The following is a 283,875-nucleotide window of genomic DNA, read 5'->3' as shown; positions in this document are numbered from 1 at the left end:
AGTTCCATCACCTATGTATGTTTGAGAAAATGTAAATAATTATTTTGTTCAGTGAAGTTATGCCAAATAAAAGCAAAAAATAAAAAAATAAAAAAAAAACAAAAACAAAAACAAAAGTTGTTGTTTCAAAAGAATAAAAATAGGTGAAATCCACCTTGCAACTTCCAAAAAAAAAAAAAAAATTCTCTGTATTTTTCTCAAACATACACTTTGTTTTCCTTATTTTCCTTCTTTGTTAGCCATGTCCCTAGCCTACGTTTCGTCCTAATAAAAGTCCTTCTTGATTTTAGGGAACTATAGTTTAAAGTAGAAGCTAGTTATATGGGCTAAAAAGATGTAGTGATGCATAATTAAAAAAAAAAAAAAGATAAATAAAGTGGGTTGACTAACATTTTATTTGACTTGAGATCGTATTATTTCTAAGCTAAGGGCATATTTATTTCATCTTGGTGAGAGCATGTGATATCACTTCTTTATTATTTTCTCTCTCAATTACCATTCATTGGAGTGACTATTTTTATTGGGATTAATTTATTTGTGAGAGTGTCACTACTTCCAGTGAGATTTTGGGGTTTGACATGTCATTCTTGAGAGTAGCTAAAACAAAGTCTACTGGGCTAATTCATGTGGATGGTTGATGTGGGTGTGATGTTGCTTTAGACTGGAGATAATGCTTATACTTTTATTTGATTGCTATCATTAATCTGATGGAATAAATACGAGTGTTTCTATTAAAACAAAAAAAAATTATTTTGAATTTGAATTTTGTTTTCGCTTTATTTGCTAGGGACTAGCAATAAGCTGGTTGGGGGGTGTGTTGAGTGTTAGAAAATGCATATTTATAAAGGAGAAAACCGTCATTTTACATTTTAAGTCTTACTAACAACCCTTACTTTTATATATTTAACCTTCTTGTGATTTAATTACATGTGTTTTATTTTAATTAAGTATTTTATGTATTTTAGGGGCATTATAGTCATTTCACAATAAAGGAGAGATCAGACGGCAAAACGGACATCACTTTTGAACTCAGGACGGTCGAAAACCTTAGGAGGAGCATAAAAGGAAAAATGGCACTATTCACATGTACGGTACTATTCACGTGTACGGTACTGTATACGTTACTGTTCACGACACTGTTCACATAGACGGATGATGACGTGGCATTGACCGATGATGTGGCATTGACTGATGAGGTGTCACGATCCTGTTGGACTAAAATTCTTATGTACTGTTGATGGTGACGTGGCAGCATATCAGTGGACGAAAAATCTCGCGTACGGTGCATGCATCACACAGGATTATTTTCAACCAAACCGCGTTACTGTTCATCCGGGTCAAACCGTGTTACTGTTCATCCGCGTGGTCAAACCGTGGACTGTTGACTGATGACGTGGCGCAATCCTGAGCGTCCAAACTGTTTTTAATCCGATGGCCATGATTTACTCCATGTATCTATAAAAAGGGGGCCTCCCCCCCCTAATTTGATATCTCTGAATCCATTTTTGGGATCCATTTTCTATAATTCCTTCTCCATCTTGTATTTTCTTCGTATTTTAATAAATTTCCATTTTGCCCCTAGTTCAATTATGAGTGGCTAATTTTCTTTCAAGCTTGGGTTGAAGGTGAAGTCTCAACATGTGTCATGGGCTTTATTTGGTAAATTTATTTTCTCATCCCCTCTAGTTTTTGTGGATGTTTTGACTTCTCGTCGACAAATAATACTAATCTTGTCTAGTACCGCCTTGGTTACACCGGCCCTCTAGTACAAGGTTATTATTATTTGGCACGATAAGCCCTTAGCACCATATTGATTAGAGCGTGGTTCATGCGGTGTGGATTCCCCCCTCATGATTTAATTGGTATTAATAAGGAATATTTAGCCCATGATGCATGTTGATACGGATCCAGATACCCAAGTACGTCATTTCAATAGAATTCTCTTCAATTTATTATCGCCATTGCAATTCCAATTTTAGAATTTATTCTCGCCATTTTAATTTAAGTTTTAGCATATACCAAATCATTTCCACCATAAATCCAACAACCCATTTACAAAATTAATTCTACACAATTAAAATCCACCTCCTCGTGGGATCGACACTCGTCACCATAGATCTATACTACAATAGATTCGTGTGCTTGCGAGTACATTAAAATTTGCACAACACCTGTCATTGAATTCATCTTTACTCCAGAGCTTTAACTGGGCTAAGGAGGTTTTAACAACTTTTTGAAACTAATGCACTGGACTTTCCCATCCTTTTTCACCAAATTTGCCCCATTCTTCTTTCACAATGCTTTTGCAAGCTTCATAAGTGCTCTACATGTCCTTGTAGTGGTCTAGAGAAAAAACAAACATACTTGTATACTTCACCACACTACCCCTTTCTTTAACTTCAAAAGCAATTAGACAATGATCCGAGACCCAATTTTCCACATTTTTTGCTGCTGAATCCTGAAAATTCAAAATTCATACACCAATATTTATTGTATAGAACTTTATCCATTCTTTCCTCTATGAATTGAATTCCATATCTTCTATTCGACCATGTAAACAGATATCCCTTATAGCCCATGTCCATTAAATTACATTCATGCACAACCTTTCTAAACTCCGGCACTAAATGCACTTTTCTGTCACTCCTTCCATTTTTCTCATGCAAATGCATAATCTCGTTGAAGTCACTGAAACAACACCACATATGAGAAAATAAACTCTATAACCTTTTCAACAAAGTCCAAGTGTGATGCTTCTGGCTAGCTTCTGGTTGGCCATAAATTCTTGTGCATCTCCACACTCTCCCCCCTTTATTTTACACAACCGCATCTATATGAGGGGTGTTGTATGAAGTTATGTTAATATTCACATATGAGCTCCAAAATAAAGTTAGGCCTCCCTCTATTCCATGTCTATCTACCATTGAGCAATTCTCAAAATTGAAATTTCTACATGTTGATTTAACCTGCCTAGTCACCATTTTTGTTTCACAACAAAAGAAAATCTGAGTTCGGTACAAGTGGAGAATTTTTTTTAACAGCTAGGCGCATTCAAGGCTTCCCCAGACCTCGAACATTCTAGCTTAGAATCCTCATTGTTCTCGACGGGGCTGACTGTCAGCTCCCGCTGATGAATCTTCATCCATTGCTTCCAGAAACCCCCTTACATCTTGCTCTGCTTCTGTTAATTCCCGTTGAATTGCTGCTTTGCATAGGCTTAAGTTGCTGCAACACTAAGACTACTTAAATGGGCTAAGTAATTTTTTTCTTTATTTTTATTTTTTTTTTATTTTTTTTTCCTTGGGAGAATTTATTTTTTTGCTACATCTCTTGGTATTTGTCAGCCCACTAGCATTAACTCCTTTAGTCTTTGTATTTCTGGCTTATAGCTTCCATTTTCTACCTTTGGACCTTGCCTTAACTTGTTTGGCTTATTCTCCACTTTTTTTTCATCTGATCAGGACTGCCTATCATTTTCCTTATTTGTGCTTTTCGATGTCATCAAATTTCCTTCATTCTTGTTTTCCCTCCATTTCTTATTTCTCGTCCTTATATTTTTGGTTTTAGGCTGGCTATCATTACTAGTTACCCCAGCTTGTTCCTTGCTGATTATTCTGTCATCGCTCTGACACTTCACTTGCAAGTTTTCCATTTCAGTCTCAATTAGCATTAATTGTTTGCTTTTAGCCCTTTGTTTCTGACTTTTATCCTTCAGTTATGTATTTGCACTTTGCTCCTTACCCAATTGACTTTGATCTAGCCCATTTTGCCCAATCAGGTTGTATTGAACTTGTAGTTACTTTGAGCAATTTGTTTATGTGACATTTGCTTTTGATTCTCGATTTTCCCTTTCTCTAGTTCAATTCTGCTTTACTTTTTCAGCCTATGTTGTGGCTCGCATCCATCCTCTATAGGGTAACTCTTCATTTTGTTGGCCCTTATATTTCAAACATTCTCTATACTTATGGCTGATGTGTGCACAACAGAAGCATAAATCTGGAAGTTTTTTCATATAATCTGGTATTGAGATTCTTTCGTCCTCTTGTTGTAAGAACACAACCTTTTTCGAAGGCTGTGTTATGTCAATAGACACTCTAACCCGAGCAAACTAACCTAAGCATTCCCCTATTTCGTTAGTTTTAACTTCCTTTACACTGCCAATCTTTTCCTCTAGCTTGTGAATAGCATCCTTGTTCATACACATTATAGGTATGTTGTTGATTTGCACCCAAAAGGTTGTATGTGTAAAGGATTGGTTCTTTATATCACCTATATTTGCTGGTTCAAATAACACTATCAACGCTCTGTCAAAATGTCATGCCCCCCCCCCCCCCCATAAAAACCCTCTTCTTTTCCTCTTCAGAGGCAAATTTGAAAAGGAATATGTTATCCCCCATACTCTCCACCTTTACTTCCTTAACCGTTCTCTAGGCTAATTGCATTGTTGTCTTTAGACCCTCCTTGTTGATGCCTCGTCTAAGTAACACCTTGCCCACTAGGCAGTTTGCTGCAACACGTTCTCCATGTATCTTCATTTTTCCCATAAAAGTTACTATATTTTCCTCTTCCTCTTTTAATAGTATTGCCTAAAACTTCTGGAGTAATTTCTTTGTATCCATATTACCCCGAGAATTCCACAATAATTGCCCCCACCAACTTTTCAAGAAAAATTGTATTTAAGACAATTCCTGTATGCAAGAACTGTGATTTAGAAATGAAATTAAAGTGAGCTAAGAGGATAGAAAAGAAAGAAAAGAAGAAAAAGAAAAAAGAAGAAACACCCAACCAATTGGTGAAGATACTAAACCATGAAAGCTTCAAATTTCTTTCATTCTTAATACTTTTTCAGAAAAAAAAAAAAAATTACTGTAGAAGAAAGAGAGAATACATTTGCTTTTCTATCTATTGAGATTACTGCAAAATATATAAGTGGGTGACAACCTCATATCTCCTCTTAACCGACCTCTATTTGTAACTATTGCTAGCAAATGAGATCATTGTGATACTTAAATTAAATGAGTTACGGCCACAAAAATATGCAAGTTGGATAGTTATTGTGTCTTCCTAATTAGTTTTCTCTAATATTTCAAAATTATGTTTATTAAAATGAAATAAATAAAAGAAGATGTTAATTTTTAATTCAGATAGAAATATAACAAAAACGGTAACAAGATGATGTTACAAATATATTTGAAAAAATAAAAGAACTTTTATTTATTTCTTTCATGCAGTTTGTTTCGCAATGTATGTCATACATTGGAAGAGTTATTAATGTTTGAGTGAGAGATAAAATATTATAAATTTTAAGCGTTGACAACATAATTTTCATGAAAATTTTAAATTATTACTATTAAATTTTTAAAAAATTTCAAATAAATTAATATAAATAAAAAAAACCATAAAATTTAATCAGTGATTTGAGCTTTTGAGAAATGAGTTTAAAAAAATTCCAATAAAACTTATATCAATGAGAAGTAGTAATCCAATTAATAAGTTGATATAAATCTTCATGGAATAGTTAGAGTATTTAATTATTTCTTTCTTTCCTTTTTTTTAATATTTATGTTAGAGAAAGAATAGTTAATTAAATTGTTAAAAATATTTAGAAATATTAAAAACATTTGCATAATTGCAAATACAGCTGTTGGAAACCACACAAAAATATGGTATTGCTATATATATATATACACACACACTCTATATTTGCCATGCTGCGTGCTTAATTTGTTATTGGACTCCAACTATTCGTTGGACTTGGTTTTTGAATAATGGAATTTTGTTATTTTTCTTACATATGCATTACATTGACATTTTGTTGGTAAAAGGAGTATGACTGATATAATCTTTGCTAAAACAAATACAAATGAAAACGTTAGTTACCGATTTCTATGGGACATTCAAACTTTTTTTTAAAGTTATCATAAAATTTAATTAAACTGATTTTTTATTCTCTAAATCTGCTAAAATTTGATCACAGAATAAAGAAAGCTGTTTAAAAACTATAAAATTATAATAACAATTTTATTCATGATAATTATACTCACATGAGTGGAGAGAATATGAATGATTGTTAGGCTAGACGAATAAATAGAAACTTAGGTGCTGATCTGAATAGTTGTTTTATGATAGGATCCTTCTATCTTACATGCATGTAAGATAGGGATTGCCTTAATGATAACAGAAAGTTGTCGTAATCACACCAAATGACAACCAAATATACTCATAAAAAATTAAAAAGAAAAAGAAATATATCAAAAAAAAATAAAAAGAAATACAAATACAGTTCCAAAAAGGTCCCAATCTGACTCAATTACTTTGCTTTCTCTCTTTAATCTACAGGCCTTTTGACTTTAAAGAAAGGTCATCAAGCCACCTTCCACATTCTAAATTGGGAGATGCTACAAGTCTACAACTAGATCTCTTCTGCTTTCAATTTCTGATTTTAAATTCCAAAAACACAATACATAAACAATATTGTCAAAACTACCAGAAACTGAATTAGGAAAAAAAAAGAGGCTTAATAGACATCACCTTCAATCAGGCAAAAAATTAAAGCATCATGGAGAATTTTGCATAGATAGATCATATAATATATGATAATTATTAATGGAATAATACCAAATTACTAGGATACTAGAGAAGGAAAATTTCGGTTTCAAGTATGTGCTATTCAAAAATAATAATAATGATAAGCACATAAACTTCTAATGAAATCTATCCAATTTCCCCAAAAAAAAAATAATAATAATAAAATAAGTAAATAAATAAAAAATAAAGGGTAGCTTGTTGTCATGAATCAGGGACTAAAAGAGAGTCCCAGATCGTATCCATGTCCAATGAAGGCATTCTACTTAACTGAACAGCATCCACATCTAACACCTCTTGATGATGATGAGTTTTCTTATTTTCCATCACAAGCTCTTGATGATGAGATCCAATGACTACTTTGCTCTCCAATATTCCTTTGAGTTTTTTATTTGTGTTCGATGTGTTCTCCTGATGAGAGATGTTATTCTTCTTTGTTGTTGGTGCCTGCTTCTGCTGCTGCTGCTGGTGGTCATTATTAGGTTTTTGATGAGATAATGCTTGCAACTTTGCTTCAAGAAGAGTAGCTGTGTTTCCATTCAAAGAATTGGCCTTGAGTTGATGCTTCCGCTCAGGAAAATTCAAATGAGCATATTCTCCTCTCAGCATGTATGCAGCTGTGTCGTAGGCCATTGCAGCTTCCTCCGCCGTGTCGAAAGTCCCCAACCAAACCCTTGTTCTGTTCCTCGGAAGCCTTATCTCTGCAACCCATTTCCCCCAATGCCTCTGCCTCACTCCCCTGAACAGCTTTCCTGGAGACGCCATCGCCGTGGCCTCTAAGGAATTACACTTTTGATGATGATGATGCTGACTCTGTAGTTTTCTTCCTGTGTATTTCATTGGCTGTGTCTTGATTGTGCTCAGCCAGTAATCACCAAAACCCTTGGATGAATAATTTGCCAAGCTCTGATTCATTTTCAGCCATTCATTACTTGACTGGGGCAACTGGGTAAATGAAGTGTCCTTATTGCCAAGTGAATCATCATCAGCTGCTGCTGAAGGGTTTAACATGGGAGATCCCTGAAAAAACAAAGTTAAATTTGGGAAATTCGACAGCGAAGAAGGAGAAGAAGGTGGTTGATCAGAAACTTGATTTGCAGCAGCTTGCCGGTTTAGTTTTGGAAAAGACTCCAGGAAATTTACAGGAACAGAATCAAATCCTGAAACAAATGGAATGGACGAATTTTTTTCTTTTACAACATCCCGTTTAACAAATCCAGGAATTTTGTTAATCAAATTGGCACCACAGGCCTCTTCTGCAGATGAACTAGACTCCACACTCGAATCATCTTGACAAGAAGCATTACTTAATGCACCCCAAGTGACTTGGTCACCAAGGAACTTGGATCCTGTTGCCAATCCATGAAAATAAGACGGGTAATTTTCCTTGTGCATGAAGTTTTCCATTTTAGGAAACTGTTGATACAATTTTTATGATGAAACAATAAAGAGAGATAGGAATGATACAAAGTCAAGAAACTATGGAATATTTATAGTATTCAGAAAAGCTAAGAGAAATAAATTAAAATTAAATTAAATAAAGGAGAAGGGAACCTAGCTATACACTCTAGTATATTACACAAAACAATTGAAGTTATCTGCTGACTCAGATCTATACTTATTCAAAAGAATATAAGGTTACCACGTAGGCACTTACCGGCTTCCATTTTCTCTAAGCCATATTAGTGCTAGCCATTTTCGAATATGTGGTTTGCTTTGCCGACACTAACCAATTAGAACTTGACAGCTCATCTCTTCTTGGCTTATCTGGCATTTTAGCTCAAGTTCATTATATTCTACTATGATAGTGACTAAAATACAAGAACCTCATTACCTTTGCTTTGTCATGGCTTTAATTGTTTTGCATCTTTTTTTTTTTTCCTTCTCATGATCATGTGAATTTTCAAACACCCACATGGTTATTCTTCTTTTTACTTTTTCGGTTCCTTCTAATTGATGTCATCACAAGATTAAATGATTATCTTTTTCTTTTAAGATGTAAATTAAAAATGATTAAAAGAACATTTTAATTAGGGTATAATTGTTTGCTAATTGCTTAGCCGTCTAATGTTTATAATTTATTAACAACAAATCGGTGGCCGACCTAATCCATAATTGGTACTGGCCAATTACAGATAACGAGATGAGACCCCAAATTAGTGTAATTAGTTTGAACATTATAAACATTATCGTCAACATAATTATTACGTTTGAATAGGCCTTAACATATACCTAATTAAGTGAACTATTATATATGTTCTTTTTGAGTAAGAGAGGAAATCATGGCTGTCTTTCTATAGATCTAAGTATTAAAAAAATGACCAAAGCCTTTTACATGGTAATATAAATATATGTTAAATTCTTCAGCTTTCCTGGGGGCATCACCCTACTTTAATTTTGACTTTTGAGAAGGGTTTGGAGACACTTGGGCATCTCCATCCATGTCAAGCAAAAAAGAATTTTAAAAATACTTTAAAAAAATAAAAAGTAGGGACAATTAATCTATGGGCCGTGTATATTCTTCTCCACCTCCAAAATTTTGAAACCCTAAATGATTAGGATCCCAATTGGGTGGTGTTAGTTTGCAGCCATTTTAAGTTCTCATTCAGTAAATTACACATTGCTTAGATATTCCAAGATAGGAAAATACACTTTAATTCCACAAGGAGAAGGCAGATTCCAAAGGCAAAGAGCTCACCATTCGGAAGTTAGGGTTATTTTATAATTACTTAGTCCAATTAATTAATTAAGTTGGTGCAGTAGTGTTGTTGTTTTGTCTATTTTATTTTATAGAGCAAGCACATGGTTTGGTCTTATGTGTCATCTCTCTAATATAAGTAATTAAATTAAGCAGAAGCACGAGCCCATGTTTCTGATTGTTACTTTTGCTTTCGCTCTTTCCCTTTTTTTTTCCTCTCTCTTTTTGTCTTGTCGATCCCCTTATCAAAACTCCCCGTTTTCTGATCACTTCGTTTATTCCTTTCAAGACAATAAAGCAAAAAAACGAATAAAATGCATCTCTCCATACATCACTACTATTCCCTTAGTATTAGAATTCTCTCTTGAATAAATCATTTATAAAATAAATAATTTAAGTCTATTGATAGTTGATAAAAAAAAAATCAAATTTTATTCACGCAATATCACTAAAAGATACATGGTAGTAAATATTTAAAAACTTAATAAAGTTCAAATTAAAAAATATCCCATTCTACTACTTTAATGTTGAAAAAGAAGGATTAAACTTGTAGAAACTTAGATAACAAAATCATATATGCTTGGTCCATGGACATGAAGTGTATGTACAAGGACCTAATTTACCATGATCATCAAGTAATCCATTGATAAAAATTGCTTAGCTTGTACAAAAGAACTTTGTTCGATAGAACGAACTATACTATAATTATTTATAGTTTTGTATGAATTTAGACTTCCAATGGCCTTTTGGTTGTAATATCAGTTTATTGTAATATAATAACTAATTTGAAAAAAGAATAAGTACTCGATAATAATATTTTAGTTTCTAAAACACTTCTTCAAAAAGCACAAACCACTAAATCAATCACAACGAAAGAAAAAATTAATTTGTTATATATTTTAACATTAGGATGAGGTTCTCTTATGATTTGATCCAATATCAAATACAATCATGTGATAGAGAAGAGAGGGAATGAATTAAACACCTAGTTGATCAGAATTAAGCTACTTTGAAACCACATTAAGTAATTAATCACTCGATTAGTTAAAACTTAACATTTAAGCGGTAACAACGTACGATGGAGCTTATGACACACCTTGCTTTAGTTTTCTTCCATATATATGTAATAGATTGTCAGCACTGAAGATAAGGATTTGATAAAATTTAAAGGGCAGCTAGTTAGATAGAGATAAATATTTTGCTTTGTTGGCCAGTTTAGTTGCCACCAAAACTAAGGTCATTTTTTTAATATTATTTTATATATAGCTCAAAACCTACCTCTTGCCTTTGCTTGCCTGCTATTTAATTTACTATTGGTGATGAAAAAAAATATGGCAAAGCTTTGATGAAAAAAATAATTTGTACATATGTGTGTGTGTGTGTGTGTGGTGGGGGGGGGGGGGGGGTATAGGTTGCCAACTCAAGTGAGAGGGTTTTTGAATCAAAGGTTGAGAAAATGCAGACATAGCTGACGCACAAAAGGTATATTTGTTTAACTTGTATATATATATATTCACAAACAAACACAAGATACATTGCATAAGCAACAGATCTAGTTGCACTTTTAATTTTTTTAACGTGATGAGTATTCTATATATTTATCTGATGAATAATAGCATATGAGACAGAGAGACTTTTGTTTCCCTTTGAATTGTTTATATGGAAAATGCCTTGGTGACACGGTTTCAATAATACGCTAACCTAGCTATAATCTGTTAATCTTATTTATTTGCTTTAGCGAGAACGGATCGTTAAAGAAAATAATCACTCAAATAAAACCTCTATCACGTCCACAATTTTCAAAATAAGATTTACCAATCAACCAATCGTTGAGATTTCTAACTATGTAATTATGAGGATATTTGTTAGGGGATTTGTCTTAGGATTTCTAGGTATCCAACTCAAAAGAATAACCTAGTGGGTGGAGTGACTTGTCATACTTAACCCAAATATCTCCATTTTACTAGGCAATGTGGAACCCAACTCAATAAGCCCCCGGATGAAACCACCACTGGACTCCAGTCCTTAACCTAAGTATCACCCTTTTACTAGCCAATGTGATACACAACTCAACAATCTCTCCTCGGACGAAACCCTTTCTTCTAATACACACCTAAATTGTTCCACCACCCCATCCCAGCTACTAAGGTGTATCTCTGATACCAATTGCTGAGGGACTTGGCCTACAATTTTTAAATATTCAATCCAAAGGAGTAACCTATTTGGTAGAGTAACATATCCTACTTATTAACCCAAGTATTTCATTTTTAGTAGCTAATGTGGAACACAACTCAACAATATTTAACTTCTTTATTTATCTCGATTTAATGCCTATACATAAATATGTTCATTTCCTGAACTTACAACATATAGTAGAAATACAAACTTTGTTATTTATCTATCTCGGGTAGAAAAGATACACACAAGCAACTTGATAACAATTGCACCAGTTTTGATATATTTTAATAACCTGAAAGTGAATGGTTGTTAATAAAATAAAACAAGAATAAGTTTATACCATGTATAAGCAATAATAATAGACATATGACATAAAATCTTTAAAAACTTATAAGAACACAGTTTAGTAAAGAATTTTTATGCATATTTTATGATGTTTTAAATTTATTCTCTTAATTGTCTTTGAACATATTCATGATTAATCATTTTTAAATGAATATATACGTGATAAAATTTATTAAATAAGTGTACAAGTAATATGATATGCCGTTGCACTACAAATATCTTTTATTAGAATTAGATATTATTAATTTAAACTTCTAGTTAAAGTTTCAAATACCCATTAAAGAAATGATCTTTAGAAGCCTATAAGCTGACTGTATAAACACAAAGCAACAGGACTAAGGCTGGTGCAACTACCCTTGCAATCGGCTAAACAACTTCCTTTTGGCCCTTTTTTTTTAAATTTCTAGGTTTTCTCAATTGTTTTCACTAGGAAGCTGCTTTCTTTCATATAAGCCAAACCCTTTTAAATTTACTTTCCCCTTTGTCATCCTGCTAAAATAGCCCACAGATAGATGATATATTCTTTATACATGTGACCCACATATGTAAAGTTGGATAAGAACAGCATTTTAATTTGATTAGTGTATAAAAGATGAAAACAACTGCATCAAAGTGGAATCCTCCTGGTACGAATGATTCCATCTTTTCTTTTACACCACTATTTACTCTTTCCTCTTTTCTCTAGCTCTCAATATTACTCAAATTCTGTGGCTTTGTCTAGGAAGAGAATCTCTCTTTAAGTTAGAATCAATAACAATCACATTCATGTATATACCCACCGATGACCATTCTCATCAAATATCATCTTCATATGCACATTCTGACGTATACGGAGAAATTACAAATCTTCTGTCGTGGAAAATATCTCATAATAAAATATAAGCTTGAGATTGCCCTAAATTTTTGAGTTAGTTTCTTTAGTATGAGTTAAGTCATGGGCTCTTACACAGTATTAAAATGAGACTCATGCACAAGTGGGCACACTGCTTTACTATGTAATAATGATCATTAAAAAAATTGGCTTGCATGTGACAAGAGTATTGAGGAGAATATCTCACATAAGAATACAAGTTAGAGGCAAGCATGAGTTAGATTTATGAGCTTCTACATATCATCAATGTTGAATCTATCTAAATACGTATCTTCAAAGTACTCAATTAAATTTTAACGTAGGGTCCAGATAATTGTCACGTACATCCAAAAACAAGTTGTCCATTCAACTCTATGTGAAGTTAATTTGTGTGTGAGGGGATCGGATCCTAACACAAGACTTTTAAGTTATAAAACACACTCTCCTCTCCATTAGAATGGTACAAAATCTTCTCTAAACTCTAATTAAATCTACATCAAATAAGGTGGGATTGAGGAATGTGGATTGAGACATGTTTTATTGTCCTTAATTAATAGAATGTAGTTCGTGTATATTTAATTATCTCTTGATTAACCATTAATGCCTACGAGATGATTATCATGTTTGCTCTTTTTAAAAAAGAAAAAAAACAATAAAAGCACTCCAAATACACTTTTTTTAGGGAGATTGTCAATTTTCCCCCACTGAAATCAATAAATACCAATTAATTACCTCCTACTATTTTTGTAATAGTTAAGAACCCTCCTCACGGCATAATTTTACAGTATTATCTTTATTTTCATGTACATTTTTATTCATATTTATTATAAACTAAATAAATCAAATGAATAGAAATTAAAATAAAAAAATTAGGTATTAAAAATAAGAGATATGTTTTTATGTGAATAAAAGATTAATAACAAATATTTTTAATCTTTTCTATAATAAATATATAAAATAAAAAAATACAAGAAAAATCACATATATTTCTTATTTTAATACTTAAATTTTTTATTATAATTTTCATTTATATTATTTATTTAATTTTATAATAAATATGAATAAAATTGTATTTGAAAATAAGGGTAATACTATAAAAATATGCTACCAAGGAAATTATTGGTTATTATGAAAATAGTAAGAGAGTAAGTGATATATATTGATTTCAGTAGGGAAAAAACTAACAATCTCTTCTTCTTTTATTATATACTTTTATAAGAAATTCGAACATTAATATTCAAATTTCGTAAAATGTAGATTTAGTACGTAGTAATTAGTTATAAAAGATTATTTGTTTTTGGTTTTTGTAGAATATTGAAATTTATGATTTTTCACAATTTTAAACTTTTTTTAACCCCTTTCCTATCTTAAGATTCAAATTTAAATAATCGACTAAATAAATTTGCTCAAAAAATTACTCATCCTTTCAAACTTGAAAAGAACCAGCTAATACTCTTGCACTCCATTGACCCAAAAAAAAAAAGAAAAAAGTAAAAAACCCAAAATAATATATTATGTGACTCTCCACCATATCCATACTTACACAGCAAACACGTAGGCAGCCAGCAAAGTTTCTTGGAAGATACATTAGAAAATGTTATCCCCTTGCTGCGAAAACTAAGTTATACTTACCTATTCCCATCTATCATCATGATCATCAATTATTCACCTCCACCAATACATATAATACCGACCGCAGCACTTTTTGATATTATATTAACGTAAACATGGTTATCAACGTTGCTATAGTTACGATGATCATCATCATCATCATCATCATCACGACTTCGATTAATTTAATGATTGCTAGATGTGACAAAGCTGACGGTTTGATGATTGATGAGGGAAAAATATTAAATTGTTGGCCAAGGCAATGGACTCTATGAGACTGACACAGCATGAGTGTGGTGAATGAAAGGAACATGTGAAAAGAGCACGCTGCTTAGCTAGCTATGAACCAGGGGCACTTCCACGTGTCAATAGCTTTGTGGTTGTAAACCCACGACCACTAATCTTTTCTGTCTATTAAAATTGAGTCATTTTCCACTAGAGCGATCCACCAAAAAGCTTCTACTCCACGAGGTTTCTACTAAAAAATTGGACAATGAGGTAGAATGTTTCTCAAGTAATTATTATGTTTAGCTTAAGAAAAACTTAGCTCATTAATTAAAATTGTTTCAAGTTTATATTTTAAGTTAAGAATATATTTCTAGCCAATGAAAGTGAATGAGAGATTATTTTTTTAACACTTTCGTAACACGTAGGTTGATCTTTTTATACCAATTCAAAAACTGATTCATGAATAAAAATTTATCTCATGCATATATATTTAAACCAAAAATTATTTTTAGTCAATATGGAATTATTCCCTTTTCAGTTAGAACAAAAAAAGGGGTGAGAAATTATATATAAAATAGACTCACTCTATTCTAATCATGCCAATATTCATGATGAAAATTAACATTAATTATGAATGTTCTTTTTTACTAGCATCAAAAACTTATTAAACTTAGCTGTGTGGCTTGTGATCATGTGAGTTTCTAGCTAGCTTTTTAGGGATGTCAATGGGCATCGTCCACAGCGGTTTAGTCATTACTAAATTCATACCCGCACAAAATTTAAATTATCAAATTTACCTGTAATCCACTGTAGGTTTTAATTTTTTTAAAAAAACTCATATGCTGCTGATTTTGACAATTACCAAACCCGCAACGGTATCCGGTAGATTTTTTGCGGGTTTCCACATTTAAAATTTTAAATGTTCAATATAAATTTATAATAAAAATTTAAAATTCCACATAACATACTCAATTCTAAATTTAACCAATGTAAATGGGAAATTAAAATTTCAACATCAATCCAATACAAATTCTCAATTTTAAGTATAAAATACACAAATCCATAAGAAAAGCCATTAACTAGTATCTAAACATAATAATTATTAAGATTAATATTTTCTAAAGAATAATACATTTTAAATACTAATATGAAGAAAAAACTTATAATAATGAAATAATCCATGCATTAAATTAAAAAATAATGGTCCATACAAAATTATAATACACACACACAATAATCCATGCATTAAGTTAAGGAAAATTCAATAAGAATTACAATAAGTATATCTTTAGATTTAATTTTTAAAAAAAATTAATTAAGAAAAATTGAATATCTATGCGGGTATTTGTCGGATATTTAGTTAATACCAAATTCATCCACAATTTATTATAAATTTTAATTTATAATGTCAAACTCGCCCATAATATACAAAATTACCGGGCCGAGTTTAGATGGATTTACTGATACGTTTACCATCCCTACTACTTTGTGTGCCTATATTCATTCGCCTTTGACATATGTCAAGTCCTAGGACCTAAGACATGTTTGTTTAGTAGCCATGTCGCTTCAATGACAAAAGGTGCATTTTTAATTTCTTTTTCTTAATTTGTCACTTATTATAATTATAAAGGTATAAACTCTCCAATAAGCAACTGCAACAACTCCACTCCAAACAGAAAAAGTGTCTAAGCACTTGCTGTTTTTGCCGGTCACTTAATTTTTAAGCCATTATTTTATGATTTGTCTTGTATGCCAGTTACTAATACATGCATGACAAACAGAGAGTTCGGTTGGCCAACGAAAAGGTCAAATTAGTTCTAAATAAAGACTATGTGCATTGTGGCGAAAATGCTCAGGATAGTTAGAAAGAATCTTTCAGACTCATTTATTAATATAGAAAAATGTTAGAGAAACTGAAAGCTGACGGAATGTTGACACAAATAAGATATTTTTAGAGATTTTTTTTTTATATAATTAAAAATACCAAATAAGATAAAAATTTTAACTGCATCAAATATCAAAAGTATAATGCTAGGACACATAATATTAACTAACTGTAATTTAGTCAAAATTATAACTAGATAAATAGTTACTCCCTTCAAGCTACCGCCGATTGATTATAAAAATCCTATAAGACATGCGTTCATTTAAGCTTCTGCTCTAGTAATCTTTTGTTAAAATGTTCTCATGAGTTGAAGTTATGAATTTTGAAGTTACTATGTATATAGGGTTATTATCATTTCACTACTTTAAAAATTGTTAAATATCAAATGACTACAATAAGTATTATCTCTATCATTTTCTTACTATATCTTTATAAAAATATCATTTTACTACTTTTTTATTATAACCGTTAGTTGACCAGTTAATTGACTAACCAAATACCAACTTTACCCTTCATGAATAAAAAAATACTTGAACCTTATTTGCAAAATAAATTTGTAATATATTTATTAAAATAGATATAAAATGCCAACATAATTCTTTTTGCTGGAATTATGATATATGAATTACAAATTTGTCTTATTATTTTTTTTAATCATGAAGGGTAGAATTTGTTTTTTGTTAGTCAACTAACGGGTCAACTAACGGTTGTAACGAAAAATTAGTAAAATGATATTTTTATAAAAATATAGTAGGAAAATGATAGGAGACAATATTTATTGTAGTCATTTGATATTTAGTAATTTTTGAAGTAGTAAAATAATAATAACCCTACATATATATATAGAATTATTCATGTATAGACCTAGATCCAATCCCTTTACTGTGTATCCTTCAACTATATTATAATCCAATAATATATTTTATGAAGAATTAGAGTTGCAGAATAAAGGTAGTAGCAATGGGGAATGTACGCATAGCGTGCCTGGTAAGGGGAGCGGATGGCACGTTAATTGAACAATAATATTTCAAAAAAAGAATTGATTATATTTAATCGGGTTGCAAGGTTGACATTGAAGGAAAATTTCTTTTATTTTTTATGGCTATTGTACTCCACTAATTTTTATCCAAGGAGTTGTTAAGACATTTTTTTTTTACTATAAAACGAAATCACTATCAACTCTTTTTTTTTATTATTTTTAGGAACAATTACTATCATCACTTTAAAACTCTACGTTTGTAGAGACTTTGATAAAAACACCATCAACAGATACAATATTGAACAGAAAACGTCATTTTCATTTGAGTTACTAAGAAAGGACCAAATGTAATTTGTTTAAGCAAGCCTGAACACTGAGGTTGACAAAATAGTTATAACAAATATGTAACGTAATTGGAATAAGTGGTCACATGAATATTTTAGCTGCATTATTCTAGCGTGCTTGCTCAGTTGGAGTAAAAATATGAGCCGTATCAACATCCATCTGCAATTTGAATACAAAGCTGACCAAATTTACACTCATTATTATATACATATATATTCCCCATAGGTACTTTCGAAGAGGTAAAAGTTTGAAGTTTGCTTCTTGGTTACTCTAGAAAGCCAATATATAATTTGTGTCGTAGTTTTCTCTCACAATTTTGAATACATTACAACTACATTGCAGCATCTACAAGTAACATCTCTCACAATTTTCTGTTATTAGTAATAAATTTTTTTCGTTATTAGCAAATTATTATTACATGTCATCACGAATATTGCAGGAATACAATGAAATTATTGTTACCAATAACGAAAAATTTGTTACGAATAACAGAAAATGTAACAGATATTGCTTAAGAAAAGAAAATTTCTTGTCATACTTGTAGTACTTTGGTTAGAATTGAAGAAAGTTTATATACAGTAACGTTTTCTCCAACAATCTAACACAAGGCTTACTAATTTGAAACAAATGGCATTGAGCTTGTATAAATTAAGCTTGATTCAGCAGCAAAGTAAGAACAATGCTTCTAATTACATATGCAGTCAACACACCTAAATGTTGAAACCAGTGTATCGATGCCAAGTATGTGTGTGTGTTTGTGTGTGTATAACAAGCAATCGGCTGTTTTAGAAAACATCTAATATCTCCTGAGTATGGAATCATGCGAATACATAGCAAGCACGTGATATGATGGCATCTATGTACGGAGAGCAATTGATATATTCATTGACCAATGAGAATAAAGCAGTATATAAATCTGCTTCAACCTCTGGAAAAACCAGAAAACTGTCATAGTTAACACTAAAACCAATATAAAGCATATATGTTTAGGACTTTTTGCCGCTGCAAAAATGTCCATAAGATGTCATTAGGCAAGGTCACAATTACTCTAAATAATGACCTCTAATTGCTTCTCACAGAGAAAGAACCAACTACATTTCGACCAGTCGGGGACAGCTGAACTTTATCAGCTCAGCACAAGCATGCCTTCCAAACACTCCAGCACAACCATACAAATTCGCTTAACTAAATCCATTGAAGAAAAGAATAAGCTTTCACATTTCAACAGTTGGAATAATCACAATAACACTGAAGTGGGTACTGAGAGTTGTTTGAATTTAACCAATTTCTTTTCAGCTGAAACACAAGGCCCATATTTTACATTTGAAATTAGAGATAGTGTGTGAGAATCCCTGTACACATACATAAGATAACATATTGTGAATGGAAAGAATATTAAACAATTAATGATAATGCAAATCCCTGTATATTTAGATATACACATAAGATAACAGTTTCCACTTCCAACTTCGTTGCACTCCAAAGCCCCTTAGTCCCACACCCTCATGTGCGTCTATGACTATACAAGTGCCCAACTCCCCAACAGATTCCCCTTACACCCTGCATTTCCCTTCGTAATTACCAAAACGAGCAGCTCACTAGCGGTGGCCATTCTGGGTTCAGTATTGAACCCCAAATTTAATTCATTTCGGTTCAGCTTAAAAATTTTGTTTTCAGTGTATTTTTCGCTAGTTTGGTTCACTTTTTAAACCAGGATTGAACCAAAGAACCAAAACCATTTGGTTTGGCTACTTCTAATTCAAATATAAACCAAATTAAAAACCAAGTGCACCATCCCCATTCATAGTTTTGGCCAGCCGTCAATGGTGGAGATCCACTCTTCCACAACATTAGATTGCATTTAACTTTCATCAAGGAAAATTATGGTGGGATAAAAACCTAGAAAAAAAGGAATACAATCATTTATTGAATATAAGGTGATGTGTAACCATGACAGCCAACCAAAACTTTGTTGGTTCCAAAGGCCAAAAGTGGGGAAAGTTCAAGAATACTTTATGCAAAGTTTACCATGCTTTAACTTTTACTACTGTGTCCTAAAAATGAGTCAAATGATAATAAGCCTTTGTATTTGAAATGCAATCAACAAAATGGAGTTTGCCTTCAATATCAAATAATAACACTAGGCAAACACTACCTTATAATTAATGTATGGTACATTTCTCATTTATAAACAGTGTATGAGTGGGACTCACTCACTGTTCATGTGAGGGATGTATCATACATTGATTGTAAGATAGTGGGATCCATAACACTAACACCCACTTTACTTTTTTCAAATTGCTCTTCATTATTTCTTTATTTCTTTTACGCTATTCTAAAAGAGTGCTGCTAAATGGCCAAAACAAAGAGAGAGGGACGACAGAAATGGCAGCATGTGCTGTCATTTTTGGCCTCATTATCTCTCTTACTTTTAGCCATTAAATTTTTTTAAAAAATAATAAAATATCAGAGGGAATCTAAGACTTATCCTCATTTTTTACATTATCTCATTTACAAATGATTCCAGCTTCAACAACACCACAATCGTTTTGTTATTGTTTTATATTGACCATGCACGAGCGAGTAAGAGAGAGAGTTAAATGGGACCTTTGGTGATGACAGTGTCAGCGTGGTGGCAGTGGTTCTGTTGTCTCCGTAATTAGGGGTGGGCACGGTTCGGTTCGGTTCGAAATTAAGTAGAACCGATTTAAATCGGTTATTTTATAAAAAGAATCGAATAAGAACCGAACTCAATAAAAACCGAACTCAAACGGTTCTTTTTGGATCGGTTTGATTCGGTTCGGTTTTTTCGGTTCTGGGCCTATTGGGCCTATTTTGAATTTTTAAATTTTTAGCCCATTGGGCCTCACGAATGAAATAATTTTTTTCAACAATTAATTTATCCTAATTTTATTACAAATATTAACAATAAATACAAAGTATTCAAAACACATTTTATCACTAATATCTTACTAACTATTAATAAGATACTCCCAAAATATGAAATATTAAAATTTCAAAATACATAACCAAACTCTAATACTCCATCTATATAAACATAATCATAATGTTATAAAGAGAAATAACACATGTTTGATTTGAATAAAATCAAAAAATAATTCGGTTTTTCAGTTCGGTTTTTCGGTTCAGCTAAGTGAACCGAATACCGAACCGACATTTCGATTTTTTTTACAAATGGTATATTCGGTTTTTTAAAAAAATAAAAACCGAACCAAATTAGAAAAACCGTCGGTTCGATTCGATTTTTTTAATACTACGGTTTTTTTACCCATCCCTATCCGTAATGCGGAGACGTGGTGACGATGGCTCTGTTATCTCTGTTATACGTCAACGTAGTGGCAGTGACTCTTTAGAGTGCAAGGTTATGGCTCTGTTGAGTCCTTGTTAAAAGAGATCCTTCGCTTGTTATCAAGGGGGATAAGATGTTGGCGTGATCGTTGTCAGTTGGTGCCACACCAGCACTCTATTCATCACTATTTTTTTTTTTTTTTGGTGACAGATCGTTGAAATTGACCAAAAGCAAGACATATCTAACCCTCATCGTAAGGGCTCACCTAGATAGTACCCCCATTCGAGTGCGAGGTGGGCAGGATAAAGTGCAAAAGGGAAAATAGCATGGTTGCCGTTGGAAGTGCGACCAGCGACTCCATTTGTTGTAAGTGTTTTTTCTTTTCTTTTTTTTTTAATTAAAAAAAAAAGAGAATGTGGTGCTGCTGGACTTAGGATCGTTTGAAAATGGGATAATGTAAAAAAGGAGGATAAGGCTTAGATCTCCCCTGATATTTTATTATTTTTTAATTTTTTAATGATTAAAAGTAAGAGAGATAATGGGGCCAAAAAAGACAGCACATGCTACCACGGTACCACCATTGTCGTCCCTCTCCCTTTGTTTTGGCCATTTAGCATTTTCCCTCCTAAAATGCAGATCACTAACTCTTTGTACAAAGAGTTACTAAAAGACAAATTTGTTACTACGTTGAAAGATTTTGTCGTTTAACAACTCTTTAAACAAATAGATGGCGTTCTGCTTTTTCAAGAAGTGCAAATATCTACACCTGAGAAATGGGAAATCCTAACTTCTAACACTATTTCATAGCTTTTCACAATACTGGAAAGATGAACCTAATAAAAAGGACATTGCGCCCACTAGATTTTGACATCTAGAGAGTGAAATGTCCTAATTTAACCATCAATCAATCAGCATAAGTGCACCTCTAAAGACTAGATCTTAAGATGCAAATACATACAACCTTTGGATGCAAGTGTGTGCCGACAAACCCAATGACACAAAGGATAGAATTGAATGATGGGGAGAGAAAGGTGTACAAGCATAAAAATTTGAGGGCTTATTACAACTTTTACAAGCACTCACCCTAAATTATCATGCCAAGTCAAGACCGATATAGGTACTAAAGCACATTGCAAGCACCACGCATTTGCTGGCAAACAAGCCTTTCCTTTTTTATTGGCTTCAAAAAATACCTGACCCCTCACTAATATTGCCATGAAAGAGCCTTAAAGCAATGGATGACACTACTAGAGGTGGAACGCTAATCACAAGCTCGACAGATTTTGCTCAACAGGTTTTTTTATAAAACTCGGATTCTTTCATAACACACTCATTGCCCTATTGTTATATCTACTAACAGTACCATATCCTAAATTGGAAAACCTGGAGCTATCATATTACCATGATGTCAATGAATGATGGCAAAGCCCAACTAGCAGCATAGTAAAGCAAACAAGTGTAGCAATCAGATTCAATGTCCATTAGATTACAACATAGACAATTCTATGCAGTTTCGACTAGAACTACAAAATTATTAATACCCAAAAGAACAATTACTGAAAAAAGAAAAGGAAAAGCAGATGCATTCCCCTCCCCATGTTTATGACATAAGTGCTGTATAACATTGACAAAAGCTTGCATCTTTCTAGCATTTATGTCAAAGCATATCACAAAAGTAGCATTTACTTCTACAAAACTACAAGATGGTTATGTCAAGATTCCATCACAGGCATTTGAGAACTAGCAAAAAGCATAATAGATAATATAAACACTAACAAACTCAACAACTAAAATAATTAAGACAACCATGAAACTATCATAAGTTACACCATTCTGTCAACTGCCATGGGAGTGCCCAACAATCATCTGAGGGGGTGCTAAACAATCATCAGTTACTACATAATTGTCAAAAAATGAGTAATCATTTGAGTTGAACACAGTGATGCCAAACCCAGTTATTCATGATACAACATTTATATTGGGATTGACTAGGTTTTCTTCTCACCTAGTCAACCTAGTTTCTGACACCATTAAAAATCCCACCTTTTCTTATAAGTTTAGATCCTATTATTTATGCAGTGTGTGGATGTACGTTACAATAGCGCTGGCCTATTTATAATTATGGTAAACAAAATACCATAAACTTAAAAGTCAACTATTAATTGAGTGCATATCTATCTCCATTTAGAAACAATCATCTCCATAAATGCACAATAAAGAATGGACGACCACAAGCGAGTTCATCTAAACACCTCACACCCACATATTAAAAGCTTAGAACAGCCAAAATAGTTAAAAAGAAAAGAAAATATAGATCTTTTATAACAACAAAACCCATCTATAAATCAATCTATATCAAGCAATCCATGCACCAGGAAGAAAACAAAATACTAAGCACGAAACCACATCTCAATCTATTAAAAAGAAGTTATCGCTTTAGCTACTGGCAATCACAATTACCTCAAAGCAAAAAATAAATAATACAAGAAACAAACACAACAAAAATTAAATTCTTGTATTTAGACGCCAATCCGAATATCAATACAAAGCAAATATAGATCATTGTACAACCACATCAAATTGTTTATTAACACCACAATAAATTTAAAATTAAACAAAAAAAGCTCGAAAAACACAAACCACTGGCGGAATCTCAATCGAACATTTATTCAGTTTGTTTATTTCTTATTATTGCCTTTACCTCCAGCGGAATCTCCGCCAGCCGCCTGCGCCGCCTTCTTGGCAGCCTTCTCCTGCAGCGCCTTCGCGTCCCTAATTTTTTTACATAATTTTAATTAACTAATTAATTAAATTTTTAAAAGAAGTCAAAAGTCAAAACGACATCGTAGGGAAAAACTTTTTTTATAAAAAAAAAAGAAAGAAAACCTTTCGCGGCGTTGTTCGGGAGTCAAGCCGTCGTCCTTGGTCTTTCCCTTGCTGCCGCGAGCGGCCGCTCGCTCGCGATCGCGTTCTCTCTGGTTTCCGCGTGAGATTCGAATCCAAAATCGAAAAGCAATGAATTAAGGAAAAAGCTAACCAGTAATTAATTGTTTAATAATTGCAACAACATTAATAGACATTAATTAAATTCGAAATCATATATTGAAAAAGAAAAAAGAAAAAAGGATATGAGTCATGGTTTCGTCTACTCGATAGAAAAGACAATCTGAAATTTCTTCGCAGTTCGTTCAATCAACCACAAACAGTCAATGATAAAAACCAACCCACTTTTTTATATGCCCCTTATTTATTTACTAATTCCTTTTGATAAAAGAACACTTAGACCCTCACATTTTCTTATATGTGCATATACATATACTTAGTTTAGAAAAAGAAAATACAGACCCTATTTATTTTACGATTATACCATTTCTCTACCGCAACCAAAAAATTTCAATAAAGTTTTTATAATAAATTTAAACTAAATTAAAAAAATATACATTTTAATAATTATTTACAGTAGTAAATAAAAATTTGGTTTTCGAGATTATAATAACCACATACGTGTCCTTTTTTTAAAAATAAAAATGTATATGTGTGCACCGAGCAAGATAAAAGAATAAACGAATGCATACGTGTTTCAGTGAGATGAGATGTAGTTAAAATGTTAAAAATATTTTATTAACAATTTTTATGATAAAAAAGCATTTAGGAAAAGCTTTAAATTTTTTATTTTATTTTGAGAACAACTGTTAAAAATGGCTTATATAATGATTCAACAAAATCATTAATTGACTTTTAGAGTTTCTATTAACATTTCTCAATAAACTCTACTTTATTAATCATAATCGTCATTTATCGTCATATTATGTTATCTTGTATGGATTATTGAGGGTATGTTTGGGAGTGAGATACTATAACTTTTAAGCTATAACTGTTATGGAGTAGAAGCTGAAAAAAAAAATCTACTAACCTGTTAAAGTCCAGCTATAAGTGTCACCAAACACCTTAGTAGCTGGATTTTAGCAGCCCACCTACCTCACCACACTCCCAAACGAGTTCTGAATTCATCATGTTTTATTTAAGTAATTTTTTAACACTTTGGTGTGAATTTAAGTGTTTTATTTATTTGTTTATATTATATTACAACACTTTAATAACAAAATTTATCAAATATATTACAACACTTTAATAACAAAATTTATCAAACACATACATTGGTGTACTTTTGAAACTCACAACACCCCTAATAACACAACAATTTGAACTCCAAACTACTATTTTCAAAAAACTGATTTTTTATTTAATATAATAAAACAAATTGTTTTATAACCCACCAGATTACTAAACTAGTCCTCAATTAGATTAACCGGATTACAAAATCATTTCTCAAGCAAAAATTTCCTTCTAGATTGAGAAAAAAAGAATTATACAAACTTAATTAGGATGTGACATTTTTTTTTCCTCAAGTTTTGAATTATATATGACTTCCCTCAATCTAGAAATGAGCAGTTAATTTTCTGTTAAAAATATTAAATAGCAAATTATTTTATAAATATTAAATACCCAGAAGTAAAATAAAAATTAATGTAAATTTGTTGGATATTAATTTACTTTTAGGGTTAATTTGATAAATTAATAATTTTTTAATTAATGTCCCCCAAAATTGTTGCAAGGTTATTATTGTCAAAGTAAAAAAAGAGTTAGGGAAGGTTGTAACATTATTAATTTTAAAATAGTAGGACTAAATGGACCTTTAACCAAATAAAGACTAAACGAGCACCTACTCGAAATTAATATTTAGTGCATACTTGACATGACTTAGATAATGTTCATAAGTATTTATTTAAAACTCTTTCTAAGATTTTTGTTATTATTTACTTTTTTTTACTAGATTTTTTTAAAATTAAATAAGATATTTTATCTTTACTAGTAAGAGCTTCAATTTTGGGATTTTAAAAATTTTGAAATTTTAGAAGTAGACGTTGAAAAGTTTTTTTTAAAATGTTAAAATATCTAAAATATCATTTATTTATTTAACAATCTTATTTTATTCATTTCATAATATAACTTTAAAAATTTACCTACTAAATTAATTTTAGGATTTTTAATAAAAATTTTCATTGACAATCAAACAATTAATTTTTTTAAGTAAAAAATCTATTTGTAAAAGTTTTAATAATAAAAATTCTATTTAAATAAACTTTATTTAAAAAAAAACTGAACCACACGAAACCTTAATCGCAAAACAAAATTAAATTGATATGTTGGAGCTTCGCTAGGCATTTATATGTATTTATACAATCCCCTTAATGATGGCACGTTTCACGGCTTCATTTCCCTTCTTTCAAATAACTTTGTAATTGTTCTTTAAATGGGATTGCTCTCTAGTGGTAATAAGTAATTGAATATAATTGAGGATGACTTTAATTCCTGTGTAATTTTAAATCTATGTTTACAGAATTTATTACCAAAACTGACATTCAATAAAGTGTTATATTCTATATAAAATGTTTTGCCATTATTCACATTCCATTTATTGACATTATGGCATTATTACTTTCAAAAAACTACCAAACCGGCAAACACCCTTAAATGCTTTTGAAATTCTCAATTTTAACTCATGATAAAAGAAAAATATTACCCAAATAAATCAGTAATAAAAAAACAATGATAAATTAATATAATCATAAAAAAAAAAATAATGATATTTGACCATAACAATAATAGGAGGGTCACAGAAACGGCACACTCTGTTGTGACAATAAGGAAAATCATTTATGTCGCCTTCATGTTGCCTTTATAGTCGATTATCATTATTAATTACTTAATTGGCTACTGACCTTGTTGCCCATTTGTTGCCCATTCATAAACAATATGATACTATACGTGCATTTATAAATAACAATCAATTAGAAAACAATTTAAAAATAAAAAGTAAAAATAAAACACATTCTGCAAATAACATCATTATGGCATTCAATCCATTAATTAATTTCGGGTTCTCATCACATGTTGCTCAACAAAATTTTATTTTCTTGTGCATAGTTTTGTTTCCCTCAAGAGGCAACCACTAAACTAATTCTAAGGACATTTAGGTTTTCCTTCCTTTGTCTTCCATTTGTCGTAGCATGGACATTCTTCTTTGTGCCCGTAAGTGCCTGAAGGTACACACAAGCATTTGTTGCAGCACTTGTTGCAGAAGAACAAGCATGGCTTCCTGTGCGAAGTTGCCGAACACCGGTAGTCACAAGCTGGCTTACACTCTGCATGCATGCACACACATTTTTTTACCAGTTAATTATACATGTGTCATGTGTTAATTAAGAATAATGTATATTTATGTCAGCAGTCGCAAAATATATATATTTTTTTTCAATTTCACCTTAGTTTTGTATTTTTACTCAATAAATTTAGGCAAATAAGATCTGACCCCATTGTTTCAAAAATTTGTTACTTACGCTCAGGTTTAAGTGATCCTTCTCCGCCGGCCTGTGGATATGAAACAATCAAAGATGTTATTTACCAAAAAAAATTAAAATTTCAAACTGAAAAAAAAAAAGGTTTAAAAATCATGCATATATATGAAGAAAGCTTGAATATGTCTACATTGTTGTTAATATAAATAACTAAAAGCTTTGTTAAAGCTCTCGTATTGGCCACCGATAGATAAGAAAATATTTAGGCAAACGATTAAATAAGTCTAGAGAGAGATTTACATTTGAAACATCAAGAGTGAAGGACAAGGAGAGAAAGAGAAGAAGAGCAATGAAACTCCATGAGAGCTTAGCCATTTTTCCTTGGTTAGAATGAAAATAATAATAATAATAAAGATATAACAATCTTGACATGCTCCAGCTAGCATTTGAGCATGCTATTTATAAAACTTCTAATCCTCTTATCTGGGTGTCCAAATTTCTAGTTGTTTTCTTTATAACAAATCTTGTTTTGGTAACTAATATATATAATAATTTTCTTTCTTAATTAAAATTCTCTTTGTCATGTGTTTGCATTATCTGATTGGACATTCCTTGTGGGGAGATTTTGGCTACAAACCGCATACCATATATTGCTGTTTTCAATTAATACAGACTTTTTTATGATTGATATTCCATTTAAGCCCCTTTTGCTAGGGTTCGCTACATAACTGCAAATTGTTAGATAAGTAAATTATTTAGGATTTGAATTTAGTGTTAAGCTTATACGCTTTTTATTATTTTAATTAGAAAGAAGTAATTTGTAGTTATGAGATAAGAATATAAAGATAATTAAAATTTAATTGCACATTATTATAAACGTATGCGTGATTAAAGATTATGAAAAGATTAGCATATTTTAGTTTACCACCATATCCAAGTTCAAGTACTTAATATTAACTATGGTTTATAAGTTAAGAACACTTTATTCTATATTTATTTATGATAAATTTATATATTATCCTCACAATTTTGATTTAAAATTATTAAATTTAAGAATTATGTTTTTCAAACACAATAAAGTTTTGTTTCAAAACTACTTATAGTTGAAGAAGAATTACCTCCAACTAATCCAGAGGTGACATGTGGACAGATTGAGATCTTGCTAAAATAATTTAAATAATTAATTTAACATAAAAATACTAATAAATCTGAATAATAATATCAAATAATATTACAATAAACTTTGTGTAATTTTATTCTTATTAATTAGACCATGGTTGCTGAGGCGTTGTGGATATAATGCTTAATAACGTCATTATGTAACCATAAGCTTCAACATAAATAATGCTCAATCTAAATATGTATTACATGTTCATTGCCTTTACATTATTTCCTTTGTTTTGTTTTTCACCCAAAGACCACATAAAGCCCGGTTCATGCGTTTTGCTCAAATATATTTCAAGCTGTCGATTGACAAAACAAGGGTGGGAGTCGGATCAAACACGGATAGACCCAAGTTCGAATCGGATTCGGATATTGCCCAATATCCTATTAATCTAAAGATCCGATGGCGCCTTTCGTTGGAGGATCCAAATAGGGGATTAGCTGTTAAAAACTTCACAAAATAATCTACTCATTTATGAACGATCGACATCGGTTTTTCACATCAAAGTCCGTTTGTCACAACTCACAATTGACAGTATTTGAGAAGGCAGAATTTCACATCATGAAAAACACCAGTAACGATGATTTGAGAATCAATAACACTACTTGATCACCCGGGATATCCTCTCGAAAAATATTGGACACATACTTGTGCTGAACATTATTTCATCCATCATCCACCCTAGCGCCACCCTCTCCAGTGTACCCAAAGATAACACACGATAAAGCAGCTCGAATTCTTCTCCATCTTTACTTTTAACCCATGTCAGACTGAATGAGTAACCTATTATGCACACAATGAAGGATTGTATTAAGTTACTACCAACAAGTGATCCTGTGTGAGTTTTTATAAATTTTCTTTACTTAACCACAATTTTCTAGTGAGTTTCCATTTTAATTTTCATCCCATATCATCATTACCGATTTGGATATTTCTAAACATGAAAACATCAATCAAAAAACATTTATACAGTGGACAAAAAGCAATCAAATTAAAGAAAAATGGAAATGATGTAATTGCAGGGAGCTAAAAATAATTCCATGTAAAATAATACCAGTTGATTGATGCAGAGCTGAAACACATCTTCCTTCAGATTCATGGTATGGGGATAATTTCATGCCGAATAAGTACTCAATAAGAGCTTGAAACAGACAATTAGCTGGACCACTATCATGTTCACCACCACCTAAGAAACAAATAATACAAACAATTAAACCAGTGACATCACATTCAAGTAAAAGCCAGGTCAAACATGTATTCCCTACCTGATGTGTCAATAGTTCTTTTACAGCATTCAGGCTGGAGATCACAATAAAATAGTCAGACATAAAGACAATATAACTAACTTCAGCTTAACAAGCTTAGGGTTACAGGCATACCAGCTGCTCATTTAAAAGAGCCCCCCAGGAAACATTCTCCTTCGATAAATCCTTCGCTGATTGTCCTTCAATGGCGTAATCTTGACCACGTGAACTAGCCGTAATCATGCATTCACTCTCAGATTCACTTCCAAGTTTCCTCCTACGCTTTCTTGTCTTTTCTTTGGATTGATTTCCAGATGTAGGCTGAGCACCTTCAGGAGTGTATAGCTGCATATTATCATTGTTGTCATCCTTTGAAGAGGAAGCAGTTCCCTCTTGAAGGAGCTTTTGGAGTGTCTCAACTTCTTCAGACAGTGCTTTATCTGACAAAAATTGAGACCTCAACAAGTAAAGAGATCTGAATATTGGTCGGAGTTACAACCAAGTATGAAACATACCACAAACAATAAGTTCACAAAAGATTTTGCTTCATAATGCTTCTCAAAGTCTGAGAATCCTTGCTTTAGCGAGACTGAGGTTCTCGCAAACACAAATGGGTTTTTCTTATGGTACCGACGGCCAGAGAACAACAAAGGTGACTATAGAGAACCTTTTGCTACTTTGATTTATGACACTTGTGGATAATTAAACAATACACAGACATGGACCATAAAAAGTGAAATTAGTTTGGGCTCTACAGGGCCATTTTCATGCATGAATATTTAAAAAACAGAATCTCATCTCAAAGTGACTACCAAATAACTATCTCAGACATGAGCTTATGCACACATCACTCTTTTAGGTGAATTAGTCTTGAAAAGAAGAAAGCTTATTGGTGATTTCAAAAACCTTAATAATCTTCTTAGGCATCCTTCCTACAGAAGGTATTGGCATCCTTTATAAATATGGATAGCTTAAAGATGCTAGTGACTCCTCCAAGAAGAACGATCATTATGCATGGCTCCTTCCCCACTACATTGCCAATTCAATTTCTCAATCTTTATACTTGTAAAAACATCTAATCAAACTTACTTCTATCAAGGTAGTCTAGCTCAGCTCCACTTAGTTTTCAATTAGTTTTGTAGAATGCTAAGAACCATGGCCTAGGTTGGCCAGGTTCAAGGCTGATTCAGTTTGCACTTAGCATCCTGAGAAGAATGAGTGCAGGGTTCTACATTTTTATCCAGAAAACATATTTCATGCACAGTCCTTAACAAGGTATTTTCAATAACTTGAGCATCAAACCCAGCTTCCTAAATACCATCTATGCCATTTTCTCTGTACGTATGACAATTTTTTATACATCGAGCGTGATCTTAGATGAAAGCATAACAGAAATGCCCAAGGTTGCAAAATGTTTTCAAATTGATACACTAATGCACATGAAGTGTGTGTATTATTTTTATTTTCTTTTAAAATCTATCAAAATATTTAATTGTTTCTTACTCTTTTGATTCTCTTCCATTAGAAGCTTCTGGTAATGCAAGCATTGCTCATTACTGGTTGACCTGCAATGAAATGTAAATATGTGTCAATTTCTGTTATTCGTGCCCCAGAAAAAGCTGGATCTGGTGGCAACAACAAAAAAAATACAACCAAGAAAATCAGCAAAAACCAAAAATCCAGTAAAAAAAAAAATATATTGAGAGTGCATGCCTGATTGAGTCCACTTCACTCTTCAAGTTGTTAACTTGTGCACATAACTTTTCATTTTCACTTCTTAAGAATTCTATATACTTATCTGCAGCTGTAATGACAGAAAATAAGCACTTGATCAATTCAGAGTATGATTAAAAATTAGAGTTTTGACTTTAATTCTATTGGATACAGTAAGCCAGATTAAATTCCTTTTAAAGAAACAGACTACTAAATTCCAAACACTTCAGAGGCTTATACAAAGATTACATTCTGTAACATAGACAATTATTCTCTTCTAATTTCCAGGAGCTAAACAGATAAAAACAATACTCCAGCACAAACTTACTTATCTGATTCAAATTGCGGTCACAAATACTTTATTAAAACTCTTTCCTTACATTTAAATACTTGTATACTAGTTATGGATCCCAAAAGTATGCTAATCATATTTACGTTGAAAAGAAATCGCCCTGAAATTGATAAAAACATGCCCTGTGCTAAAAAATAGTCAAAATATTCAGAAGCCGCATTAATAGGCAACAAAATACCTTTAATGCCCTAGCAAATATAAAGGACTCAGACAAGGCCCAGCTCTTAGCCTCAAAGAGGAAAACTAAAGGAAAAACACTAGACAAGGTCCGGTAATGAATCATAATCAGTCCAGCTCTTTAAAGATATCATATCAGTCAATAATCCATTACTTCAATGCATCAACACAAAAATCAGTAACACATTAAAAGTCCACTGATCATGAATAAATAGTGTATCTGAACTTGTTCTGTTGATGCATTTGAACCTCAAGTCCAAAAATGATTGAATTAACATAAGGTAAGCTGAGTTGTAAGTATGTTGATAAACAAGTTGATGCAAACACCACGGTGAAACTTTGAAACCCACGCTCAATTTGGAAGTTTCAAATGCCCAAGAAAGCTCTAAACAGAGTTTTAAGTTAAAACAAACCTTGATCCAATGCTTAAAAAAGCATGAAGCAGAGATAAACAATCATTGACCCAATGTTTTTAACTAAACCCTAAATCCTAAAGCCTACTTGAATTCTTGGAACATCCCTCCAAGCATAGTTTTACACAAAAGGTCCAGCAAATGACTTAGACTAAACATAAAAATTAAAACTAGACTTAAATGAAAAATTGGTAAACTTAAAACATTGCAAAAGAAACCATAAATAAGGTAGAAGTCATGCAAGTTCCTTTTGACTAAAAAACTCAACAGGTTATAATGAATTGGTCATAACTTCTTCTAGAAAACTTCAAATTCAATTCCATGAAATGCATTAAAAAGCTAACTCAATTAGCTTTCCAATAGTATACAACTTGTGAATTAATTCCAACTTAAGCAATGTCAGTTTAATTCTGAGATACCCCTCTCTACATTGATTTAAGCTACAATTGGCATGACCTGAATTTTTGTCAAGCATTTGGCCCAAACTCTATATTTGCCTGTCCAATAGCTTGAATAATTTCACAATGGCTTGTCTTCTCTCCAAGTCCAATTCATCATGTCTTACACTTTAAATTGTGATTTGCCTTCTCAATTCATCCATTTAAATCAATCTATTTAAGGCAGCTTCTTTACTCTAGCTCTTGTAATCGAGCGCCGATGAATGTACAAAAATCACTTAAAGCTTAAATAGTATTTCCTTTGGATTTATTAACTTTACTTGTTGATGCGCATAGTAATTTAAATAGTAAAAAGAAAGCTAAATTTGTTAAGCAACTGCACAAGAAAGTGTGAGAACACACAGAAAAAAGACGGAACAATATGCTGCTCAAGCCAACAAAGGACGCAAGAAAGAGGTTTTTCGACGTGAGGATTGGTTTCAACGTGAACATATGATAAACGAGAGGTTTCCAGCCCAAAGGTGTTCCAAGTTCCTTCCACGGGAAGATGGCCATTTTCAAGTGGTTGCACGGACTAATGAAAAATGCTACAAATTGGATCTTTTTAGTCAGTATAATATGAGTACTACTTTTAATATTTTTGATCTTTCTCCTTTTGACATAGATGACGATTCAAAGATGAAACCTAAGCTGCCAAGCAAATGTTTTTGATCTCGGCTTCCGTCAAGAATATAAAGAAGTTTCATCAAGAAACACATACACCACATGTTATATATTAAGTTAATTTCAAATCAATAAGTGCATTAATTTTAAATTCATTGAAACCTAAGCTGCCAAGCAAATATAATCAATTTCTACATTAATTAAATGGGAATCAATTTATTTGGAAAAAGAATGAAACTTTTTACACCTAGCACACAACATTTAATCTGATACATTGGCAAGAAATACATACCATTCACATAGGTTGTGAACTTCAATTCTTGTTCTTTGTTGAGATTATCCAATTCACTGAATTTTTTCTTCTGAAGTACCCCCCCCCCAAAAAAAAAGAAAAAAATTCATTAAAACATATAGGCATTTCCTCTATTTTCTAGGGAAAGAGAGAGAGAAAAAGATACCTTTAGTTTATCATATTTATCGTAGAGCTTCTTATACAAAGATTCCATCTGTAACAAGAGTTAGCAATTAATCATAGACTTAAATTACCTAAAACACGTACACAGAGAAAATCGAAGAAGAAAAAAGTTAAAAGGGTGAATTTTCTCACAAATTTCATTTTTCTAAACGCAAGTTGACAAAGCCGATGCACACGGCTGCACTTTGACATTTAATCAAACACAAAACATACAATCAAACAAACACACCCCGGGCCCCGACTCAGAAACCCAAAATCAGATACTTCAATTCACCAAATCAACCAATAATAAAAAAAATCAATCAAAATAAATAAATATCACATAGAAATCTTCATTTCAGCAAACAATCTACTAAATAATACAACAGTCCGTTTTCTCAGTATTAAGGTCAAATAAATAAAAACCCACATTATAGAAAAATTCTTATTAGAAAATAAAAATTAAAAAAAATTGAAAAAGAAAAAAGACCTCTCAAGTTATTTGCTGCAAACGGAAGTGCTGAATGAGATTGTGAAGAGCTGAAACGCGCAGAGGCGCCGGCCGTACGGACCTCTCAATTTATTCTAGGTTTTGTTTGTACACTGAACAAATGGCGTTCGAATTCGAATGAATTTTTAGGGATTTGTGATCTTACGTTTGTGTGGAAAGCGCGGTAAAAGCAGAATTTAAAATTCGAGAGGAAAAGGCTCTCGCTGTCACTCAACTACTTCACGCATGAGGTGAAAATTTGAAAGCGATGGAGTTTTTTTGTTAATTTTACTAATCGAGTTGGGGGGGTTTTAAATTTCTTCGGGGAAGGAAGCAGAGTTGTCACAGTGAGCAAATAAATATGCCACGTCATCAGTTCGCTAAGGTTACATAAAGAGGCTTGAAGTGGCATTGACGTTTAACGAATTTTAAAAATTATTTTACCTTTTATTAATGTAATTTATTATTTATTTATTTATTTTGAGGGTTAGTACAAATTAATTTTTTATTAATATCTCTAAAATTGTTATAAAGTCATTTTGATAAAAAAAAAATAAAGAAGAACTATAATTAATTAATAAGAAAAGTGTCTTGTATTGAAGTGTTTTTAAAATATAAAAATTAAATAAATACTTAATCCAAAATATTAAGATTTATTGAAAGTTTTTGCTCTTTCTTAGTATGGTGAGAAAAAGGTAATTTCTTGGTTGGTGGGTTATTGGTTTTGATGATTGATGCCTTCTGATGTTGATTGAGGATTAAGAAAAGCAAGAGCAAGATGGTATTTATTAAGGAAGATAGATATTAATGATTGCTATATATATACATATCCAACTTTAGTGAGAATACTCACACTTTGCTAAAGTGACTACACATTTTTTTTTTTAAAGGAAGTGACTATTTATTAAAACATAAAAATATTACAAATTTTAATGTATTAGAGATTATATTTTTTTATTTATTAGTAGCATCTTTACTTTATTAAAATAAAGATGTTCTCACACCATCATCAGTGAAATAAATTAAAAATTGAAATAATTTGTGATGAATTAGGAGTTCAATAAGTCTAGAGTTTCTTACATAGTTTGAAAAGATGAAGTTGCAGTGGTAAAATTTGTAAATGATTAATGATTATGTATCAAATTACAGAAAATTCACAAGAATTTTAATAAAAGAACCTGAAAATTCTCTTAATTATTGATTTTTGTTTAAATCAAATAAAGATGAATTTATGGAAACAATTTCTTATTTATTATGATTCACCATTACTTATGCTTAAATATTTTCCGACATATTCTATGAAAAAGTCATCCTATCGCAAGGGGCAGGAAAGCTATATGTGATGGTTGACTTGATTTTATAATAATAGTGTGTACACCTTTATTCTATTTTAATCTTTTTATGAGTTAATTTACTTGAACTTGGAGTTCAAAAGTTTATTTTACAATGCACATTATTAAACAATTATTGGACAAATTTATTGATATAGATGAAGTGATAAAAATCGCTTATAGAAACTAGAAAGCATCTTAATTTGGGTATATGTAGTGCTGGTAGGATGATATGGTGATACAAAAAGAAAAAGTCATTTCCAACCCTAGAGTTTAATGTAATCCCATTTCCTCCTTACTATTTAAATAATAAAACTCATTTCATCTTTGTTTCTTAAACAATAGTTGAAAACACCCCAACACACACACACAAAAATGTGAAAGAATATTGATTTATATGATTGGTCAAAATATGGGTGTCTAGTCCGTAAGCTAAAAGATGCAAAATTAATTAGCAAAATATAAAGAGTGTTGGACCTATAGTCCATATTCATGAAGTCATAAAATTTACTAATAAAATTTGAATTTGAACTACGTATGTCCAAATTAATTTAGAACGATCTATGTACTTATTTTTGAAAGACAAAATGCTAGAAACAAGTACCTAAAGTACTAAACTAAAAAGCTTGTAGGTTATATATTCTTGATAAAGTCATAATCATAATTGTGTATGTTAGAGCAAAATATAATCACTTGAGTAAAAATTAATTTATTATAATTGGGATACGCTATTATCAGTTTTTGATGTAATTTTTACTGAAAATTGAATTATAAATTTGCTATCTCAACAGATACATTGAGATGATTTGATTATTAAGATAACTCTTGAAGAGTGTATGAATTCATGATCAATTAATTTCTGTTTGGGGAAGAAATTCAAGATCAAAAATCTTGAAATGAAGAAATTTTGTAGTAATCTGCAGATTAATTAAAATTAGCATGACATATAAAGAAATTAATTTTGTAGTAATCTGCGTATTAATTAAACATTTGCATGACATATAAAGAAATTCTTGAAGTATTTCATATTAGAAATTGATATGATAATTTATCATTTTCTTCCTCCATAGCAAAAATGTTGCTTTGGGTCTTGAAGTACCATACTCCATTGCAAATATCTTGTGCCAAATTGCATTTTATGATATTGCATTCTTACAATTTCTGTCAAGTAGAATAATGCATGCGCGATATATGACATGTAATTAAGGACACTTGGGTGTTCCTTCCTTAGTTTTCCAGTTGTTGTAGCATGGACATTCTTCTTTATGCCCATAAGTGCCTGAAGGAACACATAAGCATTTTTTGCAGCACATATTGCAAAATTCTATGCATGGGTTTCTATGTGATGTTGCTGAACAACGATAATTGCAGGCACTCTCACACTCTGCACGTGCATGTACAAATGATACATTTAATTAGTACTTATAACTTGAATAATGATGCTTAGATACGGACGTCTGGATTTTAAAAATCGGATTTAAATTAAAAATCTGAATTTTATTAAATCCGAATGTTCAAATTTGAATATGACTCAAAACTATTGATTATTAAAAGAAAATAGAAGGAAAATGAAATGTTGCTTACGTTCAGGTTTGAGTGATCCCTCTCCACCAGCCTGTGAATATCAACCATTATTAAATTGAAAGAGCAAATTGAAGACACAAACATAAAATATTGATATGTTGGTGTTCATTTGTCGTGACATTTTTATTATTCTCCAAAAAAAAAAAAAAAACTCTGGATCTCATGCTATTTTATTTAATTTTTTGTAATTCACCTTTTCTTTTAGGTCTAATAGAAATGAAATGTGTATACAATACCCTCAATGAACTCCCCATTAATAGCTCTCATATAATTTTCACGTTAAAACTTATAATATGTAGATAGTATATATGTGAACAATTAGATATAAATAGAGAGAGTGTTTTACATTTGCAACTTCAACAGCAAAGACCACAGAAAGAAAAAGAACAAGAGCAATAGAACTCCATGAAAGCCTGGCCATTATTTTTGGTTTAGAATGAGAAAATAATAAAAGTTAAGGACAACACTGAGATGCCTAAACTATGAATAGAAGCATGCTATTTATACTAGATATAATCCTCCTGACTGATGCTATATTTAATTTGATGTGCTTTCATTTCTTATTCAGACTAAATATGTTACCAAATCTGTAGTTGTATTCTTTAGAACAATTACTATTTGTTTTGGTAACTATATCATTTTGTTTTCTAATTAAAGTTGGTATGTTTTCATCATCAGATTTTACATTCTATGTATAAATTTGTTACTGTATCATACAATGTGTCATATTCCATATATATGGTTTATTATGAATTTTATTCTATATAAATATATAATTCGTTGGCAATAACAAATTAAGATTAATCTCATACAATTATTGTTGATCTAAATGTAAGCTATCCAAACTATTAAGCACGTAATATAAATAGATGAAGTTTTGGGGGCTAATACTAATAGATGTGATGATGGACTTGAAAATGGGAGCCATCCCTCCTTCTCCCAAGGTCTGATCTCTATGAAAATATTTAGATGTTCGTAAATATCTAAATAAATTTTAAGAACAAAGATGTCTACACACTTAAAATTTTAAAAATTTGTCATGAAAATTCCTAATTTTTTTAAAGAGGATACTAAAATTTTCTTTTAACCGTAATACTCTTTGACTCAAAAATTTACTCTAATATTTTATAACAAATTAAAATATAATATTAAAATAAATGTAATGATATATACATTTTAAAAATATTTTAATATTTTACAATCTATTAGACATATTGTGTTATATTAAAGTAATTTTTTAATAAATATAAACATAATATTAAAATAAATATATTAAAATTTGAATTATTTTGAATATTAGTAAAATAATAATTTTAACATTATTAGTACGTGAGACTTTTTTTTTAATTGAAAAATGTATTTAACCCTATATTTATTTAAAATCTCTACAATAAGTATAAATATATTATTAAAAATATAATCATTCACATATTTAAATTTATTTATCTACTAGACAGATTAATATTTAAATTTATTTATCTACTAGACATATTAATTTTTTGTACTATATTTATATTTCTTAAAAATAAAAAATTTAACTTTTAATTACTCTATTCAAGAAATATTATAATAAAAAGTGATCTTAGTATTTTTTTTTAATTTTATACACACAAACACATACACTTATATATACACATACATATACATATACTTTTTTTTCAAAATCTTAAGGATGTCAATATTATTTTTGTTTTTGTTAATTTATATTTAATTATGATATTAAAGCCATAATTACATCTTTAAATTTTTTACCTTGGAAAGAATTAATCATGAGGAGAGCTTTAACCAGATATAGTTTTTCAAGGCAGCAAGCAAGCATGTTATTAAGTCGAAGATATATTGACGAGATAAAAGGAATTATCAAATCTTTTTGTATAAGTAACTCTTGATACGAAACATTTGTAGAACGTACAATTGGTAAAAGAATTATGGATACTATAATTGAAATTGGGGCTTGAAATGATCATTGTAAATACTTTTTTTTTTAAATTAACATGCTAAAGATTACGGTTATTATGTAAGAACCGTCATTAGATGTGATTTTTAATGACGATTTTTAGGAGAAAACCGTCATTAAAATTATAGTATATATAGTAAATAATGACTATTTAGTAAAATAATCATCATTATAAATATATATTTAATGACGGTTTTTAATAAAAACATTGTCATTAAAACTTATATACATATGATATATAATGACCGTTTATTAAAATAATTGTCATACATTTAATAACAGTTTTTGAACTGTCATAAAAATATGTCCCTTTTAATGTCATTGTCTAATATGACAGTTTTAAAACCGTCATTAAATATCAATTTGTATTAGTTTTTGTCAGATTCCACGACACAACACATATAAAATTATAGTATATATAGTAAATAATGATTGTTTAGTAAAATAACCGTCATTATAAATATACGTTTAATGATGGTTTTTGATATAAAAAAAACCGTCGTTAAAACTTATTACATATGATATATAATTACCGTTTATTAAAATAATCGCCATTATATGTATATATTTAATAACAGTTTTTAAATTGTTATAAAAATATACCCTTTTAATGTCACTGCCGAAGGTGACGGTTTTAAAACTGTCATTAAAACTAATTTTGTAGTAATTTGTCTGATTCCACAACACAACACATGTGCATATATAAATAATATTATTACAAAGTTGAGGATGAAGATTAAAGATTGAATATTGAAGATCTGCATGAGCCAGCTAGCTAACATAATCGATTAAGATACAATATAATCGGCCGGCTGGGAGAGCTCATCAATAAACTCTAATACGTGCGCATTTATAAGTAATATCATGACATAGTTGAGGATGAAGATTGAGGATCAGCATGAGCTGGCTACCTAGCTAGCGACCACATAGTCGATCGAAATACAATCGGCCAGGGGGAGGACTACAATGTTCGCCTTTTCTGGTATTCCGGGGAGCAGGGGTACGAGGCTTGTAGGCACCAGGTCTCCCACAATCGATTACTACCTTACCGGCGTTCAGAGTCTTAGTTCTTGCAACAGTAGAATCAGCCTTAGAAAACAACATGTCGTTGTGATCAAAATGGAAATTAGCAATGATGGTTCTGTTGCTCTTATGCACGGCTGCAGCAGCATCAGCACAAGATTGATCATTTGCGGCGAAGAAGAGTATCGTGACTATGATGGTCGCTGCTAAGGCACCACCTCCCAATCCCATCACGTTACTTCCCATGTTTTTTTTTTTTTTTTCCCTCTCTTTTCCCTGTTCACTCTACTGACTTCTTTTTCGAGCTTGTTTGTGAGAACTAAGAAGCCAGCTTCTCCCCAAGTTCTCCTTTACTACAGCGCTTCAATTACGAACTGTTTCTTTTTTCCTTTCTTAAATAAATAAATTAAAAGGAGAGTCCCTTGTCCAACTAGAGAGTTTGTATGGTGGAGATTGCTCTTATGTACACAGATGTTTATGGCAAAAGTTAATGTCATAAAAAGTTTTTGTCCATAAAGTAGGGTAAAGATAGGTACTACAGTTATATGGTACTATAATTCAATCTAATTATTAAATTTAATCCATAATTATTATTAAAATTAAATTTAAAAGCCGGATCTAGCTGTGGTACCATATAACAGTAGCACCACAACTGAACCCAAAAAATCCCCTCTTGGGGTGTTTTTACGTAGGGCCTTCTCACCTTACGAAATAATGTAAGGTACGTCCCAAGAAATGACAAGTAAATCGACAGCATTGTGCCATCTGTAGTTGGTATAATTAATTTGATCAGTTGAAAATCGGTTACAAAAATAATCAACGCAGGGTTAATCCCTTCTAATAACAACCCACCATCTCGCCTGTGTTTTTCTGGGAAAAAAGAAAATGTTGTGTTTTAATCCTCAGTTTAACCTATTCGACACTCCGGCTGTCCCTTCTCTTTTTGTGCAGATTTCATTCATCGTTTCCTCTTTGCCTTTTATTGCTTACTCACCAGTCCGATCATAATCTTTTAAATTTAATTTCCAAACTGCTAGTCCCAGCACCGCCTTCAAAGGAGTAGCTGAAAGAGAGTGCTTCACAATGGCACCATGGTTGTGTCTAATGTTTCATTGATGGCCGTGATAGATGGAAAAAAGTAAGTCCTTATTTTTCAGTTAATTTAATTAATGAGAATGGATACTGAAAGGGTTGGAAATTTTTAATGGTTATGTCGGCATCTTATCCTAAAGATTTGACATTTTTTTTTCCTTGATTCTTGATTAATCACCCAAACTCGCATTCCCTCTTCACGGTTGCTCACTTATTATCTTTAGTTGTGCAATTAATTTCCATCCGTCTGATTTCATTAGTCTAATCTGACGGATCATATTTACTTAATGTAAGTAACTTTATTATGTAAGATAACAAGGCCCCCCTCTTAGGTATCTTACCCTAGCCAAACCGGTTCATTTTAAAACCGATTTATTATTTTTCAAACCGATTTATTTTGGTTTGTTATAAATACACAGAAAGTAAATACTGGGGACTTTAACCTAGTGATAGGCTTGAATCTTCAACTTTGTTGATGGCACAACTATTTTTGCGGAAAACGTTTGTGACTAGAAATATTTTTTTTTAAAAACATTAGTACGAGTAAAATTTTGTACTGGTAATAGTAAATTTTCTTGATTATAATGTAAATGCATTTAATTTTTTTTTTTTGTAAATTTTGTATTTTATCATGTACAGGTTGTATCAAATTTAAAAAAATTATTCAAAAACAAAAAAATAGAACATAAAAAAGTTACAATATTTTTTTAAACTTATCCAAGGTGTATTTCAAATAAGGAGTTATGAGAGATGTGGTATTTAATAAGAGAATGATGATTTTGAATAATTTTTCAGTTTATTTTTTAGTCCTTACATGATGAATATGACATTATGTAGGACGTAGATAAGTTTTTGGATGATATAGGCATTACTTAATGAAACAAAGGCTTTTGTTATGTTACATAATCATGTAATATACATGATGTTACATAATCATGTAATATACATGATCATGTAGCAGCATGAAAATCCAATGATTGTAAAAGTAACATGATTTTATTATCTTATATTTCTACAACCGTTGAATTTTCATCCAACGGCTGCTACATAATCATGTAACATACACGATTATGTAACATAACAATCTCCTGAAACAAAACAAGTTTGATATTAATGCTAATAATATTGAAATAAAAATATTTTAACCTTTAGTAGCCCACAAACTACACAAAATTTTAAACAACATATTTAGGTTTAAGGTGCTGATGTAGTTAGATAGCAGAAGAAAAAATAAAATTAGTTAATTAAACTTTGGGAAGAGGGTGAAATAGTTCCGAACACAATGAGAACTAAATGATGCTATAATCTGAAACGAAGTCCTTAGACTCACATTGTTGTGAAATTTTAAAATAATGCTCGACACATAAGATGAAAGATAAAACTGCCATTATAGTAATACAAGGAAGGATTTTATTAATTTAATAATGCATTGAAATATTAATAAGACCTCCATATTTACAATAGAATAATGCACTTTCCTAAGAAAATCATGCCAAAAAATAGAATTAGAATCGAACTCAAAATGAAGAACCTAAAACATACCTAATTGACTCCAATTAAAATGATAGGCAACCCTTATATGTTGATTAGTAGTACAGATTTCCAAACTTCGATATAGACAGATTAGTACATTGTAATATAATTCATTAAAAAATTATGTAAATACAGTTGTTGTGCCTCCAATATTATGCCGAAGCACAAATATATACCTTTAGGATCTACCTGGTAGTTGGATAAAATCATGTGATTGGTTTATTTTTGTTGGAAGTAACTCTAATACTACAATTTGGTTTATAATTAAGTAAACTTAAAATAAATTTTTCGGCCCCGCCATATGATTCAATGAATAGGGTGAAAACTTGTTCAAGGAGAGCTAGGGATAATTTTCTTATGGCTAAAATATAATCCTAAGTATTGCATGAGTCAAGGAAAAAGATTAAAAAGGGAAAAAAATCTTCTTCTTTTTTCCAAATTAATGATGTATGGTTAAATAAATATATGTGGTTAACTAATTGATTTTGTTTTTAATATTTTAATAACAAATTATTTTTAGCATCTAATTTGTTCTTATACAATCCAATCTAATCTTTCACACATCAATGATGTGGTGCAGATTCAACAACTGTACAAGTCATGTAGCTTTCATCCTTTAAAACAAACAAGGAGGTCGTTGTGCAAGTCCTGTGGTCGATAGAAAGCAGCTCCGTAGCTAAGTTTTGTTTTGTTTTCTAAATTTTGTTTTAGAATTAATTGATACCCAGCCTGTCTTCCAATCGACTTTTTATTCTAATCATCCTATTTGCGTCCCGACAACACATAAATAAATAATAATGTTTGATATTTTAATATTTAAATTTTAATTTGAATACTAATTGATGTGGTATTCATCATAATTTTATAAATTTTAAAATTTATCATTTAATAAATAAGTGACGCATAGTATTTAGATTTAATTTAAGACTTAAATATTAGAATCCTTAACATTATTGATAAATAAATCACAAAAATGTACAAAAATTAATGAAAAACAGAACAAGAGGAGACAGCATATAAGTTGTATCATCGGGCTTATGTATTCTATAGTTAATTAGAATTTTCAAGTTAATCTCTATTCAGATTAAATTTATCAAATGAAGTACAGAAAAAAAAAATTAGAAAAGTGTAATGCCCAGGATATTTTGTTAAAGTAGAATGGAAACTGGATATGATATTTTTAAAAATATAAATTATCAAACTTAAAAATTATATCAATACTCTAGCTCTTCCTTAAGAAAACATATTTAGGGCCAATTTGGTAATATTATAGTTTTTTTAAGTAATTGGTATTAGTTGTGCTGTAAAAATAACTAGTTATGAAGAAAGGCAGTTAAATATTTAATAAAATTCATTTGCAAAAGTACTATGAGTTTTAAAAATAATTGCATGTATTTAATGAATCTTATTGTTAAATTGCTGTAAGAATGAAAATAACTAAAACAGATATAATATGAAATAAAATTTATTTTCCATTTATAAACACACACACACATAACATTTTTTATTGTGTATATATAATAATTGATAGCTAAAATAAATATTTTTATTTTGTTATCTCAATATTATTGGTAATAATAATAATAATATTTAAATCTTTTTTATTTTGTTTCTTAATTGAATAAGGACAATTTTATAATTTTATAATATATGTAAGGATATATATAGATTTTTAATAAGTATAAAACTGATTTTTAAAATTAGAATTTGAAAAGTTACTCCTTCTTTGTTTTTTAAAATCTATTGTAGGATGGTGATTTTGGCAAAAATAACTTTTACCAAACGCAAAAATTAACTTTTAACTTTTAGAATCATTTTTTAGCCTCTCAAAAGTAATCTCAAATGAACTCTTAATAATCCTAATATAATTCATTCAACCTTTCAGTATCTCAATAGTTTTAAGAATAATTTTTTAAAATTCAATTTTGAGAATAAATGTTATCTTTAATAAAATATCACATGTAGGGTGCGTTTAGTACATTATATTACTTTACAATGTATTGCATTATTTAGTGCATAGTACATTGCATTAATGTTATATTATATTAATTATGTACAATGTTTTGTGATACATTCTACTATATTATATATAATAATATTTTTATAATTATTTATAAAAATTAATATAATTTGGACTTGTTGATATCTTAAAATTTAATATTGTTAATTTATTAAACTTAATATTATTAATATTTTAAATTTTATATAAAAATAATTCAAATACATTCATTTAATAAAAAAACATAATTAAATTAAATAAATTTAACTAATTAAAAAAATTGCTTTTAAAAAGAATTTGCCTAAACCCGAAAGGGTCGCAAGTTTCTTTTATGCAGGAGAGTACGCATGAAGCTTTTAACTAATGATGCACAATGTCAATGCGCCTTCTTTATATTGCCAAACACAGGATTCTCTTTAATCAATGCAGGGCTCGCTAATAATGCCATCCAATGCCCTTATTAGTTAAACTCAAAACCATCATTACTTAATTTAAATACAAAATCAATAAATATACAAGCAATTAATATTATAATATTTTTTTTCATTGGTAATTTTTTTTAATTTATTTCAATAACTCTTGTATATTTACCTATTTTATCTTCTATTTATAAATTTTAGGTGTAATAGATAAAAGTAACGTTTTGTTTAAGGCTTAATGTTGATTTATAAGTTTAACATTTTATTTATAAGTTTTTATTTTGTTTGCTAGTAAGACACCAATTTACCATTTTTATATTTATTTATTTATTTTACCTTCCATTTACAAGTTTTGTGTTTCATTTTTAAAGTTTATGTTTTATTTTATGCTTGACATTGATTTATTCGTTTTATAGTTGTTGTTTTGTTTACCAATTTCATATTAATTTACTTGTTTTACCTTCTATTTATAAGTCTTATATTTTATTTACAAAATTTATGTTTTATTTTGCATTTAATGTCGATTTTCTAGTTTTAAATTATATTTTCAATTTTTTATTTTATTTACCGGCAATGTAAAAATTTACTAGTTTTATATTAATTTACTTATTTTATCTTTCATTACAAGTCTTATGTTCCATTTGAAAATTTGTTTTATTTTCTACTTAATGTTGATTTACTACTTTTCTGTTACATTTGCATGTTTTTGTTTTATTTATTAGTAATACAAAAATTTATAAGGATTATATTAATTTACTCGTTTACTTTCCACTTACAAGTCTTATACTCCATTTTCAAAAATTTATGTTTTAATTTATAGTTAATGTTGATTTACTAATTTTATGTTATACTAGTAAGTTTTTATTTTGTTTTTTTAAATAGGGATACATCAATTTAAAAGTTTTATATTAATTTACTTGTTTTACTTTCTATTTGTAAGTCATCTATTTCATTTCCAAAATTTATACTTTATTTTGCACTTAATGTTGATTTAATAGTTTTATATTATTTTTAAAAATTATTTTTACAAATTTAATATATCAATTTACCAATATATATTAATTTATTTATTTTATCAATTGTTTATAAATCTTATGTTCTATTTTCAAAATTTATGTTTTATTTTATAGTTAATGTTGGTTTACTAGTTTTATTTTATATTTGAAAGTTTTTATTTTGTTTATCAGTAATACATCAATTTACTAATTTTATATTAATTTACTTATTTTACTATCCAATATAAGTCTTATGTTACATTTTCAAACATCATGTTTTATTTTACTATTAATATTGATTTATAAATTTTATGTTAAATTGTAAGTTTCTTATATTTCATTTACATAATTTATATTTAATTACAGTATTAATGTTGTAATTTTAGCCATGATATGGTAGAATGACCCAAGCATTGACATATATCATGTTAATGGAATTAAGTGTACTTTATGACCTTATAGTTATACACTAAAAGTAATTCTTTTTTTGAAGAAATTGTAGGATAAATAATGCTCGTTAAAATAATAATAATGTGTTGCTATATTATCACATGTTATGAAATTTACAATAACAACTTTTAAATCTTTATAAGCGAAGTTGAGGGATAAATAATCCAATAAAAAGAATTACTTATGTCTTTTCAAAGAAGGAAAATTAGTAGGTTTTATTTTGGTGATGTGAAATTAAATTAATTAGATATTTTGGAATTTTTTTAATGCTTTCATTTACACTTTTTAGATTAGTAAAAAGTTAAAAGAAATTAGATTTTTTTTAGTAAGTTAAAAATTCAATAATTTTTTTTTATCAGTTGAAAAGACAACTAGAGCAATTATCTTAATTGACTTCGAGCTTGTTTGTTAAACGTCTAAAGGCTGAAAGTTTGTTAATTTCATTTTTTTTTCAAATTTGCTTGTCGTTTTTTGCAACTTATATATGATTTTCATATATTTACATCTGAATAGAAAAATTAAAGTTCTATAACTTTTATCTAAATGAAAAAAAGTCTGAATAGGAAATAAGTATTATATTCCAATGATATCCCTATTAAATATACATATTTCCTACATTATAAAGCCTAATTCCTTTTTTCTCTCTTTATAGTTCACATTCAACTATTCTTTCTATTTTTTCTCTTTTTCATTAGCACTGGAATTCTTCAAGCAGTACAACCATTGAATCTCCATTGTTAAGGTATGATTTGTCTTAATCATATATGAATTTATTGATGTAGTACGACTACATTGAACATGATCACATATGAGATTTAATTAATTTTGTAATAACTGTCAGACTTATTAAATCTCATAAGCATTGATTCTACTGTAATCTTAATCTTGAATTATTTATAATTTCATGATTGTAATTGTTATTCCATTTGAGTTACCAATGAGCACGACACACACTTGTAGTCAAGATTACTCGGTATCTTGGTGGGAGCAATTATGAGTATTGAAATTATAGATTAAAAAATATAGAATTTGTATAATACATCTCTTGATGGGTTTTCGGTATTTGATCATAATTCTCTAGCCAAAGTGTGTCAACATATTTAGTATGTTGAAAATGATTATTAAAGAAAACCCGTAAGATCAAGGAACAAGATGTAATTAAATTGATTGGACAGTTGAGATATTAATTTAATTAACGATGTGGTACAAATGATTATATAGTAAAGAGATCAATGTGGCTTGGGACGACTTATAATCTGAGCATACAATTATGAAGATCAATTTCAATCTTATAGTGGAGTAGAGTTGAAATTAAATGATTAGACTCGTTCATTTACAATCTTATTTGTTGTAGCCACTATTATAAGTTCCCAAATGATCCTCGGGCTAACTCATTTAATTGACTGCACCATTATTAGACCTAAAAATAAGAAAACTAGCATATTAGGTGATAAACCTAATTATAATATTTGTCAAGACCTTCTGTGTTATATTCATGTGCAAATGGGACATTGTGTTATTTTACAAGGTGGGCCTTAAAATGGTTGAACATGATCTCCACTTTCATGTAAGTGGAGAGATAATATTAAATTCAAAATATTTATTATTTTGAATAATAATAAAAGGATAATACATATCTAGGGTTTTACAAGAAATATTATATAAGTGTATTTTTCTCAAGAAGAAAAAGAGAGAGGAGTCGTGATTTTAAATACATGTTTTGAGAAAAACACTAAAAAAGAAGCCAGTTGTTTTAGAAGTAGTGAAATTGACGCCCACACGTCCAGTGCTGATCAAATTTGAGTCATAACATGAAAGATTGTTTGGTGACGGATCGTAATCTAACGAGTGTAGTGGTGACAGATCGTGATCTAATATGAGTGGTGGTGACAGATCGTGACCTAAGAGCCTAGATTAATTTTGATTGTTCATCTTCTCAGATTGTTAAGCTATTATTTTCTAGATTACGAATTTTTGTATATTATATGAGATCGATCTTGAAAGTTTTTATGAGAAAAATTAAATTTTTAACCAACAATTGGTAGCAGCGCATGTAGCTTGCGGTTTTGGTGGTTTTCCGGTGAGGTGGCGATGGTGACTCTATGTCGGAGATGGGTGGCGTCTCTGAATAGTGGTTGGTCGATGGTGATGGCGACTGGGGAAGAAAAATATGGATTTTAGGGTTTTCAATAGTTTTTATCGTTGGAGCCCCTATAGTTTCACAGTTTTATCTTTTGGGTAGACAAGTTTAATTTTTATGCATTTAAGTCCAAAAATAGTTTTGGGCTTAATGAATCATAGTTTTAGGTCCAATTAAAATTGAGCTTAATGGATTAAAATACATAGATAAAATTTAACATATTAAAATTATTTTTGGTAAAAGTGCTTTATTTTAAAACATTATTATTTATTTTCTTTCAAAATTAAAATTGGACCAGTAATAAATTTAAAAGTCCAATTTCCCCTAGTTCATTAACAAAGACAAGTTCGTGGAAGATTGACATTGATAAAAAGCCTAATAAAGATTAGGATTAGGGTTAATGTATTTTTCCATTTTAGGAAAGTCATGAATTAATATTATTTAATTATTTTTTCTATATGTTATATTTTGGATGATAACATGTCATATAGAATAGGTAGTGCCACTCTATGCATAATGATACATGTCATTTATATATTATGAATCTCATTATATTGTTTATAATTTACAAATGCTTAATAATATTGGATATCGTCTAGATAATATTATAGGAACCATGCAATTAACAATATATAATCAATGTATGTTTTAAAAGGAAAAATCAATTTTAAAATATTAAGTGGGAGAGGGAAAATTAAAGATAATTTTCCCACAGGCTCCATTATTAGTTTAATAAAAAAATTATATATATATACCTCGACTTCATGATACGGTGATACTCCCTTCGGAGGATATATACATTAGATATTTTATTTGATGAATTTCTTCAAAAATAAAATTGAAATATTTTTCAATCAATTGATCACCCCAAAGTGGTTGCACATGCTCTCCACTTTCACGTAAGTAGATAGATAATATTAAATTCAAAATATTTATTATATTGAATAATAATAAAAGGATAATACATATCTAGGGTTTTATAAGAAATATTATATAAATGTATTTTTCTTAAGAAAAAAAAAGAGAGAAGAGTCGTGATTCAAAATACATGTTTTGAGAAAAACACTGAAAATGAAGCTAGTTGTTTTGGAAGTAGTGAAACGGACACCCACACGTCCAGTGCTGATCAAATTTGAGTCATAGCCTAGAAGATTGTTTGGTGACAAATCGTGATCTAACAAACGTGATGGTGACATATCACGATCTAATAGCCTAGATTAATTTCGATTGTTCATTTTCTCAGATTGTTAAGGTATTATTTTCTAAATTACAGATTATTGTGTATTATATGAGATCGATCCTGAAAGTTTTTATGAGAAAAACTAATTTTTAACCAACAAATAGTGTATATGTGAACAACTAGATATAAATAGAGATTGTTTTACATTTGCAACTTCAATAGCAAAGACCACAGAAAGAAAAAGAACAAGAGCAATAGAACTCCATGAAAGCTCGGCTATTATTTTTGGTTCAGAATGAGAAAATAATAAAAGTTAAGGACAATATTGAGATGCCTAAACTATGAATAGAAGCATGCTATTTATACTAGATATAGTCCTCTTGACTGATGCTAAATTTAATTCGATCTGCTCTCATTTCTTATTCACACTAAATATGTTACTAAATCTGTAGTTGTATTCTTTAGAACAATTAATTACTATTTATTTTGGTAACTATATCATTTTGTTTTCTAATTAAAGTTCGTACGTTTGCATCATCTGATTTTACATTCTATGTACAAATTTGTCACTGTATCATACAATGTGTCATATTCCATATTATGGTTTATTATGAATTTTATTCTATATAAATATATAATTCGTTGGCAATAACAAATTAAGATTAATCTCATACAATTATTGTTGATCTAAATGTAAGCTATCCAAACTATTAAGCACGTAATATAAATAGATGAAGTTTTGGTAGCTAATACTAATAGATGATGGACTTGAAAATGGGAGCCATCCCTCCTTCTCCCAAGGTCTGATCTCTATGAAAATATTTAGATAGTCGCAAATATCTAAATAAATTTTAAGAACAAATATGTCTACACACTTAAAATTTAAAGAATTTGTCATGAAGATTCCTAAATTTTTTAAAGAAGATACTAAAATTTTCTTTTAACCATAATACTCTTTAACTCAAAAACTAACTAAAATATAATATTAAAATAAATGTAATGATATATACATTTTAAAAATATTTTTAATATTTTAAAAAAATTTAATATTTAAAATTTTTTAATATTTTACAATCTATTAGACATACTGTGTTATATTAAAGTAAATTTTTTAAATAAATATAAACATAATATTAAAATAAATATACTAAAATTTAAATTATTTTAGGTATTATGTAAAATAATAATTTTAACATTATTAGTACGTGAGACTTTTTTTTTAATTGAAAATTGTATTTAACCCCAATACTTATTTAAAATCTCTATAATAAGTATAAATATATTATTAAAAAATATAAAAATTTACGTATTTAAATTTAGTTAATTATTCTAATATTATAAATCTACTAGACATATTACATTTTTGTATTATATTCATATTTCTAAAAATCTTAAAATTAATTTTTAATTAATAAAAAAGAGATCTTAATAATTTTTTTAATTTTAGGGAATATATATATATATATATAACTACTTCTTTTTTTTTTATAATTTTAAGGATTTAAATATCATTTTTATTTCAGTTAATTTATATTTAATTATGATATTAAGTCATAATTAAATCTTTAAATTTTTTACCTTGGAAAGAATTAATCATGAGGAGAGCTTTTCTGTCTGATTCCACAACACAACACATGTGCTTATATAAATAATATTATTACATAGCTGAGGATGAAGATTAAACGTTGAACATCGTAGATCAGCATGAGCCAGATAGCTAGCATAATCGATTAAGATACAATAAACGCGCATTTATAAGTAATATCATGACATAGTTGAGGATGAAGATTGGGATCAGCATGAGCTAGCTAGCTAGCTAGTGAGCACATCCTCGATTGAGATACAATCCGCCGGGGGGAAGACTGCAATGTTCAGCTTTCTTGGAATTCTGGGGATCGGGGGTACAAGGCTTGTAGGGACCCGGTCTCGCACAATCGATTACTTGCCTAGCCGCGATTCCTACGTTCAGAGTGGTAGTTCTTGGAACAGCAGCAGCCAATTGCAATTCCGAATCATCCTCAGAAAACATGTCATTGTGATCAAAATGGAAATTAGCCATGTTGGTTCTGTTGCTCTTATTCACGCCTGCAGCAGCATCAGCACAAGATTGATCATTTGCGGCGAAGAAGAGTATCGTAACTATGATGGTCGCTGCTAAGGCACCACCTCCCAATCCCATCACGTTACTTCCCATGTTCTTTTCTCTCTTTTCCCTGTACACTCTACTGATTTCTTTTTCAAGCTTGTTTGTGAGAACTAAGAAGCCAGCTTCTCCCCAAGTTCCCCTTTACTATAGCGCTTCAATTACGAATTGTATCATTTTTTGCTTTTTTAAATAAATAAATTAAAAGGAGAGGCCCTTTTCCAACTAGAGGGCTTCTATAGTGGAGATTGCTCTTATGTACGCCGATATTTATGGCGAAATTTAATGTCATCAAAAGTTTGTCCAGAAAGGGACTGCCGAGTTAATGTCATAAAGAGTTTCTGTCCGGAAAGTGACAGCACGTTTTGGTGGGGAACGCATAAGATACGCAAGTGAACCGAATTATATTTAAAAGGGATATTATCATTTTACTACTAAAGTTTTACTGACATATCATGTCAGTACCAAGGTTCGCCGAAAAGTGCATTTTACTACCAAAGTTTTGCGCCATTATCAATTTACTATCATTCCGTTAACAACGTCAAAAATTTATTAATGTCATAAGGGCATCAAAGACATTTCCAGCTGTGAGAGTAAAATTGTCTATTAATTTGATAGATAAATTATCATTTTACTACCAAAATTTTAGGGGAATTATCATTTTACTACCAAATTTTTAAGGGAATTATCATTTTACTACCAAACTCTTGGGGGTAAAATCGACTTTTAACTCAATTTCCGTTAAATATTAACTTTTTCTTAACGGAATGGTAGTGAATTGATAACGGCGCAAAACTTTGGTAGTAAAATGTACTTTTCGGCAAACCTTGGTACTGACATGATATGTCAGTAAAACTTTGGTAGTAAAATGATAATTTTCCTATTTAAAATTTTAAACACGCGGATCTTAAAAGTATAAATTTAAGAAAAATATATAAATTTGAAAAAATATGCCAATAATTTAACATGTATTTTTTAAAAAATTTTTAGAAAAAAAAATTTATTGGATTTTTTTGTGTCATACCGAGTCTATTTTTACGGATTAAAACATTTGTGAGTAGAAATAAATGTTTTTTAAATATTAGTACGAGTAAAATTTTGTACTGGTAATAATAAATTTTCTTTATTATAATGTAAATGCATCTAGATTTTTTTAAATAAATTTTGTATTGTATCATGTACAGGTTGCATCAAATTTCAAAAAAATATTCAAAAATAAAAAAAATAGAAAATAAAAAAAGTTGCAATATTTTTTTTAAACTTATCCAAGGTGTATTTCAAAAAAGGAGTTATGAGAGATATGGTATTTAATAAGAGAATGATGATTTTGAATAATTTTTCAGTTCATTTTGTAGTCCTTACATGATGAATATTACATTATATAGGACGTAAATAAATTTTTGGATGATATAGGCATTACTTAATGAAACAAAACAATTTTGATATTAATGTTAATAATATTGAAATAAAAATATTTTAACCTTTAGTAGCCCACAAACTACACCCAATTTTAAACTACATGTTTGGGTTTAAGGTGTTGATGTAGTTAGACAGCAGAAGGAAAAATAAAATTAATTAATTAAATTAAATGACGCTATAATCTAAAATGAAGTCCTTAGACTCGCATTGTTGTGAAATTTTAAAATAATGCTCAACACATAAGATGGAAGATAAAACTCCTGTTATAGTAATATAAGGAATGATTTTATTAATTTAATAATTCATTGAAATAATAATAATAAGGCCTCCATATTTATAATAGAATAATACACTTTCCTAATTAAATTTTTGCCAAAAAATAGAATCACAATCGAACTCAAAATGAAGAACGTAAAACATACCTAATTGTCTCCAATTAAGATGACAACTATGAAATAGACCTAAAACAACTGAAATTCTAAAATTCCAGATAAGCGACCCTCATAAGTTGATTAGTAGCAACAAATTTCCAAACTTCGATATAGACATATTAGTACATTGTAATATAATTCGTTAACAAAAAAGGTACATATTATGTAAATTCAGTTGTTGTGCCTCCAATATTATGCTGAAGCACAAATATATAGAGGTGGATTTACTATAGGACCAATGGGGGCTTGGAAAAAAAAAATTTCTATTTCATAAAGAAAATTTAACATATTTCTAAATAATCCTGTCAAATTATTAGATAGTCTCATCCTTTAAAATTTGAACTATTATTTTATTAATTACAAAAGTTCTACTTCGACTTAAAAATCAAAGCCCACAGCCCAAAATATTTATAATTCCTAGTTATTGAATTGTGGGTACCACATTTTAACTAGAGATTGAATTAAATAAAAAATGTTATATTACCAACAAAGTGTTGGCTCCACTGGCAATGGAGTCCTCTCAAGTGGTTTGACTGGGTTTGCTCCCCAGTTCGAGTCGCAAAGAAGTCGCATTTATTGGGAGAACCTGTGCCTCTCGGTTCGAGCAGGGATTTCTAGTCTGGGTTGTGGTACGGGCTTAAAGGTGCCTCCCACAGTTGGGGCCCTTCCTAGGATACCTTGTGGTCAAAAACCAAAAATAAAAAATAAAAAAAAGGTTATATTCAAGTTTATATATTCAAGTTTTCAATTTTTAGGTGTTGTTATTCAATTTAGCCTCCGGTAAATTATTTTTCTACATTTGCCATTGCAGATATATACCTTTAGGGTCCACTTGGTAGTTGGATAAAATCATGCGATTGGTTTATTTTGGTAGAAATAATTCTTCTTTTTTTTTTAGAAGTGGTAGAAATAATTCTAATACTACAATTTGGTGTATAATTAAGTAAGCTTAAAATAATTTTTTTGGCCCCGCCGTATAATTCAATGAATAGTGTGAAAACTTGTACAAGGAGAGCTAGGGATAATTTTCTTAAGGCTAAAATATAATCCTAAGTATTGCATGAGTCAAGGACAAAGATTAAAAAGGGAACAAAATCTTTTTTTCCCCAAATTAATGATGTGTGGTTAAATAAATATATGTGGTTAACCAATTGATTTTGTTTTTAAAATTTTAATAACAAATTATTTTCAGCATCTAATTTCATCTTATATAATCTAATTTAATCCTTCGCACATCAATGATGTGGCGCAAATTCAACAACTGTACGAGTAATGTAGCTTTCATCCTTTAGGGTCGGGCTGTAATGCAGTGCTGCATGTCATGCAGCTGCCTTTATTATTTTTTTAATAATGCGGATGTAACCGGCCACCGATACGCTCCTTTTAATCGCTTAAAGCGGCAAATGTTAAAAGAAACTATCATACAGCTCCCTCATTTTAGGAAATATTAAGATAATCAATTCAAAACTAGTAAATTATCAAAGACCCCCTCAACTTTACACCAAAAAAATACTTCCTTTTTCTTTTGATTCATGGAAAATATAGTTAATATATTTAACTTATATCCTAAAAGAAACATAATTAAATAAAACTAATTGGACTAATATATTTAAATAAAAATAATTATATTATTTTTCTTAATATTACATTATAAATTTAATGATATTTTGCCTTAAAAAATGTAACTTATGTATTAATGAGAATACTATTTAAATATAATAAATGGAAATAATTATATATTAATTAAAAAATTTAATTTATTAATTGCACTATTTTTAATATTATGTAATAAATATAATGATATTTTGCTTACAAAACTATCAAAATAATTTTATCAACTTTTAATTACATTAGAATCCGAGTATCTAAACATATAACGAAATCGATTTATTTCCAGATATTTAGAAGAAATCAATTCCAGGATCTCACGATTCACATTCAAGGACTTAAATCCCTACCTACTAAAATGAGGACAATATTTATCCAACTATCAAATAATTATCATTCCAAACATCGTAATTACCCCTCAAATGTTGTTGTTGTTATTATTAGTGGCCAATATTAGTATGTTTTATGTATACCCTCTAAAACAAATATTCATATATTACAAAAATATAAAGCATCTAATATTTGATATTTTTAAATAAAACTCATAATCAATCTCTTGTGCAAATTAATTCATACTATCTTAAGTGAGATTAATTATTTTATTTAATCCTTTTTGCTATAATAATTTTTTTGTTAAACATTAATCAAATTCATAATGGTACATAACATGGATAATTACAATTTGAATGCAACTAATATTGAATAATGTTGTATTATGTTATACTTATAGTTATATAATTTAAGCATGACAGTTATATTTCTAAATTAAATTAAATTATTTGAGTAACATTGCACTCACTATATGGGTACATGATTTGTCTACTAAATGATGTGCAAGTATTATAAAATATGTTCAATCTTAAATTTATATCTATATTTTTTTGAAATTAAGTTAATTTATATCACAACCAAAAAAAATTAAATTATTTAAAAATATGAAAAATATAAATTCATTTTCATAGTAAGCAGTATGTTTTACTAAATTTACTTTTAAAACATTTTATGCCATTGGGGAGAAATATAGTCTTTTAAATTCATTTTTATTTATACGTCTTAAGCTTGTTATAATCTTTGCCACATGAAATATGTTTTCACTGTAATTCTCGCTAAATTTAATTTATATACTTTTATTCTAGTGGTAAAAGAAATTGAATTTGAATATAATTTTTTCAATTTAGTTTTTTTTAACTGATTAAGCATCATGTTACTGTATTACACAGATATTTACAACTGTTATAACAGCAGATTATTACACTGATATTTACAATTAGATATACAAACTGAGACTTATATTATTACATTTTAAATTCTATGAAGTAAGTGCCCAGACAAATAACCCTCACGGAGGAGGAGTGTCTCCACTCCACTTGTATTTCGTAAGGGAGAAAAATTTTACAAATAATCTCCATATAATTATGTTTAATTAAGGGAGTTTGAGTCTATGAGGACTCGAACTATTGCCCTCATAGTCATGTTTTACTTTAATGGTGTGTTTACTTCATGGAATGAGGAATGAGAATGAAGGAATAAAAATGAAACATATATTTACTTGGCAAAATGTAATTTGGGAATGAGAATAAAATGTGTGGGTCCCACACAATTTGGGAATAAGGAATGGGAATCTCATTCCCGGGGGTTGGGAATGTGAATGAAATATATGTTTACTTTTGTATTCCTCTAATTTTTTCATATTTTCTAAATTACCCTCATTCAAATCACAATTAATTTTATTATTTTAATTTATCAAAAATTTATTATTATTTTAAATGTCATTAATAATAATAATTATTATTATTAAATTTTATTAACTTTATTATTTTAGTTATTATTAATTATTTTTATTTTTATTATTAATATTATCATTATTAACAATAAAAATAATGATAAAAATAATAATTAATTTATCATTATTTTTATTATTATTAATAAAAATAATAATAAAAATAATTAATAATAACTAAAATAATAAAGTTAATAAAATTTAATAGTAATAATAATCTAATTTTCATTATCTAGATATAAAAATGATATTAATTAAAAATAATAATAAATGTTAATAATAATATTAATAGTAATAATAATCTAATTTTCATTATCTAGATATAAAAATGATATTAATTAAAAATAATAATAAATGTTAATAATAATATTAATAAAAATAATATTAACAATAATTAATAATAATTAAAATAATAAAGTTAATAAAATTTAATAATAATAATAATAAATGTTAATAATGATAATATTAATAAAAATAATAATAACAATAATTAATAATAACTAAAATAATAAAGTCAATAAAATTTAATAATAATAAATGTTAATAATAATAGTAATAATAAAAACAACAATAATGATAATATTGTTAATAATGATAAATTAATTATTTTTATTAATTATTAATACTATAAGTATTTTGGTAAATTGATTTTCATTCACATTCCTCATTCCCATTTATTTTGTCAAGTAAATACATCAATGACATTTCAGCACATTCTCATTCCCATTTATTTTTGCCGAGTAAACATTAAAATCGCATTCTCATTCCAACTCATTCTCATTCCCAGCCCATTCCTATTCTACCACATTCTCATTATATGACGTAAACACACCATAAGGTCAATGGTTCACCACTGGGCTAAAGCCTAAGTGGCTAATTTAGCTTAATAACAACTAAATTTACTCCCATGGATTCAAACATCAACTATTTTGTTTTTAATTCAAATGATTTACAACTGCATTAATTAGTACCCACAACGTGATTATTAATATACTTACAAAGTAATATATCTCATATATATTAAATTATCAATATATTTGTAGAAAATTAATTTTATATTAGCACAAAAGTTTAAAATATATCTTTTTTATGTAAAATTTATACATAGAAAAATTTTGGCAAGTAAAACTACCGCCTCAATGAAAATATTATTTACAAATTACAAAAATGAATTTTTAGATTTTGAATGGTCACAACAAATTTATCCGTGGAAGTTTTGTCATACATCATCACTCTTTTGTAACTTGCAAAAATCAATTGCATAATCAAAATGTTAATGATATCCATCGAGTGCAAAAATAGCGTAGGACATATGTACATTCTTATTATATTTAATTATAAATCCCACAGGATATGATATTAATAATAATAACTGTAGTAATATCCAACAAGCACACAGAAAAAAAAATAGAGATGCTCAACTAAAATAGATTAACTAAACTTTAATCTTGTAAATTAAAGTATTTTTGTAACTTAACTTATATCATCATAGCTTTAGAAGCATAGCAATTGCAATCCTTCTTACTTGTTATTTATTTATTTACCGTTGACGTTATGAAAAACTAAAGCAATTAATTTGAAAAGTAAAGAGAAAGATGAAAATAAATGCATAGATTTATTTTTAATATAATTAAACGCTATTAATTAAAATGATTACAATGAGAATAGATATGTATAAAAGTTAAAAGCTCAAGTATACATACAATCAAACTCAAAAGATTGCATGAAGTAATGAAGATGAAAAAAAAAAGGACTTAGATTATGGACTCAAAATGTTGAAAATGATGAAGGGTTGCAATAAAAAAATTCTTAGTATTATGTGGTAAATTGATATTTGTTAAAATAGTAAGGGGTCAACCATAATTTGCCTTATTGATATTATTGTTATTTTCAACAAGTAATTTATTATTAGTAAAAAGAACCTGAAACATGTACTGGTAGTGTTGGAATATAATAAAAATAATAGGAACATAAAACCATTATTAGAGTTTAACAAGAGTTGAGGAGCATAACTTAAAAGTTTGAAGAACTTAACAAAAATATGATAAAGTTTAATAATAAGTCGAGAACTAGAAAATAAACTTGAAATATCTAAGTAAAATGTTAGAAATCAATGAAAAGAGTTGGAATACAGAACCAAAAAGTAGTGGGAACAAGAGTAGAAGAAGTTAACCTAAAAGTTGAAATAACTTATCATGAATTTGATAAATTCAAACACGAAATAGGGATCTGAAAAGTAAATTTGACATATTTACCCAAAATTTGAAATTCAATGAAAAGAGTAGAAATATTGAACAAAAAAGTTGTGAAAAGATAAGTTGGAATAACTTAGCGATAACTAGATAAAGTCTAACAGGATATAGAGATATAAAAAATAAACTTGAAATGTTAACCTAAAAATTTGAAATTTAATAAGAAGAGTGGAAATATAGAACAAATAACTGGTGGAAAAATGAATTGAAACAACTTACCAAGAATTTAATAAATTTTAATGGAAAGTGGGGATCTAAAAATTAAACTTGAAATTTCCAAACAAAAAGTGGGAATTCAATAAAAAGAGTAGGATATAAAACCAAAAAGTGGTGGAAAAAAGAGTTGAAGAGGTTAACCTAAAATTTGGAAAGAGTTACCAAGAATATGATAAATCCAACAATAATTAGGGATCAAAAAATAAACTTGAAACATTCACGAAAAATACTTAAATTAAATGAAAAGAGTAGAAATATAGAACAAAAAAAATGGTGAAAACAAGAGTTGAGGAGCATAACCTAAAAGTTCGAAGAACTTAAGAAGAATATGATAAAGTTTAACAATAAGTTGAGATCTATAAAATGAACTTGAAATATTTAACCAAAATATTAGAAATTAATTAAAAGAATTGGAATACAAATACAAAAAGTAGTGGGAACAAGAGTGGAAGAAGTTACCCAAAAGTTGAAATAACTTAACAAAGATTTGATAAATTCTAACGCAAAGTAGGGATCTAAAAAGTAAATTTGACATATTTACCCAAAATTTGAAATTCAATAAAAAGAGCAGAAATATTGAACCACAAAGTGCTGGAAAAATAAGTTGGAACAACTTAACGATAACTAGATAAAGTCTAACAGGATATAGAGATATAAAAAATAAACTTGAAAAATCAACCTAAAAATTTGGAATTCAATAAGAAGAGTGGAAATATAGAACGAATAACCGGTGGAAAAATAAATTGAAACAACTTACTAAGAATTTGATAAATTTTAATTGAAAGTGGGAATTTAGAAATTTAACTTGAAATTTCCAAATAAAATGTTGGAATTCAATAAAAAGAGTAGGAATATAAAACCAAAAAGTGGTGGAAAAAAGAGTTGAAGAGGTTAACCTAAAATTCGGAAAGAGTTACCAAGAATATGATAAATCCAACAATAATTAGGGATCAAAAAATAAACTTGAAACATTCACGAAAAATACTTAAATTCAATGAAAAGAGTAGAAATATAAAACAAAAAAAATGGTGGAAACAAGAGTTGGGGAGCATAACCTAAAAGTTCGAAGAACTTAACAAGAATATGATAAAGTTTAACAATAAGTTGAGATCTATAAAATGAACTTGAAATATTTAACCAAAATATTAGAAATCAATTAAAAGAATTGGAATAAAGAACCAAAAAGTAGTGGAAACAAGAGTAGAAGAAGTTAACCCAAAAGTTGAAATAACTTAACAAGAATTTGATAAATTTTAACAGAAAATAGAGATCTAAAAATTGAACTTGAAATTTCTAAACTAAATGTTGGAATTTAATAAAACGAGTAGGAATATAGAACAAAAAAGTGGTGGAAAAATAAATCGAAATAATTTACCAAAAACTAGATAAAGTTTAACAAATTGTAGAGATATAAAAATAAACTTGAAATATCTATCAAAAAATATGGAAGTTGATGAAAAGAGTGGAAATATAGAACCAAAAGCTAGTGGGAAAATGAGTTGAAACAACTTACAAAAATTTAGATAAATCATTACTAGAAATAGGAATTTGAAAAGTAAACTTGAAATATGCATTATAAATATTGAAATGTGACAAAATAAGTAGGAATGTAACCATTTTGTGATATGTTTATATTTTTTGTACTATTTTTAAATTTTAAATTATTACAATCTTTTTCCTTATTTAATTAAAATTTTACTCTTTTTTTTCCAAATTTTTTCATAATTTTTTCACATAAAAAACAAATAAAAATATAATTTTCATTATATTATCCGGTTAAAAACCGGTTGTACCGGTTGCATGCATGTGCTGTATGGGATACAGCGCTGCATGGTAGGTTGACTCCATCCTTTAAAGCAAACAAGGAGGTGGTTATGCAAGTCCTATGGTCGATAGAAAGCAGCTCCGTACTATTTTACTGATGAGCTCATCTGTAAGATAGTGATGGCTAAGTTTTGTTTTGTTTCCTAAATTTTTTTTAGAATTAATTGATAGCCAGCTTGTCTTCTAGTCGACTTTTTATTTTAATCATACTATTTGGATTCCTGGCAACACATAAATAAAATAATAATGTTAGATATTTTAATATTTAATTTTAAATTAAATCCTAACTAATGTGGCATTCATCGTAATTTTATAATAAATTATAAAATCTATCATCTAATAAATAAGTGACGCATAATATTTAAATTCAATTTAAGACTCGAATATTGGAATTCTTAATATTATTGATAAATAAATCACAAAAATGTATAAAAATTAATGAAAAACAGAACAAGAGGAGATAACATATAAGTTGTATAATCAGGCTTATGTATTCCATAGTTAATTAGAATTTTCAAGTTAATCTGTATTTAGATTAAATTTATCAAATGAAGTATGGAAAAAAAATTAGAAAAGTGTTATGCCTAGGATATTTTGTTAAAATAGAATAGAAACTGGATATGATATTTTTAACAACGTAAATTATCAAACTTAAAAATTATATCAATACTCTAGCTCTTGCTTTAGAAAACATATTTAGCACCAGTTTGGTAATACTATATTTTTTAAAATAAGTGTTATTAGTTAAACTGTGAAAATAATCAATTATGAAAAGAACCAGTTAAAGATTTAGTAAAATTCGTTTTTAAAAGTACTGTGAGTTTTAAAAACAGTTGCATGCATTTGATGAATCTTATTGTTAAATTACTGTAAGAATACAAATAACTAAATGGATGTAATATAAAATAAAATTTATTTGCGATATGTGTGTGTATGTGTGTGTGTGTGTGCGCGTGTGTGTGTGTGTATAATATAAAATTTTTTATTGTGTATAGATAATAATTGATAGCTTAAATAAATATTTTTATTTTTTATTTTGTTATCTCATTATTGGTAATATTAATATTAATATCTTTAAATTTCTTGATTTTTTTCCTAATTAAATAAAGATAATTTTAAATTTTTATAATATGTGTGAGGATATATATAGAATTTTAATAAGAATAAAATTGATTCTCAAAATTAGAATTTGAAAAGTTACTCATTCCCTACTTTTTAAAATGTACTGTGGGATGGATAATTTTGGCAAAAATTATTTTTAAAAAAATTTACCAAATACAAAATTAGCTTGTAACTTTCAAAATCATTTTTGAACCTCCTAAAAGTAATCCCGAATGAAGTCTTAGTAATCCTAATATAATTAATTCAACCTTTCAGTATCTTACGATAGTTTTAAGAATAAATTTTTAAAATTTGATTTTGAGAATTAATTTTATATTTAATAAAATATTACATATATGATGCATTTAGGGCGTGTTTGGTGGCCCACATAAGGCTGCATAAAAGTACTGTTTTGTATTAAATTAATGCACACTCATGTTTGGCAACAAAACCAACACACACAACATTGCATTAAAGGAGTGAGCTAATGCGGTGAGTCTAAGGGTGGGCAAACCCAATCCAACACAATGGACTCAACCTAACCTAATCCAACCCAATTTAATTTTCACGGATTGAGTGAGTTATTATGGGTTAATTGGGTCAATTTTTTTTCAAACCCAATTAATAATTGGGTCGGGTCAGGTCGGGTTAATTATGATGAACCAATTTAACCCAACCCAACCCATATAATAATAATATAATTCTCAATTTGCAAAATCCTGAAAATCTAAACGACTGATCTATTTTTTATTCTCTTTTTATTTTTTTATAAAAGAGATTATTTTATTCTTACATTTACTATAAACTCTAATATCAGAATTAAAATCACTCTCTTAAATCTCAATTCGCAGTCAACTAAGGTATTTCTCCAATTTATTCATTCTATATTCTTTATTTTTTTTCAAATATTAGACCATGAATAGAATTTTCATGCTATAATATATTTATATTTAATTTTAATAAGTTTTATTACAAGTTTCACATCTTCTTCTTTATTTAATTTTTAATTTTGATTTGATCTTAAAATTTTCAACTCAATCAACCCAACCGGATAATTTAAGGGTTTGGGTTGAATATGTTTATTTAATTAGGTTGGGTTATTTTTATTTTAATCCATTCAATAATGAGTTGGGTTGAGTTTTCACAAACCCTATCCAACCCAACCCACACCACACCCCTAGGTGAGTCGGGTTTAAGTTAATGCGGCCACTGCCGCTTGTTTTTGTTTTTTTTTCCTTCCTTTGGCTTTTGCAACTGCGGCTTGACTTTTGCTTTTGCTTTTGCTTTTATTATTATTATTATTATAATGAATAAATATAACTTTTAATTTAATATAATATTGTATAATATTGTATAATATTTTTATTTTTTATTTTTACATTATAATTTATTAATAAATTTATAATTTATAATAAGTAATAATAAATATTTAAATTTAAATAAATTTAAATAAATTTGAATAATATTAATTTAAAATTAATAATAACATAAAATATTAATATAAATATTATATTAATATGATATTTAATTTAAATTAATCACAAAAAGATATTACAGTACAACGTAGTATCAAACATTGTACAATATTGTTATAATACAATACTAATACAATATAATATAATACAATACACCAACATTAAAATAATGCAATACAACATAGTATAATACACCAGCATTAAAATAATGCAATACAGTGTGCCAAACACACCCTTAGTACATTGTATTGCTTTGCAGTCCATTACATTATTTAATATAAAGTATATTGCATTAGACTATATTGTATTAGTATTGTATTATATTAATTATGTACAAAGTTTTTGTGCTACATTCTATTGTATTATATATAATAATATTTTTTTATATAAAATTTATTAAACTTAATAATATTAATATTTTAAATTTTATTATTTAAATTTTATATAAAAATAATTCAAATGCATTAATTTAATAAATAATTATAAATAAATTAAATAACTTTAACTAATTAAAAAAATTACATTTAAAAAGAATTTAATGTATACCTACGTAAACCCTAAGGTCATGTTTGGTTTGAAGAAAAGGGAGGAGAGGTAAATAATGGAATGGAAAAGAATGGAGAAGAAAGGAATGGAGAAGAGTAGTGAAATTAAATTTTGTTGTTTGGTTTGATATAAAATTTGATAAGGAAATGAATTATAATTTTTTTCTTTAGACAAATTTATCATTTGCCTTAAATATTAAACTATTTATATTAGTAATAATATATATATATATATATATATATATATATATATATATACACACACACATATAATAATAAAATGGTGGTCCGGTGGCCGGTGGCGGAAGTCTGGCGGTGGTCCGGCGACTTTCCGGTGGTGGTCTATTTATAATATTAAATCAATAAAATCAATTATAAATAATTATTATTAATGGCATTAAATAAGTTAAAAAGATAAAAGGGTAATTTCGGAAATTTTAGTTTCAAATATAAGAGGAATTTAAATTCTTCACTACTTAGTGTGGAATTCAAATATTCTACATTATGATGGATATTAAATTCTAATGTAAATTAAATTCTTATACATTTTGTCAAACCAAACAATGAAAATAAAAAAAGAATTTAAATTACTTTCCTCTCCTACATTTTCTCCTCCCAACCAAACACCACCTAAGGGGTCGGGAGCTTCTTTATGCAGGAAAATCCGCACGAAACTTTTACCTAATGATGCACAATGCGCCTTCTTTATATTGCAAGCACTGGATTCTCTTTAATGTAGGGCTCGCTAATAATGCTATCCAATGCATCATGCCAAACAAACCCCTATTGCATAAACTCAAAACTGTCATTACTTAATTTAAGTACAAAATCAATAAATATACAAGCAATAAATATTACAATGAGTTTTTATTTTTCATTAGTAATTTTTTTAAAAGTTATTTCAATAACTCTGTATTATTTACCTATTTTATCTTCTATTTATAAATTTTAGGTGTAATTGATAAAAGTAATGTTTTGTTTAATATTTAATGTTGATTTATAAGTTTTATGTTTTATTTATAAGTATTTATTTTGTTTGATAGTAAGACATCAATTTACCATTTTTATATTAATTAGTTTTTTTTACCTTCCATTTACAAGTTTTGTGTTTGTTTTTTAAAGTTTATGTTTTACTCTATTAGTTTTATAGTGGTTGTTTTGTTTACCAATAGTATATCAATTTACCAGTTTTATATTTATTTATTTATTTTACATTTCATGTATAAGTCTTATATTTTATTTGTAAAATTTATATTTTATTTTGCATTCAATGTCAATTTACTAGCTTTAAATTATATTTTTTAGTTTTATTTTATTTACTAGTAATGTAACAATTTACTAGTTTTATATTAATTTACTCATTTTATCTTTCATTGTAAGTCTTATGTTCCATTTCAAAATTTATGTTTTATTTTCCGCTTAATGTTGATTTACTACTTTCTAGTTATATTTGCAAGTTTTTGTTTTATTTATCAGTAATACATCAATTTATAAGGTTTATATTAATTTATTTGTTTACCTTCCACTTACAAGTCTTATATTTCATTTTCAAAATTTATGTTTTAATTTATAGTTAATGTTGGTTTACTAATTTTATATTATATTAGTAAGTTTTTATTTTTATTTTTTAACTAGTAATACATCAATTTAAAAGTTTTATATTTATTTACTTGTTTTACATCTATTTATAAGTCTTCTGTTTCATTTTCAAAATTTATCATTTATTTTGCACTTAACATTGATTTAATAGTTTTATATTATTTTTACAAATTTTTATTTTGTTTACCCGTAATATATCAATAGACCAGTTTTTATTAATTAATTTATTTTATCTACCGTTTATAAATATTATTTTCCATTTTCAAATTTTATGTTTTATTTTATAGTTAATGCTGATTTACTAGTTTTATTTTATATTTGTAAGTTTTTATTTTGTCTATAAGTAATACATCAGTTTACTAATTTTATATTAATTTACTTATTTTAATCCATTATAAGTCTTATGTTACATTTTCAAAATTCATGTTTTATTTTACTGTTAATATTGATTTATAAAATTTATGTTAAATTACAAGTCTCTTACGTTTTAGTTACATAATTTATGTTTAATTACAATATTGATACTGTAATTTTAATCATAATATGGTAGAATGACCCAAACATTGACATATATCATGTTAATGAATTTAATGTACTTTATGATGTTATACACTAAAAGTTGTTAACATAAATATGTTAATAATATAGATTTTGATGATAACAAATTTCAAATGTATTTTTGACAAAAATATTGGAGCTATTTCTTAATAAACAAAAGCCTTTATAATCATTGCCTTATTTCTTCATAAAAGATGGATTTTCAAATTAGAAAGAGATTCTCTGCAAAAACTGTTTAAAATTGCAATTCTGGTTATAAACGGTGAACCGTTTATTTAAAACGGTTAACCGATTAAAGGCAGAGAGAAACATATTTCCTAAACCTCTAACCATTTATGAAAAACGGAAAACACAAAAAAATGGAAAGGTTACTGGAACTTAACGGTGAACCGTTTATTGTTAAACGGTTAACCGATTAACACCAGAGAGTGACATAATGCCTAAAGCTCTAACCGTTTATGAAAAACGAAAATCACCAAGAATGGAAAGGCTACTGGAACTTAACGGTAAACCGTTTATTTTAAACGGTTAACCGATAATGTCCAGAATTGAAGGTTGTCCTCCTCTGGCACTGCTTAACGAAAACTAATAAGGCTAAATTGTTTTGCAGGTTACTGGAGACAAACGGCGAACCGTTTATTTCAAACGGTTAACCGACAATATCCAGAATCGTTACTTCACGCTAGTCCTTAACCGTTTAGTGTAAACGGATAACCAATGTTTATCTTGCAGGTCTCTGGAAGTTAACGGCGAAAGGTTAATCCTAAACGGCAAACCGTTTATTTGAAATTTGGCCTAACGGTAACTTTGACCAACTGAAACGGTTAACCGTTTATGGTTAACGGCGAACCGTTTTCTGTCCGACAGTTTGTAACGGCTAGATTTTCAGCTCCAAATATAAATAAGCTCATTCAAATTCAAAGAAGGTTGATCACAACACAACCATTTGAGCTAATATTCGAGAATACAATCTTCATAGAGCTTAGAACACATTCTTGCTTCATCTATTCACATATTAAGCATCATTGTGTAATCTTATATATTGTGAGAGGCAAAACAGTTTGTAATCTTTTACTTTGAGTGATTGTAAGTGTTGGGATACACTTGGGTTAAGAGATTGGGGATAATCTCTTATTGTAAAGGTCTATTGACACCTTGGAAGTCAAGTGTAAGCATTTGAAGCCTTGGAGGCTTGCTTAGTGGAATTCTGAAGCCCGGAAAGCTTGGAGGCGTGGACGTAGGCGATGTTGGCCGAACCACGTAAAAATCTCGGTGTTTGAATCCCTCTTCCCTTATCTTTTTATATTGTGATCATCTTAATTGTTATTGCTTTGAATTTGATTTATAATTGCATTAAGATTTTCTTTAATAAATTGAATAATTTTTTAGAATCCCAATTCACCCCCTCTTGGGTTGCATATTTGTATTTTCAATTGGTATCAGAGCCTCGTTCTCTTGTTAAGACTTAATCGTCTAGAGTAAAAGATCCATGGCAACCCTAAATGACTCAACCTTTAGAGAAGGGCAATCCACAACTAGACCATCATTTTTTGATGGTAATGACTATGCTTATTGGAAAACTAGAATGAGAATCTATTTGCAAGCCTTAGATTATGAAATTTAGGAAGTTGTTTGTGATGGTCCATTCATGCCTACGTTCAAAGATGAAGTAGGAGATGATATTCCTAAACCATCGAGTCAATGGAGTGAGTTAGAAAAGAGAAAGATGTCTCTAAACTCCAAGGCTATGAATGATTTGTTTTGTGCCCTTGATAAGAAAGAATTCTATAGAGTATCTAGTTGTGAAAGTGCACAAGAGATATGGAACAAACTTGAAGTTGTCTATGAAGGGACAAATCAAGTGAAAGAGTCTAAAATCAGTAGATACACTCGTCAATATGAGTTGTTCCAAATGGAACAAAATGAAAATGTGTATTCTATGTACACTAGATTCACGGACATAGTGAACACCCTAGGTGCCTTAAGAAAAACCTTCTCAAATAGTGAGAAAGTTAAGAAAATCATTAGGTCTCTTACAAAAGAATGGAGACCTAAAAGAACCGCTATTGAAGAGGCCAAAGATTTAAATACTTTACCTCTTGATGATTTAATTGGTTCTTTTATTTCGTATGAAGAGGATTTAGCTGCAGAAAAAGGACATGAGGAGAAGAAGAAAAGCATTGCTCTCAAAGCTTCAAAATATGAGAGTGATGGGGAGAGTGAACCGGATGATGAAGAGCTAGCCATGCTAGCAAGGAGGTTCAGAAAATTCTTCAAGAAAACCGGAGAGTGAAGAAATTTCAGAAACTTCAAGAACTATAGGGAGAAGAAGGAGGCAATCACTTGCTATGAATGCAAGAAGCCTGGACATATAAGATCGGAGTGCCCACTTATCAACAAACTCAAGAAGAAAGCAATGGTTGCAACTTGGGATGATAGTGAGGAAGAATCAAATGATGAAGAAGGATCGCAAGAAGTATCAAACCTAACACTCATGGCAATAGGAGGGGATGATGATCTCAATGAGGTAAGTGACCCTACCTATGATGAATTATATGATGCTTTTCAAGATTTGCATAATGAGTTGATGAAAATTGGTAAAAAGAATGTATGTCTTAAAAAGGAAATGACAAAGCTTAAAAATGAAAATGAATCTCTAAATGCAAGAATTGTATGCCTAGAAGTAGGAAACAAAACATTGCATGATGAAATTACATTATCAAATGAGAAACCTAGCATCTTACATGAGCATTTGAAATCACACATAGATGAGTTGAAAAATGAGAACGAATTGCTCAAGAAAAAGAATAATGAGTTGAATGAAATTGTTTTGAAATTTACAAATGGGCAAAAGATGTTGGATAATATGCTTAACTCACAAAAATGTATTTTTGATAAAGGAGGACTTGGATATAAGCCTAACTTGAAGCAAAAGTATTATAAGAATTATTTTGTTAAAGCTACCTCCACAAATGATCATAAGATTGTATGTCATTATTGTAATCAAAATGGTCACATGAAATTTAGATGTCCCGTGAAAAGGAATGCATATTATGGTGTCAAATGCATTTGGGTTCCAAAAGGAACCGTTGCTAACTCTCAAGGACCCAAAAAGCTTTGGGTACTTAAAACTTGAGACTTTTTCTTGTAGGGCTTGAAGAAGAAGAAGAATAAATGGTACTTGGACAGCGGTTGTTCAAGGCACATGACCGGAAACTATGGATGGTTCTCAAGCTTCACCAAAATTGAAAATGGTGGAGACGTATCTTTTGGAGACAACTCAAAAGGAAAAATTCTTGGAATTGGAAATGTTGGTAAAGTCTCTTCAACTCTAATTGAGAATGTATGCTTGGTTGAAAACTTGAAACACAACTTAATTAGTATTAGTCAATTATGTGACAAAGGTTATAAAGTTATATTTGATAAACTTAGTTGTGTTATTGAGAACTCATGTGATGGCAAAACCCTATTTGTTGGAAATAGATGTGGTAATGTTTATATCATTGACATAGAATGTGCATCTACTCTTGATAAATGTTTTTCGGCATTGCATGATGATTGTTGGTTATGGCATAGAAGGTTAGGACATGCAAGTATGGATTTGATTTCAAAAATTTTGAAAGATGATTTAGTTAAAGGTCTTCCGAAAATTGGTTTTCAAAAGGATAAGATTTGTGAAGCTTGTCAATTTGGAAAATAAATTAAAACTTCTTTCAAGAATAAAAATCATATTTCTACTTCAAAACCACTTGAACTTCTTCACATAGATCTTTTTGGGCCATCTAGATATGCAAGTCTAAATGGCAAATATTATGCATTTGTGATAGTGGATGATTATTCTAGATATACATGGGTATTATTTTTAGCCAATAAGGATGATGCTCTTGATGCTTTTAAAGTGATTTGTAAGAAATTACAAAATGAAAAAGAGCATGGTATTGTATGCATTAGGAGTGATCATGGAGGAGAATTTGAAAATCATGCATTTGAGAGTTTTTGTAATAATCTAGGCATTGAGCATCAATTTTCATCACCTAGAACTCCACAACAAAATGGAGTTGTTGAGAGAAAGAATAGGTCTATTCAAGAAATGGCTAGGACCATGTTAAATGAAAATGCATTACAAAAATTTTTTTGGGCCGAAGCCGTCAACACCGCTTGTTATGTTTTAAATCGGGTGTTGATTAAACCTAATTTTAATAAAACTCCATATGAGCTTTGGAAAGATAGAAAACCCAACATTGGCTATTTTAAAGTTTTTGGATGCAAATGTTTTGTTTTGAACACAAAAGACAATCTTGGTAAATTTGATCCAAAATCCGATGTTGGTATTTTTCTTGGTTATTCAAATTCAAGCAAAGCTTATAAAGTCTATAACAAAAGAACTTTAGTTGTGGAAGAATCTATGCATGTGATATTTGATGAGTCTAACCCTTCCTCTATGGAGAAAGTCGTTGTTGATGATGATGCAGAAGAAGAAAAACAAGAAGAAGAAGCATCAAATGACAATCAAGAGGATGCACCACATGGAATTCAAGAGAAATATCATAAAGAGCCAACTGTGGAGTAAAATGAAGGTACTTCTCAAACACTCCCCAAGGAGTGGAGGTATGTCTCTTCTCACCCTAAAGATGTAATTTTAGGAGATCCCTCACGAGGTATTACAACTAGATCATCACTTAGAAATACTTGTGAGCATAATGCATTCATCTCTCAAATTGAACCAAAATCCTTTGAGGATGCAGAAAATGATGAATCTTGGATTATGGCAATGCAAGAGGAGTTAAATCAATTTGAAAGAAACAATGTGTGGGAATTAGTTCCTAAACCTGAACATCAATCTGTAATAGGTACTAAATGGGTGTTTAGAAATAAGATGGATGAATCCGGTGTGGTTGTAAGAAATAAAGCTAGATTAGTGGCTCAAGGTTACAACCAAGAACAAGGAATTGATTTTGATGAAACCTTTGCTCCTGTAGCAAGGTTAGAATCCATTAGGATGTTGTTAGCATATGCATGTCATAAGAATTTTATTTTATATCAAATGGATGTCAAGAGTGCTTTCTTAAATGGTTATATTTTGGAGGAAGTTTATGTGAAACAACCTCCTGGTTTTGAAAATGAAAAATTTCCAAATCATGTTTATAAGTTGTTTAAAGCCTTGTATGGATTAAAACAAGCACCTAGAGCATGGTATGATAGACTTAAAAATTTCTTGCTAGAAAATGACTTCTCTATGGGTAAAGCGGATACTACTCTATTTGTTAAGCACAAGAACCAAGACATACTTATTGTTCAAATTTATGTTGATGATATTATTTTTGGTTCTACTAATGAGTTGTTGTGTAAAGAATTTTCATCGTGTATGAGCAAGGAATTTGAGATGAGTATGATGGGAGAGTTGAAATACTTCCTTGGACTTCAAATCAAACAAAACGAGGAAGGAATTTTCATAAATCAAGCTAAGTACGTAAAGGATCTACTCAAATTATTTGGAATTGATGATTCAAAGACCAAGAATACACCAATGAGCACAACAACCAAGCTGGACAAAGATGAAAAAGGTAAAGAAGTGGATATCAAAATGTATCGAGGTATGATCGGATCTCTACTTTATTTGACTGCAAGTAGACCCGATATCATGTTTAGTGTATGTTTGTGTGCAAGATTTCAGTCATGTTCCAAGGAATCTCATTTGCTCGCTGTTAAAAGAATTTTCCGTTATTTGAGTGGAACCATAGATATTGGCCTTTGGTATCCTAGGGGAACTCATATAGATTTAACATGTTTTTCGGATGCGGATTTTGCTGGTTATAAAGTGGATAGGAAGAGCACTAGTGGAACTTGCTATATTCTAGGACACTCTCTTGTTTCATGGTTTAGCAAGAAATAAAATTCTGTTGCACTTTCAACTACCGAGGCTGAATATATAGCTGCCGGAAGTTGTTGTGCACAAGCACTTTGGATGAAATAAACACTTAGAGATTATGGCATTAATCTTGAACAAATTCCTATTAAGTGTGATAATACTAGTGCTATAAACCTTTCAAAGAATCCTATTCAACACTCTCGAACCAAGCATATAGAAATAAGACATCATTTCTTGAGAGATCATGTTCAAAATGGAGATATTGCATTAGAGTTTATTTCCACGGAAAAATAACTTGCCGATATTTTCACAAAACCGCTTTGCGAAGAACAATTTTCAAAAATTCGGCATGAACTTGGGATGATGAAATTTTTGCATTAACATCTCTATTCATGCTATTGAGTGTACTGAATTGATTGATTACTATTTATGAAATGCTTGAGCTTGGTAGACAAATGATGAATTTGCATTGATAACTCTTGATTATATGAATTGATTGGTTGAAAACATGTCCATGAATCATGCATTAAATTGGTTCATAAAATATTTTCAGATCAATTAAATGATCTTGGAATATATTATTTGCTAGCTAAAAGTAAATCAAATGTGCGAAATTACAGATAAAATAAACGGTTAGCCGTTTCCTATAAACGGATCACCGTTTAATTCCAGTAACGAGATTATGTGTCTGTCCGTTTACCCTTTCACCGTTTGCCACAATCGGTGAACCGTTTTTCAACAGCGAGTCCTCTAACAATTACTCCTTAGCCGTTAAGCGCTTAGGCTTTCACTGTTTCCCTTTCTTCGGCCCCTGAAAGTTACCCTTTAACCGTTTCAATAAACGGTTAACCGTTTTCGCGAAATATAAAAACTGTTCAAAGGTTTTCTTCTCCTTCTCCAGTTACCCTCTCACCGTTTTCTCCATTGTTGCGCAGCCGAAGGTCTCTTTGTCCTCAAATCCTCATTTTTCTTGCTTTCCGTGCCAAATCAAACCCTCAAAATCATTTCTTATCACCTTTAGAACATTTCTACTGAGTCAAAACTTCAAATCGAGCCCAAAATTCAAAAATCCCAAATCTAAACCCTAACTATCGCGGGTCGGGTTTCTTCGTTCTTAACCCGATTTCCACCTTTCTTCAACCAAATTGAACATCCTACTCACATCCTTTACTCTTTCTTAAACCTTTTATCGATTTACTTTCGTCCCATTACGTGTTTCCATGGCTGAACCCTCTCGGAGAAATCCCAGGCGTAAATCTGTGCCTCCAAGGAATCACATACCACCTCGGGAGGTCTCTGAATTTTCAAGGATTCACTTCCCCACACCTGCCTTGGCTAAGCGGTTCGAAGATCGCTTTGATGGACGAAAGGTACTTGATCCTTTTTTTGTTGATATTGATGATTTCCGCAACTTAGTTGTATGTGGTAGAAGCATTAGGGATATGCTTCAGCCTTGGGAGGCTGCCATTGACCTTGATGACCGGGTCTATCCAAATTTAGTGCGAGTCTTTTACTCTAATATGGAAATCTCCGATACTCGCCCAAATAGGATAGTCACTCAAGTCGGCCGTGTACCCATAGAATTTGATGATGAGGACTTAGCTGACTTTCTAGGTATCTCTTGTGAGGGGCTTGGCATTTACACCTCTAGGAAAGCCCTCTCCTTTGATACTTTTTCTCATACTCATGGCGTCCGTAATATATGTCGTTGTAGAGACTTATCGGATGAGATTTGTATGCTTCCGTTTCGGTCTCAACTTTTACCTCTCCAAGTTCGTATTCTTCACTCTATTTTACAGCACATAGTGACTTCTAGGAAGGGTCACTCGGATGAGGTTACGAGGTTGGACGTTGCCCTATTGGATAGCCTTCTTACAGACTGTCCCATTAACCTCATGTATATTATTGTGCGACATATGCTGAGTACTCCAGCGGTCAACCACTGCTTGCTTCCTTATGGCAGTATCATCACTAAAATACTGCGACGCTTTGAGGTGCCACTTCTTGATACTAGACATATGGAGACTCGACGGATTGGTCCCGAGGCCATGACTAGTATCAGATTCTCTAGGAAGAATGGAGTGTGGATAAAGACTAGCAACTCCAAAAACCGGGATACCTTGATTGCTGCAGAGGACGATCGGATGCTCAATGATATTTATCCTCCCGATCAGCTTCCTGATTTTAGATTAGGAGCTCTTCCTCATCCTCCGTGTCGCCATTTTGTACCTCGACCTCCTGCTGATTCAGACCCTGAGGAGCATGCGATAGACACTGACATCCCCTCCTCTTCCGAGCTGCCTCCTGCTCCTGAGCCTTCTGCTGTTCCCGAGCAGCCATCTGCCTCTATGCCGCCTCCAGCTCCAGTTCAGCCTCCTGCTTCAGACGCAGTGCAGCAGCTGATCACTGATGTTCAACGGATTTCGAAGCGCCAGCAGCTGATTCTTGATCGGTTGGACACTATTTCCCGTGACCACCAGCAGCTGCGTTCTGACTTTCAGATCTTCCAGCGGCAGAGCCTTGACCAGCAGCTTGAGCTTATCGCCGGACAGCACACTCTTCTCAGCTATTTCGGCTATGATCCGGGGAGCACATCTTCTCCACCTCCATAGTTTCTGAGTTCTTTTTTCGCACATACATTTTCCATTTTGATTGTTAGCATTTTCATACTTCTTATATGGATTTTGATGCATATGATTATGATGTTCTTGATGATTGCCGATTGATGATTGTTGGATATTGTAGAATTGGTTTATCTGTGGATATTGAAGTGTTATTTTGCTTTGTTCATGGAGTTGTTGGCTTATTGAAAGAAGAAGTTGATGTTAATCTATTTTTGGAAGTGTTTTATCTCATTTTGTATTAATGGTTTTGATCATTTTTAAGGGGAATCTCTGCCAAAATTTTCACTTGCCAAAACCGGGCAACTTCTTTACCGGATTTGCGTTTTTCTTATTCTCTCTTTACTTTTTGATGATGAAGGGGGAGATAATTATGGTTTTTAAGATGGATTTAAAATGGGGAGATTTAAAGCAAAAGATTTAAAGCAAAAATCCTTTTATTGAACATTTTTCAAATTGGCCATACAGTTAGGGGGAGCACATATTAAGGGGGAGCTAAACATGAATTAGAATTTGTCATCATCAAAAAGGGGGAGATTGTTAACATAAATATGTTAATAATATAGATTTTGACGATAACAAATTTCAAATGTATTTTTGACAAAAATATTAGAGCTATTTCTTAATAAACGAAAGCCTTTATAATCATTGCCTTATTTCTTCATAAAAGATGGATTTTCAAATTAGAAAGAGATTCTCTGCAAAAACTGTTTAAAATTGCAATTCTGGTTATAAACGGTGAACCGTTTATTTAAAACGGTTAACCGATTAAAGGCAGAGAGCAACATATTTCCTAAACCTCTAACCATTTATGAAAAACGGAAAACACAAAAAAATGGAAAGGTTACTGGAACTTAACGGTGAACCGTTTATTGTTAAACGGTTAACCGATTAACACCAGAGAGTGACATAATGCCTAAAGCTCTAACCGTTTATGAAAAACGGAAATCACCAAGAATGGAAAGGCTACTGGAACTTAACGGTAAACCGTTTATTTTAAACGGTTAACCGATAATGTCCAGAATTGAAGGTTGTCCTCCTCTGGCACTGCTTAACGAAAACTAATAAGGCTAAATTGTTTTGCAGGTTACTGGAGACAAACGGCGAACCGTTTATTTCAAACGGTTAACCGACAATATCCAGAATCGTTACTTCACGCTAGTCCTTAACCGTTTAGTGTAAACGGATAACCAATGTTTATCTTGCAGGTCTCTGGAAGTTAACGGCGAAAGGTTAATCCTAAACGGCAAACCGTTTATTTGAAATTTGGCCCAACGGTAACTTTGACCAACTGAAACGGTTAACCGTTTATGGTTAACGGCGAACCGTTTTCTGTCCGACAGTTTGTAACGGCTAGATTTTCAGCTCCAAATATAAATAAGCTCATTCAAATTCAAAGAAGGTTGATCACAACACAACCATTTGAGCTAATAATCGAGAATACAATCTTCATAGAGCTTAGAACACATTCTTGCTTCATCTATTCACATATTAAGCATCATTGTGTAATCTTATATATTGTGAGAGGCAAAACAGTTTGTAATCTTTTACTTTGAGTGATTGTAAGTGTTGGGATACACTTGGGTTAAGAGATTGGGGATAATCTCTTGTTGTAAAGGTCCATTGACACCTTGGAAGTCAAGTGTAAGCATTTGAAGCCTTGGAGGCTTGCTTAGTGGAATCCTCAAGCCCGGAAAGCTTGGAGGCGTGGACGTAGGCGAGGTTGGCCGAACCACGTAAAAATCTCAGTGTTTGAATCCCTCTTCCCTTATCTTTTTATATTGTGATCATCTTAATTGTTATTGCTTTGAATTTGATTTATAATTGCATTAAGATTTTCTTTAATAAATTGAATAATTTTTTAGAATCTCAATTCACCCCTCCTCTTGGGTTGCATACTTGTATTTTCAAAAGTAATTCTTTTTTTTTTGAAGAAATCGTAGGATAAATAATAATCGTTAAAATAATAATAATGTGTTGCTATATTATCACAAGTTATGAAATTTACAATAACAACTTTTAAATCTTTATAAGCGAAGTTGAGGGATAAATAATCCAATAAAAAGAATTACTTATGTCTTTTCAAAGAAGGAAAATTAGTAGGTTTTATTTTGGTGATGTGAAATTAAATTAATTAGATATTTTAGAATATTTTTTTAATGTTTTCATTTAGATTTTTAAGATTGAGTTAAAAGTTAAAAAAAAAAGGTTTTTTTTTTCGTTTCTAGTAAGTTAAAAATTCAATAAATTTTTTTTTTATCAACTTGAAAAGGCAAATAGAGTAATTATCTTAATTCACTTAAGCACATTAAATTAATTAACTCCATTATGTCTTATTTAAAAAAAAAAAAGTCAGTTAAGTTAGAAAACAAACACTCAAATAGATTGTAAAATTTTTTTTTTTTCAAGTAAATCTTGGTGTGCTTACCTACCGTTTGTGAAATGTGTCATGAATTAGCTATTTAAAAGGAAAATGATGTTAACAGGACTTCATTTATAGTTTATTCAGTACACAGCCACAGATTATATTCTCAAATAACTAATAAAATGTTGAGTACTGCACTAACTCACGAGAGACTTTTAATAAGGATATTGGAGAGATCAAATTGTTGAGTGCTACACTAACTCATGAGAATTTTTAATGAAGATATTGGAGGGATCTAAAATATTTGGATGTATGGCTGCAATCGATTCGATAATTTCGCCTCCACATTAATGGCGTTCTTAAAATCTGGGTTGTAATTCTTGTGGTAGAAATAATCTTTTAATAATTTTTAAGTTTTATAATTGGAAAAACATTTGACAGATTAGTAATTTACTATTCAGCCAAAATTTTGGGCTTTCGGCTTGATGTTCCCCGTTTAGTTTTTAGTACAGGATAGCAAAAGCAATTTCCTCCATCGAATTCTAGGTTCAATATTTTTTTTTTAGCGAAAATATTTTTTAATTTTTAATGGGGACAAATTTATTTTAAGATTAAAACTTAAATGATAGTAATAATAGAGAAAAAAATGTTTTCATTCTACATTTCTGAAAAATTTACTAAAAAATAACAAATAATAATAATAGAAAAAAATTTGTCACTTCTTGAAAATATCACAGGACTTATAATCTATTCAAATTATTTATTAATTCAACGTCTTATTTAATAAAGGAATGCCATCACTCACTTTAAGTATTTATAATTGAAGACTAATCAATATGAAGAATCACCAACCTCCATCCACCTCGTCTACAACGAGTCAACACCAAAAAATTGCATACGATTATCACATACTGAATCAGTTAATGATACCAAAAATTGGCCACATTTTTCGGTGAAATTGAAGGCTAATCCATCTCAAAACAAACCTTCGAACAATTGCGTCATCGTTATCAATTTATCATATTTTAAATCAGTTACAATTGTCACATCTGTTTATAATGATGAAATTTATACATATATTATTACTCTTACATATATTTAGATATATTTAAATCAGAAGAACAAGAACAATACCCCACATGAGCTTGGCATAAAGTAATTTAAAAGAGAAGTCCAACAAAATTGTTCAACTGATTAAAATTGCACTTTTTTTTTTTATGTTTTAAATTAAAAAAAAAAAAAACTGGTTAATAACTAACTCCTAAGTTATATTGGTCGGGCACTTCATTTTCTTATCTTTTAAGGCGCAGTATTCGAGAATTCCCTCCAAAGAAATGTGAGGATGCAGAAATAAGTTTGTAATAGCAAGAGGTGAAAATGACGTTTTGTGAAAATGTTTGATAAATAATTAAGCCATAAAGAATTTTTGAAAATACCTGCAATTGCAAGTGATAAACGATACAAAATCCAACTTTGCAAACATTCACATTCCCGGTAAAGAAAAAGCAGTAAGATTTCATGTAGATACTGGTTGTGCACTCACTTTGCAAACCTCTACCTTGAACCCACAATCCATTAGCAACAGTAGCCATGCTCTCTGCTGTTCAGAGAGCCGATCCCTGGGGCCTTTAACTTCGACGAGTTTGGCTTCACCCCTGTATTCGTTGTGGAAACGCCATATCAACAAATCTGGCATTCCACTGGACCAGCTTCCGTAATCTTGGGCAAGATGTCGGCACAAATGAGCCAAACAAGGGCCCCCGATGCAGGTAACAGCTGCTCGAAGCTCAGAGAGAGAATGCCGGTCCCAGTTAACCCCTCTGCAAACTGTTCCCACATGTGATTCCCAAGATGTGATGAGAATCTCCTCGGCCATACCATCATAAATTTTTTGTAGCTGAGATTCTATAAGGTTCTTTCTCACTATATAAAAGCTATCAGTTGCCAAATCCAAGGGAGCATTCTGCGGGGAAAGAAAAAAAAAAGATAAATAATTTTCATAAATAGCCTTCTGTTCTACACTTTCAGGGTTGTTTCCTTTCTTCGTCTGGACAACTTTGACCTCTTTTAGGAGTATATTAATACACACACTTCTTGATTTTAATAAAACAAAATAACAAGTTCAACTAAGTTAGAAGATTAAGCGATCAATGTGAAGAATAAATGGTAAGTGCGTACCTAGAAGCAATGACATGTTTGGCTATTTTGGTTATAAGAGCCAAGTGTCGGACAGAAAGCAAAAATCAGAGTTCTATTTTCTGTCATACTTTTAAATGCTTATTTTTTTGGTATAAAGCTCATTTCTAGGCATTTGTTTGTAATGATTAACGAATTCAAAAGAATATTCCATTTTTCTTTGTATTCAAGAATATCAGGAAGCTGCTGTTAGATGAATTTCTTGGCAATTTTGGATTTTTTGTTCGATAAGTCATTTTGTAAACTGCTGGGCCCACCTCTTTGTAATTTCTTCTATTGTTAATAAAGTTTCTAGTAAAAAAAAGGAAAAAATGAAGAGGATCTCTCTTAAATAATTGGCAGAGTGTGGAGACAACAAAACAGAGTTTAGGACCCCCAATCTGATTCAATTTATTCAATTTCATATCTTCCGTTTTATTACTTCCATTTCTCCAATTTTGGAGAGAATTGTAAAAATAAACCCAATTGAAGTACTTAAACAATAGAAACTGAGTGGTGGTAAGTGCATGCATGTGCATATGAAGATACATGCATATGTTAAAGTTCAGGGAGAGAATGAGAAGTTAGAAAAAAGAATACCTGAAATCTGCTGCGGAAAACATCAAGTACATCAGAAAACAAAATGTCCCACATGAGAAGCCCAAAAATAGTTAACCAAATGCCACTCTCTGTATGTACACCATGCCATCCACCTCCTTCCCTAGCATAATACTGTAAAGCAAGCTGCTCAACTCCACATTTTTCACCATCCTCTCCATAGAACCAGCTTTTCATACCAATTTCACAGTTCAAAGGCCTCCCTTGAACATGAATCTGTTTTATTTACAAGGAAATCAGATTCGCAACATTTTAGATTTATAGTTCAAGAAGCATCTCAATCTCAAAATCTTAAAAAATTAAAGCAATAACCTCAGTGATCTTTCTTTTAATGGATTCTGAAAAACTAGGAATTTTCCACCGCCTTGGTGGTTTCCCCAATCGAAGGACCCTCCTTTGTAGTGCTACTCTTGAACCAGCACGTACCCATGAATCCAGTAACCCACCTTCAGCAACTGACAGACTCTCACTGGGACAGCCCATATGCTCCAAATCAATAGACAACCTCAATGTCCAATATCCTCTTCTACTATCACAGGTGAAGCAACTTAGCAGCCTTCTCAGCAAATTTATGGCATCATTGAACCTGAGACAGAAATAGGATCATTTTGATAGCAAAATGTCTCAACTGCATCAAATGCAAAATCTCTTCATTTTTCCTGGGGCACCATGTTTCCAAACTAGTAATTGAACTCAATTCTTTCTGGCATTAATCAGTCAGTGATAACCAAAGAGCATTATGCTTAATGCAAACAATTAACCGCTGGAGATATAGAAAAGTAGAATAATCAATTATTTTCTAGAAGAGAAAAAGGGAACAAAGGTTTAAAAGGTGGCATATGATATGAAACTGTTCTTTTACCTCTAAAGATAACGTTATTTATCCTTTGCCAAACGTAGGAGACTAAGAGAGGTATCTTGTGCAAAATAACAAATGAAGTAGTGTGGAACAGAACAGCAAAAATCCTTATCAACTTCACGCAAAGCAAACACCCATCTTTCACCAAGTTATCAATTTTATGATGTAGTAATTAAGATGGGTTAATTTCAGATTACCCCCCGTGAATTGAATTCAAATCATCCCTCTCAATTTACCTATATTTTTGTTAAGAAGACAAAAAAAATTTCATCAACCCACCCCCAATTTTCCCTTATCTTTTGGACAAAACCGAGAGTAACTTGAGGTTTTTAAAAATAAGGAGGTGATTTAAAGATGGTCAATTCACGAGAGGGGTATCCGAAATTTCCAATTAAGATCAATTTTCCTTATCACTGATTGAAGCAATGATAAGAAAAAGCATCTTGCTTAGTGTGCACAACTGAAAATTAAAATAAAGTTTTCTTCCAGATATGCCAGAGGTGGTGGTATTAATGGGGAACCAAAAAAGAAAAAAACTGCAACCAATGGGGGGAAAATATAAGGATTCTTTCAATTATATAAGAGGTGGTAGTATTTAAAGTTTTAGAAGTTACAACTCCAATGATAGGAGGTATAAACAAGACAACTTAGCCAATCAATGGAGTAAGCTTTTGGACAAAGGAGTACATACATCCAATTATTGGGAGAGTTCACCTAAGCAATCACATAAGCTTTATAGAATGCTTTTGCATATGCTGCAATCCAACAAGAGCATTCTTGCTTTAAGACAACTTTTTACTGAGAACAAGATTCAGTTAGGCAGATGATTAGGAAGCATATTGTAATGAAATGGAGTTCATTTCAGAAAGCAATTGCAAGTATGACTGTGGCAGCAGGAAAAAGGAAAAAGAGGGAAAAAAGGAGAAAATGATAGAGCATTGACTGATCAAGAAATATGGTTGTTGTCACGCACAAGGGTTCTACTTTCAAAAGAAATACAATTATTCTTTTAAGAAAGGGGAAAAAAAAGAATTTTGATTGTAAATTGCATACCTTTGCTCACGCTCAAGAAACGAAATTCCTAACAAGACCACTTTTGAGTACACCCATGACGCCGAAAAGCACAAATGAAATGTATTTGCTAATTCAGAAGTTATGGATTGAACTGCTTTGCAGGAGCTACTGGACATACGGGATTCAGCTATCATAATGCATCGTAAAACCAATTCAATGTTGTTTTCATCAAGAGATTGATCCATTATTTGTGCCAATTCAATGGCCTGCAATAAATAACAACACTTAGAGCAAAGGCAACAAACTCTCCAACAATATTTCCATATAAACACAAATGAAGACCTCTTCATAAGCAAGCAAGTCACATAGACCAGAGAAAATCTGCTCTGCAATTATGCAGTTGTAAGTTGGATATTTGACAATCCCCAGATCAACTAGCAGAAATGCAGACAGATCCTGCTCTCCATTAAGGAAAAAGAGCCTCTGCATAAGAAAATTCCAAAGAAAATACTTAGATGTAAACCAAAACCCATATTTTGGTTAAATACCAAATTGTTCTCCCCCCCCCCAAAAAAAAAAAACATAGAAGCCAAATGAGCACCTCGGCACGCCAGATAAGATGTTCGGCTTTTGAAGATACTCTAATACATAACCCTGTTCTGTCCAGAATCATTTTTGGTAGGAATGGACTGCAAATTTGAAAAACAAGGAGACTAAAATTAACAAAAAAATATAAGACTTAAAAATCTTAAAATACTATAAGACTTAAAAATCTCTTAAGTATATCATATGTACCATATACCGTCTTCATAGAAACAAAGAAGAGATGCAATAACCTTTTGCTTTCTTGAACCACGATGGCAATTCTGAAGACTCAATAAAGAACATTGCAGAGCAATTAAAAGGCTATAGAAGAAATAAAGACCACAATATGAACATTATATAGAGTTGAAGAAACACTTCTCTAAAGGAACACTACTGAATGGAATGCTCTTCTTTTCCTTTTTCTAACAAGTAGGTATGGATGATGGAAAATATCATATTGGAAATAAATAGAAATTCATATAAAGGAATCCTTGCTTAGTCAAGGCATGGATCCTCAAGGTTTCATGCAGATATCAAGGTCTTCAAAGCAATTACTGACAAAAAGAACATATCTTTGGAAAGAGCATCAAAATATCTAACAAAATATAATTTTTGGCAAAGGAAAACCTGATATTAAGTTAGTACGAAGCATATCTCGCCAACTAAAATAAATCATACTGGAATCTGAAACTCATGCTCATGCAAGTATCGAGGTCTTCAAAACAACTACTGACAAAAAGAACATATCTTTGAAACGAGCATCAAAATGTCTTAACCAAATATAATTTTTGGCTATGGAAAATATTGAAGCACATCTTGCCAACTAAAATAAGCCATATGGTTATTGGAATCTGAAACTTATGCTCATAAATACTAAAATAGTTACAAGGTTTCGATGGGATATCAGAGATAGCCACTTTATTACCTAGAGTATGTTAGAAGTAAGATGGACAATTTTTGAACTCAATTCAAGAATGACGCACCTAAACACAATGTATCAATGGTATATATACCAAAGACAAACTAAAACTTTCGAACATGCAAACAAAATTAAATTTCTAATAAAGAACACATATTTAATAAAAAAAGCATTGCTAAATCCAAAGTCAATAGTGATGGAAGAGAACACCATGTAATATGGTCACTTGAATGTTGATGAAATTTCTGAACTAGCAACATAGATGGAAAATATGTCTATGCAATGAAAGGCTTGCTTCATGCAACGAATGGTGTCTACTTATTGATACAGACACATGTGCAATAGACTTTAGAGCAACAAAGATTGACAAAAGGTATAATATCTACTTGTCTACATGGTAGCTGGTTAACTGTTTGTCGTCATGCTGTATTTGATCAACAACCGCACATGCTTTGCTTTCAAGGGGGTGTAACAGAACTCATATAGTATCAATTGTAATTTGATGACTCAAGCTTATGGTTTAGTGGCTTCTTAATACTAAGCAGCTAATTTTAAACATGCAATGTTCTTTAGGTGTTTGTTTAATTAGGAATAACCTTTTGTCAAAAGGTAAAAAAGGTTACACACCTTTAAGCGAAAAAGAAAATTACATATAGCAATAACATGTGTGCAACAGCAACCAAAAATAAAGTTAAAATGTTGCTGCTGTAAATTAATCAACATTTTCGAAATAATGTTGCTTACTAAAAATTTCACGCCTAAGGAATCCTAGATCAGATGACATGTATGCTCAATATCATAAGGTTCTCATTGCATACTTCTTGAATAAGTTTGGGGTTGGGGGGGTTGGGGGGGGGGGGGGGGGGGTGGGGGTGAAAAGAAAAGAAACAAAATGAGACTGACAAGTAGGAAAAACATAAACCTTCGGAAGCACACATGAAATTTCACGTAGCTCAGAGACAGTGAGCAAATTACAAATATCCTTAATGGCATCATGTAGTTCGTTTGTATCTTCGGAGGAGCGTATATAGCCATTATCTGCAATCCAATGACATTTAGAAATTTTCTTTAAGGAACCCATTGAAATTTGGAAATAATATTATCAAAAGAGTTGAATTACCAATGAGCTCCCTGACTGCTTCTCGAGAATTTGATACTTCAGGATAGGAAATATTCGACAACCGAAACCATGGCCCTTAACAGTGATATGATATCAAATATACCGTCAAATGTCAGTCTTGGGAGAAAGGACATTGTTCTCAATTGCTCATCAAATAGCGTTCCGCAAAAGACAACAAATTGCTTGATAGAATAGACATTTTTAAATGATTCATTTACCTGAAAGTGATTTCATACAACTTCTGAGAATGCAGTTTTTCTAACTTGGCATAATCTAGCATATGTATAATCGAATGCACTTAATAAGAAAATTTTAGGGATAACAGCAAGATGAAATAGAATGATTCACTCGTGGCAAAGATGGCAAGATTCATTAGTCATAATACATCTCTTAACCAAAAAAAAAAGATGGAAAAATTTATGTTTTTCATACATCCAATTTAAGTTCCATAGAAAATGTGTCTAATTTAAGCTTCCCACAGTATTTACTTAAAAGTGTGTGTATATGTGTGTTTGAAGCCGCATCCCAACAGCTTAACAATTTGGTATGGTAATGAATTTAGAAGATGCACTAGAAGCCCTGAAAGTAGAGACATAATAAATCTTAAGGCAGCTAGAAGTATAACTCTGATGCTACAACAAACTAAAGAGATAGTCTGGTAAGTAAAGGGACCTTTCCGCATATAAAGCCGGACAAAAAGCCTCTGACTATCCCCAGAAAGCATTGAGAATGATTCTGACAAAAGAAAGTACGGGTAATTGTCATAACTTTTCTGGAAGATGTAGCAACAAAAGAGAAAAAAAAGATACTAAGATGTAGTAACAAAAGAAAAAAAAGATACTTAAGTATCGGCAGTGATACCTAGGAAGTCAATTTCATCAGCTTTAAAAAGATGACGACTATTTCCCAGCACTTCTTGTATTAACAAATTGAAATTGCACTGATATTTGATCATACTGGAAGGATAGCCTTTTGCTGATCTAGCTACATGTAGAGCCCTTTTCCAGAGACATGTAGAAACCTTAATATCATCATCATTTTCATTATCTGATTCAATCTTGTGATATGTAATCTTTATTTGAGCAACATCAAGGGAATGTTTTGGAGCTGAAATCACAAAACCCTGCATAAAAAAACCACGTACAAAAGTGATAAATAAAGCAATTACTCATCAGTTTCCCAATTCCATCATATGATTTTATCTACAATATTCTGGCATTGAAAAGTTGGGCACATGATGGAAACACTAGCAACTGACAGAGAAAAACATAATGGAATCAGAAGATCAAGGTGGTCTTCCATTAAAGTTTACCAATTTGATATTGTCTCTTTCTTTCTGGCTTTCAAACACAGCCTGAATTTTTGTTCATTTAAAAATTTTTTCACGAAAATTTTCTTAGTGAAATACAGGTGCAGTGGTTGTAGAAAATTGGAGAAGAGCATAATCAAAGTAGGCAAGAATCTGACAACAGTGAAATAATTAGCTAAGCAATGGATAGCATTTTCACCTCCTCTCACTATCGTTATATTTTGCAGATTAAACAATTGCCTGTGAAGAAGAGAATTTGCACTTGACCGAAAAGGAAGTTGGTTGCACAATGAGACTTGAAAAATTATTCCCTTTACACCAAAGTTTTTACCTCATTGATCATACACCAAACATTCTTCCACAGTACAATAACAAAATAAACAAACTGCATAGAAATTTAGCTAATATGAATATTTCCTACTTGATAACTGCATCACCTCAAAGCTCAGGGAGTATTTTTCCATTAGCGGAGATAAATATTCTGATAACTCTTTAGGAAGATAACCGAGCACTTTACAGCATCCAGAATCTGCAGAAAAAACCTGACTTGGAAGAGTATGCAAAGACTTTAAATGAGGGTATGTATATTGCAGAGGAATGAACCTTCAACAATGAAATGTATGAATGAGTGTGTGGGTGTGTGTTCACTCATGCAACACATCCTCATCTCTTGCAAACATCTGTATTAACCCAAATTTCAAAGCAGTAATTCTCTACACATAGCATTGCCAAAAGACACAAATTTAGTCAACTCTTCGAGTATAGAGTCGCATAATCAATTGTAACTCATACAATTTTTTGAGTATGTATCTATGTATGTAATAATAAGATATTAAAAAAAAAAAAACAGCTCATGCAAATGCCCAGTCAAAAAGAAATGAACCTTTACAGCATTGGGGTCCTTAACATTATTAGGATCTCTTGAAAGAGAGATGTGAGCTCCAATTTTAATCTCCTTTTCATCACTATACCTCCGACCAACAATAAAAGTTTGAAGAGTAGCCTCAGACATGCCATCAACAGTCACATTCACATCATGTTCAGGCCCATTAATATGTGGGGAAGACAAAGGTGTCTTCTCATCACAGTTAATCCTTTGATGGCTGGTTGTATTCTCAGTTGATCTCCAGTGATTACTATTATAGTCTTCAACTGCTACATAGTTAGCCAGTCCACAAATAGAATTCTGTTCAAGACTCTCAACTGGACCCTCAGAAAACACGTTGGTAGTGGAAAGCTTTGTTTCATTGGAATGGTTTTGATCTTGAGTTTGTGCAGAGAAGTTCAATTGAAGAAGGGTGCGCTGAGTCAATTTTCGTTTGGTTCCTCTAGCTAAACAGGCATCTAGAAGCAATTCATTCAAACTATAAGCATAATACAAAGAAATCAAACAATTTGTAACAGCTAATCACCAAATTTATTTACACTAATGCAATCAAAAAGTTCAAAAACCCTAATATCAGGTATCCCCTAAATCAAATATGAGTAAATTATTAGTTAGCAATCAAATAAATTAAAAGGGAGAAGAAAACAAGCTTACCCAGATGAGAGTTGATCATATGATTATCACCAGGAACATCAGAACCACAAATTGGGCAGGTCACAAGACGAGCAGCTTTGGAATAGCCTTTTTCCGTTTCATCATCCGGGATAATTTTACCATTTTTCGTATCATTGCAGAGATTCAAAGAGCTCTAACAAACATCAAGTGAAATTCAATTTTAAACAAAGAATTTAAAAAGATGAAAATAATTTCACAGTGGTAGAGACAGAGTCACCTGGATTGGGGCAGAGAGAAGGGATTCACGATTGGGAAGATATCGCCTACGCTTGCCGATCAATCGATTCAAGCTGTCTCTTCCGGTCAGCATTATTTAATTTCTCTTGCAACAACAACAACAATAATAAGCTGCTGCTCTTTCTAATCCATTTTATTTTTATCGGGAATTCTTTTGAGTTCTCTCGTCCCGCCAATTTATTGCTGGGACGGAGCCACGCTGAGAGATGAGACCTGCCTCGGCTGAATTTTCAAATTTTCTTTGGGAAAATATCACAAAGTCACCAATTCTCTTACGTTATTATAAAATTAACCATTTAAGCCAAAAAAGTGAATGGACTGATTCTTTTGAGGAAATTTTGTTTATCAATCTTGGTTTGTCAATGACAGGAAATTTTTTTATGGATTAGTTTATTTATTTCTTAAGTGCAATTTTTCCCAGAATTTAATTGTCATTTAGATCTTTAGAGAAATTTTTTTTGAGTAATTGAGTGAATTTTTTTTCAAGGTTTTTAAATGGGGTTTTGATGAGTGTTCTAATGTTATTTTAGATTCCAAAATCAATTTTAGTATTGACTTTATTCTCTTCGTTTTAGCTTTGTTAAGCACATTGATGAGATTCCCTGTGCTTGAAGCTGTTAAGTCTAAAACAAATTCTTTCACACCCTATATTTTTTTGTCTTTTATCTCATGAGAAGTGATTCACACGGGAGAAATCTTGTGAGGACCATGTGGTTTGATACAATAAGATTTAGATACAATATGTACTTTATAGATGCGATACTTTGTAAGTATCCTTGATCTACTGTAAACTCACATTACTTTGTAAGTTTCACTTAATAGAACTTAGTGCCTGTTTGAGATTGTTTTTGGGAGGCTTAAAAGTGACTTTTGAAAATCTAAAAACTAATTTTAGTGTTTGGTAAAAAAAAATCAAAATTACTTTTGTCAAAATCAGTCCCTTCTACAGTTGATTTTGAGAAAAAATAAAAGGAGCAGCTTTTAGATTCTGATTTTGAAAATAAATTTTATCTTTTAATACAATTCCATAAATATCCTTAAAAGTATTATTTAAACCCAAAATTATCCTTATTCAAATTGGAAACAAAATTAATATTTTAATAAATTTTTATTATAATTCATCAATATAAATTTATTAATATCAATTTGTTGGTCAAATTATTATTAAATTTGTTTCACTATAGTATAAATTTAATTATCAATTGTTTTAAGATAAAAAAATAAAATCAATATATTATAAATTTTTATTTTTAATAAACATTATTATAATACACAATAAAAAATATTATATGTACATATTTTTATATGTATAAGTAAATTTTATCCGATATTATGTAGATTTTAATCATTTATTTTCTTTCAGTAGTTTAACAGTAAGATTTACTAAATTTCCATAATTGTTTTCAAAACTCACAGTACTTCTAAAAACAAAACACTTATGATGCATTTACTTCCTGAAATGGGAATAGACTGGGAATGAGAATGAGTTGGAATGAGAATGAGGAATGGAAATGAGATTTCAATGTTTACTTCGCAAAAATAAATGGGAATGAGAATGTGCTGAAATGCCATTGATGTGTTAACTTGACAAAATAAACGGAAATGATGAATGGGAATGAAAATCAATTTACCAAAATACCCATAGTATTAATAATTAATAAAAATAATTAATTTATTATTATTAACAATATTATCATTATTGTTGTTATTATTAACATTTATTATTATTATTATTGTTATATTTTATTAACTTTATTATTTTAGTTATTATTAATTACTGTTAATATTATTTTCATTAATATTATCATTATTAACATTTATTATTATTATTATTAAATTTTATTAACTTTATTATTTTAGTTATTATTAATTATTGTTAATATTATTTTTATTAATATTATCATTATTAACATTTATTATTATTATATTTTATTATTTTAGTTATTATTAATTATTGTTAATATTATTTTTATTAATATTATCATTATTAACATTTATTATTATTATATTTTATTATTTTAGTTATTATTAATTACTGTTAATATTATTTTTATTAATATTATCATGATTAACATTTATTATTATTATTATTATTATTATTATTATTATTTAATTAATATCATTTTTATAATAATATTTATACATGTATCTAGATAATGAAAATTACATTATTATTACTATTATTAAAATTTATTAACTTTATTATTTTAGTTATTATTAATTATTGTTGTTGTTATTATTATTATTATTATTATTATTATTATTATTATTATTAACAACAACAATAATGATAATATTGTTAATAATGATAAATTAATTATTTTTATTAATTATTATTTTTATCATTATTTTTATTGTTGATAATGATAATATTAAAAAAATAATAATAACAATAATTAATAATAACTAAAATAATAAAGTTAATAAAATTTAATAATAATAATAATTATTATTATTAATGACATTTAAAATAATAAATTATTTGTGATTTGAACAAGGGTAATTTAGGAAATATGAAAAAATTAGAAGGATAGAAAAGTAAATATATATTTCATTCTCATTCCTACATTTTCATTCCCAACCCCCCATGGGAATGAGATTCCCATTCTTTATTCTCAAATTGTGTGGGACCCACACATTTTATTCTCATTCCCAAATTACATTTTGCCAAGTAAACATAAGTTTTATTCTCATTTCTTCATTCCCATTCCCCAAACTCACAAGTAAACACACCATTAATTGATTATCTTTACAACTGATTATTTTTACAGCACATCCAACAACAATTATTTTATAAGATGCCACATTCCCAAACAGGCCCTTATATATATTGAAAGTGCTTATGTTGAGATAAAGTGATTGAGAATTATTGTGTTGCTATTATTAATAGTGTTTAGATGATTTTGTGCATTACTTAATTGATCGATTAAAAATAGTTTGTTTGCATCATATCCATTCTAGAGAGTTTATTTTTTAAGAAACTTCACTCCTCAAGTTTATTTTGTTGACAAGTTTGGATGTACATATGCATCATGAGTTGAATAATAATCATAATATGCCATAGAGCTATAAATCCACTTTAAGGTACAGGTTGACTAGTAATGATATACAAAATTTGCAAAGTAAAAATGAAGAACAATTATCTTATTGATACCTAACAACCAAATTTATGAACAAAAGGCGCAAAACAAAAAGAGTTGGATTGTTGATAGTTTGGCAACCCTTCTTCAATCTCATAAAATCCTTATTATATTAAATATATTTAAGGATAAATACAAATAAAATTAACTTCATTTATATATATTTCTTCTTCTCTTTCAATCTATTTTACTTCCATATGTTCCTTTTTCTTTATCTATTATATATCCAATCCATTAAAAAAAATTTGCTTCTCTCTCTTTCTTTTATACTATCATCTATACAATTAGTTTGTACTAATAGGAGGATTGTGATCCTTATGGTAGAATATAGTATTGAGGTCAAAAGATTGTGAAGGATACCTTGAAGATTGTGAAGTAGGTAAAAGAAAAGCATGCTGCTAAGAGTTAAGACTCAAAAGTTTAATGAGTTTTAAACTAAGTTTTAGAGTATTTGTATTTTGTTGTTGTGGATGATGATATTGGTAGGAAATTGATAGGTGAAGCAGAGCCATAACTAAAATAAAATTGAAGAAAAGTGAAGAATAAGCACACAAAGAGGACATGAGAGTTTAAGTAGTTTGACTTTTAGCCTATGTTACTGGCGAAGATAGAAGGAAATTTTTTACTAATGAAAAGGAGTTTAAGTTTTGTAGTATTTAGTCTTACAACCCAAAATCCCAATACATCTAAACTCTCAAAACACTAAACCAAGAGTTTAAAACTGTCAACACATTCTCAATCTCCAACTTCTTGTCTCGCTCACTTCTCAAATAGACTGAGAATTGAAGAAAATTGGACGAATTAAATGAGGGAAGCACCCCTTCTTTTATAGCCAACGAATTGGCTACTATTTTTTTTTTTCAAATTCAAATTGCGCGGCACCAAAATTCAATGCCACAATGTCAATGTTGGGTGGCACCAAATTAGTACAATCAACTTTGACATTCTTTGACTTAGATATTTGATTAAGAAGCAATCATATCTCCCCACCTTATATTCTACTTAGGGATGGCAATGGGTACTGCCCGCAATGAGTTTGCCATTACCAAACCTAAACCCGCATAAAATTTAAATTACCAAACCCACCCGCAGTCCGCAGCTAGTTTTAATTTAAAAAAAAAAAAACCTCCCGCAGCGGGTTTTGACAATTACCAAACCCGCAATGGTATCTGGCGGATTTTTTGCGGGTTTATACATTTAAAATCACAAATATTTAATATATAAATTTACAATAATAACCTCAAATTCCACATAACATACTCAATTTTATATTTTACCAAGGTAAATGAAAAATTAAAATTTCAACATCAATTCAACAAAAATTCTCAAATTTAAGTATAATTACACAAATCCATTAAAAAAACACAGACTAGTATTTAAAAATAACTATTACATTTCATATTATCATTTAAAACAAGCTTCAAGAGAAAAACTTCATTTCATTCACCACCATAAGCACCCATCCAACACGATGCCTACAATAATGATTAAGATTAATATTTTTAAAAAAATAATACTTTTCAAATACTAATCCGGAGAAAAAAATTATAATAACGAAATAATTCATGCATTAAGTTAAAGAAAAATAATCCATAGAAAATTATAATGAGTATATAATAATCCATGAATTAAGTTAAAGAAACTTAGTTCTTTACTCCATCAACAATATCTTCATCTTCGTAGAATTTGCTATTTCCTGTTTTATTAGAAGAATCTACAGCTACAAGTAACAAGTATATCAAGAAAAGAAGATAGATGATTATAAGGTTGTAATGTATAACAAATATTATCTTTTATTGAAGTAAAAATGCATTTTCATACCATTAAATTCAGCACACAACCAATTTTGAGCACACATTAAAGCCTGCAATGTCTTTGGATAAAGTCTACTATGATGTGGAGAGACAAATCTACCACCAATACTAAATGTTGACTCGGATGCAACGGTGGATACTGGAATGGCTAAAACATCTCTTGCAATTGCTTACAAAGTTGGATATTTTGATCCATTTGTTTTCCACCAAAAAAGTATGTCAAAATCTTCAGATCTTGAAATAACAAATTCTTCCAAATAATAGTCCAATTCCGATTTAATATGTGTTATACCACCACTTTGATATACAAAAGCATCAAAATTAGCCAAACGTTTCCCAAGTTTTGAATGAGCTACCACAGGTCGAGATGATGAACCAACTGAAGCTTGAACTGGAACTTGTGAATTTTCCTTTGACTTACACCTAGGTTGATAATCCTTCAACATATCATAACCAAAGCTAAGAACATTTTCAATCTCTTTTTTAGCACTATCTCCATACAGCAAGTCAAAATAGTACTTAATTAATTTCATCTTAAATCTAGGGTCTAAAACAGCTGCCATAGCCATGAATCCATGAACAACACTCTAATATTTTTCAAACTTTCTAATCACTGAGTTAGCCATTACTTGGATTTTTTCACAATTAGAATACATCCACTTATAACTTGACAATTTAATCTCACAAATGCTTGAAAAGTAAATATTAGTTGTTGGATATCTAGTCCGAAAAAACAATGTAGTCACTTTCTAAAATGATTCAAGTCTATCCCGAATTTCTTTAGCAAAAACCCAATCTTCTTCAGTAGGTAAAGATTTGTATAACGATTCTCATTGTATCAAATGAGGAAATACTTCTTTGAAAATCAAAGCTCTATCAAGCATTAAATATGCAGAGTTCCATCTAGTCTTACAGTCCTGAACCAGATTGTTATTACAAGGAATATTATATTTAGGAGCAGTCCCATAAAATGTTTCTTGTCTTTTAGGTGTGGCAGACCAAAATAGAACACTATTATGAATTCTCTCAATACTATCACTAATGACACTCAACCCCTCATTCACAATTAAATTCAATATATGAGCAGCACAATGCATGTGAAATTAATCCCTATTCAACGAAAGCGAACTACTATTAAGCTTTTCCAACAAGATATCAATCATAGCATCATTTTTGGAGCAGTTATCGACAGTCAAAGTAGATAACTTACTGTCAATGTTCCACTCAAGCACACATGACACCAAAGCTTCAGAGAGTACCTCAGCAGTATGTGGACATGGCACATATAAGAATCGAAATTTTAAAAAAAATTATTAATATCATGCAATAAGTATAAAATTTAAAAATAAAATAGACTTAGTAATTTAGTGTAGAAACTACTGTTGTGCAAATTTTATTGAACTCGCAAGTGCACGAATCTATTGTAGAATAGATTAATGGTGACGAGTGTCGATCCCACGAGGAGGTGGATTTTAATTATATGTAGAATTAATTTTGTATGAGGGTGGTTGGATTTGTGGTGAAAGTGACTTAGATTATCTTAAAATTGGAATTGAAATGGCGAGAATAAATTGAAGAGAAATATATGGAAATGAAACACTTGGGTATCTAGATCCGTATCAACATGCACCATGGGCTAAATATTCCTTATTAATGCCAATTAAATCATGAGGGGAGAATCCACACCTTATGAACCACGCTCTAATCAATGTGGTGCTAAGGGCTTATCGTGCCAAATAATAATAACTTTGTACTAGGGAGTTGGTGAAACCAGGGTGGTATCTAAACAAGATTATTATTATTTGTCAACGAGAAGTCAAAACATCCACAAAAATTAGAGGGGAAGAGAAAATAAATTTACCAAATAAAGCTCATGACACATGTTGAGACTTCACCTTCAACCCAAGCTTGAAAGAAAATTAGCTACTCATAATTGAACTAGGGGCAAAATGAAAATTTATTAAAATACGTAGAAAATACAAAATGGAGAAGTAATTACAGAAAATGAAGCCCAAAAATGGATTCAGAGATCCCCAATTAAGGGGGAGAGGTCCCCTTTTTATAGATACATTGAGTAAACCATGACCATCGGATTAAAAACAGTTTGGACGCTCAGGATTGCGCCACGTCATCAGTCAATAATACGCGGTTTGAACAGTGACACAGTTTGACCACGCAGTTTGAACAGTCAACCAGTTTGAACAATAACGCGGTTTGGTTGAAAATAATCATGTATAATGCATGTACCGTACGCGTAATTTTTGGTCCATTAACATGCTGCCAGGTCACCAATCAACAGTGCATAAGAATTTTAGTCCAACAAGATCGTGACACCTCATTAGTCAATGCTGAAATACAAGTATGCAACCCAAGAGGGGGGGTGAATTGGGTTTCTAAAAAATTATTCAATTTATAAAGAAAAAACTTAATGCAAATATAATCCAAATTCAAAGCAATAACAATTAAGTTGATCACAATATAAAAAGATAAGGGAAGAGGGATTCAAACACAGAGATTTTTATGTGGTTCGGCCAACCTCGCCTACGTCCACGCCTCCAAGCTTTTCGGGCTTGAAGATTCCACTAAGCAAGCCTCCAAGGCTTCAAATGCTTACACTTGACTTCCAAGGTGTCAATAACCTTTACAACAAGAGATTAACCCAATCTCTTTATCCCAAGTGTATCCCAACACTTACAATCACTCAAAAACAAAAGATTTCAAAGTTGTTTTGCCTCTCACAATATATAAGATTACACAATGATGCTTAATATGTGAATAGATGAAGCAAGAATGTGTTCTAAGCTTTATGAAGATTGTATTCTCGAATATTAGCTCAATGGTCGTGTTGTGATCAACCTCCTTTGAATTTGAATGAGCTTATTTATATCTGGAGTTGAAAAATTAGCCGTTGCAAACTGTTGGTCCGAAAACGGTTCGCCGTTAACCATTAACGGTTAACCGTTTAGGCTGGTCAAAAGTTACCGTTGGGCCAGATTTCAAATAAACGGTTTGCCGTTTAGGATTACCATTTCGACGTTAAATTCCAAAGACCTGCAAGATGAATATCAGTTATCCGTTTAAAGTAAACGGTTAAGGATTTGCATGAAGTGACTTCTCTGGATATTATCGGTTGACCATTTGTAATAAACGGTTCGCCGTTTGTTTCCAGTAACCTGCAAAATAATTTAGCCTTATCCGGTTTTGTTAATCAGTGCCAGAGGAGGACAACCTTCAATTCTGGATGTTATTGGTTAACCGTTTAAATAAACGGTTCACCGTTAAGTTCCAGTAGCCTTCCCATCTTTTGTGTTTTCCGTTTTTCATAAACGGTTAGAGCTTAGGCAATACGTTGCTCTCTGGTGTTAATCAGTTAACCGTTTTAAATAAACGGTTCACCGTTTATATCCAGAATTACATTTTAAACCAGATTTTGCAGAGAATCTTTTTCTAATTTGAAAGTCCATCTTTTTATGAAAAAATGAATGGAATGATTATTAAGGCTTTCGTTTATTAAGGAATAGCTCCAACATTTTTATCAAAAAACCATTTAAAGTTTGTTATCATCAAAATCAATATTATTAACATATTTATGTTAACAATCTCCCCCTTTTTGATGATGACAAACTTCATTCAATATTTAGCTCCCCCTTAATATGTGCTCCCCCTAAATGTATGGCCAAATTAAGAAATGTCCATTAAAAAGATTTTTGCTCAAGAAAACATTTTTAGATTCATTTTAAATCTCCCAATTATCTCCCCCTTTATCATCAAAAAGAAAAGAGAGAAAGGAAAAAGAAAAAAAACGCAAATCCGTTGATGAAGTTACCCGGTGTTGGCGAGCGAAAATTTTGGCAGAGTTTCCCCTTAAAAATGAGCAAAACCACTAATACAAAACATTTCCAAAATAGATTAACACCAACTTCATCTTTTAACAACCCAACAACGCCATGAACAAACAAACCAACACTTCAATATCCAATAAACCACAAATTTCATCAACCAATAACCAAGTTATCCAACATCAAGAACATCACAAGAATATATCATCAAAATCTAGGGAAAAAAGCATATAGATGTAACAGTGTATATCAAACTATAAATGGCAACACGCAAACAACCAAAATATGAAATGTATATGCAAAAACAGAACCCATAAACTATGGAGGTGGAGAATATGCGCTCCCCGGATTATAGCCGAAATAGCGGAGAAGAGTGCGCTGTCCAGCGATAAGCTCAAGCTGCTGATCAATACTCTGCTGCTGGAAGGTCTGAAAGTCAGAACGTAGCTGCTGCTAGTCACGGGAAATAGAGTCCAACCGATCAAGAATCAGCTGCTGGCGCTCCCAAATCTGGTGAACATCAGTAATCAACTGCTGCACAACGAGCAGGGGCTGAACTGGTGCTGGAGGCGGCATAGAGGCAGATGGCTGCTCGGGAACAGCAGATGGCTCAAGAGCAGGAGGCGGCTCGGAAGATGAAGGAATGTCAGCATCCATCGTACGCTCCTCAGAGTCAGAGTCAGAGTCAGTTGGAGGTCGAAGGACAAAATAGCGACGCGGATGATGGAGATGAGCTCCTAATCTAAAGTCAGGAAGCTGATCGGGAGGATAGATATCATTGAGTATCCGATCGTCCTCTGGAGCAATCAAGGTATCCCGGTTTTTGGAGTTGCTTGTCTTGATCCACTCTCCATTCTTCCTAGAAAAACCGATACTAGTCATGGCCTCGGGACAAATCCGTCTAGTCTCTAAATGTCCAGTGTCAAGAAGAGGCACTTCAAAGCGTCGCAGTATCTTAGTAATGATACCGCCATAAGGAAGCAAGCGGTGGTTAACTGCAAGAGTACTCAACATGTGCCGCACAATAACATACTCGAGGTTAATAGGATGGTCTGAAAGTAGGCTATCTAGTAGGCCAACGTCCAACCTCGTAACCTCATCTGAGTGGCCCTTCCTAGGTGTCACTATGTGCTGTAAGATAGTGTGAAGAATGTGGATTTAGAGGGGTAAAAGTTGAGACCGAAAAGGAAGCAAACAAATCTCATCAAACAGGTCTCGACGACGACATATATTGCGGACGCCATCAGTATGACAAAAACTGTCAAAGGAAAGGGCTTTCCGAGAGGTGTATATATCATGCCCCTCACCAGAGATACCAAGAAAGTCAGCTAGATCCACATCATCAAACTCTATTGGGACACGGTTGACTTGAGTATCGGAGATTTCCATGTTTGAATAAAAGACTCGCACTAAATTTGGATAAACTCAGTCATCAAGGTCAATGGCAGGCTCCCAAGGCTGAAGCATATCCCGAATGCTTCTACCACATACAACTAAGTTACGGAAATCATCAATGTCAACAAAGAAGGAGTCAAGTACCTTTCGACCATCGAAGCGATCTTCGAACCACTTGGCCAAGGAAGGTGTGGGGAAGTGAATGCTTGCAAATTCAAAGACTTCCCGTGGTGGTATAGGATTCCTTAACGGCACAGATCTACGCCTAAGATTTCTCCGAGGGGGTGCAGCCATGGAGATGTGATGAGAAGAGAATGAATCGATGATTTGCTTATGAATGAAGAGAGGATGTGAATTGGATGCTCAATTTGGTTGAAGAAGGGGAAGAATCGGATTAAAAACGAAGAAACCCGACCCGCGGCAGTTAGAGTTTAGATTTGGGATTTTTGAATTTTGGGCTTGATTTGAAGTTTTGAATCGGTGAAATTGTTCTAAAGGTGATAAGAAATGATGTTGAAGGTTTGATTTGGCAAGAAAAGCAAGAAAAATGAGGGTTTGAGGGCAGAGAAACCTTCGGCTGCGCAACAATAGCCGAAACGGTGAAAGGGCAACTGGAGAAGGAGAAGAGAAAGCTTTTGAACAGCTTTTATAATCGGGAAAACGGTTAACCGTTTATTGAAATGGTTAAGGGGTAACTTCCAAAGGCTAAAGAATAGGCAATGGTGAAAGCTTAAGCACTTAACGGCTAAGGAGTAACTGGTAGAGGACTCTCTATTTTTAAATGGTTCACCGATTGTAGCAAACGGTGAAAGAGTAAACGGACAGACACATAATCTCGTTTTTGGACTAAAACGGTTCACCGTTTATTGGAAACGGTTATCCGTTTATTTTATCTGTAATTTTGCACATTTGATTTAATTTTTGGCCAGCAAATAATATATTCCAAGATCATTTAATTGATCTGAAAATATTTTATGAGCCATTTTAATGCATGATTCATGAACGTGTTTTCAACCAATTTAATTCATATAATCAAGAGTTAACAAGGCAAATTCATCAATCAATTCAGTACACTCAATAGCGTGAATAGAGACATTAATGCGAAAATTTCATCATCCCAAGTTCATGCCGAATTTTTTAAAATTGTTCTTCGCAAAGTGGTTTTGTGAAAATATCGACAAATTGTTTTTCCGTAGAAATAAACTCTAATGCAATATCTCCTTTTTGAACATGATCTCTCAAGAAATGATGTCTAATTTCTATATGCTTGGTTCTAGAGTGTTGAATGGGATTCTTTGAAAGATTTATAGCACTAGTATTATCACACTTAATAGGAATTTGTTCAAGATTAATGCCATAATCTCTAAGTGTTTGTTTCATCCAAAGAGCTTGTGCACAACAACTTCCGGCAGCTATATATTCAGCCTCGGTAGTTGAAAATGCAACAGAATTTTGTTTCTTACTAAACCATGAAACAAGTGAGTGCCCTAGAATATAGCAGGTTCCACTAGTGCTTTTCCTATCCACTTTGTAACCGGCAAAGTCCGCATCCGAATAATATATTAAATCTATATGAGTTCCCCTAGGATACCAAAGGCCAATATCTATGGTTCCATTTAAATAACGGAAAATTCTTTTAACAGCAAGCAAATGTGATTCCTTGGGACATGATTGAAATTTTGCACACAAACATACACTAAACATGATATCGGGTCTACTTGCAGTCAAATAAAGTAAAAATCCGATCATACCTCGATACATTTTAATATCCACTTCTTTGCCCTTTTTATCTTTGTCAAGCTTGATGGTAGTACTCATAGGAGTGCTTTTTGCCGTTCCATTTTCATAGCCAAATCTTTTGAGTAGATCTTTCACGTACTTGACTTGGTTTATAAAAATTCCTTCCGCGTTTTGTTTGATTTGAAGTCCAAGGAAGTACTTCAACTCTCCCATCATACTCATCTCAAATTCTTTGCTCATACACGATGAAAATTCTTTACACAACAACTCATTAGTAGAACCAAAAATAATATCATCAACATAAATTTGAACAATAAGTATGTCTTGGTTCTTAAGCTTAACAAAAAGAGTTGTGTCCACTTTTCCCATCGAAAAACCGTTATCCAACAAGAAGTTTTTAAGCCTATCATACCAAGCTCTAGGTGCTTGTTTTAAACCATACAAAGCCTTGGATAACTTATACACATGATCTGGAAATTTTTCATTTTCAAAACCAGGAGATTGTTTCACATAAACTTCCTCCATAATATATCCATTTAAGAAAGCACTCTTGACATCCATTTGATATAAAATAAAATCCTTATGACATGCATATGCTAACAATATCCTAATGGATTCTAACCTTGCTACAGGTGCAAAAGTTTCATCAAAATCAATTCCTTCTTCTTGGTTGTAACCTTGAGCCACTAATCTAGCTTTATTTCTTACAACCACACCGGATTCATCCATTTTGTTTCTAAATACCCATTTAGTACCTATAATAGATTAATGTTCTGGATTAGGAACTAACTCCCACACATTATTTCTCTCAAATTGATTCAACTCCTCTTGCATTGCCATAATCCAAGATTCATCATTTTCCGCATCCGCAAAGGATTTTGGTTCAATTTGAGAAATAAATGCAGCATGCTCACATGTGTTTCTAAGGGATGATCTAGTGGTAACACCTCGTGAGGGATCTCCTAAAATTACATCCTTAGGGTGAGAGGATACATACCTCCACTCCTTGGGGAGTGTTTGTGAAGTACCTTCATTTTGCTTTGCATTTGTTTCTTCATGATGTTCTTCTTGAATTCCATGTGGCGCGTCTTCTTGGTTGTCATTCGATGCTTCTTCTTGTTGTTCTTCTTCTGTATTATCATCAACAACAACTTTCTCCATAGAGAATGGGTTAGACTCATCAAATGAAACATGCATAGATTCTTCCACAACTAAAGTTCTTTTATTATAAACTCTATAAGCTTTGCTTGAATTTGAATAACCAAGAAAAATGCCAACATCAAATTTTGGATCAAATTTACCAAGATTATCTTTTGTGTTCAAAACAAAACATTTGCATCCAAAAACTTTAAAATAGTCAATGTTGGTTTTCTATCTTTCCAAAACTCATATGGAGTTTTATTAAGATTAGGTCTAATCAACACCCGATTTAAAACATAACAAGCGGTGTTGACGGCTTCGGCCCAAAAATACTTAGGCAAAGAGTTTTCATTCAACATGGTCCTAGCCATTTCTTGAATAGACCTATTCTTTTTCTCTACTACTCTATTTTGTTGTGGAGTCCTAGGTGATGAAAATTGATGTTCAATGCCAAGGTCATTACAAAAATTTTCAAATGCATGATTTTCAAATTCTCCACCATGATCACTTCTAATACAAGTAATAGAATAACATTTTTTTATTTTGAACCTTTTTATAGAAAATTCGAAATACATCAATTGCATCATCCTTATTAGCTAAGAACAATACCCATGTGTATATAGAATGATCATCCACAATTACAAATGCATAATATTTGCCACTTAAACTAGCATATCTAGAAGGTCCAAATAAATCTATATGAAGCAATTGAAGTGGTTTTGAAGTAGAGAGATGATTCTTGTTTTTTAAGGAAGTTTTGATTTGTTTTCCAAATTGGCATGCTTCACAAATTCTATCTTTTTGAAAACTGATTTTTGGAAGACCTTTAACTAAATTATTTTTCACGATTTTTGAAATCAAATCCATGCTTGCATGACCTAATCTTCTATACCATAGCCAACTATCATCATGTAATGCGGAAAAACATTACCACATCTATTACCAACAAACAAGATTTTGCCATCACATGAGTTCTCAATAACACAACTAAATTTATCAAAGATAACTTTATAACTTTTGTCACATAATTGACTAATGCTAATTAAGTTGTGTTTCAAGTTTTCAACCAAACATACATTCTCAATTAGAGTTGAAGAAACTTTACCAACATTTCCAATTCCAAGAATTTTTCCTTTTGAATTGTCTCCAAAAGATACTTCTCCACCATTTTCAATTTTAGTGAAGCTTGAGAACCATGCATAGTTTCCGGTCATGTGCCTTGAACAACCGCTGTCCAAGTACCATTTATTTTTCTTCTTCTTCAAGCCCTACAAGGAAAATCTCAAGTTTTAGGTACCCAAAGCTTTTTGGGTCCTTGAGAGTTAGGAACGGTTCCTTTTGGAACCCAAATGCATTTGACACCATAATATGCATTCCTTTTCACGGAACATCTATATTTCATGTGACCATTTTGATTACAATAATGGCAAACTATCTTATGAGCACTAGTGGAGGTATCTTTAACAAAATAACTCTTATAATATTTTTGCTTCAAGTTAGGCTTATACCCAAGTCCTCCTTTATCAAAAACATATTTTTGTGAGTTAAGCATATTATCCAACATCTTTTGCCCATTTGTAAATTTCAAAATAATCTCATTCAACTCATTGCTCTTTTTCTTAAGCATTTCGTTTTCATTTTTCAACTCATCTATGTGTGATTATAAATGCTCATGTGAGATGCTTGGTTTCTCATTTGATAATGCCATTTCGTCATGCAATGTTTTGTTCTCCACTTCTAGGCATGCAATTTTTGTATTTAGAGAATCATTTTCATTTTTCAGCTTTGCCATTTCCTTTTTAAGACATACATTCTTTTTACCAATCTTCATCAACTCATTATGTAATTCTTTAAAAGCATCATACAATTCATCATAAGTGGGATCACTTACCTCATTGAGATCATCATCCCCTCCTATTGCCATAAGCGCTAAGTTTGATACTTCTTGTAATCCTTCTTCATCACTTGAATCTTCCTCGCTATCATCCAAGTTGCAACCATTGCTTTCTTTTTGAATTTGTTGATAAGTGGGCACTCCGATCTTATATGGCCAGGCTTCTTGCATTCATAGCATGTGATTACCTCTTTCTTTTCCCTTTGGTTCTTGAAGTTTTTGAAATTTCTTCGCTCTCCGGTTTTCTTGAAGAATTTTCTGAACCTCTTTGCTAGCATGGCTAGCTCTTCATCATTCGGTTCACTCTCCCCATCACTCTCATATTTTGAAGCTTTGAGAGCAATGCTTTTCTTATCTCCTCATGCCTTTTTTCTGCTGCCAAATCTTCTTCATATGAAATGAGAGAACCAATTAAATCATCAAGAGGTAAAGTATTTAAATCATTGGTCTCTTCAATAGCGGTTCTTTTAGGTCTCCATTCTTTTGGAAGTTACCTAATGATTTTCTTAACTTTTTCGCTATTTGAGAAGATCTTTCCTAGGGCTCCTAGGGTGTTTACTATGTCCGTAAATCTCGTATACATAGAGTACACACTCTCATTTTGTTCCATTTGGAACAACTCATATTGTCGAGTGTACCTATTAATTTTTTACTCTTTCACTTGATTTGTGCCTTCATAAACTACTTCAAGTTTGTGCCAAATTTCATTGGCACTTTCACAACTAGATACTTGATGAAATTCTTTCTTATCAAGTGTACAAAATAAAGCATTCATAGCTTTGGAATTTAGAGAAGCTTTTCTCTTTTCCAACTCATTCTATTCCCTTGAAGGTTTTGGAATATCTTCCCCGAATTCATTTTTAGTTAGAGGCAAAAACGAACCATCACATACAACTTCCTAAATTTCATAATCGAAAGCTTGCAAATAGATTCTCATTCTAGTTTTCCAATAAGCATAGTCATTACCGTCAAAGAATGGTGGTCTAATTGTAGATTGCCCTTCTTTAAAGGTTGAATCATTTAGGGTTGCCATGATTCTTACACTCTAGACGATTAAGTCCTAATAAGGGAACAAGGCTCTGATATCAATTGAAATACAAGTATGCAACCCAAGAGGGGGGGTGAATTGGGTTTCTAAAAAATTATTCAACTTATAAAGAAAACACTTAATGCAAATATAATCCAAATTCAAAACAATAACAATTAAGTTGATCACAATATAAAAAGATAAAGGAAGAGGGATTCAAACAAATAGATTTTTACGTGGTTCGGCCAACCTCGCCTACGTCCACGCCTCCAAGCTTTCCGGGCTTGAGGATTCCACTAAGCAAGCCTCCAAGGCTTTAAATGCTTACACTTGACTTCCAAAGTGTCAATAACCTTTACAACAAGAGATTAACCCAATCTCTTTATCCCAAGTGTATCCCAACACTTACAATCACTCAAAAACAAAAGATATCAAAGTTGTTTTGCCTCTCACAATATATAAGATTACACAATGATGCTTAATATATGAATAGATGAAGTAAGAATGTGTTCTAAGCTCTATGAAGATTGTATTCTCGAATATTAGCTCAATGGTCGTGTTGTGATCAACCTCCTTTGAATTTGAATGAGCTTATTTATATCTGGAGCTGAAAAATTAGCCGTTGCAAACTGTCGATCTGAAAACAGTTCGCCGTTAACCATTAACGGTTAACCGTTTAGGCTGGTCAAAAGTTACCGTTGAACCATATTTCAAATAAACGGTTTACCGTTTAGGATTACCCTTTCGCCGTTAAATTCCAGAAACCTGCAAGATGAATATCAGTTATCCGTTTAAAGTAAACAGTTAAGGATTTGCATGAAATGACTTCTCTGGATATTATCGGTTGACCGTTTGTAATAAACGGTTCGCCGTTTGTTTCCAGCAACCTGCAAAATAATTTAGCCTTATCCGATTTTGTTAATCAGTGCCAGAGGAGGACAATTTTCAATTCTGGATGTTATCGGTTAATCGTTTAAATAAACGGTTCACCGTTAAGTTCCAGTAGCCTTCCCATCTTTTGTGTTTTCCATTTTTCATAAACGGTTAGAGCTTAGGCAATACGTTGCTCTCTGGTGTTAATCGGTTAACCGTTTTAAATAAACGGTTCACCGTTTAAATCCAGAATTACATTTTAAACCAGATTTTGCAGAGAATCTTTTTCTAATTTGAAAGTCCATCTTTTATGAAAAAATGAATGGAATGATTATTAAAGCTTTCGTTTATTAAGGAATAGCTTCAACATTTTTATCAAAAAACCATTTAAAGTTTATTATCATCAAAATCAATATTATTAACATATTTATGTTAACAAATGCCACATCATCGGTCAATGCCACGTCATCGATCCGTCTATGTAAACAATGTCGTGAACAGTAACGTAGACAGTACCGTACATGTGAATAGTACCGTACATGTGAACAGTGTCATTTTTCCTTTTATGCTCCTCCTAAGGTTTTCGATCGTCCTAAGTTTAAAAGTGATGTCCGTTTTGCCGTCTGATCTCTCGTTCATTGTGAAATGACCATAGTGCCCCTAAAATATATAAAATACTTAATTAAAATAAAACACATGTAATTAAATCACAAGAAGCTTAAATACATAAAAGTAAGGGTGTTAGTAATACTTGAAATGTAAAATGACAATTTTCTCCTTTATAAATATACATTTTCTAACACTCAACAACTACCTAATGATACGACTTTGTAGCTCCCAATTATCATAAATAAAATGTGATGTTATAGCCATAAATCCCTTTTGCTGGTTACTAGAAGTCCACATATCAGTAGTAATTGCAATTCTACTCTGATTTGATTCCAACAAGCTCATTGTTTTAGCTCTCTCGTAGTCATAGATTTTCAAGATGTCCCTTTTTAGTGTGTTACAAGAGACAAACTTAAACATTGGCTGGAGAGAACCAACGAACCTTTTAAAAGCCCAATTTTAAACTATACTCAGCGGATACTCATGAATAATTATCATATTTGCAAGCTCTTTCCTTGAAGTTTCTTGATTAAAAGAAAATGTGGATAATTTACATTTTCCACTCTCTTTATTAACTTGCAGTTGCTTTTGAGTTGACTCGACTGTGTGGTTCGACCGCATAAAATACAACCCCATATGAGTGCGTAAATGACTGGTGCCATTTTTACGCTTCACACTTAATTTCTTATTACAATAGTTGCAAACAGCTACATATTCTAATTTCCCATCAACTTTTTGTCTTTTAAAGTGTTCCCAAACATCACTAGTCAATTTACTATTTTCAGTCTCACTAGAAGCAATTTCTTTTTCATGTACTGGAACTGGAGTTTGGGTTGAAGCTACCTCAATGTTTGCAAGTTCTTCACATGTTATTGGAGATTGGTTTGAAGCTTTATGTTCTTGTTGTAGGCGAACTATTGTCACTGAGATCAAAAGCTTGCTCCATCTTTTACCTTAAAAATTCCAACAGATTTTAAATCAATATACAAGAATATTGGTTTTAAATTGTATCAAGTTAACAAGTTAAGCTAACCGAAAGTACAAAATTATGCATGCTGATTTTAAACATGCTAAATTAAATTATGTCAAATTAATATGTTATTTTAAATTATTTAAATGGTACCAACAGCCGAAAGTACAAAATTATGCATGCAGCATGCTAATTCTGAACAAGCACCTTCCACAACCACAGAAACAACTCAGAAGCAACAACAATAAAAATTGGTATGCTTCCTATAAGGATACATTTTTCAGTGTCTATGATGATCAAAATTTTCAGGCTCCTAATTTCTATTAGGATGGAACCAGATATTGGATTACCTGGCATATTTATAGCAAAGATGTGATGAAAAATTAAGAAGGGAATTCAGTAATATCCCAGTTAGAGCGTTAGACTATTTACGCTAGGCTGATTATTTACAGAATAAACTCAAAAGTAACAAAATTAATAGATTGTTGACGAACTGTAAGCTATTTTTCACTTTGCAACCTAAATATTCATATTAGTTACAAATTTTTGGCCAACTCTATTGCGATTGACTTTTATATGGGACATTTTGTTAGGAAAGGCATGAGAATTGTGTACCTTCCACAATCACAAAATTGTTTGCAACAACAACAGTACTCAAGCACCTGCAATAGCACGACGCATCGTTGTCAGTAGTGAAGGGAGTTGGGTGCTACCTCATTATCACAGGCTCACAGTTGAAGAAGAAAAGAATAAAGATAGAGATGAGAGATGGTCAGATGGGTGCGCAGCTTAAGTCAAAGGGAAATGCTTTAGTTTTGTTTAGGTTATTACTTTAGTTTTGCATTATTTTCTTTATACATTTTTTAGATTAAAATTTTTTAATTAAAATTAAATTAAAAATATTTAAAAAAAACATTAGGCGTATGGCGGATATCAATGCGGGTATCTGCCGAATATAAAGTTAGTACCAAACCCACCCACATCCATGTGCGGGTTTTAATTTGTAATACCAAACTCGCTCGTAACCGAAAAAATTACTTATAGCGAACAGGTTTTAGCGGATGGGTTTGGGCGGATTTGCAGGTACAATTGCCATCCATAATTCTGCTTCGCTATTTTCATGTTGCTTACTTTTTCGCCAGGTCACATGATGATCTACTTCTTACAAACTTGTTAGCATTGATTGGTTTAGTCAAAACATCTACTAGGTTTTCCCTAGTATGGATTTTCTATAAATCCACACTTCTATCTTCTATTACTTTCGAGATGAAGGTACTGAACTCCTATGTGCTTTGTCCTGGAATGAAATGATGGATTCCTTGTAATGTGCAAGGCATTCTTACTATCACAAAACACGAAAAAATTTTCTTATTTATGCCCAAACTTCTCCAATAACCTTTGCATACAAATAACGTCTTTGCAAGATTGTGTAGTTGCCATGTGTTCTCTTTATATTATAAATAAAGTCACAACGGTCTGCTGTTTTGAGACCCAACTAACAGCTCCTCCTGCAAGTGTAAACACATAGTTAGTAGTGGGTTTCATGTTATTAATATCTCTTGCAAAATCGAATCCTTATAGCCCCTGACAGTAAATTTTGATCCTCTATAACATAATGCAATAACAAAGGTTCTCCGAATGCATTTCAGAATCTTCTTTATATTTTTTCAATGTCTCCACCAAGATTCGTTATGTATCGCCTAACCATTCCCACTGGTTGTGTAATGTTTGGTCTTGTGCATATCATAGCGAACATCAAACTTCTTATTACTGATGCATTCAATACTCAAAATATATTTTTCCTATCTGCTTCATTGCTAAGACACATACTTGAGGATAACTTGAAATTAACAGACAATGGACAAAAACTAGTTTACAATCCTGTATGTTAAAACGTCGTAAGATTTTCTTTAAGTCTTGTAAAGAAGACTAATACCTAATCAAATCTCTTATACTAATACCTCAGCACATGTTTGAGACTGTACAAAGATTTGTTCAATCTGGAGATTAAGTTCTCCTTATTTGTTTTAGTAAAACCTTCTGGTTGGAGCATATAAATTTTCTCTTCAAGTTCTTCATGAAGTAATATAGTTTTCATATCTATCTGCTCTAGATGTAGGTCAAATATATCACATATTGCTAAGACTACTTTGACTGTCGTAAGTCAAATTACTGGAGAAAATATCTCATTCAAGTCAATACCTCAATTTTAAACTTAGCCTTTCACCACCAATCTTGCATGATATTGCTCTAATTGATCAATGTCATTGTGTTTGATATTGTAGACCCATTTGTTACCAATGGTTTTTCTACCATGTAGTAGTAGTACAAATTCTCATGTCTTATTCTTGTGTAGAGCTCAACTTCTTCTTACATTGCTATCATCTACAAAGCAACTTCAGGTTATTTAAAGTTTCGTGGAAAGTTGATGGCTCTCTGTCATCTGTTAAAAGACAGTATATAATATTGATCTCTTTAACATACTCCGAGTGCCACAGTGGTGGTTGTCATTCATGAGATGACTGATGAACTTTTAGAGCCTCGGACTTGACTAGTTCTTATTCCTCATGCTCAGGTGTTGCTTAAAAAAAATCTAAATCTTCTTTTTCTGGATTATTTTTCATATATACTGATATAGTCTCTGACTTTTCTTTTACAGTGCTATCATCCATATCTTTCCTTTGTAGTTAATCTTCTACAAAGATAACATCTCTGCTCATGACAATCTTATAGGCAGTAAGATCCTATAAACAATACCCCTTCACTCCATTATCATATTCTAAGAAAACGCATCTCTTAGATTTTGGATCTAACTTTGTTCTTTCTTGGGCATTATACATCATGTACACATGACATCTATATATGCATGCAAATGAGAGTAATTAACTAGCTTTTCAATCTACATTTCTATAAGATTCTTTAACCCAATTGCTATAGACGGCGATCGATTTACCACATAACAGACAATTTTGACTACTTATACTCAGAATGAGTTAGGTAGACCAATAATCCTGAACATAACTCTTATTATTTTTGTAAGAGTCTGATATATCAGCTCCAACACTTCATTCTATTGAGGAGTGTATGTGACTATGAACTGTCTTCCAATATCTTCCTGCTTACAAAACATAAGAAACTCATTGCCTGTACACTTTCAACCATTATTTATCCTCAAGCACTTGATCTGAGAGCACTTGATCTTTTTCTCGGATTCAAGTTTAACTCGCACTTTAAATTCTTTGAACATTGGAAACACATCTAATTTTTTCTTGACTGAATACACTCAACATCTCTTGGAGTAATCATCAATGAAAATTACCAAGTAACTTGCACCTTCTAGGGACATATCTAGTGATTCCCAAATATCAGAATCAATTAAGTCTAGAATGCATTTAGTTTTGGTATAAGATTTGCTGAACTTTAATTTATGTCGCTTACTTGTAACACAGTGCTCACAAAATAGTAAGTTCGCCGATTTGAATTCCAGAAGCAATTTTGCTCGGAGAGATCTTTAAACTTTGTTCTGACATGTTTCTAAGTTTGAGATGCCATATCATGGCTGACTCTTCTCAATTTGACACGACATACACATCAGCTTCTAGTAGTACTCCCTCTTTAAGCATGAATACATTAGTACCACTTTTTTTTTCCTTCATCAATACAAGCGCACCTCTAACAATCTTCATGATCCCTTTTCTTACATGAGTTTTGTGCCCAACACTATCTATTTGTCTAAATACGATACATTCTTCTTCAGACATTTGACTGTCGCACTTTATCAATTGTGTGAATTGTATCATCAAACATTTTTATTTTGACAGTACAAATACTAGTGATTTCCAAGGTATGATCATTGCCCATGTATACAAATCCTCTTAAGATAAGTTCATATATGTGGGACAATTTTCTCCAAGAGGTTATGTGTTATGTTATTCTGAGTCTATAAGTCAGACATCAACTAACCATTTCTTGCCTTCTACAATAGTTGTTCCCTTGCTGTGGATAATTTCACCATCGTTAAAAGTATTTGCCTTAGAGCCCTGAGCATTTGATGACTTAGCTTTATTGTCTTCATTTTATATGTTTTTCTAACACTTCTTCCTGACGTTCGTTTTCTTATAATTTTAGCATTTGGTATTCTTCTTATTTCTCGATTTTGATTCACCATGACTGTGACTCCCACTGAGTCACGTTCCATTGATCTCTCTTTCGTCATCAATAACACTTTCACTTACTGTATATTCGCCTACTTGCCTTTCTTGTTTTTTTGTCCCTACTTTCTTAAATTTAATATAGAGGGCACAACATCGTCAAAAACTAAACTATATGGTTGGTTGTTGTTTGTCAGATTGATGATGAGTCGATCATACGAATCTCGTAAACTTTGAAATAGAAGTTCTGTAAGTTCATTTTTCTCTATTTTTTGAACCAACGTTGTGAGTTACAAAAATAGTCTTCAAGGTGTTGATATGGTTGGTTACTGATGTAAATTTCACCATTCGAAAAGTATAAAGTTTTCTTTCCTCGTACAATTTTGTGAGAGTTTCCCACATTTCCTCTGTTGTCTTCTTCTACTCACTAGATAACACCTCTTTAGACAATGATAAATGTAGATCAGCAATTGATTACCATCTATCTAGTTCCACTTGGCATCATCAGTTATCTCCGTAGGCCTTTCTCTAATTGCTGCCAAGTAATTGTTTTTCCTCAAAATAACCTTCATCTTTATTTTCCACAACAGAAATTTTGTTCGTTTCTCAATTTTGTATTTTGCAACCATTGCTTTTCACCAGGAACTACTTTTACTAGGATCGACTCCTATTGTTTCACGTGAACGGTAACTGTGTATGTGAATAGTACCATACATGTAAACAGTACTTTGACAAGCAAAAGCTTTAATATCGCTTTTAGGAAATTAATGGATAAAGCAGAGCCATGGCTAAAATGAAATTGGTAAAAAATGAAGAATAAGCACACCAAGAGGACACAAGAGTTTACATAGTTCGACTTTTAACCTATGTCTATAGGTGAAGATAGAAGGAAATATTTTACTGGTGAAAAAGAATTACAAATACTATAGTATTTTTTCTCACAATCCAATACCCCAATGCACCCAAACTCTCAAAACACTAAACTGAGAGCTTAAAGCTGTCGACACACTCTCAATTTCTAACTTCTCGGCTCAGTTACTTTTCAAGTAGATTGAGAATTGAAGAAAATAAGATTAATCAAATGAGGGAACCACCTTTAAAGCCAATGAATTGGCTACTATTCATTTTTTTTTTCAAATTCAAATTGTGTGACATAGAAATTTGGTGCCACAATGTCAGTGTTGATCATAGAAGTAATTTTAGGTTTCTTAATCCGATTCAATATTTTATGAAGAAAATTTTAAAGCACTCAGTCAACAAAACCATTATGATACTCTTTTGTTTTCTTTTATCAAGTTTGATGCATTTAGAGTTCATTTGGACGATATTCAACATCAAATAGTAGTTTCAACTACTGTTCTCTTTTGAGGGGTGGGGGAAGGAAATAATAATTTGGACACTGAATGGAGTAAAATAGAAAAAAAGGGTTTTAAGAATATTTTGGGGTAATTATTTCCTACATTTTTTTAAAATCACTAAAAAAACATCTTTGTTTTCCAATTCATAAAAAATTACATGAGGATTTATGGGGTTTCCTAAATATCATTTTCTTGATTGATTTGTGTAAACATTCTTTTGAATCTTTTATTTTTAATAAAATTTTCACAATGAAAATGAATAAAAAAGTATTTACTTGATAAAGAAGAAATATATAGAAAAAATTGGACTATTTACACATTAAAATGTATTTGTATACATTTTTACTCCAGATTTAAATTTAGTAATAGTTAAAAAAAATTATTTTGTACACTTTAATAAATGCCAAAATATTCCTTAGTTGAATCGCATTTAACTTGCTAAAAAAAATTCTTTTACACCCATAGATGTACATACAATATTGATCAAACCGAAAACTTATTTCCCTATAAAACTAACTAGCTTGCAGCCTTTTTCTCCTTCGTTTTTCATCAATTTAGAGAGTTTTGAATTACGTGTATCATTTTACGATTTATCAAATTATATACAAGATTGATCTCCATGTGTCAAGCATTTACAAGTATTAAAATCCCCTTGTGACATTGCCAGCACTATAAATAGAATGAGTGAGTTCTGTTTCAGAGAGATATCAATGAATAAGGAAAAATTATTCCCGTGGCTTATATCTTCTCAATCTATCTAGTTTACATCAATTAGATTTTGCCCAATACTTCCTACAGATTGCGAACTTGTATATATATGGTAAATCTAGAGATTGCGAAACTCAATTTTTTCTTCTTTTTTTGTTTTATAGATTAGTAAGTCCAGATGTGATTCCCTACCGTTCAAGAAATATGTCATGATTAGCTATTTAAAAAAAGGGAAAATATCCACCGTCCACCCATTTTTTTAATTTTTTCAAAAATACATAATTCCTTTTTTTTTTGCTGGAATCCACCTGAAATTATATTTTGTTTCATTTTTCCACTTCCGTTTAGAATCCGTTAAGAAAACTAACGGAAACTTTAAAAAATGACCATTTTACCCTCCAAAACGAAAATAACAATTTCACACTAAAAATTGCCAAAAATAATCAAATTAAATCTAAATATTTTCCCCATCGATCAATAAAGAAATTAATTCCACAACCATCAAATGCAGGTTTTTTTTAAAAAATATATCTGTAATTAGAATGTTAAATTATAATAGTAGTATTAAAAATAGCCCAATCTCGCAAACCATCAATTGAATTTAAAATAAGTAGAGTTTTATTATTCATTGAGTTATAATCTCCAGTAATTAAGATTTTTTTGTACTTCATTAACGTACCAATAATGATATTTATCATTAAATTTGATTATTTTTGGCATTTTTAGGGTGAAATTGTAATTTTCGTTTTGTGGGTAAAATGGTTATTTTTTTAAGTTTCCGTTAGTTTTCTTAACGGATTTCAAACGGAAGTGGAAAAGTGAAACAAAATATAATTTTAGGCAGATTCTAGCAAAAAAAAAAAAGAATTGTGTATTTTTAAAAAAAGTTGGAAAAAACAGGTGGACGGTGGATATTTTCCTTTAAAAAAATGGTATTAACATGATTTCATTTATTAAATACAAATAGCCACAAATTAAATGTTTAATTAACTACAATATTTATTGATAGTCTCGTGGCGTACTACTCCAGCTCAGGGAGGATTTTAATAAAGATATTGGAGGAATCTAAAATATTTGGATGTAATGAGTTTTATAAAACCCATATTCTCAATTGACATTATTTGGCAACGGCAGCTGTGACACGGTCATTTTAATATTTGAAGATGGATTTATATTAGAGATTGGAATTTGTTGTCTTTACAATTGATGGAAATGATAATTGGCTGCTTGAATGAGTTTACTATGGACGTAAAACATTTATGTGGATTTGACGGACGCATCAAAGATTTTTCCGTAAAAATTGTGCATCTTGTGATTGCTCATTTAATTTATATATATTAATTGTAGCCATCATTTTCTAAATTGCAATTGGAGGATGTTGGTTGACGTTGTCGACTTTTATATATATATATATATATATATATGGAAGTGCTTATGTTGAGATAAATTGGTTAGAAATTTTTGTGTTGATAATACTGGGAGTGTTTGGACGATTTTGTGAGTTACTTGATTGATTGATTGACTATTGTTTAATGGCATCATATCCATTCTAGAGAGACTATTTCTTTAAGAAATGTCACCTTCTCAAGATTATTTTATTGATGAGAATCTAAAATATTTGGATGTATATATGCGTCATGAGTTATATTACTCCCCAGACCTACAAATCGACTTTATGGAGATTTTTCTAGTTGAGTAGTAAAGATTATACAAAATTTGAAAAGTGGAAACGAAGTGTAAAATATTAAACAATGAGTAGGATAGTATTTCTAATCATATTTATTAAAGGTTTAAATGTTTTTTTCCACACTGAAATTGACATAAGATATCTTTTAACCTATTCTATTTTATAGCCTTTTTTGTAATAGGAAATAAAACTCAGTGTAAGGATAAATTAGCTAGGATTAAAGGTGGTCAACAGGCCGTGTTGTGCCCAATTTTTTTTCTTTAAGTTTGGCACGGCCCACAGCACGAGACCACACTTGACGTGCTCGAGCTCTGCTCAAAAAAAGATTGTCAACCTTTTTTTTTCTTTTTTGAAAAATTATTATTTGTATACCCTTAGTTTACTTCATTATCAAAAATACTACAACACCTTGAGGGTGTATCAATCGTCCACGTTGACAAAATGTATCAGCTGACCACCAAACCGTTAGCTGCCGTTTAAGTATGATGGCGTCAAAAGGGTAATTTGGTCTTTTCATATGATACATGTGATAAAAAGAGAATTTAAGAGTATACAAGTGATAAAAAGAGAATTTAAGAGTATACAAGTGATAAAAAGAGAATTTAAGAGTATACAAGTGATAATTTTCAAGGGTAAAATCGTCAATTCATTAAACTCCGTTAACTTTCAAACAGCAACTAACGGTTTGGTAGTCGGCTAATACATTTTGTCAACTAATGGTGGACGATTGATACACCCTCAAAGTGTTGTAGTATTTTTTATAACAGAGCAAATATAGGGTATATGAATGATAATTTCTCTTCTTTTTTTAAGCCTATTTTTTTTTGTGTTTTTTCAAGCCCACGTACCTGACGTGTTTTATTTAAGCCTATGTGCTTAGTGTATTTTTTCAAGCCCATTAGCCCATGCACTTATAATAATAATAATAATAATAATAATAACAACAACAGCAACAATAACAATAATAACAACAACAACAACAATAATTTTTATTAAGGGAATAATTAACATTTCATTATCAGTTTATCACAATTTTAACAACTATATATTTAATTTCACAACAACCAACTATAATACAACAATACATAATTTTAATTCCATAAATCACAGTAATGATTAATACAAATCTATAAACTCAGGCGGCTAAAATATAAAAATATTCAAATTTCATTTATTCATTTTATAAATTATAAACATAAACTAATTAGAATATTCCATTTTAAACTAAAACTTAAATTAATTTTTAAAAGCCTATGGTAATAAAATATATTAAAAAATTTAATTTTAAGATTTTCTAAAATCATAACATTTTATATTTACTTTTCATTAAAAAATTTTACTTTGATATATTTGCCGCATGCTAGCCTACTAGTGAAGCGTGTTTATTAGTGTCTTTTTTGCATGCTGTGCTTTTAAGGCTCTCGTGCGTAAAATTCTAAGTTCGGTCTAGCCCACGTGCATTTCGTGCTGTGCTGCGTGCCCTACCGAAACATGCTCATGTCATGGCATGTTTTATGGACACGTGTCGTGCTACGTGCTACGTGCTGCCCGCCCCGTTGGCTATCTTTAGATAGGATCACTCAATAAATACTGCAAAAAGCAAATTGTAGCATTTTAAGCAACGTTATATTAGCTCATGTTACTAAAAGTCTTACAATTTAGTAGCATTTATAGGATGCTACAAATTTGAAAACATAACTGGAAAATAGCTACAAATCATATGTGATTGCTTTAGATAAATGCTACCATTTTATCATCAATAACGTTCAAGAACTGCTGCTTAATGACATTTAAATCATAACGAAAGTGCTACTCTTATAATCTTTTGTAGTAGTTGGGAATGCTATTTCTACTACATCGAAAATATGTAACATTTTAGTATTTGTAGCAAATGTTGTTAATATTGAATAAAATGTTATATTATTCAGCTGAGTCCAATAAATTCTTTAATTTTATTAATAAGAATGAAGAAATCACAATTCACAACCCAAATAAATTAATTTAATTTAATTACTCAAACATTCAGCCCATTCCATTGATAAACAAAAATTAAGTACGAAGTAACAAAAAATCAACTTCATCAGCAGATTACAAATTATAAAAAAAAAAAAATGCTAAAACATATACATGTAATTCATAATTTTTCAGAAAGACTACACACCAAACAAAAATAAAAACTATTTTTTATCTTCAATTTGCATCAGTACTTCTCCAAATGCTCTTTATCATGACAGCTGCATCATAAACAAGGGACATGGGAGAGTTACATTTTGGAGGGAGAAAAAAAAAAGTGATAGAGAATCTTATAATGGTTGGAAAAGGAAGCCCCCGCCTTGGTGGCGATTGAAGTAGATATGAATCCATGGGTATTCAACTCCATAATCTGAAATTTCACAAAAAACTATAAAATAAAATAGGCCAATGAAATGAAAAAGATAGAGTATTTGAAGAGAAAGCAGTTGGGAATTGGGATTTCAAAATGAACATTAAGCTATGATTTTTCAATGTGTGTTCTTCAAATAAAGATTATTCTGGTGCTTATGCCTTAAAATTTTAGTGAGGAGACAAGGGGAAGAATGAGAGATTTTGTTTTCTTTCCCTCTCAAAGTTGCATATTTTGAAGAGAACAAAATATTTGGTTGCTGCTTATTGTTTCATTTTGGTGGTACATAGGGTTTCATTTTTATTTCTCTCACTCTCTCATTTTGTAACTATTTTTGAGTGCTATTATATATAACAACATTTGGTAGCATTTTTAAAGTGCTATATTATTTATAAGTATGCATAGCATTTAGAAATATACTAGTAATTAGAGATAAAATGTTACAAAAAATTAAATGATACAGTTTGAACAACTTATTGTAACTTTCTTCTAAAAATACTACAATAGATTGACATTTGGTAACATTATGAAAAAAAAAATTGCTACTATCCAATGCTACCAAAATTCATATTTGTTGTAGTGGATAAGGATAAAGATCCTTTTATAGTTAGCCTTAAGATATAATTAAGGCTCTTGAACTCACACTATTAACAAGCAAGAATTACTAAAACCCTTTAACTTCCTTCCATCAAAGAAACAAAATTATAAACTTTATCACTTTCATTATAAAAATTCTACTATCCTTAAAAACAAGTAAATGAGCCTAATTTTATTTATTTATTTAAACAAATTATTTCTTATAGGGACCACATTATAAAAAATTGGTAGTGACTATGGTAGAGTTGCTCCACCATAGAGCACTGCCTTATAACTACAAGATTAAAGTAATAAATAGTAAAAAATAAATTGTTACTATGATCGTGTGGTTATTAACAATGCTCTACTGTGGGTTGAACCCAAAAATTTTTTACATGAAAAACATTTATCATATTGATACCTAATAACCAAATTTATAAACAAAAAGCACAAAACAAAGAGAGCTGGACTATTGGCAGTTTTGGCAACAATTCATTAATCCCATAATATTTAAAGACAAATCTAAATATAATTAACTTCATTTATATTTTTCTCGCTCTCCTCAATCGATTTTTTCTTGCTAATGTTCAATTTTTCTTTTTTTGTTCTCTTTTCTTGATTATAAATCCTATTCGTTAAAAGGCTTGCTTCTCTCTGTCTCACTCTCTTTGCTTTGTTTGTTGTATCATCTATACAACTGGGTTGTGTAAACAGGAGGATTTGTTAACCTTACGGTGGAGTATTGTCAGGAGGTGCTGTCGGGGAAAGAATGTCTTGAAGATTGGAAAGGCAAGAGAAAAGCAAGAACGTCCCAAGACTCAAAAGTTTAGTGAGTTTTAAACTATTTTGTTGTTTTGGGTGATGATATCGAATCATAGAATAAGTATATGGGTTTCTTAATTTGAACTTGTAATCTGCTTTTGCTGCATGAACAAAATTTTTAAAGCACTCTGTCAATAAAAGCATTGTGCTACAGTTTTTTTTTTTATAAAAAAAATCAGGTTTGATGCATTTAGAGTTCATTTGAACGATAATAAAATGACAATAATAAAAGAGGTTTTTTTGGTATTATGTAGAGTAAAATTAAAATTAGGATTTTAAGAGGATCTTGGAGGGGTGTTAATAGTCCAACTCAAAGAGTAAAAAATAAAAATGAGTAAGGCTATACAAATATTTTATATAATAAAGATGGTAAATATTTTACATAATTCATAAAAATTACCTGAGGCTTCTTGAATATTGACTTTCTTGATTGATTTGTGTAAACACTCTTTCTCATCATTTTATATAAAAATTGGACTATTAGCATTTACACATTAAAATTTATTAGTACCACTTAGTAGAACTTAAATTTAATAAAATTTAAAAAATTACTCTGCACATTTTAGTAAATGCCAAAATAGCCCTTAGTTGAATCACATTTAATTGTTAAAAAGAAAAAATCACCTTACAACACTTGTAGATATAGGGTATGTATTTATTTAGTTCCTATGTTTCAAAAAACATCTCAAGACATTCTTGTTATTAAATATGTGACTCTTTCCCTTAATTTTTTTCTTTATTTTTACAATAATACCCTAACAATAATATTCTTGAGGACGTTAACGAAAAAATATTAATTTATCAAATAACACTTAAAAATAAAATAAAAATGAGTTAAATTTTTTTTAGAGAGTTTGTATTTAGCTACATTAAATTTTTTCTTTTGTAACTATATATATATATATATATATATATATTCCTTTAGGAAAATATTTTTCCTTTTATTCATGTAAAATTTAATATAAATAATGCTTTTTACAAAAACTAACATCGTTTTTTTTTTAATAGTCAAATATAGAATTTCAAATTTTCTCAACTAGTGGAGATCTTTAAAAAAAGGGTTGCACGAATGTCGTTGACTGAAATCAAGGAGACAAAAACTTAGGAAAACAGATGGGATAAAAAAATGGGTCCGGTTATGTTACAGCAGCTGTAAGTAACAGCAATGACATGACTAATTGACTCATGTAACAGCGGCACGTGGCGGTTAAATAGGCATAATTAAATAAAGCAAATTTGAAAATATCCATCTAACAATATATAATTTCATGGTTTTATATGTACAACTTCTGGTCCTAACACTTTAGTACATGTTTAGTATTATTTACTTAATGAAAAAACTATTTTTTTCAAAAAAAATACTTAACTAATTTTAAAAACTTATTAAAAATTTTTGTGTTACATAGTTGTATTTTGAGTAGAGCTTTTGAGAATTAAATAAATTATTTTGTATCCACTATTAAAAACTCAAATTTTAAATTTCTTAGCGAGTTTTTTTTTTGTAAGTTCAATTATCTAAGATACTCTTAATTTATTATATAATCTTATTTTATTTCTTTCATAATATATATAACTTTAAAAGCTTATTTATTAAAGTACTTTTTAAAATTTTTAATAAAATTTATCATTGACAATTCTAATTAAATTTTTTTCTTAAGAGCTCTACTTTTCTCTACACTTTATGAAAAGCCATATTAGACAGAGCTTTAAATAGAAATTAAAATTTCGCAACGCATCATTAACCACGAACCTTGGATAATTTATTTAGTAGAGGAACATAAGTATACCATTAATATTAGATTTGAGAATCGACATCTCTATCTTCTCCCATTATCATCCCTACTATTTTTCCTCTTTTCAAATCCTACATATACAAGATATTGGAAATAAATATTTAATCAATGAAAAGAAATTTTTCTTAGATATTTGGGGAAGCATTAGCTCTAATATAGATCCAAATTATAAATTAGTATACACATTGAGACACCATGAAAAACAAATAGATTTAAGATAGAAATAGGATCTATAATCTATAATTTGATTTTTTTTCCCTTTTAAATTTGATTAGCAACTATTTCATCAGCTGGTTTTTTTTTTTTTTTTGTTTTAAACTGTTGCCTCAGGTTGCCCACCTTTTGTTTGAAATAAACTTGGACTAATGCAACCTGTAATCTATTTTTTATTAAATTCAATATTATCCATTGGATTTCAGATTCCCAAATCCAACGATCCATGCAGGCGGTTTGTTACTTACAAAAGATGTAACATAGTGGCTGCCAAAAAAAAAATCTCAAAAAGTTTTACAACTTCACCGTACACCTTTTTACCTCCAGTTAAACCCTATCCTTCCTTTTTTAACTCCTCCTTTTTCTTCTGTGTTTTTTATTTTTATTTTTTATTTTTTTCCACTTTAACCGCTCTGTTCAGACAACACTACAAGTAGCGCTAAACACCTTATAATGCGCACACCATAACTTATGCTCTGTTAGATCCTAATCATCTTTGGTAATTATTCTCTAACCAATCGCCGTCCTCTTCCTCCAAAATTTTGAGGTATTATTATTATTGTCATCTTTTTTTAATTCTTTGTTCAGCTTCTGTCTTCGAATCCTTTTGTTTTTGCTTTTATCATCTGTAACAACATGCTTGCTCTTAACCATTATGATTGAAATAATCATCCGGGTCGTATTGAAATTGCTGAATCTGTAATGGGTAAATTTAAATTTTCCTTTATGTTTCTTGCTTCTATGCCTACAAATCTGTCGATTCTCTTTATCTTTTTCTTTCTCTTTATATGTTGATAGTTATAACCATACATGATATGTGTAATGAAAGCAGATACGGATATTCATAATAAAAGATGAATAAAGTAACGATTTTTTTTCCTTCATTATTTGTTTCCTTTGCTTTTGCAAATCTTGGATATGGTGTTCAGGGTTATTTTGAATTTGTTTTAGTGACTGATGGGGAAAAGGGCTGAGAGGAAGAGTAGAGCTGCTGCTGCTAAGCAGAAGCAGGCTGCTGCCCGTGCTCCTAAGAGTGTTCTTCAACAATCAAAACCTGTTGAGAGTACTGATGATGGAGTTCCGGTCATGAAAGAGAGAAAACCATGCCCCCATCTTGACAAGGGTATTGATTCAGATAAAATTTCAGTTAAAATTGGGTCTTCAGATCCTATTAGATGCGAAGATTGTAGAGAAGGTGTAGGTGATAGACGAGGGAAGAAGGGAAAGGGTAAACATGGTAAGAAGAAGGGCAGTTCCTTGGTGGATTCAAAAGCAATTTGGGTTTGCTTAGGTTGTGGACATTATGCTTGTGGAGGGGTCGGACTTCCTACAACCCCTCAAAGCCACGTGGTTCGGCATGCTAGACAAACCCGTCATCCCTTGGTGATCCAATGGGAAAATCCTCATCTCCGGTGGTGCTTCCCATGCAATACACTCATTCCAGTTGAAAAAACGGAGGAAAATGGTGAAAATAAAGATGCTTTATCGGAGGTTGTAAAATTAATTAAGGGGCGATCTACAGAAATTTCATCGGTGGATGTTGAGGATGCTTGGTTTGGAAGTGGCAACGTCAATAGTGAAATCAAATCTGAAAGTACCGTAGTGAGTGGGAGTGACTTAGATGGAAATGCTTGTTATGTGGTAAGAGGGTTGGCTAATCTTGGAAACACTTGCTTCTTCAATTCAGTGATGCAAAATCTTCTTGCCATGAGTCAGTTGCAGGATTACTTCTTGAATGCGGAGTTAACTTTTGGACCTCTTACTATTGCTTTGAAGAAGCTTTTTGCTGAAACAAAACCAGAGACGGGATTGAGAAATGTGATAAATCCAAGATCCTTTTTTGGGTGCATCTGTTCCAAGGCTCCCCAATTCAAGGGATATCAGCAGCATGACAGCCATGAATTGCTTCGTTGCTTACTTGATGGACTGTGTAGCGAGGAGTTGGCCTTCAGAAAAAGAAATAGCCCTTCCGAGGGAAATGGAATTTCCTCAAATCAGGGTCCTGTTTTTGTGGATTATGTGTTTGGAGGCCAAATTGCTAGTACTGTTCGTTGTGTGGAATGTGGACATTCCTCAACAGTGTATGAGCCATTTTTAGATCTTTCCCTTCCGGTTCCTACAAAGAAAGCTCCATCTAAGAAGACTCAACCCGCCTCTCGAGCCAAGAAAACTAAACTGCCGCCAAAGAAAAGTGGAAGAATTCGATCTAAAGGTACCAAAGATACTCATGCAGTAACAACACAAAGTATTTCAAATCTATCAATCAGCCGCAAGTCTCAAAGCCTGACGGAGTCTACTGCACCTCTTAGTGAAAATGTGGTGAGTTCTTCTGGCGGTTCTCAATTACTAGATTCAGTTGGCTCACCTACCGTGGCCACCCAATGTGGTTCAGCTTTACAGAATGTCCCAGCTGATCCACTCCCTCAGCATGACCAAGTTATTGATATTCCAGTTGAACAAACAGTGGCTTCATTGGATGATTTTTGGTTGGATTACATTGAACCTAAAACTACTGGAGATGTGCTGGATTCGACTTGGCAAAAGAGTGATGTGTCAGTTATTCAAGATTCTACAGATTTTGCATGGTTGGATTACATTGAACCAGAAACTATATCAGATGAGCATGGCTTGACTTTGCAAAATAATGATGTTTTGTTTGTTCAAGATTCTGGAGAGAAGAATGAGGTGTCAGATGATTCTTTAATTAATTCTAATCAGATTCCCTTACTTGATTCAAAGCCAAATCTACAAGCAGATTCTTCTTCTGGGGATGCTGGCGAGGATGAGCTACCACTAGTGGTTCAAGATTCAGAAGTTATCTTGCTTCCATACAATGAAGAAATTTCAACTACTGCAGAGAAAATAAGTGGAGAAGGTGAGGCCTCCTCATCAGTTGTGGGCTGTAGACAAGAGGAAGTGGACTTTGATGGTTTTGGTGACTTATTTAATGAGCCTGAGACTGCTATAGGACCAGTTCCAAGGCCATCTTCGGGTACTGAAAGTGTGGGGAGTGGTTTTGTAGTAGGAAACAGCAGTGACTCCGATCCAGATGAGGTTGATGATTCAGATTCTCCAGTGTCTGTTGAGAGCTGTTTGGTTCATTTCATAAAACCAGAGCTTCTCACTGATGATAATGCTTGGGATTGTGAGAGCTGTTCAAAAACTCTGCAACGCCAGAAGTTGGAAGCTTTGAAGAGGAGGGCCAAACTTGCTTCTAAACCTTTGATCAATGGAGGTGAAACCAGCAACCAAAATGATATACAGGGTTCAAGTCTTACGGATGTTGACAGTCTTTGTAATGGAGATGCCAAAACTAATAATGATCTGAACACTTTCTGTGAAAGCTTGGTTTCGCAGAGTGGGAAGACTGATTGTTTTAATCAAGATTGTGCAGAAGTTGAAAGTGGCCTAACAAATGACGTGAATCCAGCTGTTCCGCAAAGGGAAAAGGGAAAAATGAAGATTAATGATGCAGTGGAAATGCAATCACGTTCTTTGTGTTTGCGTGATTCTTGCAGTCAAGAAAGCATCACTGATCAAGATGAAGGTTCTTGTAGTGTTGATGGGGCTACTAGTAGTGGGTATTCTGCGGAAAAAGTTTACCAGAGTGACTCTCAGCTTGTTGCTGGAAACTGTGAATCAGAGGAAAGCAAAGTTGAGGAGATAAATTCCAAAATTGTAAAAGTGAAGAGAGATGCAACCAAAAGAGTACTTATAAATAAGGCTCCACCTATTTTGACCATTCATCTAAAGAGGTTCAGCCAGGATGCCCGTGGTCGCTTGAGTAAATTGAATGGCCATGTCAATTTCAGTGAAATAATCAATCTTAGACCTTATATGGATCCCGGGTACCCCTTTACATTTATCAAATTTATTAAAGAAGAAAAATGTTATCTCTTTTTTCTCTGTGGTTTTATCCATTCTTTTGGTTTGGGCACGATTATCTGAATATATACTGATTACTTTTTGGATGCCTTTTTTTTTTTCCTCCCTTGATGCCTTTTTTTTTTTTCCTCCCTTGATGCAGATAATTGTTACTGTTGTGTGATACCTGTAAGTAAATGGTCTAGGATGTTACGGATAACATTGTTTTATTCTGCGGGCAGATTGATATTGTAAACTAAAAAGGATCGTCTGATGTTTAAAGTGGCTAGAATCTATAGTTATATATAGGCTAGGTTTTTAATGGTAACATCTTTTGTGTCGGTCATAGGCAAAAATGCAAGTTCTGTGCATAAGGATTATAAGGAGTGTCTGGAGTTAAATATTTTAGTCTAAATCAAACTGTCCTTCCAATAAATGTACAACTTCCTTTGTTGCAGTTGTTCTCATATAAGACCTGGTTGGGTGTCAAGGGGATTTCCTAGTGAATATGCCAATCCTGAAACCCTTTTGTATTATGGTATTTGTCTGTTTATTCATGATCATAATATGCTTTAAAAAAAAATTAACTTAAAATTAGAAGCTTGGATGATGGTTGTTTTAGTTGAGCTAATTGGAATAGAAAAGAAAATTCTCTTTACATGTTTTGGTTGAGTGAAAGGATTCTACCTTCATTTCACAGGAAGTGTTCTTCACTAAAAGAAATTTCTCTTGTTCCCGCGATAAGTCTTGTATGGCCTAATATTATATGTTAAAGCAGGTTATGTTAAAAAACTTCTAATTGCTAAAATGAAACTTGGCTATTTGTTATATTGTCAAAAGTTTCATAATACCTATGTTTGATTGGCTTCCCAAAGAAAACCTCTTCTTAAGTTTCATTTCAGGAGATGCTCATGCAAACTCTGAATAACTCCTAATCTTTATTACATACAGTGCACATGAAAGTTGCTGGTACCTGAAAAGAAGGGTATCGTAGGGTAGATACTGCTTTCACCTTAGCTACTGTTACACCTCTTCGGTTACTGTAGGGTGGAAACTGCTTTCCCCTCAGTTACTGTTACACCTCTTATTTGATATCTTATCTTTTGTTGTACTCTTTATCTTTTTGTTTTCGTACAAGTTTATTTGGCTGCCTCTGACTTAAGTAATGTGAAAATTAGTTGTTATGTTATCATTTTGGAGGAGAAACACATTATTGTTAAGTTACCTGTAAACCTAAAAGCTTAAACAGATAGGAGTATACCCAGAATATTATATTTACCCTTTAATCCTCACTCTGGTGCAATGCGGATGCAGATGCAAATCAAAATCCAGACATAAAATGAGATTACTAAATTTATTAAGGATTGTTCAAAGAGGTATTGCTACCTTGTTAGGTACCTACAAAAACCAAAGCTTAAACCGCTAGGTACGCAGGAGTGCAATGACAATATCGTGTTAACTTAGGTTAGCGAGGTGACTTTGAAAGATACAAGTTGCCTTCTTGAACTTCTTTAAACCTTTTAGCAAGCCTGAGGCTGCAGTACTCGCCTTGGTATTCACCCAGGCATTTTGACCCAAAATAATTTGCTGCATCGAGTAATTATGTAGTCTAGATAACATGTTATACCCTGTTTGTCACAGCTTCCATTTATATTTTCTGAGCTTTAAGCTCAGTGATGTATTTCTCCTCATTTGAAGATCAAATGTTCTTTTCTGCTGCACATTTTACGTTAGGTGACCTGTTGGACTCCAGTAGTTCACTTTGTTAAAAACAAAAGTTGAAAGTAAAAATTTTAACGCTGTGGCAATCATATGTTTCAACAGCTGAATTTATGTTCATTTCCGCAATTTGCAGGTGCACAGACCATGATAACTATGATTATCGTCTAGTTGGCGTAGTGGAGCATTTGGGAACCATGAGAGGTGGTCACTATGTTGCATATGTGAGAGGAGGTCCAAAAAATAAAGTTAAGGCCAAGAAAGAAAGTGTTGGTGGTGTATGGTATCACGCTAGTGATGTCTATGTTCGTGAAGTTTCTCTGGAAGAAGTTCTTCGCTGTGAGGCATACATCTTATTCTATGAAAAAATTTGAAACAATTTGTTTTTAATACATGTGATGTTACTTGGCCCAAAGTCAGCTCCGACAAAGGGGAGGAAGAGATGCATGAAGACCGCAGGTGAGTGTATAACAACGATAACAATATATCTGATACCCATTTTTTTTTAATTTAATTACAGGAGTTCAGAGATGTATATCATTGAGCCATGTCATCAAAAGATGTGTAATTCTTTTTGACCCCATTTCATAGGGATCTTTGGTGATCTGAATTGTGAGGCTTTTGGTAGGACGCAATGCACCTTACCAGATTAGCAGTCGAATAGCATACCAATCTTTACCATCTCAACCGATTTGTTTGAATGTACAATTGGATCTCATTCACATTGCATGAGTTGGCTCATTCTCACGTTTCTTTTTCGTCAAGCAACTTCACAATATCTGGCAAATATATGCTAGGATTGGTGTCTTTCCCCTATAGCTTAAGTTCCGGATACACAATTGGTGCATTGTGTTAGAGGTCAGCAAAGCATCTGTCAACTACATCTTTGAAGTCACCAAGAAGTAATCCACTGTTTCAGTAGAATTTGAAATTATACATAGCATGGCTCTGATTGTGTTTGGAAATCACAAGTTGGCTTGATTCTGATGGAGCTCTAATTTTGGAAAGGACCTGAGAGATTGTTTAACATGTCAAGATGTTAGTTCAAACATCATTATTGATTGGTAATCATGCACTGAAATTTCAAAAAAAAAAAAAATGTTTTTCTTTTGAATCTGTGCTCTCGAGATGTTTATTTAAAGGTTGAATTATATCTTTAGAACCCATCCATGTGTACCTTTCTGCATTTTGCTACATCTAATTATTGGGCACCTCAATTAGATCAAATTCAGCCACAAGGCCCACAAGTAGTTTAGAAAATGTTTTTGGATGGTAGCTTAATAATACCCGAAAAATTGGCTACGTGGATGATAATTTTTCATTTAAATAAAGTTGATACAGTTCTTTCAAGTAGTGATTTTATCCTGTTTGCGTCAACTTATTTATTAAGCGCATTATATTTCCATTAGACTTCAATCCGTGAACTTGTTTATGATGTGAATAATCATGTCATATCAACACATTAACCTATTTACGACCAATTAATGGTATAATGATTTGATTTAATGATTTTTTGTTTTTATGATTAAAATTTTGTATCTTGGATTAGCTAAATTTTCTTCTTGTTTACTATCGTTGCCAGGAATGTATTATGTATATGTTTAATTTTTTGAAGTTGCATTTAAGGATTTTGACACCCCTCTAAATTTCTTACAAAACCTCTCTTCAATGGAAATCACCTAAATAACCAAAGATTTAGCTCTTTTTTTTTTTAATGGAAATTCAATTAAACACTTAAATAAAATATTTTTTAATGATTTCTTACGCCACCCTATTTCATAGTTTATATTTATATTCTAAAATTTAATATAGTTTTTTTTTCTTTCTAGAAACTTTTAAGAATTAAGAATTATAGAGATAGAAATTATGTAATGAGAAGAAAATAATTTAAAATTTTAGAATTTGCATGGATTTATAAACAAAAACTTGAAAGTTATACACATTTTAGGGTGACAATGATAAGGTGATTGATTTTAATTTATGAGTTAGTGTTTTATAAATTAAGATGGGGTATTTTAAGGAATAAAATTCAAAAGGTCCACTCTAAAATGGGTCAAAGTCATAATTGTGTCAAATGCGAAAATAAGCCGTTTAATATTTGTGTAATCGTGTTGTGTTGTGTTATCCTTTTTTTTTTCTTTCTTTCTTAGGAAGTGTTATTCGTTTACTAGATTGTTTGTGTGTGTGTGTGTGTGTGTATAATCTTTTGACATGACTATAAAGAGATGTTAGCTTAAATTTGACAGTCTGATAACACAAGCTTCCAATCGATATACATCATAACTCACCATGCTCTCCACTGAAAATTCTAAATTCTTAATTCTTCTAAAACTTTTGTACTCAATACTTCAATTTTTGCATATCTCACATAATACACCATTAGTTGTGGATTAGAAATGAAAATTTTGGGATATGAGTAATCTGAAGTTTTATAGGGGGAGTAATAATCTAACGGGTGATAGTGTTCATCTTCTAGTGAGTGACAATCCCACAAAATACTATCTAGTTAATCTATGCCTTTAACACTATTCATAATAAGTCATAGAATTCTGTCACAGGTGCTTAGGCCATCTCTAATGTGACACCTAAACTAACACTAAACCACCTTTTACACCATTTTTAGTTTAAAATATTTCTCCAATGTAACACCAAAACAAACACCAAAATGGTGTTATGAATAGTATTGCACCAAATACGGTGTAACACTATTCATTTGGTGCTAGGAAAAAAAGTCTCAAATATCCTTATTACTTTTCTTATTTACATATATGTCTTATTTTATATAATATTTTAAGTTATTATTATTATTATTGTTGTTATTATTTTTATTTCATTTTTTTAATTTTTGAATATTATACTAATATTTTAAATAAAAATTATTCAACACAAAAATTAATAATAAAAATAAAATGCCAATAACATTAATTACTAGATTACATATTACAAATGAAAAATACAAAATTAAATTAACACAATTAAAAAGCTACTACTACTAACATAAATTAGAATAATTATTTAATAATTTGGGAGATCATTATAAGATCCTCCAATATCATCAAAATATTAGATATAAAATTATTATTATTGTTATTGTATTTTTCTATATTAATGTAATGTTTAATTTTCATAATGTACTAATTTAGTTAATTAAATGCAAATTTAATAATTTTCTATTTTTTTTGTTAATCAATATAAAATTACTTATTACTTAATTATCTATATTAATAGTAATATTTATTGTGTTAATTGAATTAATTCTTGAGAATTAAAAGAATAAAAAGAAGAATATTCTTTTTGGCGTAAATGGGTTGGAAATGAAATAGTAGTTTGGTGTGAAAAATGTATATTTTTAGTGTTGGTGTTACACCAAAATGGTGTTAAGCATTGGAGATACCCTTATCATATGATAAACACCAATATCCACTAAATCATGTTTCTTATAAGAGAATGTTATTAACCACTAATCTATATAAAAGTTAAATAATGACTATAATTTCGTTGTCGTTGGACTTCATTTTTTGTTATCTATCCAACGATAGCATAAAATCGACACTTCATCTTATCAGGGCTATTTAACAACAAAGAATCATTATTTGTATTTTACCAACACACTTGAATATTAATACTAAACCGAGTGCATAAACAATTATAAAGAGGGTCTCTTTAAGTTATTTAATGTAACTTACAGTTGGATAAATTTTATTCATTGCTCTATCTAACCCTACTATTTTGTTAATGGAACTTATATCCAGGTAAAATTCATCTTCTAGATTCCATTATTTTGTTACTAATTTCTGTAACAATTTAATTATAAATAACAATAAATGCAACTTAATATACCTTATAGAGAATCCAAATAAATGACAGGAACAAGATAAGTATGAATTCATTGGGTAATATTTACAGCATGCTGAAATGTGTAAGAACTCTCTCTACCCAAGGAATCAGTGTCAGTGGTGCCTCGGTTCAAATTTAATTAAAAAAGTCAAATGAATCTTTACCATTTAAGCTTCATACTCAACAGTGTGGAAACGGAATCCAATTCGGTGAAAGTTATAGTGGAAGTATGGACCAAAGGACAGTCGATGAGAGAGTAGAACACCAGGATCAAAGTGTAAATTCACATTAGAAGCAAAATACTAACGGTCCCAGAGATAGAGACTATGAAGCAGAGTGGCTGTCAATGACTATAAGGTTAACTTACAGTGCAGTCCTTGCTGTTTAACTAAAATTCAAATAGGTACATAATCCCCATCATCAACAAACAAAGTCCTCTATTTTTTCAATATTACTAAAATTACTATTAAAAATTTACAAGGATAATTAACGGAACGATGACGAACATAAGAAGTGTATAGTTGATTGGCATAGTCAATAAACAAAGTCCTTAATTTCTTTTTTATTTTTTAATACTATATATAATTCTACTTATATTACAATTAATAAATTTATCAAAACTTTTGGTCAAAACAATAACAGGGATAAAAGTCTAAAATTCGAACAATCTTGATCAGAACAATCATAACTTAAAAATAAGCTCCAAAATCGGAAGAAGCTTTTCAAATAAATGAGAATTTAATCAATTTTACCATTAAACTGGATCAAAACCATTCTTTGAAAGTTGGGGAAGGGAAGTGAAAAATAAATTATCAAAGGTGGTTCTCAAGTCCTCCTTAGTTTTTATTTTGTCATTTTAGTCCTTAACTTTCAATTAAAATTAACTTAGCAATACGGCTAAATGTCCGATTTAATCTCTTTAAACACTACTAAACTAAATTTCACACAAAGTGGTTCAAGAAATTTTATATTCATATTGTATAATTAAAATGAGATTCACTACTTTCGCATCCCAATAAAATTAGTATTGTCCAATCCCAACTGTTCCAACTCGTCCCATCAAATCTTGTTTCCATCTCTAGCATGGACTCCATACCACTCCCTAAACTTTTGAGTTGAGGCTGTGGGCTGGTAGGGCCTTAAAAATAAGCTACAAGAAATGTAACTTAAAAAAAAAAACCCTTACAAAGAATCCAAATGAATGAAAGGAACAAGACAAGTATGAATTCATTGGGAAACATTTCGCATGCTGAAAAGCGAAGAACTCTCTCTCCCCGAGGAATCAGTGAGCCAGTGGTGCCTCGGTTCAAAATTTAATTAAAAGACAAATAAATCTTTGCCACTGAAGATTCATACCCGCAGTGTCAAAACAGAATCCAATTCGGTGAAAGTTATAGTGTAAGCATGGACCAAAGGGCAGTCAATGAGAGAATCCAACACCAGGATCAAAGTGTAAAATTCACATTAGAAGCAAATAGCTGTCAATGACTATGAGGCTATTTACAGTGTAGTCCTTGCTGTTTAACTGAAATTCAAATAAGTAAATAATCCAGATAATCAATAAACAAAGTCCTCCATTTTTTTTTCAATATTGCATACAATCCTACTAAAATTAAAATTAGAAATTTATAAGGATGATTAACGCAACGATCACGAACATAATAAGTATAAAGTTCACATAGTCAATAAACAAAATCCTTCTTAATTTTCTTAATATTACATATGATTCTACTAATATTATAATTAAAACTTTGTCAGGGTCCTTGATTAGCACAATGACAAGTAACATATTCTGAAAATTAAATGACCTTGATCAACACAAGCATAACTTATAAATAGGTTCTAATGTCAGAGGAAATTATTCCAAACAAAAGAGAAGTTTAACCAATTTTACCACTAATGACAATGGTCTCAAGGTTGAGACGTGAGAATTAATTAACGAAACAGTGGTTCTTAAGACCTCCTTAATTTCTATTTTATCATTTTAATCCTTAACTTTCAATTGAAATTTGACTTAATAATATGATTAAATGTCCAATTTAATATCTTTAAAAACTACTAAGCCAAATTTCACATGAAATTATTCAAGAAATCTTATATTCATATTATGCAATGAAAATGAGATTCATAATACTTTCGTATCCCAATCAAATTAATATTGTCCAATCCCTGCTTGTCATTTCTTGTTTCCATCTCTAGCAGGGGGTCAATACTGTTAACATGAATATTTTTTTAATAATGATTTTCATGATAACAAACTAGATTAAGATTGATTAAGTCTTTAAATGCTCAAACGTTTTTCATACATTTTAAATAAATCACTATTTTGAAGTAGTAAAGGTTTGTACTTAAATGAAAATTGATTTTATGAAAGTTGTCTTTTAATTTCATGTCCTTATTAAAAATACCTTTTGGACACTGTTGGCGATTCGATAGTATGATAACGGCTAACCGATATCAAACAGACTTGGTGATTTAGTTTCTGGACACTGTCAGCGATCCGACATCTTGATAACGGCTACCCGATATCAAATAGACTTGGTGATTTAGTTTCTGGACACTGTCAGCGATCCGACATCTTGATAACGACTAACCGACATCGAACAAAATTAAGAATTAGCCTTTGAGCATTGTCGGTAATTCGACTTCATGATAACGGCAAACCGACTTCTTGAAAACGGTAAGCCAACATTTTCTTTGTAGGTCACTGGAAGATAACGGCAATCCGACATTTTCATAACAGTGATCCGATAATTTGAAAATCTATCCAATAGTCACTTGTTCAAATCAAAACGACGATCCAACTTCAAGCAAAAAGTTAATAACGGCTAGTTTTCAGCTCCAACTATAAATAAGCTCAATCAAATTCAAATAAAGGTTGATCACAACGTTATCATTAAGCAAATTATTGATCATACAACTTTCATTGAGTTTTAAATTCTTGTATATATCTCATTTACTCACCCTTTAGAATTTCATTTGTAATCAAATACATTGTGCGTGAGAGATTTATTTTGTAATCTTTTTGAAAATCAAATTAAGAGGTTATAAGTGTTGGGATACACTTGGGTTAAGAGATTGAGGATAATATCTTATTGTAAAGGTTTATTGACACCTTAGAAGTCAATTGTAAGAGTAATTGAAGCCTTGGAGGTTTGCTTAGTGGAATCCTCAAGTCCGATGAGCTTGAAGGCGTGGACGTATGCACGATTAGCCGAACCACGTAAAAATCAAGAGTTTGATCTCTCTTCCCTTATTCTTTTATTATTGTGCTTGATTAAATTTATTATTTTTGTTCTTATTAAGACAATAAATTAAATTGTTTTGTGGTTTGTTTTGCATAAGTTTTAAAATCTTAATTCACCCCCCTCTTGAGTTACTTAGATAGTATTTCAAATACCACTCTCTAAACTTTTGCCTTATGCCCAAAATGATAGGGAGGATTTTTCTGATTGAACATGCAAACTATATTTTTATTTGAATTATAGTTAAACAACAAGGACCTTACTGTAAACTGTTCCATATAAATATATAATAATCCCAAATAGCAATACGTTCCCACTGGCAAATCCAAATCAAAACCAAAAAGCAAAAATAAGAAAGAAAAACAGCTGAAAAAAAAAAGAGAGAAAAGAAAACTCCACACTCTCTCTCTCACTGGCTCAATATTCTTTCATTCTCTCTTCTCTCTCTTCCTTTACTAAGCAAAAGCCAAAGCGAAATTCACTATAACTCTTCTTCTCTTCCATGGCATCACATCAAAATCTCACACTACTATCCTTCACAATAATTTTCTCATGCATGAACATGATCATGCTGAATGTCATGGCAGCAAATGTCCCAGTTGAAGGAACTGGCAATAGCACCTGGTGTGTTGCAAGAAGCGATGCAAGCAACCAGGCCTTGCAGACGGCTCTGGACTATGCATGCGGGACTGGCGCTGACTGCACCCCTATACAACCCAATGGCCTCTGCTATCTCCCCAATACCATCCAAGCTCATGCCTCGTATGCTTTTAACAGTTACTTTCAGAGAAAGGGCATGGCCCCTGGCTCCTGTGACTTCTCTGGCACTGCCACCATTGCAAAAACTGATCCCAGTGCGTTTTCTTAATCTCTTATCACCTTTTTTTTGTCTTTTTAAAGTGGGTTTTTGCTTATTTTTGTGTTTTGTGTTGTGTGTTTCTTAGGTTATGGATCTTGTATGTATCCGTCTTCTCTGAGGTATGTTCTGTTTTTCCCTTGTTTCGTAAAGATTAAAAAAGTTAACCAACTCGATATTTTCCTCCTTTTTGGGTCTGTTTATATATGTTTCTTCATCTTTAAGTTATTGGGTATCTTTCTTTCCCACCATCTTATATTCTGTTCTTGATTGAAAAATTGGAGGACATACACTGACTTTGATAATGATGAAATGGATGCATGATAAGTGTCCATTTCTTCAATGACCGTTCATTCGAAGTTGTGGTGGTCCCAAATCCCATTGCTCAAATTACAATGTCCTTTTTTTTAAAAAAAAATTTTGGGCCTTGGGTGCGTCATTTTGCTTGTACCACTTGTCTGCCTCGGGCATATTTCAGATAAAACCTGTTGCTTAAGTTTACACCGTTGGATGGTCCTCCTGGTCCAAAATATCCGGCGGCAAGGACAGCACTGATAAATAACCCGTTGCAGTGACATTGGGAAGTACCTTGTGTAATTGTATGATGTAGTGTTTGTTTTTTTTTTTTTTTTTTTGAGGCCTGGTAACTGATGCACATGGAGTTTTACTGTTGGAGCTTTTAGGTCCGCCAAAATAGACTGCTGTCATTGTCATTTGGTCAAACTAGTTCAAGAAAATGGTCTGGTTTGTGGGGCAGGGCAAATTTCCAGGTGAAAAAAAAAGTTGATAAATCCTTAAAACTGCGGACGCTTCTTTGGGAAATAATTTAAAAACCCACCAATCCAGTTGGCCAAAAACTTTGTACTCTTTCTGAAATGTTTACTTGAAGATTGCATGTTGCAGGTGAGATGTCATGTGCCTTATGGTCGGACTTTGCCTCCCACACTGTAGCCATTTGCTCTTAAATTTTAAGGAACCATATGAAACTTTATATGGACCATGTCCAATTTTATCTTGCGTGTTGCATAGGTTGTATATAAGTTACTTTAAGGCTGGTGAGAACTGAGAACTTGGCACACATAGTCTTTAGAGTCTAGAGATCTCTGAAGTTGGGCCTACTGGCCACTAGCATTCCATCTTTTGCTACATCGCTTGGCTTTAACTTTTCCCCAAGATAATCTTGCAGGCTATATTTTTATTTTTTCTTTATTGTATCTGTATGTTGGCACTCATATAATACACTCATCACAGAATCACTTTGTAAATTAACTTTATTTCAAAGTTTGTATTATAGTACTTGTTCAAAGAATAAGTGGTTCATCTGAAGAGTACTAAAAGATGTATTAAGTGTGCACTATTAAAAATCTGCTTTAACTTGGGACCGTGTTTTTAAGTTATTTAGGTGATCCTAATATGGGAACTTTACCAAGTATAACCGAGCCAAAATTATGTTTGGCATTTTTATGTATTGACTTATTTATGATTCATTGTTTTCTTCATGTAATTTAGCAGCGAAACACATTTCTTCGATGTAGGTCTATCCATCCTTAAATGTATTAAACCGGCTTTGCTCTAGGAATGGCAAAAATCCCTACGGGAACGGGTACTCTCGGGGATTTTTCCCATTCGGGGAGGGTATGGGGATAATTTCATACCCAATTTCTTATTCGGGGAGGGGACGGGAAAATTTTTTTACCCAATTTCTTATTCGGGGAGGGGACGGGGATGAGGTGGAATCCCCATCCCCTACCCATTTCCCCATTTTAATTTTAATTTTAATTTTAATTTTTTAAAATTACTAGTAAATAAATTATAAAATTATAAATATTGGTAAAAATAAAAAATATCAAAATATTTATATTATTAAACTTTTAGGCCTAATTAGCTAATTAAAGTTCTAAATTTTTATTTATGACATTAAAAAGACCGAGTAGATTCTATTAGCCAAACATTTTTTTTAATTTTGATATTCTTTAAATATTTTAAACTTAAATCTATTTTTTATTTAATTTTAGATGTTATAATTGCCCACAACGAATCACAATTTTAATATCTAATCTAATCTAATATAATATTTACTTTTGATTTGCTCCGATTTAACTATTGTGTTGTAAAGGAAATAGTCCACATTTATAAAGTGCCCATGCCACCATTGAAAAAGTTAATTTTGAATCTAAATTCGATTTTATTTGTAACAATTTTGTATTAAACTATTAATTTGTTCATGATAGTTTGTAAAATAAGTTTGTATCCCTTGCATGTTGCGTTACTTACTAATTTAATGTATGTGACTTTTGTAATAAATATTAATGTAAGATATATTTTGAACTTTACTTTTATTTGAATTTTTTATTTTAATATGATTAACTCAAAATCGAAAAAAAAATGTATTAGTTATTCGGGGATCCCCTGTTATTATTCGGGGAGGAGATGAAGATTCTCTCAAGTAATTTTGACGGGGACGGGGAAGGGATGGGGACATACGCAAAATATTGGGGATGGATACGGGGAGATCGGTCCCCTCCCCTCCCCTCTCCATTGCCATCCCTACTTTGCTCTATGTTTTTTGTTCAAGAACTTGCTTATTTCATCTCAAAGCACTATTAACTATTTGAATTATGCAAATTTTCAGCACTGCTGGAGGGACACCTACTCAATCGTCCACACCCACAACAACTACCACGACCAACCCTAACCCGACAACACCAGCGACCACTGCTCCTCTGAATAATGACGGTGGTAATGGAGCCAATCCCGGAATGGGCCCTCCAATGCCCACCACAGATGACTCCAAAGCTTCATCAAAGTTTATTGCCATGAAACTCATTACGTATGTCTCTTCCAGCCTAGTTCTGTCATTGACATCTCTATACATTTAGCATTAATTGTAAGCTGGAGTGGCCCTGCAACACCTTGGTATGAAGAAAAGAGGCTTATACAGTTTTGTTAAGAGTTGAAGCTTTTGTTTAGGACCATCAAGGTTTGTTGATGACCATTCGATTAGTTTTATTAATTTTCTTATATTTGCTGTGAAAAGGACAGTTAGCAAGCTTCAAATTGGCTGCTGATTCGTTTTGGAGGAAATGAACTTGGTGAAGGTTAGATAATTAATCTTTGCTATATGAATTAACAATGTAGGCAATATCTATTCAATTCAATGGTCCAGTCAATTCTTGTAATTTTCTTCTATACTTGATTTTAGTGGTAATGCTAGATTCTTATTTTAATAGCTTAAATTCTGGGATCAAACGATCAATTAGCATTGTATCAGAGCGGACAATTTTCCAATTTCTACATTCTACTCCTGTTTGGTGGAATAAATAAGAAATATTGATTTTCCAAGATATGATGATTAGTCAAAAAGTCTATGGTCACAAATGTAATCATAATAATACCAAGATCAATAGCAAATGTGATGATTAAATGATAAATGCAAAAGCATTTGGCATTAGGAAAAACACCTTTCATGGCTTTGAGAAATGACTGAAAAATCTTACGCTTCATAATGCTTCTAAGATTCAACAAAAAAGTTATATGCCCCCATGTCTGAAGGCTCTTTTGAGCTCTATTAGAATTGAAAAAGTATCTGGCTCTCCCAATTAGACGATCATGTTATATTTGGCCAAATTCGCCTGTGTTTGGGGTTCACAGTTCCGTTTTATAACAGTGGTATGCCAAATCCCCAAAGCTCAATTACTTTGGTTGAACAGGGCACCTATTTGGTTCCCTTACTATGTAAATAATATCACCAGCAATCTCGTAGAATTCCTGATTACGGTGCCACGACCATAATGCATGAGTCTCGTTCTTCACCTGGATAAGAAACCGCCTATTAGTTTGTCATCTTAGATAACCAATGTGTATATAAACACATACATCACAGCCTTTAATGCAACACAGTGTTCAATAAATGTACTAAATCTAAAACAACTTCAACTTTTGCTGCAAATACATCAAGAATTTATTGAAACTTGCTTTCAAAGTTTGGCAGAATGTAATTTTATGTTGAACGTGTTACTGACTCCTACTGGCGGTTGAAAATAAAAAATTTGTAGGGATTCATTCTCACGAAGTTGACTTTGAAATTCTTTACGTTCAATTTCAGGCAGTAGTAGGAAAAAATACTGATTCAAAGAATTTAGTATTCAAAATGTGGTTAGAGCAATAGAGAGAGAGATAAGTACCTCTAAAATTCCATGGCCAAAGCTGCTTTCCCTGTATGCACTATAATCAGGCTGCCGATCCCAGCAAAACTTCCCAGATGCGGGGCCTGATGTAAAGTTAAATGCACAGGAGCCACCCATATCTGGTGTTGTAGATGGCTCTGGACAGTTCCCAGGTTCATCAGCATGTACTATATCCAGGCCTTCTACATTTCCTCCATCACCAACCAGTATGTAAACTGGGCCACATGGATCCAAAGAATAGTTGTAAACGCGATTTGACCTCTCATAGGCATGAACCTGTTAATCAAATAAGATATTCGACATTTTAGCTTGTCAGAGTCTGAGGCTGTCCATAAATTTGAAAACGATTTAATGTAGTTGTAGAAAGAAAATAGAACATAACCGGATTGCTAAGAAAGGGGGAAGATTGGGAGACAGCATTTATGTGGCAATAGTAAGGCACACAGAATTCAGAAGTACTCTTACATGCCCATTGAAAACTATGTCAACACCATAGTAATACAGTAAGTCCTCCATCTCCACTCTCATACACTCTACTTCTCTATAGTGTGCTGAGTAGGTACTGTACCAAGGAGGATGCCAGGCAGCTATCAACCAAGGAGTCACTTCTCTGTCAACATCACCCAGGTCGCTTTCCAGCCACTTGTATTGATCCGCTGTAACAGTAAAACTAGAGAATCTCATTAAGAGGTAGCTAAGCAGAACTAGCCATAAAGAATCAGTTCCAAAGGCCAGACGCTTGTGATAATACATAGTCAAGAGAGAGGCAAATAGAAGGAAGAAAGTTGATTTGATGAATGTACATGATTTGTCATAGTCAATATAAGCACTAAGCATCACAAAATGTATGCCTCCTGCATTAAAAGAATAGTAGAGTGAAGATGATGATCCACTTTCTTCAGATGGAAATACAAAACGGGAACTGTAAGCAGCAAACGTCTGATTTTCAGCCTGCCGTTCTATTTCATGTTCCCCTTCTATCACCATTGTCGGAACATTAGAAACTAGAGGCTGCATATACCTGATCATATTAACCCCACAACAACTTTATAAGCTTTATTGCTCCCAAGATTGACTCAAAAAATCATTAGCAAGACCCAAAGGAAATGAAGAGGTTAAACTGAACTGAAAGAACAAAATTAAAAGTAGCAAAAACCAGTTTGCAACCACCAAATTATTTGGTTTCAATTTTTTCTATACTACTGCAACCACTCTGACTCAGAAAGGTTAGAAAATAAACCAGATTGTTGTCAAAATAGGTTTCGATGCCTTAAAGCATGTCACTTAAGGTTGTGATTCACATGCCAAACCTCACCGTAGCTTTGAATAAGTTTGAAGTTGAAATTTATACATTTCATCCCTAATTAAGCCAGAAAGATGTCTTTGCACCTCTATTCTACAATAAAAATTATCAAAATTCAATTTTTTTTCATCAAGCAAATGTTGCTAGCTCTCCATTTAAATGGCCCAAACTGGTTATTTTTCCTCTTTGACAAAACATTTCAGTTTATATCTTGCTCTAACATCACAGCCCTAGGTAGAATGAAAAAGTTAAAAAGAAAATTTTAAACATTTTAAAAGTTATGTAATCTGACCTTCCCCAATAATCCCATCGAGGCTGGTACGTTTCCTGGATAGGAGATTCAATTGACTGGCACAAGTAGCAACTGGACTTAGTTCCATTTGTTAAATACAAATCTGCATAACTTAGATCTCCAATCAACAGAAGAAGATCAGGATGGTTGCTCATCAAGTGAGCAACTGTTGTAGTCGTATTGTAGGTAAGGCCCAGGTCTCCCACCACTGCTATTCTGTTGGGATAGTCACTGGGTCCTGAGACTGGCATAGTCCTGAAATAATGACTGCTACTCATTGCCGCTATGGAAGGATCTCCACATTCATATTCATATAGCGTGTTTGGTTGCAATCCTGCAGCAAAATATTATTGTAATGTGAAATTAAATAAGAAACATATATTAAAATCTTGTTGTTTTAATTGAAACATATGAGTTGAGACTAGATTATACCTGTAATAAGAACATGATGTATAATACCAGAAGTGTAGTTCTGGAGGCCATCAGGTGGATAAAGTTGGTTGTAAACAAGGGAGTAACCCTCCGCCTGGTAAGTCAATGACGATCTAAACACTCTGAAGTAAACAATGCTTTGAACCAGTTCAGGATCCAATGGACTAATATTGTCACCAATTTGGAACTCGCCTATAAATTGAATCCACATAATCATCAAATTACCAGTTTAGAGAAAATAACATCAAAACAGAACAAAGATTAACTTCAATCTACAATGCAAGTTGTCCTGATTAACACTGTTATAGCGACCAAAACTTCACCAATTATTCACCATTTCCAGCAACAAAAAAACAATATAATACTTGCATACATTCATATAGCAAAAGGGTAATTTTTTTTTTTTTGTCAGATTAACTGCTTTTTGCTTAAAAAGAACCACATACAAAGTGAAATTCAGCTTAATTAAGAAAAGTAAATAAAAAAATGAAGGAAAAATGAGACCTGTGATCCAAGAAATCCAAACGGAGTCATATCTAGCAGAGAGAGAGACAAAGATTTGTTCAGGCTGAAACCCTTCACCTTGAGCATTGTTTTGAAGTACATAAGGCAAGTCACTCACATTTAGTCTCAAATTCTTGTCAAGTGGGGCTGTCACTGGCTTGAATGGCCCTTCAAGTGTTGTAGGAATTCCAATTCCATCGCCATCAACACACCTCAACATCAAACTCAGTAAAAATGAAAGACATAATGGAATTAGTACAAAAAGCTCTGAGACAGACACTGAGTCTGAGACTGAGACTAAACCCATTTGTCATTTGTGGGGCTCAACCCAACCAATCACCATAAATGTAGTAACAAAACAAGTAAAAGAACGTTTTCACGTGATTACAGTGAAAATCTAAAATTATCAGTTTAAAAGTTTTGAACTTGGAAGCGCCCATACCCACAGCAGTTAGATGAACTGGTGGCTGGCTGGCTGGCTGCCACTAGTCTTTACAAGATTCCCTGCGTCACCATTTAGCACTTAGCAGTAATGTTATGCGTTAAGGTTGTTACAATAATAGTCATGGTAACGACTAACCGTAGTTAAGTTTTCCATTAAAAGAAAAAAGAAAAGAAAAGAAAAGCAATACTAAATATAGTCGTGTGCTTCCCCGCTAGGCCGCTGGCTTAGCTTTTTAGGTTAAATGGTTTCCCTAATATGGCATTGAGTCGAGGCTTTAAGCTAGATTTTTTCTATGCCCGTGTAAATTCTTTCAATTCTTGTATTCATTTTCAGGCTCATCTACAAACTTTCGTTAAAACATGTAATACTTCAATTCTCCTAAGGGTATTTAAGTATTTTTATTTTTTAATGATTTTTTTACCCTATTATAAATAAAATAATATTTCTTTCTTATTATAAGAGAGAGAGGGAAAGAGAGATCGGTTGAGGAAAAAAAACGACAAAAGAAAAGAAAAGAGAGAGAGAGATGGAGAGAAAAGAAAAGAAAAAAAAGAAGAAAATTTTCTTGTTCTTAGTTATGCCATAGGAATCACATGGGATCAAGTTGTGATGTTTGAATTGGATATTGTTGGGAGAAGTTTTGGAGGTAAGTTTTAATTTTGGTTGTCTTTATTAATTCGTTATGCAGAATCATGATTAGATATTTTCAATAGAAGTAGAAACCTAAAATTTTACAGGAAATATGCTGACAGTGCATTATTACGAAAATTATAGTAATTTGTACAAATTGATTTTGATTTTGATTTTTGGATCTATTAAACTAGACATCTTCTAGAATGTTTTGAAACTTGTTTCAAGTTAATCGGATACGATTTCAATTAATTACAATGTTTCAAACTTAAGTCTGAAAACCTAGAATTTCTAATTTCAGTGAATAACATGCATTACGAAATTATTTTTACCTTAGTTAGAATTCTTCAAAAATTATGAAATTTGGATCAGTGATTTTTATATATGTCTACTGTGATTCTGTAAATTTTCATGATTTTATAATAAAACAATAAATTTTTTTGTATTTTCAAAGCAAGTATGTTCAAAACAGAAAACTGTTTGACAGTATTGATGGTGTTTGAAACGTAAATTATTTTCAATAGTTTTTGAAGGAATTAAGTTATGAAATTTTTATCAATTAATTTTTGATATGTCAGCATATGGTCTGTAAAATTTGAGATTTTTTCAAAAAGGAAATAATTTATTAAAAATCGGAGAACATTGGCAATTCTGTTTTAAGGGCCGAATATTGAGGACATTTGAGGTTGAGTTTAGGAGCTGTTTAAAATAAGATATTTGAAGACATTAAAGTTTATGATTGAGACTTGATTTTATCTTATGAGGATTTTATTAATGATTTTAGGTCGGTGATATCAGTACGCATTTGTTAAATGATGATGCCAAGAGATAAGTAAACTAGACTTTTAAATGAATCACAATAAACAATATATATATTTGACTTGTGTGAAAAGCTTATTTTTTATATATACGATTATGGATTTATATATCTAGGCCCATGCGTTTATGTGATGTGTTGTTATGTGTTGGGCATGATTATGTACGTGAGTATATGTATGTATGAAATTTCATTAGCATAAGCACGAAAATGCATTGAGTTTTCCATAAATGAGAAAGTGGATTTTAGCAAATGAAATTTCTGCTTTATGAGATTTTGCATTGGGGGCCACCTCTTGAGATTGTACGGGGGCCACCTCTCGAGGACTGACGTGCCGCAAAGTACCACGCATGCCGCAAAGTGCCACATTGCAAAATATGTATTTTATTGAAAGAAAATGTTAAAGTTTGAAAATGACAGAATGAGATTTCAATGATTTATTTTACAATGTTTTCAACTACCATGGCACGTCATCCATTTGCATTATATATATGAATGTATGTATTTTGATATATGAAAAACTGATTTACTTACTGAGTTTCATACTCATTATAGTTTATTGTGATTCAGTTCCGATAAATCAGGATTGATTCATGATGAGTGACGAGAAGGACATGAATCGAGGAGGATAGATGGTTTGGCATGAATTTTAAATTCTTCCGCTGCAGTTTGTGTAATATATTTGTATTTTGAGGCTTGAATTTTTGTGAATTGTAAAAGGATTACTTTTTTAGAATATGTATTTGAGCTATAGATGATTTGCTCTGTGGATGATAACACCCCAACCCAGACTCCAAGGGCAAATCTGACCACAACTCACATATAAATTTAAATAACCATTTACAACCAATAACAATTCAAGCCTCAAATACAAAAGCCAACAGAATAATTTAAGAATTTAGCCAAACCATCTACCATCCTTAATTCAAGTTCATCTTCTCACTCATCACGAATCAATCCTGACTTCTGGAAAATAAATTACCATAAACTATAATGAGTACAAAACTCAGTAAGCAAACTAGTTTTTCTTATACCAAAATACATACATACTTATGTATAATGAAAATGGATTATATGCCATGATCTTTTTAAAATACTTGAAACAAATTTATAAAAATCTCTTTATGTTGCTTTCAAACTTTTTCTTTCAATAAAATACATATTCTACAATGTGGCACTTTGCACCATGTGTGCCACTTTACGACACTCCGGCCCTCAAGAGGTGGCCCCAAATGCAAATTATCATAAATCACAAATTCCATTTGTTAAAATCCATTTTCTCACTCATAGAAAATTCAATGCATTTTCGTGCTTATGCCAATGAAATTTCACACATACATATGCCTATGTACATAATCGCGCTCAAAATATAACAATACATCACATAAACACATGGGCAGAGACATATAAATCCATATTCGTACATATCAAAAATAGGCTTTCAAACAAATCAAACATATATATTGTTTATTGTGATTCATTTAAAAGTCTAGTTTACTTACCTCTTGGCATCATCATGTAACAAATGCGTACTGATATCACCAACCTAAAATCATCAATAAAATCCTCATAAGATAAAATCAAGTCTCAATCATAAACTCTAGTGTCCTCAAATATCTCATTTTATACAGCTCATAAACTCAACCTCAAATGTCCTCAATATTCGGCCCTCAAAACAAAACTGTCCATGTTCTCTGATTTTTAATAACTAAATTTTATAGACCATATGATAACATATTGAAAATTCATTGATAAAATTTTCATAACTAAATTCCTTCAAAAACTATTGAAAATAATTTACGTTTCAGACATCCATGCAATCATAAATAATTGAATATTTTGCAAGCCTAAATTGTACGGCGGCCACCTCTTGAAACTATGTGAGGATGTATGAAACGTAAATTATTTTCAATAGTTTTTTAAGGAATTAAGTTATGAAATTGTTATCAATGAATTTTCAATATGTCAGCATATGGATATGTAAAATTTAAGATTGTTCCAATAAGGGAATAATTTATTAAAAATTAGAGAACTTGGACAGTTCTGTTTTGAGGGCCAAATATTGAGGACATTTAAGGTTGAGTTTAGGAGTTGTTCAAAATGAGATATTTGAAGACATTAGAGTTTATGATTGAGACTTGATTTTATCTTATGAGGATTTTATTGATGATTTTAGGTCGGTGATATCAGTATGCATTTGTTACATGATGATGCCAAGAGATAAGTAAACTAGACTTTTAAATGAATCACAATAAACAATATATGTGTTTGATTTGTCTGAAAAACCAATTTTTGATATGTACGGATATGGATTTATATGTCTTTGCCCATTTGTTTATGTGATGTGTTATTATGTGTTGAGTGTGATTACGTACATGGGTATATGTATGTGTGAAATTTCATTGGCATAAGCATGAAAATACATTAAGTTTTCTATGAATGAGAAAGTGCATTTTAACAAATAGAATTTCTGCTTTATCGTATTTTGCATTGGGGGCCACCTCTTGAAGTTGTGTGGAGGTCATCTCTTGAGACTGTGCGGGGCCTCCTCTTGAGGGACGGAGCGCTACAAATTGCCACGCACAGTGCATAGTGCCACATTGCAGAATATGTATTTTATTGAAAGAAAATGTGAAAGTTTAAAAGCGACATAAAGAGATTTTTATGAATTTGTTTCAAGTATTTTGAAAAGATCATGGCATATCATCCATTTGCATTATAAATAAGTATGTATATATTTTGGTATAAGAAAAACTAATTTGCATACTGAGTTTTGTACTCATTATAGTTTATTGTGATTTAGTTTCCAGAAGTTATGATTGATTCGTGATGAGTGAGAAAGTGGACTTGAATTAAGGATGGTAGATGGTTTGGCTAAATTCTTAAATTATTCCGCTGGCTTTTGTATTCCAGACTTGAATTATTATCGGTTGTAAAGAGTTATTTAAATTCATATGTGAGTTGTCGTTAGATTTGCCCTCGAAGTTCGAGCTGGGGTTTTACAAAAAACTTACATAAATATTAAATATTATTGACCATTCTCTATCAATTTAAACTTCAAATTAATCAATTTCACTAATAAAAAAATGATCTATTTGTGGATATATCATCAAATATAGCCTCATAAAAAGAGAGCTAGACTTGGTGACATCTATTTGAAACATTATGGTTTTCAAACCTCCACGAACAATAAAGTTTTTGAAATTATTTTTTTTTTCAGGGAAGAGAGTAATGAATGAATAAGGCTTATTCATAATTGGGTTAAAAAATTTATATTTCAACTAACGCGACATCTTATGTGCCACTCATTAAATTTTTTTATACAAATAGTATGTATCTCAAAGACTTGTATACTTATCATCTAATTATTTCAATACATGATCAAAATTGAAACTTGAATTTGAGGTAAAGTGAAGAAGTTCCCACCACTCAATTAAAAAGTGATCATTTTAAAATAAATTAATACTCCACAATTATTTTAAAAGTCTACTAAAATTCCACCATGTACTATCCAAAACCACTTTATGTTAGTTAATAAAATCTTGTTTACTGTAGAGATGGTAGTTCGTGTCAAGATTTTTTTATTCGATTCCATTGGGGTCAAATGAACAGGTTTAGCTTTAAAAAAATTGATTCGTTTAATTTTGATTCGCTAAATAAATGAATTGATTACGAGTTTAGGCCACTGATTTATTTATTCATTTAGGGTATGTTTAATAAACAGTTCATAAATGAGTTGAATATTAGTCTATTCATTTATTATTTGTTTGATTCAATTAAATTTTTATGCATAAATTTAAAAATTTGCAAGATAGTTTCGTAATTATAAGTTATAATAAAAGCAAAAAATAAATAATTTTACAAAAACGAACTAATGGAATTGTAAATGAATTTAATTTGTGCAATAAATGAATATTGTTTACTAAATGAATCAAATTTGAATCCTACAATTAGGATTCATTCATTAAATGAATCGAATTTAAATTTATTGAAATTTGACCTGATCGTTTACAATTGGATTCATTTATTCAATTTGCTACCCCTACTTTGCTGTCAACTTTTCTTTTACTACTTTGCCATCACAGTCTTGTCAATGCAGTCATGTGAATAACATAATTTAGTTTGGCTCCATTTGAATTTTTTTTTAATCTATAATTTATGAATTATACATATGTGTCGAATGAGGGATTCTTTGTCTCCAAGGTAATGTTTACTTTTTCGGATTAAAGTGGAAATTATGAGGTGTTAGAATTCTAGGATTGAGAGTCTGGAGTGGGTTGAGAGTAAATTGTTTACTTATACTGAAATGAGAATATGGAATAAGAATCAAAATCCTATTTATGTGTTTAATTTTGTCTTAAATTGAAAGTAAATTATCTTAAATTATAGTTTTACCCATATTTAAAGAATTTTACTTTTTAATTACAAAGTAAAAAAATATATTTGTAAAATAAACTATTTATCTTGTTGTTAATTTTAATTATATAGATTGATAACAATTATTAATTTCTTAATAATGTAAATCACAATTTTTTATTAATTTTATTTTAATAATGTAAATAAATAATTATTGATGAGTGCAACACAATGAAACATTATTATTAATAATATAGTACAAAACTAATATTTTCTTAGAATAAAATATTTGTTGTTATTAATTGTTAATATTAAATAAATATAATAATATTATGTTTAAATAATTTTATTTTTAATAAATGTAATATTTATTAAATAATATAATATTATTATTTAATTAAATATGATATTATTATTTTTAAATAAATGTGACATTATTTTATTTTAATAAATATAATATAATTATATTTAATAAAGAAAGAGCAAACTCCCACATTTCCCTATGGGAATCAGAATCCTGCTCCTTGTTGTAAAAATAAGCCAGAACCATAGAGTGGGACTCCCATTCGCTTTCTTAAATGTGCAGAAAATATTAGAGTGAGAGGAATCTACACTATTCACTCTCACTTTGACAAGTAAACGCATGATAAAATAAGGCTAGTGTTGTAATGTCGAGACGTAAGTCGCCAGTACCATGCCGTGCTTTAAAATTAACCGTTTGATTCATTTTAAATGAATCTAACGGTTTAGATAGAATAATAAAGTTGAGACAAGAAACAATACATGAAATTTTAATGTTAAACATGAGACATCACTATTTATTTATATTATTTTTCTAAATTTTTTAATTAATATATTATTTTAATTTAATATTTAAAATTTAAAATTAAATTAAACAGAGCAATCGAGTCTTTGGCTGGTCGGGCTCTAACCATGCCGCAACAAATAGATCATATGTTTTTCATAACATTGTGAGTCAAGTAGTGAATGATGCCCCTTTGGTGTTCCACCATTATTTGCTTCTCTATCTTCTCTTTGCCTTTTGTGGTTTTGGTTTATTGAGTCTATATGTCTGTGTTTCACCAAGGATTACAAAAATAACAAATTAAACCAATAATATTACTATTTACAGAAACAACTAATATTCTACATACAATTAATTCGACACAACCAACATCTTAGAGCATTTTATATGCAACTACATTTCTTTCTTTGTGAAATAAGAAACATTATGCATTAACAAACTCAAGTGAACTTAGTGGACAAAGCCATATTTAATGTATCTAAAGCTTCATTACCTCTGGTTGAACTGGGCATAAATCAGGCTGCCTTACTATATAAATCTGATCACCGGCAGCTTCATAAAAATCCTGATTCCGATGCCAAGTCCACAAAGCATGAGTCTTATTTTTCACCTACAAGGCAAATATTGCCTTCAGTATTCAATTGCCTGCATGTACACAATATTAAGACAGTAATTGAGAAAGAGACCTCTAGGATGCCATGGCCAAAACTGCTTTCCCTAAAAGCACTATAATCAGGTTGCCGGTCCCAGCAGAACTTGCCAGCTGCTGGCCCTGATGTGAAATTAAAACCACAGAATTTGCCACCACCCAAAATTTTATCCGGCGTGGTTGATGGTTCTGGACAGTTTCCGGGTTCATCAGCATGTGGTACTGCCATTTTTTCTCTATTACCACCATCACCAACAGTGATATGTACCGGACCACAGGGATCCAATGTGTAGTTATATACTCTGTTTGACCTCTCATACGCATGAACCTGCTAATTTTTCCCCCAAGGCAAAACCCCTTTAATTAAATGGATAACTTTAGTTACAAGGCATTGCAACAGGATGAGGTTTAACTTTCACTTACATGTCCATTAAACACTACGTCAACACCATACTTGTATAGCAAGTCTTCCATTGCTACTCTCATACATTCCGCTTCTCTGTAATGTGCCTTATAGGTGCTGTACCAAGGAGCATGCCATGTCGCCACCAACCATGGAGTCACTTCTCTATCAACATTGGCCAAGTCTTCTTCCAACCATTTGTATTGATCCCCTATTATATATATAGAAATGTCAAAATCTAACCTACGTAATTTATGATCGGGCTTAGCTGGAGTAACATCATATACACAACAAGAAGGAAATTTTGATTTTCACCTGATTTGTCAAAGGAAACATAAGCACCAAGCATTATAAAATGTATCCCACCTGCATTGAAAGAATAATAGAATTTCGACAATGATCCACTCTCTTTGGATGGGAATGCAAATCGAGAAGTGTAAGCAATAAAAGTCCGATTTTCAGCCTGCTCTTCGTACTCATGGTTTCCTTCTACCACCATTATTGGAACTTTAGACAATACAGGCTGCATGTACCTGTTAGCAATTAAGCAAATGTTTCCAGGATTGATACCGTGAGCTAAACTATGCCTCCATATTTGATCAAAATATGATATACATTTGAAAAACTTGAAGTTCTACCTTCCCCAATAATCCCAACGAGGCTGATAGGTTTCGTGAATGGGAGAATTTGCAAACGAGCAAGCGTAGCAATCGGATCCAGTTCCATTAGTTAGATACAAGTTGGCATAAGTTACATCACCAACCAATAAAATAAGATCAGGACGGTTGCTAATCATGTGACTGACTGTTGAGGTTGTATTATAGGTGAGGCCTACATCTCCAACAATTGCAATTCTGCTGGGGTAACTTGTGCTACTGGAATCCGGCATTGTCCTAAAACAGTAGGCACCGCTCATTGCCGGTATAGAAGGATCTCCACATTGATAATGGTATAGAGTGTCAGGTTTCAAACCTGCCAAAGAACATAACTAGTAAAGGATTCTGATAGAGAACAATTTGATGCTCTCTATAATTGCATATCAATCGGGAACAGAATTTTGTTAAGAATCAGATTATATATACCTGTGAGACGAACATGGTGTATGATTCCAGAGGTGTAGTTTTGGAGGCCTAAAAAAGGATAAAGTTGATTGTAAACTAGTGAATGGCCTGTTGCTCTACGATTCAATTGGGATCTTAGTGTTCCATATCGAACAACACTTGCTACACTTTTGGGATCTAATGGTTTTAAGTTGTTACCAATTTGGAATTCCCCTGCAAATTCATTAATCCAAACAATATACATCAAAATTTGAATAACAATGACAAAATATCAAATTTGATTTGAGTTAACCTCTCAATTTCAGCATTATGCAGATGCAAGCTTATTAATTATGTATTTTGATGAACATTTTTCTTATCTATATATACATCAGAAGGCTGCAACTAGGTTCACAAGCAAGCAAATTTCAATTCATTTGTCTTTCTTTTTTCCAGTGTCATGCTTTTCCTAACTACATGAATAGTAAAACCACCTTAATTTAATATATGCATATATAGAGAGAGAGAGTGTGTCCTCAATTTTTTTTTTTGAGGAAACATTAATAAATCGTAAGGTTTAGTAGAATAAATTCAGATGAATTATTAAATAATATGATTTAATAATGTATTCGCATAAACAAAAAATAATATATATATATATATATATATATAAAGTAGATAATCTTATCTTAATCTAGAACAACGATAATGAGCAATGAAAAGGAATATCTGAGGGCTGCAAGTCGCTTAATTTTGACCTCAAATTTCAAAAACAAAATAAAAGAGTCTCCGACTCTCTGCCATGGTCCACTCATGCGTCATGCCTAAACAATTTGCTTTCCGACTTTGAAAGCAAAAGTTTCATTGTTTTGCTTCCAAGAACAGAAAACTCCAATCTTATATGTTATCCACAAGCAAAAGAACAAATAAAAAGATAATAACGAAGTCAAGCTTATTTTAAAAAACAAAAAAATAATAACAAAGTCAAGCTTATTTTCAGCTTCGTCTGCCCTCAAACTTTCTAAAACACTATCTCATTGAAGGATAAGGATTCAGGCTTAGATTAGAATATTTAAAAAATTAAATCTCTTTTCAAACTAATTATAAATGTATGAGGGATAGGAAATTATTAAAACATCAGCACTGAATCCAAATTCCTTATTAAAACAACGAGGTGGAACTAAAACAAGTCAAAAAATTAGGAAAAAAGAATAGATATATACCTGTGATCCAAGAAATCCAAACAGAGTCATGGGTTGAAGAAAGAGAGACAGAGATTTGCTCAGGCTCAAAACCTTCAACTGTTCTTTGAACTCTAGGGTCTGTATCAGGCAAGTCAATGGCGTTTCCTCTGAAACTCTCATCAAGTGGGATAGTAACAGGCTTGAAGGGTCCGTCAAGTGTAGTTGGAATAGCCATAGCCATAGCTCCATTGGCTAATAATATTGATGTTATTGTTAACGTTAGGACAAGTGAAAGAATATTATTGAGTTCAAATACATTTACAGGCAATGAGATCGATGGTAGTGATGATGAAGCCATTTAATGCCTTAATAGGGTTCAGTGTTTTGCATGAAGGTGCAGGAAAATATGAGAGAGATAGAGAGCAAAGAGAAAAAGGTGACGAGGGAAAATGAGAAGATTTTTCTGAGAGAAGGAGCCTTTGGATGCGCAAGAGTTCATATCTACCTTCAAATAAAAATATTTAAAATAAAAGCTTTTTTATATATGGGATACGAAGGGACTTAAACACTTTATAATACTGTTAATAAACGAGTCGTTTTGTATAGGTTTTAAAAATTATTATTATACTTTTATGGACACAATCTGAAATTGTTTTTATTCTTAGGTACCACGGAATATGCTGTTTTTCATTAGTGGATGTAACAAAAATATATTTAATTCTAATCAATACGTAAAAGGAAACATAGTTGACACAATATCCCCTCATATTTTCCACTATTTTAATTTGTTCACAATTTTTTGTGCCATTTTTCTTCCTTTTCTGGTTTGCCAAAGTGGAGTTCATGATTTGTTTTCCTTTGCTGCTGGGGCCTTGGCCGTGTAAACTTTCTTTTATCTAATCATTTCGGTTATATTGTTAGAAAGTAGGCCGAAGAAAACTAGAAAAATGGATTCATACAAGCAACTTAATAAAAATAAATATTATACATGTACACAAATTTAAAGGGAAAAAAAAATCTAATGGGTCAATTGCAGAGTATGAATAGAACCGCCCCGAAAGGTAGGGGTTAAAAGAACCAATTCATACTTTGCCCAATCCCGAAGGTAATTTGAATATATTATTTTGAAAAAAATTTCTTAAACTTTAATTGTCACATCATTTATTTATTTATTTATTAGTAAGTAACCTTTTTTTACTCAAAATTTTCGTTAATTTTGCACTTAATTTTTTTTTATTCTTCTTCTAGAAGGCTAAATGCCGTTGACCAAAAGAAAGAGTGTTATAGGCTGTCTTTGGTTGGAATCACATTACTATTATTGTTGTTAACTCTTTCAAATTCAATATTTTAATTTCACATTTTCAAATTGTTGACCGTTCATGTTAATTTATAATTTTATGTAATTGCGAGAATCGTGCCTTGGACTATTCATTTCTCGTTTTTGTCCTTGTTCATTCTTTTCTTTTTTTTTTTTAAATGTAATTATGTAAAATATTAATTTGACTTTTGTTTACTAAAAGGATTATTTGTCTCATTTTTTGAGCCGCCGTTTCTGTTTACACAAATGAAAAAGTCAAACTCAAGAATTTTGGAGATCGAAGAAATGAACTGCGAGGACCTTATGCCTTGTATGCATTTAGATTTAATGTTGAGTTAATGTGTGTTCAATTTTGCCTAATTTTTTATCACATCTGCATGTATAGCAATATACAATTATGATTTAATTAGTTTTATATTCTCATTCAATACCTATCAATTGTAACTTTTGAAAATTAACAAAAATATCAATTCAGCACTGATTCTAAATTTGCATTGTATCTATTGTTCTTCAGTCTTCTTTGTTATTTTTAAAAAATTTTGGAAATATAGAATTAATTTAAATAAGGTTTCCTCTATGATGTTGTAAAAATTTTACAGCATCAATAATGTATTAATTGTGAACCATTAGATTTAATCAATGGTGTACAATATTTGTACTAAAAAAATAATTTAAAAATAATAGTAAACAGTATGTTAACCGCTCAAGTGGGTGGAGAATTGTTGTAAAATAATTGTGACCACCCTTAGAGTTTGAAACAATTTCACTTAAATAGCATATTTTATTTAAAATTACTTTTCAGCCCTCCTTTAAATTTGTAATATGATAATCTTTTTTAAATAAATCTTCCAAAATCAATTACCATTAAATATAAATTATAATATCAAGTAGGTTATTTAATACAAAGTCTTATAATAATTTGTATTGTATGAATTTAATTACAAACCATTAATACCTAAACAACAATGATAATAGAAGACATTTCAATAACTATTTTATATTTGTTTTATTAATAATACTATATGAGTCACAACAAATGAGAAATATTTTATTTACCAATTATTATTGAAATATATATATGTCTATATAACTATAGAGTGAGAAATATTTTGATTTAAATTTTTAACAAAAAATTAAACTATTTATTTCATGCAATTCAATGGTGGAGGATATAACATTATGAAATATTGCTTTGACTTTCAATATCAACAATTAGATTATGATATATTAGTGGCTTAAATATTGTGTCAAAATTTTAAGTTAAAGTATCCCAAACCATATCTTTATAATGGAAATATAAAAACATGCAATGATTTTTTTTCCTCATTTTGTCCATTAAATATTATTTGATGTGATATTTTATTTATTGTCACTATTAATTATCATAATAAAAGTAATGACTCTTCGTAATATAAAAATTTTATAATTACTATCAAAGAATAACAATAAAATAATCTTTCATAATTCATACACTAAAATTAATTAGGAATATGTGTTAGATTTAACTTTTATGAAATTAATAAAGTGACATTTGAAAATAAAATGAAAACAAGCTTGTGAAAGTTAAATTTTATAAGGCTCAGATAATTTTCTACCATGTCAATAAAAATCTAAAAATATAAATAATTTTCTTTCACTTTTTTTCCCACGTAAATATTATCGGAGGCAATATTTTATTTATTGTCACTATTAACTATTATAACAAAAGTAATGACTCTTCATAACATAAAATTTTATAATTACAATCTAAGGATATCAATAAAATAATCTTTCACGATTCATAAACTAAAATCATTAGGAATATATATTCGATTTAACTTTTATGAAATTAACAAACTGATATTTGAAAATAAAATGAAAATATATAAGCTTATAAAACTTAAAACTCCCACTATGTAAGGATATTAACTGTAAGATAAATATAAAGTATAGAAAATAAGTATGTTAAATGGGTGTTAAAAATGATATATACTTCATGATCAGTTATACAATAACCCTTAATATTATATAAAATAATGAGTATTTTAATATACGATATTAAATTTTATTAAAACATGTGTGATCAAATAATTTTTATGTTACAAGCAATCTCAACAATGAGTTTATTGATGTAACTATGACATTTACTTAACTATATGTACTTAGTTGTGTTATTTATCAGTGTTATATCATATATAAATTTTGCAATTGCAACTTATTTATTTGATTTGTGTTAAATAACCTACCATTATATTTTATACTTAATGGTAATAGATTTTGGAAGATTTATTTAAAAAAGATTATCACATTTCAAATTTAAAAGGGGATTGAAAAATAATTTTAAATAAAATATGCTATTTAAGTGAAATTATTTCAAACTCTAAGGGTGGTCATAGTTATTTTACAAACTTCTCCACCCCTTACACGTTTGTTAACCGTTTCCCATTATTTTTTATTTTTATTTTTACCTATAAATATTGTGTACCATTGATTAAATCCAATGATGCACAATTAAAAATATTATTGATGTTGTAAAAAAAATTACAGCATCATAAAGGAACCCTTTAAATAAAGGTTGCCTTTTTATCTCCTCCCAATTTGGTCCCCCTTAGCCACTGATCTGACTTATTTATTTCATGATCATTTTGTCAGTACTAGCTGATTTCATTAGGTTTGAGACTATAGTTTTAAATTCTGTTATTTTATCCATCTTAAGAATCTTATAAAATTTGAAAAGAAGTCCATTAATATTTATCTTAAATTTATATTTTAAATAATACCTATGGATTGTGATATTAAAAGATGCAAAATGGCAAAAATCCGAATATTTTTTATCTACTAAAAGTGATGAATCGGTAAGTTTAAAATTATTGTATTTTATGTTATTTGATTTAGTAGTGGCATCAATTGAAGTTGTCCCTTTTTTTAGAAGATTTTCTGTTTTGCAGAGATAAAATTTTAGGGATCCAAACTTTGATTCTCAACTATTATGATAATTTATCAGTATATAATTACCATATCATGTTAAACATTAAAAATTAAATATTGATTTAATTATGACAGGTAATTTAATTAGTAATATCTCTTGAATGGAAACAAGAGGTTTAAGATTCAAATCCTATTCATATTAGTGAGGAAAAAATTAGGTTGCCAACATATTATAACTAATATATATATATAAATAAAAATAAATTAAATTAAATAATGCAGTTAATAACTAACCTGGTAATTCTCACATAATTTGAGACTTAAATGTTGAAATCTCTTGCATTAGTTCTTGATCAAAAGTGATGATGAAGAAGTTTTAGACTCAAATGATTAAATCAAACGACTAAGAAAAACCGAAGGAAAGGAAAATTTGGCAAATAAAGCCAGAAACTTTGGATTAAAAGAGTGATGGCACTGTGTATAATCCAAAGTCCGCAGCATTTTCATGTGATTTTTGAAACGGTTTTTAAGTTTTAATATTTTTGGCTGTTAAAGTTGGTTCGTAGGACTTTACCTTGCCCCGCAAATTAAGCTGTTTTTTCGTGGGTGAGTGTGAGTCTCTTCTCTTGCGTGTTATTTCATTCTCAACCCAGAATGGGTATAAATATATACAAAACACACGCATACATACATATATATACGAGTCAACCTACCATGGAGCGCTGCATCTCATACAGCGCATGCATGGTACCGGTACATTATACGGTTAATAAATAAAAAATTACATTTTTTAATGTGAAAAATTTATTTAAAAAAAAGGGAAAAAAGTGAAAATTGCACTTAAATGAAGTAAATCATTGTGATAGTTTTAAATTTATAAATGGTACAAAAACTTATAAAAATACTATGAATATGTTATAAAATAGTCATATTTCTATTTTTTTAAATGGGTTGTTCGGGTATCATTTATTCAATTTAAATGGGTTGGGTTTTGAAGAAATTAATTCATTTAATAAATGGGTAAATTTAATTTGATTCAATTTGCTAAATAAACGAATCGAATATGAGTTTGAGGTCATTGATTCATTTAATATTTTTAGAATTTGTTTAATAAATAGTTCATAAATTAGTCGAATATGAGTCTATTCATTTATTATCCATTTAATTCAATTAGTTATTTAACATTAAATTTTTATGCATAAATTTAAAAAATTGGAGGATAGTTTTGTAATTATAAGTTATAATAATAAGATAAAAGTTAAATAATTATTCATACGCGAATTGTAAATGAATCCAAATTCGATTCTTTTCATTTAATTTTGTACAGTAAATAAATAAATGAATCAAATTCGAATCTCAAGATTTCATTTATTAAATGAATCGAATTCGAATCTATCGAATTTTAATCCACTTCATTTACAATTCGATTTGAATTAAATTTGTTTATTCAATTTAACACTGCTAATTTGCTGTCAACTTTTCTTTTACTAATTTACCGTCACAGACACGTCAAAGACATACTTCTATAGTTTGGCTCCATATGGAAATGCTTTGAAATTCCTTTTTTTCTTTTAATTTCTGAATAATATATATGTGTCCAATGAGGGATTCTTTACCTCTAAAATAAATCATATGTTTTTCAGGACTTTGCAAATGAAATAGTGAATGACGCCCCTTTGGTGTTCCATCATTATCTGCTTATCCATCTTCTCTTTGCCTTTTGTGGTTCTAGTTCATTGCTTTTGTGTTTGTGGTTCATTGAGTCTGTATGCCTGTGTTTTCACCAAGGATTACAAAAATAACAAATTAAATCAATAATATTACTATTTAGAGAAAACAATATTCTACATACAATTCTACACAACTAACATCCAAAAATTAGACTATCACATAAACATCTTAGAGCATTTTTATATGCAACTACATTTCTTTCCTTGTGAAATAAGAAAGATTATGCATTAACAAAAATAGCTCAAGTGAAATTAGTGGGAAAAGCCATGTTTAATGTATCTAAAGCTTCATTACCTTTGGTTCAACAGGGCACCAATCAGGCTGCCTCACTATATAAATCTGATCACCGACAGCTCCATAGAAGTCTTGATTCCGATGCCAAGTCCACAAAGCATGAGTCTCATTTTTTACCTGCAAGCCAAATATTGCTATTAGTATTCAAACACTTATTGTCTGCGTGTTCACAAAATTGAGATAGTAAGTGAGAAAGAGACCTCTAGTATGCCATGGCCAAAACTACTTTCCCTAAAAGCACTATAATCTGGCTGTCGGTCCCAGCAGAACTTACCAGCTGCTGGCCCTAATGTAAAATTGAAACCACAAAATTTGCCACCACCCAAAATTTTATCCGGCGTGGTTGATGGTTCTGGACAGTTTCCAGGTTCATCAGCATGTGGTACTGCCATTTTTTCTCGATCACCACCATCACCAACAGTGATATGTATCAGACCACAAGGATCCAATGTGTAGTTATATACTCTGTTTGACCTCTCATATGCGTGAACCTGCTAATTTTCCCCCCAAGGCAAAACCCCTTTGATTAAATGGATAACGTCAATCACAAGGCATTGCAACAGGATGAGGTTTTACTTTCACTTACATGTCCATTAAACACTATGTCAACACCATACTTGTATAGCAAGTCTACCATTGCTACCCTCATACATTCCGCTTCTCTGTAACGTGCCTTATAGGTGTTGTACCAAGGAGCATGCCATGTCGCCACCAACCACGGAGTCACTTCTCTATCAACATTGGCCAAGTCTTCTTCCAACCATTTATATTGATCCCCTGTTATGTATATAGAAATGTAAAACTCTAACCTATATAATTTATGATCATGCCTAGCTGGAGTAATATCATGTACACAACAAGAAGGAAAAATTGATTTTCACCTGATTTGTCGAAGGAAACGTAAGCACCAAGCATTATAAAATGTATCCCACCTACATTGAAAGAATAATAGATTGATTTTTTTTTTTAAATAACAAAGTAGATTGAAGAATAATAAATACAATGGCGATTTGGAATCAATGCTGAAGTGATATTTTTACTAATTTTTCAAAAGTTATAATTAATAATTATTTAATAAGAATATAAAACTAATTAAATTCTAATCGTATATTGTTATACATACAAATGTGATAAAAAAAATTATAAAAAGTTAGTATATTCTAATCTAATAGTTATTAATTATATCAAAATTAGATTAAGGCTGAATTCTTGACCTTCAATGAGATAATGTTCTAGAGAGTTTGTGGGCGGACGAAGCTAAAAATAAGCTTGACTTTATTATTTTATTTTGCTTGTGGGTAACATATGATAATGGAGTTTTCTGTTCTTGGACGCAAAACAATGAAACTTTTGCTTTCATAATCAGAAAGCAAATTGTTTAGGCATGACATACGACTGGACCATGGCAGATAATTTTTTATTTTGTTTTTGAAATTTGGGGTAAATACAATGGCGCAAAATTAAGCAACTTGCAGCCCTGTGATACTCATTCTCGTTGCTCATTATGATGTTGTAGATCAAGATAAGATTATCCACTTTATGTATGTATATTATATATACAAACACATAAATATTCTCAGGCGTCTTCATTTTTTCTTTATGTGGATACGTTATTAAGTCATATGATTTAACAATGTGTCCTGATGAAAAAAAAATGATGGTGCCGCATGAGAGAATGACTCTATACACACACACACACACACACACACACACACACACACACACACACACACACACACATATCTATATATGTATACATGTTAAATTAAGGTTATCGTGACCCAACCTTGATTAGGCAAGATATTTTCCGCTTTGGGCCTTAACAATGTCCGCACGATTTTGTTCCTGGAGCGCCCATACATCCCAAAATGCGTCTTGCCAATTAAGGTGTGGATCACCCCTTATGAACTCAACATCTCTCTAGTGCTTTGCTGATGTGATATTCGCCTAGGGTGTTACATACACCCCCCATGGGGACTCAGTGCCTTCGCTTAGGTTTGCCCCACTATCGCTCAAGAGGATACGCGAAACCGCTTTGATATCATAATGTCATGACCCAACCCAGACCTGACAAGATATTGTCTGCTTTAGGCCTTAACAAGGCTCGCACAGTTTTGTTCCTAGGGCGCCGATACACCTCAAAATGCGTCTTGCTAATTAAGGTGTGGATCACCCCTTAAAAACCCAGCATCTCTCCCGTGCTTTACCGATGTGGGATTCGCCTAGCACAGTTTTGTTCCTAGGGCGCCGATATACCTCAAAACGTGTCTTGTCAATTAAGGTGTGGATCACCCCTTATAAACCCAGCATCTCTCCTGTGCTTTGCCGATGTGTGATTCGCCTAGCACAGTTTTGTTCCTGAGGCGCCGATACACCTTAAAACGCGTCTTGTCAATTAAGGTGTGGATCATCCGTTATAAACTCAACATCTCTCCCATGCTTTACCGATTTGGGATTCGCCTAGGGTGTTAGGTACTAATGTCATGACTTAATCTTGACCTGATAAGATATTGTCCGCTTTGGGCCTTAACAAGACCTGCATGGTTTTGTTCGACTCGTCTTGCCAATTAAGGTGTGGATCACCCCTTATAAACTCAACATCTCTCCCGTGCTTTGCTGATGTGGGATTTACCTAGGGTGTTACATACACTCCCTCTTAGGGACTCAGCGTCCTCGCTGAGGTTTGGCCCACCAACGCTAACACGCAGAGCTGCTCTGATACTATAATGTCATGACACTGGACAAAAGAAAGACACAAATAAATTGAAATTTCCTTGCTTGTGAACTTAGTTGCAGCCCTCTGCGTATATATAGATAAGAAAAATTTTCATCAGAATACATAATTAATAAGCCTACATCTGCCTATACTAAAATTGAGAGGTTAACTCAAATCAAATTTGATATTTTGTCATTGTTATTCAAATTTTGATTTTGGTGGCAGACTGATGATGTATATTGTTTGGATTAATGAATTTGCAGGGGAATTCCAAATTGGTAACAACATAAAATCATTAAATCCCAAAAGTGTAACAAGTGTTGTTCGATATGGAACACTAAGATCCCAATTGAATCGTAGAGCAACATGCCATTCACTAGTTTCCAATCAACTTTATCCTTTTTTTAGGCCTTCAAAACTACACCTCTGGAATCATACACAATGTTCGTCTCACATGTATATATAATTTGATTCTTAACAAAATTCTGTTCCAGATTGATATACAATATATAGAGCATCAAATTGTTAATATCTTTGTCAGAATCCTTTACTCGTTATGTTGTTTGGCAAGCTTGAAACCTGACACCCTATACTATTATCAATGTGGAGATCCTTCTATACCGGCAATGAGTGGTACCTATTATTTTAGGACAATGCCGGATTCCAGTCCCACGAGTTACCCCAGCAGAATTGCAATTGTTGGAGATGTAGGCCTCACTTATAATACAACATCAACGGTTAGTCACATGATTAGCAACCGTCCTGATCTTATTTTATTGGTTGGTGATGTAACTTATGCCAACTTGTATCTAACTAATGGAACTGGATTCGATTGCTACTCTTGCTCGTTTGCAAATTCTCCCATTTACGAAACCTATCAGCCTCGTTGGGATTATTGGGGAAGGTAATGTTGGGAAAATATGTTATTTAAAAGCATATGTGTTTATTTAATTGTAATAAATATTTTTTTCTAATTAATAAAATTAATGAGGTATTTTATTCATGAAATACAAGTGTGCAACCCAAGAGGGGGGTGAATTGGGATTCTAAAAATTATTTGATTCTAAAAATTATTTGATTCTAAAACAAATTATCAAGCAAATCTAAAATGAATTTAATGGAATATCAATTAAATCAATTACAATATAAAAAAATAAGGGAAGAGAGATTCAAACACAGAGATTTTTACGTGGTTCGGCCAACCTCGCCTACGTCCACGCCTCCAAGCTTTCCGGGCTTGAGGATTTCACTAAGCAAGCCTCCAATGCTTCAAATGCTTACACTTGACTTCCAAGGTGTTAATGAACCTTTACAACAAGAGATTATCCCCAATCTCTTAACCCAAGTGTATCCCAACACTTACAATCACTCAAAGTAAAAGATTAAAAATTATTTTTCTCTCACACAATATTTAAGATTACAAATTAATGCCCAATGTGTGAATAGATGAAGCAAGAATGTGTTTTAAAGCTCTATGAAGATTGTATTCTCGAATATAAGCTCAATGGTCGTGTTGTGATCAATCTTGTTTGATTTTGAATGAGCTTATTTATAACTGGAGCTAAGAAACTAGCCGTTATAGACTGTCTACTCGAAAACGGTTCGCCGTTAGACATTAACACTTAACTGTTTCATCTGGTCCATGTTACCGTTGGGCTAATTTTCAAATAAACGATTTGCCGTTTAGGGTTAACCTTTCGCCGTTAAATTCCAGAGACCTGCAAGATGAACATCAGTTATCCGTTTACATTAAACGGTTAAGGATTTGCATGAAATGACCTCTCTGAAAATTATCGGTTAACCATTTGTAATAAACGGTTCGCCGTTTGTTTCCAGTAACCTGCAAAACAAAATAGCCTTATCCGATTTTGTTAAATGGTGCCAGATGAGTACAATCTTCAATTCTGGATTTTATCGGTTAACCGTTTAAATAAATGGTTCACCGTTAAATTCCAGTAGCTTTCCCAGCTTTTTGTGTTTTTCGTTTTTCTTAATCGGTTAGAGCTTAGGTAATATGTTGCTCTATGGTTTTAATCGGTTAACCGTTTAAAAGAAAACGATTCACCGTTTATTTCCAGAATCACATTTTAAACCAGATTTTGCAGAGAATCATTTTCTAATTTGAAAGTCCATCTTTTATGAATATAATTGGAATGATTATAAGGCATTTGTTTATTTAAGAAATAGCTCCAACATTTTATAAAAAACTATTCAAAGTTTGTTATCACCAAAATCAAAATTATTAACATATTCATGTTAAGAATTCAAATATCTTAATTGCATTAATATTTTGATCAAAGTCCATTTAATCATATTATATGTATTTATGTGATCACCATGTGGATTCACAGAAGACATAAATATAAATTATCTTATGATTAAATAAATTTAGTTCGCAGTTGATAAATAAAGTTAGGCACTTTATTTAGGTATAGACTGTAATGAATTCATTGAATGATTTGTCTTAATCATGTATGAATTTAATTAACCTTGAAATGACTATCAGACTTATTAAATCTCATAGGCATTGATTTTACTGTAATTTTAATCTTGATTTAATTATGATTTCATGATTGTAATTGTTATTTCATTTGAGTTACCAATGGACACGACACATTCTTGTGGTCAAGATTACCCAGTATCTTGGTGGGAGCAATTATGAGTATTGGAGTTATGCATTAACAATATAGAATTTGTACAACACATCTCTTGATGGGTTTTTGGCACTTGATCATAGAATTTTCTGGCCAGAGTGTGTCAACATATTTAGTATGTTGAAAATGATCATTAGAGAAAACCAGTAAATATCAAAGAACAAGATGTAATTAAATTGATTGGACAGTTGAGATATCGATTTAATTAATGATGTGGTACAAATGATTGTGCAGTAAAGAAATCAATGTGGCTTGGGATGAATTATTATTCAAGCATACAATTATGGAGGTCAATTGCAATCTTTTAGTGGAGTAGATTTGGAATTAAATAATTAGGCTATTTTAATTACAGGCCTAATTGTTATAACCACTATTGTATGTTCCCAAATCATCACCGGGTTAGCTCATTTAATTGACTGCATCACTACTAGATTAATAAGCAAGATAACTAGCTATTTGGGTCAAAAACTTAAATATATCATTTAGTGGGAGGCTCTATTTAATTAGCTTGTGTGTAAGGGGCTTTATGTTATTTTACAAGGTGGGTCCCTTATAAAAAAAATAAGTAACGTGAGTTTTGATTTTCATTATTTGGAGCTTGGGGTTTTCATTAAAGGGAGATATAAAAAGGCTTATTTTCTCTAAAGAAAAAGGGAGCAGCCACTTTATACAGATCAGAGAAAAAGATTTTTCTCTCTATTGTTGAGAGAAAAATTTTCTCGTGCTAGTTGCTTTAGTAGTGATAAAGGGATCACACGTCAAGTGCAGATCAAACCTAAGTCATAACCTGGAAGATCATTGATGACAGTTCGTGATCTGACAAGCGTGGTGGTGACGGATCGTGATCTAACAGGAGTGGTGGTAACGGATCGTGATCTGGGAGCCTAAATCACTTCAGCGGAAAAAGCTAAATCGAATTTTTAAGGTACAATTTATAGATTACAAATTCTTATATATTGCATGAGAGCGATCTTAAAAGGTTTTATAAAAATTTTTAAAAAAACTGATTTTTCTCTAACACGTAAAACTTCAAGTTTTGAAATGTACATCATATTCTGATCAAATGTGGAGGCATAGTTCAGCTCACGGTATCAATACTGGAAACATTTGCTTAATTGCTAACAGGTATATGCAGCCTGTATTGTCTAGAGTTCCAATAATGGTGGTAGAAGGAAACCATGAGTACGAAGAGCGGGCTGAAAATCAGACTTTTGTTGCTTATATGCTTCTCGATCTGCATTCCCATCCGAAGAGAGCGGATCCTTGTCGAACAATGGTGGCCTTTTTATCTCCTCCCAATTTGGTTCCCATTAGCGTTCCCATTAGGCGGCATTAGCCACTGATCTGACTTATTTATTTCATGATCATTTTGTCAGTATTAGCCGATTTTATTAGGTTCGAGACCATAGTTTTAAATTCTGTTATTTTGTCCACCTTAAGAAGCTTAGAAAATTTGAAAAGAAGTCTATTAATATTTGTCTTAAATTTACATTTTAAATAATACCTGTCGCTTGTGATATTAAGAGATGCAAAATGGCAAAAAGCCAAATATTTCTGATCTACTAAAAGTGATGAATCAATAAGTTTAAAATTATTGTATTTTGTTTTGTTTTATTTACTAGTGGCTTCAATTGAAGTTGTCCATTTCTTTTAGAAGATTTTCTATTTTGGAGAGATAAAATGTTGGGAATTTAAATTTTGATTCTCAACTATTGTGACAGTTTATCAGTACATAATTACCATATTATGTTAAATATTAATAATTAAATATTGATATGATTATGACAGTCTCTTGAGTGGAAACAAGAGGTTTAAGATTCGAATCTTGTTCATATTAGTGAGGAAAAAATTAGATTGCCAACATATTACAATTAAAATAAATATATAAATAAAATTAAATTAAATGATGAGTTAATAACTAACTTGATAATTCTCACATAATTTAAGACTTAAATGTTGAAATTTCGTACATTAGTTTTTGATCAAAAGTGATGATGCAGAAGTATTAGACTCAAATGATTAAATCAAATGACCAAGAAAAACCGAAGGAAAGGAAAATTTGGCAAATAAAGCCAGAAACTTTGGACTAAAAGAGTGATGGCACTGTGTATAATCCAAAAACTACAGCATTTTCATGTGATTTTTGAAACGGTTTTGAAGTATTAAATAGTTTTGGCTGTTAAAGTTGCTTTGGAGGACTTTACATTGCCCCGCAAATTAAGGTGGTTTTTCGTGGGTGAGTGTCTTCTCTTGCGTGTTATTTTATTCTCAAAACACACACACACACACACACACACACATACAAACACGCGCTCGCGCGCACACACACACACACACAAAGTTGACTCAACTTCATTAATGATAATTGACAATTCTAACAACAAATCTATTAAGGTTTAACTAGAGGTAATAAAATAGGTCATGGCACAATAACATGACACAACTATGATGTGAATTTTTTATATTCGAGTTGATAAGCATTGATATAATCATAAGTCATGTCGTGTTCGTGTCAACATATTTATTAATAATGTCATTTCATGTCAAGAGATCTCGAGAACTAGCTTATGACACAAATAATTATCAATGTCATAAACATATTTATAGTATATCAACCCATTTCTAAGCCATTTAAGAATAATTTTACCACATATTTGTCATGGTTTAAATTAACTTTAATTTTTTTTCGGCATTAAGTGTGTTAACATGATTAGACACGTTTAATAAATGGATTGAATTTGGTTTATTTTAAATTTGATACCTCACAAACGTGACATGATGACATGATTTAGCACTCCTAATTTTTTTTTAACTTTTAAGTTGAGCTCCTAACACCCCTTTGAAATTGTTATCAAATACCAGTTATTATATTTACATCTTTACCTTTGTTAAAATTATAAAAAATGACAAAATATTATAATTGAGTTAATTAAATTTCAAATATACTTTTAGTAATAAACTTGGGTGATTTATTACTTCATTGTCATATAATTATTTTAATTTTATTAAAAAATTAATTATATCATAAATCAAGATTTAAAAGGTGGACAGTTCATAATATATGGGTGTAAAGATATTTTAATCATTACTGTTGTTTTACATAATTTTCTCTAGCAATAGGTGCGAAAAGCATTATTATGTTTTTTTAAGTAGGGGTGGGCAAGACATAAAATTGATTTTCAAACCCCTTATTTTCCTTATTTTTTAAAAAAATTTAAATTTGGTCACCTGTAAAAAAAAGTTAACTTAAAAATCATCTGGTTAAACCTTTTGGGGGCTATTTAAAGACGCAGGTTTTTGAGTAGCTCCACCTAAATATTTATATATCATCTGAGTTATAGGCCCAAGCCTAATACGAAGCCCAATCAATTGTCATTCCTCCTAAAATCGTGTAAAAGAAATGGGCTAAATTGCAAAAACACCAAAACCAGAGGCAAAACTGTCGAGAAAAGCTTCCCCTGGCTGTTGGATCAACCGGAGATCTGAGGAAATTTCATCTTTACATTTACCAGAAATCACATTCCGGTGATCCAAACACTTTGTAATATTACATTTTTCCAAAAAAAAGAAGTAAGGAAAAAGAAAAAAAAAAGATGAATATATTCAGGTTAGCAGGGGACATGACCCATTTGGCCAGCGTCCTTGTTTTGCTCCTCAAGATCCACACCATCAAATCTTGTGCTGGTACTTTCATACCCTCATTCCTTATTTATTTTTTTCATGTGGTTTTTTTAAATATTTAATCTCACATTGTCTAATCTGTATAATAGCTATGAAAATAATTGAAAATGAGATTTTTAGTATCTGGTTGCTATATGATTTTTATACATTTGTTGTTTTTGAAGTACTAGAGCTTTAAATTTTGGTGGGTTTGTGTCTAATTTTGATAATTTTGCTTTTCCTTCGGTAGTTTTTTTTTTTTTTTTGAAAACGCTCTCTAATTTTTGTTTCCATGGCCAATTATCCGCCTTAGACTAAGCTCAGTATGCTGAGGGCAAGTCTCAATTATCATGTCATTACATAAACTAGGCTAGTCAGCTTGCAAGTGACGATTAAAGTAAGATTTCTGAGCTATTCCTCAGTATCTAATTGGAGTTATTAGAGTTATGTTGGTTAAATTGGTAGAGGATCTGGGTTACGATATTCCAAAGACGTCCCTAAGATTGGGAATAAACTTGTTTGGTGCAAAATTGTGCATCAGACTACCAAGAGAGGTTGCCATGCATAGAAATTACGGATCATATAAGCCAGAGCAGCTAATATTTATTTAATATAGCTTGTGCTATTATAATTGCAACATTGCTTTCCGTTACTTCTTTACCATTCCCATCTTTTGAGATGTTATTGAGGATAGTATTTCTTTGTTTATCAATTTTTAATGGCAAAAGCTTTTTGTAGAAACCCTGATGTTACATGACTAAGATCTTTGGTGTTATATGTAAATTTTGTTTATTTTGGATAAGTATTTTATGTTGGCTTGCCATTTTCACCATTATTGCTGGTCCATTTCCAACCATTGTGATGTCTTAACATTTCAAATAAGATTATATTTGGGCTCATGACTATAATAAAGCTGTGTTTTACTCTTAATTTGGTGTACTCCATAGGTTTCTACTTCTATGCTTTATGTAGGTATATCCCTGAAGACTCAGGAACTCTACGCTCTCGTCTTTGCTACTCGCTACTTGGATATATTTACAAATTACATTTCATTCTATAATACTATAATGAAGTTAATATTCCTGGGGAGCTCTTTCTCAATTGTTTGGTACATAAAGCGCCATAAGATTGTTCATAGATCTTATGATAAGGACCAAGACACATTTCGCCATTGGTTTATCGTGCTGCCTTGCCTGGTTCTGGCCTTACTTATAAATGAGAGGTTTACCTTTAAAGAGGTATTACTTTACATTTAATTGTTGGATATTTCTGCGATTCTCCTTGCAGTTGCTCGCATATTCTTCTGATTTGAAATATTTATGTCAATTTACTTAGAAGCAGTGTTTGGTAATTATATGTAAATTACCACCCATTATGAAGTCAACGAGTTAATCTTTTCCTTCTTTTTTTGCCTTTTTCCACCACTCTTTCTCATCTAATAGAGTTGTTGGGCAGGTAATGTGGACATTTTCTCTATATTTAGAAGCCGTTGCCATACTTCCTCAGCTTGTATTGTTGCAGAGAACAAGAAATATCGATAACTTGACAGGACAATATGTTTTTCTCCTCGGGTATATTGCTGTTCTAAATTTTGTGATTGACGAGATGGTGTTTTTTTTTTTTTAATAATTTTGTGATCAATGAGGTACTTTTTTTTTTTGGGGCCTTTAATATGATATCGCTTGGTATCTTCTGATTTATGATTTTCATTTAGAATTCTCATCTGATATCCAATTATTTTAATTTATTATACTTCTTTCAAGTAGTATTGATAGTGTTATTCTGCAGGAATGTAGTCAATTTTAGATTTTCCTATGTCCTTCTTTGGTACTCCTCACTATCTGACTATGATGATATGCAATCAGAACTATGTTCTCCTATTCTCTAATTTCTTGTTTTAGTCTTAGCGTTTAGTTGGCTTCTTCAAATGCTTTCAAAATCATTTCCTTTTCTGAATGAATGTACTACTGTCAGAACAAGATAGGTATTGAGGGTAATAAAGTTTTCTGGAAAACGGAATCTTTTATTGGAGATTAAACTCACAAACACTTAATTCAGTAAAAGAACAGATGGCATGACAGATTAATGTACTATCTTAGGCCCCATTTCGTTAATCAAGGATGCTAAGAGCTCGCATCTTACTTACAGTTAAAGTGAGGCAACAAAAAAATTGTTTTGAAAGTGTGTTTAAAGCACATTTCTTTGTTTAAATTCCTGTGTTAAAACTCATTTCACATGAATTGCAATTGATCATATTCCATATTACTGATGATTTGGGGAAAGAAAAGGTAAAGAATTATGTTGTTCAGAATTTATATCAACTATGTCAGAAACAGTATTGACTCTATTCTATGATTTGCATGTATCACTTAAGATATGGCTTTTCATTTTGCAATGGAAAATTTTCTTGACCGTAACATTTTTTTTCTTAAATAACTAATATCCAGTTTTTTTGATCAGTAGTATTATATCCCGCTATTTGCTTGTGTCCTTCCAGTGGTACAAAACTAGTAAAAGTGTGCCTGTTTGATGTTCACCCTTATTTTTGCAATGTGTTGAATTTGCATGTCTGCTACACACAGGCATTCTTTATTACAGCCAATTATCTCATTAATCACTTAGGTTCGGTCTTCTATAACAGGTTTATCCGTATACCTTGTCTTATTTGGTATATGTGATAAATAGGAAGAAATTGTAGTCATATTTGGTCATTTCCGTTTTAGTACCATAGTTATTTGTCCTGCAAAAGTATATAAAGTTGTGAGAGCATGATGCGACTGATTATGTCCGAACTATTGATATTCGACCATCCAATAGTTACTGCAGTATGCTAAATAGTGTTGTCATTTCTCTTATCTACTCTGCAAGCAGTTTTCTTTTCTTTAGGTTGAATATGGTATCTTATCTTTGTTGCTTCTCCTAGTGCAGCGCATACCGAGCATTGTACATATTAAACTGGATTTATCGCTATTTCACTGAGGATCACTACATCCATTGGATAAGTATGATTCTCTCCCATTCTCCCTTACTCCTTTTTTCTTTGTTTGTGAGCTTTTGCAACCGTATACACACTTGCTATTTTGATGTTATCTTATTGTCACACTTTTTCAAAAGTCTTTCTCTCTTTCCTTTCTTTTTATTTATTTATTTATTTTAATTTCTCGCTTCATTGGGTTTGGAAGAGGTATTGATTTCAGACAATAAGTTGGTTATACTCATGTAAGCACCTTATTTACGTGATTGTTCTCTTGCAGCTTGGATAGCAGGGCTTGTTCAGACATTGCTCTACGCAGATTTCTTTTACTATTACTTTCAAAGGTAAGTGAATTGTTCTTTTCAAATTGTATTAAAACATATGTGATGTTTACATTGATATTGATCTTTTCCTTATTTTTTGCAGCTGGAAGAACAATGCAAAGCTTGAATTACCAGCTTGAGGCATTATTAGACCAAGGTTGCGAGCAGCACACATGGATATGTTGTTGTGAGGTTATAGGTGCTTGACATTTTCTGCTTTTCTTATCCCCCTTTTTGGGTGCTCAGTGCTCAGGTGAACATGGTAAATGTTGGTTCTTATTTACTTTCATCATGTCAAACTCAAATGGGTTTTAAACTCCAAATACCATACATGTTATGTTGTGGATTCATCATGCAAATTGTTCAACTACAATGTAGCTATCCGTTACTCGCTAGTCTTTTTATGTGGTTTAGAGCCAGCATTTCAAACATACATGTTATATTGTGGATTCTTTCAGTCCATGCCAAAGTTTTGGAATTGATTATTTGTTCATACTTTTGGTGCATGAACCAGGACAATGCTCGAATCTTTTTCTTCTTACTTTTCATTTTATGTCATTATATGCAAGGATTTTAGATGTTAAGGCCAAAATATGGTAACCAGTAAAGATAAAAACAAACATCAAACAATAATCCACAGTAGTGTTATTTGAGTAAATAATTGCATTTTTATCTTCAAACTTCTATCTAGTTGATACAGCAGGAGTCACAAAAGAGGACGGCATGATAAATTAGCAAGGGAGGGAAAACAGAGTGATTATGCTCAGCACAAATATACAAATAGACTTTGAATTATATATTCTTCTTTAAATTTGGACAAAGGAAATAGCATAAAATTACACTTAGCATTGTTGATTGATGCGAAGCTATCTGTAAACTTATTGAACTTTTGGGTAGCATATAATAGAAATCAAACGTGCAATGGTTGTTAATAAACACAGTTTCAATATGCCGCTGGAGACCTTTACAGAAGAATGATCTTTTAGCTGATGACTTTCATTCTGCAACATGAATCCTTCGTGGAGGATTCTGACGTGCAATGAGAACCCCCCGTTGATGCTTCGTCACAGATGAACAATCTTTGGCTAATGACGCCGGTGTCCAACACGAATCCTTTGCCAGGATTTTGATATTCGATGAGAACCCTCCTCAGATGCTTCATTCTGAGTCCGGAATCTGAAGATGCCTTCATTCCAGGTTCAGAATCCTTTGCAGACATCTTCCATATGCGGCCACGACCTATCCGATGACAATGACTTACAGAGGCCACAGGCCATGGTACTTGACCATAATTATGATAATACACGCATAGGTTAGCAAGATCTTTAAAATTTTATTTGTAAAAACTGAACATAACCCAAATATTTTTCGAAAACATTTCATCAGTCTTCGTACGTTTTGGGTAACAGAGAGTTGAGTTTCTGAATTGAGAACAATTTATTGTTTATTTCCACCGACATCCAAATTCATCTCTTCCTCTTTCTGCAATTTCTCTTCATTAGCCACTAAATCTTCTCTTTTCGAGTTCTTTAACTCACGTTGCATCTCCTGTAACTTGTCATGATTTTTAGCACAAACATGTGCCCAAATCTTATTACAATCCGATCGGCGCTCCACCAACTCTTCTACCTTCTGCTTGAGGCTTTTCAATATAACAGGCAATGCTGTTTCTGGATTTTTATGCAAATTGTCTATCACATCAAGGCCATGCTCTGCGTACAAGCGCTCAATGCACCTCAAATAACTAATTCCCAAATGCCCTTCAATTTCGATCTTAGAACTCTTCTCATTGTCTTGATTCTGATCATCAATCTTGATCATCAGCTTCTCTACATTCTCAGCAGCTGAATGCATCCACCCCAACAACAGGTCAAGCTCAAATCTATCATCTTCGCATTTAAACAACACCTCCTCTTGCTTTGTTCTTCGTCTTTGTTTGAAAGAACTCCTCTCAGTTCCTGTACTCGCACACACTAAATTATCATTCAAAACTTGGTCACCGATCTCTGAGCTATTGCTAGCCATCGGCATCCAATAGTACTCTGGCAAACGCCAATAGCTAGGAGAAACTTGTTTGCATTTAGAGAGATCAAGATCTTGAATTGATTTTATAACATGCTTCTGCTCTCCACACTGTGCTACATATCTCTCAAACTCCTCATACAAATCGCCATGCTCATCCCCAAAAAGCTTAGCAACCTCCATTTTCAGTTCCTGCAACAAGAACCGCTCTCCTCGAATTCCCGCCAACAGTTCCCAGAACTTTTTATAGACTTGTTCTTCGTTTTGAAAACGTGCCTTCACCTTTTTCACTAAATCAATCGCGGGTACAAGTGTATTTACTGGTTCGTGATTGTCGTCGTCATCATGATCACTACCACCACCAGCACCATCTTCCTCATCATCTGCTTCATTGCGCACAAACACATTATACTTGTGAATCAAGTCATCGTGCCCTTTAAACAACTCTTTTACTTCCAGTCCAAGACTATCACGGTCGATTTTGCTTTTGGTGAAATCACTCAAGAGCTGACAAAATCTGACAAAAATACCATCATGTTGCTTTCGAAATCTCTTCCTCATTTCCTTGAGAAAAGCCACAGCGGCACCTCTTAAATCAGCTAGAGCGAAAGCTCGAAACTGTGAGTAAACACCATTAAGATCATCATCATCATCGCGATGATCATCTCTGCTTGTGCTGCTCATCATCTTATTGCCTCTGCAAATTTGTGTACATTGCATGGTGAAAAAACTGAACATGTTAGAAGTTTAAAGTTTTGAAGTAAAGGATATTGCTTATTAACATTAACAATGGATTGCTCCATCAAGTTTTCTTGCTTCTAGTAGGACAATGCATGTTAAAAAGTAAAAGAATTAATTAAATTATGAAGGTACCTTAGTAGTTAATAGAGAAGCTTAACGAATCCTTTTAGTGGAAGGAATTAGGGTTTGTGAAAAAGTTTCTACTTATATACATAGCTGATTAATGCTTGTTACATTAATTTGTTAATGGGTTAATTAAGAAGTTAAGTCGGAGTGAAATATTTAAATAATGTTCCCCATTAAACTCTTCCCTTCTGATAAATCACTTACTGATTTTTCAATATTTTTATTTCTTTAAAATAGAACTTTATTATTGATTGGGATTTGAGATGCAATAACTAGAGGGAATTGCAGCATATATGCCACCAAAATACCATAAATGTGCCTCAGACTTTTAGGCTCTCTAATTTTACAAACATATACCCAAAAATATTGAGAAAATATTATCATCTCCATTCTGAAACATCTGCATATATAATTACATTTCTTAAATAAAAATCATCATATACAACAACACAATATTTCCGGTTTAATTTAATCAAGTATGGGGAAACCTTTGATCTTAAAGTACCTAGGCAAATTATAAGCTGCTTTCTAAAGAATAACCCCGGGCTTATATGGTACTAATAAATAATGCATGCAGAATTACAAAACATTGATTGGACAATAACCCCACACACTAATTCAGATTTGAATTCAACAATAACTAATGCCTACATAAATTGAACATGTGGACACATTTGGAAAAGCAATTATCTTCATATCCTCTGTTGTCACATACACGTAAACAACTTACAATTAACAAATAGGAAATACCCAAAAGCCTGATTCTTCTTTTGTTGTTGCTTTTTTTTTTTTTTTTTTTTCTGTTTAACAATTTTCTTATACTTTCCCGGAAGCCAAACAGTACACCAATCCTTTGAAACAAAAATAAAGATAGAAAGAACTACAAATTTTCGAGAATCTTTCGAATTCACAATATACAAATAGGTACATCAATTGAACATGTGACCACATTTTTAAAAACAATTATTCATCACGTTTCTTAACACACACGTTAACAACTAACAAATTAGGAAAATACCCATATGCTCTGATGTTTCTTTTGTTGTTTTTCACTTCCTTTAACTTTCACAGAAGCCAAACAGTGGCCCAATCCACGAATCAAAAATAAAGATTGAAAAAAGAAACCTAAAGCTTACCAGATCTTAATTTCCTGAATCTTTTTCTTTTTCTTGAGTTGTCTAGCGATTGGAACAGAGTAATGTGCTTTGATTGTGAACGTTAGAAAAGCCCTAACAGTGAGCATAAACCGCAAACCAAAAGAACATTAAATGGGTAATTGGGCATGATCATTGTCAAGCAACAATTAAAAAGGAAAAAGAAAAAAAGAAAGAAACGAAGAAATTTTTGTGACTGTTTCTTAGTCCTTACTTAGTCTTTAAAAGCAGAGCAGAATAAGAGCACTATGTCACAGGATGAGTGTTTTGCGCAGCTAACCCGTGCGGCACTTAGACAACTTTGCCGAATGTTGCTAAGTAAGCCTAGAGATTCTCGAACAAGAGAAGAGAACAATTGAGCCAAAGAAACTTGTATTACACAAAGAGAGATTACAATGCTTGTTGGATACAAATGCCTAATGCCATTCCATATTTATAGGGGAGGCTTTGCCTAACTTTGCCTAACTTTACCTAACTTTGCCTAACTTTACCTAACTTTGCCAAACTTGGTCAAACTCTAGAGTATTTTACAATTTCCTAGCTATTTGCATGTGCTGGAATTGTATAAAGTATTCTAGAATATTTACATGTTCACATGTGCTAGAATTGCCTAGAACCTTCCGAAATTGGGCCAAGCTAGCACTCTTGGCCTTGTGTTGGCTCTCTAGCCCGAAATTGTGGGCAATTGGGCTAGCGGATTGGGCGGTCCGCAACATCCTCCCCCACCTAAGCTCGCGGCGTCCTCGTCGCACTCTCGTGCTTGAAGTGCTGGATGTGCTCAGCGAATTGTCACAAATCATCTTCCCGTTCCCAAGTGGCTTCGCTCTCGGGGAGGTTTTTCCACTTCACCAAGTACTCGCTATGTGCTGGCACCCCCCTCCTCGAAACCGTTCGGTCCGTAATGATGTAGTCCACATCTTTGTTGAACGCGGTGACAACGGCAGTTGGCGCGCGCCTCGATTCTCCACGACTTGGTTCTCCCATGTCTTCATGATATGGCTTGAGAAGGCTCACATGGAAGACCGGATGGATCTTGAGTCTTGGCGGAAGTTGGAGTTGATACGAGACGTTGCCTACACGTCGAACAACTAGGAAGGGTCCCTCGTAGCGCCTCACTAACCCCTTGTGAACTTTCCGCAAAGTCTTGAATTGTTGGGGTAGGAGCTTGATCATGACTTGATCTCCCTCCTTGTACTCAACACGCCGTCTCCTTGTATCAGCCCATTTCTTCATTTTCCTCGCGGCTTTGTCGAGATAGGCTCGCGTGATGTCCGCTTCCTCATGCCATTCGCGGGCGAGCTTGTGTGCCGCGGGGCTTTTCCCTCCGTAAGTCGAGGCTATGGCATTGGGGGTCATGGGCTGGAATCCCATGATGATCTCGAACGGACTCTTGCCTGTAGCCTCGCTTCGCTGCAAGTTATAAGAAAATTGGGCGATGTCGAGTAGCTTCGCCCAATCCCGTTGGTGAGCGCTCACATAATGCCTCAGGTACATCTCGAGGAGGCCATTAATGCGCTTGGTCTGCCCATCCGTTTGTGGGTGGAAACTTGTCGAGAACTTGAGATCGGTCCCCAACATCTTAAAGAGCTCCGTCCAAAATCGCCCAGTAAACCGAGGGTCTCGGTCGCTCACAATGCTCTTCGGAACTCCCCAAAGCTTCACAATGTGCTTGACGAATAGGCGGGCTGCCTCGTCCGCTTTGCAATCGACGGGTGCGGCAATGAATGTAGCATACTTGCTGTATCGGTCGACAACGACCATGATGCTACCGCAACCTTCGGACTTCGGCAGTGATGTGATGAAGTCCATGGAGACACTCTCCCATGGCCTTGTTGCTAATGTTAGCGGCTCTAACAATCCCGCTGGAAGTTGATGATCCACCTTGTCTTGTTGGCACACAAGACAAGTTCGCACATATGCCTCGATGTCGTCCCTCATGTGCGGCCAAAAATACGAGGCTTGAACTAGTGTGGTGGTGCGCTCGATTCCTGGGTGACCAGCCCACTTAGAGTCGTGGCACTCCTTGATTACTTCCTTCCACAAGTTTCCCCACCTTGGCACAAACAGCCGATCTCCCTTGGTGAGGAGGATGCCTTCCTCTTGCCAAAACCGCCTTGTCTTTCCCTCGAGCACCTTCTCCAGCAAATCCTTTGCTAGCGGATCTTGTTGGAGGCCTTCCTTGATGCGTGAGACAAGGTCGGACTTCGGTTGGCTCATGCTAAGTGTTGCCAATTCCGCCTTGCGGCTTAGAGCGTCCGCAACAACATTGGCTTTCCCCGGTTTGTACTCTAGCCGATAGTCGAATTCCGCAAGGAAATCTTGCCACCGTGCTTGCTTCGGACTCAACTTCTTTTGAGTTTGAAAGTAGCTTGTCGCCACGTTGTCCGTCATGATCGTGAAGTGTGAGCCAAGCAAGTAATGTCGCCACACTCTTAGACAATGGATGATGGCTGTCATCTCCTTTTCTTGCACCGTGTAGCGGCGTTCCGTGTCATTTAGCTTTCGACTCTCGAACGCTATTGGGTGGCCTTCTTGCATAAGGACTCCACCTATGGCGAAATCTGAGGCATCCGTTTGAACTTCGAAGGGCTTGGTGTGGTCCGGAAGAGCGAGGACTGGTTCCTCCGAAATTGCCTTCTTCAACTCCTCGAATGCACGTTGGCACTCTTCGGACCAATGCCACGTTCTATTTTTCTTGAGCATATCCGTCAAGGGTGCCGCCTTGGCTGAATAGCCCTTAATGAAGCGGCGGTAGCAATTCACCAGCCCAAGGAATGAGCGAAGCTCGGGTACTTTCGAGGGAGGCTCCCAATCGAGGATGGCCTTTACTTTGTCATTCTCCATCATGATCTTCCCGCCCGCAATCTTGTGGCCAAGGAACTCCACCTCTTGTTGGGCAAACGAGCACTTCTCTAGTTTGAGGAAGAGCTCATTGTCTCGAAGTACTTGGAGGACTTGTTGCAAGTGTTGGGCATGATCCTTGAGTGTGGTGCTATAAACCACAATGTCGTCCAAGTACACGACCACGAAGCGGTCGAGGAATGGTTGGAGTACCTTGTTCATGAGTGTGCAAAATGTGGCGGGTGCATTAGTAAGGCCAAAAGGCATAAAAAGGAATTCAAAAGACCCGTACCTTGTTGTGCACTCTGTCTTCGGTTCGTCTCCCTTGGCGATGCGCACTTGATAATACCCGGAGCGCAAGTCAAGTTTGGTGAAGTACCGCGCTTTGCCAAGCTGGTCGAACAAGTCCGCAATCAAGGGAATCGGATACTTGTTTTTTATAGTGATCTTGTTGAGCGCTTTATAGTCGATGCACATCCGCAGCGATCCATCCTTTTTCTTTTGGAAGAGGACTGGTGCACCGATTGGGGCCTTTGAGGGGCGAATGTAGCCTGCATCCAGCAAGTCTTTGAGTTGTCTCCGCAACTCCTCTAATTCGGGTGGCGCCATGCGGTAGGGTGCCAAGGCTGGTGGCTTCGCGCCTTGTTCCAGTTCAATCGCATGATCTACCTCTCGCGGAGGTGGGAGCTTCTTCGGAAGTTCTGGAGGCATCACATCCTTGTAATCTTCGAGGACGGCTTAAATTCGTGGAGGGACTTGGCTTGGCGACGTTCCGCTATTTCCTTCCTCATTTAGTTCCCGAATGGAGACCAAGAAGCTTGGGTCCTTCTTGAAAGCCCTTTTGAATTGCATGGCGGAGAGTGTCTTCTCCTCGGACTTGCCTCGCTCCGTGGGTACCATGCATGCTTTACTCCCGTCGAGGATGCTTAAGGAGTTTGTAGCGGGCAGTGGGAAGGCATGGACTTGGTCGAAGAATTCCATGCCGAGGACCATCTTGAAGTCGTCCATGGGCACGATGGAGAAGTCAAGCTTTCCGCTCCACGTACCAAGTGTGATGTGCACGCCTTGTGCGATTCCCGCAATTGGCTTGGCGGGTGAGTTCACAGCCTTCATTGTGCCTCCTTCCTTGGTGGCCTTGAGGCCTAAGCGCTTGGCCTCATCTATGGACACGAAATTGTGTGTTGCTCCCGTGTCTAGCAGCTTGCGAACAGACTGACCATTTACCTTTGCGCTTACATACATGAGCCCTTTCTTGACGAGTGTGGGCTGTTGGCGATTGAGTGCGTCGAGGCGTTGGAGAGAACCCATGCTGAGTTGGGGTTCCTCCGTGGACATTGTGGGGTTGCTCTTGAGTTGGGCAGCAAGAGCATTAAGCGACCTCTTCTCCGGACAGTCGCGTACCCAATGAGGACCATTGCATATGAAGCATGGGCTTCGCGGCTTTGGCGCCTCCTTCTTGCTAGACGGCTTTTTCTGCCCCCAATCTTTGCGGTTGTTGCCCTTGTCCTTGCGACTCTCTCCCCCACCTTTGCCTTGGTTGGCCTTTTTGTCCTTGGATTGGGTAGAGTATTCGGTGAGCGACTCCGCAACGGCAATGGCGTCATCAAGTGTTTGAACACCACGCCTATCAAGCTCGGTCTTGGCCCAATCCTTGAGGCCATCTTGGAAGTAGAAGAGTGAATCCTTGTCGGACATGTCGCTTATCTCCAACATGAGGGTAGTGAACTCGTTGATGTAGTCCCGAATGCTACCCGATTGCTTGAGGCGACGTAAGCACACTCGCGCTTCCTTCTCCGCATTGCTTGGGGCGAACTGCTTTCGGAGTTCTTGCTTGAAGTCGGCCCAAGTGTCGATGGCGCAAATGCCCTTGCCCATCTCGCCATGCTTGCGACGCCACCATAGTTGTGCAGTGCCTCTAAGATAGGTGGGTGCAGTGCCCACTTTCGATGCCTCATCTTGGACACCCATGGCATCGAAGTATTGATCCAGCCCAAAGAGGAAATTGTCCACGATGGTGGCATTGCGTGTGCCATCGTAGGTGTCGGGCTTTGGCACGTCAATGCGGCGCGCATCACTCGAGTTTGCGGAAGCTGGACTTGTGGAGAGTGTGCGCTTGTGCCATGCCCAATCCGAGCGGACTTTATCCACTTCCGCACGGACAGCACGTAGTTCGTCCTGAACAAAACTACGAAGTTTGAGCAACTCATCATGGAAAAAACGAAACTCACCTCGGAGAATGTTCGCTTGCTCATGGATGAGAGCTTTTGTGGCCACCGTGAACTCGGCGTATTCTCCCTCGAGACCATCCACTCTTTCCTCCAATCCCACGAGGCTATCTTGAGCGGCGGACAATGCTATTTCGAGAGTGCCTACACGAGGCTCCAACGCATCCACGGATAGGGCCTTGGACTTGCCGCGAGTCTTGCCTTGGGCGCGTTCTCCCTCTCGGCCATGGCTTGGTTCCGGTGGAACATCCACAGCAACAACACCCTCTTGTGCTACGTTCGAAGGGTTGGCCATTGCTTCGTGAGCTAATTTGCGTGCGTGCAAACCTTAGCTCTGATACCACTTGTCACAGGATGAGTGTTTTGCTCAGCTAACCCGTGCGGCACTTAGACAACTTTGCCGAATGTTGCTAAGTAAGCCTAGAGATTCTCGAACAAGAGAAGAGAGCAATTGAGCCAAAGAAACTTGTATTACACAAAGAGAGATTACAATGCTTGTTGGATACAAATGCCTAATGCCATTCCATATTTATAGGGTAGGCTTTGCCTAACTTTGCCTAACTTTACCTAACTTTGCCAAACTTGGTCAAACTCTAGAGTATTTTACAATTTCCTAGCTATTTGCATGTGCTGGAATTGTATAAAGTATTCTAGAATATTTACATGTTCACATGTGCTAGAGTTGCTTAGAACCTTCCGGAATTGGGCCAAGCTAGCACTCTTGGCCTTGTGTTGGCTCTCTAGCCCGAAATTGTGGGCAATTGGGCTAGCGGATTGGGCGATTCGCAACAACTAGCTCTCTCTTCCTATATCTCTTTTCAAGAAACACTTTTCCTGTTGTGTGAGTCTGGGCAATGCGCTGCCTCGCTTCAGTAGAGAATTAGTACAACTTGCATGAGAAATTACATGCTGAAAAATTAAAATAAAATGAAAATGAAAATGAACTGGGTGTTATAAAATGAAAAGGAACTGGGTGTTTACGAAGAAAGATAATAGTCAATACTTTTATTTTTAAGTGGCCAATTAAAGTGATATTTAATTTGAGATTGATTTATCGGTGACTTTTAGGTTTTTTCACTTACGAATCATTTTAGTTGGATTGGCGGATCATGCTGGTGTTCTACCATCTTCATATTATGTCAAATTAATTCAATTCATTTATTAATTGTGTGAAGAATCTCAAGTCTTAATTCAAAATTTTTATTATTATATCTCCTTTTAACAAAATCTAATACCAATTTAGTAATACATTAGCTTTTAAAACAATTGTTGCTCATAGTGCTGTGAAAATAATCAGCTGTAAATAAAATCAGTTAGATATTTGGTAAAATTTATTTCAAAAGAAAAGTAAAAGTTCTAAAAAGAGTTGTATGTATTTAATAAATCTTATTGTTATATTACTGTAATAATGATTGTTCATAAAAATATATATAGAATATTATTTATTGTGTATATATAATAATATTGATCTCTTTAAATTTCTTGATTTTATTTCCTGATTGAATAAGGATAATTTTAAATTTTTATAATATATGTGAGAATATATATGGAATTGTAATAAGTGTAAAATTAATTTTTAAAATCAGATTTTGAAAAACTACTATTTTTTTATTTTTTAGAATTTGCTATGAGATAGAGTGATCTTGACAAAAGTAATTTTTCAAAAACTTTGCCAAACACTAAAATTTACTTCAACTTTCTAAAATCAATTTTAAATCTCTAAAAAACAATATACCAACTCTTGATTTTTTTAATTAAAAAAGCACTTTTAACCTTTTTTTTATACATTTTCTAAAATATTATAGTATTATTATATACCAATTTAAAGTCTTAAACAGTTAAACTCTAAGAAATTTTAAGGCCTTAAAGTCTGAAATTGGTATATAATATTATTACAATATTTTAGAAAGATCACCAAAAAACACACGAGAATTGCAGCCCATTGACCAGCTGGCCATGGCCAAACCGACCACAGGTGGTGCTACCAGCCACCGCTGGATCCCCTTCCCAACGGCGGTCACCATCCCACCGATCGGCAGACCTCCCAACTACCGCAAAACCTACGACAAGATTCCCAAACCGGCAGCCTACTCCAACTTTCGCAAATACTATCGCCGCCACCTGATCAGCTGCTGGTGGTGGTGCACTTTTGCTGACAGAGCCTCCATTGAACCCCAAGCTTTACCAACAGCGCCTATATACCTTCCAGCGACAATAAATCTCTCAAAACCAGCAACCTAGCTTACAAAACCGTAGATCGCATGCATGCCCCCCAACCCGAGCAACCACCCTTTGTCCGGCGCCATTGGCTTCCTCAAAATTGCCGGACATCCCTTCCTTTACCCCTTTGCTGTCGCTAAGTGAACACTCCGATTTGATGGGAGCTGACGCACGTCCCATGCAAAAACCCTAGCTTACAACAACTTCCCTTACGTCCCGTGCAAGCTACTACTGATTATAGACATCATGCTTCCTTAGATCTTAATTTTCTGAATCTTTTTCTTTTTCTTGAGTTGTCTAGCGATTGGAACAGAGTAATGTGCTTTGATTGTGAACGTTAGAAAAGCCCTAACAGTGAGCATAAACCGCAAACCAAAAGAACATTAAATGGGTAATTGGGTATGATCATTGTCAAGCAACAATTAAAAAGGAAAAAGAAAAAAAGAAAGAAATGAAGAAATTTTTGTGACTTTTTCTTAGTCCTTACTTAGTCTTTAAAAGCAGAGCAGAATAAGAGCACTAGCTCTCTCTTCCTATATCTCTTTTCAAGAAACACTCTTCCTGTTGTGTGAGTCTGGGCAATGCGTTGCCTCACTTCAGTAGAGAATTAGTACAACTTGCATGAGAAATTACATGCTGAAAAATTAAAATAAAATGAAAATGAAAATGAACTGGGTGTTATAAAATGAAAAGGAACTGGGTGTTTACGAAGAAAGATAATAGTCAATACTTTTATTTTTAAGTGGCCAATTAAAGTGATATTTAATTTGAGATTGATTTATCGGTGACTTTTAGGTTTTTTCACTTACGAATCATTTTAGTTGGATTGGCGGATCATGCTGGTGTTCTACCATCTTCATATTATGTCAAATTAATTCAATTCATTTATTAATTGTGTGAAGAATCTCAAGTCTTAATTCGAAATTTTTATTATTATATCTCCTTTTAACAAAATCTAATACCAATTTAGTAATACATTAGCTTTTAAAACAATTGTTGCTCATAGTGCTGTGAAAATAATCAGCTGTAAATAAAATCAGTTAGATATTTGGTAAAATTTATTTCAAAAGAAAAGTAAAAGTTCTAAAAAGAGTTGTATGTATTTAATAAATCTTATTGTTATATTACTGTAATAATGATTGTTCATAAAAATATATATAGAATATTATTTATTGTGTATATATAATAATATTGATCTCTTTAAATTTCTTGATTTTATTTCCTGATTGAATAAGGATAATTTTAAATTTTTATAATATATGTGAGAATATATATGGACTTGTAATAAGTGTAAAATTAATTTTTAAAATCAGATTTTGAAAAGCTACTATTTTTTTGTTTTTTAGAATTTGCTATGAGATAGAGTGATCTTGACAAAAGTAATTTTTCAAAAACTTTGCCAAACACTAAAATTTACTTCAACTTTCTAAAATCACTTTTAAATCTCTAAAAAACAATATACCAGCTCTTGATTTTTTTTAATTAAAAAAGCACTTTTAACCTTTTTTTTTATACATTTTCTAAAATATTATAGTATTATTATATACCAATTTAAAGTCTTAAACAGTTAAACTCTAAGAAATTTTAAGGCCTTAAAGTCTGAAATTGGTATATAATATTATTACAATATTTTAGAAAGATCACCAAAAACCACACCAGAATTGCAGCCCATTGACCAGCTGGCCATGGCCAAACCGACCACAGGTGGTGCTACCAGCCACCGCTGGATCCCCTTCCCAACGGCGGTCTCCATCCCACCGATCGACAGACCTCCCAACTACCGCAAAACCTACGACAAGATTACCAAACCGGCAGCCTACTCCAACTTTCGCAAATACTATCGCCGCCACCTGATCGGCTGCTGGTGGTGGTGAACTTTTGCTGACAGAGCCTCCATTTAACCCCAAGCTTTACCAACAGCGCCTATATACCTTCCAGCGACAATAAATCTCTCAAAACCAGCAACCTAGCTTACAAAACCGTAGATCGCATGCATGCCCCCCAACCCGAGCAACCACCCTTTGTCCGGCGCCATTGGGTTCCTCAAAATTGCCGGACATCCCTTCCTTTACCCCTTTGCTGTCGCTAAGTGAACACTCCGATTTGATGGGAGCTGACGCACGTCCCATGCAAAACCCTAGCTTACAACAACTTCCCTTACGTCCCGTGCAGGCTACTACTGATTATAGACATCATGCTTCCTTAGACACCTCAAATGTGGCCATTCCAGCTTCTTCTCGTCCTCCTTTAAACCAATCTACAGCTAGATACCCTCAAAACCGATCCACAGCTGCATCCAATTCTCAAAATCGACCCACCCTAAACCTTCATATGGCTCTTTGGATAATGCTGCATCCATTCTTTCTTAACCCCAATGCTACATCTAGGTCTGAGTAATCCTTTGCTGACGTTGTTGCTAGTCGCACTGGGCGTCCGATAACGGTTAAGCCGGTTTTTCTTCCCAGAGAGGAGCCCGCAGTTCATTTTTCTACTGTTGAAGTCCGGACTATGGCTAGTCCCTTCAATTTGTGTCTTATGGATGTTATTCGGCTAAAGTTCTCTATTTGCCGGTCATCTACGGTTGTTATTCAGAAATTTTTTGTCACTATGGGGTTGAAGGGGAATTCTCGAGTATGTTTATTACATTTACAATAAAATTGATTAAAGACTTTAAATTGGTATATAATAATACTACAATATTTAAGAAAATGTTAAAAAAAGGTTAGAAAGTGATTCTTTTATAAAAAATATTAAATTTTGTTAAATGGAAGACACGATAATAAAAGGGTCGGATCAGAATTTGAGATTATTCACATAATTAAAAAATATGATAAATATATCCATTTTTTTTCTTGAATATTACATAAACTAAAATGCGTGTATGAAGCTTATGAACTGCTAAGAACCGTTGGATTATCAGACTATTGAGCAGAGAAGACCAAATTACGGTGCAGTCAAATGCAGCTAAGTAAACAGTCAGTTACTTTTCATTTCATTTTGTTTTTATTTTTCAGCATGCCATTTCTCGTGAAAGTTGTACTATCTATCTACTGAGGCGATCAGGCGAAGCAACACATTACCTAGACTCACATAACAGAAAGAGAGTGTACTATCTATCTACTGAGGCGATTAGGCGAAGCAACACATTACCTAGACTCACATAACAGAAAGAGAGTGTTTATTTTTATTGTTTTCAAGGGAAAGAGAGTGTTTATTGACAAGAGATAAGAGGAAGAGAGAGCTACCGATGTTCTTGTTCTGCTCCGCTTTTAGAGACTAAGTAAGAACTAAGAAAAAGTTACAAAAATTTCTTCATTTCTTTCTTTTTTTCTTTTTTAATTTTCAATTATTGATTGGTAATTAGAGTATCAATTTGATGTTCTTTTGTTTGTTTGGCTTGTGTTCACTGTTAGGGCTTTTGCAACCTTCACAATCAAAGCACATTACTCTGTTCCAATGGAAAAAGATCTCCAGGAAAAGAAAAAGATTCAGGAAAATTTGGTGAGTTTTGGTTTCTTTATTTTAATCTTTGGTTTTGTTTAATAGATTGGGCCACTGTTTGGCACATCAGGCATATGGGTATTTTTCTAATTTGTTAGTTGCTAAAGTGTGTGTTGAGAACGGTGATGTATATTTGTTTTTCAAAATGTGGTCACATATTCAATTGACGTAGCCGTTCGTTTATTGTGAATTCAAGAGATTCTGGAAAATATTGTAAGTTATTGGGTTTCTTTCTTTCTATCTTTATTTTTGTTTCAAAAGATTGGTGTACTGTTTGGCTTCAGGGAAACTAAAAGAAATTTGTTAAAATAGAAAAATAACAACAACAAAGGAAAATCAGGCTTTTGGGTATTTCTTATTTGTTTGTTGTTAAGTTGTTTACATGTGCGGTAAGAAAGGACTTGAACATTATTGCTTTTCCAAATGTTGTCACATGTTCTATTGATGTTGGCATTTGTTATTTTTGAATTCAAATCTGGAATAGTGTGTATGGTTATTTTCCAATCAATGTTTTGTAAATCTGCGTGTTAGTTATTGTTACCATATAAGCCTAGAGTGTCTTTGATGTCCCAGTTTACCTATCATGTGAATTTGGTAGTCATTATTTACTTTTATGCTTGTTCTTATTATTAATTCATTTGGCAAGAAAGGAACTTAGAATGAATTTAGTAGTCATTATCTACTTTTATGCTTGTTCTTATTATTAATTCATTTAGCAAGAAAGGAACATAGAATGAATTTGGTAGTCATTATTTACTTTTATGCTTGTTCTTATTATTACTTCATCTGGTAAGAAAGGAACTTATAATTTGTATAGGCATTTTAGGATTAAAGTTAAAGGTTTCACTATACTTGATTAAGTTAAAGCTGCCATATTGTGTCATTGTATATGATGATTTTTTATTTAAGAAATGTGACGATATCCAAATGTTTTAGAATGGATTTGGTAGCAATTCATTGAATATAATATCCATAAGTCATCTAAAGTAGTTTTGTGAATTAATTCTTGTTCAGTTTTTTTTTTTTATCTTTTTTCATTATGTAAACTCATTTGTCAGAAAATGAATAATTTTGGGAAGCTGAGCAATGACATTTCGTTGGATATTTTCTGCCACTTGTTGGTGAAATACTTTTGTGGCTAAAATGTGTGTGTAAAGGGTGGCAGCAACTTATATCCGATCGCATTTTTAGCATAGTCCAGTCTCATAGGAGCGTATTGGTATGAGGATTATTCTTTGAACATATAGGTTTTCCCTTTAATCGTTGTAATTTATGGTACCATGATGATTCCAAAGCTATTACCTATATTCTTATTGAGATTGGAGTTGGTGAGCACTTGATGTTACAATATTGACCTTTTCCAATGGGCTCATTTGCTGTTGTTCAATCACAAGGTTTGTCTTAATCTGACATATACAGACATTGGCATCCACCATCATCAACAAAAAGCCATCTTTAAAGGCCAAGAGATCAATCAGTGAACTTGAGTCTCTCAACATTTCAAGTAAATAAAGGAGGTAGCTTTGATCTTTTTATCCTAGCTCCTACATAGGCTTTGAGTATTTAAGTTTCCATTTGAATTTGACATAATTTTCTAAATACCAAACCCTCAAAGATGGCTTTTTGTTAACCATATACCCTTAAATAACACTCGTATCAAACATGCTAAACACTTTTCAAGTGTATCACTCGTATACTTTAAGTTGACAAAACACTTATGTCGTCCACCAATCTGTTGACTGCCGTTAGCAAGTGTTGACATCATAAGGGTAATCTAGTCTTTTTTAAAACACGACATGTCATATGATATATATTGATAAAAATGACATGTCATCCCATTTATCAGATAATTATTAATAATTGCTAAAAAAAGCTACTTTACAACCGAATTTACTCCTCCAAAATTTAACCTAAATTTTTAAAAATCTACTCCTCCAAGCTTCAACTGGAATTTTTTATGGTATAATATGTATAATTGTAAATAATATGTTGTTAATAAATTTTTATGGTATAATATGGATATTTTTTACGGATAATTGTTAATAATATGTACCATTAATAATTCATATTTTTTAATTAAAAAATGTATTGTTAATAACAAAATAAAAAAAAATTATGTATTGAAAATTTATGTTAATTTTTGGGGTAAATTTATATTTTTACCTCATTTGAGTTTCAACGGCGAAATAGTCAATTTGTGACAATTCTGTTAACTTTCTAACCGAAGTTAACGGGTTGGTGGACGGTAGAAGTGTTTTGTCAACTTAGGGTATACGAGTGATACACTTGAAAAGTGTTGTAGTACGTTTTATATGGGTGTCATTTAAGGGCATATGACTGATAATTTTCCTAAAACATTTATCAGGCAAATACTATCTTACAACTAATATAAGATATATTCCTCTCACATGAACAGTGCATGTGTGGAGTCCACCATTATTCATGTGAGGAGTGTATCTTACATTACTTGTAAGATAAAGGGATCCTATTTATCAAAATATTTTGCACAACAGCTAGCAGATTTAATGAAGGAAAAAAAAAGGTACATGGAAGAGACATCATAAAAGAACAGTAAATCAATTGATTGCATATACTAGGGGTGGGCAAAAAAACCGTAGTGTTAAAAAAACCGAACCGAACCGACGATTTTTTCTAATTCGGTTCGGTTTTTATTTTTTAAAAAAACAGAATATACTGTTTGTAAAAAAAAACAGAAATGTCGGTTCGATATTCGGTTCACTTAGCTGAACCGAAAAACCGAACCGAAAAACCGAATTATTTTTTGATTTTATTCAAATAAAAAATGTGTTAATAATTTTATTCAAATCAAACATGTGTTATTTCTCTTTATAACATTATGATTATGTTTATATAGATGGAGTATTGGAGTTTGGTTATGTATTTTGAAATTTTAATATTTCATATTTTGGGAGTATCTTATTAATAGTTAGTAAGATATTAGTGATAAAATGTGTTTTGAATACTTTGTATTTATTGTTAATATTTGTAATAAAATAAGGATAAATTAATTGTTGAAATTTTTTTTTACATTCATGAGGCCTAATGGACTAAAAAATTAAAAATTAAAAATAAGCCCAATAGGCCCAGAACCGAAAAAACCGAACTGAACCGAACCGATCTGAAAAGAACCGTTTGAGTTCGGTTCTTATTGAGTTCGGTTCTTATTCGGTTTTTTTTTATAAAATAACCGATTTAAATCGGTTCTACTTAATTTCGAAATGAACCGAACCGAACCGTGTCCACCCCTAGCATATACGGGACCCCTAAGGTAAAGTTTACCGATTGAACAAAAAAAGCATGCACCCAAAAAGCCAGTTTTTTATGAAGCCTAGGACCACTAAAACGTACTGCACGGATAAGTTGCACATTGAAAATTAAGAAATTGTGAGAGTTAGGTGTACAAATATTATGAAGATCTAGATGAAAATGCGCACATTTAAAAAAAAATGAACATTAATGGTGTGTTTACTTGTTGGATTGGGGAATCAGAATCCAAAATCAGAAGATTGATGGTGTTTACTTCGTAAATATGGAATTGAAATCGTGGGGCCCACCACTATTTGGGAATGGGGAATGGGAGATTGATTCCCATGGGAAGGTGGGAATGGGTCTCTCATTCTTGGAATTGACCATTTTGCCCTCCCCAAAATTAAAAATGCTCACTTTGTTCTCTTTTATAATTAATTAATATAATATTATAATTAATTAATATATTATGATTAATTAATATATAAATATATTATTAACTATAATTATTAAAAATTATAGTTCTTGAATAAATAATCACAATAATTAATTTATTATTATTATTTTAATTAATTAATTGATATGCTATTATAATAATTATTATAATTAATTCATATATTATTATTAATTAAATAATATATTTATTACTAATAATTAATCTATTAATATATTATTAACAATAATATATTATTGTAATTAATTAATTAATATACTATTATAATAATTATTAATATAATTATTAATATAATTATTATATTTAATTCATATATTATTATTAATTAAATAAATAAATAATTTAATTATTACTACTAATTAATATATTATTAAAAAATAATAATTATTAATTATAATTTTTGAATAAATAATCACAATAATTAATATATTATTTTAATTAAGTAATTAATATTAATATTATTAGTTAATATATTTTTATAATAATTTTTAATATAGTTTTTATAATTAATTAAAAAATTTACAATTAATTAATATATTAGTTAATAATAATTATGACAATGATCCATTAAATACATTTTAGTAATTTGTTACAATCTAATTAATTCCGATTCTGATTTCAAGACAAAGTAAACACATTAATGGCAATCCAACTCATTCCGATTTCGATTCCTACAGTTCAAGTAAACAATTTATTTTGATTCTCATTCTCAATTCTTATTCTAGCCAATTCTCATTCCAACCCATTCTCATTCCTACCCACGTTCCCATTCCTACCCACGTAACTTGAAGACTTAAACTTTGCCGGCTTGAGTTTTTGCGGAATCAGCTGGAAACGTGCACCAGTGGGAGTTGAGGTTCAAGTGCAGCGCTATGAGTAGATGAGTTTAAAGTTCCTTTTTCTCTGAGTTCATTTTCTCAACGTGAGAATTGATAATAGACTAGGGCTCTCTTACTGACTGTAAAGTTAAATCAAGAGTTGAAACTCTTGGTCATCTGGGTTTGTGATTTTTTGTAAAGATTGTACTGTGCAAAGCTAATTCAAGTTGAGGTATAGTGGATTTGCGATTTTTGCAACATTGTACTGGATTTGCAATTTTTGCAAGATTGTACTCTGAATTATGGCATAATATTTGCGGTTCATTTCGCTAAGAATGATTTCTCAAAGACTAATTGAAAAAGACTTCGAGTTACACAATTTCTTCGGCTCTGGGATATCTTGGAAAGTGCAAAGGTGGGCACCCTAGCTATAGCTGTTTCTTTGCATTTATCATACTACGTAGTAGTATTAGTAGTAGTAGTATCCTTATTAACCAAGGGAATAATCTGTGTAGCGAGTGCAGTGCAAGGCACTTGATAGCCGCCACAAGAAATTTGAAAAGTATTAAAAGTATCAAACGTTATTACGGTACTGCTGATATGGCTATATAGTATATATATGAGGGGAGATTGCCACTTTCCCCCCTACAGTAATTCATATATACCATTTCTCCCCCTTCTATTTTTATAATAGTAAAAAACCCTTTGATAGCATAAGTTTACAATATTACCCTTATTTTCAACTAATCTTTTATTTATATTTATTATAAATTAAATAAATCACATGAATAGAAACTAAATAAAAAATTAAGCATTAAAAACAAAAAATATATATTTTGATATGAGATAAAAATTAATAATAATTTTTTTTTCTTGTACTTATTTATTTTGTGAAAATTTTCTTATAATAAATATATAAGAAAATTATTATAAAATGATAAAAAAATATTATAAGAAAACTTGAACAACAAATAAAAATTTATTATAAGATAAATAATAAAATATTTTGCCTATACTTTTTACCTTTAATTTTAAAATATTACAAAATGTTTATTATAAGAAAATGTTCAAAAAATAAATAATTACAACAAAAAAATTTATTATTAATTTTTTTCTCATATCAAAACATATATTTCTTATTTTTAATACTTAATTTTTTTATTTAGTTTCTATTCATGTGATTTATTTAATTTATAATAAATGTAAATAAAAGAGTAATTGAAAATAAGGGTAATATTGTAAACTTATATTGTTATGAGAGTTTTTGGTTATTATAAAAACAGTAGAGAAGTAAATGATTTATGTTGATTAATGTAGGGGGAAAGTGGCAATCCCCCTATATATGAGTGTGACCGATGACATATATGCTAACAGTTAGGGACCTCCAAGTCACTCTTATCTCTGGCAAAACTGTTTCCTTCTAATATTTGGTATCCTCCATAACCCCTTCGTATAAATTTAATACTGACACAAAAAAAGAAGACGGTAATGCTGGTTTGGAGTGCATCATCAGAAATTGTGAAGGTGCTGTCGTGGCAGCTGCAGCATCAAAGAAGCCTTGTCAGGGAGATGTGGAAATTGCTGAGACTTTGACTATTTTAGAAGGTGTGAAGATGGCTGCAGGTGGTCTTTCTCCTCTAATTATAAAGCCAGATTCATAGAGTGTTGGGCACTCTATTCTCATAGGTATCTCTAGTAGAGGAGAGCTGGATTGGATTATTAGTGAAATTAGAACTTTGGTGGATAAAGATAATCAATATAGGGTAGTCTATGCTCCTAGACCTTGTAATTCTGTAGTTTATGGTATAACAAAAATAGTCTTGTCTATTTCGAAATTTCTTATCTGATTAGAGGAGACATTGGAGATTTATTGTAATTGATTTGTTCTTTTCGAATGAAATCATTTGCCAATTAGGGAGGGAAAAAAATAAACAAAAACAAAACAAAGCAACAGGTAGGGAACTAAAATTATTGCTAGATTGCTTTTTGACACATGCATCATATTTGCTGCTGAGTCCTCGATGAATCATATTATGCTGATTATACAATGAATACATGCATATGACATCCACATAAAAATTAATGGGACTTCAGATGATGGAATGATTTATTTGGTAATCTTGTTGCCTTTTTGTTGCAGGATGAGAATCAAGATGGTGAGGATGGATCTCACATCCATTGCTACATGAAGGAAGTTTTTGCAATACATGTGATATGGATATGTTAAAATGTTTGAAATACTCCCGTGGTTTTGATAAAAGTTAATATCTGTTAATGAAAATACGAAAAATTGATAGATTTTTCAAATAATAAGTTAACCACCAAATAAATTAAAAATTTCCATTTTTTTTTTTGTAATCAGAGGACACAATGGGGGGCTGATAATAATTTCTAAATTACAAAAAATATTAAAGAGAAAAGAGTGTGGCTATTTAAGCCCACAAAATAGTTTGTATCTTTATTATTAATTTTTCATTTTTTGTTTTTCTTAATTAATTTGTTTAGTTCTACATATTGGATTGAGCAATCGAATTCTCTTTTATCGATTCAAGTAGAGAGTTTTGAGTTGTGACAAATGGAAAATTACTACACACGTTCCTTGTAAGTTGAGATTGAAATGCTGGAATAAAATTGAATTTCTTATTAAAGTTGTTGAACATAAAATGGAGAAATTTCCATATTAGGTAATTAAGGAGCATTATTACTAACTAGTACACTCCTTGAGTAGGCAAATTATCAAAAAGGGAGGACTTAATATACTCCTCGAGGCTCGGAAGCCGTTGGCTGTCATCATAGCTGTTGTGAAAATTTTAATATACTCGCAAGCGCACGAATCTAGAGATAGAAAAGTGGTAACGAGGTCGATCCCACAGGGATTGTTATAAATTGAAAAGTCTAATTTAAATCTAAAATTAATATTAATTCTAACCTAGTTGAGCAAATTGAGTTTTAAGAGAAATTAAACTAATTAAACTAAGAAAACAATTAAAGTAAATGAGAATTTAATGAGATAAAAATTACCAAGGTTTCGGAATCCACCACTATTCAATTAGTAATTATATAAATATTAATTAATCCCCAATTTTAGAGTGACAACTCGAAATCAATCTATGTCATCTCATGGATATAACAATTAAGCCCAAGTAATTAAATCTAATGTAGGTTCTTTTTCTACTTAATAATACGATATCTAAGTATCCCATGTAAACATATTGAATAACAAAGAGTCAAAGTTTACTAAGCACTCTATGTAAACAATTTAATGAAAGACATAGAGTCAAAGATAATCATGTATAAACTTTATAGATCCAAGCATAGAATTAATCGAATATTAATCCTAACAATCAATAATGCATGACAGAATTGATGAAAAGATTTTATTAACATCCAATTAATCATGTGAAATAAAAACCATAATCATCAAAGAACATATATAGGGAATTAATTAAATAAAAAGATAATTATTTCATTGAATAGGGTTTCATCCTTAACCTCAGTATAAGAAAATTAGCTAGACATACTTGAATTGAGAGCAACACAAAAAATAAAATCAGCCATGAAGCCGAACTGCTGCACTCGTCCTTTTCTCCCCTCTTCTGCCTTGCGTTTTCACTCCACTGGCGGCTCCCCCTTTGCAAAAGCCAAAGTTCGGCTTTTATATCTTTAATCCCTAGCCGAATCCTTGTCAAATAATGATAGCTAGTGAATTGCTCACACAAGCTAAAATCAGCCCACTCTTGCAAAGCCCAATTAGAATTCCTTTTATCCTTCATGTGCTGGCAAAGCTTTTAACTTTGGCTTTATCACGTGTACTTCAAAAAGAATTTTCATTCCTTTTCCACTCATGAAAGTCAAGTGCGGGTCCCTTTCTATTGCTTTCCGCCCCTTTTATCTTCTTTGTCTGCACGTGCATGGCTAAATGAATTGTTGAATTCGGTTTCCTTGTCTTGATTTCCACATGCATGTAAGCATAATTGCTTCCAAGTTAATTAATCTTTAATGCTCACAAATTGAATTTCTTTATGCTCTTTTTATCCATAATCTCTAATTAATTCCCTATTCAATAAACAATACAATTAATTAAAAATAACAAATAAATATAACTAACAATTATTTAATTAATGGTAAAATATGTATGTATTATATGCTCATCAAATACCCCCAAACTTAGATTTTGCTAGTCCTCGAGCAAAACTAAAACTAAAACTAAAACAAATAAAAATAATGAAACAAAAAGTAAATCCTAACTAAACCACTTTCGCAGGTAATCGCGATTGCATTTAGCGTATGCAACAAGCCTTTAAACCCCTAGGCGGCCCTAGTGGACGAGTTATAGTCTCGTGAGGGCTTCAGTGATGATACCCACAAACATCATTTTTTTTTAAAATAATAATAATAATAATAAATTAATTAATTAAATTAAATCAAAAGAACGAAAAACTTTAAATAAACCATGAAAAATAGCCTCAAAGATTGCAAAAATTATATAGCTCAAAGAAAATTTCAAATATTAGCAAAGTTCTAACTTTAATTCAATAGTCAATCCCACCTCTCTTTCGATTCTTGTAGTGTGTGTGTGAAATCAATTCAATCAAATCCATTCCCAAAATCCTCAACATCAATAGCCTTCGCCTCAAACAAAGAACAGAGTAGGTCAAACTAATCTTATCATCTTGATCTCCAATTTTTTCTCTCACAGGCTTTTATGTGCATTTTCTTTTGATTTTTTTTTTCAGCACATGCACTTGATTTTTTTTTTCTTCTCTTTTTTTTTTTTTCAACCATAGTCAGGAGCTTTCACTCTACCCCTTAAGGTAGCCTTCTTCTCATGGTAGATTATCCTCTACATACTTGTGGTACATAGGCCCAAATTACTCAAGGATAGCTTCACTCTTAAGGGTTATAGGTAGCTATTTCTGACTTTGGTGCCCGTGTATACTATTTTGTATTGTGGAGATAAGAATCAAGACAAACAGTCATTTACTCTATCTAAAATTCTCAACTCAGGCTGCGTCAATATCAAATTTCAAGTCAAAATTACGAAAGAATTGATATTAGTACTACTAATATCAATTTCTTAGGATCATGTACATGCTGAGTATCAATAACGATAAAATCAACAGGATAATAAAATTTATCAATCTGTATCAACACATCCTCTATAATACCACGAGGTATTTTCATTGCAAAAATGGGTGCCACCATCACTAATGATTGTTCTAGGGAAACCAAAACGAGACAGAATATTACTCTTCAAGAATTTCACTACAACCCTATGATCATTGGTTTTGCATGGAATAGCTTCAACCCACTTCGACACATAGTCCACTGCAACCAATATATACTGATAACCAAAAGATGGAGGAAAAGGTCCCATGAAATCAATACCCCATACATCGAAGATCTCAACCACAAGAATAGGATTGAGTGGCATCATGTTCCGCTTTGAAATGCTACCCATACGTTGGCACCTATCACACAAAGAACAGAAAATATAAGCGTCATGAAAAAGAGTAGGCCAATAAAAACCACACTGTAAAATTTTTGTTGCTGTCTTTTTAGCACTAAAGTGGCCTCCACAAGCTTGTTCATGGCAAAATGAGATAACACTTTGAATTTCATTATCGGGAACACATCGCCTAATAATCTGATCAGCACAATATTTAAATAAATAGGGATCATCCCAAAAGAAGTCTTTCACTTTAGATAAGAACTTTGTTCTATCTTGCTTAGTCCAGTGCTCTGGGATTTGACCTGTAGCAAGGTAATTAACTATATCAGCAAACCATGGTACGACATTTACACTCATAAGTTGCTCATCTGGGAAAGACTCATTCAAAGGTAAAGATTCTGGAATAAATTTAAGATCAAGGCGAGATAAATGATCTGCCACAACATTTTCAGAACCTTTTTTATCTCTAAATTCAATGTCAAATTCTTGTAAAAGCAACACCCAACGAATCAATCTTGCCTTGGCATCTTTCTTAGTAAACAAATATTTTAAAGCAGCATGATCAGTAAAAATAATCACTTTACAACCTATAAGATAAGATCTGAATTTATCAAGTGCAAACACCACAGCTAGCATTTCTTTTTCTGTAGTTGAATAGTTCAACTGTGCATCATTGAGTGTCATACTAGCATAATAAATCACATAAGGCACACGATCTAATCTTTGTCCTAAAACTGCTCCTACAGCATAATCAGATGCATCACACATAATTTCAAAAGGCAAATCCCAATTAGGTGGCTGAATGATAGGTGAAGAAGTCAACAATTTCTTAAGCTTTGCAAAACCATCAAGACAAGATTCATCAAAGATAAAAGGTGCATCCTTAACAAGTAAATTGCATAAAGGTCTAGAAATTTTACTAAAATCTTTAATGAATCTTCTATAAAAACCAGCATGTCCAAGGAAAGATCTTACTTCTTTTACAGATTTGGGATGTGGAAGATTAGAAATTAAATCCACCTTAGCTTTGTCGACTTCTATTCCTTTGCTGGAAATTATATGACCAAGAACAATACCTTGTTTTACCATGAAGTGACATTTTTCCCAATTTAGAACCAAGTTCTTTTCTTTACATCTCTGCAAAACTAATGTTAGATGCTGCAAACATTCATCAAAAGAATCTCCATAAACAGAAAAATCATCCATGAATACTTCAAGAAATCTCTCAACCATATCAGAAAAAATACTAAGCATGCATCTTTGAAAGGTAGCAGGTGCATTGCATAAACCAAATGGCATTCTCCTATATGCAAAAGTTCCAAATGGACAAGTAAAAGTAGTTTTCTCCTGGTCCTCTGGAGCTATAGGGATCTGATTATAACCTGAATATCCATCTAGAAAACAATAAAACTCATGACCTGCAAGTCTATCAAGCATTTGATCAATAAATGGAAGAGGAAAATGATATTTTCTTGTAAATGAATTCAATTTTCTATAATCAATACAAACACGCCAACCTGTAGTTACTCTAGTGGGAATTAATTCATTATTAGCATTAGTAACTACTGTAATACCAGATTTCTTAGGAACAACTTGCACAGGGCTAACCCAAGAGCTATCTGAAATAGGATAAATAATTCCTGCATCTAATAATTTGATTACTTCAGCTCTTACCACTTCTTTCATGTTAGGATTTAGCCTACGTTGCATCTCCCTAATAGGTTTAGCATTTTCTTCAAGATGAATACGATGCATGCAATCTACTGGATTAATACCTTTAATATCAGCAATGGTCCATCCTATTGCCTCCTTATGCTCTTTTAGAATACCTAACAACTGACCTTTTTGCTCAAGATCGAGGGAAGAAGAAATAATAACAGGTAGAGTGTCAGATTCTCCCAAGAATGCATATTCCAAAGTGTCGGGCAGTGCTTTGAGTTCCAATTTTGGTGGTGCCTCCGCAGGTGGGCCAATTTTCTTCTCAGAATGAGGCAGTAATTCTGACTTTGCCTTCCATTTAGTTGTGTCCGTAATTAGAGGTGCATCAAGTAAAGCGCTGACTTCTGCAATTGCACTGTCATCATTAAAAGATAAATCAGGATGAGTTAGACATGCCTCTAATGGATCATCATTATGATTTGAAATGAATGAATCTTCTACTAATTCCTCTATCATATTCGCGTCAACAAATTCATCTTCTTCTTGTGGCTGCTTGGTAACATTAAAAATATTCAATTCCATGGTCATATTACCAAAAGATAGCTGCATGTTTCCATTCCTGCAATTAATAAGAGCATCAGCTGTAGCTAAGAAAGGACGACCTAGAATAACTGGAGTGTGTTTCTTAGGATCATGTACATGCTGAGTATCAATAACGATAAAATCAACAGGATAATAAAATTTATCAATCTGTATCAACACATCCTCTATAATACCACGAGGTATTTTCATTGCAAAAATGGGTGCCACCATCACTAATGATTGTTCTAGGGAAACCAAAACGAGACAGAATATTACTCTTCAAGAATTTCACTACAACCCTATGATCATTGGTTTTGCATGGAATAGCTTCAACCCACTTCGACACATAGTCCACTGCAACCAATATATACTGATAACCAAAAGATGGAGGAAAAGGTCCCATGAAATCAATACCCCATACATCGAAGATCTCAACCACAAGAATAGGATTGAGTGGCATCATGTTCCGCTTTGAAATGCTACCCATACGTTGGCACCTATCACACAAAGAACAGAAAATATAAGCGTCATGAAAAAGAGTAGGCCAATAAAAACCACACTGTAAAATTTTTGTTGCTGTCTTTTTAGCACTAAAGTGGCCTCCACAAGCTTGTTCATGGCAAAATGAGATAACACTTTGAATTTCATTATCGGGAACACATCGCCTAATAATCTGATCAGCACAATATTTAAATAAATAGGGATCATCCCAAAAGAAGTCTTTCACTTTAGATAAGAACTTTGTTCTATCTTGCTTAGTCCAGTGCTCTGGGATTTGACCTGTAGCAAGGTAATTAACTATATCAGCAAACCATGGTACGACATTTACACTCATAAGTTGCTCATCTGGGAAAGACTCATTCAAAGGTAAAGATTCTGGAATAAATTTAAGATCAAGGCGAGATAAATGATCTGCCACAACATTTTCAGAACCTTTTTTATCTCTAAATTCAATGTCAAATTCTTGTAAAAGCAACACCCAACGAATCAATCTTGCCTTGGCATCTTTCTTAGTAAACAAATATTTTAAAGCAGCATGATCAGTAAAAATAATCACTTTACAACCTATAAGATAAGATCTGAATTTATCAAGTGCAAACACCACAGCTAGCATTTCTTTTTCTGTAGTTGAATAGTTCAACTGTGCATCATTGAGTGTCATACTAGCATAATAAATCACATAAGGCACACGATCTAATCTTTGTCCTAAAACTGCTCCTACAGCATAATCAGATGCATCACACATAATTTCAAAAGGCAAATCCCAATTAGGTGGCTGAATGATAGGTGAAGAAGTCAACAATTTCTTAAGCTTTGCAAAACCATCAAGACAAGATTCATCAAAGATAAAAGGTGCATCCTTAACAAGTAAATTGCATAAAGGTCTAGAAATTTTACTAAAATCTTTAATGAATCTTCTATAAAAACCAGCATGTCCAAGGAAAGATCTTACTTCTTTTACAGATTTGGGATGTGGAAGATTAGAAATTAAATCCACCTTAGCTTTGTCGACTTCTATTCCTTTGCTGGAAATTATATGACCAAGAACAATACCTTGTTTTACCATGAAGTGACATTTTTCCCAATTTAGAACCAAGTTCTTTTCTTTACATCTCTGCAAAACTAATGTTAGATGCTGCAAACATTCATCAAAAGAATCTCCATAAACAGAAAAATCATCCATGAATACTTCAAGAAATCTCTCAACCATATCAGAAAAAATACTAAGCATGCATCTTTGAAAGGTAGCAGGTGCATTGCATAAACCAAATGGCATTCTCCTATATGCAAAAGTTCCAAATGGACAAGTAAAAGTAGTTTTCTCCTGGTCCTCTGGAGCTATAGGGATCTGATTATAACCTGAATATCCATCTAGAAAACAATAAAACTCATGACCTGCAAGTCTATCAAGCATTTGATCAATAAATGGAAGAGGAAAATGATCTTTTCTTGTAAATGAATTCAATTTTCTATAATCAATACAAACACGCCAACCTGTAGTTACTCTAGTGGGAATTAATTCATTATTAGCATTAGTAACTACTGTAATACCAGATTTCTTAGGAACAACTTGCACAGGGCTAACCCAAGAGCTATCTGAAATAGGATAAATAATTCCTGCATCTAATAATTTGATTACTTCAGCTCTTACCACTTCTTTCATGTTAGGATTTAGCCTACGTTGCATCTCCCTAATAGGTTTAGCATTTTCTTCAAGATGAATACGATGCATGCAATCTACTGGATTAATACCTTTAATATCAGCAATGGTCCATCCTATTGCCTCCTTATGCTCTTTTAGAATACCTAACAACTGACCTTTTTGCTCAAGATCGAGGGAAGAAGAAATAATAACAGGTAGAGTGTCAGATTCTCCCAAGAATGCATATTCCAAAGTGTCGGGCAGTGCTTTGAGTTCCAATTTTGGTGGTGCCTCCGCAGGTGGGCCAATTTTCTTCTCAGAATGAGGCAGTAATTCTGACTTTGCCTTCCATTTAGTTGTGTCCGTAATTAGAGGTGCATCAAGTAAAGCGCTGACTTCTGCAATTGCACTGTCATCATTAAAAGATAAATCAGGATGAGTTAGACATGCCTCTAATGGATCATCATTATGATTTGAAATGAATGAATCTTCTACTAATTCCTCTATCATATTCGCGTCAACAAATTCATCTTCTTCTTGTGGCTGCTTGGTAACATTAAAAATATTCAATTCCATGGTCATATTACCAAAAGATAGCTGCATGTTTCCATTCCTGCAATTAATAAGAGCATCAGCTGTAGCTAAGAAAGGACGACCTAGAATAACTGGAGTGTGTTTCTTAGGATCATGTACATGCTGAGTATCAATAACGATAAAATCAACAGGATAATAAAATTTATCAATCTGTATCAACACATCCTCTATAATACCACGAGGTATTTTCATTGCAAAAATGGGTGCCACCATCACTAATGATTGTTCTAGGGAAACCAAAACGAGACAGAATATTACTCTTCAAGAATTTCACTACAACCCTATGATCATTGGTTTTGCATGGAATAGCTTCAACCCACTTCGACACATAGTCCACTGCAACCAATATATACTGATAACCAAAAGATGGAGGAAAAGGTCCCATGAAATCAATACCCCATACATCGAAGATCTCAACCACAAGAATAGGATTGAGTGGCATCATGTTCCGCTTTGAAATGCTACCCATACGTTGGCACCTATCACACAAAGAACAGAAAATATAAGCGTCATGAAAAAGAGTAGGCCAATAAAAACCACACTGTAAAATTTTTGTTGCTGTCTTTTTAGCACTAAAGTGGCCTCCACAAGCTTGTTCATGGCAAAATGAGATAACACTTTGAATTTCATTATCGGGAACACATCGCCTAATAATCTGATCAGCACAATATTTAAATAAATAGGGATCATCCCAAAAGAAGTCTTTCACTTTAGATAAGAACTTTGTTCTATCTTGCTTAGTCCAGTGCTCTGGGATTTGACCTGTAGCAAGGTAATTAACTATATCAGCAAACCATGGTACGACATTTACACTCATAAGTTGCTCATCTGGGAAAGACTCATTCAAAGGTAAAGATTCTGGAATAAATTTAAGATCAAGGCGAGATAAATGATCTGCCACAACATTTTCAGAACCTTTTTTATCTCTAAATTCAATGTCAAATTCTTGTAAAAGCAACACCCAACGAATCAATCTTGCCTTGGCATCTTTCTTAGTAAACAAATATTTTAAAGCAGCATGATCAGTAAAAATAATCACTTTACAACCTATAAGATAAGATCTGAATTTATCAAGTGCAAACACCACAGCTAGCATTTCTTTTTCTGTAGTTGAATAGTTCAACTGTGCATCATTGAGTGTCATACTAGCATAATAAATCACATAAGGCACACGATCTAATCTTTGTCCTAAAACTGCTCCTACAGCATAATCAGATGCATCACACATAATTTCAAAAGGCAAATCCCAATTAGGTGGCTGAATGATAGGTGAAGAAGTCAACAATTTCTTAAGCTTTGCAAAACCATCAAGACAAGATTCATCAAAGATAAAAGGTGCATCCTTAACAAGTAAATTGCATAAAGGTCTAGAAATTTTACTAAAATCTTTAATGAATCTTCTATAAAAACCAGCATGTCCAAGGAAAGATCTTACTTCTTTTACAGATTTGGGATGTGGAAGATTAGAAATTAAATCCACCTTAGCTTTGTCGACTTCTATTCCTTTGCTGGAAATTATATGACCAAGAACAATACCTTGTTTTACCATGAAGTGACATTTTTCCCAATTTAGAACCAAGTTCTTTTCTTTACATCTCTGCAAAACTAATGTTAGATGCTGCAAACATTCATCAAAAGAATCTCCATAAACAGAAAAATCATCCATGAATACTTCAAGAAATCTCTCAACCATATCAGAAAAAATACTAAGCATGCATCTTTGAAAGGTAGCAGGTGCATTGCATAAACCAAATGGCATTCTCCTATATGCAAAAGTTCCAAATGGACAAGTAAAAGTAGTTTTCTCCTGGTCCTCTGGAGCTATAGGGATCTGATTATAACCTGAATATCCATCTAGAAAACAATAAAACTCATGACCTGCAAGTCTATCAAGCATTTGATCAATAAATGGAAGAGGAAAATGATCTTTTCTTGTAAATGAATTCAATTTTCTATAATCAATACAAACACGCCAACCTGTAGTTACTCTAGTGGGAATTAATTCATTATTAGCATTAGTAACTACTGTAATACCAGATTTCTTAGGAACAACTTGCACAGGGCTAACCCAAGAGCTATCTGAAATAGGATAAATAATTCCTGCATCTAATAATTTGATTACTTCAGCTCTTACCACTTCTTTCATGTTAGGATTTAGCCTACGTTGCATCTCCCTAATAGGTTTAGCATTTTCTTCAAGATGAATACGATGCATGCAATCTACTGGATTAATACCTTTAATATCAGCAATGGTCCATCCTATTGCCTCCTTATGCTCTTTTAGAATACCTAACAACTGACCTTTTTGCTCAAGATCGAGGGAAGAAGAAATAATAACAGGTAGAGTGTCAGATTCTCCCAAGAATGCATATTCCAAAGTGTCGGGCAGTGCTTTGAGTTCCAATTTTGGTGGTGCCTCCGCAGGTGGGCCAATTTTCTTCTCAGAATGAGGCAGTAATTCTGACTTTGCCTTCCATTTAGTTGTGTCCGTAATTAGAGGTGCATCAAGTAAAGCGCTGACTTCTGCAATTGCACTGTCATCATTAAAAGATAAATCAGGATGAGTTAGACATGCCTCTAATGGATCATCATTATGATTTGAAATGAATGAATCTTCTACTAATTCCTCTATCATATTCGCGTCAACAAATTCATCTTCTTCTTGTGGCTGCTTGGTAACATTAAAAATATTCAATTCCATGGTCATATTACCAAAAGATAGCTGCATGTTTCCATTCCTGCAATTAATAAGAGCATCAGCTGTAGCTAAGAAAGGACGACCTAGAATAACTGGAGTGTGTTTCTTAGGATCATGTACATGCTGAGTATCAATAACGATAAAATCAACAGGATAATAAAATTAATCAATCTGTATCAACACATCCTCTATAATACCACGAGGTATTTTCATTGACCTATCAGCAAGTTGCAAAATAATAGAAGTTGGCTTTAATTCCCCTAGTCCAAGTTGCATGTAAACAGAGTAAGGCAAGAGATTAACACTAGCGCCTAAATCCAATAATGCTTTATCAAAACATTGGTTCCCTATAACACATGAGATAGTAGGAGAACCAGGGTCCTTAAATTTTGGTGGCATTTTACATTGAAGTAAATTGCTAGTTTGTTCAGTTAAAAACGCCTTTTTAGTGACATGCAAATTTCTCTTTTTAGTGCATAAATCTTTCAAAAACTTTGCATATGAAGGAACTTGCTTAATAGCATCGAGTAAAGGGATGTTTATACTTACCTGTTTGAAGATTTCCATAATCTCACCTGTTGAAGTCCCTTTCTTTACCTTTGTTAACCTTTGAGGAAAAGGAGCCTTGGGAATGTAAGCTGGCGGGCCACTCTCTTCAGGATCATTTGGTGATGAGTCTTGTGATGGGACTGAATCTGAAGAAGTAGGCTCAGATATCTTCCTTGTTTGAACCTCTACTTTGTTGTCAAATAATTTTCCTCTTCTCAAGGTCATAACAGATTTTGCTTCTTCATGTTGATGGCTTGAACTCGATCCAACTTCGTGCACTCCTTTGGGATTAGGAATTGGTTGACTTGGAAATTTTCCTTTTTCTCTCTCAGCTACAGTAGTTGCTAATTGACCCAATTGATGTTCAAGCTTTAGAATAGCTTGAGTGTTTGACTGAAAAGCTTGTTGGGTTGACTGAATGAAACTTTGAAGTGTATCCTCTAAAGAAGGCTTTCTTTGTTGGGGTGCAACAAATTGAGACATAGGTTGTTGGGCAGGAGGATATACTTGGTTAGAAGGGACAAATTGTTGATTGGGCATGTTAAATTGTTGTCCTCCTTGGTTTGACAAAGGTTGATTTTGTTTCCAAGAAAAATTAGGGTGATTCTTCCAATTAGGATTATATGTGGATGAATATGGACTATTGGAGGTTTTCTCATATGATTGTAAGGCATGTACCTGCTCAGAATAAGCCTCTTGATAGGCTGGTAATGATGGACAATTCTGTGCTGTATGAGACACGTTAGAACAAATAGCACAAACCTCATTAGCTACACTAGGATGATGATTCATTGATTGGTTCAGAGCTAAGGCATCTACTTTCCTAGAAAGCGTAGCTAGAGTGGCTTTCACATCAAAGTCATCCTTAACTTCATATAACCCCTTTCTAGAAACTTGAGATGATTTTTCTCTTTGATTTGAAAAATCCCACTGTTGAGAATTCTCAGAAAGTGAATTAAAGAAATCCCATGCAGCCCCTTCATGTAAGTTCAAAAATCTCCCACCATTCATAGACTCTACCATATGACGATTTGACATGGTTAAACCGTTATAAAAGCATTGTATAAGTCTCCATTTTTCAAAACCATGGTGGGGACACTTGAGGAGTAAATCATTGAATCTTTCCCAACACTCGTAAAATTGCTCACCCTCTCTTTGATAAAAATCACTTATCTCTCTCCTAAGGGCATTTGTTTTAGACATAGGGAAAAACTTGGTGAGAAACTTATTACTCAATTCATCCCATGTACTAATAGATCCAGCAGGAAGTGAATTCAACCAAGCTTTTGCTTTGTTTTTTAATGAGAAAGGGAACATACGAAGCTTAATTGACTCATCATTAAAATTTTGAAAACGAAATGTAGAGCATATGTCAAGAAATTCCTTAATGTGCAAATATGGATCCTCTCTCTCTAACCCATGGAAAGATGGTAAAAGTTGAATGACAGAGGGCTTGAGTTCAAAGTGTGTTGCTGTGGTTTGTGGCAACACAATACAAGATGGTTGGTTGGCTGCAAGTGGTGAAAAATATTCTCTAAGGGTTTTCTCTGCTTGCACTGGTGGAAGTATTGGCAATAGTCTATTTGGGTCATCCATCACTTCTAAAGAACTAGTTTGACTACTATCAATTTTCGACTCTCTTTTAACCAAACGATTTGTTAAATCACGTTCCCAAACACTCATAAACTAACTAGACAAGGAAAGAAAGAAAAACAAAATAAAATAAAACAAATCAACAATAATAAAAAATAAATAAAAGAAATCAAACAACCAAACAATGAATTTAAAGACAAATAAAATTTTTTTTTTTTTGTGTTTTTTTTTTTAATTAAAAAAAAATATAAAAGACAATCTAAATTATAACTAGTGGAAGAATCAAATCAACCTAGATTAAACTGACTTTCTAGCACAATCCCCGGCAACGGCGCCAAAAACTTGTTGTGAAAATTTTAATATACTCGCAAGCGCACGAATCTAGAGATAGAATAGTGGTAACGAGGTCGATCCCACAGGGATTGTTATAAATTAAAAAGTCTAATTTAAATCTAAAATTAATATTAATTCTAACCTAGTTGAGCAAATTGAGTTTTTAAGAGAAATCAAACTAATTAAACTAAGGAAGCAATTAAAGTAAATGAGAATTTAATGAGATAAAAATTACCAAGGTTTCGGAATCCACCACTATTCAATTAGTAATTATATAAATATTAATTAATCCCCAATTTTAGAGTGACAACTCGAAATCAATCTATGTCATCTCATGGATATAACAATTAAGCCCAAGTAATTAAATCTAATGTAGGTTCTTTTTCTACTTAATAATACGATATCTAAGTATCCCATGTAAACATATTGAATAACAAAGAGTCAAAGTTTACTAAGCACTCTATGTAAACAATTTAATGAAAGACATAGAGTCAAAGATAATCATGTATAAACTTTATAGATCCAAGCATAGAATTAATCGAATATTAATCCTAACAATCAATAATGCATGACAGAATTGATGAAAAGATTTTATTAACATCCAATTAATCATGTGAAATAAAAACCATAATCATCAAAGAACATATATAGGGAATTAATTAAATAAAAAGATAATTATTTCATTGAATAGGGTTTCATCCTTAACCTCAGTATAAGAAAATTAGCTAGACATACTTGAATTGAGAGCAACACAAAAAATAAAATCAGCCATGAAGCCGAACTGCTGCACTCGTCCTTTTCTCCCCTCTTCTGCCTTGCGTTTTCACTCCACTGGCGGCTCCCCCTTTGCAAAAGCCAAAGTTCGGCTTTTATATCTTTAATCCCTAGCCGAATCCTTGTCAAATAATGATAGCTAGTGAATTGCTCACACAAGCTAAAATCAGCCCACTCTTGCAAAGCCCAATTAGAATTCCTTTTATCCTTCATGTGCTGGCAAAGCTTTTAACTTTGGCTTTATCACGTGTACTTCAAAAAGAATTTTCATTCCTTTTCCACTCATGAAAGTCAAGTGCGGGTCCCTTTCTATTGCTTTCCGCCCCTTTTATCTTCTTTGTCTGCACGTGCATGGCTAAATGAATTGTTGAATTCGGTTTCCTTGTCTTGATTTCCACATGCATGTAAGCATAATTGCTTCCAAGTTAATTAATCTTTAATGCTCACAAATTGAATTTCTTTATGCTCTTTTTATCCATAATCTCTAATTAATTCCCTATTCAATAAACAATACAATTAATTAAAAATAACAAATAAATATAACTAACAATTATTTAATTAATGGTAAAATATGTATGTATTATATGCTCATCAATAGCTGTACATCAAAGGAACCATTCTGGCACAGTTAAGAGAAGCCCTTGTGAAAGATGCTGAAAATGGATTTGGGGAGAGGCATTCCTTGTTTAGGCGCTTCCATGCATCTGAAATCTTATCCATGGCATGCTTGTGTGCATCTTCAGCCGTTAAGTCTCGGTGTTCCATCATGTAGTAATATATATATGATCCATCTTTGCCGCCTTGATTTTCATCCTGCAGGAGTACAGTAATTTATAATTATTTCCATCATAAACTGTACAAGTTCATGAGCAGTGATCAGAAAAAACTTCATTTTTTGGATCATCTAATGGACACATGGTGATCGCAGAAACGGCATATGATCATGTGTCCTGCCCCCCAAGCATGTGACCATACACTTTGTATACGTTACCTTAGCACTTCCCAAGTCATCCCAAATTCGAAGAATTGTTGCGACGGATGATACAATGGGTGGGTTGCTGTCAATGAGTTGCACTGTTTCATTGGTGATGCCATGACCCAGGAGAAAGAAAATGTGCACAAGTACCAAGTGTACCCCTGAACTAACAATCCCATTTTCCAAGTACTCTTCAGCCTTAGGCAAGTGCCCGGAAGCAAACCATTTTGCCTCTATTAGGAACGCGTTGCACAAACTTCCCCACTGGTGGTACACTCAACATAATTAATATCAATGAATTAATTAGATTACAATCTTGTTAATTACACACACACACATATATGAATGTGTCTGTGTGTGTATAGATACACACACCCCAAGCGGACGCCCTCATTTTTTTTTTATGCAAACACGTTGTTAAATAATGTAGTTGAATAGATTCAATATATATATATATGTGTGTGTGTTATTAAACCACATAGTTTTATATTGCATTGAAAACTACCTCTATTAAAACATATATATATATATATATAGAGTGCTGTTCCAATCCGGAATCCCAGATTGGAACAATGTCCGGGAGAGAGGCTGGTGGCCTTTGGATTCAAATCCAAAGGCCACCTGTGGCTGCACATGGTGGAGCCCACCATGTGCAGCCAAACCAAAACAATTAATAGAGTGCTGTTCCAATCAAGGACTCCCGGATTGGAACAGCCTCCTATATATATATATATATATATATGTATGTATGTATGTATGTATGTATGTATGTATGTATGTATATGTGTGTGTGTATAAAATACTAATTTTATACCGCCTTTCGCAAGGAGTGCACAGGGTTATACCCATGCTCCTTGTACACCTTGTTGCTGATTTCATTAGTGATATCGTTAAGAGCCTTGAAACATATCTTCATGTACTCTGGCAATTGATCAATGTCCCCAAGATCCCATCTATAATAAAAATAAGGGAAGGAATTCGAGAATAAATAAGAGGTATCATATTAGCCATATAACAAGTAAATCATTTATTTTAAGAACTATCATGGAAGTTATATTAAATCCGAATACATGTGTCATACATGCATTATCTAGTTGTATTACCTCTAATGTATTATAAAATGAATTTCTTCAATAGAAGAGATACAAAAAAAAAAAAAAACAAAAGATAAAAAAATTCATTAATAATATTATCATTAATTTTTTGGTTACTAATTAATTCCGACCTTTTTAGTACAGGGCACACATTAAAATTTAAGAAGATATATCGTACCTATTAATGGCTTCTGTGAAAAGGGTGAGGGCATCGAGTGCTCCACAAACATCAAAAATGTCGTCAATAATGTAGACGAAGGAGATGGGTTTTGTGAGCTCTATCCTTTGCCACGACAAGTTTGGATCCGTGAAACATGCCATTGACCACACATACCATTTAACTGGTTGCTCTCTTGCAAATTCCAACTTCTTAGCCAAACCGAGCTCTCTCCACCAACTAACATATTTTAAACATGTTACCATATGACAATATAAGGCTAAATGCCCTTTACTAGCTTCCTTATTGCTTTGTTTAATAATCCATTACATCCCTATAGTTTATAAAATATCCCATTGCATCAATGTCTCTCAATTTTTATACAATTTGACGGCTTATCCTTTATTGGATAATTGAAATGAATTTAAAAAAAAAGTTGTGATTTGAATAATAGTGAGAGATAATTAATTTTTTCTTTTATTATCAATCATTCCCAGATAAATAATTCACAAATGATTTATGTTATTCATTTGTATTATTCAGATTTATCTGGTATAAAACTATCAAATTGAGCAAAAAATATGAGAATCAAGAGCGTGTCTTGGATTCAAACTATAAGGCTGTTTGAGCATTATTCACTCCAAATTATATTTAGTTTTAAACCAAAATTAGCTGACCTGGATATTTGCACAATTTCCTTTTGGTGTAAGGATTGGACCAATTTGAAATCCATATTCGCTAGTTCTTGCAAATCCAGTATCCAAATATATTCACTGCCTTGAAAATTGCCATGGAAAAAGTTTTTGGCCGGGGACAAGCTTTTGCGATAGGGATGCAGCAACAGATGCTCAACTACTCCCGCTAGATCATAATTAGCAAGATGTGTCGCACTAAAGTGTCCAGCTTCATCAAGCCCATCTTCTCCTCCAATACTTAGCTGTGAGGCCTCGTATAAGCTCATCAATCCATTGATGTCTTCACTTATATTCTGTTTAAACTCCCCTTCTTTGTTTCTGAACCTGTTAAAAACATCTGTTTGACCCCAATTTTAAAGTCAATTAAGTTCAATTTGATCGATTAGAGTACTCATATGTCAAAGAGTTGGCAGAAAATTAAATGCACACACATATACACAGACCTGCAGACACATAGTAACCTTGTTGTCTCAACAGTCGAAAGCGAAGGGCAACCTCTTGAAGGTCATTATAGCGATCACCATCAGTGAAAAATATGCTATACTGCCTTCGTAGAATTAGTTCAATCTCATCTTGAAAATAGTAATCAATCCCTAGGCGTTGAACGACATCAATCATGGCCAATCCTTCAAAAGAATCGTCATCTCCTAGTTTGATAAGTATGTGCTTGATTACCTCCAGTTTTTTCGCATGCTTAATGTGAATGTCGTCCTACATAAGATAAGAGACAGAGCATTAAACACTTTCCCATAAGGTGCCTGACAATTATGAAATAAGAAACAAGAAATATTATTAAACCACATAGTTTAATAGCATTTCCGAACTTTAATAAAGTTCAAAATCTTAAATCAGATCAGCAATATATACGTTTATATATGTGGCTCACATTAAAGTTACTGGAGTGTTCACTGGGATAAGTGAAACGTTTCAACCGGGCAGAAACACCTATGTTATCATTAATGTTGCCCTTTTTATTATTAGGCAGCAAAGAATTAATGTTATTGAGGTTTCGGTTGCCAACTTTTGATATGTGTTTTGGAATAACTTGAATGTGGGATGAATCAGACGAAATATCTTTGGAAGAGAAAGCCATGGAAAGTGTGTATTCGTGGAAATAGCTAATCTTGACAGAAAAGAGAGAATTGGTTCTAATAAGTTGAGAATATGAAGAATAAGTGAAGCGATCTTTGGAAGAGAAAGCCATGGAAAACATGTACTTATGGAAATAGCTAATCTTGACAGAGAAGAAAGAATTGGTTCTAATAGCTCGGGAATATGAAGAATAAATGAAGCAATTATAGAACACATTTCCCGTCGAAGTAGAATGGATTTATCCACGTGCTTTTCTTAGGAAGCGAAAAGGCCACATGGGTACGCCTTAGTTAGGATAAATGCTCGCTTTAAGTCTTCATTTTGACTCTGTTTAATTTTTATATTTAAAAAAAAAAACCTCAAAACACCCTTATATTTAACTATATTATGTTCTTACTTTTATTTTTCTTTACTTTTACAATAATACCCTTGCAATAATATTCTTTACATTAATTTATTTATTTATAAGAATTTAATTAGCACATTAACCGATAAATATTAGTATGAAAGAACTAATATTTTTTAAACCCTTGCTAATAATTTGTTTATAAATAAATTAATAGCAGCTAACTTAAGCATGTCTAGTTTGCTTGGGATAATTTTTACTAGTAGTTATTTTATAAAAAATTAATTTACCAAATTAATCTAAAAGTAAAATAATAACGTAAAAATTTGTGGAAATTTTTATGTTATTTTTAAAGCTAATTTGGTAAATTAACATCTTTTTTTTTTTTAATTAATTTCCTCAAGAAGGCAAGAATATTGTTGTAAGGGTATTGTTACAAAAGGAAAGAAAAAATAAGGGTAGAAGTGTAACATATTTAACTGTGAGGGTGTATTGAAATTTTTTCTTTTTAAATATAAGAATAAAAAAGACACTTAACTCAAAATATAAGAACTAAACAAGTATTTACCCCTCAATTATAAGACAAATTAAATATAATAATTAGACACCATCAATTAATCAAAAACTCTAGCCGCCACCGCCAGTTCCCTTTATGCCACCATCTTCTTATTTACTTTCTATAGAACAATTAAAAACACTTTTTACATTCTTCATATACACTATCTTCTCTCCTACATTTTGTAGGTGCTACATATTCTAAATATTTTCTTAATAAAATTTCATCTCAAATGATGTAATATTCATTCACTAATTGGCAAAATTATGTAACTAATTCACACATAATTTATAAAAAATCATCAACCACTTTATGAATAAAATCACATTATTTGCAATGAAATGTGAGATCAAATTTTTCTCTTTACTACTTTCGAACTTATTTTAATTTTTTTTTACCAAGTAAATGATATATACTTATAAATTCATATCAGGTGAGTAATGGGTCCAAGGGCTTTGGCAAGTGTGGGTTTTGCCATTTTATATGTTTATGATCACTTTTATCTACTGAGCGATAATGTATCAGTCTATAAGAGGAGTACTTGATTGATATCAATTTATTTTAATATAAAATATTAAATATTAAAAGCGTTTTCATTTTTTTTTCAGAAGCTGTGGCACATGCTGGTCCCTTAAAAGATCCGCTACTAGGAAGGAGTTTTGGTGCCTATTATTGAATATATGGATGCATGGTCATTTTGTCAAACTATGGAAATGTATCTTTTTTTTTTTTTTCATTTTAGGAATGCAAAACAATCAGAACACATTTATTTTTTAGTCTTGATTGCTCATGGCACAAGCACGATACTATCGTGATGTGGAGGCTGCCGCATGTCTTATAATCTAAGTGCTCATTTGCTATGATTTATTTGCCAGTCGAGAATATCTCTTTGAATTTAAAATTTTCTTTTCCTCTTATGTCGTTTGATTGTAATTGGAAACTTAAAAAAAAAAAGTTAGATGCTTTCTTATAAGAAAAATGATAAACTTACAAGCTTCGTGTTTATATAGGGAAATCAGATCGAGTATCTGCGTGTTTTTTATTTTTCTTATTCATATCTTTTAAGCTGAGGTTTATTGTGTTTAAAACTATTATCGTGTAATCGACTTTTTTTTTTTTAACGTTGGAGTATTTTTAACGTTAGAGTATTTTTATTTTTAAATGCTTTTAGTAAGTCTTAGTGGTACAAAAATACTATATTCATAAAAAAAGGTGTACACCTTGCTTGCGAGAGGAAGTTCTAGTCAGCAAAAATACTACTATTGACAATGACATGGATATGGATGTGATTGTTTATTAGTGATTATAAAAATTAAAGTAATAAAAAAAAATAAAGATCTTCTACATATTTGAGTTTACAAAGATTTCGCGTTTGTATGTAAATATACATAACTAATGATGTACACATTTTTTTCAGGAAAAAAAAATAATGTTATGTGCATGTGGCTTTTAAAATATTTAAAAACTAAGCAACACTAACACAAGTGAAGGGGGCTTTTCTTATTATAATATGTTGTGTAATAAAATTGATTTATTTTTAATTATACAGCTCTGTAAATGTTTACAGAATCCATACTTTAGAAAACATCCCAAGTCCTCCGAAATAATGAGCAACCAGCCATATGTATAGTACAATTTCATATAACGTCAACAGAAGTGTAAGAATGAGAAAATGAAATAATGATCCTGAACAGAAAAGCGAAAAGAAGTCGTAAAATTTCTGGAATCAACTTTCGGTGTGTAGTGTGTACTCAAAAGTCATTATTTTTAAAATTGCGGATGTTCGAGATAAATTGAAATGGGCACCATAGGTAGGAACTTATCCTAACCCAAGTTAAACTAAAATTATCTTTCAATAAACGTTTACCTGTTTACCATGAAGCGCGGACGTCTGCAAATGACATTCATTTAATAAATTAGAAAATAGAACCACGCTTCACGCAATTTTAAAAAAAGAATTTAGTATTATTCTTTTTTTTTTATTTTGCATTTGATGAAACTGATAAAAAATATGAATTGATTTTTTTAAGATTAGGCAACCTTATAAAACTACCGTTATTTATGAAAGTTAATTATTTTTTTGTTAACTTTAAAAAAAATATATTAATGTGTATATTGTAAGTGTACAAACCTTATACATTTTGTAGTTGTTGATAAGTTCGAAATTATATTCAACTTATTAATCTATTAGAACTTTTATATCTATTTTTTTTTCCAACTAGCTCCAACGATCTCAATATCACCAACACCACATAAACTTTCGAAAACATTTATAATATTATGGAAAAATAACATAAACATATTAAAACATAAGGATCAATAATTTCTAATATACACCTAAAGATTAACAAACATTAATAATTAAAAAAAAATAGTTGAGATGATTGTTTTATTATTCACACATATATCAATCAAATTCAGAGATATGAATTGGAATCTATTGATCGGAATCTTAATAGTTCTTTCTTCTAACCTCTTACTGATGATTTGGGGAAAGAAAAGGTAAAGAATTATGTTGTTCAGAATTTATATCAACTGTCAGAAACAGTATTGACTCTATTCTATGATTTGCATGTATCACTTCAGATATGGCTTTTCATTTTGCAATGGAAAATTTTCTTGACCGTAACATTTTTTTTCTTAAATAACTAATATCCAATTTTATTGATCAGAGTATTATATCCCGCTATTTGCTTGTGTCCTTCCAGTGGTACAAAACTAGTAAAAGTGTGCCTGTTTGATGTTCACCCTTATTTTTGCAATGTGTTGAATTTGCATGTCTGCTACACACGGACATTCTTTATTACAGCCAATTATCTCATTAATCACTTAGGTTCGGTCTTCTATAACAGGTTTATCCGTATACCTTGTCTTATTTGGTATATGTGATAAATAGGAAGAAATTGTAGTCATATTTGGTCATTTCCGTTTTAGTACCATAGTTATTTGTCCTGCAAAAGTATATAAAGTTGTGAGAGCATGATGCGACTGATTATGTCCGAACTATTGATATTCGACCATCCAATAGTTACTGCAGTATGCTAAATAGTGTTGTCATTTCTCTTATCTACTCTGCAAGCAGTTTTCTTTTCTTTAGGTTGAATATGGTATCTTATCTTTGTTGCTTCTCCTAGTACAGCGCATACCGAGCATTGTACATATTAAACTGGATTTATCGCTATTTCACTGAGGATCACTACATCCATTGGATAAGTATGATTCTCTCCCATTCTCCCTTACTCCTTTTTTCTTTGTTTGTGAGCTTTTGCAACCGTATACACACTTGCTATTTTGATGTTATCTTATTGTCACACTTTTTCAAAAGTCTTTCTCTCTTTCCTTTCTTTTTATTTATTTATTTATTTTAATTTCTCGCTTCATTGGGTTTGGAAGAGGTATTGATTTCAGACAATAAGTTGGTTATACTCATGTAAGCACCTTATTTACGTGATTGTTCTCTTGCAGCTTGGATAGCAGGGCTTGTTCAGACATTGCTCTACGCAGATTTCTTTTACTATTACTTTCAAAGGTAAGTGAATTGTTCTTTTCAAATTGTATTAAAACATATGTGATGTTTACATTGATATTGATCTTTTCCTTATCTTTTGCAGCTGGAAGAACAATGCAAAGCTTGAATTACCAGCTTGAGGCATTATTAGACCAAGGTTGCGAGCAGCACACATGGATATGTTGTTGTGAGGTTATAGGTGCTTGACATTTTCTGCTTTTCTTATGCCCCTTTTTGGGTGCTCAGTGCTCAGGTGAACATGGTAAATGTTGGTTCTTATTTACTTTCATCATGTCAAACTCAAATGGGTTTTAAACTCCAAATACCATACTTGTTATGTTGTGGATTCATCATGCAAATTGTTCAACTACAATGTAGCTATCCGTTACTCGCTAGTCTTTTTATGTGGTTTAGAGCCAGCATTTCAAACATACATGTTATATTGTGGATTCTTTCAGTCCATGCCAAAGTTTTGGAATTGATTATTTGTTCATACTTTTGGTGCATGAACCAGGACAATGCTCGAATCTTTTTCTTCTTACTTTTCATTTTATGTCATTATATGCAAGGATTTTAGATGTTAAGGCCAAAATATGGTAACCAGTAAAGATAAAAACAAACATCAAACAATAATCCACAGTAGTGTTATTTGAGTAAATAATTGCATTTTTATCTTCAAACTTCTATCTAGTTGATACAGCAGGAGTCACAAAAGAGGACGGCATGATAAATTAGCAAGGGAGGGAAAACAGAGTGATTATGCTCAGCACAAATATACAAATAGACTTTGAATTATATATTCTTCTTTAAATTTGGACAAAGGAAATAGCATAAAATTACACTTAGCATTGTTGATTGATGCGAAGCTATCTGTAAACTTATTGAACTTTTGGGTAGCATATAATAGAAATCAAACGTGCAATGGTTGTTAATAAACACAGTTTCAATATGCCGCTGGAGACCTTTACAGAAGAATGATCTTTTAGCTGATGACTTTCATTCTGCAACATGAATCCTTCGTGGAGGATTCTGACGTGCAATGAGAACCCCCCGTTGATGCTTCGTCACAGATGAACAATCTTTGGCTAATGACGCCGGTGTCCAACACGAATCCTTTGCCGGGATTCTGATATTCGATGAGAACCCTCCTCAGATGCTTCATTCTGAGTCCGGAATCTGAAGATGCCTTCATTCCAGGTTCAGAATCCTTTGCAAACGTCTTCCATATGCGGCCACGACCTATCCGATGACAATGACCTACAGAGGCCACAGGCCATGGTACTTGACCATAATTATGATAATACACGCATAGGTTAGCAAGATCTTTAAAATTTTATTTGTAAAAACTGAACATAACCCAAATATTTTTCGAAAACATTTCATCAGTCTTCGTACGTTTTGGGTAACAGAGAGTTGAGTTTCTGAGTTGAGAACAATTTATTGTTTATTTCCACCGACATCCAACTTCATCTCTTCCTCTTTCTGCAATTTCTCTTCATTAGCCACTAAATCTTCTCTTTTCGAGCTCTTTAACTCACGTTGCATCTCCTGTAACTTGTCATGATTTTTAGCACAAACATGTGCCCAAATCTTATTACAATCCGATCGGCGCTCCACCAACTCTTCTACCTTCTGCTTGAGGCTTTTCAATATAACAGGCAATGCTGTTTCTGGATTTTTATGCAAATTGTCTATCACATCAAGGCCATGCTCTGCGTACAAGCGCTCAATGCACCTCAAATAACTAATTCCCAAATGCCCTTCAATTTCGATCTTAGAATTCTTCTCATTGTCTAGATTCTGATCATCAATCTTGATCATCAGCTTCTCTACATTCTCAGCAGCTGAATGCATCCACCCCAACAACAGGTCAAGCTCAAATCTATCATCTTCGCATTTAAACAACACCTCCTCTTGCTTTGTTCTTCGTCTTTGTTTGAAAGAACTCCTCTCAGTTCCTGTACTCGCACACACTAAATTATCATTCAAAACTTGGTCACCGATCTCTGAGCTATTGCTAGCCATCGGCATCCAATAGTACTCTGGCAAACGCCAATAGCTAGGAGAAACTTGTTTGCATTTAGAGAGATCAAGATCTTGAATTGATTTTATAACATGCTTCTGCTCTCCACACTGTGCTACATATCTCTCAAACTCCTCATACAAATCGCCATGCTCATCCCCAAAAAGCTTAGCAACCTCCATTTTCAGTTCCTGCAACAAGAACCGCTCTCCTCGAATTCCCGCCAACAGTTCCCAGAACTTTTTATAGACTTGTTCTTCGTTTTGAAAACGTGCCTTCACCTTTTTCACTAAATCAATCGCGGGTACAAGTGTATTTACTGGTTCGTGATTGTCGTCATCATCATGATCACTACCACCACCAGCACCATCTTCCTCATCATCTGCTTCATTGCGCACAAACACATTATACTTGTGAATCAAGTCATCGTGCCCTTTAAACAACTCTTTTACTTCCAGTCCAAGACTATCACGGTCGATTTTGCTTTTGGTGAAATCATTCAAGAGCTGACAAAATCTGACAAAAATACCATCATGTTGCTTTCGAAATCTCTTCCTCACTTCCTTGAGAAAAGCCACAGCGGCACCTCTTAAATCAGCTAGAGCGAAAGCTCGAAACTGTGAGTAAACACCATTAAGATCATCATCATCATCGCGATGATCATCTCTGCTTGTGCTGCTCATCATCTTATTGCCTCTGCAAATTTGTGCACATTGCATGGTGAAAAAACTGAACATGTTAGAAGTTTAAAGTTTTGAAGTAAAGGATATTGCTTATTTACATTAACAATGGATTGCTCCATCAAGTTTTCTTGCTTCTAGTAGGACAATGCATGTTAAAAAGTAAAAGAATTAATTAAATTAAGAAGGTACCTTAGTAGTTAATAGAGAAGCTTAACGAATCCTTTTAGTGGAAGGAATTAGGGTTTGTGAAAAAGTTTCTACTTATATATATAGCTGATTAATGCTTGTTACATTAATTTGTTAATGGGTTAATTAAGAAGTTAAGTCGGAGTGAAATATTTAAATAATGTTCCCCATTAAACTCTTCCCTTCTGATAAATCACTTACTGATTTTTCAATATTTTTATTTCTTTAAAATAGAACTTTATTATTGATTGGGATTTGAGATGCAATAACTAGAGGGAATTGCAGCATATATGCCACCAAAATACCATAAATGTGCCTCAGACTTTTAGGCTCTCTAATTTTACAAACATATACCCAAAAATATTGAGAAAATATTATCATCTCCATTCTGAAACATCTGCATATAAAATTACATTTCTTAAATAAAAATCATCATATACAACAACACAATATTGGCGGTTTAATTTAATCAAGTATGGGGAAACCTTTGATCTTAAAGTACCTAGGCAAATTATAAGCTGCTTTCTAAAGACTAACCCCGGGCTTATATGGTACTAATAAATAATGCATGCAGAATTACAAAACATTGATTGGACAATAACCCTACACACTAATTCAGATTTGAATTCAACAATAACTAATGCCTACATAAATTGAACATGTGGACACATTTGGAAAAGCAATTATCTTCATATCCTCTGTTGCCACATACACGTAAACAACTTACAATTAACAAATAGGAAATACCCAAAAGCCTGATTCTTCTTTTGTTGTTGCTTTTTTTTTTTTTCTGTTTAACAATTTTCTTATACTTTCCCGGAAGCCAAACAGTACACCAATCCTTTGAAACAAAAATAAAGATAGAAAGAACTACAAATTTTCGAGAATCTTTCGAATTCACAATATACAAATAGGTACATCAATTGAACATGGGACCACATTTTTAAAAACAATTATTCATCACGTTTCTTAACACACACGTTAACAACTAACAAATTAGGAAAATACCCATATGCTCTGATGTTTCTTTTGTTGTTTTTCACTTCCTTTAACTTTCACAGAAGCCAAACAGTGGCCCAATCCACGAATCAAAAATAAAGATTGAAAAAAGAAACCTAAAGCTTACCAGATCTTAATTTCCTGAATCTTTTTCTTTTTCTTGAGTTGTCTAGCGATTGGAACAGAGTAATGTGCTTTGATTGTGAACGTTAGAAAAGCCCTAACAGTGAGCATAAACCGCAAACCAAAAGAACATTAAATGGGTAATTGGGTATGATCATTGTCAAGCAACAATTAAAAAGGAAAAAGAAAAAAAGAAAGAAATGAAGAAATTTTTGTGACTTTTTCTTAGTCCTTACTTAGTCTTTAAAAGCAGAGCAGAATAAGAGCACTAGCTCTCTCTTCCTATATCTCTTTTCAAGAAACACTCTTCCTGTTGTGTGAGTCTGGGCAATGCGTTGCCTCACTTCAGTAGAGAATTAGTACAACTTGCATGAGAAATTACATGCTGAAAAATTAAAATAAAATGAAAATGAAAATGAACTGGGTGTTATAAAATGAAAAGGAACTGGGTGTTTACGAAGAAAGATAATAGTCAATACTTTTATTTTTAAGTGGCCAATTAAAGTGATATTTAATTTGAGATTGATTTATCGGTGACTTTTAGGTTTTTTCACTTACGAATCATTTTAGTTGGATTGGCGGATCATGCTGGTGTTCTACCATCTTCATATTATGTCAAATTAATTCAATTCATTTATTAATTGTGTGAAGAATCTCAAGTCTTAATTCGAAATTTTTATTATTATATCTCCTTTTAACAAAATCTAATACCAATTTAGTAATACATTAGCTTTTAAAACAATTGTTGCTCATAGTGCTGTGAAAATAATCAGCTGTAAATAAAATCAGTTAGATATTTGGTAAAATTTATTTCAAAAGAAAAGTAAAAGTTCTAAAAAGAGTTGTATGTATTTAATAAATCTTATTGTTATATTACTGTAATAATGATTGTTCATAAAAATATATATAGAATATTATTTATTGTGTATATATAATAATATTGATCTCTTTAAATTTCTTGATTTTATTTCCTGATTGAATAAGGATGATTTTAAATTTTTATAATATATGTGAGAATATATATGGACTTGTAATAAGTGTAAAATTAATTTTTAAAATCAGATTTTGAAAAGCTACTATTTTTTTGTTTTTTAGAATTTGCTATGAGATAGAGTGATCTTGACAAAAGTAATTTTTCAAAAACGTTGCCAAACACTAAAATTTACTTCAACTTTCTAAAATCACTTTTAAATCTCTAAAAAACAATATACCAGCTCTTGATTTTTTTTAATTAAAAAAGCACTTTTAACCTTTTTTTTTATACATTTTCTAAAATATTATAGTATTATTATATACCAATTTAAAGTCTTAAACAGTTAAACTCTAAGAAATTTTAAGGCCTTAAAGTCTGAAATTGGTATATAATATTATTACAATATTTTAGAAAGATCACCAAAAACCACACCAGAATTGCAGCCCATTGACCAGCTGGCCATGGCCAAACCGACCACAGGTGGTGCTACCAGCCACCGCTGGATCCCCTTCCCAACGGCGGTCTCCATCCCACCGATCGACAGACCTCCCAACTACCGCAAAACCTACGACAAGATTACCAAACCGGCAGCCTACTCCAACTTTCGCAAATACTATCGCCGCCACCTGATCGGCTGCTGGTGGTGGTGAACTTTTGCTGACAGAGCCTCCATTGAACCCCAAGCTTTACCAACAGCGCCTATATACCTTCCAGCGACAATAAATCTCTCAAAACCAGCAACCTAGCTTACAAAACCGTAGATCGCATGCATGCCCCCCAACCCGAGCAACCACCCTTTGTCCGGCGCCATTGGGTTTCTCAAAATTGCCGGACATCCCTTCCTTTACCCCTTTGCTGTCGCTAAGTGAACACTCCGATTTGATGGGAGCTGACGCACGTCCCATGCAAAACCCTAGCTTACAACAACTTCCCTTACGTCCCGTGCAAGCTACTACTGATTATAGACATCATGCTTCCTTAGACACCTCAAATGTGGCCATTCCAGCTTCTTCTCGTCCTCCTTTAAACCAATCTACAGCTAGATACCCTCAAAACCGATCCACAGCTGCATCCAATTCTCAAAATCGACCCACCCTAAACCTTCATATGGCTCTTTGGATAATGCTGCATCCATTCTTTCTTAACCCCAATGCTACATCTAGGTCTGAGTAATCCTTTGCTGACGTTGTTGCTAGTCGCACTGGGCGTCCGATAACGGTTAAGCCGGTTTTTCTTCCCAGAGAGGAGCCCGCAGTTCATTTTTCTACTGTTGAAGTCCGGACTATGGCTAGTCCCTTCAATTTGTGTCTTATGGATGTTATTCGGCTAAAGTTCTCTATTTGCCGGTCATCTACGGTTGTTATTCAGAAATTTTTTGTCACTATGGGGTTGAAGGGGAATTCTCGAGTATGTTTATTACATTTACAATAAAATTGATTAAAGACTTTAAATTGTTATATAATAATACTACAATATTTAAGAAAATGTTAAAAAAAGGTTAGAAAGTGATTCTTTTATAAAAAATATTAAATTTTGTTAAATGGAAGACACGATAATAAAAGGGTCGGATCAGAATTTGAGATTATTCACATAATTAAAAAATATGATAAATATATCCATTTTTTTTCTTGAATATTACATAAACTAAAATGCGTGTATGAAGCTTATGGACTGCTAAGAACCGTTGGATTATCAGACTATTGAGCAGAGAAGACCAAATTACGGTGCAGTCAAATGCAGCTAAGTAAACAGTCAGTTACTTTTCATTTCATTTTGTTTTTATTTTTCAGCATGCCATTTCTCGTGAAAGTTGTACTATCTATCTACTGAGGCGATCAGGCGAAGCAACACATTACCTAGACTCACATAACAGAAAGAGAGTGTACTATCTATCTACTGAGGCGATCAGGCGAAGCAACACATTACCTAGACTCACATAACAGAAAGAGAGTGTTTATTTTTATTGTTTTCAAGGGAAAGAGAGTGTTTATTGAAAAGAGATAAGAGGAAGAGAGAGCTACCGCTGTTCTTGTTCTGCTCCGCTTTTAGAGACTAAGTAAGAACTAAGAAAAAGTTACAAAAATTTCTTCATTTCTTTCTTTTTTTCTTTTTTAATTTTCAATTATTGATTGGTAATTAGAGTATCCATTTGATGTTCTTTTGTTTGTTTGGCTTGTGTTCACTGTTAGGGCTTTTGTAACCTTCACAATCAAAGCACATTACTCTGTTCCAATGGAAAAAGATCTCCAGGAAAAGAAAAAGATTCAGGAAAATTTGGTGAGTTTTGGTTTCTTTATTTTAATCTTTGGTTTTGTTTAATAGATTGGGCCACTGTTTGGCACATCAGGCATATGGGTATTTTTCTAATTTGTTAGTTGCTAAAGTGTGTGTTGAGAACGGTGATGTATATTTGTTTTTCAAAATGTGGTCACATATTCAATTGACGTAGCCGTTCGTTTATTGTGAATTCAAGAGATTCTGGAAAATATTGTAAGTTATTGGGTTTCTTTCTTTCTATCTTTATTTTTGTTTCAAAAGATTGGTGTACTGTTTGGCTTCAGGGAAACTAAAAGAAATTTGTTAAAATAGAAAAATAACAACAACAAAGGAAAATCAGGCTTTTGGGTATTTCTTATTTGTTTGTTGTTAAGTTGTTTACATGTGTGGTAAGAAAGGACTTGAACATTATTGCTTTTCCAAATGTTGTCACATGTTCTATTGATGTTGGCATTTGTTATTTTTGAATTCAAATCTGAAATAGTGTGTATGGTTATTTTCCAATCAATGTTTTGTAAATCTGCGTGTTAGTTATTGTTACCATATAAGCCTAGAGTGTCTTTGATGTCCCAGTTTACCTATCATGTGAATTTGGTAGTCATTATTTACTTTTATGCTTGTTCTTATTATTAATTCATTTGGCAAGAAAGGAACTTAGAATGAATTTAGTAGTCATTATCTACTTTTATGCTTGTTCTTATTATTAATTCATTTAGCAAGAAAGGAACATAGAATGAATTTGGTAGTCATTATTTACTTTTATGCTTGTTCTTATTATTACTTCATCTGGTAAGAAAGGAACTTATAATTTGTATAGGCATTTTAGGATTAAAGTTAAAGGTTTCACTATACTTGATTAAGTTAAAGCTGCCATATTGTGTCATTGTATATGATGATTTTTTATTTAAGAAATGTGACGATATCCAAATGTTTTAGAATGGATTTGGTAGCAATTCATTGAATATAATATCCATAAGTCATCTAAAGTAGTTTTGTGAATTAATTCTTGTTCAGTTTTTTTTTTTTATCTTTTTTCATTATGTAAACTCATTTGTCAGAAAATGAATAATTTTGGGAAGCTGAGCAATGACATTTCGTTGGATATTTTCTGCCACTTGTTGGTGAAATACTTTTGTGGCTAAAATGTGTGTGTAAAGGGTGGCAGCAACTTATATCCGATCGCATTTTTAGCATAGTCCAGTCTCATAGGAGCGTATTGGTATGAGGATTATTCTTTGAACATATAGGTTTTCCCTTTAATCGTTGTAATTTATGGTACCATGATGATTCCAAAGCTATTACCTATATTCTTATTGAGATTGGAGTTGGTGAGCACTTGATGTTACAATATTGACCTTTTCCAATGGGCTCATTTGCTGTTGTTCAATCACAAGGTTTGTCTTAATCTGACATATACAGACATTGGCATCCACCATCATCAACAAAAAGCCATCTTTAAAGGCCAAGAGATCAATCAGTGAACTTGAGTCTCTCAACATTTCAAGTAAATAAAGGAGGTAGCTTTGATCTTTTTATCCTAGCTCCTACATAGGCTTTGAGTATTTAAGTTTCCATTTGAATTTGACATAATTTTCTAAATACCAAACCCTCAAAGATGGCTTTTTGTTAACCATATACCCTTAAATAACACTCGTATCAAACATGCTAAACACTTTTCAAGTGTATCACTCGTATACTTTAAGTTGACAAAACACTTATGTCGTCCACCAATCTGTTGACTGCCGTTAGCAAGTGTTGACATCATAAGGGTAATCTAGTCTTTTTTAAAACACGACATGTCATATGATATATATTGATAAAAATGACATGTCATCCCATTTATCAGATAATTATTAATAATTGCTAAAAAAAGCTACTTTACAACCGAATTTACTCCTCCAAAATTTAACCTAAATTTTTAAAAATCTACTCCTCCAAGCTTCAACTGGAATTTTTTATGGTATAATATGTATAATTGTAAATAATATGTTGTTAATAAATTTTTATGGTATAATATGGATATTTTTTACGGATAATTGTTAATAATATGTACCATTAATAATTCATATTTTTTAATTAAAAAATGTATTGTTAATAACAAAATAAAAAAAAATTATGTATTGAAAATTTATGTTAATTTTTGGGGTAAATTTATATTTTTACCTCATTTGAGTTTCAACGGCGAAATAGTCAATTTGTGACAATTCTGTTAACTTTCTAACCGAAGTTAACGGGTTGGTGGACGGTATAAGTGTTTTGTCAACTTAGGGTATACGAGTGATACACTTGAAAAGTGTTGTAGTACGTTTTATATGGGTGTCATTTAAGGGCATATGACTGATAATTTTCCTAAAACATTTATCAGGCAAATACTATCTTACAACTAATATAAGATATATTCCTCTCACATGAACAGTGCATGTGTGGAGTCCACCATTATTCATGTGAGGAGTGTATCTTACATTACTTGTAAGATAAGGGATCCTATTTATCAAAATATTTTGCACAACAGCTAGCAGATTTAATGAAGGAAAAAAAAGGTACATGGAAGAGACATCATAAAAGAACAGTAAATCAATTGATTGCATATACTAGGGGTGGGCAAAAAAACCGTAGTGTTAAAAAAACCGAACCGAACCGAACCGACGGTTTTTTCTAATTCGGTTCGGTTTTTATTTTTTAAAAAAACAGAATATACTGTTTGTAAAAAAAACAGAAATGTCGGTTCGATATTCGGTTCACTTAGCTGAACCGAAAAACCGAACCGAAAAACCGAATTATTTTTTGATTTTATTCAAATCAAAAATGTGTTAATAATTTTATTCAAATCAAACATGTGTTATTTCTCTTTATAACATTATGATTATGTTTATATAGATGGAGTATTGGAGTTTGGTTATGTATTTTGAAATTTTAATATTTCATATTTTGGGAGTATCTTATTAATAGTTAGTAAGATATTAGTGATAAAATGTGTTTTGAATACTTTGTATTTATTGTTAATATTTGTAATAAAATAAGGATAAATTAATTGTTGAAAATTTTTTTTACATTCATGAGGCCTAATGGACTAAAAAATTAAAAATTAAAAATAAGCCCAATAGGCCCAGAACCGAAAAAACCGAACTGAACCGAACCGATCCGAAAAGAACCGTTTGCGTTCGGTTCTTATTGAGTTCGGTTCTTATTCGGTTTTTTTTATAAAATAACCGATTTAAATCGGTTCTACTTAATTTCGAAATGAACCGAACCGAACCGTGTCCACCCCTAGCATATACGGGACCCCTAAGGTAAAGTTTACCGATTGAACAAAAAAAGCATGCACCCAAAAAGCCAGTTTTTTATGAAGCCTAGGACCACTAAAACGTACTGCACGGATAAGTTGCACATTGAAAATTAAGAAATTGTGAGAGTTAGGTGTACAAATATTATGAAGATCTAGATGAAAATGCGCACATTTAAAAAAAAATGAACATTAATGGTGTGTTTACTTGTTGGATTGGGGAATCAGAATCCAAAATCAGAAGATTGATGGTGTTTACTTCGTAAATATGGAATCGAAATCGTGGGGCCCACCACTATTTGGGAATGGGGAATGGGAGATTGATTCCCATGGGAAGGTGGGAATGGGTCTCTCATTCTTGGAATTGACCATTTTGCCCTCCCCAAAATTAAAAATGCTCACTTTGTTCTCTTTTATAATTAATTAATATAATATTATAATTAATTAATATATTATGATTAATTAATATATAAATATATTATTAACTATAATTATTAAAAATTATAGTTCTTGAATAAATAATCACAATAATTAATTTATTATTATTATTTTAATTAATTAATTGATATGCTATTATAATAATTATTATAATTAATTCATATATTATTATTAATTAAATAATATATTTATTACTAATAATTAATCTATTAATATATTATTAACAATAATATATTATTGTAATTAATTAATTAATATACTATTATAATAATTATTAATATAATTATTATATTTAATTCATATATTATTATTAATTAAATAAATAAATAATTTAATTATTACTACTAATTAATATATTATTAAAAAATAATAATTAATAATTATAATTTTTGAATAAATAATCACAATAATTAATATATTATTTTAATTAAGTAATTAATATTAATATTATTAGTTAATATATTTTTATAATAATTTTTAATATAGTTTTTATAATTAATTAAAAAATTTACAATTAATTAATATATTAGTTAATAATAATTATGACAATGATCCATTAAATACATTTTAGTAATTTGTTACAATCTAATTAATTCCGATTCTGATTTCAAGACAAAGTAAACACATTAATGGCAATCCAACTCATTCCGATTTCGATTCCTACAGTTCAAGTAAACAATTTATTTTGATTCTCATTCTCAATTCTTATTCTAGCCAATTCTCATTCCAACCCATTCTCATTCCTACCCACGTTCCCATTCCTACCCACGTAACTTGAAGACTTAAACTTTGCCGGCTTGAGTTTTTGCGGAATCAGCTGGAAACGTGCACCAGTGGGAGTTGAGGTTCAAGTGCAGCGCTATGAGTAGATGAGTTTAAAGTTCCTTTTTCTCTGAGTTCATTTTCTCAACGTGAGAATTGATAATAGACTAGGGCTCTCTTACTGACTGTAAAGTTAAATCAAGAGTTGAAACTCTTGGTCATCTGGGTTTGTGATTTTTTGTAAAGATTGTACTGTGCAAAGCTAATTCAAGTTGAGGTATAGTGGATTTGCGATTTTTGCAACATTGTACTGGATTTGCAATTTTTGCAAGATTGTACTCTGAATTATGGCATAATATTTGCGGTTCATTTCGCTAAGAATGATTTCTCAAAGACTAATTGAAAAAGACTTCGAGTTACACAATTTCTTCGGCTCTGGGATATCTTGGAAAGTGCAAAGGTGGGCACCCTAGCTATAGCTGTTTCTTTGCATTTATCATACTACGTAGTAGTATTAGTAGTAGTAGTATCCTTATTAACCAAGGGAATAATCTGTGTAGCGAGTGCAGTGCAAGGCACTTGATAGCCGCCACAAGAAATTTGAAAAGTATTAAAAGTATCAAACGTTATTACGGTACTGCTGATATGGCTATATAGTATATATATGAGGGGAGATTGCCACTTTCCCCCCTACAGTAATTCATATATACCATTTCTCCCCCTTCTATTTTTATAATAGTAAAAAACCCTTTGATAGCATAAGTTTACAATATTACCCTTATTTTCAACTAATCTTTTATTTATATTTATTATAAATTAAATAAATCACATGAATAGAAACTAAATAAAAAATTAAGCATTAAAAACAAAAAATATATATTTTGATATGAGATAAAAATTAATAATAATTTTTTTTTCTTGTACTTATTTATTTTGTGAAAATTTTCTTATAATAAATATATAAGAAAATTATTATAAAATGATAAAAAAATATTATAAGAAAACTTGAACAACAAATAAAAATTTATTATAAGATAAATAATAAAATATTTTGCCTATACTTTTTACCTTTAATTTTAAAATATTACAAAATGTTTATTATAAGAAAATGTTCAAAAAATAAATAATTACAACAAAAAAATTTATTATTAATTTTTTTCTCATATCAAAACATATATTTCTTATTTTTAATACTTAATTTTTTTATTTAGTTTCTATTCATGTGATTTATTTAATTTATAATAAATGTAAATAAAAGAGTAATTGAAAATAAGGGTAATATTGTAAACTTATATTGTTATGAGAGTTTTTGGTTATTATAAAAACAGTAGAGAAGTAAATGATTTATGTTGATTAATGTAGGGGGAAAGTGGCAATCCCCCTATATATGAGTGTGACCGATGACATATATGCTAACAGTTAGGGACCTCCAAGTCACTCTTATCTCTGGCAAAACTGTTTCCTTCTAATATTTGGTATCCTCCATAACCCCTTCGTATAAATTTAATACTGACACAAAAAAAGAAGACGGTAATGCTGGTTTGGAGTGCATCATCAGAAATTGTGAAGGTGCTGTCGTGGCAGCTGCAGCATCAAAGAAGCCTTGTCAGGGAGATGTGGAAATTGCTGAGACTTTGACTATTTTAGAAGGTGTGAAGATGGCTGCAGGTGGTCTTTCTCCTCTAATTATAAAGCCAGATTCATAGAGTGTTGGGCACTCTATTCTCATAGGTATCTCTAGTAGAGGAGAGCTGGATTGGATTATTAGTGAAATTAGAACTTTGGTGGATAAAGATAATCAATATAGGGTAGTCTATGCTCCTAGACCTTGTAATTCTGTAGTTTATGGTATAACAAAAATAGTCTTGTCTATTTCGAAATTTCTTATCTGATTAGAGGAGACATTGGAGATTTATTGTAATTGATTTGTTCTTTTCGAATGAAATCATTTGCCAATTAGGGAGGGAAAAAAATAAACAAAAACAAAACAAAGCAACAGGTAGGGAACTAAAATTATTGCTAGATTGCTTTTTGACACATGCATCATATTTGCTGCTGAGTCCTCGATGAATCATATTATGCTGATTATACAATGAATACATGCATATGACATCCACATAAAAATTAATGGGACTTCAGATGATGGAATGATTTATTTGGTAATCTTGTTGCCTTTTTGTTGCAGGATGAGAATCAAGATGGTGAGGATGGATCTCACATCCATTGCTACATGAAGGAAGTTTTTGCAATACATGTGATATGGATATGTTAAAATGTTTGAAATACTCCCGTGGTTTTGATAAAAGTTAATATCTGTTAATGAAAATACGAAAAATTGATAGATTTTTCAAATAATAAGTTAACCACCAAATAAATTAAAAATTTCCATTTTTTTTTTTGTAATCAGAGGACACAATGGGGGGCTGATAATAATTTCTAAATTACAAAAAATATTAAAGAGAAAAGAGTGTGGCTATTTAAGCCCACAAAATAGTTTGTATCTTTATTATTAATTTTTCATTTTTTGTTTTTCTTAATTAATTTGTTTAGTTCTACATATTGGATTGAGCAATCGAATTCTCTTTTATCGATTCAAGTAGAGAGTTTTGAGTTGTGACAAATGGAAAATTACTACACACGTTCCTTGTAAGTTGAGATTGAAATGCTGGAATAAAATTGAATTTCTTATTAAAGTTGTTGAACATAAAATGGAGAAATTTCCATATTAGGTAATTAAGGAGCATTATTACTAACTAGTACACTCCTTGAGTAGGCAAATTATCAAAAAGGGAGGACTTAATATACTCCTCGAGGCTCGGAAGCCGTTGGCTGTCATCATAGCTGTACATCAAAGGAACCATTCTGGCACAGTTAAGAGAAGCCCTTGTGAAAGATGCTGAAAATGGATTTGGGGAGAGGCATTCCTTGTTTAGGCGCTTCCATGCATCTGAAATCTTATCCATGGCATGCTTGTGTGCATCTTCAGCCGTTAAGTCTCGGTGTTCCATCATGTAGTAATATATATATGATCCATCTTTGCCGCCTTGATTTTCATCCTGCAGGAGTACAGTAATTTATAATTATTTCCATCATAAACTGTACAAGTTCATGAGCAGTGATCAGAAAAAACTTCATTTTTTGGATCATCTAATGGACACATGGTGATCGCAGAAACGGCATATGATCATGTGTCCTGCCCCCCAAGCATGTGACCATACACTTTGTATACGTTACCTTAGCACTTCCCAAGTCATCCCAAATTCGAAGAATTGTTGCGACGGATGATACAATGGGTGGGTTGCTGTCAATGAGTTGCACTGTTTCATTGGTGATGCCATGACCCAGGAGAAAGAAAATGTGCACAAGTACCAAGTGTACCCCTGAACTAACAATCCCATTTTCCAAGTACTCTTCAGCCTTAGGCAAGTGCCCGGAAGCAAACCATTTTGCCTCTATTAGGAACGCGTTGCACAAACTTCCCCACTGGTGGTACACTCAACATAATTAATATCAATGAATTAATTAGATTACAATCTTGTTAATTACACACACACACATATATGAATGTGTCTGTGTGTGTATAGATACACACACCCCAAGCGGACGCCCTCATTTTTTTTTTATGCAAACACGTTGTTAAATAATGTAGTTGAATAGATTCAATATATATATATATGTGTGTGTGTTATTAAACCACATAGTTTTATATTGCATTGAAAACTACCTCTATTAAAACACATATATATATATATATATATAGTGCTGTTCCAATCCGGAATCCCAGATTGGAACAATGTCCGGGAGAGAGGCTGGTGGCCTTTGGATTCAAATCCAAAGGCCACCTGTGGCTGCACATGGTGGAGCCCACCATGTGCAGCCAAACCAAAACAATTAATAGAGTGCTGTTCCAATCAAGGACTCCCGGATTGGAACAGCCTCCTATATATATATATATATATGTATGTATGTATGTATGTATGTATGTATGTATGTATATGTGTGTGTGTATAAAATACTAATTTTATACCGCCTTTCGCAAGGAGTGCACAGGGTTATACCCATGCTCCTTGTACACCTTGTTGCTGATTTCATTAGTGATATCGTTAAGAGCCTTGAAACATATCTTCATGTACTCTGGCAATTGATCAATGTCCCCAAGATCCCATCTATAATAAAAATAAGGGAAGGAATTCGAGAATAAATAAGAGGTATCATATTAGCCATATAACAAGTAAATCATTTATTTTAAGAACTATCATGGAAGTTATATTAAATCCGAATACATGTGTCATACATGCATTATCTAGTTGTATTACCTCTAATGTATTATAAAATGAATTTCTTCAATAGAAGAGATACAAAAAAAAAAAAAAAACAAAAGATAAAAAAATTCATTAATAATATTATCATTAATTTTTTGGTTACTAATTAATTCCGACCTTTTTAGTACAGGGCACACATTAAAATTTAAGAAGATATATCGTACCTATTAATGGCTTCTGTGAAAAGGGTGAGGGCATCGAGTGCTCCACAAACATCAAAAATGTCGTCAATAATGTAGACGAAGGAGATGGGTTTTGTGAGCTCTATCCTTTGCCACGACAAGTTTGGATCCGTGAAACATGCCATTGACCACACATACCATTTAACTGGTTGCTCTCTTGCAAATTCCAACTTCTTAGCCAAACCGAGCTCTCTCCACCAACTAACATATTTTAAACATGTTACCATATGACAATATAAGGCTAAATGCCCTTTACTAGCTTCCTTATTGCTTTGTTTAATAATCCATTACATCCCTATAGTTTATAAAATATCCCATTGCATCAATGTCTCTCAATTTTTATACAATTTGACGGCTTATCCTTTATTGGATAATTGAAATGAATTTAAAAAAAAAGTTGTGATTTGAATAATAGTGAGAGATAATTAATTTTTGCTTTTATTATCAATCATTCCCAGATAAATAATTCACAAATGATTTATGTTATTCATTTGTATTATTCAGATTTATCTGATATAAAACTATCAAATTGAGCAAAAAATATGAGAATCAAGAGCGTGTCTTGGATTCAAACTATAAGGCTGTTTGAGCATTATTCACTCCAAATTATATTAGTTTTAAACCAAAATTAGCTGACCTGGATATTTGCACAATTTCCTTTTGGTGTAAGGATTGGACCAATTTGAAATCCATATTCGCTAGTTCTTGCAAATCCAGTATCCAAATATATTCACTGCCTTGAAAATTGCCATGGAAAAAGTTTTTGGCCGGGGACAAGCTTTTGCGATAGGGATGCAGCAACAGATGCTCAACTACTCCCGCTAGATCATAATTAGCAAGATGTGTCGCACTAAAGTGTCCAGCTTCATCAAGCCCATCTTCTCCTCCAATACTTAGCTGTGAGGCCTCGTATAAGCTCATCAATCCATTGATGTCTTCACTTATATTCTGTTTAAACTCCCCTTCTTTGTTTCTGAACCTGTTAAAAACATCTGTTTGACCCCAATTTTAAAGTCAATTAAGTTCAATTTGATCGATTAGAGTACTCATATGACAAAGAGTTGGCAGAAAATTAAATGCACACACATATACACAGACCTGCAGACACATAGTAACCTTGTTGTCTCAACAGTCGAAAGCGAAGGGCAACCTCTTGAAGGTCATTATAGCGATCACCATCAGTGAAAAATATGCTATACTGCCTTCGTAGAATTAGTTCAATCTCATCTTGAAAATAGTAATCAATCCCTAGGCGTTGAACGACATCAATCATGGCCAATCCTTCAAAAGAATCGTCATCTCCTAGTTTGATAAGTATGTGCTTGATTACCTCCAGTTTTTTCGCATGCTTAATGTGAATGTCGTCCTACATAAGATAAGAGACAGAGCATTAAACACTTTCCCATAAGGTGCCTGACAATTATGAAATAAGAAACAAGAAATATTATTAAACCACATAGTTTAATAGCTTTCCCGAACTTTAATAAAGTTCAAAATCTTAAATCAGATCAGCAATATATACGTTTATATATGTGGCTCACATTAAAGTTACTGGAGTGTTCACTGGGATAAGTGAAACGTTTCAACCGGGCAGAAACACCTATGTTATCATTAATGTTGCCCTTTTTATTATTAGGCAGCAAAGAATTAATGTTATTGAGGTTTCGGTTGCCAACTTTTGATATGTGTTTTGGAATAACTTGAATGTGGGATGAATCAGACGAAATATCTTTGGAAGAGAAAGCCATGGAAAGTGTGTATTCGTGGAAATAGCTAATCTTGACAGAAAAGAGAGAATTGGTTCTAATAAGTCGAGAATATGAAGAATAAGTGAAGCGATCTTTGGAAGAGAAAGCCATGGAAAACATGTACTTATGGAAATAGCTAATCTTGACAGAGAAGAAAGAATTGGTTCTAATAGCTCGGGAATATGAAGAATAAATGAAGCAATTATAGAACACATTTCCCGTCGGAGTAGAATGGATTTATCCACGTGCTTTTCTTAGGAAGCGAAAAGGCCACGTGGGTACGCCTTAGTTAGGATAAATGCTCGCTTTAAGTCTTCATTTTGACTCTGTTTAATTTTTATATTTAAAAAAAAAACCTCAAAACACCCTTATATTTAACTATATTATGTTCTTACTTTTATTTTTCTTTACTTTTACAATAATACCCTTGCAATAATATTCTTTACATTAATTTATTTATTTATAAGAATTTAATTAGCACATTAACCGATAAATATTAGTATGAAAGAACTAATATTTTTTAAACCCTTGCTAATAATTTGTTTATAAATAAATTAATAGCAGCTAACTTAAGCATGTCTAGTTTGCTTGGGATAATTTTTACTAGTAGTTATTTTATAAAAAATTAATTTACCAAATTAATCTAAAAGTAAAATAATAACGTAAAAATTTGTGGAAAATTTTATGTTATTTTTAATGCTAATTTGGTAAATTAACATCTTTTTTTTTTAAATTAATTTCCTCAAGAAGGCAAGAATATTGTTGTAAGGGTATTGTTACAAAAGGAAAGAAAAAACAAGGGTAGAAGTGTAACATATTTAACTATGAGGGTATATTGAAATTTTTTCTTTTTAAATATAAGAATAAAAATGACACTTAACTCAAAATATAAGAACTAAACAAGTATTTACCCCTCAATTATAAGACAAATTAAATATAATAATTATGTCAAAAGCAGCCAGCCATCTAGATGGTTTGAAGCAGCCATCTAGATGGTCAGCAACAAGTTGTTCAAAGAAGAAGAAGAAAAATTTGGCAGCAGCAAATTTGGAATGAAGAAAATGGAAAAAGAAGAAATTTGAAGAAGAAAATGGGGAGCACGATTTTGACAAGAAAAAGAATAATTATTATTTTAATAGCCAATTTTGGCTATAAAATGAGAGAGCTCCCATTTTCGATTTGTGCATTCAATTCCATCGAGAGAGAAGTATTGCTTTCTTGAGTGTTGAGAGTTTTAAGAGTTTAATAAACTCTTGAGTGTCTAGTGAGTTAGAGAGTTTGGGTGTATTGGGGTTTTGGAAAGTGAGCTAAAATACTACAATACTTGTAACTCCTTTTCACTAGTAAATTATTTCCTTCTGTCTTCGCCCGTGGATGTAGGCTAAAAGCCGAACCACGTAATTTCTAGTGTCCTCTATTGTGCTTGTTCTTTATTTTTCTTCCAATTTTACTTTAGCTGCGTGTCTGCTTCACCGACCAATTTCCTAACAGTGGTATCAGAGCTATTGGTTGTATTTTTGGAGTCGGGAACTGTTCACGTAAGGGGTACTATTCACGTATACGGCACTGTACACGTATACGACACTATTCACGTATACAATACTGTTCACATATACGGTTTTGTTTACGTATACGGTACTATTCACGTATACGGTACTATTCACGTATACGATACTATTCACGTGAAACGGTGGAAGCAATCCAAGAATTTTGCGGTGCAAAGCAGGGAATAGTGGTGTGAGTAAAGCAACTGTGTGGTTTTGTACATGTCTAGGAAAGTTCTGTCACAAAGGCGATAAGAGCTTAAGGAGTCTGGGTTTTAAGTGGGACCATTGTGACCCCTCCAGTCTTTCCTGGGAACTTTCCTGGTGTGCATTCTCACACATACTCACAACTATTCAAGGTGGTACACTAGCTTGTGTACAGTATTTATCAATAAAATGGCAGCAAAGTATGAAATTGAGAAATTTAACGGAAATAATTTTTCGTTGTGGAAAATGAAGATGAAAGCTGTATTGAGGAAAAATAATTGCTTGGCAGCAATTGGAGAAAGGCCCATGGAGATAACTGATGACAAGTGGAACGAGGTAGACGGCAATGCCATTTCTGATCTACACTTGGCACTTGCGGATGGAGTATTATCCAGTGTGGCAGAGAAAAATACGGCGAAGGAAATATGGGATACTCTCACAAAATTGTACGAGGCCAAGTCACTACACAACAAAATCTTCTTGAAGAGAAAACTCTATACTCTTCGAATGGCAGAATCTACAATGGTGACCGACCACATCAACACCTTGAAGACTCTATTTTCACAACTCACAACGTTGGGTCATAATATAGAGGAAAATGAACGTGCAGAGCTTCTACTTCAAAGTCTACCAGATTCGTATGATCAACTCATCATCAACCTGACGAACAACAATCCAGTGGAGGGTCTAGTTTTCGACGATGTTGCAGCCTCCGTATTAAATGAGGAGAGCAGGCAAAAAAACAAGGAAAACAGACAAGCAAGTTCGCAGCAAGCGGAGGCGCTATCGGTGACGAGAGGAAGATCAACAGAACGTGGCCCCAGTGGGAGTCAAAATCATGGTAGATCAAAATCCAGAAGTAAGAAGAATGTTAAATGCTACAACTGTGGCAAGAAAGGGTACGTCAAAAAGGAGTGTTGGAGTAACCAGAAGAAAAGAGAGGGCAAAGAACCTGAGTCATCAAATGCTCAGGGGTGTGTAGCAAGTACCTCGGATGATGGTGAAATTCTCTACAGTGAGGCAACAACTGTTTCAGAAGGCAGAAAACGACTTTCTGATGTCTGGCTTATAGACTCGGGAGCTACCTGGCACATGACCTCTAGGAGAGAATGGTTCCACACATATGAACCTATCTCAGGAGGATCTGTATATATGGGTAACGATCATGCCTTGGAGATCGCTGGTATTGGTACTATCAAAATAAAAATGTTTGACGGTACAATTCGCACAATTGGAGAGGTAAGACATGTCAATGGCCTGAAAAAAAATCTATTGTCTTTGGGACAAATGGATAGTCATGGGTACAAAACTCATGTGGAGAATGGAATAATGAAGATCGTTAAATGCGCGCTTGTATTGATGAAGGCAGAAAAGATTGGTGCTAATTTATTCATGCTTAAAGGAGAAACACTACAGGAGGCTGATGCGTGTGTCGCGTCAAATGGAGAAGAATCAACGATGATGTGGCATCTCAAACTCGGCCACATGTCAGAACAAGGCTTGAAGATTCTCTCTGAGCGAAAATTGCTTCCGGGGCTCAAATCGGTAAGTTTACCATTTTGCGAGCATTGTGTTATAAGTAAGCAGCATAGATTAAAATTCAGTAGATCTATTGCTAGAAGTAAATGCATTCTAGACTTGATTCATTCTGATGTTTGGGAATCACCGGATATATCCATGGGAGGTGCAAAGTACATGGTGACTTTCATTGATGATTATTCCAGAAGATGTTGGGTGTATCCAATTAAGAAAAAGTCAGATGTATTTCCTGTGTTTAAAGAATACAAAACGCGGGTGGAACTTGAATCTGGTAAAAAGATCAAGTGCTTGAGGACAGATAATGGTGGAGAATATACAGACGGCGAGTTTCTTACTTTCTGTAAGCAAGAAGGTATTCAGAGACAGTTCACGGTGGCATACACTCCTCAACAAAATGGAGTGGCAGAACGGATGAACAGAACTCTTACAGAAAGAATAAGAGCTATGTTGAGGACTGCTGGTCTACCCAATTCATTCTGGGCAGAAGCAGCCAAAACTGCCTGTTATATAGTAAATCGGTCGCCATCTACAGCTATTGGGTTGAAGACGGCGATGGAGATGTGGACTGGAAAGCCAGCTGATTATTCCTACCTACATGCATTTGGATGTCCTGTGTACGTGATGTACAATGCCCAAGAAAGAACAAAGCTGGATGCAAAATCTAGAAGATGTATCTTCTTGGGTTATGCTGATGGAGTAAAGGGGTATCGTTTGTGGGACCCCACTGCCCACAAGATCGTCATTAGCAGAGATGTTATTTTTGTAGAAGATCAACTGCAAAGAAAAGATGAAGATAATGGCACTGTAAAAGAAAAGTCAGAGACTGTGCCGGTATATGTCGAAAATAATCCAGAAGATTCAGATTCTTCTGAAGCAGCATCAGAGCACGAGGAACAAGAACCAGTTGAGTCCGAGGCTCCAGAAGTTCGTCGGTCAACTCGTGAGAGACGACCGCCAACGTGGCACTCGGAGTATGTCACAGAGATCAACGTTGCATACTGTCTTCTAACAGAGGATGGAGAGCCTTCAACTTTCCATGAAGCTTTAAACAGCTCAGATGTTGCTTTGTGGATGACAGCAATGCAGGAAGAAATTGAAGCTCTACACAAGAACAAGACATGGGAACTTGTACCACTACCACGTGGAAGAAAAGCCATTGGAAACAAATGGGTCTACAAGATCAAATGTGATGGCAATGACCAAGTGGAGCGGTATCGTGCGAGACTGGTAGTGAAAGGATATGCTCAGAAAGAAGGTATTGACTTCAACGAGATATTTTCTCCGGTGGTTCGACTCACAACAGTCAGAATAGTCTTGGCAATGTGTGCTACATTTGACCTACATCTAGAGCAGTTAGATGTTAAAACTGCATTTCTTCATGGAGAACTTGAAGAAGAAATTTATATGCTCCAACCAGAAGGTTTTGCAGAAAAAGGAAAGGAGAACTTGGTTTGCAGGTTGAACAAATCTCTATACGGTCTCAAACAGGCGCCGAGGTGTTGGTATAAGAGATTTGATTCCTTCATCATGAGCCTTGGATACAACAGACTCAGTTCAGATCATTGTACATATTACAAGAGATTTGAAGATAATGATTTCATCATTTTACTGTTGTATGTGGATGACATGTTGGTAGCAGGTCCCAACAAAGATCGAATCCAAGAATTGAAGGCACAGTTGGCTAGGGAGTTTGAAATGAAGGACTTGGGACTAGCAAACAAGATTCTAGGGATGCAAATTCACCGAGACAGAAATAACAGGAAGATTTGGCTCTCACAGAAGAATTATTTGAAGAAAATCTTGCGGCGCTTCAACATGCAAGATTGTAAGTCAATTTCTACCCCACTTCCTGTTAATTTCAAATTATCCTCAAGTATGTGTCCTAGCAATGAAGCAGAGAGGAAGGAGATGTCTCGAGTACCGTATGCATCAGCAGTGGGAAGTTTAATGTTCGCTATGATATGTACAAGACCGGACATTGCACAAGCAGTGGGAGCAGTCAGTCGATACATGGCGAATCCTGGCGGAGAGCATTGGATAACTGTGAAGAGGATTATGAGATACATCAGAGGAACCTCAGATGTTGCATTATGTTATGGAGGGTCAGAGTTTACTGTCAGGGGCTATGTGGATTCAGATTTTGCAGGAGACCTTGATAAAAGGAAATCCACTACTGGTTATGTGTTTACACTTACGGGAGCAGCTGTAAGCTGGGTTTCGAAACTGCAAACCATTGTGGCTTTATCTACAACAGAAGCAGAATACATGGCAGCTACACAAGCTTGCAAGGAAGCTATCTGGATACAAAGATTATTGGAGGAGCTCGGGCACAAACAACAGAAAATTCCTGTGTTTTGTGACAGTCAGAGTGCCTTGCACATTGCAAGGAATCCAGCTTTTCATTCCAGGACAAAGCACATAGGAGTTCAGTATCACTTCGTTCGAGAAGTAGTGGAAGATGGAAGTGTGGATTTACAGAAAATCCATACGAAGGAGAACCTAGCAGATGTTTTGACCAAGCCGATAAATACTGATAAGTTTGTCTGGAGTAGATCCTCCTGTGGCCTAGCAACAACGTAGGCAACATGACTATGGCGAAGCAGAAGGATGGTGTGGAGATTGATTGGTCCTCAATCAAATCTCCAAGTGGGAGAAATGTCAAAAGCAGCCAGCCATCTAGATGGTTTGAAGCAGCCATCTAGATGGTCAGCAACAAGTTGTTCAAAGAAGAAGAAGAAGAATTTGGCAACAGCAAATTTGGAATGAAGAAAATGGAAAAAGAAGAAATTTGAAGAAGAAAATGGGGAGCACGATTTTGACAAGAAAAAGAATAATTATTATTTTAATAGCCAATTTTGGCTATAAAATGAGAGAGCTCCCATTTTCGATTTGTGCATTCAATTCCATCGAAAGAGAAGTATTGCTTTCTTGAGTGTTGAGAGTTTTAAGAGTTTAATAAACTCTTGAGTGTCTAGTGAGTTAGAGAGTTTGGGTGTATTGGGGTTTTGGAAAGTGAGCTAAAATACTACAATACTTGTAACTCCTTTTCACTAGTAAATTATTTCCTTCTGTCTTCGCCCGTGGATGTAGGCTAAAAGCCAAACCACGTAATTTCTAGTGTCCTCTATTGTGCTTGTTCTTTATTTTTCTTCCAATTTTACTTTAGCTGCGTGTCTGCTTCACCGACCAATTTCCTAACAAATTAGACACCATCAATTAATCAAAAACTCTAGCCGCCACCGCCAGTTCCCTTTATGCCACCATCTTCTTATTTACTTTCTATAGAACAATTAAAAACACTTTTTACATTCTTCATATACACTATCTTCTCTTCTACATTTTGTAGGTGCTACATATTCTAAATATTTTCTTAATAAAATTTCATCTCAAATGATGTAATATTCATTCACTAATTGACAAAATTATGTAACTAATTCACACATAATTTATAAAAAATCATCAACCACTTTATGAATAAAATCACATTATTTGCAATGAAATGTGAGATCAAATTTTTCTCTTTACTACTTTCGAACTTATTTTAATTTTTTTTTACCAAGTAAATGATATATACTTATAAATTCATATCAGGCGAGTAATGGGTCCAAGGGCTTTGGCAAGTGTGGGTTTTGCCATTTTATATGTTTATGATCACTTTTATCTACTGGACGATAATGTATCAGTCTATAAGAGGAGTACTTGATTGATATCAATTTATTTTAATATAAAATATTAAATATTAAAAGCGTTTTCATTTTTTTTTCAGAAGCTGTGGCACATGCTGGTCCCTTAAAAGATCCGCTACTAGGAAGGAGTTTTGGTGCCTATTATTGAATATATGGATGCATGGTCATTTTGTCAAACTATGGAAATGTATCTTTTTTTTTTTTTTTTTCATTTTAGGAATGCAAAACAATCAGAACACATTTATTTTTTAGTCTTGATTGCTCATGGCACAAGCACGATACTATCGTGATGTGGAGGCTGCCGCATGTCTTATAATCTAAGTGCTCATTTGCTATGATTTATTTGCCAGTCGAGAATATCTCTTTGAATTTAAAATTTTCTTTTCCTCTTATGTCGTTTGATTGTAATTGGAAACTTAAAAAAAAAAAGTTAGATGCTTTCTTATAAGAAAAATGATAAACTTACAAGCTTCGTGTTTATATAGGGAAAGCAGACCGAGTATCTGCGTGTTTTTTATTTTTCTTATTCATATCTTTTAAGCTGAGGTTTATTGTGTTTAAAACTATTATCGTGTAATCGACTTTTTTTTTTTTAACGTTGGAGTATTTTTAACGTTAGAGTATTTTTATTTTTAAATGCTTTTAGTAAGTCTTAGTGGTACAAAAATACTATATTCATAAAAAAAGGTGTACACCTTGCTTGCGAGAGGAAGTTCTAGTCAGCAAAAATACTACTATTGACAATGACATGGATATGGATGTGATTGTTTATTAGTGATTATAAAAATTAAAGTAATAAAAAAAAATAAAGATCTTCTACATATTTGAGTTTACAAAGATTTCGCGTTTGTATGTAAATATACATAACTAATGATGTACACATTTTTTTCAGGAAAAAAAAAATAATGTTATGTGCATGTGGCTTTTAAAATATTTAAAAACTAAGCAACACTAACACAAGTGAAGGGGGCTTTTCTTATTATAATATGTTGTGTAATAAAATTGATTTATTTTTAATTATACAGCTCTGTAAATGTTTACAGAATCCATACTTTAGAAAACATCCCAAGTCCTCCGAAATAATGAGCAACCAGCCATATGTATAGTACAATTTCATATAACGTCAACAGAAGTGTAAGAATGAGAAAATGAAATAATGATCCTGAACAGAAAAGCGAAAAGAAGTCGTAAAATTTCTGGAATCAACTTTCGGTGTGTAGTGTGTACTCAAAAGTCATTATTTTTAAAATTGCGGATGTTCGAGATAAATTGAAATGGGCACCATAGGTAGGAACTTATCCTAACCCAAGTTAAACTAAAATTATCTTTCAATAAACGTTTACCTGTTTACCATGAAGCGCGGACGTCTGCAAATGACATTCATTTAATAAATTAGAAAATAGAACCACGCTTCACGCAATTTTAAAAAAAAAATTTAGTATTATTCTTTTTTTTTATTTTGCATTTGATGAAACTGATAAAAAATATGAATTGATTTTTTTAAGATTAGGCAACCTTATAAAACTACCGTTATTTATGAAAGTTAATTATTTTTTTGTTAACTTTAAAAAAATATATATTAATGTGTATATTGTAAGTGTACAAACCTTATACATTTTGTAGTTGTTGATAAGTTCGAAATTATATTCAACTTATTAATCTATTAGAACTTTTATATCTATTTTTTTTTCCAACTAGCTCCAACGATCTCAATATCACCAACACCACATAAACTTTCGAAAACATCTATAATATTATGGAAAAAAAACATAAACATATTAAAACATAAGGATCAATAATTTCTAATATACACCTAAAGATTAACAAACATTAATAATTAAAAAAATAGTTGAGAGGATTGTTTTATTATTCACACATATATCAATCAAATTTAGAGATATGAATTGGAATCTATTAATCGGAATCTTAACAGTTCCTTCTTCTAACCTCTTACTGATGATTTGGGGAAAGAAAAGGTAAAGAATTATGTTGTTCAGAATTTATATCAACTATGTCAGAAACAGTATTGACTCTATTCTATGATTTGCATGTATCACTTCAGATATGGCTTTTCATTTTGCAATGGAAAATTTTCTTGACCGTAACATTTTTTTTCTTAAATAACTAATATCCAATTTTATTGATCAGAGTATTATATCCCGCTATTTGCTTGTGTCCTTCCAGTGGTACAAAACTAGTAAAAGTGTGCCTGTTTGATGTTCACCCTTATTTTTGCAATGTGTTGAATTTGCATGTCTGCTACACACGGACATCCTTTATTACAGCCAATTATCTCATTAATCACTTAGGTTCGGTCTTCTATAACAGGTTTATCCGTATACCTTGTCTTATTTGGTATATGTGATAAATAGGAAGAAATTGTAGTCATATTTGGTCATTTCCGTTTTAGTACCATAGTTATTTGTCCTGCAAAAGTATATAAAGTTGTGAGAGCATGATGCGACTGATTATGTCCGAACTATTGATATTCGACCATCCAATAGTTACTGCAGTATGCTAAATAGTGTTGTCATTTCTCTTATCTACTCTGCAAGCAGTTTTCTTTTCTTTAGGTTGAATATGGTATCTTATCTTTGTTGCTTCTCCTAGTGCAGCGCATACCGAGCATTGTACATATTAAACTGGATTTATCGCTATTTCACTGAGGATCACTACATCCATTGGATAAGTATGATTCTCTCCCATTCTCCCTTACTCCTTTTTTCTTTGTTTGTGAGCTTTTGCAACCGTATACACACTTGCTATTTTGATGTTATCTTATTGTCACACTTTTTCAAAAGTCTTTCTCTCTTTCCTTTCTTTTTATTTATTTATTTATTTTAATTTCTCGCTTCATTGGGTTTGGAAGAGGTATTGATTTCAGACAATAAGTTGGTTATACTCATGTAAGCACCTTATTTACGTGATTGTTCTCTTGCAGCTTGGATAGCAGGGCTTGTTCAGACATTGCTCTACGCAGATTTCTTTTACTATTACTTTCAAAGGTAAGTGAGTTGTTCTTTTCAAATTGTATTAAAACATATATGATGTTTACATTGATATTGATCTTTTCCTTATTTTTTGCAGCTGGAAGAACAATGCAAAGCTTGAATTACCAGCTTGAGGCATTATTAAACCAAGGTTGCGAGCAGCACACATGGATATGTTGTTGTGAGGTTATAGGTGCTTGACATTTTCTGCTTTTCTTATCCCCCTTTTTGGGTGCTCAGTGCTCAGGTGAACATGGTAAATGTTGGTTCTTATTTACTTTCATCATGTCAAACTCAAATGGGTTTTAAACTCCAAATACCATACTTGTTATGTTGTGGATTCATCATGCAAATTGTTCAACTACAATGTAGCTATCCGTTACTCGCTAGTCTTTTTATGTGGTTTAGAGCCAGCATTTCAAACATACATGTTATATTGTGGATTCTTTCAGTCCATGCCAAAGTTTTGGAATTGATTATTTGTTCATACTTTTGGTGCATGAACCAGGACAATGCTCGAATCTTTTTCTTCTTACTTTTCATTTTATGTCATTATATGCAAGGATTTTAGATGTTAAGGCCAAAATATGGTAACCAGTAAAGATAAAAACAAACATCAAACAATAATCCACAGTAGTGTTATTTGAGTAAATAATTGCATTTTTATCTTCAAACTTCTATCTAGTTGATACAGCAGGAGTCACAAAAGAGGACGGCATGATAAATTAGCAAGGGAGGGAAAACAGAGTGATTATGCTCAGCACAAATATACAAATAGACTTTGAATTATATATTCTTCTTTAAATTTGGACAAAGGAAATAGCATAAAATTACACTTAGCATTGTTGATTGATGCGAAGCTATCTGTAAACTTATTGAACTTTTGGGTAGCATATAATAGAAATCAAACGTGCAATGGTTGTTAATAAACACAGTTTCAATATGCCGCTGGAGACCTTTACAGAAGAATGATCTTTTAGCTGATGACTTTCATTCTGCAACATGAATCCTTCGTGGAGGATTCTGACGTGCAATGAGAACCCCCCGTTGATGCTTCGTCACAGATGAACAATCTTTGGCTAATGACGCCGGTGTCCAACACGAATCCTTTGCCGGGATTCTGATATTCGATGAGAACCCTCCTCAGATGCTTCGTTCTGAGTCCGGAATCTGAAGATGCCTTCATTCCAGGTTCAGAATCCTTTGCAAACGTCTTCCATATGCGGCCACGACCTATCCGATGACAATGACCTACAGAGGCCACAGGCCATGGTACTTGACCATAATTATGATAATACACGCATAGGTTAGCAAGATCTTTAAAATTTTATTTGTAAAAACTGAACATAACCCAAATATTTTTCGAAAACATTTCGTCAGTCTTCGTACGTTTTGGGTAACAGAGAGTTGAGTTTCTGAGTTGAGAACAATTTATTGTTTATTTCCACCGACATCCAACTTCATCTCTTCCTCTTTCTGCAATTTCTCTTCATTAGCCACTAAATCTTCTCTTTTCGAGCTCTTTAACTCACGTTGCATCTCCTGTAACTTGTCATGATTTTTAGCACAAACATGTGCCCAAATCTTATTACAATCCGATCGGCGCTCCACCAACTCTTCTACCTTCTGCTTGAGGCTTTTCAATATAACAGGCAATGCTGTTTCTGGATTTTTATGCAAATTGTCTATCACATCAAGGCCATGCTCTGCGTACAAGCGCTCAATGCACCTCAAATAACTAATTCCCAAATGCCCTTCAATTTCGATCTTAGAACTCTTCTCATTGTCTTGATTCTGATCATCAATCTTGATCATCAGCTTCTCTACATTCTCAGCAGCTGAATGCATCCACCCCAACAACAGGTCAAGCTCAAATCTATCATCTTCGCATTTAAACAACACCTCCTCTTGCTTTGTTCTTCGTCTTTGTTTGAAAGAACTCCTCTCAGTTCCTGTACTCGCACACACTAAATTATCATTCAAAACTTGGTCACCGATCTCTGAGCTATTGCTAGCCATCGGCATCCAATAGTACTCTGGCAAACGCCAATAGCTAGGAGAAACTTGTTTGCATTTAGAGAGATCAAGATCTTGAATTGATTTTATAACATGCTTCTGCTCTCCACACTGTGCTACATATCTCTCAAACTCCTCATACAAATCGCCATGCTCATCCCCAAAAAGCTTAGCAACCTCCATTTTCAGTTCCTGCAACAAGAACCGCTCTCCTCGAATTCCCGCCAACAGTTCCCAGAACTTTTTATAGACTTGTTCTTCGTTTTGAAAACGTGCCTTCACCTTTTTCACTAAATCAATCGCGGGTACAAGTGTATTTACTGGTTCGTGATTGTCGTCGTCATCATGATCACTACCACCACCAGCACCATCTTCCTCATCATCTGCTTCATTGCGCACAAACACATTATACTTGTGAATCAAGTCATCGTGCCCTTTAAACAACTCTTTTACTTCCAGTCCAAGACTATCACGGTCGATTTTGCTTTTGGTGAAATCACTCAAGAGCTGACAAAATCTGACAAAAATACCATCATGTTGCTTTCGAAATCTCTTCCTCATTTCCTTGAGAAAAGCCACAGCGGCACCTCTTAAATCAGCTAGAGCGAAAGCTCGAAACTGTGAGTAAACACCATTAAGATCATCATCATCATCGCGATGATCATCTCTGCTTGTGCTGCTGATCATCTTATTGCCTCTGCAAATTTGTGTACATTGCATGGTGAAAAAACTGAACATGTTAGAAGTTTAAAGTTTTGAAGTAAAGGATATTGCTTATTAACATTAACAATGGATTGCTCCATCAAGTTTTCTTGCTTCTAGTAGGACAATGCATGTTAAAAAGTAAAAGAATTAATTAAATTAAGAAGGTACCTTAGTAGTTAATAGAGAAGCTTAACGAATCCTTTTAGTGGAAGGAATTAGGGTTTGTGAAAAAGTTTCTACTTATATACATAGCTGATTAATGCTTGTTACATTAATTTGTTAATGGGTTAATTAAGAAGTTAAGTCGGAGTGAAATATTTAAATAATGTTCCCCATTAAACTCTTCCCTTCTGATAAATCACTTACTGATTTTTCAATATTTTTATTTCTTTAAAATAGAACTTTATTATTGATTGGGATTTGAGATGCAATAACTAGAGGGAATTGCAGCATATATGCCACCAAAATACCATAAATGTGCCTCAGACTTTTAGGCTCTCTAATTTTACAAACATATACCCAAAAATATTGAGAAAATATTATCATCTCCATTCTGAAACATCTGCATATATAATTACATTTCTTAAATAAAAATCATCATATACAACAACACAATATTGGCGGTTTAATTTAATCAAGTATGGGGAAACCTTTGATCTTAAAGTACCTAGGCAAATTATAAGCTGCTTTCTAAAGACTAACCCCGGGCTTATAAAGTACTAATAAATAATGCATGCAGAATTACAAAACATTGATTGGACAATAACCCTACACACTAATTCAGATTTGAATTCAGCAATAACTAATGCCTACATAAATTGAACATGTGGACACATTTGGAAAAGCAATTATCTTCATATCCTCTGTTGCCACATACACGTAAACAACTTACAATTAACAAATAGGAAATACCCAAAAGCCTGATTCTTCTTTTGTTGTTGCTTTTTTTTTTTTTTCTGTTTAACAATTTTCTTATACTTTCCCGGAAGCCAAACAGTACACCAATCCTTTGAAACAAAAATAAAGATAGAAAGAACTACAAATTTTCGAGAATCTTTCGAATTCACAATATACAAATAGGTACATCAATTGAACATGTGACCACATTTTTAAAAACAATTATTCATCACGTTTCTTAACACACACGTTAACAACTAACAAATTAGGAAAATACCCATATGCTCTGATGTTTCTTTTGTTGTTTTTCACTTCCTTTAACTTTCACAGAAGCCAAACAGTGGCCCAATCCACGAATCAAAAATAAAGATTGAAAAAAGAAACCTAAAGCTTACCAGATCTTAATTTCCTGAATCTTTTTCTTTTTCTTGAGTTGTCTAGCGATTGGAACAGAGTAATGTGCTTTGATTGTGAACGTTAGAAAAGCCCTAACAGTGAGCATAAACCGCAAACCAAAAGAACATTAAATGGGTAATTGGGTATGATCATTGTCAAGCAACAATTAAAAAGGAAAAAGAAAAAAAGAAAGAAACGAAGAAATTTTTGTGACTTTTTCTTAGTCCTTACTTAGTCTTTAAAAGCAGAGCAGAATAAGAGCACTAGCTCTCTCTTCCTATATCTCTTTTCAAGAAACACTCTTCCTGTTGTGTGAGTCTGGGCAATGCGTTGCCTCGCTTCAGTAGAGAATTAGTACAACTTGCATGAGAAATTACATGCTGAAAAATTAAAATAAAATGAAAATGAAAATGAACTGGGTGTTATAAAATGAAAAGGAACTGGGTGTTTACGAAGAAAGATAATAGTCAATACTTTTATTTTTAAGTGGCCAATTAAAGTGATATTTAATTTGAGATTGATTTATCGGTGACTTTTAGGTTTTTTCACTTACGAATCATTTTAGTTGGATTGGCGGATCATGCTGGTGTTCTACCATCTTCATATTATGTCAAATTAATTCAATTCATTTATTAATTGTGTGAAGAATCTCAAGTCTTAATTCGAAATTTTTATTATTATATCTCCTTTTAACAAAATCTAATACCAATTTAGTAATACATTAGCTTTTAAAACAATTGTTGCTCATAGTGCTGTGAAAATAATCAGCTGTAAATAAAATCAGTTAGATATTTGGTAAAATTTATTTCAAAAGAAAAGTAAAAGTTCTAAAAAGAGTTGTATGTATTTAATAAATCTTATTGTTATATTACTGTAATAATGATTGTTCATAAAAATATATATAGAATATTATTTATTGTGTATATATAATAATATTGATCTATTTAAATTTCTTGATTTTATTTCCTGATTGAATAAGGATAATTTTAAATTTTTATAATATATGTGAGAATATATATGGGCTTGTAATAAGTGTAAAATTAATTTTTAAAATCAGATTTTGAAAAGCTACTATTTTTTTGTTTTTTAGAATTTGCTATGAGATAGAGTGATCTTGACAAAAGTAATTTTTCAAAAACTTTGCCAAACACTAAAATTTACTTCAACTTTCTAAAATCACTTTTAAATCTCTAAAAAACAATATACCAGCTCTTGATTTTTTTTAATTAAAAAAGCACTTTTAACCTTTTTTTTTATACATTTTCTAAAATATTATAGTATTATTATATACCAATTTAAAGTCTTAAACAGTTAAACTCTAAGAAATTTTAAGGCCTTAAAGTCTGAAATTGGTATATAATATTATTACAATATTTTAGAAAGATCACCAAAAACCACACCAGAATTGCAGCCCATTGACCAGCTGGCCATGGCCAAACCGACCACAGGTGGTGCTACCAGCCACCGCTGGATCCCCTTCCCAACGGCGGTCTCCATCCCACCGATCGGCAGACCTCCCAACTACCGCAAAACCTACGACAATATTACCAAACCGGCAGCCTACTCCAACTTTCGCAAATACTATCGCCGCCACCTGATCGGCTGCTGGTGGTGGTGCACTTTTGCTGACAGAGCCTCCATTGAACCCCAAGCTTTACCAACAGCGCCTATATACCTTCCAGCGACAATAAATCTCTCAAAACCAGCAACCTAGCTTACAAAACCGTAGATCGCATGCATGCCCCCCAACCCGAGCAACCACCCTTTGTCCGGCGCCATTGGGTTCCTCAAAATTGCCGGACATCCCTTCCTTTACCCCTTTGCTGTCGCTAAGTGAACACTCCGATTTGATGGGAGCTGACGCACGTCCCATGCAAAACCCTAGCTTACAACAACTTCCCTTACGTCCCGTGCAAGCTACTACTGATTATAGACATCATGCTTCCTTAGACACCTCAAATGTGGCCATTCCAGCTTCTTCTCGTCCTCCTTTAAACCAATCTACAGCTAGATACCCTCAAAACCGATCCACAGCTGCATCCAATTCTCAAAATCGACCCACCCTAAACCTTCATATGGCTCTTTGGATAATGCTGCATCCATTCTTTCTTAACCCCAATGCTACATCTAGGTCTGAGTAATCCTTTGCTGACGTTGTTGCTAGTCGCACTGGGCGTCCGATAACGGTTAAGCCGGTTTTTCTTCCCAGAGAGGAGCCCGCAGTTCACTTTTCTACTGTTGAAGTCCGGACTATGGCTAGTCCCTTCAATTTGTGTCTTATGGATGTTATTCGGCTAAAGTTCTCTATTTGCCGGTCATCTACGGTTGTTATTCAGAAATTTTTTGTCACTATGGGGTTGAAGGGGAATTCTCGAGTATGTTTATTACATTTACAATAAAATTGATTAAAGACTTTAAATTGTTATATAATAATACTACAATATTTAAGAAAATGTTAAAAAAAGGTTAGAAAGTGATTCTTTTATAAAAAATATTAAATTTTGTTAAATGGAAGACACGATAATAAAAGGGTCGGATCAGAATTTGAGATTATTCACATAATTAAAAAATATGATAAATATATCCATTTTTTTTCTTGAATATTACATAAACTAAAATGCGTGTATGAAGCTTATGGACTGCTAAGAACCGTTGGATTATCAGACTATTGAGCAGAGAAGACCAAATTACGGTGCAGTCAAATGCAGCTAAGTAAACAGTCAGTTACTTTTCATTTCATTTTGTTTTTATTTTTCAGCATGCCATTTCTCGTGAAAGTTGTACTATCTATCTACTGAGGCGATCAGGCGAAGCAACACATTACCTAGACTCACATAACAGAAAGAGAGTGTACTATCTATCTACTGAGGCGATCAGGCGAAGCAACACATTACCTAGACTCACATAACAGAAAGAGAGTGTTTATTTTTATTGTTTTCAAGGGAAAGAGAGTGTTTATTGAAAAGAGATAAGAGGAAGAGAGAGCTACCGCTGTTCTTGTTCTGCTCCGCTTTTAGAGACTAAGTAAGAACTAAGAAAAAGTTACAAAAATTTCTTCATTTCTTTCTTTTTTTCTTTTTTAATTTTCAATTATTGATTGGTAATTAGAGTATCCATTTGATGTTCTTTTGTTTGTTTGGCTTGTGTTCACTGTTAGGGCTTTTGTAACCTTCACAATCAAAGCACATTACTCTGTTCCAATGGAAAAAGATCTCCAGGAAAAGAAAAAGATTCAGGAAAATTTGGTGAGTTTTGGTTTCTTTATTTTAATCTTTGGTTTTGTTTAATAGATTGGGCCACTGTTTGGCACATCAGGCATATGGGTATTTTTCTAATTTGTTAGTTGCTAAAGTGTGTGTTGAGAACGGTGATGTATATTTGTTTTTCAAAATGTGGTCACATATTCAATTGACGTAGCCGTTCGTTTATTGTGAATTCAAGAGATTCTGGAAAATATTGTAAGTTATTGGGTTTCTTTCTTTCTATCTTTATTTTTGTTTCAAAAGATTGGTGTACTGTTTGGCTTCAGGGAAACTAAAAGAAATTTGTTAAAATAGAAAAATAACAACAACAAAGGAAAATCAGGCTTTTGGGTATTTCTTATTTGTTTGTTGTTAAGTTGTTTACATGTGTGGTAAGAAAGGACTTGAACATTATTGCTTTTCCAAATGTTGTCACATGTTCTATTGATGTTAGCATTTGTTATTTTTGAATTCAAATATGAAATAGTGTGTATGGTTATTTTCCAATCAATGTTTTGTAAATCTGCGTGTTAGTTATTGTTACCATATAAGCCTAGAGTGTCTTTGATGTCCCAGTTTACCTATCATGTGAATTTGGTAGTCATTATTTACTTTTATGCTTGTTCTTATTATTAATTCATTTAGCAAGAAAGGAACTTAGAATGAATTTGGTAGTCATTATCTACTTTTATGCTTGTTCTTATTATTAATTCATTTAGCAAGAAAGGAACTTAGAATGAATTTGGTAGTCATTATCTACTTTTATGCTTGTTCTTATTATTACTTCATCTGGTAAGAAAGGAACTTATAATTTGTATAGGCATTTTATGATTAAAGTTAAAGGTTTCACTATACTTGATTAAGTTAAAGTTGCCATATTGTGTCATTGTATATGATGATTTTTTATTTAAGAAATGTGACGATATCCAAATGTTTTAGAATGGATTTGGTAGCAATTCATTGAATATAATATCCATAAGTCATCTAAAGTAGTTTTGTGAATTAATTCTTGTTCAGTTTTTTTTTTTTTTTATCTTTTTTCATTATGTAAACTCATTTGTCAGAAAATGAATAATTTTGGGAAGCTGAGCAATGACATTTCGTTGGATATTTTCTGCCACTTGTTGGTGAAATACTTTTGTGGCTAAAATGTGTGTGTAAAGGGTGGCAGCAACTTATATCCGATCGCATTTTTAGCATAGTCCAGTCTCATAGGAGCGTATTGGTATGAGGATTATTCTTTGAACATATAGGTTTTCCCTTTAATCGTTGTAATTTATGGTACCATGATGATTCCAAAGCTATTACCTATATTCTTATTGAGATTGGAGTTGGTGAGCACTTGATGTTACAATATTGACCTTTTCCAATGGGCTCATTTGCTGTTGTTCAATCACAAGGTTTGTCTTAATCTGACATATACAGACATTGGCATCCACCATCATCAATAAAAAGCCATCTTTAAAGGCCAAGAGATCAATCCGTGAACTTGAGTCTCTCAACATTTCAAGTAAATAAAGGAGGTAGCTTTGATCTTTTTATCCTAGCTCCTACATAGGCTTTGAGTATTTAAGTTTCCATTTGAATTTGACATAATTTTCTAAATACCAAACCCTCAACACCAATTCTGTAACTATAACACAATGTAGTTGACCATTAGATTCCTCAATACACGACTCGGTGATCAAAAGAATGTTACTATTGTAAAAGCAGGTTAGAGAAAAATGATGGCATTTTTGTTAGAGGGATCTTATATAGGTTGAAAGATGACCATGAAATCCTCTCATTCAATACAGAAAATGAGATGTCATATAGTTTCCAAGCAAATCTCGAATTGATGTCATATAACATTTCTCATTTTCTGTATCGAATAAGAGGATTTCATGGTTATCTTTCAACCAACGTAAGATCTCTCTGATAAAAATACCATTATTTTTCTCTAATTTGCCTCTACAACAACAACGCTCTTTTGATGACTAATTCATGTATTGGGGAATCTAATAGTCAACTGCATTGTTTTACAGTTACTGTATTCATGCTGAAGGTTTGGTATTTAGAGGATTATTTCGAATTCAAATGAAAATTTAAATACTCAAAGCCTATGTAGCAGCTAGCATAAAAAGATCAAAACTACCTCCTTTATTTACTTGAAATGTTGAGAGACTCAAGTTCACGGATTGATCTCTTGGCCTTTAAAGATGGCTTTTTGTTGATGATGGTGAATGCCAATGTCTACATATGTCAGATTAAGACAAACCTTGTGATTGAACAATAACAAATGAGCCCATTGGAAGAGGTCAATACTATAACATCCTCGGGAAGAAAACTAAAGACTGAGTACCCACCAACTCCAATCTCAATAGGAATGTTGGAAATAGCTTTGGAATCTTCATGGTACCATAAATCCCAATGATCAAATTGAAAATCTGTATGTTCAAAGAATAATCCTGATACGGGTACACTCCTATGAGATTGGACTATGTTGAAAATGTGATCGGATATAAGTTGCTACCACCCTTTACTTGAAATGGTGAGAGACTCAAGTTCACTCTTTGATCCCTTGGTCTTTAAAGATGGCTTTTTGTTGATGATGGTGGGTGCCAAGGTCTACATATGTCAAATTGAGGCAAACCTTGTGACTGAAGTTTGCTCTATTCCTATGTTATCAGGTTCCTCCATGGAACGCCTTATTGTGGTTTCGTATTCTCTAAGCTCAGTTCCTTTGAAATCGACGTAGATTGGAAGAACTTGTTATGTTGCTGGTTTACACAGGTATGTGTAGCTATGAAAGATATGAGCAACTTTTGAGGAGTTCTTTGTGTAACCAAATAACACTGGAAAACTTGATTTAATGCATATTGACTTCAGCATAGTTTTCTCTTCTGAGACATTTGGATCATTGATGTGCATACGCACGCCTTATCAACAAAGTTCTTCTGACGCTCGTTATTTCTCCAAGAGAACAATCATCCTTAAACATCATCTTGTAGCTCAATGTTAGCACCAATCAATAGAATTGCACCTACAAAAGTAAAATACAAGTAAATCACTATTATTAAGTGCAAAACATCGATATTAAGGGAAGTAAACAATAGCACCAATTAATAATCACTATTATTAAGTGCAAAACTAGTGCATAAATTGCACTCTAACAATAGTCGTTGTGTCTCAGATAGTCACTTCTTATTATTATTTTAATTACGCTTACAACCGGCCATCGTTACCCTTATTTTATTTAGTTAAAGCAACTAATAATAATGGTAACTATCATATAGTTTCTCTTATGTTAAGTAAATATCAAATTTATCAATTCAAATTAGAAAGCTACCAAATACACCCTCAACTTTAAGAGAAAATATACTTTTTATTTTTTATTTTTTTAATTCATGGAAAATATACTTATATAACTTATATAGAAATCAGAATAATATTTAAATATAATTAAATAAAATTAACTATAAATTAAATATTATTTTCTGAATACTATGTTATAAATTTAATGATATTTTTGTTTTTAAAAATAATATAACTTTTGTACGGATGAGAATAATTTTATATATAAAGAATAAAATTAACTACATTTATTTAATATTACATAAATGTAACGACATTTTGCTTAAAAAACTATCAAAACATTTTTTTCAACTAAAATTAATAAGCTTTATGGATAGCCTCTAAAACACATCTCACATAACAGAAAGAGAGTGTTTATTGAAAAGAGATAGAGGAAGAGAGAGTTACCGTTGTTGTTGTTGTTCTGCTCCGCTTTTAGAGACTAAGTAAGAACTAAGTAAAAGTTACAAAAAATTCTTCATTTCTTTCTTTTTTTTCCTTTTTTAATTTTCAATCGTTGATTGGTAATTAGCCTACCCATTTGATGTTCTTTTGTTTGTTTGGTTCGTGTTCACTGTTAGGGCTTTTCTAACATTCACAATCAAAGCACATTACTCTGTTCCAATGGATAAAGATCTCCAGGAAAAGAAAAAGATTCAGGAAAATCTGGTGAGTTTTGGTTTCTTTATTTCAATCTTTGGTTTTGTTTCATAGATTGGGCCACTGTTTGGCGTCTGGGAAAGTTAAAGAAATTGTTAAAAGGAAGAAAAAAAACAACAAAAGAAACATCAGGCATATGGGTATTTTTCTAATTTGTTAGTTGCTAAAGTGTGTGTAGAGAACAGTGATGTATATTTGTTTTTCAAAATGTGGTCACATATTCAATTGATGTAGCCGTTAGTTTATTGTGAATTCAAGAGATTTTGGAAAATATTGTAAGTTATTGGGTTTCTTTCTTTCTATCTTTATTTTTGTTTCAAAAGATTGGTGTACTGTTTGGCTTCAGGGAAACTAAAAGAAATTTGTTAAAATAGAAAAACAACAACAACAAAAGGAAAATCAGGCTTTTGGGTATTTCTTATTTGTTTATTGTAAGTTGTTTACATGTGTGGTAAGAAAAGACATGAACATTATTGCTTTTCCAAATGTTGTCACATGTTCTATTGATGTTGGCATTTGTTATTGTTGAATTCAAATCTGAAATAGTGTGTATGGTTATTTTCCAATCAATGTTTTGTAAATCTGCGTGTTAGTTATTGTTACCATATAAGCCTAGAGTGTCTTTGATGCCCCAGTTTACTTATCACGTGAATTTGGTAGTCATTATTTACTTTTATGCTTGTTCTTATTATTAATTCATTTAGCAAGAAAGGAACTTAGAATGAATTTGGTAGTCATTATTTACTTTTATGCTTGTTCTTATTATTAATTCGTCTAGCAAGAAAGGAACTTATAATTTGTATAAGCATTTTAGGATTGAAGTTAAAGGTTTCACTATACTTGATTAAGTTAAAGCTGCCATATTGTGTCATTGTATATGATGATTTTTTATTTAAGAAATGTGACAATATCCAAATGTTTTAGAATGGATGTGGTAGCAATTCATTGAATATAATATCCATAAGTCATCTAAAGTAGTTTTGTTAATTAATTCTTGTTCAGTTTTTTTTTTTTTATCTTTTTTCATTATGTAATCTCATTTGTCGGAAAATGAATAATTTTGGGAAGCTAAGCAATGACATTTCGTTGGATATTTTCAGCCACTTGCCGGTGAAATACTTTTTTGGCTAAAATGTGTGTGTAAAGGGTGGCAGCAACTTATGTCCGATCGCATTTTTAGCATAGTCCAGTCTCATAGGAGCGTATTGGTATGAGGATTATTCTTTGAACATATAGGATTTCACTTTAATAGTTGTAATTTATGGTACCATGATGATTCCAAAGCTATTACCTATATTCTTATTGAGATTGGAGCTGGTGAGCACTTAGTCTTCATTTTTTTTTCCGAGGATGTTATAGTATTGACCTTTTCCAATGGACTCATTTGCTGTTGTTCAATCACAAGGTTTGTCTTAATCTGACATATGTAGACATTGACATCCACCATCATCAACAAAAAGCCATCTTTAAAGGTCAAGAGATCAATCCGTGAACTTAAGTCTCTCAACATTTCAAGTAAATAAAGGAGGTAGCTTTGATCTTTTTATCCTAGCTCCTACATAGGCTTTGAGTATTTAAGTTTCCATTTGAATTTGACATAATTTTCTAAATACCAAACCCTCAACACCAATTCAGTAACTGTAACACATTGTAGTTGACCATTAGATTCCTCAATACATGACTCAGTGATCAAAAGAACGTTACTATTGTAAAATCAGGTTAGAGAAAAATGATGGCATTCTTTGTTAGAGGTATCTTAGATAGGTTGAAAGATGACCATGAAATCCTCTCATTCAATACAGAAAATGAGATGCCATATAGTTTCCAAGCAAATCTCGAATTGATGTCATACAACATTTCTCATTTTTTGTATTGAATAAGAGGATTTCAAGGTTATCTTTCAATGAACGTAAGATCTCTCTGATAAATATACCATTATTTTTCTCTAATTTGCCTCTACAACAACAACGCTCTTTTGATGACTAAATCATGTATTGGGGAATCTAATAGTCAACTGCATTGTTTTACAACTACTGTATTCATGCTGAAGGTTTGGTATTTAGAGGATTATTTCGAATTCAAATGGAAATTTAAATACTCAAAGCCTATGTAGCAGCTAGCATAAAAAGATCAAAGCTACGACCTTTATTTACTTGAAATGTTGAGAGACTCAAGTTCACGGATTGATCTCTTGGCCTTTAAAGATGGCTTTTTGTTGATGATGGTGGATGCTAATGTCTACATATGTCAGATTGAGACAAACCTTATGATTGAACAACAACAAATGAGCCCATTGGAAGAGGTCAAATACTATAACATCCTCAGGAAGCAAACTACAGAATCAGTGCCCACCACCTCCAATCTCAATAGGAATGTAGGTAATAGCTTTGGAATCTTCACGGTACCATAAATTCCAATGATCAAATTGAAAATCTGTATGTTCAAAGAATAATCTTGATACAGGTACACTCCTATGAGATTGGACTATGTTGAAAATGTGATCGGATATAAGTTGCTACCACCCTTTACTTGAAATGGTGAAAGACTCAAGTTCACTCTTTGATCCCTTGGTCTTTAAAGATGGCTTTTTGTTGATGATGGTGGGTGCCAAGGTCAACATATGTCAAATTGAGGCAAACCTTGTGACTGAAGTTTGCTCTATTCCTATGTTATCAGGTTCCTCCATAGAATGCCTTATTGTGGTTTTGTATTCTCTAAGCTCCGTTCCTTTGAAATCGACGTAGATTGGAAGAACTTGTTATGTTGCTGGTTTACACAGGTATGTGTAGCTATGAAAGATATGAGCAACTTTTGAGGAGTTCTTTGTGTAACCAAATAACACTGTAAAACTTGATTTAATGCATATTGGCTTCAGCATAGTTTTCTCTTCTGAGTCATTTGGATCATTGATGTGCATACGCTGGCAGTTTAGCTTCATGGTTTTTTCATCTTATTCTCTCATATGATTAATGTGGTGGTTGTTATGCTTTAACTTGTTGGTATTTCCCTCTGCTGATACTAATTTGGGTAATGACCCTATTCAGAGCTATTATCTCCCAAATCAGTGCCTTGAAGGAATGACTAAGCTCTCCTACAAATCTACGACTGGGAGAAGGTTAACCATGAAAACCATGTAGTTTCTAGATATAAGTTCACCCTGTTTGTGCACAACTGATGGCTAAGATATCCTGTGCATCAAACCTTGAAAGGGAATCATACTTAATTTGCATAAGAAATACTTGATGCTTTAAAAACTGCTTGATGATTGTACCCCAATTCTTTTGTTTTCAGCTCATTTACTAGGGAGATCAAAAGTGATTGCTTGTCCTTGCAAGGAAACATTTTGTTACTCCCAACGGAACCCAAAAATATTTAGTTTTGAGTCTTGCATACTACATGTTTTCATTTTGATATTGAGAACAATAAATGTAAAAAATAGGAATGATCATAAGCTTGTAATAATTGAAGATTTTTGTAACATACTATATATAATGGTGTTGATTTTGTGCTTGATAAAAGATGGAACTCATATCCGTATACTTGAACTTCAAACTTCCAATCTGTAAAACATGCCAAGCCTACTACTCCATAATTTGTGAACTAACAAATCGCCACATCAAAATTCAGTGCTTTAACGTCTTCTTTTTACGAAAGCCAGCAATCTGCCCAATAATTCTTGATGTTTAATTGTACTGAAAGAATCCTTCTTCGATTTCTAGAAAAAAAAAATACATTTACATAATTTAAAATTAAAAATAGAAACCAATTGGGATGTAGCCGGTCCCAGACTAGATGTACACCAGAAAATGCCTTACTGGATTTGTAATGCCATTGCTAGTAACCAATTAGGACCTAATTTGGTAATTTTCAATTGTTATTGCTATTATCTATTGGGAATTCCCAAATGCAAAAAGGAAGTTTGATTATTTTGATCAAGGAGTGACACAGAGTTCAGTAACAAACAAAAGTGAGAACACTTGGTAGCGCAACAACCCTAAAGCAACTTCAAAATGAGAGAAAATGTAATTAGATATCACAAAAATATAAATAAATTTGTCTCAGGGTGATTTCTTTTTGCTTTTCACAGGTATGCAAAAATATAATACTCACAATAAAACTTGTCGAGTTGTGGAAAAAACACAAACATCAAAATGGACATTTACATATAATTATTATCCTAATAATAAAAATGCATTTGTAAACTAATGAATAGTACTACCTCTTCTATGTCAGTGTCACTCACAGTTCGATATTTGAACTGCCTTTTATCCTTGCCAAAACCAGAAAAAACAAATGGCTTTCTCTACACAAAGTTCATAAAATATTGGGAAATTATTAGCCACATACCCTTAAATAACACTCGTATCAAACATGCTAAACACTTTTCAAGTGTATCACTCGTATACTCTAAGTTGACAAAACACTTCTGTCGTCCACCAATCCGTTAACTGCCGTTAGCAAGCGCTGACATCATAAGGGTAATCTAGTTTTTTTAAAAACACGACATGTCATCCCATTTACTAGTAAAAAATGACATGTCATATGATATATATTGATAAAAATGACATGTCATCCCATTCATCAGATAATTATTAATAATTGCTAAAAAAAGCTACTTTACAACCGAATCTACTTCTCTAAAATTTAACCTAAATTTTTAAAAATCTACTCCTCCAAGCTTCAACTGGAATTTTTTATGGTATAATATGTATAATTATAAATAATATGTTGTTAATAATTTTTTATGGTATAATATGGATATTTTTTACGGATAATTGTTAATAATATGTACCATTAATAATTCATATTTTTTTAATCAAAAAAATGTATTGTTAATAACAAAATAAAAAAAAAATTGTGTATTGAAAATTTATGTTACGGTTTTGGGTAAATTTATATTTTTACCTCATTTTGAGTTTCAACGGCGAAATAGTCAATTTGCGACAATTCTGTTAACTTTCTAACAGAAATTAAAGGGTTGGTGGACGGTAGAAGTGTTTTGTCAACTTAGGGTATACAAGTGATACATTTGAAAAGTGTTGTAGCACGTTTAATACGGGTGTCATTTAAAGATATATGGCTGATAATTTTCCTAAAATATTTATCAGGCAAACACTATCTTACAACTAATGTAAGATACATTTCTCTCACATGAACAGTGCATGTGTGGGGTCCATGCATTATTCATGTGAGGAGTGTATCATACATTAGTTGTAAGATAGAGAGATCCTATTTATCAAAATATTTTGCACAACAGCTAGCAGATTTAATGAAGGAAAAAAAAGGTCCATGGAAGAGACATCATAAAAGAACAGCAAATCAATTGATTGCATATACAGGACCCCTAAGGTAAAGTTTACCGATTGAACAAAAAAAGCATGCACCCAAAAACCCAGCTTTTTATGAAGTCTGGGACCACTAAAACGTACTGCACGGATAAGTTGCACATTGAAAATTAAGAAATTGTGACAGTTAGGTGTACAAATATTATGAAGATCTAGATGAAAGCGCACACATTTAAAAAAATGAACATTAATGGTGCGTTTACTTGCCGGATTGGGGAATCGGAATCTGAAATCAGAAGATTGATGGTGTTTACTTCGTAAATATAGAATCGGAATGGTGGGGTCCACCACTATTTGAGAATGGGGAATGGGAGATTGATTCCCATGGGAAGGTGGGAATGGGTCTCCCATTCCTGGAATTGATCATTTTGCCCTCCCCAAAATTAAAAATGCCCACTTTGTCCTCTTTTATAAGTAATTAATATAATATTATAATTAATTAATTAATATATTATGATTAATTAATATATAAATATATTATTAACTATAATTATTAAAAATTATAGTTCTTGAATAAATAATCACAATAATTAATATATTATTATTATTATTATAGTTAATTAATTAATTATTACTATTAATTAATATATTAACATATTATTAATGATATTGACTAATAATGATTATTTCTTAATAAATAATCACAATAATTAATTTATTATTATTATTATTTTAATTAATTAATATGCTATTATAATAATTATAATAATTATTATAATTAATTCATATATTATTATTAATTAAATAATATATTTATTACTAATAATTAATATATTAATATATTATTAACAATAATTATAATTTTTGAATAAATAATCATAATAATTAATATATTATTATTGTAATTAATTAATTAATATACTATTATAATAATTATTAATATAATTATTATAATTAATTCATATATTATTATTAATTAATTAATTAATTAAATAATATAATTATTACTACTAATTAATATGTTATTAAAAAATAATGATTAATAATTATAATTTTTGAATAAATAATCACAATAATAAATATATTATTTTAATTAAGTAATTAATATTGATATTATTAGTTAATATATTTTTTAAATAATTTTTAATATAGTTTTTATAATTAATTAAAAATTTTACAATTAATTAATATATTAGTTAATAATAATTATGACAATGATCCATTAAATACTTTTTAGTAATTTGTTACAATCTAATTAATTCCGATTCTGATTTCAAGACAAAGTAAACACATGAATGACAATCCAACTCATTCTGACTTCGATTCCTACAGTTCAAGTAAACAATTTATTTTGATTCCCATTCTCAATTCATATTCCAGCCCATTCTCATTCCAACCACGTTCCCATTCCTACCCACGTAACTTGAAGACTTAAACTTTGCCGGCTTGAGTTTTTGCGGAATCAGCTGGAAACGTGCACCAGTGGGAGTTGAGGTTCAAGTGCAGCGCTATGAGTAGATGAGTTTAAAGTTCCTTTTTCTCTGAGTTCATTTTCTCAACGTGAGAATTGATAATAGACTAGGGCTCTCTTACTGACTGTAAAGTTAAATCAAGAGTTGAAACTCTTGGTCATCTGGGTTTGTGATTTTTTGTAAAGATTGTACTGTGCGAAGCTAATTCAAGTTGAGGTATAGTGGATTTGCGATTTTTGCAACATTGTACTGGATTTGCAATTTTTGCAAGATTGTACTCTGAATTATGGCATAATATTTGCGGTTCATTTCGCTAAGAATGATTTCTCAAAGACTAATTGAAAAAGACTTCAAGTTACACCATTTCTTCTTAATTAAGCTAACTCTCGAATCCTTCGAGTTACACCATTTCTTCGGCTCTGGGATGTCTTGGAAAGTGCAAAGGTGGGCACCCTAGCTATAGTTGTTTCTTTGCATTTATCATAATACGTAGTAGTATTAGTAGTAGTAGTAGTATCCTTATTAACCAAGGGAATAATCTCTGTAGCGAGTGCAGTGCAAGGCACTTGATAGCCACAAGAAATTTGAAAATGTATTAAAAGTATTAAACGTTATTATGGTACTGCTGATATGGCTATATATATGAGTGTGACCAATGACATATATGCTAACAGTTAGGGACCTCCAAGTCACTCTTATCTCTGGCAAAACTGTTTCATAGAGTGTCATACATGCATTATCTAGTTGTATTACCTCTGATGTATTATAAAATGAATTTCTTCAATAGGAGAGATACGAAAAAAAAAACAAAAGATAAAAAAATTCATTAATAATATTATCATTAATTTTTTGGTTACTAATTAATTCTGACCTTTTTAGTGAAGGGCACACATTAAAATTTAATAAGATATATCGTACCTATTAATGGCATCTGTGAAAAGGGTGAGGGCATCAAGTGCTCCATAAACATCAAAAATGTCGTCAATAATGTAGACGAAGGAGATGGGTTTTGTGAGCTCTATCCTTTGCCACGACAAGTTTGGATCCGTGAAACATGCCATTGACCACACATACCATTTAACTGGTTGCTCTCTTGCAAATTCCAACTTCTTAGCCAAACCGAGCTCTCTCCACCAACTAACATATTTTAAACATGTTACCATATGACAATATAAGGCTAAATGCCCTTTACTTGCTTCCTTATTGCTTTGTTTAATAATCCATTACATCCCTATAGTTTATAAAATATCCCATTGCATCAATCTCTCTCAATTTTTATACAATTTGACAGCTTATCCTTTATTGGATAATTGAAATGAATTTAAAAAAAAAAAGAGTTGTGATTTTATTTTTTTTAAAGATTTTTTGAAAGACAATTTGTAATGGAATTAAAAGTATTGACAATTAAACTGAACTTGTAAATATAATTATTAATTTTTCATTTCTTTTCAAAATAATTTTTTGCGTGTGTTTATATATTGATCAACAGTAAATTATAGTCAATGAATATTTAAATTTATTTATAATTTAATTTGGAAAATTAAATAGTTAACAATAACATTCCCAATCAGAAACTTATTTTCCATTATTATTCAAATATTATCCCTTATAGAAAATATGTTCTACGTGATTAATAATAACAGTGTGAATTTGAATAATAGTGAAAGATAATTAATTTTTGCTTTTATTATCAATCATTCCCAGATAAATAATTCACAAATGATTTATGTTATTCATTTGTATTATTCAGATTTATCTGATATAAAACTATCAAATTGAGCAAAAAATATGAGAATCAAGAGTGTGTCTTGGATTCAAACTATAAGGTTGTTTGAGCATTCACTCCAAATTATATTTAGTTTTAAACCAAAATTAGCTTACCTGGATATTTGCACAATTTCCTTTTGGTGTAAGGATTGGACCAATTTGAAATCCATATTCGCTAGTTCTTGCAAATCCAGTATCCAAATATATTCATTGCCTTGAAAATTGCCATGGAAAAAGTTTTTGGCCGGGGACAAGCTTTTGCGAAAGGGATGCAGCAACAGATGCTCAACTACTCCCGCTAGATCATAATTAGCAAGATGTGTCGCACTAAAGTGTCCAGCTTCATCAAGCACATCTTCTTCTCCAATACTTAGTTGTGAGGCCTCGTATAAGCTCATCAATCCATTGATGTCTTCACTTATATTCTGTTTAAACTCCCCTTCTTTGTTTCTGAACCTGTTAAAAACATCTGTTTGACACCAATTTTAAAGTCAATTAAGTTCAGTTTGATCGATTAGAGTACTCATATGACAAAGAGTTGGCAGAAAATTAAATACACACGCACATATACACAGACCTGGAGACACATAGTAACCTTGTTGTCTCAACAGTCGAAAGCGAAGGGCAACCTCTTGAAGGTCATTATAGCGATCACCATCAGTGAAAAATATGCTATACTGCCTTTGTAGAATTAGTTCAATCTCATGTTGAAAATAGTAATCAATCCCTAGGCGTTGAACGACATCAATCATGGCCAATCCTTCAAAAGAATCGTCATCTCCTAGTTTGATAAGTATGTGCTTGATTACCTCCAGTTTTTTCGCATGCTTAATGTGAATGTCGTCATACATAAGATAAGAGACAGAGCATTAAACACTTTCCCATAAGGTGCCTGACAATTATGAAATAAGAAACAAGAAATACTATTTAACCACATAGTTTAATAGTTTTCCCGAACTTTAATAAAGCTCAAGATCCTAAATCAGATCAATACTATATACGTTGTTTATATATGTGGCTCACATTAAAGTTAGTGGGGTGTTCACTGGGATAAGTGAAATGTTTCAACGGGGCAGAAACACCTATGTTATCATTAATGTTGCCCTTTTTATTATTAGGCAGCAAAGAATTAATGTTACTGAGGTTTGGGTTGCCAACTTTTGATATGTGTTTTGGAATAACTTGAATGTGGGATGAATCAGACGAAATATCTTTGGAAGAGAAAGCCATGGAAAGTGTGTATTCGTGGAAATAGCTAATCTTGACAGAGAAGAGATAATTGGTTCTAATAAGTCGAGAATATGAAGAATAAGTGAAGCAATCTTTGGAAGAGAAAGCCATGGAAAACATGTACTTATGGAAATAGCTAATCTTGACAGAGAAGAAAGAATTGGTTCTAATAGCTCGAGAATATGAAGAATAAATGAAGCAATTATAGAACACATTTCCCGTCAAAATAGAATAGATTTATCCACGTGCTTTTCTTAGGAAGCGAAAAGGCCGCGTGTATACGGCTATACGCCTCAATTAGGATAAATGCTCGCTTTATGTCTTCATGTTAACTCTGTTTAATTTTTATATTTAAAAAAAAAAAACCCTCAAAACACCCTTGTATTTAACTATATTATGTTCTTACTCTTATTTTTCTTTACTTTTACAATAATACGCTTGCAATAATATTCTTTACATTAATTTATTTATTTATAACAATTTAATTAGCACATTAACCGATAAATATTACTATGAAAGAACTAGTATTTTTTAAACCCATGCTAATAATTTGTTTATAAATAAATTAATATCAGCCAACTTAAGCATGTCTAATTTCCTTGGGATAATTTTTACTAGTAGTTATTTTTAAAAAATTAATTTACCAAATTAATCTAAAAGTAAAATAATAACTTAAAAATTTGTGGAAAATTTTATGTTATTTTTAAGGTTAATTTGGTTAAATTAACATCTTTTTTTTTTTATTAACTTCTTCAAGAAGGCAAGAATATTGTTGTAAGGGTATTATTACAAAAGGAAAAAAAAACAAGGGTAGAAGTGTAACATATTTAACTGTGAGGGTATATTAAAATTTTTTCTTTTTAAATATAAGGATAAAAAAGACATTTAACTCAAAATATAAGAACTAAACAAGTATTTACCCCTCAATTATAAGACAAATTAATTAAATATAATAATTAGACACCATCAATTAATCAAAAACTCTAGCCGCCACCGCCACTTCCCTTTATGCCACCATCTTCTTATTTACTTTCTATAGAACAATTAAAAACACTTTTTACATTCTTCATATACACTATCTTCTCTTCTACATTTTGTAGGTGCTACATATTCTAAATATTTTCTTAATAAAATTTCATCTCAAATGATGTAATATTCATTCACTAATTGGCAAAATTATGTAACTAATTCACACATAATTTATAAAAAATCATCAACCACTTTATGAATAAAATCACATTATTTGCAATGAAATGTGAGATCGAAATTTTCTCTTTACTACTTTCTAACTTTTTCTTTTTTTTACCAATTAAATGATATATACTTATGAATTCATATCAGGTGAGTAATGGGTCCAGGGGCTTTGGCAAATGTGGGTTTTGCCATTTTATATGTTTATGATCACTTTATCTACTGATTTTTGCATTGACCTGTGCATACGTACAGGAAAACAAATGAATTTTATTTTTTAATTTTAGGATAATTAAATTGTTTTTAATTCAATTTAAAACCCACGAAAAGCTATAAATGTATTTTTACATGTTCAGAAGCAAGTGATGACATGGTACGGGTATAACAATAAATATAGAATTTGACGTACAAATAGATAGTAAAAAGTAATGGAAGGAGCAGGGGTGGAAAAAGCGAACTTTGATTATAGGGGTTAAATAATTTATACAAAAAAACTCGACGTATTTGAAATACTCATTTAGAGAATAATCTTATATTTGTTGGCGCAATCCTAGATCATGTTGTAAAGAGTTTAGATTATCATATTTTCTTGATTCAATTCATGAAAATTTAGGGGGCTGTTGCTCCTAGTCAAAGGGTAAAGGTTCAACATTAATTAGTTGGATTTAGAGTCAAAGAAGTTAGATTTTCTGATATATCTCTTCTCTTGAAGAATGCATCTAGAGTCTGTTAGATTTTTTGATACGTCTTTTCTCTTGAAGAATGCATCAAGAGCCTTTTGTGGCTTAACCATATTCTAAGAAAAAAATTATTTTTAAGATAAAGGTTACTGGATTACTAGAAATGGAATGTCAAGAACTTATTATTTATAAAAATAAGTGGACATTCATTTACTTTTTAATTTCTAGTAAGTGGAGAGGAATTTTTTTTTAATTTTTAATTTGCCTAGCTATTAACTATTTGCTAATGGTAGAATATTGGAAACTAAAAATTCATTGTTCCAGAATCAAGACAATCACAAACAAATATTAACAAAATCTATGTTCAATGTCAAGATTTACCTTCAGTTGAAAAGTTCTACTAATTCATCAGCCAATCAAGCGTCACCCATGGATAAGAAAGTTGATCTTCTTTGTTTAAGCTTTAGATAAAAAAATTTCAATTTGATATTTATTCATTAACGATAAATTTCTATTTAGGTCTTCTTCTTCTTCTTCTTTGACTCTTCCTTTTTTTTATAGTTATATAACCAAACGATAATGTATCAGTCTATAAGATGAGTATTTGATTGATATCAATTTATTTTAATATAAAATATTAAATATTAAAAGCGTTTTCATTTTTTTTTCCAGAAGCTGTGGCACATGCTGATCCCTTAAAAGATCCGCTACTAGGAAGGAGTTTCGGTGCCTATTATTGAATATATGGATGCATGGTCATTTTGTCAAACTATGGAAATGTATCTTTTTTTTTTTTTTTTTCATTTTAGGAATGCAAAACAATCAGAACACATTTATTTTTTAGTCTTGATTGCTCATGGCACAAGCACGATACTATCGTGATGTGGAGGCTGCTACATGTCTTATAATCTAAGTGCTCATTTGCTATGATTTATTTGCCAGTCGAGAATATCTCTTTGAATTTAAAATTTTCTTTTCCTCTTATGTCGTTTGATTGTAATTGGAAACTTAAAAAAAAAAAAGTTAGATGCTTTCTTATAAGAAAAATGATAAACTCACAAGCTTCGTGTTTATATAGGGAAAGCAGATCGAGTATCTGCGTGTTTTTTATTTTTCTTAATTCATATTTCCCCTAAAGCTGAGGTTTATTGTGTTTAAAACTATTAACGTGTAATCGACTTTTTTTTTTTAACGTTGGAGTATTTTTATTTTCTTTTTTATTTTTAAATGCTTTTAGTAAGTCTTAATGGTACAAAAATACTATATTCATAAAAAAAGGTATACGCCTTGCTTGCGAGAGGGAGTTCTAGTAAGTAAAAATAGGCTAACTTGTTCAAATATTATAAGGTGTACTATTGACAATGACATGGATATGGATGTGATTGTTTATTAGTGATTATAAAAATTAAAGTAATAAAAAAAATAAAGATCTTCTACATATTTGAGTTTACAAAGATTTCGCGTTTGTATGTAAATATACATAACTAATGATGTACACATTTTTTTCAGGAAAAAAAAATAATGTGCATGTGGCTTTTAAAATATTTAAAAGCTAAGCAACACTAACACAAGTGAAGGGGGCTTTTCTTATTACAATATGTTGTGCAATAAAATTTATTTATTTTTAATTATACAGCTCTGTAAATGTTTACAGAATCCATGCTTTAGAAAACATCCCAAGTCCTCCGAAATAATGAGCAACCAGCCATATGTATAGTACAGTTTCATATAACGTCAACAGAAGTGTAAGATTGAGAAAATGAAATAATGATCCTGAACAGAAAAGCGAAAAGAAATCGTAAAATTTCTTGAATCAACTTTCGGTGTGTAGTGTGTACTCAAAAGTCATTATTTTTAAAATTGCGGATGTTCGAGATAAATTGAAATGGGCACCATCGGTAGGAACTTATCCTAACCCAAGTTAAACTAAAATGATCTTTCAATAAACCTTTACCTGTTTACCATAAAGCGCGGACGTCTGCAAATGACATTGATTTAATAAATATATATTAGTTAATTTTTAATGACAAATCCTTCATTTTATTAAAATAAAGACCAAACTCACATTTATAAAAGAATTTTTTTTAGGGTCATCTAATATAATTTTTTATTTTATTGGGTCTATTAGAAATTTTCCAAGAACTAGCCCGACCTACAATCATGACAAATGGAGACATTTAAATTAGAGAGGACTTAGTTTTAAAAATATGAGTTAATATTGTTTCTTTGAAATCCAAAACCAGCCGAAATGGCAACTTTAACATGAGAATAGAACTCCATAAATAGTAACTATTGGTATTGTTCACGTCATTGTATAAGGGAACTGTTCATCCAATACTATTTATGATACTATTCACGGCATTGTTCATCCGCAACAATCATAAATTCATCAAGGTATGCACATTGCACTCTCCTTAAGACCAATTTTTGCTTCTTTAGGAAGATTTCCTGATGCAATAAGAATATAAATAATGCGGATCAATCTCTAAGATTCAATGACGTCATTGTTATGAGGTTGCACTCCAAACAACAATGTAAAAAAGTAAAAGAAAAATTATAAAGAAAACATGAGAGAGGAGGAGAAGTCATAGAGGTTGTTGTGCCTTGAAAGCCTTTTATGAAATCATCTATAATCATTTTCTTAAATTCAATTCGAATTAGTCACCCACTTTCTCCTTATTTAATTTGAATTAGTTATCCATATATCTGGCAATTTAATTCAAATAATATAATCCAAATCACATCTCGATATGACTGAATTCTATTTCAAATCAAATACAAAAGTGTTTGCTCTTACTTTCCTCTGATGTGGGAAATTAGTATTTTGAATTACTAATAAAATTCCAACACTTAATTCAAAATTTTATAATTTAATTTGGAGTACTTAATTTGTTTCACTGTTCACTTGACTATATTTAAAGTCTCAAAAACTTAAATTATATATTATTTTTAAATTTTAAAAAATAATAATAAATATTTATTTTCAATATTGAAACTTTTAAATTTTTTAAAAATAATAATAAATTATTTATTTTAAACACTAAAACTCATTGTGGCTACATTTGTAAAGTTTCTTTTCAACTGGATACGCCCATGCGCAGTGTACATTGAATCAACCATAACCAATGTCATTGATCTGAGGGTTTGCTTATAATACAGCCGTTGTGTCTCAGATAGTCACTTATTATTATTATTATTATTATTTTGTCTGAACCACGAGGTGGTCTGATACTCCATATCAGATGTTTTATTATCAGAATGTATATACAGCCTATTTATATATGACATTATTTTTAAATTTAATAAGCCTTGTATTACTTATAACAACAACAACAATAATAATAGGTAAAGGGAATTTTTAACTCTTATCTCCTATATGAGTATTGTTGGTTTAAAAACATTTTGCATAGAAAACTTTGAACCGCAGTTCTCATGCAACATATAGAATTAACATAGTCTAGAAATTATACGTTTGTTTTTTCATAGAAGTAATTTAGGCTGCCAATTCATGATCTGCCACTACCAATTTTGTTAGATCACGATCTGTCACCAACGATCTTATTGGATCACGATTTGTCATCAACGATCTTTTATGTTATGATTCAAGTTCGGCCTGCACTTGACATGTGGGTGCCATTAATTAAGTAGTTTACAATTTGATTTTGGGTAAATAACTTCTTGTTTTGAAATTAAAGTTCAAGGAAAGAACTATTGCTATTTCGTTATCAATGGGCTACATATGTTGCCAAGTTGATTATAGCCTATAATCACGAGGTAATATATGAGTAGTTTATTATTATTCAATACACAAAAAGCTAGTGGGTAATGAACATGGGTAACTTGAAATTGTAAATACCCAAAACACTAGAAATGTATCACATCAAAAATTGTAGAACAAACAGATTTAATTAGAATAAAACATTTGGCAGAAACAAATTGTATCATATTGTCAGTTATGAAAAATTCTGAGTTAACCAACAAAAGCCAGGGATATGAGTAAATAAGAAATTATAGCGTGACCACCTACCTCATTACGCCTCTAAAAAGAAGCAAATGTTCTTCCTCCACAAGGATCATGTAGAAACTGAAGGGCACTTAGTTGCTCAAACACCTGCAGTTTCTACCCAAGATCCAAGATCAGATTCCTAGATGCTTTTTGTAGGTGACTCGAAAAAGGTTTAACCAAGAACTCAACTAAACAGAACAATCAATGGTTTAAGAATCAAATAATCAAATCAAACAAAGAATAAAGAACAGAAGTTATTTAACGTGGTTCAGCTAATTCTCATTAGCCTACATCCACGGAGGAACAAGACAACAGGCTTTTATAGAAATGAACTCAAGGTTACAAAGAATTACAGAATATATCTCATGGAAATTACATATCCTCAATTGAGAGGTTAACCCCCCTTATATACTCATGGTTCGTCCCCAGCTTACTGCACCAAAATCAGCTCCTTTTAGTTGCTGATAACCACCTGGAAACTAATTCCAGATGCTCACGTGCAAGCCATGCTTTATCAACGACTTTTAACAGCTTCTGTTATTATAATCCCATTCATGTGCTCATCATGTGTTTCACTAATCTTAAACGACAGTCCATGACACAGTTTTAGTTAGCTTTGTATTTAAACACCAAAACGCACTCCCTCAAGTCGTTTCCAAGTCATTGAATTGATTTCACTGGTTACTTTACAAATCTCCACCTTGAAACAATTCATCCATGTTCATCTTTCTCCTCAAATCCATGCAAGTTACAAACTGCATATTCCAGCTATGTCCAAGCAGGTCTTGAACTTAGCTGTGGGTACTACCTTTGTAAGCATATCAGAAGGATTGTTGCTGGTATGTATTTTTACCATCTTCACAACTCCTTTAGATATGCTTATGAAATGCAACTTAATGTCGATATGCTTGGTTTTCTCATGATTAGTTGGATTTCTGCTCAAGTAAATGGCACATGAGCTGTCACAGTGGATATCAACAACCTTCTGAGGTATTCCTAACTCATTGATTAAGCCTTTAAGCCATAGAGCCTCCTTGACAGCTTCTGAGGCTGCAGTATACTCAGCCTCTGTTGTTGATAAGGCCACTACATGTTGCAAACTTGCTTTCCGGCTTATCATACATCCATTTAACATGAACATGTATCCAGTTTGTGACCTCCTTCTGTCTAGATCTCTAGCATAATCAGAGTCAACATAGCCCCATAAACCAGCTTCATTTGTCTCTCGATTATTTCCATACAACAGCCCATAATTCAAAGTTCCATTCAGATATCTCAGTACCCATTTAGCTGCCTTCCAATGCTCTTTTCCAGGTGATGCCATGTACCTACTTATCAAGCTTAGAGCATGTGAAATATCTGGTTTTGTGAGGACCATTGCATACATCATACACCCTACTGCATTGGCATAGGGTACTTTTGACATCTCTTGCTTTTCTTCACTTGTCTTTGGACACTGCTGGTTTGAGAGTTTGAAATGAGAGGCTAAAGGTGTTATTACTGGTTTACAGTTGTTCATCCCAAAGGTGTTAAGTACTTTTTCCAAGTACTTCTTCTGAGACAAGAACATAGTTCCATTCCTTCTGTCTCTTGTGATTTCCATGCCCAAAATCTTCTTGGCATGCCCCAAATCCTTCATATCAAACTCAGAGTTCAACTTCTATTTTAAGGCTTCGATTTCTTCCCTTACTTTACAAGCAATCAACATATCATCAACATACAATAGCAAGTATATATGATGATCTGAATCTATTTGCTTGTAGTATACACAACAATCAAAATTACACCTCATGAATCCATGTGTAATCATGAACTCATCAAACCTGAGGTACCATTGCCTTGGGGACTGCTTCAAGCCATACAATGACTTCTTCAGCAAGCATACATGGTCAGGGTATTCAGAGCATACAAATCTTTCAAGTTGAGTCATTAAAATCTCCTCTTGTAGTCTCCCATGTAAGAAGGCTGTTTTGACATCAAATTGATCAAGCTCCATGTTATATACAGCTGTTAGAGCTAATAATACCCTTATAGAAACATGTCTGACCACTAGTGAGAAGACTTCCTTAAAATCAACTCCTTCCTTCTGTGTATATCCTTTTGCTACTAGCCTATCTTTGAATCTTCTAGGCTCATCAGCTGTCAACCCCTCTTTTACCTTAAAAATTCATTTGCACCCCACAATCCTTCTTTTGTCAGGTTTCTTTACCAATTCCCAGGTGTTGTTCTTGTATAGTGAGTCTATTTCATCATCCATAGCCCTCTGCCACTCTGATTTATATGAACTCTTCATAGTCTCTTTGTAGCTTGTTGGCTCATCTTCATTAATCTCATATGATGCTGCCAGTGCATATGCAATGAGGTCAGCATAACCATATCTTTGTGGAGGTCTTATCTGTCTTCTTTCTCTGTCTCTGGCCAGATGGTAGTCTCTAAGTTGAGTTTGAGTGTGCTGTTGAGATTGTGCTTCAGTATTTCTACTACTGTCATCTTCATCTCCATCAGAATCTGCAGCTTCTTGAGAGGACTTCTGATTTGGATGCTCCACCTCAAATTGTATATGCTCAAGTGTTTTAGCCTGAGGTTCAGCATCATTGTATTGTGGCTTTTTCTTGAGCACGGTTTCTTCATTAAAGATCACATCCCTACTGATGATGCACCTTAGTGGGGATAAATCTGTGCACCATAACTTGTAACCCTTTACACCATCTGGATACCCAATAAACTTCCCCCTCAGAGCTCTTGGAGATAATTTCCCTTGCTTAACATGTGCATAAGCATCACATCCAAAGGCTTTAAGGTCTATATAGTTACCAGGTTTTCCAGACCACATTTCTAATGGTGTTTTAAAATCAATTGCACCAGATGGACTAAGGTTCACCAAAAGAGAAGCTGTCAGCAAGGTTTCTGCCCATAGCCCTTTAGAAAGTTGGGACTGTATCATCATGCATCTGACTTTATCCATTAAAGTCCTGTTTATCCTTTCAGCTAGGCCATTTTGCTGTGGGGTTAACCTTATTGTTCTATGTCTTGTAATCCCTTCATTTGCACAAAAATTGTCAAACTCTTGATTGCAATATTCAAGGCCATTGTCTGTCCTTAGTTTTTTAACCCTTTTTTCAGTTTGATTTCTACCAGAACTTTCCACTCTTTAAATTTTCCAAACACCTGATCTTTACTTTTTAGCACATACACCCACACTCTCCTAGAGTAGTCATTTATCATGGTCATAAAGTATCTATTTCCACCCAGAGATGGAATCTAAGAAGGACCCCAAAGGTCTGAGTGTATATATTGCAAGATCTTAGTGGTCTTATGTATTGATTTCTTGAAGTTATTCCTAGTTGATTTACCTAGGATGCATTCTTCACAGAAAACTAGCTCCTCAATCTTATCACTCCCCAGAACACCTTGCTTATTAACTTCTTTCAGACCTTTAATACTCATATGCCCAAGCCTTAAGTGCCATAATGTAGTTGTATCTATGGCAGTGCTTTCAATGGCATTAGAGACCCATGTTACAGACTCCCCATCTAAGACATAAACCTTATTCTTTCTGGTTCCTTTCATAACCATTGTGGATCCATTTAGAATCTTCAACTCCCCTGATTCAAGCTTAATGCTACATCCTATTTGATCAGTCATTCCTAAAGAAATCAAATTCTTTTTAAGTTCTGGAACATGTCTAACTTGTCTAATTTCTTTTATAGACCCATCATGTAGCTTAAAATGAATTTTACCAATCCCAATGACTTTACACACTGAGTTATTACCCATCATTACTCTTCCTCTATCAAAATCTTGATAATCAGCAAAATAACTCTTGTATGGACTCATATGAAATGTGCAACCAGAGTCAAGAATCCACTTACCCTTTTGCATATCCTCAGTTGCAACACACACACCTGCTAACTCATAGCCATCCTCTTCTTCAGCTGTTGCTACATTCACAATTCTCTCCTTATTCTTGTTCTTTAAATCTGGGCAATCCTTCTTGAAATGTCCTTCCTTATGGCAATGGAAGCATTTCAAGTCCTTTGGTTTGGTTTTAGGTTTGGACTGCTTCTGATTCTTTACTGCATTCTTATTCTTTTCAAACTTCCCTTTTACTGTTAACCCAACTCCACTTTCTATACTCATAGATTTTTCTTGCAACCCTCTAGTATTTAAGGCTGCCTTTACCTCATCCAAGGACAATGTCAACCTCCCATACATTAGGGCATCCACAAAATTAGAGTATGATTGTGGAAGTGAACTTACCAAGAGCAGAGCTTTACTTTCATCACTGAGGCTTTCATCACTGAGGCTTTCATCAATGGTCTCCAAGGTGTCACACACTCTATTGAATTCATCGATATGATCATCAAGATAGGATCCCTCTGCCATCTTTAGAGTAAACATCATTGTTTGAGGAATTAAATAGAGTGACCATGATCTCCTCCGAGTGAAAGTGAGCAAATGGTTGAGCAGGTCACCTTGACCAGGTGGTGTGAGCTTGAGCAGATGAGCATGTGGTATGAGCTTGAGCAGATCACCTCAACCAGGTGCTATGAGGTGGAGCAGATCACCTCGACCAGGTGATGACCAGGAATAAAGACTCAATTAAAATAAACCACCACAAAACTCCTCCGAAAAATCAGGGCACGAATTTGATCAATTAATGGTTATTGGCACGATCTAAGGTCGTGGGTGTGGGGTGTTCATAAAAACCCAGAGAAAACCATGCCAGAGGGGAGGGCTCTTTTTCTCTGGATCTGACTGAGAAATTCTTTCTGGAGACTCTACTTTACTTTTCTGCAAATTATTCAAAAAGCTTTTGGTTTTAAGGCAATATTTATTAAGCCATATGAGAAATGGCATATTTGGTTTTTCCTATAAACCCCATAACTGACTTGAGCGTCGGAGGGTTTACGCCGGAAAAACTTTCGGCACCTCTTACCATTCTCTGTAATTTCAGGTGCTTATTGATCGTCAGCTTGAAGATTATATGCTCATGAATGTTATGCTCATAGTCAGAGAATATTCTCGGAGATCGACCAGCAGCTTCCCACCAACAAATTAAATGCTGATGCAGGGATCAAAAACTGAGTCACTAACCAATTGGTTCAGATTTCGGCATCAACAATCATTTTCTTGATATGAAGTCTGTTGGCAAGAGACTTTGACATATAGATAGTTTCCAATTTTGCCCACAAATTAGCCATTGTTTTCTCCTTGGCAACTTCTCTAATAACAGAGTCTCCAAGACTTAAGATTATTGTGCTTCTTGCCCTTTTATCTATATCAGTAGCCTGTTGTGGGGTTAGTGACGATGAAGCTTCCATTCCCTCTTTCTTAGTGACTGGTTCTAAAGCATCTCCTAGTCCCTGAGTTATCAATAGAGCCTCCATTTTCACTTTCCACATATTGAAGTTGTTCTTGCCTGTAAACTTCTCCAGATCAATTTTAGGATGAGCCATACTAGAATCTGATTAAAGAAACCCTGCTCTGATACCAATTGTAGAAACTGAAGGGCACTTAGTTGCTCAAACACCTGCAGTTTCTGCCCAAGATCCAAGATCAGATTCCTAGATGCTTTTTGTAAGTGACTCAAAAAAGGTTTAACCAAGAACTCAACTAAACAGAACAGTCAATGGTTTAAGAATCAAATCAAACAAAGAATAAAAACCAGAGTTATTTAACGTGGTTCAGCTAATTCTCATTAGCCTACATCCACGGAGGAACAAGACAACATGCTTTTATAGAAATGAACTCAAGGTTACAAAGAATTACAGAATATATCTCATGGAAATTACATATCCTCAATTGAGAGGTTAACCCCCTTATATACTCATGGTTCGTCCCCAGCTTGCTGCACCAGAATCAGCTCCTTTTAGTTGCTAATAACCACCTGGAAACTAATTCCAGATGCTCACGTGCAAGCCATGCTTTATCAACAACTTTTAACAGCTTCTGTTATTATAATCCCATTCACGTGTGCATCATGTGTTTCACAAATCTTAAACGACAGTCCATGACACCGTTTTAGTTAGCGTTGTATTTAAACACCAAAACGCACTCCCTTAAGTCGTTTCCAAGTCATTGAATTGATTTCACTGGTTACTTTACAGACCAAATATAAAGCATGAACACTCACATGCTTACCAGCAGCAATATTATAAAGTAAACAAGCTCATTGTAATGTGCGTCATGTTAAGAAATGAGTTGTGTTAAACATCAAGAAAGGTCAAAGAATACTAAGAGAAACGGTAGTTTTGTGCTGTCGTTTCGGCTTCTCTCTCTTCATTCTAATATTTTTTATTATTAAAAATATAAAAAAGGGAGAAAATGACAAAAGACAGCCCACATCTATCGAATCCCCATCACTTCATCATTGTCTCTCTCTCCCCCTCTCTTGACGTTCATCCTCTCTCCAACCTCACTCTCTGCGGCTCCCCATCAAGCTTCCTCACTCTCTCTAGATTCTATCATTTTCTCCTTTTTTATATTTTTAACAATAAAAAATTAGCATTCTGCTGAGAAAGAGAGCGATGCACGATTCTTGAACAATTTTTTCCGTCGCGATCGTCCATCAAACCACTTGAAAATGAGCCAAGGGGGTTCTTAACCTTGTCAACTACCAGACTTTCAAGATTTAGAGTATGGTTCTAGTCCAAGCTATTTAATTAGTATTGGGATTCGATCCATTCGATCCATTTGCTCTTCTAATTCAATAAGATAAAGAATTTAATTGGAGAAATGCCATTGATATCAGAGGAGCATATATATTGTTCTGATTTAAATATTGATTTTTTTTATTGTTAAAAAAAATAAAATAAGAAGCCAAAATCATAGCCTTGTGTTTGTACTTTTACTTTTCTCTTAAACATTATAAAGATGAAAGAGTCATCTTACAGTGCAGGGCTGTATCTTATACAGCCACTGCCAAAAACTAGAACAACCGGTATTTTACCGGTTGTTCATTAAATAATTTTTAAATTTTGTTTTTAATGCTTAAAAAAATATAGTAAAATGAAAAAAATATGAAAATTTTAAATCTGAAACATAAAAAATCAATTAAATGAGAAAAATATTTTAAATGTTTTTTAACATAAATAAATGTTAAGAAATTATAAAAATAATTATATTCCAATTTTTTTGGTTAAATACCAATTTAATGGGTGGATATTTCAAGTTTATTTTGTATGTCTCTAATTTCGGTTAGTCTTTCTCATTTATTGGTTCATTTATTTCAATTTTTTAATCCACTAGTTTTGTGTTTAATGTTCCAACTAAATTCATTAAATACCAATATTTTGGGTTAAATTACAAGTAAATTTCAGTTCTCGTAGGATGAGTTCCTAATTTTGGTTAAGCTTTCTCTCTTATTGGTATAAGAGTTTCAGCTAATAATTTCACTAGCTTTGTGTTGAATGTTCCCATTATCTAGGTAAGATTTCAATTATTTGGGTTAAGTACCAAATTACTTTGTAGCGTTTAATTTTTGGTTGGATTTGTATCAAATTTTGGTTAAACTTTCTCAATTTAAGGTTAATATATTTCAAATTTTCAATCCATTAGTTTTGTGTTTATTATTCCTACTAAAATCGTTAAAAATCAATATTTTGGGTTGAATTCCAAGTAAATTTTATTTCTCGTCGGAATAGTTCCTTATTTTGGTTAAATGTTCTCCATTATGGGTTTATATATTTCAACTAATAATTCCAGTGATTTTGTGTTGAATCTTCCTATTATCAAGGTAAGATTTCAATAATTTGGGTTAGATACCGATTTTACTTTGTAAAATTTTAGTTTTGGTTCTATTGGTTCCTGATTTGGTTAATCTTTCTCAACTATAGCCTTATATGTTTCAACTTTTTAATCCACTAGTTTTGTGTTTAGTATTCCTACTAAAATCGTTAAATACCAATATTTTTGGTTAAATTCCAAGTATATATTATTTCTCATTGGATAATTTTCCTGATTTTGGTTAAATTTTCTCTCATATAGGTTCATTTATTTCAACTAATAATTCCACTAGTTTTATATTGAGTGTTCCTATTATCTAGTTAAGATTCCAATAATTTGGGTTAAATATTAAATATACTTTGTAAGATTTTATTTTTGGTTGGACTAATCCCTAATTTTGGTTAATCTTTCTCAATTATAGGTTAATATATTTCAACTTTTCAATCCATGAGTTTTGTGTTTAATATTTCTATTAAATTCATTAAGTAACAATATTTTGGGTTAAATTATAAGTAAATTTCATTTCTCGTTGGACTAATCCCTACTTTTGGTTAAACTTTCTCCCTTATTGGTACATGAGTTTCAACTAATAATTTCACTAGTATTGTGTTGAATATTCCAATTATTTATGTCAGATTTTAATAAATTGGGTTAGATACCAAATTTACATTTTAGATTTTATATATGGTTAGATAAGTTCCATATTTTGGTTAAACTTTCTCACTTATGGGTTCAATTACTTCAATTAATTAGTTCACTACTTTTGTGTTTCAAGTTCTCAGAGCCTACGTTATGTTTCAACATTATTGGTTAAATTCCAAGTTGATATTATAAAATTCAAAGGTACCTTTATTACGAAAAACAAATAATATTATTAAGGTGAATCTCATTTTACTCCTCTTATTTTAGTAAATATCAACTTACAACAATATATTAAAATTTCACTATTGTAACCCCTATTCAATTTTCTATAAACTACAATCAACATTGTAAGTTAAAAGATTAGGAACTTACCTAATCTAATTATGTTGGAACATTTTGTTTTTCTTTTTAATCTTCTTGACTTCATGAGATTTCTTAAACTCAACTTATTTATACTTGAGCTTTTGATCATTATAGACATGCCTGTTTTATTAATTCAAATTAATTGTACTCATTTTCTTTCCAAAATAAATTCTTTGATATCTCATCACTTCAACCAAAATTTCATTTTTAACAATTGCATATGCAATTTGTACAGCTCAAATTTTTATTTTTCAAATGTTTAAGATAAAACAAATTATTTATTTAATAATTTATTATATGATTATCACAGGAATAGTGAAAATTAATTTTTATATTGAAATTTTAAGATTTTCAAATTAGCATTTACTTTGAATCCAATTAAACTAAGTTACCATTTAATTATCTTTAATTAATGCTTTAAGCACAGTAAATGCATTTCAAATTAAACAATATTTTGTATAAAAAAACATATTAGGAAATTAATGCAATCAAGAAAAAAGAAAAATATATTAAAACATTAATTTTGCTTCCTCAATTAAGTATTAAAAGGAAAATTTTCTCTTATAGATAAATTCAACCTTATAATTTAACAATAATGTTGACTGCAATTTTAAAACTATTTATTTATTGCTCCAAATTGCAATAGTTTTTAATGAGTCATAAAAATTAAATTTATTTAACATTATACTTATATAGTTGGATACGTAATTTATACCTTAATTGATGTTGCCTTATTTTCAATTATTATATTTTAGTGATAGTTTATTTCATTGTATACTAATAGTGTTATAAATTTGTAATAATTGATTATACATCATATTTTTCATTGATTACTACTTGAATTATATAATATCTATTTTATAAGTGAGTATTACTCAAATTAATATATTATACTTTAAAATTTTAATTATTATACTTAAATCATATAATCACATATGCAATTAAGCGTAAATAATGAAAAGGTCACTTCCCAAGGTTTGGGAAAATGATCATGTAGATCCCTGAGTTTTCACTAAGAGACACTAAAACCTCGTTTAACTATAATGCTTTTTGACTTTATTAATTCAAAAAATAGACTCTAAAGTTTTATAATAAGTGGAAATATAATATTAAAATAAATGTAACAATATATACATTTTAAAATAATTAATATATAAAAAATATTTTAGTACTTTACAATCTTATATTATATTAAACTAAATTTTTTTAATAAATAGGAACATAATATTAAAATAAATATTTAAAAATTTAAATTATTTTCAATATTGTATACAAAATTTGAATACTATTAATACATGAGATATATTTTATTAATTATAAAATCTATTTAACCTAAAGATTTATTTAAAATTTTCTAACAAATAAAAATATATAATTAAAATAAATATCATAATTTACATTTTAAAAATTATTTTATATATTAAAAAATATTTTAATATTATTAATTTATTAGACAAATTAAACTATTTAAATTATATTTGTACTTATTAAAAATCTAAAAGTCAATTTTTTTGAATCAATAAATCCAAATTGTATTATAGTCAAAGGGGTCTTAGGGTCCCTCGGTGAAAACATGGGGTTTTATATGATCATTTTTCCAAATCTCGGGAGTGTAGGTATCTTTTTTCCTAAATTATTTAATTCTCAGTGTTGCACTAAAATTATAGTTTTCTAGTTACATTGTTAATTTAGTTAAGGGTACAATACAATGTCAATAACAATTATTGTAATAATACCTAAAAAATTATGCTTGATATTATTAAAAATTTAATTTTTAACAAATTGTACCTTGCTGACTTGATTGAGTGGTTTTAAAGCGGGGTTAAAAAATAAAATCAAGTTATACACACTTTAGAAAAATACATTCAATTGGACTATATATATACACATTATTAAAACTTTTATTATTATAAAAAATAAAATCATATAGACTATACAAGACATTTCATTAAAAATATAAAATATCGTAAAAAATATCATAAGCTGAATTTAGTTTAATCATAATAATAATTACTATAATGACAGTTATTAACAATATAAAAAAAACAAAGATTATCCTTTGTTGTTTTGAAAAACGAAAAACACTCTCATGTTTTAAAATAAGTTCAAATTCTCCTGCAACTCTAACTGTGTTAGCTTTATATATCATTGTATTATTTGACACATAGTTTTGATGTTAGCCATAAAATTTAAATATTTTTAGAGTATAAATAAAGTGAAATGACTTATATAACCCTAATGATTAAATAAATTTAATAATAAATTATCGAGAAAAATTACTTCACACACACACACACACACACACACATATTGTGGATATATATAACCAAATGTTATTCCAATTTAAATGGATAATTTACAACTATTAGGGATATTTTCCCCACTTGTAATTTTTCTCTATAATTTACAATTTATTATAAAATAAAATTTGATCATTAAGGATATATAAGTTATTTTACTTAATTTTTATTTTCAAAATATTTAAATTTTATAGCTAACAATAAGATTAGGGGTAGAATAGTAAAATGATATATAAAGCTAACGTTATTATAACTTTGGGGGGGGGCAGTAGGAGGTAATTCTCATTTTCTCTTAACTATCATTAATGATAGTACTAGTAATAACTCAAGATCAAATATGTTACATGCGATAATTTAATAATGTAGCAAAATAAAAAAATTAAACAAAGTATGCAATAATTTAATTAATTTGTGATAAATTTGTATGAAGTAATTTGTGTAAGAGAAACTTTGTGAGTATAATCCAAATATCAAATATATGGTACATTATATATGCCTTGTATACAGTACAAATTTAAACCATTAATATTAGTCACTATTTCAACTAATATTGAGAATAACAATATTTGATGATTAATAAGGATATTTGGTACTATGAATAATTATAATTATTTGAAAACTATCCAATAGTTAAATCAAAAATAAGAAAAAAATATACTTAGTTTACGCTAATATAAATATTATTCTCACTAATATAGACATTAAATGTTTCAAAGTAATTTTTTCAGCCATAAGAAAAAGCAAATTTTTCATGCTGAGGAGGGTGTCTTTGAAATTTTCCTAATTTAAATTGATAATTTCGATATTTAGATAAAATTGGTTGTAGCTATGTGATAATTGCTACTGATATTTGCTAGTTCCCACTTCCAATTCTTTCGTTCGGTAGCAGGTTTCATGCGTAAAAAATAAAAGCCGTTGGATTGCTTTTATAAGCAATCCAACGGGGAATAGGTTTCAAAATAAAAAATAAAAACGGCTATATGTCATGCAGTGGCTGTATTATAAGCGGACCCAAGATGTAAAGGATAATGCTCAGAATGGCAAGAGGTTGATGCACGTGATGGGCTGTCTTCTGTCGTCATCTCCTTTTTTTATATACTTTTAAGAATAAAAAATTATTAAAATGGCGAGAGAGGGAGAAGTCAAAACGGCAGCTTCTCTCAGCATTCTCTCGCCATTTTTTTTTTTTTTTGTCTTATCCACGAGGTATTTTGGAGAGGGCTCCAACTGTGGGAGGCACCTTTAAGCCCGTACCACAACTCATATTAGAAGCCTCCACTCGAACCGGGAGGCACAAGTTCTCTCAACAAAAGCGACTTTCCTGCGACTCGAACTGGGGAGTAAACCCAATCAAACTACTTAAAGGGACTCTATTGCCAGTGAAACCAACACTTTGTTGGTTTCTCTCGCCATTCTTGATAGTAAGCATTTTCTCTCAACATTCTCCAGCCAGATTCCTAATTTGTTAATGCTGTTTGAAATGCTGACCAAAGACTATTGGTAGGATAACATGCACCCTATCCAATCCCACCACATGCATGGACACAAATTAATATAAGAAAAATATACAAAGGCTGGAAATTAAATAGGGGAAAGAGTATCAAAACCATGATTGCAAATCAGTAGTCCTACAAGCACATGTACTAACAAAAATAAGAAATAGTTTCTAAACTTAAAGCATAAGACATAGTCTGCAAAGTAAATAACGCTAGAGAAAGAGAACAAACGTTCACCATTGAACACAATAATATTCCTTAAATAAAATGCTTGACCAAGTATGCAGCTAATTTTCTACATGTCTAAGAATGAAAAAACAATTGAACTATCGTGTGCATCACATAATATATGCATGGAATCCAAATGTTCTAAGCTGGATTCTTAGTTTTTTTCTCAAAATTCTTCATTTGGTTTCTTTCCCATCAATCGCTGAGCTGCACTTTTTGTTTGTGTACCAGTGTCATTCTCGGTTCTTCTTCCAATATTTTACCGAAGAAACGAAGTTCAATTACTAAACATAATGGCTCATTTTAACAAGATCTATACAGATGATATAGCACTCCTTGCTTTTACTAGTCAAACATAATGCCCTAAAAAAATCTAGGCAATAAAAAATCCATAAAAATGCTTAGAGCAGTAGCAAATGATGAAATAATGACTAGACATGGAAAAGAAGTATCAACAAGTTCATCGAAGATGTGATCATTACCATTAGTTAGTTCCCATGAAGATAATACTTACAAAATTTATCAATGAGAGATACTAGCAAGAACGAGATTTAGCGTAAACAAATGATCTCTTAAAAAAAATCATTATACCATATAAATACACAGCAATAATACCTTCCATTTCCTTTTATGCGTTTCATGCTTAACTCAATTAGTTGATTTATATTCAAAGACTAACAAACCTTTTGACAGCTAGAAATAATATATTGGGTAACACACACACACCTAATTGACCTCTTACTTTCCCTGCTTGAGGCCAACCAACTAAGCTATTCACTGGAGGTATCTTCAAGAATAAATCATCTCCTAATACAAAATGTAAATGTACAGCTAAATGTGTGACACATGAATAAAGCTGCAATAATTGTTTACTGCCACCTCTTTTCAAGGCTACCATGAGTGAAATAATAAATAGAATTAGGATAGAAATAAAATCTTAATGAATACCTGCGATACCCAAGTATTAATATGCTTAGAAGTTAGAACATAATGACTGATGTCTGAAGGCATTTCAAAATGTGAAAGAACGAAAGTTGAAGACTTTGCAAAAATTCTGTTGTTCAAATATCAGAGCTGATATAATTCAACCATGAAATTGTGCACGATAAAGTTTCATTACAATAGAACAAACACAAGTAATCAAAATGACCATAATAGATATAATTGGGTCTGAACGGGTCAAAATGCATTAATATCCTTGCTTTCACAATCTTAAGTCTTAAAAGTTCAACACAGCTAAACATCTCAGGGAACAACAGCATTCAGCCATCAACAAAGAAGAAACAGCATTCAGCCATCAACAAAGAAGACAGCTAATGCAGGTAGTTTGTTCAATTCAATCACGCTCCTCTTCTTCTACCAATTCCTTTCATTCAAACAACATAAATGCATAAGTATAATGCATTCATTCAACTAATCAATACATAATATAATACTCAAAAAAAAATAAAGGCCTAGAAAATTAGTTAATAAGGAGAAGTGTTTGTTAATGGGATCAAAACAGGAGTGCTCGTTACAGTATTCTCATATTCTAATTCTCCAATTCAACAAATTGGCATAAATTCTAATTCTCCAATCCAGAATTTTAAAGTGCATGAACGTCCGGGAAAACGTATAAACCATGCGGTTTAAGCGCTTTAAGTTTTAAGCCTTTAAAACTCCGTGGTTTTAAAGTTTTCCCTGACGTTTCCTGCACTTTATGATCCAGGACCAGAAAACTACTAGGGAGAGAGAAAGAGAGAGAGATGTTCCAATTCGGAATTTTAAAGTGTGGGAAAATTTAGCAAAATGCAAAACCGTGCAATTTATGGGCCTTATCGGTTATATATATATGTGTGTGTGTGTGTGTGTCTGGTTTTGGATCTTAAAGTGCGGGAAATGTTCGAAAAAGCTTTAAAACTGCACGGTTATTTGCTTGAATAACTTGTGTCAAGGAACAAACAAAACCAGAAAAATAAAAGAAAACAGAGCACGTATGACAGAGGAGAGAAGAAAGATTTATTTTATTTTTATTTGTATATACCCTTAGTCTTACAATTGAGACATATATATATACTAGCTTCAATCCTTTGACAATAAGGAATTAATCTAATCTGACTAAATATTAAACTAGGATTCCTAATACGACTAAGATTAAGTAAACTTGAACATCACATTAATTAACAATTCTCATATTCTAATTCTCCAATTCAACAAATTGGCAGCCCACACAGCAAACATTCTTACTAATATATATATAAATGTTCCAATCCGGAATTTTAAAGTGCGGGAACGTCCGGAAAAACGTATAAACAATGCGGTTTAAGCGCTTTAAGTTTTAAGCCTTTAAAACCCCGTGGTTTTAAAGTTTTCCCGGACGTTTCCTTTACTTTATGATCCCAGACCAGAAAACTACTAATATATATATATATATATATTGAGAGAGAGAGAGAGAGATGTTCTAATTCAGAATTTTAAAGTGTGAGAAAATTTAGCAAA

At 32.1% G+C, this 283,875-nt stretch overlaps 15 protein-coding genes, 1 long non-coding RNA gene and 1 other non-coding gene across 38 annotated transcripts; 5 read left to right on the top strand and 12 right to left on the bottom strand.

Moving 5' to 3' along the window:
- Positions 1-6,156: 6,156 nt before the first annotated feature.
- On the bottom strand, positions 6,157-8,192 carry LOC102625042 (ethylene-responsive transcription factor ERF062). Its single transcript, XM_006493019.4, has one exon. The coding sequence runs from the start codon at positions 7,990-7,992 to the stop codon at positions 6,790-6,792; it is 1,203 nt and encodes a 400-aa protein (XP_006493082.2). The 5' UTR covers positions 7,993-8,192; the 3' UTR covers positions 6,157-6,789.
- Positions 8,193-23,506: 15,314 nt separating this feature from the next.
- On the bottom strand, positions 23,507-24,305 carry LOC102614321 (uncharacterized). Its single transcript, XM_052433115.1, has 3 exons — positions 24,146-24,305; positions 23,901-24,001; positions 23,507-23,786 (listed from the first exon to the last, which is right to left on the bottom strand). The coding sequence occupies exons 1-3, from the start codon at positions 24,149-24,151 to the stop codon at positions 23,693-23,695; spliced, it is 201 nt and encodes a 66-aa protein (XP_052289075.1). The 5' UTR covers positions 24,152-24,305; the 3' UTR covers positions 23,507-23,692.
- Positions 24,306-26,916: 2,611 nt separating this feature from the next.
- Positions 26,917-27,847, bottom strand: LOC102625321 (gibberellin-regulated protein 12-like). Its single transcript, XM_006493020.3, has 3 exons — positions 27,674-27,847; positions 27,416-27,446; positions 26,917-27,220 (listed from the first exon to the last, which is right to left on the bottom strand). The coding sequence occupies exons 1-3, from the start codon at positions 27,803-27,805 to the stop codon at positions 27,039-27,041; spliced, it is 345 nt and encodes a 114-aa protein (XP_006493083.3). The 5' UTR covers positions 27,806-27,847; the 3' UTR covers positions 26,917-27,038.
- Positions 27,848-28,979: 1,132 nt separating this feature from the next.
- Positions 28,980-34,805, bottom strand: LOC102614608 (hypothetical protein). The gene is made up of 9 exons (XM_006492989.4): positions 34,443-34,805; positions 33,957-34,004; positions 33,791-33,860; positions 31,496-31,586; positions 31,286-31,347; positions 29,918-30,222; positions 29,804-29,837; positions 29,593-29,724; positions 28,980-29,321 (listed from the first exon to the last, which is right to left on the bottom strand). The coding sequence occupies exons 2-9, from the start codon at positions 34,002-34,004 to the stop codon at positions 29,140-29,142; spliced, it is 924 nt and encodes a 307-aa protein (XP_006493052.2). The 5' UTR covers positions 34,443-34,805; the 3' UTR covers positions 28,980-29,139.
- A 2,132-nt stretch (positions 34,806-36,937) lies between these two features.
- LOC102625588 (gibberellin-regulated protein 12) lies at positions 36,938-37,810 on the bottom strand. The gene is made up of 3 exons (XM_006493021.3): positions 37,704-37,810; positions 37,358-37,388; positions 36,938-37,157 (listed from the first exon to the last, which is right to left on the bottom strand). Exons 1-3 carry the CDS (start codon positions 37,776-37,778, stop codon positions 36,976-36,978), a joined length of 288 nt encoding a protein of 95 aa, XP_006493084.2. The 5' UTR covers positions 37,779-37,810; the 3' UTR covers positions 36,938-36,975.
- A 41,524-nt stretch (positions 37,811-79,334) lies between these two features.
- Positions 79,335-88,594, bottom strand: LOC102614903 (fanconi-associated nuclease 1 homolog). Of its 3 annotated transcripts, XM_006492990.4 has the most exons (15): positions 88,329-88,594; positions 88,091-88,244; positions 87,434-87,894; positions 86,988-87,092; positions 86,103-86,364; positions 85,914-85,976; positions 85,242-85,316; positions 85,044-85,159; positions 83,413-83,483; positions 83,219-83,306; positions 82,960-83,100; positions 82,657-82,883; positions 81,057-81,330; positions 80,727-80,960; positions 79,335-79,914 (listed from the first exon to the last, which is right to left on the bottom strand). In XM_006492990.4, the coding sequence occupies exons 1-15, from the start codon at positions 88,419-88,421 to the stop codon at positions 79,468-79,470; spliced, it is 2,811 nt and encodes a 936-aa protein (XP_006493053.2). In that variant the 5' UTR covers positions 88,422-88,594; the 3' UTR covers positions 79,335-79,467. The 3 variants fall into 3 exon arrangements, with proteins under 3 accessions (XP_006493053.2, XP_024949122.2, XP_006493054.2); XM_025093354.2 differs by lacking the exon at positions 86,988-87,092; XM_006492991.4 differs by lacking the exon at positions 87,434-87,894 and having other exon boundaries at positions 86,988-87,079; positions 88,329-88,593.
- Positions 88,595-120,863: 32,269 nt separating this feature from the next.
- On the top strand, positions 120,864-127,229 carry LOC102615386 (ubiquitin carboxyl-terminal hydrolase 2). Of its 3 annotated transcripts, XR_003062647.2 has the most exons (4): positions 120,864-121,027; positions 121,432-124,328; positions 126,200-126,522; positions 126,655-127,229. XR_003062647.2 is itself a non-coding variant. In XM_006492992.4 (3 exons), the coding sequence occupies exons 2-3, from the start codon at positions 121,438-121,440 to the stop codon at positions 126,435-126,437; spliced, it is 3,129 nt and encodes a 1,042-aa protein (XP_006493055.2). In that variant the 5' UTR covers positions 120,864-121,027; positions 121,432-121,437; the 3' UTR covers positions 126,438-127,229. The 3 variants fall into 3 exon arrangements, 2 of the variants coding, with proteins under 2 accessions (XP_006493055.2, XP_015380983.2); XM_006492992.4 differs by having other exon boundaries at positions 126,200-127,229; XM_015525497.3 differs by lacking the exon at positions 120,864-121,027 and adding an exon at positions 121,036-121,186 and having other exon boundaries at positions 126,200-127,229.
- Positions 127,230-133,425: 6,196 nt separating this feature from the next.
- On the top strand, positions 133,426-137,237 carry LOC102615684 (PLASMODESMATA CALLOSE-BINDING PROTEIN 3). The gene is made up of 3 exons (XM_006492993.4): positions 133,426-133,999; positions 134,090-134,123; positions 136,634-137,237. Exons 1-3 carry the CDS (start codon positions 133,648-133,650, stop codon positions 136,878-136,880), a joined length of 633 nt encoding a protein of 210 aa, XP_006493056.2. The 5' UTR covers positions 133,426-133,647; the 3' UTR covers positions 136,881-137,237.
- Positions 137,238-137,481: 244 nt separating this feature from the next.
- Positions 137,482-141,332, bottom strand: LOC102615984 (purple acid phosphatase 15-like). Of its 2 annotated transcripts, XM_006492994.4 has the most exons (7): positions 140,720-141,332; positions 140,216-140,407; positions 139,784-140,117; positions 138,992-139,209; positions 138,654-138,844; positions 138,186-138,464; positions 137,482-137,814 (listed from the first exon to the last, which is right to left on the bottom strand). In XM_006492994.4, the coding sequence occupies exons 1-7, from the start codon at positions 141,024-141,026 to the stop codon at positions 137,695-137,697; spliced, it is 1,641 nt and encodes a 546-aa protein (XP_006493057.2). In that variant the 5' UTR covers positions 141,027-141,332; the 3' UTR covers positions 137,482-137,694. The 2 variants fall into 2 exon arrangements, with proteins under 2 accessions (XP_006493057.2, XP_052289660.1); XM_052433700.1 differs by having other exon boundaries at positions 138,654-139,209.
- A 219-nt stretch (positions 141,333-141,551) lies between these two features.
- Positions 141,552-143,382, top strand: LOC127899751 (uncharacterized). Its single transcript, XR_008051732.1, has 2 exons — positions 141,552-141,810; positions 143,182-143,382. It is a non-coding gene; the product is annotated as an uncharacterized LOC127899751 (long non-coding RNA).
- A 4,248-nt stretch (positions 143,383-147,630) lies between these two features.
- Positions 147,631-151,600, bottom strand: LOC102616467 (purple acid phosphatase 15). Of its 3 annotated transcripts, none has more exons than XM_006492998.4 (8): positions 151,088-151,600; positions 149,907-150,098; positions 149,463-149,796; positions 149,191-149,357; positions 148,845-149,035; positions 148,459-148,752; positions 148,266-148,382; positions 147,631-148,039 (listed from the first exon to the last, which is right to left on the bottom strand). In XM_006492998.4, exons 1-8 carry the CDS (start codon positions 151,404-151,406, stop codon positions 147,992-147,994), a joined length of 1,662 nt encoding a protein of 553 aa, XP_006493061.2. In that variant the 5' UTR covers positions 151,407-151,600; the 3' UTR covers positions 147,631-147,991. The 3 variants fall into 3 exon arrangements, with proteins under 3 accessions (XP_006493061.2, XP_006493059.2, XP_006493060.2); XM_006492996.4 differs by having other exon boundaries at positions 149,140-149,357; positions 151,088-151,597; XM_006492997.4 differs by having other exon boundaries at positions 148,459-148,749; positions 149,140-149,357; positions 151,088-151,594.
- A 14,477-nt stretch (positions 151,601-166,077) lies between these two features.
- On the top strand, positions 166,078-170,020 carry LOC102617163 (ER lumen protein-retaining receptor). The gene is made up of 6 exons (XM_006492999.4): positions 166,078-166,352; positions 167,301-167,566; positions 167,784-167,899; positions 169,257-169,330; positions 169,583-169,646; positions 169,729-170,020. The coding sequence occupies exons 1-6, from the start codon at positions 166,262-166,264 to the stop codon at positions 169,763-169,765; spliced, it is 648 nt and encodes a 215-aa protein (XP_006493062.1). The 5' UTR covers positions 166,078-166,261; the 3' UTR covers positions 169,766-170,020.
- An 813-nt stretch (positions 170,021-170,833) lies between these two features.
- Positions 170,834-246,040, bottom strand: LOC112496168 (paired amphipathic helix protein Sin3-like 3). Of its 7 annotated transcripts, none has more exons than XM_025093356.2 (3): positions 246,006-246,040; positions 245,774-245,866; positions 170,834-172,344 (listed from the first exon to the last, which is right to left on the bottom strand). In XM_025093356.2, exon 3 carries the CDS (start codon positions 172,332-172,334, stop codon positions 171,063-171,065), a length of 1,272 nt encoding a protein of 423 aa, XP_024949124.2. In that variant the 5' UTR covers positions 172,335-172,344; positions 245,774-245,866; positions 246,006-246,040; the 3' UTR covers positions 170,834-171,062. The 7 variants fall into 7 exon arrangements, with proteins under 7 accessions (XP_024949124.2, XP_052289253.1, XP_052289252.1 ...); XM_052433293.1 differs by lacking the exon at positions 245,774-245,866 and adding an exon at positions 217,814-217,906 and having other exon boundaries at positions 246,006-246,037; XM_052433292.1 differs by lacking the exons at positions 245,774-245,866; positions 246,006-246,040 and adding exons at positions 217,814-217,906; positions 218,046-218,080.
- LOC127899708 (uncharacterized) lies at positions 177,233-179,029 on the bottom strand. Its single transcript, XM_052433406.1, has one exon. It carries the CDS (start codon positions 179,027-179,029, stop codon positions 177,248-177,250), a length of 1,782 nt encoding a protein of 593 aa, XP_052289366.1. The 3' UTR covers positions 177,233-177,247.
- On the bottom strand, positions 192,436-209,618 carry LOC127899691 ((3S,6E)-nerolidol synthase 1-like). Of its 4 annotated transcripts, none has more exons than XM_052433286.1 (8): positions 209,180-209,607; positions 208,737-209,004; positions 208,276-208,630; positions 207,620-207,838; positions 207,162-207,300; positions 206,363-206,611; positions 205,976-206,184; positions 192,436-193,050 (listed from the first exon to the last, which is right to left on the bottom strand). In XM_052433286.1, the coding sequence occupies exons 1-8, from the start codon at positions 209,504-209,506 to the stop codon at positions 193,026-193,028; spliced, it is 1,791 nt and encodes a 596-aa protein (XP_052289246.1). In that variant the 5' UTR covers positions 209,507-209,607; the 3' UTR covers positions 192,436-193,025. The 4 variants fall into 4 exon arrangements, with proteins under 4 accessions (XP_052289246.1, XP_052289245.1, XP_052289248.1 ...); XM_052433285.1 differs by lacking the exon at positions 192,436-193,050 and adding an exon at positions 205,253-205,867; XM_052433288.1 differs by lacking the exons at positions 192,436-193,050; positions 206,363-206,611 and adding an exon at positions 205,253-205,867 and having other exon boundaries at positions 209,180-209,618.
- LOC127900134 (small nucleolar RNA R71) lies at positions 203,753-203,859 on the top strand. Its single transcript, XR_008052155.1, has one exon. It is a non-coding gene; the product is annotated as a small nucleolar RNA R71 (small nucleolar RNA).
- LOC102617651 ((3S,6E)-nerolidol synthase 1-like) lies at positions 228,181-262,936 on the bottom strand. 6 transcript variants are annotated; one of them, XM_052433280.1, is made up of 8 exons: positions 262,616-262,926; positions 231,588-231,646; positions 231,145-231,412; positions 230,684-231,038; positions 230,029-230,247; positions 229,570-229,708; positions 228,777-229,025; positions 228,184-228,598 (listed from the first exon to the last, which is right to left on the bottom strand). In XM_052433280.1, exons 1-8 carry the CDS (start codon positions 262,881-262,883, stop codon positions 228,296-228,298), a joined length of 1,860 nt encoding a protein of 619 aa, XP_052289240.1. In that variant the 5' UTR covers positions 262,884-262,926; the 3' UTR covers positions 228,184-228,295. The 6 variants fall into 6 exon arrangements, with proteins under 6 accessions (XP_052289242.1, XP_052289241.1, XP_052289243.1 ...); XM_052433282.1 differs by lacking the exons at positions 230,684-231,038; positions 231,145-231,412; positions 231,588-231,646 and adding exons at positions 261,648-262,002; positions 262,111-262,360 and having other exon boundaries at positions 228,181-228,598; positions 262,557-262,936; XM_052433281.1 differs by lacking the exons at positions 231,145-231,412; positions 231,588-231,646 and adding an exon at positions 262,111-262,360 and having other exon boundaries at positions 228,182-228,598; positions 262,557-262,930.
- Positions 262,937-283,875: the final 20,939 nt, after the last annotated feature.

This window comes from Citrus sinensis, chromosome 9 (genome assembly GCF_022201045.2).
Source record: "Citrus sinensis cultivar Valencia sweet orange chromosome 9, DVS_A1.0, whole genome shotgun sequence".
Taxonomy (NCBI): Eukaryota; Viridiplantae; Streptophyta; class Magnoliopsida; order Sapindales; family Rutaceae; genus Citrus; species Citrus sinensis.
The sequence above is the reverse complement of the archived record's forward strand: the minus strand, read 5'-3'. Positions and strand labels throughout refer to the sequence as shown.

Excerpts from the sequence above, each read along its gene's own strand:
- LOC102625042 (XM_006493019.4), bottom strand. The coding sequence starts at position 7,992 with ATGGAAAACTTCATGCACAAGGAAAATTACCCGTCTTATTTTCATGGA.
- LOC102614321 (XM_052433115.1), bottom strand. Across the intron at positions 23,787-23,900 it reads CCCGAACAACGCCGCGAAAG|GGACGCGAAGGCGCTGCAGG; the intron begins GTTTTCTTTCTT and ends TAAAAAAATTAG.
- LOC102625321 (XM_006493020.3), bottom strand. The coding sequence starts at position 27,805 with ATGTCAAGATTGTTATATCTTTATTATTATTATTATTTTCATTCTAAC. Across the intron at positions 27,447-27,673 it reads TCACTCTTGATGTTTCAAAT|GCCGGCGGAGAAGGATCACT; the intron begins GTAAATCTCTCT and ends TCATATCCACAG. Across the intron at positions 27,221-27,415 it reads AGGATCACTTAAACCTGAGC|AGTGTAAGCCAGCTTGTGAC; the intron begins GTAAGTAACAAA and ends GCATGCATGCAG.
- LOC102614608 (XM_006492989.4), bottom strand. The coding sequence starts at position 34,004 with ATGGAATCTTTGTATAAGAAGCTCTACGATAAATATGATAAACTAAAG. Across the intron at positions 30,223-31,285 it reads AATGGAAGAGAATCAAAAGA|ATAAAGCACTGTCTGAAGAA; the intron begins GTAAGAAACAAT and ends AATTTTTGTCAG. Across the intron at positions 29,322-29,592 it reads AGCTCTGCATCAATCAACTG|GTTACTCATTCAGTCTGACA; the intron begins GTATTATTTTAC and ends TGTGCATAATAG.
- LOC102625588 (XM_006493021.3), bottom strand. The coding sequence starts at position 37,778 with ATGGCCAGGCTTTCATGGAGTTCTATTGCTCTTGTTCTTTTTCTTTCT. Across the intron at positions 37,389-37,703 it reads TTGCTGTTGAAGTTGCAAAT|GCTGGTGGAGAGGGATCACT; the intron begins GTAAAACACTCT and ends TGATATTCACAG. Across the intron at positions 37,158-37,357 it reads GGGATCACTCAAACCTGAAC|AGTGTGAGAGTGCCTGCAAT; the intron begins GTAAGCAACATT and ends ATGCACGTGCAG.
- LOC102614903 (XM_006492990.4), bottom strand. The coding sequence starts at position 88,421 with ATGCTGACCGGAAGAGACAGCTTGAATCGATTGATCGGCAAGCGTAGG. Across the intron at positions 87,895-88,090 it reads TATGATCAACTCTCATCTGG|ATGCCTGTTTAGCTAGAGGA; the intron begins GTAAGCTTGTTT and ends AATTGCTTCTAG. Across the intron at positions 79,915-80,726 it reads TTTTCCGCAGCAGATTTCAG|AATGCTCCCTTGGATTTGGC; the intron begins GTATTCTTTTTT and ends CTTTCCCCGCAG.
- LOC102615386 (XM_006492992.4), top strand. The coding sequence starts at position 121,438 with ATGGGGAAAAGGGCTGAGAGGAAGAGTAGAGCTGCTGCTGCTAAGCAG. Across the intron at positions 124,329-126,199 it reads AGACCTTATATGGATCCCGG|GTGCACAGACCATGATAACT; the intron begins GTACCCCTTTAC and ends CGCAATTTGCAG.
- LOC102615684 (XM_006492993.4), top strand. The coding sequence starts at position 133,648 with ATGGCATCACATCAAAATCTCACACTACTATCCTTCACAATAATTTTC. Across the intron at positions 134,000-134,089 it reads CATTGCAAAAACTGATCCCA|GTTATGGATCTTGTATGTAT; the intron begins GTGCGTTTTCTT and ends TGTGTTTCTTAG. Across the intron at positions 134,124-136,633 it reads ATGTATCCGTCTTCTCTGAG|CACTGCTGGAGGGACACCTA; the intron begins GTATGTTCTGTT and ends GCAAATTTTCAG.
- LOC102615984 (XM_052433700.1), bottom strand. The coding sequence starts at position 141,026 with ATGGGTTTAGTCTCAGTCTCAGACTCAGTGTCTGTCTCAGAGCTTTTT. Across the intron at positions 139,210-139,783 it reads CGATGGGATTATTGGGGAAG|GTATATGCAGCCTCTAGTTT; the intron begins GTCAGATTACAT and ends TAATATGATCAG. Across the intron at positions 138,465-138,653 it reads ACATAGTTTTCAATGGGCAT|GTTCATGCCTATGAGAGGTC; the intron begins GTAAGAGTACTT and ends TTTGATTAACAG.
- LOC102616467 (XM_006492996.4), bottom strand. The coding sequence starts at position 151,406 with ATGGCTTCATCATCACTACCATCGATCTCATTGCCTGTAAATGTATTT. Across the intron at positions 149,036-149,139 it reads TGTTTCCTTTGACAAATCAG|GGGATCAATACAAATGGTTG; the intron begins GTGAAAATCAAA and ends TATATATAATAG. Across the intron at positions 148,040-148,265 it reads TATGCCCAGTTCAACCAGAG|ACATATAGACTCAATAAACC; the intron begins GTAATGAAGCTT and ends GGTGAAACACAG.
- LOC102617163 (XM_006492999.4), top strand. The coding sequence starts at position 166,262 with ATGAATATATTCAGGTTAGCAGGGGACATGACCCATTTGGCCAGCGTC. Across the intron at positions 166,353-167,300 it reads CACCATCAAATCTTGTGCTG|GTATATCCCTGAAGACTCAG; the intron begins GTACTTTCATAC and ends TGCTTTATGTAG. Across the intron at positions 167,900-169,256 it reads CAATATGTTTTTCTCCTCGG|CGCATACCGAGCATTGTACA; the intron begins GTATATTGCTGT and ends CTCCTAGTGCAG.
- LOC112496168 (XM_025093356.2), bottom strand. The coding sequence starts at position 172,334 with ATGATGAGCAGCACAAGCAGAGATGATCATCGCGATGATGATGATGAT.
- LOC127899708 (XM_052433406.1), bottom strand. The coding sequence starts at position 179,029 with ATGGCCAACCCTTCGAACGTAGCACAAGAGGGTGTTGTTGCTGTGGAT.
- LOC127899691 (XM_052433286.1), bottom strand. The coding sequence starts at position 209,506 with ATGTTTTCCATGGCTTTCTCTTCCAAAGATCGCTTCACTTATTCTTCA. Across the intron at positions 208,631-208,736 it reads AGGTTACTATGTGTCTGCAG|ATGTTTTTAACAGGTTCAGA; the intron begins GTCTGTGTATAT and ends GGGGTCAAACAG. Across the intron at positions 206,185-206,362 it reads ATGACTTGGGAAGTGCTAAG|GATGAAAATCAAGGCGGCAA; the intron begins GTAACGTATACA and ends GTACTCCTGCAG.
- LOC102617651 (XM_052433279.1), bottom strand. The coding sequence starts at position 262,883 with ATGTTTTCCATGGCTTTCTCTTCCAAAGATTGCTTCACTTATTCTTCA. Across the intron at positions 231,413-262,556 it reads AACACCCCACTAACTTTAAT|GACGACATTCACATTAAGCA; the intron begins GTGAGCCACATA and ends TATCTTATGTAG. Across the intron at positions 229,026-229,569 it reads TGCACTCCTTGCGAAAGGCG|TGGGGAAGTTTGTGCAACGC; the intron begins GTATAAAATTAG and ends GTGTACCACCAG.